This window comes from Brassica napus, chromosome C2 (genome assembly GCF_020379485.1).
Source record: "Brassica napus cultivar Da-Ae chromosome C2, Da-Ae, whole genome shotgun sequence".
Lineage (NCBI taxonomy): Eukaryota > Viridiplantae > Streptophyta > Magnoliopsida > Brassicales > Brassicaceae > Brassica > Brassica napus.
This window is the reverse complement of record NC_063445.1, coordinates 45980417-46229470: the sequence shown is the minus strand read 5'-3', so window position 1 is coordinate 46229470 and position 249054 is coordinate 45980417. Positions and strand designations below refer to the sequence as shown.

At 37.0% G+C, this 249054-nt stretch overlaps 28 protein-coding genes, 1 non-coding gene and 3 pseudogenes across 60 annotated transcripts; 16 read left to right on the top strand and 16 right to left on the bottom strand.

Moving 5' to 3' along the window:
• Positions 1-9303: 9303 nt before the first annotated feature.
• On the top strand, positions 9304-14555 carry LOC125582445 (chalcone synthase-like). The gene is made up of 3 exons (XM_048749156.1): positions 9304-9493; positions 9576-9765; positions 14459-14555. Exons 1-3 carry the CDS (start codon positions 9304-9306, stop codon positions 14553-14555), a joined length of 477 nt encoding a protein of 158 aa, XP_048605113.1.
• A 1431-nt stretch (positions 14556-15986) lies between these two features.
• Positions 15987-66843, bottom strand: LOC125582444 (annotated as a pseudogene).
• LOC125582774 lies at positions 51205-51311 on the bottom strand. Its single transcript, XR_007320227.1, has one exon. It is a non-coding gene; the product is annotated as a small nucleolar RNA R71 (small nucleolar RNA).
• A 21329-nt stretch (positions 66844-88172) lies between the features above and the next one.
• Positions 88173-90524, bottom strand: LOC106419637 (U-box domain-containing protein 35-like). 2 transcript variants are annotated; one of them, XM_048748266.1, is made up of 4 exons: positions 89381-90524; positions 89178-89296; positions 88993-89108; positions 88173-88910 (listed from the first exon to the last, which is right to left on the bottom strand). In XM_048748266.1, the coding sequence occupies exons 1-4, from the start codon at positions 89637-89639 to the stop codon at positions 88646-88648; spliced, it is 759 nt and encodes a 252-aa protein (XP_048604223.1). In that variant the 5' UTR covers positions 89640-90524; the 3' UTR covers positions 88173-88645. The 2 variants fall into 2 exon arrangements, with proteins under 2 accessions (XP_048604223.1, XP_048604222.1); XM_048748265.1 differs by having other exon boundaries at positions 89178-90524.
• A 176-nt stretch (positions 90525-90700) lies between these two features.
• Positions 90701-93266, top strand: LOC106419510 (SEC14 cytosolic factor). Its single transcript, XM_013860313.3, has 11 exons — positions 90701-91052; positions 91134-91162; positions 91428-91511; positions 91600-91653; positions 91725-91802; positions 91898-91951; positions 92042-92101; positions 92178-92273; positions 92358-92459; positions 92537-92617; positions 92701-93266. The coding sequence occupies exons 1-11, from the start codon at positions 90998-91000 to the stop codon at positions 92998-93000; spliced, it is 993 nt and encodes a 330-aa protein (XP_013715767.1). The 5' UTR covers positions 90701-90997; the 3' UTR covers positions 93001-93266.
• A 2757-nt stretch (positions 93267-96023) lies between these two features.
• Positions 96024-97844, bottom strand: LOC106419661 (protein C2-DOMAIN ABA-RELATED 11-like). 2 transcript variants are annotated; one of them, XM_048748267.1, is made up of 4 exons: positions 97582-97844; positions 96852-96969; positions 96608-96703; positions 96024-96538 (listed from the first exon to the last, which is right to left on the bottom strand). In XM_048748267.1, the coding sequence occupies exons 2-4, from the start codon at positions 96960-96962 to the stop codon at positions 96239-96241; spliced, it is 507 nt and encodes a 168-aa protein (XP_048604224.1). In that variant the 5' UTR covers positions 96963-96969; positions 97582-97844; the 3' UTR covers positions 96024-96238. The 2 variants fall into 2 exon arrangements, with proteins under 2 accessions (XP_048604224.1, XP_048604225.1); XM_048748268.1 differs by lacking the exon at positions 97582-97844 and adding an exon at positions 97311-97481.
• Positions 97845-98268: 424 nt separating this feature from the next.
• Positions 98269-107529, bottom strand: LOC106401193 (sister chromatid cohesion protein PDS5 homolog A). 2 transcript variants are annotated; one of them, XM_048748264.1, is made up of 33 exons: positions 107241-107529; positions 106399-106602; positions 106130-106311; positions 105887-106013; positions 105570-105788; positions 105197-105413; positions 104978-105123; positions 104738-104883; positions 104514-104663; positions 104347-104407; positions 104058-104249; positions 103792-103974; positions 103558-103712; positions 103325-103451; positions 103092-103241; positions 102925-102984; positions 102674-102810; positions 102470-102587; positions 102237-102371; positions 101954-102150; positions 101719-101872; positions 101418-101564; positions 101177-101263; positions 100549-101094; positions 100368-100457; positions 100194-100273; positions 99959-100010; positions 99792-99875; positions 99652-99689; positions 99489-99554; positions 99235-99365; positions 98721-99049; positions 98269-98643 (listed from the first exon to the last, which is right to left on the bottom strand). In XM_048748264.1, the coding sequence occupies exons 1-33, from the start codon at positions 107331-107333 to the stop codon at positions 98593-98595; spliced, it is 4854 nt and encodes a 1617-aa protein (XP_048604221.1). In that variant the 5' UTR covers positions 107334-107529; the 3' UTR covers positions 98269-98592. The 2 variants fall into 2 exon arrangements, with proteins under 2 accessions (XP_048604221.1, XP_013697125.2); XM_013841671.3 differs by having other exon boundaries at positions 104359-104407; positions 107241-107528.
• A 7748-nt stretch (positions 107530-115277) lies between these two features.
• LOC106419738 lies at positions 115278-116198 on the bottom strand (annotated as a pseudogene).
• A 230-nt stretch (positions 116199-116428) lies between these two features.
• Positions 116429-118574, bottom strand: LOC106419736 (trihelix transcription factor GTL1-like). Its single transcript, XM_013860558.3, has 2 exons — positions 118017-118574; positions 116429-117312 (listed from the first exon to the last, which is right to left on the bottom strand). Exons 1-2 carry the CDS (start codon positions 118448-118450, stop codon positions 116571-116573), a joined length of 1176 nt encoding a protein of 391 aa, XP_013716012.2. The 5' UTR covers positions 118451-118574; the 3' UTR covers positions 116429-116570.
• Positions 118575-119140: 566 nt separating this feature from the next.
• LOC106419737 (nudix hydrolase 2) lies at positions 119141-121043 on the top strand. Its single transcript, XM_013860559.3, is given in 9 exon segments — positions 119141-119203; positions 119205-119486; positions 119663-119728; positions 119823-119960; positions 120049-120126; positions 120199-120249; positions 120334-120368; positions 120445-120553; positions 120651-121043. Coding segments are annotated over 9 exon segments (987 nt in total). The 5' UTR covers positions 119141-119155; the 3' UTR covers positions 120831-121043.
• On the bottom strand, positions 120946-121914 carry LOC106419739 (nuclear transcription factor Y subunit B-2-like). Its single transcript, XM_013860563.3, has one exon. The coding sequence runs from the start codon at positions 121721-121723 to the stop codon at positions 121166-121168; it is 558 nt and encodes a 185-aa protein (XP_013716017.2). The 5' UTR covers positions 121724-121914; the 3' UTR covers positions 120946-121165.
• Positions 121915-124075: 2161 nt separating this feature from the next.
• On the bottom strand, positions 124076-125103 carry LOC106419562 (acyl carrier protein 3, mitochondrial-like). The gene is made up of 3 exons (XM_013860379.3): positions 124968-125103; positions 124534-124735; positions 124076-124445 (listed from the first exon to the last, which is right to left on the bottom strand). Exons 2-3 carry the CDS (start codon positions 124720-124722, stop codon positions 124257-124259), a joined length of 378 nt encoding a protein of 125 aa, XP_013715833.1. The 5' UTR covers positions 124723-124735; positions 124968-125103; the 3' UTR covers positions 124076-124256.
• Positions 125104-138914: 13811 nt separating this feature from the next.
• On the top strand, positions 138915-141572 carry LOC125581962. 14 transcript variants are annotated; one of them, XR_007319775.1, is made up of 12 exons: positions 138915-139167; positions 139250-139354; positions 139463-139534; positions 139629-139736; positions 139847-139937; positions 140062-140186; positions 140267-140348; positions 140438-140543; positions 140640-140724; positions 140892-141006; positions 141086-141123; positions 141241-141572. XR_007319775.1 is itself a non-coding variant. In XM_048748261.1 (11 exons), the coding sequence occupies exons 2-10, from the start codon at positions 139297-139299 to the stop codon at positions 140965-140967; spliced, it is 876 nt and encodes a 291-aa protein (XP_048604218.1). In that variant the 5' UTR covers positions 138915-139167; positions 139250-139296; the 3' UTR covers positions 140968-141006; positions 141086-141572. The 14 variants fall into 14 exon arrangements, 2 of the variants coding, with proteins under 2 accessions (XP_048604218.1, XP_048604219.1); XR_007319769.1 differs by having other exon boundaries at positions 140640-140797; XR_007319770.1 differs by having other exon boundaries at positions 140640-140797; positions 141198-141572.
• A 3064-nt stretch (positions 141573-144636) lies between these two features.
• LOC106419742 (heterogeneous nuclear ribonucleoprotein 1) lies at positions 144637-147001 on the top strand. 2 transcript variants are annotated; one of them, XM_013860569.3, is made up of 5 exons: positions 144637-144879; positions 144996-145087; positions 145170-145392; positions 145583-146621; positions 146725-147001. In XM_013860569.3, the coding sequence occupies exons 3-5, from the start codon at positions 145171-145173 to the stop codon at positions 146736-146738; spliced, it is 1275 nt and encodes a 424-aa protein (XP_013716023.2). In that variant the 5' UTR covers positions 144637-144879; positions 144996-145087; position 145170; the 3' UTR covers positions 146739-147001. The 2 variants fall into 2 exon arrangements, with proteins under 2 accessions (XP_013716023.2, XP_013716022.2); XM_013860568.3 differs by having other exon boundaries at positions 144646-145087.
• Positions 147002-147105: 104 nt separating this feature from the next.
• Positions 147106-147974, top strand: LOC106419743 (annotated as a pseudogene).
• Positions 147975-148624: 650 nt separating this feature from the next.
• Positions 148625-150387, top strand: LOC106419745 (NADH dehydrogenase [ubiquinone] 1 beta subcomplex subunit 8, mitochondrial). Its single transcript, XM_048748263.1, has 4 exons — positions 148625-148950; positions 149026-149112; positions 149198-149293; positions 150121-150387. Exons 1-4 carry the CDS (start codon positions 148813-148815, stop codon positions 150175-150177), a joined length of 378 nt encoding a protein of 125 aa, XP_048604220.1. The 5' UTR covers positions 148625-148812; the 3' UTR covers positions 150178-150387.
• A 2225-nt stretch (positions 150388-152612) lies between these two features.
• Positions 152613-156617, top strand: LOC106419542 (tonoplast dicarboxylate transporter). Of its 2 annotated transcripts, XR_007319768.1 has the most exons (4): positions 152613-153101; positions 154804-155935; positions 156028-156177; positions 156417-156617. XR_007319768.1 is itself a non-coding variant. In XM_013860348.3 (3 exons), exons 1-3 carry the CDS (start codon positions 152655-152657, stop codon positions 156054-156056), a joined length of 1608 nt encoding a protein of 535 aa, XP_013715802.1. In that variant the 5' UTR covers positions 152613-152654; the 3' UTR covers positions 156057-156617. The 2 variants fall into 2 exon arrangements, 1 of the variants encoding a protein (XP_013715802.1); XM_013860348.3 differs by having other exon boundaries at positions 156028-156617.
• A 2334-nt stretch (positions 156618-158951) lies between these two features.
• On the top strand, positions 158952-164543 carry LOC106419673 (cysteine proteinase inhibitor 5-like). Its single transcript, XM_048748260.1, has 2 exons — positions 158952-159290; positions 159487-164543. The coding sequence occupies exons 1-2, from the start codon at positions 158952-158954 to the stop codon at positions 159628-159630; spliced, it is 483 nt and encodes a 160-aa protein (XP_048604217.1). The 3' UTR covers positions 159631-164543.
• On the top strand, positions 163442-164350 carry LOC106419680 (glutathione S-transferase T3-like). Its single transcript, XM_022701753.2, has one exon. It carries the CDS (start codon positions 163442-163444, stop codon positions 164348-164350), a length of 909 nt encoding a protein of 302 aa, XP_022557474.2.
• A 3858-nt stretch (positions 164544-168401) lies between the features above and the next one.
• Positions 168402-170983, top strand: LOC106423378 (putative MO25-like protein At5g47540). Its single transcript, XM_013864153.3, has 11 exons — positions 168402-168874; positions 168972-169133; positions 169267-169385; positions 169500-169574; positions 169687-169780; positions 169869-169928; positions 170046-170114; positions 170206-170304; positions 170408-170452; positions 170562-170664; positions 170758-170983. Exons 1-11 carry the CDS (start codon positions 168746-168748, stop codon positions 170832-170834), a joined length of 1032 nt encoding a protein of 343 aa, XP_013719607.1. The 5' UTR covers positions 168402-168745; the 3' UTR covers positions 170835-170983.
• A 185-nt stretch (positions 170984-171168) lies between these two features.
• Positions 171169-172859, bottom strand: LOC106419776 (cytochrome b561 and DOMON domain-containing protein At5g47530). Its single transcript, XM_013860605.3, has 3 exons — positions 172170-172859; positions 171680-171934; positions 171169-171603 (listed from the first exon to the last, which is right to left on the bottom strand). The coding sequence occupies exons 1-3, from the start codon at positions 172794-172796 to the stop codon at positions 171301-171303; spliced, it is 1185 nt and encodes a 394-aa protein (XP_013716059.2). The 5' UTR covers positions 172797-172859; the 3' UTR covers positions 171169-171300.
• Positions 172860-177005: 4146 nt separating this feature from the next.
• On the top strand, positions 177006-179229 carry LOC106419782 (ras-related protein RABA5a). Its single transcript, XM_013860611.3, has 5 exons — positions 177006-177183; positions 177848-177931; positions 177996-178078; positions 178190-178597; positions 178681-179229. Exons 4-5 carry the CDS (start codon positions 178258-178260, stop codon positions 179004-179006), a joined length of 666 nt encoding a protein of 221 aa, XP_013716065.1. The 5' UTR covers positions 177006-177183; positions 177848-177931; positions 177996-178078; positions 178190-178257; the 3' UTR covers positions 179007-179229.
• Positions 179230-190898: 11669 nt separating this feature from the next.
• On the top strand, positions 190899-192832 carry LOC106419631 (probable pectinesterase 68). The gene is made up of 5 exons (XM_048748259.1): positions 190899-191340; positions 191471-191660; positions 191774-191980; positions 192195-192433; positions 192512-192832. The coding sequence occupies exons 1-5, from the start codon at positions 191045-191047 to the stop codon at positions 192666-192668; spliced, it is 1089 nt and encodes a 362-aa protein (XP_048604216.1). The 5' UTR covers positions 190899-191044; the 3' UTR covers positions 192669-192832.
• Positions 192833-193998: 1166 nt separating this feature from the next.
• LOC106419701 (WAT1-related protein At5g47470) lies at positions 193999-195591 on the bottom strand. The gene is given in 8 exon segments (XM_022700508.2): positions 193999-194174; positions 194258-194409; positions 194484-194648; positions 194712-194934; positions 195012-195128; positions 195225-195290; positions 195378-195540; positions 195543-195591. Coding segments are annotated over 8 exon segments (1062 nt in total). The 3' UTR covers positions 193999-194047.
• An 86-nt stretch (positions 195592-195677) lies between these two features.
• Positions 195678-197899, top strand: LOC106419555 (putative pentatricopeptide repeat-containing protein At5g47460). The gene has a single exon (XM_013860364.3). It carries the CDS (start codon positions 195942-195944, stop codon positions 197691-197693), a length of 1752 nt encoding a protein of 583 aa, XP_013715818.1. The 5' UTR covers positions 195678-195941; the 3' UTR covers positions 197694-197899.
• BNAC02G46860D (protein NONRESPONDING TO OXYLIPINS 2, mitochondrial) lies at positions 197789-199383 on the bottom strand. Of its 11 annotated transcripts, none has more exons than XR_002657530.2 (5): positions 199133-199383; positions 198868-199043; positions 198447-198494; positions 198177-198235; positions 197789-197960 (listed from the first exon to the last, which is right to left on the bottom strand). XR_002657530.2 is itself a non-coding variant. In XM_013860369.3 (4 exons), the coding sequence occupies exons 1-3, from the start codon at positions 199306-199308 to the stop codon at positions 198487-198489; spliced, it is 303 nt and encodes a 100-aa protein (XP_013715823.1). In that variant the 5' UTR covers positions 199309-199383; the 3' UTR covers positions 197789-197960; positions 198447-198486. The 11 variants fall into 11 exon arrangements, 4 of the variants coding, with proteins under 4 accessions (XP_013715823.1, XP_013715822.1, XP_013715820.1 ...); XR_001283848.3 differs by having other exon boundaries at positions 198177-198220; XR_002657532.2 differs by having other exon boundaries at positions 198925-199043.
• Positions 199384-202729: 3346 nt separating this feature from the next.
• Positions 202730-204394, top strand: LOC106419695 (aquaporin TIP2-3). The gene is made up of 2 exons (XM_013860505.3): positions 202730-203245; positions 203818-204394. The coding sequence occupies exons 1-2, from the start codon at positions 202781-202783 to the stop codon at positions 204190-204192; spliced, it is 840 nt and encodes a 279-aa protein (XP_013715959.2). The 5' UTR covers positions 202730-202780; the 3' UTR covers positions 204193-204394.
• Positions 204395-222453: 18059 nt separating this feature from the next.
• On the top strand, positions 222454-224770 carry LOC106416484 (probable amidase At4g34880). Its single transcript, XM_013857378.3, has 5 exons — positions 222454-223087; positions 223344-223558; positions 223651-223854; positions 223939-224116; positions 224203-224770. The coding sequence occupies exons 1-5, from the start codon at positions 222473-222475 to the stop codon at positions 224557-224559; spliced, it is 1569 nt and encodes a 522-aa protein (XP_013712832.1). The 5' UTR covers positions 222454-222472; the 3' UTR covers positions 224560-224770.
• Positions 224721-227268, bottom strand: LOC106416485. 2 transcript variants are annotated; one of them, XM_013857379.3, is made up of 10 exons: positions 226630-227268; positions 226379-226438; positions 226263-226302; positions 226030-226202; positions 225899-225937; positions 225709-225798; positions 225506-225566; positions 225291-225403; positions 225073-225164; positions 224721-224982 (listed from the first exon to the last, which is right to left on the bottom strand). In XM_013857379.3, the coding sequence occupies exons 1-10, from the start codon at positions 226675-226677 to the stop codon at positions 224865-224867; spliced, it is 834 nt and encodes a 277-aa protein (XP_013712833.1). In that variant the 5' UTR covers positions 226678-227268; the 3' UTR covers positions 224721-224864. The 2 variants fall into 2 exon arrangements, with proteins under 2 accessions (XP_013712833.1, XP_048604212.1); XM_048748255.1 differs by having other exon boundaries at positions 225291-225416; positions 225507-225566.
• Positions 227269-227491: 223 nt separating this feature from the next.
• Positions 227492-229250, bottom strand: LOC106416402 (transcription factor KUA1-like). The gene is made up of 3 exons (XM_048748254.1): positions 228714-229250; positions 228426-228634; positions 227492-228225 (listed from the first exon to the last, which is right to left on the bottom strand). The coding sequence occupies exons 1-3, from the start codon at positions 228985-228987 to the stop codon at positions 227653-227655; spliced, it is 1056 nt and encodes a 351-aa protein (XP_048604211.1). The 5' UTR covers positions 228988-229250; the 3' UTR covers positions 227492-227652.
• A 149-nt stretch (positions 229251-229399) lies between these two features.
• On the bottom strand, positions 229400-230769 carry LOC111212384. 3 transcript variants are annotated; one of them, XM_048748258.1, is made up of 3 exons: positions 230171-230769; positions 229832-229876; positions 229400-229751 (listed from the first exon to the last, which is right to left on the bottom strand). In XM_048748258.1, exons 1-3 carry the CDS (start codon positions 230532-230534, stop codon positions 229690-229692), a joined length of 471 nt encoding a protein of 156 aa, XP_048604215.1. In that variant the 5' UTR covers positions 230535-230769; the 3' UTR covers positions 229400-229689. The 3 variants fall into 3 exon arrangements, with proteins under 3 accessions (XP_048604215.1, XP_048604213.1, XP_048604214.1); XM_048748256.1 differs by having other exon boundaries at positions 229832-230769; XM_048748257.1 differs by having other exon boundaries at positions 229400-229876.
• Positions 230770-246129: 15360 nt separating this feature from the next.
• Positions 246130-247705, bottom strand: LOC125581961. Its single transcript, XM_048748253.1, has 2 exons — positions 246811-247705; positions 246130-246743 (listed from the first exon to the last, which is right to left on the bottom strand). The coding sequence occupies exons 1-2, from the start codon at positions 247303-247305 to the stop codon at positions 246219-246221; spliced, it is 1020 nt and encodes a 339-aa protein (XP_048604210.1). The 5' UTR covers positions 247306-247705; the 3' UTR covers positions 246130-246218.
• Between the last annotated feature and the right edge of the window lie 1349 nt (positions 247706-249054).

Below are 249054 nucleotides of genomic sequence, written 5' to 3'. Positions count from 1 at the left end.
CTGAGGAACAGATCATGGCTATTGGAGCAGTGATAGCAGTTTGTGAGACTGGAAGGAAGCTTGAAGAAGTCAAGGCAACAGAAGAGAAAGAACCTTGGTATGCTGATTTGGTGAATTACCTAGCCACAGAAAAAGAGCCTTTGAATCTTGTGGGTTATGCCAAGAAGAAGTTCTACAAGGATGTGAAGAGATACTACTGGGATGAGCCCTACCTCTACATTCTCTGCAAAGATCAACTTTATAGGAGAGTAGTTGCTAATGAGGAGATTGATGGGATCCTTACACAGTGTCATGGATCATCTTATGGAGGCCACTTTGCCACCTTCAAGACCGTTGCTAAGGTGTTACAAGCTGGATTCTGGTGGCCACACATGTTCAAGGACACACAAGACTTTGTTGAAAGGTGTGATTCATGCCAAAGGAGGGGAAACATCACCAAGAGGAATGAGATGCCTCAGAATCTAATCCTTGAAGTTGAAGTGTTTGATGTGTGGGGTATTGACTTCATGGGGTCATTTCCATCATCACATGGCAACAAGTACATCCTGGTAGCTGTTGATTATGTCTCAAAATGGGTGGAAGCTATTGCAAGTCCCACCAATGATGCAAGAGTGGTAATCAAGATGTTCAAGAGCACCATCTTTTCAAGGTTCGGAGTTCCAAGAGTTGTAATCAGTGATGGAGGGTCTCATTTCATCAACAAATTGCTTGAGGGACTTCTCAGGAAGAACAGTGTTAAGCACAAGGTTGCAACTCCTTACCATCCTCAAACAACCGGTCAAGTTGAAATTTCTAACAGAGAGATCAAGTCTATTCTGGTGAAGATTGTGGGGATTACAAGGAAGGATTGGTCAGTTAAGCTTGATGATGCACTTTGGGCTTACAGGACAGCTTACAAGACACCTCTGGGGACCACACCTTTCAACCTATTGTATGGGAAAGCTTGCCATCTACCAGTGGAGCTTGAGTACAAGGCGCTTTGGGCAGTAAAGTTGCTGAACTTTGACATCAAGAGTGCCAAGGAGAAAAAGCTATTTCAGCTACATGAGCTTGATGAGATAAGAATGGATGCCTTCGAAAACTCAAGAATCTACAAGGAGAAGACTAAATATTTCCATGACAAGAATATCCTAAAGAGAGAGTTTAAAGAAGGAGATCAAGTTCTTCTCCACAACTCAAGACTGAAGTTGTTTCCAGGAAAGCTTAAGTCAAGGTGGTCGAGCGCTTTCAAGGTCAAAGTGGTTAAGCCATATGGAGCAATAGTTTTGTGGAGTACAGATGGAAGAGACTTCACTGTCAATGGGCAAAGGGTTAAGCTCTACATGGCTGATGCACCTGAGGAAGATGGAGTTTCAACTCCACTGTCTGATCCTACCCCAGCCTAGTCCAAAAGGAAGCAAAATCAAGCTAGAGACTTAAAACAAGCTCACTTGGGAGGAAGTCCCATGCGTATCCTTTTACATATTGCATTGCTCTTCATATTTCATAAAAAAAAAAAGGGGGGAAAGTGTTGAAGTATTGTTCAGGTGGTTCATCGATCCAGTCAAGGCAAGGACTCGAGCGTGGGAGTGAGGTTCCGCAGCGACGCCACGAGGTCACTCCAGCTGGGAGCGACGTGATAAGAGCGACTCAGTTAAGTCGCTCGCACATTCGGTGTCCGGAGCTCGAGAGTCGCTCTGGGAGCGACGTCCCGCAGCGACCACGTGAGGTTGCTCGCGTTTCTGTCGCTGGGAGCGACTCGGCTAAGTCGCTTGCGTTTTATGTCTCCGAGGCTCCAGAATCGCCCTCGGAACGACGTCCCGCAGCGACCACGTCAGGTCGCTCGCGTTTATGTCGCGGGGAGCGACGTGATCAGAGCGACTCGGCTAAGTCGCTCGCGTTTTATGTCTCCGAGGCTCCAGAATCGCCCTCGGAGCGACCTCACGTGGAGCGACGTCCCGCAGCGACCACGTGAGGTCGCTCGCGTTTTCTGTCGCTGGGAGCGACGTGACACAGCGACCACGTGAGGTCGCTCGCGTTTACTGCGACACAGAGCGACCCATAAGAGCGACCACTCCAGGTCGCTCCCGAGCTGGTCCAGGTAAGTCCCTTTTCGATTTTGTCCGGTTTAATTCGAGTTAACCAGCCCTAAACCTAACCGGACGACCCTAGAACTACCCATACCCACGACCTTCATCTCTTTCACTCTCCTTTCCTCTCACAAACACGCATACTCTCTCAAACAAACCCACACCAAAAATCTCCTAACTTTCTCAATTCTCACCCAAATCTCCTAGTTCTTGTTTCTAAATCTAAGCTTTCGCCCCAACAGTCTATTCCTCACCACCCATTCCCCATTTCCTTCCATCCAAAGCAAGGTATTGTGTTTTTAAATTCAAATTCGTAGGTCCATGAACCCTAGAATTTGAAAATCGAAATTTGGTCATTTTCTTGCTTGATTGTGGTGAAATAGACTAGGGAAAGCTTATATATCAAGTTGGGTTGTTGAATTGAAGGTGGAACTGAGCTTAATTTGAACTTTGGCAAAATTAGGGTTCATGGATTTGGGGCTTTTCGAAATTGATCATATTTGAGTGTGTTAGTTAGTGAGTTAGTATGTTAAGGTGTTGAAAAGTTTGATTGAGAACCCTCTCATTCTAGAATAACTTTGATTATTGAATTTTACTTGTCTTGTAATTTTCACATGATGAAAAGATTGAGAATTGTGGTTTTGCAAAGTCAATCGACTTATCCCTTTCCAAGTTTTATATTTCTCAGGTACAATGGTTAAGAAAACAAAGGGAAAGTTGGATGCTGAGAGGCAGGAACCTGAAAGTCAAGAGTCTTCGTTGAGAGGAAAGGCTTTAGCCTCGGAACGAGCTGGTTCTGGGACACAAAAGACTTCTCGACAGAAAACCGTGGCTGCAAAGAAGGCAAAGGAGCAAGAGAAAAGGGCAGGGAAGAGTATAGCAGTTGCCACAGATGAAGAGAGTGGCGATGAAAGTGCAGATGAGCAGGCTCTTACAAAGAGGGCCAAGATGTCCAAAGGGAAAGAGGTTGCTGAGGATAGAGACAGGGCGAAAACTCCATCTGAGGAAGAGCTGTATCACCATTTGTTGAATGGGGTAACTTGGACTCCGACCAGATTCGCTGACCTTGATTTGCTGAAAGAGGTGGGTCTCTATTCTGATATTGAGGCAATGCTGGGGCACCTGAAGATGCCCAAACTCCTCACCATGGCCTACCCCACCTACCGGGATGTCTCCTGTCAGTTCTTGTCTTCCCTTGAGGTCACTTACCATGACGATCCGCACGTGAGGCAGGGATGGGGCAAAATAAAGTTCAGGGTCAATGGGAGAGAGTACAACATGAATTTCAAAGACATTGGGAGAGTCATGGGTTTCCAAGACTTGGCAGAGTACTCCCTTCCCAAGTGTGAAAACCTCCCCGCTCAACTTTGGAAGCTAATCACTGGAAACAAACACTCTACCGGGGCTGACAAGAACTCACATATACGGCACCCGTCTGTACGCTACCTCCATAGGATGCTCGTCCATGCATTCTACCCACAGAAGCAAGCTGGTAGTGTCACCGAGGAAGACATGCGCCTGCTCTGCCCGGCTATCCGCCCCTATGCCCCACCTGGAACGTTGCCCCTTCCAAGCAACGACATCTATGCTTCCTTCGGGATGGTCAGTTTCTTCGTGAATCGTCTCGAGCACTACAGAGACTGGGCATGGTACACAACTGATTCGCAACCAAAGGTCGGGATAGGCGGGATGATCACGCCACTGCTCCAATTTCTGAATGTTCCTTTGGGAAAGGACGCAGCAGGGCCTAAGTTCATCGATGGCACTTACTTGAGGATTGCCACCTATTTCAGTGGGATGTATGGGAAGGACTACGTCTACCACTACTACTTGCAGGGCGTCGAAGTGGCTCTTCCAAACCAGAGGCTGACGAGCTTAGAGAGACCTGGAGCTATCAGCTTCAACTTATCCCAAGAAGACTTTCTTGGAGAACACGGGTCTCTCGGTCCCATTGCTGCACCAAGGAAATATAGTGTTCCGACGAGACACGACTTCACAGAACCTCCTAGGGAAGAATCTGTACCCATCTATGGACCTCCACGCTACTACTTCAAGCCGCATGATGGAGTCCTTCCCCCTGGTGCGCTTCGTGATGCTCATGACAAAATTAGCCGACTTCAGCGATGGAACAAGGCACAAGACAGAACGATCGAAAAGCTGAAGGACAAGTGCAAGGCGTTGAGCAAGACGGTGAAGAAGCAAGCAAAGACTTCAGCCAAGTTCATGAAGAAAGTGGCCGTTGTCTTGACCAGAGGAGGAATAGCTGGATGTAGCTCAGCGGATTTTGCCTTCGCGAACACATCAGTCCCCCAGCCCCCACCTCACCCCACTGATCTTGGTTTCCCACTCACTGATAGACAGCTCCAGCGACAACGGAGGAACCCACCCACTCAGCCTTCCGCCTCTGGAAACAAGTCTCCATCCCTAGCCTCTTCAGAAAGTGAAGCTGAGATTGAAGAAGTTCAGAGCCAACAATGATATGGAGACTACAGCTCAGGACATGGAGGTTACTACGCCACGTTTCCACCGGACGAAGATGATGCTGGGGCATCTGCCCCCACTTACTATCCTTGAAGGTATTTCTCTACTTTCCCCTATATATACCATTTCGTTTTTGCATAGTTTTCTCTTTTTGGGTATCTCCCTCTCCTTGACAACACAGAGACTGTGTCATTTAAGTTTGGGGGAGGTACCAAGTATTTGATCATGTTTGCTTTGATGTTGTTTCATTGAGTCATGCATTGCATATCTATTTGCATATAAAAAAAAATCATTTAGTTTGCATCATTTGCATTTCTAGGAGAGTCTAGAACATATAGGTTGCATTCACTTGCATTGGGAGCAATGATTTTAAATGCTTTGTAAAGAACACTACTTTGCACCTGGGTAGCTTATGCACCTCTCAAAAGGACTTGTATGCTTCGAGCCTTGAAAACTCTTCCTGAAACTTGTTGATTGCTGAAACTCAGTCTTTAAAGCCAACTATAACCTTATTTGAACTGAACGAACTTAATGCATCTTGCTCATGGTCCCTTGTGTACTGAATCATGAATATACACACTTGAGTTGTCACATCCTTTATGCCAATCTTTTTTGACAACCTCTAGTGGCAGACCTCTCCCCAAAATCCATTCCTCTGTTTAAGCCTTCATTGATTGATGAGTGAGGCTTTTTTCGGAAAGTCTTACATGCACATAATGTTGAGAGTATCGGGAACGACAATGCTTGATCTTCATTCTTGCTAGATTAGACACATTATTGTCTAGCCATAGGATGGGGGTGAGTGTTGTGAAGTTCGATTTGGGAGTATGAGAAAGTTGAAGGAAAAGAGTGAACTCTTGTGTTTAATTCACTAGTCTTTATGGGATAAGTAGAGAAACTTCTAGCTCGATTTGTGAAAAGTCTTGGCCCCCAAACAAAAACAAAAATTAAAAAAAAAATAGAAAAAAAAGAAAGAAGAAAAGAATAAAAAAAAAAGAAAAAGAAAGAAAAGGGGGCTAGCAAAGTTGTTTAGAGCTAAGATTTGTTTAGAAGTTAAGAAAATCCTTTATAGATTTCAAAGAAAAAGAGTTTTATGTGCAAAGTGTTCTTGGGGTCTTTTGGTGAGAGATGGGAGTTGAGTTCGACATTATGAAGTGATTGTGTAACTTGTATATTTGGGAAAAGGGTAGAACAACGGAGATTGAACATTGTATGCATGAGTTGGTCCCTTTCTTAGATATATTATGTGCAATGTCAAGGCTACTCGTTTCGAGAATAAACCACTTTAAAAGATCAAGGATTTCGAACCTCTTGATCCACTTGAATAAAAGCCTTCCCTTACTCAACCAAATGATTTGGACCAATTGACCATTTGCAAGAATTAACTTGATGTTTTATGCTTAATGAATGTGAGAGTTGGTTGATTTGAATGTGTGGATGCTTGATGATGAGTATAAGGGCAAAAAGAGTTGAGATAGGCCTAGAGAAGCTAGAGTGTAATAAGAGAGTGTGCTCATGTTAGATTAGATGTTGAATCGAGTGCTAGTTGTGTTTCTTTTGGCTTTGAGCTCCCACCTTCAAACCTCTCTCCCTATGAGTTCTAGAAAGTTCACTTGTGGACAAGTAAAAGAACAAGTTTGGGGGAGTTGATATCTTGCATATTTTCATTGTCTTATCCATTCACCCATGTGCATTTTGATCATATAGACTAGGATTTAGCCATGTTTAGGTTGCATTTTGCATACATGAGTCCTTATCAGGTATTGGAGTACCACATGGAGTTCTTGGAGACATTTGGGTGCATTTGGAGCTCAAAAGAGGTGAAAAAGGTGATCATTGTACGAGCAGTGCATGGGAGCGACCTCACCGGAGCGACACCGTGAAGTCGCTGTGACACCCTTTCAGAGCGACTTGACCGGAGCGACGCAGCGAGGTCGCTCGCGTCTCCATCACCCTGAGCGACTTGACCGGAGCGACGAAACGAGGTCGCTCGCGTCTCCATCACTCGGAGCGATGTGACCGGAGCGACATAGCGAGGTCGCTCGTGAAGAACGACCCAGAGAGACGTCTCGCAGCGACCCCTCCAGGTCACTCCTGAAGCCTGGAGCGACCTCTCGGAGCGACTACTGGAGGTCGCTGCGCGACGTCTGATTACTCGAATTCATTTCTACTCAAGGGCCTTTTGGTCATTTTATTATGCACGTTTTTACTTCTGAAAACCTATGTTTTAAGTACTCTTGGCAGCCAGCAGACATATTATCTTTGTTCTAAGAAAAAACCTTTGGAAAGTTCATCTCTTGAATCATCTTTGTTCATCTAGTTATTGCAATTCTGTGTTTCCAATTCGTTGTTGTATCCCTCTGTATGATTAATCTGAAATCCAAAATAGGTTTGAGAGGAATCATGAAGAGTAGTGAGTAATCACCATTTGAATTCATGGGTTAGGAAGATTAAGGGTGATTAGGTTAGAGATAGTATGTTTTAGAGTAGATCATTCCAAAACCTTTCTAGTAGAGTAATCATAATGCATCTTCTGAGTTAGCTTCTCAAAAGTTGATTTTAGGCATTTCCCACCCAAAAGGTGTTCGATGAAATGCCTGAAACAACTCTTCTAAGCTTTTAGCATATTTTGCCAAAGACATTTGTTGTTAGAAATGCTAAGATAGCCTTAGACCTGTTAGTAATGATTGCTTCCATATTATTCAACCGAAGACATTTGTTGTTTGAAATGTGTAGGTAAATGAACATTCATCTAGACATAGAGTTTGTTTAGATTCGTGTCTAAGCTTAAGGTAGATAATTTGATTGCTCGTTTGCCATCCTTAGTTCGAAACTTGATCACTCAAGGTCTAATTCCTATGCCCATGAGTTCTCATTTCCTTAGTTAAGAAAGTCAACTCAATTACCGTTTTTATTATTCTGAAACTGCATTAGTAATAATCATTAGTTTAGAAAACCTTTAAAATCATCGGTTGCACTTAGATTAAGTAAGTGCTTGCATTCTCAGTGCTTGAAATCCCTTAGAATTGGTTCGACAATCATTTATACTACAACATTTGTCCTAGGAGCCTTGAAAACTCCAAATATCAACTTCGCTCAACGTTATCAAACAATTCAAAGATGATATGTCAAGAAGATTTGTGATGTCAGACCTCGGGAAGCTTACATACTATCTTGGTATAGAAGTAACGCAAAGAGCTGATGACATTCAAATCAAGCAAGGAGGATACGCACAAGGTATACTTGTCAAGACGAAGATGAAGTCATGTAACTATACTCATGTTCCGATGCACATGAGTGTGAAAATATCAAAGGCAGAGGAGGAGCCTGAGATTGATGCAACATCGTATTGAAGCACCATACGATGCTTAAGGTATCTTCTTCATAAACGACCGGACTTGGCATTTTCGGTTGGTGTATTAAGCAGATATATGCAGAGTCCAAGAGAGAGTCATGGATAAGCAGTGAAGCATCTATACTCACGTTCCGATGCAACATCGTATCAAAGAAATGCGATGCACCTATTAACGGTCTACGCAAGTTCATCGGAGTTCACAAGATCAACATACCTAAGATTCAAGTTGGAATTAAGGGGGAGAATGTTGGATAATTCCAATTAACTTGAAGAGCAAGTTAACTCATTAAAGTGAAGTTTGATGGGTTAAGGAAAAAGAAAAACATATCGAGCTTAGGAATGTTTCCATATTATTATTAGGAAAATATGTAGCTTCACCCCTAGGAAAAGTTGTAGCTTCGTCCTATATAAAGAGTTCTCATGGAGAGATGTTCAATCAAGAGAAACACATTGAGAGATTTAGTTTTGAGAGAGTTTTTAAATCTAATAAGAAGAGAAGTTCTTATAATCTTTATAATCTTTGTGTTTGTGCAACTTTAATATTATTTTAATAATATGATTTAAAAATAATTATTATATAAATAAAATAATTATTTTTAATATAATTAATATTATTCACGGATTTGGCGGGTTACCGCGGATTTTGACCTGACAAGTGCGAGTTTTAGATTTTTGTTTGTAAACTATACGGATGGGATTTTTGGATAAAAAATGATTTGTTACCCCACAAGGGGAGGCGGAGAGGGCCAGGGTGGATAACTTATTAACTTGTCCAAAGTGTAAGTTTAGTTAGAAATTGACTTGTGCGTCCGCACATGTATTTGTTTTACGATAAGTATACAAAATTTTCAAAATATAAAAATTTAATAGTTATAATTTCACTACTTTATTTTATTGTTTAGACTATATATTGCGCTACTATATCGTGTTATATATATAAATATATAAATATATATATATATATAAATATATATATATATATATATATATATTAATGTTTCTTTCACTATCGACCAAATTGTAGTGGAATGATTTATCTTAATAATTTTATTTTCTTTTTCTTTAACTATTATATATTTAGAAACTATAAAATGAAACCATTGGTTCGACAACAGAACTATCTAAAATTCATATAACCTGAAACCAAACAAATAATAATAATTTTTTAGTTATCACCGGAAAAACCAAAAACATCGACAATTTCAACCAAACAAACCAAAATGAATATGGATTTAGAATTATAACTATATTTTAAGAGATTAAAAACAAAATAAAAAACAACCTAAAATTGAACATATATCCAAATTAAACAGATTTAATGTATTTTTATTAAAAAAGTAACAAAACTAATAATCACATTCCGCGCTTGCGTGAGTTATTACTTAGTTATTTATTACTATGGTGATGGGTGCCTTGTCGTTGGATGAGATCAGAAAGGTACGAAGAGCTGATGGACCAACAAGCATCTCGGCCATAGGCAGTGCCAACCCTCCCAACCAAGTGATCCAAGCAGAGTATCCAGACTACTACTTCCGCATCACCAACAGTGAACACATGAACGACCTCAAGGAGAAGTTCAAGTGCGTGTGTACGTCTTCATTTTCATTTTTGGCACACATATATAGTATTCATTCACATGTACACATGAACTTTATCTATTACTCTAACAGGCGACAAATCAATGATAAAGAAACGTTACATGCACTTGACTGAAGAGTTTCTCAAGGACAACCCCAACATATTCACCTTCATGGCTCCTTCCTTGGACGTTAGGCAGGACATCTTGGTGACCGAGGTCCGTAAGCTAGGTAAAGAGGCTGCAGTTAAGGCTATCGAGGAGTGGGGTCAGCCCAAGTCCAAGCACTGATCTAGTCTTTGTTGAAGTTAATCTTGAAGATAACTTGGTTCACAAGTTAAACTAAACTTATTCGAAATAGGAAAATTATCTTATCTAAGAGTTATATAGATAAGTTAAGTTTGATAGAAGAAGGAATATCATATCTCTATATAAGAAGATGCAAACTTGTTGCATAACTTGTGAGATTAGAGATTGAGTTTGTGAGAGCTTAAGTTTTGAGTTATTTTCTTAAGCTCATAAGAAAGAGTTTTCTTATATACTTCGATCTTTATATCTTGTGATTGAAACAATAATTGGTATCAGAGCAAAACTAAGAAGAACATACGACAACCATGGGTGATCTCTCGACTATCGTTAACAAACCAATAGAAGGATCATCATCATCCTCGATAAAGTGCCCTATGCTAACTACTACAAACTACACAGTATGGGCAATCAGGATGAAGATACTTCTTAAGGTTCACAAAGTTTGAGAGTTCATTGAGAATGAATCAGCCGAAGGAGATAAGAATGATATGGTGATCGCTCTTCTCTTCCAATCCATTCCCGAAGCTCTTAATTTACAAGTTGGAGAACTTGACACTGAAAAGAAAGTGTGGGACGCCATCAAAGCTCGCCATCTAGGAGCAGACAGGGTCCGAGAAGCGAGATTACAAATGTTAAACGCTGAATTCGATCGTTTGAAGATGAAAGACAACGATACTATCGGTGACTTCGTCAGCAAGTTATCCGAAATTTCCTCAAGATCATCTGCCCTAGGAGAAGCCAATGAAGAAACCAAACTCGTGAAGAATTTTCCCAAGAGTTTGCCCCGAAAGAAATACATCCACATGGTAGCTTCTCTAGAACAAGTGCTTGACCTAAAAGTGACAAGCTTCAAAGACATTATCGGTCGTCTACAAGCCTATGAAGAGAGAATTCATGATGATGAAGAAGAAGGTCAGAGTGATCAAACCAGACTAATGTACGCTAATTCGGAAACACCAAACACTTAATCCTATGGAGATTATAGAGGCAGAGGTCGAGGAGGACGCTTCTATGGTCGAGGTCGAGGTCGCGGAAGATCTTACAGAGATATAGACTACTCAAAGATTCTGTGTTTTAGGTGTGATAAACTCGGTCAATTTGCCTCCAGCTGTCCCGACAGATTGTTAAAACTCCAGGAGGCATATGAAACGGAGAGTGAGACGAAGAATGATGATACTCAAGAAGCTGACAAGTTGTTAATGCACAAAGTAGTGTACCTTAACGAACAGAATGTGAAACCAAAGGAGCTTGAATCCAATGCCGACAACAAAAGAGTATGGTACCTAGACAACGGTGCAAGCAATCACATGACGGGTATGCGAGACTACTTCAAAACAATTGATGAGAGTGTTACAGGCAAGGTTTGGTTCAGCGATGACTCAAGAATCAATATTAAACGCAAAGCATCTATTTTATTTGTGAGTCAAACTGGAGAACATAAACTACTCGCTGATGTCTACTTCATACCGGATCTCAAAAGCAATATCATCAGTCTTGGACAGGCCACAGAAGCGGAATGTGAAGTAAGGATGAAAGAAGAACATTTTACACTCCATGATAAAGAAGGAAAGCTTATTGTCAAGGCTAGAAGATCACAGAATCGACTATACAAAGTCCTTATGGACAGTGTTCATACCGAGTGCTTTCAACTGGCTGTTCAAAGTGATTACAGTAGATGGCACACACGGTTAGGACATATTGGAGCAAACATAATGAAGTCAATGATGAAGAATCAATTGGCTATAGGTATACCAAACATGAGCATCGAGAATGAAGCGTGTACAACATGCTTACTTGGAAAACAAACAAGGCGTTCGTTCCCAAGTGAAACCTCGTACCGAGCTACCCAAAAACTCGAGCTCGTTCATGGGGACTTATGTGGACCCGTTACACCACCTACAGCCGGGAAAAATAGATACATATTTATGCTCATTGATGATTACAGTCGATATATGTGGTTGATATTGCTGGAGGATAAGAGCCAAGCATACAAGAAGTTTAAAAGTTTTAAGACAATGGTGGAAGCTGAGACAGGGGAATCAATCAAAACACTTCGAACCGACAAAGGAGGAGAGTTTACATCAAATGAATTCAAGGCATTCTGCGAGGAAACATGAGTTAACCGACATCTTACCGCACCCTACTCTCCACAGCAGAACGGAGTGGTTGAACCTCGAAACCGAACGTTGCTAGAGATGACTAGAAGCATCATGAAGCACATGAATGTACCAAATTATCTATGGGGAGAAGGAGTTTGACATTCTACATACCTTATAAATCGAGTAGCAACAAGGACTTTGGTGTCACAAACTCCATATGAGGTTCTTAAGGGTAAGAGGCCAAGCATCGATCATCTCCACGTGTTTGGTTGCTTAGGATACGCAAAGACAGATAGCCCACACCTGAGAAAGCTGGATGATCAGACGAGAACCCTCGTGAACTTAGGCACAGAACCAGGATCGAAGGCATACAGGTTATTTGATCCTGTAACTCAAAAGATAGTGGTAAGTAGAGATGTCGTTTTTTATGAGAACAAAGGATGGAAGTGGAACACTACAACAAACGAGATCGGTGAGGAATCGGGTATGTTCAAGTTATCTTTGGGTTTGTACGGAAATAATGGCTTATGAGAAGAAGAAGAAGAAGCAATGGAACAAGAACAGAACAACGATGGTAATATGGAAGACGAAGACATCGAAGAAGAGGAAGAAAGTCCATCGGAGACTGAAACACAGCAAGTACAAGATCTGCTTAGAAGATCAACAAGGATAAGCAAGAAACCAGGCTACGTGGATGACTATGTATACCTAGCTGATGTAGGAGGAGAGAGCTTACTACTTCTCATTAACGATGAGCCTTGGGATTTCAGTGAAGCCATTGGAGAATAAGTATGAAAGATGCATGTAAGGAGGAAATCACATCAATAGTAAAGAGTAATACTTGGGAACTGCTCGATCTTCCTCTCGGAGCAAAACCTATTGGACTTAAGTGGGTCTTTAAGATCAAACGGAATTCATATGAAAGTATAAGCAAGCACAAATCAAGACTAGTGGCTAAAGGATATATTCAGAGACATGGAATTGATTATGAAGAGGTATTTGCCCCTGTTGCACGCATAGAAGCCGTACGGTTCATTATTGGTCTAGCTACTTCTAACGGTTGGGAAGTTCATCACCTAGATGTTAAAACCGCATTCTTACATGGTGATCTCAAAGAGGTCGTGTATGTCTCTCAACCAGAAGGCTTTGTGATAGAAGGAAGTGAAAGCAAGGTTTATAAGCTTAATAAAGCTTTATACGGCTTAAAACAAGCTCCTAGAGCTTGGAATGAGAAACTAAACAAAGTGCTTGGTGAGCTTGATTTCGTTAAGTGCAGCAAGGAGCCTTCTCTGTATCGAAAAATAAAGAACCATGGCCTACTACTTGTGGCAGTATACGTAGATGATCTCCTCATTACAGGTTCGAAGATAGAGATGATCAACGAGTTCAAGGCAGGGATGTCAAGAAAATTCGATATGAGTGATCTCGGCCTTCTAACATACTATCTTGGTATCGAGGTGTTTCAATTTGATGGAGGAATCATGCTGAAGCAAGAAGGTTATGCAAGGAAAATCCTAGAAGAAACAAAGATGGCCGATTGCAATGCAGTTCAAAGCCCTATGGATGCAGGTTTGAAGTTGTCAAAAGCTCAAGAAGAAAGAAACCTAGATAAAAAAGAGTATAGAAGAATAATTGGCTGTCTACGTTACCTTCTTCACACCCGACCAGACATGTCTTACTCAATTGGTGTGTTGAGTAGGTACATGCATGAACCGAAATAGCGTCATCTAGCTGCGCTAAAGCAAGTACTCCGGTACTTGAAAGGAACATTCAGCTATGGTCTTACATTCATGAAGACAAGACATTACGAGTTAGTAGGGTATTTTGACAGCTCACATAACGTGGACATTGATGATGGGAGAAGTACAACTGGTCATCTCTTCTACTTAAACGAATGCTTGATCACATGGTGCTCAACCAAACAAGAGACTGTAGCTCTATCTTCCTGTGAAGCCGAGTTCATGGCAGCCACTGAAGCAGCAAAACAAGGCATACGGTTGCAAGAGCTTCTTGCAGAGATACTCGAGAAAGCAAGTGAAAAGGTGACAATAAGATTGGATAACAAGTCAGCAATGGCTCTCACAAAGAACCCCGTGTTTCATGGTCGAAGCAAACATATTCACAAGCGTTATCATTTTATTCGAGAGTGTGTAGACAATGGCCAAGTAGAGGTGGAGCACATCGTAGGTAGCCTGCAGAAAGCTGACATTTTGACAAAAGCTTTGGGAAGAATCAAATTCAAAGAGATGAGGGAGCTTATTGGAATTCAAGATTTGAAGAATATGGAGTTCAAGATTAAGGGGGAGAATGTTGAAGTTAATCTTGAAGATAACTTGGTTCACAAGTTAAACTAAACTTATTCGAAATAGGAAAATTATCTTATCTAAGAGTTATATAGATAAGTTAAGTTTGATAGAAAAAGGAATATCATATCTCTATATAAGAAGATGCAAACTTGTTGCATAACTTGTGAGATTAGAGATTGAGTTTGTGAGAGCTTAATTTTTGAGTTATTTTCTTAAGCTAATAAGAAAGAGTTTTCTTATATACTTCGATCTTTATATCTTGTGATTGAAACAATAGTCTTCTGCATCACCTCTGGTGTTGACATGCCTGATGATGACTACCAGCTAATCGGGGAAAAAAAATGCAATTTCGGGTTTTGACTGGAAAACCGTTTATCAAGTTTTTAGCGGGAAAATACATTTTTGGGTTTCGACAAGAAAACACATTTTTCGGGTTTTGGCGGAAAAAAAAACATTTCCATTTTTCGGCGGGAAAACACGTTTCCGGGTTTTGGTTGGAAAATTGTTTTATGGTCTTTGGCGGGAAAACACGTTTTTGGGGTTTGGCAAAAAATGTGTTTTCCAGGTTTCGGTGGAAAAACACCTTTGTTGGGTTTCGGCCGGAAAGCGTATTTTTGGCGGGAAAACACCGAGTTTTGGCAGAAAACACATTTTCCTGGGTTTTGGAGGGAAAACGCGTTTACCGGGTTTTTACGAGAAAGCATGTTTTCCTGGTTTCGATGAGAAAACGCATTTTCCGGGTTTTGGCATCTAGATGCTGCATCCAAATGCTGTTGCAATAGTTTTTAAACGAACAACATCTAGATGCTGCATCCAAATGCTGATGCAATAGTTTTTAAACGAACAACATCTAGCATCCAAATGCAGCGTCTAGATATAGAAACGAACATGGCTTAACTGTCATAAATGAATCGAGAAGAAAAGTAAATTAAAGGAGTCAAATAATGAGAGATTAATGTTTTGACCAAATCTACAAAGATTTTTAAAAGGAACAGATCGAAAGAGGAAGGAGGTGTTTGTGGTTACAGTGATCTGTGGGAGAGAAACACCACAAAAATTCAAGTGTAAAAAAATGTAAGAATCTGTGTCTGACCACTAAATGTCTGGCAAAAACTGGCTGAAACAGTCTCTAAAATTAGAAAAAACTTGATCAGAAGCAGTAGAACCATTCTAGGGCAAGCCATGGATAAGTGTTTTATTTTTACTTTTCTTGGCGACGATGGAGTGAATAATTGTACACATGAACTTTTTAGCAAATACTTTACACAAACTACTACTTTCTTAAAATGGAGAGTTTGACTTCAAAACATATTCAGATTCTTCAGGGGCATTATTTGCTAGTTTTTCTGTATTTGTGAGAATACTGTCATTTTATGAAATGGGATCAAAATTTTATCTTAGCTGGAGACCTTAAGTAAAGATTACTAGCATGAGAAACTATCTTCACATAACTCATCATTGGGCCTCCATAACATTTCTAGCATGAGAGAAGGTCAATTTCTTAAACTGTGTGTCACCTCCATTGATGGACCATGTATGCTATTAGAATAGATCAAATATTACAGTTCAAGATTTGCTGTTCCCATAAGTACAAAGAAGTTTTGAAGGTTCAACTAGAGATTAGCAGAATGAAAACAGATTATGTGAGCTTGTTTGTAATATTTGTTTGAGCTTTGACCTGTGTCAACAATGGCAGGGACATTAATTAAACTTATCCATTGCCATATTACTATTAATCCTCTTCTTATTTTAATTTTTCAGATACCTTATTGAAATCTTAAACGAAGAATGACATACTAATTAAATGTTGTTATTCATAGTTTTACTGTCGGATACTGCAGTTTAAGTTCGTTACAAGCACTTCCCGTGTAATGCTTTTGCCACTGCCTTTGATGCCGCATAAGAAGGAGGCGGCTGCTTGCTTCTTACTTCAGGCAGTGGCGATTCCATGACATCTGACTTAACTAGTAATGGATATGGAGCTTGAGCTGGTGAAAGAAGCATTGGATTTGCGAAAGGTAAGAGCTCACCGGTTCTAAACAGACCCATCTCTCTGTAGCATTAGTTCTCTGCAATCAAATATGATTGCAGATTGTCTCAAAAAAAACTTTAAAGAAGCAAGAATGAGAAGAGGAGAGACTCTTTGTTTTACTTTTGTATCTTGCAGTGGTCGCTGGGAAGTCAGTGATGATACCATCAATCTTAGCCCTCTGGACAAGGAAGTCTATCTCAACCGTTGAATCCGAGAAAAGATCAAGCGGTTGAGTTACAAATTCGTTGCTAAATGTCTCTACGAACACACGAACCCCACTTGCTTTCAGTCTTGGAACTACATCCGTCTTCTTAAGCCTGACAAGCCCTCCTCCATTGTAGGGTAAAACCGAGTTCATACTGATGATAATAGTGCCTGTGAAACTCATGATGTCTCTGATTGCAGAATCTGTGACATTATGGATGTCTTCATCCACTCTATACACCAGTTGGCCAGGTAACATTATCATCTTGTCGTTAAACGCGATTAAGACAGACTTATCAATAGACTGGAGAAGATTGCTATTGATGAAGTTGTTAGACATCTCCAATGTATTCCCCTATTTTTACCTCTAAAATAGAGCATCTCTAAAATAGAGCATCTCTAATGTATTTTTCTATTTTTGCCTCTATAAAGGAATATTCTCAAAAGATTCTATTTTAGTTTTACAAAAGATATATTTTGTTTATAAAAGTTGATAACTAACCCTATTTTTTTTTAACTTTTAAAATATTTTCATAAACTTATGAATTTTTTTAAACTAAAGTTTTGTTAAAAGACTATTGTGTAAATAAAAAATGTTATTATACTCCTACAAAAGTTGTATTTCTTTATAAATATAATTATTTTGGTTACAATTATAAAAATTTGAAAGTTAAAGGACTATTTTGAAAATAAAAAAGTATGACTCTATAATAGATGAATGCTATTTTTTCCTCTATTTTAGAGGTGGAAATAGAGATGAGATGATTACCTCTATTATAGCATATAGATGTGAAAATAGCTAGGGGTTAGAGATGCTCTTAGGCCTTCTTGAGTAGCTTGGCTCTGCGTTTTATTTAGCACAGCATCTACCACATTGATTCTTGATGTTCAGCTAAATACACTCCATTCTAAGAAAACATAAAATTGTATTTCAAGAAAAGATTCATGTGATGTTCAGCTAAAATGTCAGCCTAATCGACTAATCGGACTAGACTAAATGATTTTTCAGAACGATATTGTTAGAAAATCGGTCTAGGCATCCGCTTAATCAATAATCCAATATAAAACGCCTAAGAGAAGCTCTAAAGATTTCTTGAACATTGGTTCTATATATAGTTAGTGTGAACATTGGATGTTACACTCTTAGTTTCAATGTATCTGATAATCTATATTAATAGAATAGACTATTTGACGCTCTATACAATGTACACCTCATCAAAAAATATTTTTTCCAGAAGATACCACATGACATTATTATTAAAAAATAAAAATAATTAATAATTAAATATAAAATATAATAAAAAATAAATAATAAGTAAATATACAATAAAAATAATAATAATAATAAGTAAATATAAAATTAAGAAATGAAAAACTAATTGTAAGTAAATAATAAGTATATATAAAATTAAAATAAGTAAATATAAAGTTATATATAAGTAAACAATAACTATATAAATATATATATTAAAGTATAAGAAAATAAGTCTAAGTAACTATATTAAATATATATAATAATATATATATATATATATATAACAATAATAATAATAACCATAGTAAATAAGTCTAAGTAACTATTTCAGTCTAAGTAACTAAACCAGTTTATACAAAAGTTAGAACGACATTAACCAATAATCAATTAAACTGAACCAAGTTAATCGAGTTTAACCAAAATACCCAATTTTAACCAGATTATCATTATAATTTTTTAACTAGGTGATAACCCGCGCAAGGCGCGAGATGAGATTATTAATTTCGTTATTTATAAGATAAGAAGACATTTGGGCTGTCTAATGTGGACATCGGTTTGGTTACAGGGTGGAATTTTTATAAGTTTAATGTGGATATCGATTTGGTTCTTAAAATATAAGAAGTGTTATAACTAAAAAGCTCGATTTTCTTAAGATGCATAATTATAAAACTTATAATAAATAGTTCTTTAGCAAAATTCTGAACGGCAAAACGAATTGTTTTAGGTAAAATGAAAATAGGGTATTAAGCAAACGAAAAAATCTTCAAGCTTGATCAACTCTCCAAGTCTGAATTCACTATGCTGTGATAGGAATCACGTGACAGCATACAAACAAAAAAATATAGAAATTAGCGTAAATTCTAATTGGTTTTGAGCTATAACCAAAAAATACATATGCAACTATTAACCTACTATACTTAATTAGAGACTTGACCGTTAGATATCTCACCGGTCGAGTCATTCCTCATTTTTGTGCCTGTTATTAAAAAAGATACAAAGATAGGCTTTTATCATAACTCATCAGAACTCAGTGAATTAAAAAAATAACAAAGACTCCCATGGTAATACCTGGTATATTAACCATTGATGGACTTAGAGCAGCTCCAGGTAAAGCTTCATTTGATTCTAAAAAATTAGGAGATCCAACAAAATACTACGCTGTGATCCCATTGACTGAAGCAGCTTTATGGACGATGTTGGGCTTTGTTCACAACTTCCTGGCTGGCTTGATTTCCTTTTCTCGCGCAAAATGCAACTTCTTTGTGTAGATTAGTTAGGTCACCAAAAACATTAGTGTTGGACATCAGTGGTTGAGGGTGATTAATCAACTGCACCGGTACGTTTGATTTCCCTTGCCCCGTGATTGAACTTCCAAATTAAACATAAACAGATATTCAACTAAAGTTAGGTAATAGCTATATCTAATAAAAAAATTAATTTGAAATTTGTGAGTTTTGTAGACTTCATATGTCTCTTGGACAATAATCTTAACTGACCTGGGTTAAAACTGATATCCACTTGCAGGGAGTCACCTAAAAGGTTCTTCTCATTGTCTACCAAGTACAAAAGCATCGAATGAATATATTAATGAAGTCACACTTTAACATGATATAGAGTAAAAGGCGTACTGTCTCATGCATATACCCTTTTTTAAACGTTTCGGTGAACGACTATCTTCTACGTTTTCCTTTCCAGCCTTATGTTTCTTTCGATTCATGACAGAGTTTTCCTGGTTGAAATATCAAAAAATACACGAAAGGGATGATATTGATGCACGTATTCTTGTGTTCGATTCTGTTACCATAGTGGGCACATTTAACATTCTAAAACTCAAAAATTATTTCCAATCTAGTGTTGTTTATAAATGTATAGTCTTAATTACATTAAATATTTGTATTGTTTAATGTTAGAAGACAATTCCTTGTAATACAAGTTACGAAGCGAACTGATTGTGCTTAGGTAGGAAATAGACCTGGAAGTTGTGATGAACTACCAAATCCTTCTAATACAATTAAGTAATGAAACTCTCTGGTCGTAAACTTAATTAACGGATGTGGTTTTACAAAAAAAACACATAATTAGAAAGAGACTTTATATTAATAAATCAAGCACGACGTAGGGTAGGTTCACAAATTCTGAAATAAAAACATTAAAGCCAAAAAACAAAAACCCTAATCTTCCACGTAGACTTGAACGGTTTCAAATCCGACACAGCATTTATCGCATCCATTATAGAAGAATGAGTGAAGAATGTTTAGGTTTTGCTTTTAGGTTATGAGTAAGAAAGATGGGTTATGCTATGTGTCTTATATAGGTCTAAATCACCTAATGCAACTAACAGGATACGCGAAAAAAAAGAATTAAATTTCAAATGTTTAGGTTTTGCTTTTAGGTTATGAGTAAGAAAGATGGGTTATGCTATGTGTCTTATATAGGTCTAAATAACCTAATGCAATACGCGAAAAAAAAAGAATTAAATTTCAAATATTTTTGCCTTGCTCCACAATACGATGTGTATTGCCATAAACCATAGTATTGAAAATATATGCAAATCCCCTATCATTAATCAACATTGCCAATCACTCAAGATTTTAAAATCGTTTTCAAAAGAAAACCCCCAGCGTTTATTTCTGTGTTATAAAATTAACCGATATTGAATCTATATATTATTAAAAGAGAAGTACCCATTTGAAAATGTTCTTACTTCATTAATTAAACTCCCTTTTGCTTTTACTTGTCTTTTTCAGTTGCATTTATGAAATATCCTAAAACGAATAAAACTGCATATTTATTACTTGTCTTTTCAGTTACATTAATGAAATATGCTTAAATGAATTTAAACTTCCTATTTTATTGTTTGTCTTTATCAGTTACCATAAAAAAAAACCTTAAATAAATTTGGACATAATGTCATTTAATCAACCAAAAAAACTCATGAGTTATCCTGACGTGCATAATTTTAATAATGGAGATTTTTAAAAACGTGCATCATTAAAATATTACCTAAAACATGCATCACTAATATATAACATGCATCAATAAAACTAGAATTTGACTTACACAATTGTACGGATATTATTTTCAGTTGATTAAATTTAAAAATAATTATTTATTCAAAAAATATTTAAGAATGACTATGTTTTTAAAAATTATATGGTATTATTTGCTCATAACTCATTTGTCATTTGATAAATTGTTAGAAAGAAAATTTTAGCATAATATAACTCAGTTGTCATTTGCTAAATTTATGGTTTTTATTTCTATTTTTTATTATTTAATTATAATATTTTCATTTTATATTTGAAAGATAAATGAATTTTCTTTCAAACAATATTTTTGTAAATGTATTTTTTAAAAAATAATCAATTAAAATTGTTATTATCATTGAATATCATTATTTTTGACATAATTTGAGTTTTCGTTTACATCAAAACTTATCATATTTTAGGATAATTTTAATTTAAAATGTAATTTTCATATTTTTCAAACAAATTCTAAAAATATTTTCTAAATATTTTGTTATAATTTTTAAAAAAATATTGAATTGCATTTCAAATAAAAAGGTAAAGATATTAAAAGTATTCTAATTAAAATATGTAAAATTTAATATAGTTTTAAGGAAATGGTCAAAATAAAAAAAATTACACATAAAATAATCATGATTTTTGTTAACTGAGCGGATCATTATTTATATGATATCGCACACGAAAGAAAAATTTCTGTTTTTAAATTTATCTAATTAGCTCTATACTCATTTTTTATATATGATATCACACATTCGTAAAAAAAATAGATAGTTTAAGATGCAAATAAAAATATTTACTTAATGAATATAATATGAACGAATATTACAAATATATCATTTAATAAAATAAATAATTAAAAACTGAAAATTCATATCCGCGCTGGCGCGCGGATCGGGGTCTAGTTTGGTTTAAAAGTGTTAACGATAATAATAGGGGATTTCGGTTAATCTTCCACGTCGGAACATTGTTTGAAAGAAACTAAAATTGTGACCTGTCATAAACTTGATATCTTACATGATACAATCATGCACGTACGATAATAAGTTGTAGTATCATCGAAGCAAAAAATTATAACCAATATTTTTCTAAGTTATCGAGGATGCATTAATATCTCGAGCGTAAGAATGGATCATCTCTCACGGGTTATTAGCTCTCACAATCATTCTTACAAGGATGTCTGCACCAACACAACTAACCATGCAGAGGTTATAGGGTTCAGTATGATCCTAATGAGTGCACCTATGAGACGCTTCTAGATTTGTTCTGGCCTAGGCATGATCCCACCACCTTGAATCGTCAGGTACCAAACTTTTTCTTGTTTTTTTGTTACAATTCTGAATGTTTTGGCTTGTAATGTATAATGCAACTTTGTGTTCTTGTCTTAGGGAAAACTTGTGGGAGCTCAATACGGGTCAGGTATATATATACTTCTACACACCAGAGCAAGAGAAGCTAGCACGTGAATCTCTAGATACTCAGCAGAAGAAACTGGAGAAGAAGATTGTGACTGAGATATTACCGGCCAAGAAATTCTATAAATCTGTGGAATACCATCAGCATTGCCTCTCCAAAGGTGGAAAGAGTGGCCATGCAAAGTCCCCTGCAAAGAGCTGCAAAGACCCTATCAGCTGCTTTGGCTGAGGAAAAGCCTTAGTTCCTCTTCCCCCAAAACAGAGGATTCTCAGAGAATATGTATCTGTTTGAATGTGTGTGTGTGTGTTGATTTGTAAGTCTCAGTTAGTAATAAAGATGCATGTGTGGGATCATCTCAACTGTGTAACTTGTCTTAGTTTCTCAACTTTGAACTGATGTGTGTTTTAATAATTAGTAAGTACCATCATTAGAACCTAAACCTTTTATTTTCTTATGTTTGTGTGTTACGATTCTCTAATTTATTTTGAACGGATGCATGGCCTCGAAACCTTGAAGCTGTGCATAGGACACAACCATTCATTGGCTGGCCTCTGTTCTATCAGCTGCATGTAACGATTTTTGAGATAAGGGTTGGAAGAAGAAAAAGCTGCAAAAGGATTGAAGAACACGTGATATTCTCACAGTACTGTAATTGTAACGTACATAAAATTGAAGTTCAAACTCTCTGCTAGAATGATGCCACAGCCTGCTGTTGCCACTATCATCTCTTATAAGAATAAGAGAAGTCATACAGTTATTTTATAGTTATTGTTATGTTTTTATTGACTTCTCTAAATTTTCACATCTCTTATGAGAGGATCACGTAAGCCCGTCTCGTGTTTCTCATAACTTGTAAGAAAAAAGGAAACAAAATTTTGAGAAGCTATATTAAATCGGCACGTCAGCGTAAGTTTTTTAAAATTAATGTGAGAGCACATGGCGAAGGTAGTGTGAATGTATTAAAGCCAATGCTTCTGTTTTAAGACTTTTTCTTGGGTTCACTCCATAGGGTGAACCTTTAGGTTCACCAACCAATAGAAAGTTGTCATTTTAGATCTAGTATCTTTTAATTAAGGAAACAAAATAACTTACCAAATTATATTATGTTTTTAAAATAAAAAATAAAAAATTAAATAAAGAGAAATAACAATAGTTCTAAAAAAAGATTATTTAAAAAAAATATTTATTTTTAAGATTTAGAGTTTATCGTTTAAGATTTATAATTTAGAATTTATCCAAATGTTTAGTGTTTTCCAAGAGTTTAGGGTTTACCTAAGGGTTTAGGGTTTACCCAAGAGTTTAGGGTTTACCCAAGGGTTTAAGGTTTTCCCAAGGGTTTAGGGTTTAGAATTAGAGTTTAGGGTTTAGTGTTTTGTTGACAACATGTTTAGTGTTTTTCCAAGGGTTTAGGGGTTTACCCAAAGATTTAGGGTTTACCCAAGGATTTAGGGTTTAGGATTAGAGTTTAGGGTTTAGTATTAGAGTTTAGTGTTTTGTTGACAACATTTTTTTTTTTGAATTCGTTTTTTATATATTATTTTTATTTATTTTTAAATTTTATTTTGAAAAAATAATATAATTTGACAAGTTATTTGGTTTCCTTAATTAAAAGATACTAGATTTAAAATGAAAATTTTCTATTGGTTGGTGAACCTAAAGTAGGGGTGTCAATTCGGGCTGGCCCGGCCCGGTCCTGCCCAAACCCGCTAAGCCCGTAAATATTTGAGCCCGGCCCGGCCCGGCCCGAAAATAATTTGGGCCTAGAATTCAAAGCCCGGCCCGGCCCTTATAGGGCTACAGGGCTTTTCGGGCTTTTCGGGCTTTTGTGGGCTTTTCGAAAAATAATTTGTCATTGTCACTTCCATCGTTTTAATACATGTGAATTTTCATTAAAAAAAGAGTTTCATTTTTAAAAAATAAAAAAAGTATAAAGTGAGTTTAAAATTTTCTTGTCTATCACAATTTTTTTATTTTTTCGTATGTTTTAAAAACATTTTATACACAAACCAAATTTAATAAGATTTAAATAATCAAATATCAATTAAAACAAAAAATATAAGAGAACAAAATTTATGATAAACATGGTCAAACGTTTTATACTTTATATTTTGAAAATAAAAACATGTTGTACATGAAAGAAGAATATACTTTTGTAAAATTTAAAATGTAACACTTGTAATGATGAAACAATAAAGTGCATTAAAAACTTTTATATTTGCTTTATTAGAGTTTAGATAAAAATATTAAAATAATATATCAATACTAATAATAGTTTCGATTACAAGAAAGAAGGATAATATTTACGCTAAAATATAAATTTCGGGTTTTCGGACCGGCCCTAGCCCAAACGGACTTAAGCCCAAAATACCCAAAGCCCAAATGGGCTTAGCCCGAAAGGCCCAATTTTTTTTGGGCTTATAAAGCTAAGCCCAAGCCCGGTAATTTTTAGGGCTGGGCGGGCTCGGGCTACGGGCTTCGGCCCTAATTGACATGTCTAACCTAAAGGTTCACCCTAGGGGGTGAACCCAAGAATAACTCCTCTTTTAATATATAAGGGGTTTAAAAAACAAACAAAATTCTGTATTGAAAATTGAAAACTAAAATTAACCGATATGGAGTTATAACATAGGATATCTTTTCTACTTACTGATGGCTCGATATGGAGTCACGGGGAAGTCTGATAAGAAACCATCAACAGAGAAGTTCCCATTGTCGATGAAAGATAAGTACTCTATAGAGATAATGATATAAATTATATTGATAATGATAGAGTATATGTTGTAGTTATCTAAATACGTAGTCCTTGTATATATACTTGCATACTATCATCAATACACACACGGTTTATACGTTATTTCATGGTATCAGAGCAGAAGTTTCTTTGACCTTTTTTTTTCTTTTTTCTCGATCTTCTTGATCTAACTGTCCCTACTTTCGTTTACAAATCCTTGTTCACTATCGAACATGGCTACTTCTCCTACTAATTCCTCTACTACTAGTTCTACAACGGAGACCTTCTCGGATCCGTCTTTTATTCTACATCCTTCGGACAATCCTGGTGCACTTATTACCCCGGTGGTTCTTCGAGGAGATAACTACTCTGAATGGGCCACAGAAATTTGGAACTCTCTGCAAGCGAAGCAGAAAATAGGGTTTATTGACGGCACTATACAGAAACCGTCTTCAAATCCACATCTCGCTAGGTGGGCTTCCATCAACTCCATGATCGTTGGATGGATTCGTACCTCCATTGATCCTCAGGTCCGTTCAACTGTTTCTCATGTTTCGGATCCGATCAAGCTTTGGGAATCTCTGAAGCATCGTTTCTCCGTCAAGAACAGTGTTCGAAAACATCTTCTAGAACGTTCCATCAATACACACACACGGTTTATACGTTATTTCATACTCATCAATTGGATCATAGCTGTAGTTATAAGCCAATACAAAATCGTTCGCAAACTCCGAGGCAAATATTTGTAAATCTTGTTTATGAGCATCTGTGACAAGGGACGTGTGAGGTTTCAGGTAAAGATCTGAACCTACGGGCCATATGTAATATTTTGGAACCAGGATTCCAGATGAAAACGTTTTTATATAGCTCAGGTTCTTGGCAAGAGAGCCGTAAGTTTGGTTGGTGGGATGGCTCTATCTGTCTTGATTCAGAAACCTAAAGATGAGCTTTGTCACATCCTTTTCATGCTTTTCAGGTAACTGATCTCTGGAGAAGATATGAAGCTAACTTTCACGTGTCTTGATAAAGCGACAACAAAGTTTCTCATAAGTTATGTTTCTCGTAGAAAGCACTGTCCTATAAGTGTTGGAATTCAACAAGAAGAAGAAGAAGATCAGTTGTGTCTTGAGGAAAAGAAAAGAGTATATAACATTATACATGAATCCTTAACCAGAGGCCTGGAGCTCCTAGTTCTGCTACATTTTTAACAGTCAAATATCTGGTAGGTATGATCGAAAACTTCTGATCTTGTGTTTACATTATGGACCACTGTTTAAAGGAGAAACTAGAGTTAGTGTGTGTGTACAAGGTTGAACATTTCAATCTTAAAAAACTTCACTGGGGAAAGAAGAGGGTTCAAATGAAACAAGGTAGTAGTACACTCACAGTTCACGTCAGAGAGGTCTTTCCATGTGAAATCAACAGAGAACCATTCTTTCTTATTTGGCTAAACGCCCGTGACATCGGACCCATTGTCAAGATTCAGATCAAGGAAGCAGATTCCGACACCATCCTTTGCTAGTTGAAGATCACACCAGAGAGCTACATTTAGTGAAATTGTCACACTTACCAACTCATATGCTTTATTACTGGAATCTTGAAACACACCAGAGAACCCACCTCTAGCAATCACAACCGGAGGTTTCCCTGTCAAAACGAAAACACATAAAGAAAGTGTAAGAACATCATGACAAATCATGTTTAGAAAAATGAAAGAAATTCTTTGTCTCTAACCACTCAGTGTCTGCCAAGAACTTTCTGAAACAGTGTGTAAAATGAAGAACTGGATCAGAATAATATATAATAAGATTTTTAATAAAATTTGTTTTTGTTAATATCTTAGTATATATATTTTTAATTATGAGATAGATTAATACATGTCACAATCTTAAATATTTAATTGCTATATGTCGTAATCATGTTAATTAACAAATTCGTTTTGTTTAATATCTTAGTATATATATTTTTAATTATGAGATAAATTAACACATGTCAAAATCTTAAATATATAATTGATATGTGTCACGATCATGTTAATTAGCAACTTTGAAGATCTAAACTTTATATAATAAGATGATAGTTACCTAGATTTTAGGAAACATATTATTTTCTTTCTAACAAAAAAGGATATTTAAAAAAAATAATGATTGTAATTTAAATTTATTGACAAAATATATGTTACCATACTAAAGATGATCCGTACATATCTGCAGTGTTACTAAAAACATATTATTCTAATGCAAATCTTCTTATTTTGGCAACATACCATTCAACATTAACATTTATTTTAATATTATTTTGACTTGGTGGTCAAAATTTTCACAGAATTTGTATAAATACACCCATCACATCTAACAAAAAAACCACAAACCAAAAATCATACTACATAAAATCAATTAAATATGAGTAATTCAGCTTTCATAGTCTTAATCGTTTTAATGACCATTGTTTCTCCAATTTTTCATGCTTAAATTGTGGGTAGTATCGATTGTGGAGTGGCGAAAATCATAGTGAAACCTTGTTTACGAGGGAAAGCCAGAGATATGCCAACTTTTGACTGTTGTGCTAAATTAGTTAGTGTAGACCGCCAAGCAACAGGGGTTGTGCAGAAACAAGATCTCTGCCGGTGTTACCAAAGTGCTATCGAGTTTTATCCATATGACAAACTTATATACGTCCCTGGACTCTGTCATGTTTCTCTAACTGTTCCTATTTCATTAAGTGTAGATTGTAGAAGGTATATATAATTTCCAACTATATTTCATAGTCATGTTATTTATTCATTTTTTTTTATTTTACATAATTTATACTTTTAACTTTTCTATTTTTTTTTTCAAAATTCAATGAAAAAGAAGAAGATGTACGGGAAAGAATATAATAGATATGACAATCAATATACTCCAGTATTTTTTTTCAAAGTAATTAAATAATATTATGAATTTTATCAATCATTCATGATCATATAATCAATACTATTAAATTAGGAACATGACCTATTGATATATGTTTAGTCCAATTAATTATTTTCAACAATCTATACTTAAAAAAATACTAACTGCATCTAATTATATATTGTGGATGTAACCACCAATTGTAGATGTAACCACCACTTGAGCATAATAATCTGGATCCACTTTTTCTTTCTACTTCTGAATATCTTATTTAATCAAACAAAAACTGAAATTAAATAAAGATGAGAAAAGTGCATGATTGCATCAAAATCGTTAGTTAATTATTACTTCAATCAACATATTTTAAAATTGCATCTAAATTCCCTAGAAGATATAACATTTAAATATATAAGTAACCAACTTCTATTTGGTACCTAATTATATGGCCAATATCAAATTTAAATTCTGAATATATTTTTAATGTGTATCTGATATTATTATGGAAGTATTATTTATTTTAATATATTCTACGGATTTTAGTTTAACGGGTTTTAAATAGGTTATTTGATTAAAAAAATTTATTCAATGTGATTTTACTTAAAGTTAGTGAAGATCATGTTAGCCCATTTACATATATATAACAGAATATATTAAAATTATTTTTTTCAAACATTTTTCAAATTATTTTTTTCAAACATTTTTCAAAAAAATTGTTTGGTTTTCGATGCGGGTTAAATTTGATATTAGTTTCGGATATAACACTTTAAGAACCGTTCGAGTATAGATGCTAGATCTAATAGAGTAATCAACTTTGGTTTTCGGGTTGATTCCGAGTTGGGTTTTTCTGGGTACGAATATTCTTGGCTAATTATGTTAGGTAACTATTACAAAAATATAATATGTTACAAACTTTAGGAATAAAGTTTAAAAATAATTTCTGAAATGCATATGACATAAGTCAAAAGTTATACAATTTGACATATTTAATATAGTTACCAAAAATATATTAAATTAAATAAATATTAAACACAAATATGATTACAAAAAATAACATAAATATAAAAATTAAATTTCTCAAAAAGATAAAATAAAAAATATACCCGCCCTTTAAAAAAGCGGGTCAAAATCTAGTTACTATTAAAACTGAAAAGTCTTTTTTGAGGTCACCTTGTAGTTTTAGTTTAGAGTATTTACAATCTCGTGCCATTGAAATATTTTAAAACTATAATTTTAATTAAATGCTTTAATCTTTAAAAGGATTCGCTGATTTTTTTTCGGAACTCGCTTATTTTATTTAAGTGCAGTTATTATCCATCTAATTGTTCTGTAGATGCCATTTATTTATTTTAAACACGTGCTTTTAATTAACAAAATATTTCACGCCACCTTTTATTCCAACTTATAATATATTGCTTCATTCCTTTTTCCTTTTAACATAATTATTTACGACTTTTTAAGTTATAGAATTAAAATTAATGCAATTCTTAAGTTTTCAAATTCACATGCTATTATAACAGCATAAAGCTTAATATGATGTACATGCTGCACCATTCAAAACTATGAAATTCTAACATATATGAACAGAATCATAGTTATATATTTGGAAGCTTCACCTGTATGTATAGTATGAATAGATCATTTTCTTGATCTTTCTGCTACAGATCCACTAACAAAACATAACTTTCTTATATATACAGGCATTCCCACCTAGAACTGGAAGCTTTATCTTAGATAATGGAGTGCATGTTCCAAGTATCGACATGTCAATCTTTTTGAACCGACTGCAAAGACTTAATTTCGATGATCAAAGACCCTGGAGCATGGCCGGATTTTTCTACTGATGGAGGAGTTTATGAAGTTGAAAATCAGATTTACTGAATTTTCCCTTGTTTTTATACCTCGTTCAAAAAATGTATCGTTTGTTTCATTAGTTAAGATAGCGAGATCCTTCCATATAGAATTGTATTACATTGGTTGTTATGTTTCGGTTTGGTTTCCTTGACCACCTCAATCTTGATTAATAGAACATCCGTTTGAAGAAAAAAAAACAAGTTTGTTTCTAAAATAATCAGAATATAATGTCTTCCAAGCAAAAGATATCGTACCTTGATCAGTTTATGCCATGGAAAACAACATGGTTGATCCAAGTCGAAGTGATAACACCTGGAAACCATCCAATACCGGTTTTGGTGAGACTTTGAAAATCATATTTGCAGACATAAAAGGTACTTATAATTCATCATCTAAATAGAGTTATGTTTTGTTAGTGGATCTGTAGCAGAAAGATCAAGAAACTTCAATATTTTCCTTAAATAATGATCATTAAACGTGAACATGGTTCTGCGTATATCTTTTTTTTTTGTAGAATCGTATAATTTATATATGTTAGTTATGGTTAATTAATTATCAAAAAATGTTGCAGCGGTTCAAAATTCAAGCTACATGTAAGAACTACTTGATGACTTTGGGGGATGAATGCCGTGTTGGTGAATGGAAGACCGTAGAGAATTTTTCTCTGACTCCAGCTAGATGCCATTTCCGACCAATACAACAAGATTACAAGATGTCTTTTGTAACGGTCCGATCCCCCGGCGTCTGATCGGGGTTATCGAAAGGGCGTTATGAACACGTGTCTACTCATTTAGACAACCCTACGTGTCCCGTTACTGGTCCCAGGAGTCGACGGACGCATAACCTTCTTTGAAATACCGTCACACCCACATCCATATACTTCTACTTACAGTCTTGCACACAGGGAAAAAGAAAAGGAGGGATGAGCAACAAGTTACTCAGTGAAGTGACTCTAGACCAGCCTGCCCGCAAGACAGTCTATACTACTCTATGCGGGAACTAGGACTGACTAGCCACTACAATCAGTTAATGCAACTAAATATTTCATATCATCATAATTTCCAAGCATTCACAATTCTTGACGTTTCTAACAACCTAGCGATCAACCAATACAATGACCTCACTCATTGCCACACACATCAGACCATAGACTTAACCGACTCGACATACAAGACTGACTCCATCTTATGACACCTTTAACACCCAAATACCCGAGACCATGAACTAATGACACCTACAATGCACGTTTTTATATCCCGCCTCTCGCGGCTGGCTAGTCTTCTCGTTCTCCGTGGGTAGCTCTCGCTAGACCACTACCCCATATTCCTGTGGGTTCCCACAGCTCCTATGGGTGCCTAGCGTAGAACTACTACCCCACGTACGCCCTCTATACTCTATATGATCACCCAATCCCATACTTATCCTTAACGTCATTCACTTATCCATTCACATCACGTCTCATTCTCATTCACTTTCTCATTCCTTTACACTTAAACTCGTACTCATACTCGTTCACTAGACGCCACCCGTTATCGGTGTCACACACAATACACATCGCACTCAAGTTCTACTTACGATAACATTAACAATCAATACTCACCTATCATCTTAGCATTCGCTTCTTTCTAGCATCCTAGCTTTAATCACAAACAACACATGGACTACACATCCAATCATACAAGCATCACCCATCAACCAATCAACATCACAACAACATAAATCAGTTCATTAAGTCCCGTTAACAGTGTGAGGGTCCTTGTGCATCATGATCCACTCATCTATTATCCTAGCTTTAATCACAAACAACATATGGGACTACACATCCAATCATACAAGCATCACCCATCAACCAATCAACATCACAACAACATAAATCAGTTCATTAAGTCCCGTTAACAGTGTGAGGGTCCTTATGCATCATGATCCACTCATCTATTATCCTGATCAGTAAACATGTTCTATCAACCTAGCTCTCAAACATGGACTACTCAATCCTAACTCCAACATAAAGGAGTATACAGAATCATGAGAGAAAGTTGGGTTCAAGACACTCCACCTTAGCCTAGATCTGGATCTGAATCTCGAAACAAGAACAAGGGAGATGAGATCTGAACAGATCTGGAACAAGGAAACAAGAGAGAGACGAGATCTGGCCACCACCACAACACCACACAGCCACCACCATCACTACACTCGGACGACCACCCCACCACCGCTTGGATGACCACCACCACCACCGGCGGCTCAACTTGCTCTCGGGGTGACTCGCGGCGAGGAGAGAGGGAGAGATCCAACGGAGAGAGAAAGGAGAGAGAGAGGCGTGAGAGAAAAAGAGAGAAAATGAAAAAATAAGCTTGACGGCTAGGGTTTCCTAATCTCTGTAAATCTCTGCAGAGTTTCGCTCAAGTTTCAGAATGAGACAAAAGAAGGGGCTGCAACCCTTTATATATGAAAAGGTGAAGGGAATCCTAGGTTTTTGTCAAATGGGCCGTAGAGAAACCCATTCTTTTACATCTTTCATCAACCAGACGGTCATTAAGCCATATGAATATCAGAACGATGATGTCTTTTCATTAGGTAAGTTCGATTCTGTTATGGGTGGAAGATTGGATAATGATTTATTGATTGGTAATTTCAGCGATTTATGAATGTTTAGAGAGGTTGTAGCGTGTTAGTTTTCATCTTCCATTAATCTTTATTATTGTGTTTTGTAGACATTCTTGTACAAGCCATCGATGTCTCTGAGGTTCAAACTCTCCAATGTAGTGGAAAGGAGATAAAAGATTGAATTCACACTAAGAGACATCGAGTAATTATCTATATTTTTGACGTTGATGTTTCATAGCGTTTTGTGTTTGGCTTGATATTTTACATGTTTCAAATAATAGACAACAGAAAGCGATAAAGAGATTCCTCAATATAAAATATTTATAGCAATGCATATATACTAATATCTTATATGGTTTCCCCATATTAAGATTGTGGAATAATAATAAACTAGATTTTGACCCGCGCTTTCAAAGCGCGGGTTTGTTTTTGTTTTTTTTTTCAATTGACAAATATTTAGTAAATGTCACATTTTCATATATTTGTGTTTTATTTTATAAAAGACTTAAAAATTTTATCTTTATTTATCGTATTTCATTTTAAATGACTATTTATGTTAAAAAAATTAAACTTTATTTTTTTAATGAATTAAGTTGGTATAACTCTGATAAATTAATTTTATTATGGGGTTAATATTTTAATTAAAAATTATATACTTTTAATAAAGATTTATACTTTTCAATAAAAAAATTCAATTATTTTTATGAATGCTTAAATTATATTAAGAAAAGAAAAAAATAATAATTAAGAATAGTTGAAAAAAAATTATTTGAACTTGGACTCAATGGTCCAAAGGAAAAAAAAAGGTGAGAATTGAATCTTATTTTTTAATAGGCCCAAATGGCCCAAGAGAGATTTGATTTGGGTTGGATCCAAAAATAATGACCCAATATAGATTTGTTATTAATATTACTTAATTGCCCTTAATGAAACATGCAATGTTAGTGAAGGAAACATGCCCCTAAGGTAATTATGACAATAGGATCCTGCTTTAATAGTATAGATCTATACTATAAAATTTATAATCATCATTTCATAAAAAGACAAAAAACCCAAAAGGAAGAGTAATAAGTATCATCGATTAGATATACACACACAGAGTTTGGTGTCATCAGAAACCAGAAGGTTTTGGACGAAGACTAGACTGTCCGAGCGGAGAAGTCTCCATGGGACATTGACGTCCATGTTTCTTCGATTTGCTGCCATCTCTGGAGAGCTTGAGTAAACTCATGTTGTTCACATCGATCCCAAAACTCTCTTCTTCTTCTTTTTTTTTTTTTGAAAAAAAGGCTCTCTCTTCTTCTTCTTGGCACGACGGTTTCCACTTCTCTACGAGGGGACCTAGCACGTTAACCGCGTGGCCCATGTCCGGTCTTTGTTGAGGCTCACGTGATGTGCAGTGTCCTGCTAGCTCAGCAACCCTGTGAATGCTCTCCAATGTTTCCTCGTCTAGCTCTACGGTCTTGTCGATCGCCTTTGGGATGTTTTCTTTATTGATTAGGATTCTTCTAAACCATGCGGCTAGGTTCTCGCCTGGTGGTAATGAATCATGTACTGCTTTTCTTCCTGTTATCATTTCCATAAGAACCACTCCGAATGCATAAACATCCACTTTCGTCGTTACTCTTCCAGTAGCTGCAACCATATTATAACACACATATCTCAGATAACGCATAGTTAATATAGCAAACTAGGCACATTGTGAAACTAACATGATTTAGACTAAGGTAGAATCAACTTACCTAAGTATTCAGGAGCAAGATAACCAAATGTTCCAGCAATTTTCGTCTCAACAGAGTATTTCCCAGCTGGTGCTTTCTTAACCAAACCGAAATCCTCAACCTTTGCCCTCATGTCATCACCAAGAAGGATGTTAGAGGGCTTTAAATCTCTGTGGATGAAGCTCTGCTGAGCCAAGCAATGGAGGTATTCAAAACCTCGTGCCACATCTAGAGCTATACTGACTCTTTGTTTCCATGTCAGAGGAGGGTAACTGGTGTTGGGATAAACTTGAAAGAAGCTTGAGAGAGAAGCAATCCTGATCCTAAAGAGATAATGATGAAATGAAGAGATAATGATGAGTTTAAGATATATTCTATGAGAATAATTATAGGATTAGGATTGTAAACATCTATATATAAAGATGTCGAGAGAAAGATGAGATTTGAGAGAGAGATTTGTGATTGTGAGAAGCTTAAGTTTTTGAGCTAGTTTTCTTAAGCGATAAAGTGAGAGTTCTTGTGATTTCATTCTTAAAGCTTTGTGGCAATATTTGGTATGCGATGGGAGATCTCGTGGTCGCGAAGCCGAAAGAAGGAGGATCATCCTCGATTAAGTCTCCTGTTCTTACGACAACCAACTACACAGTGTGGGCCATGAGAATGAAACTTCTACTTAAGGTACATAAAGTTTGGGAGGTTATCGAGACCGAAGTAGCAGACGATGAGAAGAGTAATATGGCTATGGCCCTTATATTTCAATCTATACCTGAGGCGCTGATATTACAAGTTGGGGAGTTGTCAACTGCCAAGAAGGTGTGGGACGCAATTCGGATTAGGCATGTGGGAGCTGAACGAGTTAAGGAAGCGCATCTACAAACCTTAATGGCAGACTTCGATCGTTTGAAGATGAAGGATACTGAGACGATCGATGAGTTTGTTGGGAAGCCATCCAAGATATCATCAAAGTCATTGGCACTAGGAGAGGAAATTGATGAAGCGAAACTTGTCAAGAAGTTTCTCAAGTGCCTACCTCGCAAGAAGTATATACACATTGTGACTTCCCTAGAACAAGTTCTGGACCTCAAAACCACAAGCTTTGAGGACATCATAGGACGTCTAAAAGCTTACGAGGAATGTGTGCATGAAGAAGAAGAAGAGAATCAAGAGGATCAAAGTAAACTAATGTACGCGAACTCAGAAGGACAGCAACAGACACGCGACTTCAACAACAATTATAGAGGCAGAGGACGTGGAGGACGTTTCTATAACAGAGGACGAGGTCATGGTCGATTCAATGGACAAAGAGACGCATCAAGGCTCACATGTTTTCGTTGTGACAAAACAGGACATGTTGTATACGATTGTCCAGACCGCTTACTTAAGCTGCAAGAGACGGTACAAGAAACTGATAATGCTTCAACTCAGGAGGCAGATGAATTGATGATACACGAGATAGTGTACTTAAATGAAGAGAAGATTGTTCCTAGTAACTACGAAGCAAGGGAAGGTGACGATGATATTTGGTACCTCGACAATGGGGCGAGCAACCATATGAGTGGAGATCGAAGATACTTCTCTACTATTGATGATTCTGTTGCTGGGAAAGTCAGATTCGGTGATGATTCGAGAATTTACATCAAAGGGAAATGATCAATAGAGTTTGTAGACAGAAACGGTGATCCTAGAAAGTTGAGTGACGTTTACTTCATTCCTGATCTTAAAAGCAACATAATCAGCCTTGGACAAGCAACTGAAGCTGGATGTGATGTAAGGATGAAAGGTGAGAAGCTCATAATGCATGATAAAGACGGAAAGCTAATTGCCAAGGCAGTAAGATCGAAAAACAGACTTTATAAAGTCCGTATGAGAATCAAAGAAGGCGTGTCACTTCTGTCCACAACAACGACCGAGTCTACTAAGTGGCATGCTAGGTTGGGTCATGTGAACCTGGAAACAATGAAAGCAATGATTCAACGTGACCTGGTCATAGGGATGCCAAAGATTGAAGTTGAGAAGAAGGTGTGTGGCTCATGTCTACTGGGGAAGCAAGCTCGTCACGTGTTTCCTAAGGCTACTGCATACAGAGCTACTCAGAGACTGGAATTAATTCACGGTGACTTATGTGGTCCGATCAATCTGGGTACAAGTACAGGAAACCGATATGTGTTTGTACTTATAGACGACTATTCGAGATACATGTGGATGTTGCTGTTAAAAGAAAAAGGAGATGTGTTTACTAAGTTCAAGCACTTCAAAAGTGTAGTGGAGCAGGAGACAGAGGAGCATATTCAAACGTTCAGGACAGACCGGGGAGGTGAATTCGTTTCAAACGAGTTCAATACGTTCTGTAATGAGTCAGGAATTAAGCGTCATCTCACTGCTCCGTATACTCCTCAGCAAAACGTAGTGGTGGAGAACGTAATCGCACACTGATGGAGATGGCCAGAAGTATTCTAAAGCACATATCTGTTCCAAACTACCTGTGGGGAGAAGCGATCAGACACTGCACCTATCTACTCAACAGGATAGCTACAAGGACACTTAATGACCGGACACCATATGAACTCTATCGAGGGAGGAAGCCTAATATCAGCCACCTCAGAGTCTTTGGTTGTATTGGGTACGCAAAGGTCGACTCAAAACATCTTAAGAAGCTGGATGATAGGTCGCGCATGTTGGTCCACCTTGGCACAGAACCATGATCTAAAGCATATCGCTTACTTGATCCTGGAACTAAGAAGATAGTGGTGAGCCGTGATGTGGTTTTTGATGAAACAAAGGGATGGAATTGGAGACTTGATGAAGCAGAGAAAAACAGAGTTGGAGAGTTTGAGATCACAGTTGGAGCTTTTGGTAATCATGGGATTCGTGAGGCTGAGCAAAGAATCAAAGAGGGAGATAACATCAACACTGCTACTGATAGTGAAACTGTTGTGATAGATGAGCAAGAAGCTGAGAGTGAGGATGATGAAACAGAGGGTCAAGAAGAGCAGATGCAACTAAGAAGATCACAACGACAAACATCAAAACCATGATACCTTGATGATTACGTTTTATTCGCAGAAGAAGCAGGAGAACTATTGTTGATGAGCGTAAACAATGAGCCATACAACTTTGAAGAAGCAAAAGGAAGCAAAGAATGGATACGAGCATGTGAAGATGAGATAAGGTCTATCACCAAACTCGAGTGTTGGACCCTTGTTGATCTTCCACAAGGTGTGAAACCCATAGGGCTGAAGTGAGTTTTCAAACTGAAAAGGAACTCCGATGGAAGCATCAATAAGTACAAGGCTCGTCTCGTCACCAAGGGTTACGTTCAACAATATGGGGTTGATTACGATGAGTTCTTCGCTCCGGTTGCGAGAATAGAGACAATACACTTGCTGATCAGTCTTGCTGCTTCACATGGTTGGGAAATACATCATCTGGATGTTAAAACTGCATTTTTACATGGTGACTTGAAGGAGATCGTGTATGTTACACAACCTGAGGGCTTTGAGATAGAAGGATGTGAAGGCAAAGTATACAAATTGAACAAGGCACTGTATGGTTTAAAACAGGCACCGAGAGCGTGGAATGATAAGCTGAACAAGATATTGCTTGAGTTGAAGTTCATACGATGCTTGAAGGAACCTTCTGTCTATCACAAAACGGTGAAATGAGATCTTCTTGTCGTTGCGGTATACGTAGATGATTTGTTTGTTACAGGGACAAACATGGGAGCTATTATTGACTTCAAGAAGGAGATGGCAAACATGTTTGAGATGAGTGATTTGGGAAAACTGTCTTATTACTTGGGAATTGAAGTGTGTCAACATGACAAGGGGATAACATTAAGTCAAAACCGATACGCTTTAAAGATCCTAGAAGAAACTGGTATGAAAGACAGTAATCCGGTGCAGATTCTAGTGATCGAAGCAACAAGTTACAGAAAGACAGTCGGATGTTTCCGATACTTGCTTCACACGAGACCTGATTTGGCATATTGCGTTGGTGTTTTAAGCAGGTACATACAAAATCCTAAAGAGTCTCATGGAGTGGCGTTGAAGCAGTGTCTCAGATACTTGCGTGGAAGTATGTCCTACGGCTTGACGTTCGAACGTTCGGTCTCTCACGCAAGCAAACTCATAGGCTATAGCGACAATAGCTACAACGTGGACACTGACGACGGTAGGAGTACGACATGGCACATCTTCTATCTCAGGCAGAGACCCATCACTTGGTGTTCTCAGAAACAAGAGACAATGGCTTTTTCTTCGTGCGAAGCTGAGTTCATGGCAGGCACTGAAGCAGCGAGACAGGCGATTTGGCTTCAGGACTTGCTGGCAGAGATCATGGGCGTTGCAGGTGAAAGAGTGGTGATACGCATTGATAACCAATCAGCCATAGCACTCACAAGAAACCCGGTGTTTCATGGTCGAAGCAAGCATATACAAACACGATAACATTTCATCAGAGAGTGTGTTGAGAAATGTTTGATCGAGGTTGAGCATGTTCCTAGCAGTGAGTAAAAGGCGGACATCCTGACAAAGGCTCTTGCAAGGATCAAATACAAAGAGATGAGGGAACTCATTGGAGTTCATGAAGTGAAGAAAGAAGCTTTCAAGTTTAGAGGGAAGACTGTTGTGATAAACTTGAAAGAAGCTTGAGAGAGAAGCAATCCTGATCCTAAAGAGATAATGATGAAGTGAAGAGATAATGATGAGTTTAAGATATATTCACTTATGAGAATAAATTATAGGATTAGGATTGTAAACATCTATATATAAAGATGTCGAGAGAAAGATGAGATTTGAGAAAGAGATTTGTGATTGTGAGAAGCTTAAGTTTTTGAGCTAGTTTTCTTAATCAATAAAGTGAGAGTTTTTGTGATTTCATTCTTAAAGCTTTGTGACAATAACTGGATCCTTCATACTTAAGCAAATGCTGTCCAAGATTTCCCTGGGGCATGTATTCATAGACAAGCAATCTCTCGTTCCAGTTCACACAGTAACCCAAGAGAGAGAGACAACATGCTTGTGTCTCACTTTAGTGAGCACAGCTATCTCGGCTTGAAACTCGTTTGTTCCTTGTTTATTCATTGCCGAACACTATCCTCTTCATCGCAACCTTGGTGCCATCGAGTAACTCTCCAAAATAAATAGTACCAAAACCGCCTCTTCCCAAGATGTTAGCTTCGCTGAAGTTATTAGTAACTTGACGAAGAACCTCCATTGCAATGGTAACACTTCCACCTTCAAGAAGCAAAAGTTCGCTAGTATTTTCACCACTGTTCAAGGAATTGAAGTTATTAGCTCCATGTCCATTCCCATTACCATTAGAAGCAGCATCACTAACCAAAACCTTCCATGGATTCTCAGGATCCGTCGTCCTTCTGAACATCCCATACTTCTTCTTCATGATGAAAACCACAAATCCTAAAATGGCGATGAAGAAAAGAACTGCAACCATCACAGCAATACCAATGATCACAGGAGCCTTACTACCACCCTTCCCCGGACTAGAAGAATCTCCAGCATTAGTGTTAGAAAATGAAGATCTGAGTTAAGAACAAGAGAGAGAAATGAGAGAAAAGAGTAAAGAAGGAGAAACTTATTTCCTTAGATCTGAAAAGTGTCATTACAATAGGCTATAAAGAGGAAGAATCAGAATAGAACGTTCTTACTATAGAAACCAAACACCCTTGGCTTACTAGAAAAGTTAGAATAAAATATCTATTTATTTTTACTGTAGCTCCGCGGGTACTGTTCATTCTGGCAATTCTTGCTTGATTCCCTTTGGCAAGCCTTGCTAGCTTCTTCTTTTTATTTTTTCATATCAATACCCCCCCTCAAGCTTTACCATAAGGTATGGTTAAGCTTGGAACCCATGAATACATCCCTCATTAAAACCTTTTGTGTGAAAAACCCAATGGGACAAAAAACACACAAAAGAAAAAGAGTAGATGCTTCATGGCTTAAGAGGATCATGATCTAGCAAGGTCTAGGAGTCCCAATTTTGGATGAATGAACTCACAGACCTTAGTACTTGCTCCTTTGGTGAAGATATCTGCCAGCTGGTCTTCACTTCTAGTGTAGCAAGGTAAAATAATCTTCTGCTCCACAGCTTGTCTCACCTTGTGACAATCCACTTCAATATGCTTTGTCCTTTCATGAAACACTGAGTTTGAAGCAATATGAATGGCCGCCTGGTTATCACAATGCATGGTAATTGGTGTTGATGTCTCTATGCTCAAGTCTCTTAGCAAGTTTCTGATCCAAATGAGCTTACTAGCACTTGAACATGATACCACATTTTGCTTCTTGCTTTTCCATGTAACTAGATTCCCTCCAATGAAAGCGCAATAGCCTGTAGTAGACCTCCTATCCACTCTATCACCAGCCCAATCTGCATCACAGTATCCCACAATCTCAGTGCTCTTGTTGCAACCCATCCAAACACCTTGACCCGGAGCCTCCCTTAGGTATCTCATGATCCTTTCCACCATATTCCAATGATGAACCTTAGGTGCTTGCATATGTTGGCTGACTTGGTTCACAGCAAAATAGATGTCTGGTCTTGTAATGGTGAGATAGATCAGCTTCCCAACCATCCTCCTATAGAGCTTGAAGTCTCCAAATGGTTTGTCTTCAAACTCCCCCTCACACAAGACTTTGTAACCTTCTTCAACTGGTGTTTTAGCTACTCTTGCTCTAAGCTTTCCTGCCTCATTTAAAAGATCAAATGTGTACATTATTTGAGATAAGAAAAGCCCCTCTTTAGAGCGGCATATTTCTATCTCTAAAAAGTACTTTAGCTCACCTAAATCTTTAATATCAAAGGTAGATTTAAGAAAAGCTTTAGTAGAGATGATACCTTCCTTGTCACTTCCTGTGATGATAATATCATCCACATAGATCAGTATCACCACAATTCCTTGCTTGCTTGTGAGAGTGAAGAGAGTATGATCAGCTTCTGATTTTACAAACCCTCTTCCATGTACTCAGTTTGTGATACCACGCTCTTTGTGACTGTTTTAATCCATAGATTGCTTTCTTCAACTTTAGGACATTCCCTGGCTTGACCATATCTTCCATACCCGGAGGTGGTTTCATGTAAACCTCATCTTCTAGCTCTCCTTGAAGAAAAACATTCTTGACATCCATCTGCCATAAATCCCATTCGAGATTCACTGACAAGGAAAGTAGAATCCTTATGGTGTGGAGTTTAGCTACTGGTGCAAAGGTATCCAGATAGTCTTCTCCATATACTTGAGTGTATCCTCTTGCAACCAGTCTTGTCTTCTTCCTTTCTGGTTTTCCATTGGCAAGATATTTAATGGTGAAGAGCAGGCGGCTTGTAACAGCTTTCTTTCTTTTGGGAAGCTCAGTTTCATACCAAGTATCATTTTTGATCATGACAACAACTTCATCTCCAAATGACTCTCTCCACTCTTCATGCTCCATTGCTTCATAAGTCTTTGGAACAGACTCTTGATCCAGATTGCTGATGAAGACTACATGCTCTTGAGGATGACTCGCACAAGAACAGGTTGCTTGGACCGGGTGAGCCACTATATTGTTGTTGAAGTACACTCTGGTGTCGACCCACTTGGATGGTTTCTTCACTCTTGTACTCCTTCTCAATGGTTGAGTCTGTTGCCCTTGCCCTTCTAACACTACCTCTTCCTGTCCTTGAACTTCATTGTTGGGGTCAAAATCGGTTACGACTGAATCAATGTCTGAAAGTCCGTAAAAATCGGCATGAACGTTTTTACGAAAAATAAATCTTAGAAAAAGATTTATTTTTACGAAGAATCTTGCGGAGAAAACACACTTACGAAAAATCGGAGAAAGACGCGAACAAGGTTTCCGCATAGCAACCAGCGCAAAAGCTGGTCGCTACGTAGTGACCGAGCTCTCACCGAAGCTCGGTCGCTACGTAGCGACCGAGCACGTACACGGCTTGGTTGCTACGTAGCGACCGAGCTCTCCCCTAAGCTCGGTCGCTACGTAGCAACCGAGCACGTATACGGCTCGGTCGCTACGGAGCGAACGAGCTCTCACCAAAGCCCCGAAGCTCGGTCGCTATGTAGCGACCGAGCACGTACATGGCTCGGTCGCTACATAGCGTGGCTCGGTCGCTACGTAGCGACCGAGCTCTCCCAGAAGCTCGGTCGCTACGTAGTGACCGAGCTCTACTCGGTCGCTACGTAGCGACCAAGCTCTCACCAAAGCTCGGTCGCTACGTAGCGACCGAGCTCTCACCGAAGCTCGGTCGCTACGTAGCGACCGAGCACGTACACGGCTCGGTCGCTACGTAGCGACCGAGCACGCACACGACTCGGTCGCTACGTAGCGACCATGCTTTCTTAAAAATCGATACGACACGAATCCATGCTTTCTCGTCTACTCTTTAATGCTATCTCCCGAAGACCGTAGCCAACCCATTTCATATTTCTCGTCATTTGAAGTCATCAATCGAACTTTACGATAAAAACCTCGGAAAGTTCGTTTTTATCGAAAGAAGCCGTAATAAACGTTTCAAATCAAACAACGGCCCAAAGAGACCTAAGACATGACTCGAAACCCACTTACGATTTCTTAACCAAAAGCCCATAAACCGTAGGACGGTTTATGGTTGGTTCGCAAGGAAAGATAAATGCCAAGTTTCTGCGGATAAATATGAAGTATTCAAAGATAATTAGAAAGGTCGGGAAAAACGGAATATCTTCATTTTTAAGTTATGACGGCTTAAGGGCAGAAGAGGAAAAAGCGTAAACTGACCTAAGAGCGAGTATATAAGGAGTCCTAGGCGAGAGGCACGGGGGGGGGGGGGGGGGGGGGGGGACTTTCTCAGAGCAAACTTAGCACTTAGGGCAATTAGGCAACTTTCTGTTTTTGTTATTCGAGCTGCGACTCAATTAGGTTTAGCTGTCTTAGGGTTGTTAGAACTAGGAATCTCGCCTACAGCTTTCGAGCCCAGGCTTATACCTTGTTGTAAACGCTCATACAAAAATTCGGAATAAGACTTCTCTTTGCTCTATTTTTACGATTTCATATAATTTATCGTTGTTATCTCGTGTTCTAATTGCTTAACGTGTGGTATTAGTAGATATCCGGGACCTCTGGGAAACTAGGGTTCTCCTACTTTCCTAATTTAAACATAAATCGACAGTGCGAATTTTGGTTCCCACAGTTTGGCGCTAGAGAGAGGGGAGGTACGGATTACTCTAACTCATAGCCGCAAAACGCTAGATCAAAACAATGTTTGGAAATACGAAAGAGAAAATTGCAGTTCGCAACAACGCTGGTAAGAAAACTCCAGCCGCCACAGCGACTATGGCCAACGCCTATGCAAATGCCACAGTTCTTGAGAAAATCGAAAACCTTGCTGCGACTTTTCGCCACAGGAAATGCAATGAAACGAGCTCGCGATTTCTCCTTTTAAACATAAAGGGAAACGATAAATCTTATCAAACCCCGTAAGTTTGGCTCATTACCAAGCAAAAGAAATCTCAATGCGTAAGGGTTTTACCAAAACACATTTTCAAAAAACATTTCGGAAGGGTAAAACTTGTTCTCCCAAAAACCGCCGAAAACCCCTAGGTTAATCGCGGAAAAAGGAAGCGCAACAAATCGATTACACAGCTCGGTCGCTACGTAATGACCAAGCAAGCACACGGCTCGTTTGCTACGTAGCGACCAAGCTCAAGCCAAGCTCGGTCGCTACGTAGCGACCGAGCACGCACACAGCTCGGTCGCGACATAGCGACCGAGTTCCAGCCAAGCTCGGTCGCTACGTAGCGACAGAGCACGCACACAGTTCCGTCGCTACGTAGTGACCGAGCACGCACACAGCTCGGTCGTTACGTAGCGACCGAGCACACATAGCGACCGAGCACGCACACGGCTCGGTCGCTACGTAGCGACCGAGCTCAAGCCAACTCTCCACTCGCTATGTAGCGACCTGTCAGGCCTAAAAAGGGTCCTCCTTTGCGTTCTCTTTTTAATCCTCATCGTAACGCTTTTCGTTTCGTCTCAATCGGAGTTTCCGTTGAGATTTTACGACGAAAACAAGTAGGACTCTTCTTGGCTTACTTCTACTCGCTACATAGCGACCTGTCATACCTCCAGCTCGCTAAATAGCGACCTGTCAGGCCTAAAAAATCTCCTCCTTTGTGTTCTCTTTTGAATCCCGATCGAAACGCTTTTCGTTTCGTCTCAATCGGAGTTTCCGTTGAGATTTTACGACGAAAACAAGTAAGACTCGTCTAAACTCCTTCGCTTGCTCCTACTCGCCCTTACCTCCATCTTTGTGTTCTCCTTCAAATCTCGATCGAAACGTCTCTTGTTTTGTCTCGATTGGAGTTACCATTGAAACTTTACGATTAAAAAAAAAAACGCAAAGACTAGTTTTCTCGTGTGGATTCAGATTAATCGTATAATACGGCAACAGTTAACTTAACACCTTAGCCGCCTCAACTATACGATTACGTTGAACCTTTTTATTGACTTCGTATCAGTCAAGTTCGTATGATAAATGTCAAGTTTCAAAAGATAAACACCAATATCGAAAAAGGTGAACATACACAAGAAGAGGAAGGGAAAATGAGCAAGCAAAACTGAGAAGAGACAAAACTGCATCTTCGAGAGAACTAAGGTATTTGCGACTTGAAATTTTTGAAATCAGACTTGGATTTTTCGTAGGAAATTACTAAGAAATAAAAACGCCTTTGAGACTGCCATAAAACTTTAGGGAACGTAAAACCTAGGTGGATAGTCTAGCGAACTAAGTCTTAGGTGATTTTTCATGTCTCGATATATTGTCCCATAACTGTTCGTCCAGATCTTGCAAACCGATCTAAACTCTCCGAAAATCGAGAAACGATCGCCACGCATATCAAGCTCGCTTCCTAAGGAGAGAAAAAACTAGAGACAGGAACGTCGTCTTAAAACCGATTCGTTTCTGGCAATTCTCTCGGAACCGACATATTCCAAGTCTTCAACCTGGAAACAACCAAATCACATTCCAAACGTCGTCATCAAACCAACTCGGACTGTCGATCATTCTATTCCTCGAGAAAAAAAGGACGGAGTAGGTGCGTATACTATACTCGTATACTCCCATACTTCAAAAACATATTCAAACAATGCGAGGTCTCGTCAAGATCAAGAAAACGCTTTCGACAAAGCAAACTCTCGTAGAAATATGCGGAAAAATATTCATACAATGCGATGTCTCGTCAAGATCATCCTAAAAGCAAACGAAAATCTGAGATTCGTCTAAACGCTAGGAACTGATCCAAACCATGTTGGAAAAATTCTCAAAGACTATACAACATCTATCATCGCAATCATTCGTTTAGAAAACCTCTGCCAAACTTCAAAATGAAAGTCAATGAGTTTCGTATAAGAATCATTATACGAGAAATCTTCAGGCATCAAAGCATCACTCTCATTTTCCGTTGAACCAACCGACTCACGGAGAAACATCAAAAACATTTGCGACAAAGCAAAATCAAGAACAAAAGTCACAGAAAATACGACAAAGAGAACACGTCCTCCCCGCTCGTCGACTAAGTCTATCGCTGTTTAACTGATTCGTTCAAGAAACCTGCAAAAACGTTTCGCGACTATATCTCGGTGAAATAACCTTTGGTAAAACTCCATGAGTGACTCAGAGAAACTTTCACCCAAGAATAAAAACAAAAGCGAAAACGTTTCTCAAAAATCTGCGGAAACATCGTTATTTTGACATCTCCATATGTCGCGTCAATTTAATGAATTCGTAAAAACTGGTCGCCCGTTACTTATACGCAAAAAAATCCTTCGTATAATCAGATCATGTCATACGAAGTAACTTTCGAAAGTAAACGTTACAGGTTTTACGAAAAAGTACTTTCCTTATAGCAAAAAACCAGACTGTATGATCCGGCATTGGACGGCTAAAATAAACTTTACTTCCTCGCACCACGATCTGAAAGGTCTCATTCTTTAGCCCCGCGACTCACTGGCATCCGCTCTCATTCCGCTTGGTCATGTCCGAGCAGGAAATCACACCGCAACTGACTCCGCACGGGCTCTGTATCGAGCTTCTTAGGCTTTATCTCCCTCGGAAAACAAAGGAAACAACTTCCATACAAATAAAGGAAACATTATACGAAAATTCATCGTATAAATTAACCCTAAAGTGGAAAAACGTTTTCTACCACCATGGGCTTACTCGGCTTATCAATCTCGATAAACGCCATTCGTCACTCGCCCAATTACACCTTTCCTTCGAAGCCGAACTAGGTTACAGCATCCCCTTTAAGGACGATTCTAACCGACTTGACCTTATTGACAGCACGAAAGTGTCACGGTCTAATCCTTTGGCAATAATGTCCTTGGCTATAAAGCTAGGCACAACCTTCATGCAAAGCCAAAACAATTGAGCAACCACCGCTCCAATAACTTGACGGCTAAACGGTAATCCGGAATTTGTCTTGAAACACCAAGTAACGATTACACAAACAATTATCGTACCACCCAAAAACGGGAATCATTCGGTAAATTCGTCATAACAAAACTCACACCTAACAACGAAACAGTTAACAGAAAGGTTCCACTTGTCAAAAATCGACCAAGTTCCATATACTACGATTCACTTTAAGCCCGCTGTGTTTTACTCGTAAAATACGGCATGTAAGGAAAACTCGTAACAAAGCTCCTATAGCTATACGAAACATTCTCAAATAGACATGAGAGAAATCTCGGAAGGCCAACACCACACAAAGCACGGTATAGGAGGATGCCTCTTTCCGGGGACAAATTTACGCGACCCCTTGGTCCTAACTCCTCGATCGCAAATCAAATACAATCAGGAACAATAATTCTGGCTGCGAACATCCGTAGTCAAACCAGAATGTTTCCCAAACGCAGGGCTAAGACTAATCCCTTGCAACATCGCGAAACATCTTCAAGCCCGCAAACATTTCAAGCACGAAACGCGGCATACGAAAAAATAACAAATCTCCAGCATCGCGAGACGTCGCAGACGCCTGAAGATTCGTTCTTCGACAAAATTTCGCAGACGCCTGAAGATTCGTTCTTCGACAAAATTTCCTTCCTCGATAAAAACACTTTCTTGGAAGACCAGACAGTCATACGCACTAACATCTTCTCAAAACATATCCTTCGCGAAGACTCGAAATGGTAATTTTAACCATTAAGTTTGTTGCTGATCACAACAAACTCTTAACGTCCTAAACAGACTTAGCCATCTCGTAGAGATGATTCTCATACATCCGACACAAGGATAATAGCGCTATAAAAGAAACCCAAAAGTTTTGGTCAGCACTTCTAGGAGGCTTAAAAATTGTCCTTGGAGAGATGCTCGGTTCCAACCATACAAGTCGTATAAGCTGAGAACCTATCGCGGACTTTAAATCGGTATGGAATCAGGATGAAACTGAAATGGGATACGTAAGTCAAATTAGTCATCGCACCCTCTAAAACCAGGAGTAAACCTAGGTCTTGCCCTAAACCCAGCGCACTGGTCTCTAACATCTCTAGGCAAAGTATCAAAACTCTTGATACGAGATCCCAAAATTTGTCTCTTTGCCAATATTCGAGCGTCGTCAGAAATCCCGCAAGTTTACACACTGCGGAAAACTCTCGAAACAGATCACGGATATAGCAGTGCACACATAGTTAGATTACGAGATGACAACTCGTAGTCTTCCTTCTACACCCATATAAAATGCCATCGGCATCAACATGCCTAATAACCTCTACATAAAAACCAGACCGTAAAGGTCTCGCTGGAAAACTAGTCATACGAACCTTAACTCCAAGACGAACTACGAAAGGCTTGATCCCTTCAACAAGGGTACGTAGGCAGCCGTCATAAGGCGCAGCCCCAATCTTATCGCGTTCTACTTTTAGAAGAGCGAGAAGACCACTTACCACGGACCTTTTCGACAATTAATTCCGCCTAACTCACTTAACTTGCCAAGCCACTCGCTAAAACCTCATGCTAGAAGCTGATGGTTCTAACGAGCTGGGGGGCTAACTATTGGGGTCAAAATCGGTCACGACGGAATCAATATCTGAAAGTCCGTAAAAATCGGCATGAACGTTTTTGCAAAAAATAAATCTTAGAAACAGATTTATATTTACGAAGAATCTTGCGGAGAAAACACATTCACGAAAAATCGGAGAAAGACGCGAACAAGGTTGCCGCGTAGCAACCAGCGCAAAAGTTGGTCGCTATGTAGCGACCGAGCTCTCACCAAAGCTCGGTCGCTACGTATACGGCTCGGTCGCCACGGAGCGACCTAGCTCTCACCAAAGCTCGGTCGCTACGTAGCGACCGAGCACGTACACAGCTCGGTCACTACGTAGCGACCAAGCTCTCACCGAAGCTCGGTCGCTACGTAGCGACCGAGCTCTCCCCGAAGCTTGGTCGCTACGTAGCGACCGAGCTCTCACCAAAGCTCGGTCGCTAAGTAGCGACACGAATCCATGGATTCTCGTCTACTCTTTAATGCTATCTCCCGAAGACCGTAGCCAACCCATTTCATGTTTCTCGTCATTTGAAGTCATCAATCGAACTTTACGATAAAAACCGCGGAAAGTTCGTTTTTATCGAAAGAAGCCGTAATAAATGTTTCGAGTCAAACAACGGTCCAAAGAGACCTAAGACGTGACTCGAAACCCACTTACGATTTCTTAACCAAAAGCCCATAAACCGTAGGTCGGTTTATGCTTGGTTCGCAAGGAAAGATAAATGTAAGGTCGGGAAAAATGGAATATCTCCATTTTTAAGTTATGACGGCTTCAGGGCAGAAGAGGAAAAAGCGTAAAACGACCTAGGAGCGAGTATATAAGGAGTCCTAGGCGAGAGGCACGGGGGGGGGGGGACTTTCTCAGAGCAAACTTAGCACTTAGGACAATTAGGAAACTTTCCGTTTTTGTTATTCGAGCTGCGACTCAATTAGGTTTAGCCGTCTTAGGGTTGTTAGAACTAGGAATCTCGCCGACAGCTCACGAGCCAAGGCTTATACCTTATTGTAAACGCTCATACGCAAATTTGGAATAAGACTTCTCTTTGCTCTCTTTTTACGATTTCATATAATTTATCGTTGTTATCTCGTGTTCTGATTGCTTAGCGTGTGGTATTAGCAGATATCCGGGACCTCTGGGAAACTAGGGTTCTCCTACTTTCCTAATTTAAACATAAATCGACAGTGCGAATTTCGGTTCCCACATTCATTAACCTGATCTTCAATAGACTGATAACCTCCAGTTCCATCTTGATCATGTGTGCTTGTTGAATCATCTATTTCTTGCGGCTGTGATTCAGATTCATTGCCCCCCTCAGGTTGATATATGGTGTTTTATACATCTTGTATATATGCTTTTTAATTGGTTTTCAAGTCTTTATCGAGTCTTTCTAGTCCTTTTGGAGTCATTACAGGTCTGGAGTTGCATTGGATGGGAGATGGACCAGCTGGAACAAAAGAGGCAGAAAACAATGCAATTTGGTGGTTTTCACGCAGAACAGTCAGATAGCGGAGCAACCCGAGTGACTGTTCCGAGTGAGTGTTCCAGCGGCAGATATTTTTAAGGAAACTACAATCATTACGGGATTTGCCCTAATTATCCATATTTTCTCTCCCAGCCGCCTGTGGCTTTGATATATCTTATTTTATGTTTCTCTTTATCATTCTATGCTAGTTTACAGAGAGGAACCAGACCCGAAAACTCCATTGTTGGATTTGCTTATTGTAAAGGGAGAAGGATCTCTACACTCTTGAAAAGAATCCTGAACCCTATCTCTTTTATTTTATTGATTCAGCATGTTTTCTTCATCTGTTATCTCTGTGTTCTCTGTAGCTATGGCTGAGTAGTCAGCTTGCTTAGTCTAGGGTGTTAGGGGGTTAGATCCGTGAGCTTGACATAAATAAGTTATAAATCGATTGTCTTCATTCACTGTTGTTCTTAAGGCTTGCATCAAGTTAACCACTTAGTGCCTGATTCTAGGTTTAATCTATTCATCAAAAGTGTTATAGGTTGCTAGACATAACTTGAATGAGCATTGCATCCCTAACCAGCGAAAGTAGATGTTAGGGTGTTTTGTGAACATATCGGACTTGACCTCTATTGCTTGCTGTCGCATCTTGATCCAAACGAGAGTTTAGGTATCAAGATCGATCAGCATAGGGAGCAGTACCACGACAGTGGACTGTTCTACTTGAGTGATCTGAGTTCTAGACTTGCTCTTAATTAAACTTGAAAAATTGTTTGGCTCACACTTGCTTAACACCCGATCAAACCACCCTAGGCTAGCATTTTAGTTATCTGAATACTTTAATTAATCTTGTTACTTGTTTCTCACGAAACCCTCAAATCTTTAAACCCCCATATTGTTTTAGCTTGATATTGATCCCATAAAGATAAAGTGTAATAGTTGGTCTCTGTGGATTCGATCCTAAAGTGCTACATCGACATACCATTCAATTGTGGTAGTATGCACATTAGGTTAATTGGTGTGCGTATACACGTAATATCAATTTGGCGCCGTTGCCGGGGACCAACTTTTTATCTTTATTTTTCGGTTATTTATTTAGTCTAAGACCTCTAACTTGCTCTATCCTTTTTGTTGCAGCTAATTTTTCAGGTGCATTACCGGTAGACATACTCAGAGAAACGCACAAGGAGAGTTAGTTACATTTACCAACCAGTAGCTAGCAAGGTTAGAAAGAACAAATCGTCAACAGCCAAAGCAAACCGACACCACTATGGGTGATCACGCCAATCAGGATGATCTCACTGCGGCTATGGCACTCATGCAGCAGCAGATGCAACAAATGCAGCAGACCATCCAAGCTCAGCAGGATGCTGCTGAACAGGCTGCTCTCGCGCGGCAGGAACAACAAGCGTAGACTGTTCCAATCGGGCAGAGAAACATTCCTTGCAACATCCCTACTACGCGCTCTGCCATTGTTCCTCCACTCTGCACCAGGCAGGACTTCGAGATCAAGCCTGCTTTGATCGGTCTAGTACAGAGAAAAGTGTTCTCTGGTCTCTCTACAGAAATTCCAATGGAGCATATTGAGAGCTTCGAAAAAGTCTGCAGTTTCACTCACGTGAATGGTGTTCCACCAGACTACATCACGTGCATGTTATTCCCATTCTCTCTTGATGGAAAAGCTGCACGGTGGTTGAACTCTCTCCCTACCGGCTCTCTCACTTCATGGGAACAGGTCCAATCAGCGTTCCTCAGCCATTTCTACTCTAAGGCGAGAACAGCTGGATTGAGGAACAAGATCACCTCCTTCAGACAGCTCACTGATGAGCCTTTCTGCGACACATGGGAGCACTTCAATGACTATCGCAGAGAATGTCCTCACCATGGATTTGATGATGATTACCTCCTGGACATTTTCTATGATGGAGTGGACTGGAAATACCAAGGTGCTCTAAACTCTGCGAGCAATGGAGACTTCATGACTCAAACCACTTATGGAGCGTTTAAGCTGATTGAGAACATGGCTGCTAGCTCAGCTAATAAGAAAGAGGAGAGTGATTGCTCCAAGAAAGGGAACAGTTCTGACACCCAGAAAATAGATGAGATGACTGCCAAGGTTGATCAGCTACTGAAAAACAACCAAGGGCACGTCTTCAACATGGAGCAAGCTATGGCCGGGCATATTCAGAACCAGAACAAGCGACAACCGCAGAGCAATCAGCAAGCTGTTCCAGCTAACGGGAACAATCAACCAGATGAGCTGTAGGGTCTGGGTATGATGATGCAACAAATGTTGCAGGGTCAGCAGGTTCAGGCCAAGGCGTTGAATCAGGTAACCACGGAAATAGACACCAAGATGGGCAACATGTTCACTGAGCTGAATAACAAGTATGACAATCTTGCGATCCATATAAGAAAGATCGATGTTCAGCTTGCTCAAACAGTTGAGAGTGTCAAGAGGCAACAAGAGAAACTCCCTGAAAGAACTGATAAAAATCCTAGGACTGAGCACTGTAATGCAATAGAGCAGAAGAGAGAGCAGAGCAGTCTGCTAGCTCTGGAGTGACAACTCCTAGCGAACCTGCTGAGACTCCACCATCTCGAGTCTATGTTCCCAAGGTTCCCTATCCAATTCCACCTAGACATCTGATGGATCCCATTAGTGAAGAGCAGCTGATAGGTTTTAACAAGATGGTGAGAAGGCTTCCTAAAGAACTTGCATTTGAAGATGCTCTGCAGATTCGTCCATTGCTCAAGTTTTTTAGAAACTGTAGAGAGACTCAAGAGGAGATCAAGGTCCTCTATGCCAGAGCTCTGTCTACACCAGCACTGAAGGTATTGCCTAAGGTTGATGATCCTGGAAAGTTTGTTTTCCCATGTTCCATCGCAGGAACAACCTTCAAGGATGCTCTTTGTGACTCTGGTTCTTGTGTGAATCTCGTCTCAAAGGCTATTGTAGACGATTTGGGTATTGCTGATGTTGAGCGCTCTCAGCTGACTCTGACCTTTGCAAACTCTTCTAGAGCAGTCCCATATGGAACCATCCGCAGCCTTCATGTTCAAGTAGGGGAATGCATTGTTCCTGCTGAGTTTCAAGTTGTTAAGATGAACAAGGATCATGAGATGCCTTTGATATTTGGAAGGACATTCATGGCTACTATTGGAGCAACCATCGATATGCCCAACAAGAGAGTCTGCTTCTCCAACATCAACAAGAAAGTTTTCTACAAGGCTGTACCCACCAGATCTTCCTCATCACACGCCTCTCGCATCTCAGTGTTTGATGTAGAAAAGCTGAAGGTTGTTCCAGAGAAGGAGCATGGTGATAAGGGTGAGAGCAGGCTGTTATCTGATGAAGATCCTAACACTGATCCTACTAAATTCAGAGAGAATTCAAGGGTGAAACAGAAAGTTTAGAAGAAAAGGGTCAAGGGTGATATGCCCAACAAGAGAGTCTGCTTCTCCAACATCAACAAGAAAGTTTTCTACAAGGCTGTACCCACCAGATCTTCCTCATCACACGCCTCTCGCATCTCAGTGTTTGATGTAGAAAAGCTGAAGGTTGTTCCAGAGAAGGAGCATGGTGATAAGGGTGAGAGCAGGCTGTTATCTGATGAAGATCCTAACACTGATCCTACTAAATTCAGAGAGAATTCAAGGGTGAAACAGAAAGTTCAGAAGAAAAGGGTCAAGGGTGATCCTATGATGACTTTGATACCTCGCTTGTGTGATGAGAAATCCATTGAGTATGAGGTAAAGTGCAAGGGTACCTTTAAACCTTTCTCTAAAGTCAGAGTAATGCTCACACATGAGCTGAAAGAGAAAGGAGAAGCTGCTGTGAAAGGGTTGCTGAGCAGAGTTTTGAAGTTGAACATGTCTGATTGTGGAGCTTGTTTTGGAACAAGTCCTCCTGCTCAACCCGACTGATCCCAGTCACCAAGTCAAGCTAGAGACTTAAACCAAGCGCTTGGTGGGAGGCAACCCACTGGTACGTGTAAATATAACTTGGTTTTGTTTTTGTTTACTTATTTTCGTTTTAGTTTATTGAGTCTCAGGTCAAAAAGCAAAAAAAAATCCGAGATACTTCAAAAATTCTGGGTTGCAGAAACGGAACAACCTACCCCCTGAAAAGAGCGGTTGTTCCAGGCGATCATCTGACGATAGAACACCCAGAATTTTCATGGAGCGCCTGCTCCACTCAGGTAAGTATCTCAACCCAAAAAAAAAAAAAATTATTCTTGTTTTCTCCTTCTCTCTGATTTATTTTCACACCAGAGACGTTGTGAATTAAGTCTGGGGGAGGGTTTTCGTTGTTTACTAACTCGTTTCTTTCTTTTGTTTTTCTTTTGGGTCAATTTGAATCAGTTTTTATTGAGTCAGTCAAAACTTTGTGGGAATTAGGACCTTATTCTGTGTTGATCACTGACCACCTTGTGCTTTAGTTATCTTATTCAGTGACCTTAGCAGTGGCGAAAGACACACATGTGGACCTGGAACACCCTGACATATCTCACTTGATTCTCCAGAAGTTCTCAGCCGATCAGGTTACACTGGGTAGACTTAACTCCACCTTACTTGAACCTAATCTTAACTGAAATTCTTCTTGTTATGGGCATTAGATCAGGGAAACGAGAACACACTCAGGACTTCTTATCCTTTTTATCCATCTTGCTGATCCTGAGTGGCTAGCTCATCTTTAGCTAGTTCCCACCCTGCACCTTAGCCTTTATTCCACCTTCATGCATTTGTTTTTCAGTGTCATATGTGCAGATATGTGCAAAAAGGTCGGAGAGGAAAGGATCAACGCAGCCTCCTACTCGTTACTGCTCCAGAAATTATGGCAGAAAGGAGAACAAGCAGATTAAGGGAGCAACCGCTCCATAACCAATGAACTGCGCAAGAGTAGGGGTGGAGAACCAGGATGGTTGCAAAATCAGAACCACCAGTGGCACTCAGAACCATCATGTATGACCTCCTTCATTGGCGTTGTTTGAGGTCATACATGATGGTTCTGAGTGCCACTGGTGGTTCTGATTTCGCAACCATCCTGGTTCTCCACACCTACTCTTGCGCAGTTCATTGGTTATGAAGCGGTTGCTCCCTTAATCTGCTTGTTCTCCTTTCTGCCATAATTTCTGGAGCAGTAACGAGTAGGAGGCTGCGTTGATCCTTTCCTCTCCGACCTTTTTGCACATATCTGCAAATATGACACTGAAAAACAAATGCATGAAGGTGGAATAAAGGCTAAGGTGCAGGGTATGAACTAGCTAAAGATGAGCTAGCCACTCAGGATCAGCAAGATGGATAAAAAGGATAAGAAGTCCTGAGTGTGTTCTCGTTTCCCTGATCTAATGCCCATAACAAGAAGAATTTCAGTTAAGATTAGGTTCAAGTAAGGTGGAGTTAAGTCTACCCAGTGTAACCTGATCGGCTGAGAACTTCTGGAGAATCAAGTGAGATATGTCAGGGTGTTCCAGGTCCACATGTGTGTCTTTCGCCACTGCTAAGGTCACTGAATAAGATAACTAAAGCACAAGATGGTCAGTGATCAACACAGAATAAGGTCCTAATTCCCACAAAGTTATGACTGACTCAATAAAAACTGATTCAAATTGACCCAAAAGAAAAACAAAAGAAAGAAACGAGTTAGTAAACAACGAAAACCCTCCCCCAGACTTACTTCACAAAGCTTTTTTTTTTTTTTTACTCGAGTAGAGGCTGTGGACATCAATGGATCTATCCTCTCTTGTCATTTTGTGTGATATCCTGCATCCTCTTCAATGAAATGGTAGCCCCTAAACACTTTTAACTCTACCATTAAATAGCCTGTTCCACACCTAGACCGTCTACCCTGAATTATGCCTGTGATGAGAAGCTCACGCTACTCTTAAATGAATGTAGGGAGTTTTGTCTCGATAGTGTTGCTTTTTCAGGTTTGAGATGAAGAGTATGGAGCCAATTTTTGAACAGCAGTCAGTGGGATTCCGGTAAGGGTGTGTTGTCCTAGTTTTACTGCTTGTATGGTTCAGAGATTCGTGGTTAAAGTATGGTTGCTAAGAATAGGAGAGTTCCCACACTTTCAAACCTTTCTCCCTGTTCTTGATACTTGACATTGTTTGAGGACAAACAAGGATCTAAGTCTGGGGGAATTGATATATGGTGTTTTATACATCTTGTATATATGCTTTTAAATTGGTTTTCAAGTCTTTATCGAGTATTTCTAGTCCTTTTGGAGTCATTACAGGTCTGGAGTTACATTGGATGGGAGATGGACCAGCTGGAACAAAAGAGGCAGAAAACAATGCAATTTGGTGGTTTTCACGCAGAACAGTCAGAAAGCGGAGCAACCCGAGTAACTGTTCCGAGTGAGTGTTCCAGCGGCAGATATTTTTAAGGAAACTACAATCATTACGGGATTTGCCCTAATTATCTCTATTTTCTCTCCCAGCCGCCTGTGGCTTTGATATATCATATTTTCTTTTTCTCTTTATCATTCTACGCTAGTTTACAGAGAGGAACCAGACCCGAAAACTCCATTGTTGGATTTGCTTATTGTAAAGGGAGAAGGATCTCTACACTCTTGAGAAGAATCATGAACCCTATCTCTTTTATTTTATTGATTCAGCATGTTTTCTTCATCTGTTATCTCTGTGTTCTCTGTAGCTATGGCTGAGTAGTCAGCTTGCTTAGTCTAGGGTGTTATGGTGTTAGATCCGTGAGCTTGACATAAATAAGTTATAAATCGATTATCTTCATTCACTGTTGTTCTTAAGGCTTGCATCAAGTTAACCACTTAGTGCCTGATTCTAGGTTTAATCTATTCAGCAAAAGTGTTATAGGTTGCTAGACATAACTTGAATGAGCATTGCATCCCTAACCAGCGAAAGTAGATGTTAGGGTGTTTTGTGAACATATCGGACTTGACCTCTATTGCTTGATGTCGCATCTTGATCCAAACGAGAGTTTAGGTATCAAGATCGATCAGCATAGGGAGCAGTACCACGACAGTGGACTGTTCTACTTGAGTGATCCGAGTTCTAGACTTGCTCTTAATTAAACTTGAATAATTGTTTGGCTCACAGTTGCTTAACACCCGATTAAACCACCCTAGGCTAGCATTTTAGTTATCTGAATACTTTAATTAATCTTGTTACTTGTTTCTCACGAAACCCTCAAATCTTTAAACTCCCATATTGTTTTAGCTTGATATTGATCCCATAAAGATAAAGTGTAATAGTTGATCTCTGTGGATTCGATCCTAAAGTGCTACATCGACATACCATTCGATTGTGGTAGTGTGCACATTAGGTTAATTGGTGTGCGTATACACGTAATATCACAGGTTCAAGATGGACAGTTTCAACGACTGGTGTTGCTTCTTCATTGTTTTCAGCAGATGGTGGTGAAGGTGAAGTCCTTGGCATCTCACTGCTCGGAGGCTGACTGATGCCAAGACTCTGCAGAATAATTCTCAAGTTGTTTGCCCTATCTGAAGGTCCTTGTGAGAGGTCTTGAAGGCTTTTCCAACTCTTCTCCTCATAATACCCCTTAGATTCCACAAACTTAACATCCTTTGAGACTATAACTCTTCTTGAATCAGGAATGTAGCACTTATAACCTTTCTGTGTGTGGGAGTATCCAATAAACATGCCCTTGACACTCTTGGCTTCTAGCTTGTTCCTCATTTCTCCTGGTGTCAATACATAACAAACACACCCAAACACACGCAATTGATCAATTGGAGGTTTTATTTTGTTTAATACCTGAAAGGGAGAGACATCTTGGAGAATTTTGGTAGGGATTATGCTGATACCACAGCATCTCCCCAAAAACTCTTAGGGACATTGGTGTGGAACATCATGCTCCTTGCAACCTCCATAAGATGGCGATTCTTCCTCTCAGCAACTCCATTTTGTTGAAGTGTGTATGGGCAGCTTGTTTGATGGATTATCCCATGTTTTGCTAAGTGATGTTTGAAGGCATTGCTTGTATATTCCCTTCCATTATCAGACCTGGAAATTTTGATCTTGGAATTGAAAATGGTTAGATATATAGTTTTGGAAGTTAATAAAAGCTTCTAAAACTCTATCTTTGGTTTGAATCAGTGTGAGCCAAGTATATTTTGATTTTTCATCTATGAAAGTAACAAAATACTTATGATTCTCCCTAGACACGCAAGGAGCAGTCCAAACATCAGAGTGCACAAGATCAAAACAATTCTCATAAATAGTCATTGATTTAGGAAAAACAGATTTCTGATGTTTACCAAGTATACAAGCCTCACAACTTTCATTATCACTAGCTAAAACAGAAGCAAAATTAAAAGCACAAGATAAATCTGAAACTTTGGTGTATTCAAGCAAATATAGCTCTCCCTTGTTCACACCTTTTCCCAGCATCTTACTGGTCTTAATATCCTGAAAGCAAACATCATTAGGACTGAAAATAACATTGCAATTTAGATCATTAGTTTCTCTCTTAACAGATAATAAGTTGGAAGTGAAGGCAGGCATGTAAAGAGCTTGAGATTCCTTATTAAACAGTTTCAGATTTCCTATTCCTTCTATGGGTATTCTATCACCATTTGCAATTTCTACACTGCCTAGAGTTGGTTTTACATCACTAATCAGTCTAGCATCTCTAATCATATGATGAGAAGCTCCTGAATCAATGATCAAAGGTCTAGCAGTGTGAGATTGTGAATAGAATTTAGAGTATTAATACTAGTGTTACCAGAGTTTGCATTGAGAGCCTTTATAAGGGCCTCAAGCTCTCAATGTCTGACTTGCGGATGAATGCATCATCAAGAGATGGTTGGGACATAGCGTGAGAGGTGGAACCACCAGTGTAGTCATGAGCTCTTGCTTCATCTGCTTTGGCCTGGTTGTACTTGATGGATGAAACTGGCCTGAGGTGAGGCTAGAGGATCCAGCAGTTGGTTTTGGAGTGTCCCAGCTTCTTGCAATACTCACACGTCACATGTTTGTCTCCTCCTCCCCTTGGTTTGAAATGAGCTTTGTTAGTTGCTGCACTTTCCACCTTCTCAGCCTTGTTTGCCATAGACAACTCTCCTTTTCCACCAAAGAGACCATCTGAGCCTAGCTCCTTCTGAAGTTGAGCACACACATCATCATAGCTTGGAAGCTCCTTAGCTCTCAATATGTGTTTAAGTACATCATTGAAGCTTGGGTTGAGTGTGAGAAGCAATCCAAAGACCTTGTCTTGTTCACGCCTCTCTTCTAGAGTACTAGGATCAGTGGTGCTTGGCCTCAATATCTCAAGTTCAGACCACAGCTGGCTGTACTTCCCAAGGTGTTTGGTGAAGTCCATCTCTTCTTGCTGCAAGTTGTTGATTGCTCTCTTAACTTCAAAGATTCTGGTGAGATTTGAACTGTTGCCATACAACTTGTGTAAGGTATCCCATAGCTTCTTTGCAGTCTCACAGTGTGAGTAAGACTCCATGATAGTAGTATCAAGTGAGCCTTGCAAGCTAGACAGCACCATGAGATCCTCCTGACCCCATTTGCCTTCATCTACCACTACAATCTCCTTGTCATCTTCTCCTTGGGTGGTTTGTCTTGGTGCCTCACTGGTGGTGATGTGCTCCCATAGACCTCTTCCCCCAAGAGCTGTCCTGGCCAATCTCGACCAGGTAATGTAGTTAGGACCTTTTAGGGTGACTGGAATCATTACTGGCTTGTGCTGCTCCATCTTCTCTTAAGAACACAGATTTATTAACCACTATATAAACGAAATCTGAAGAGAAAATTGAGAAAGTAAACCGGTGAATCAATAGAGAAAGAGCATCAGAGTAAGATTGCGGAAAATAAATATGTACTCAAGAGCATAAAGACTCTGATACCATGTTAGAAAATGAAGATCTGAGTTAAGAACAAGAGAGAGAGATGAGAGAAAAGAGTAAAGAAGGACAAACTTATTTCCTTAGATCTGAAAAGTGTCATTACAATAGGTTATAAAGAGGAAGAATCAGAATAGAACATTCTTACTCTAGAAACCAAACACCCTTGGCTTACTAGAAAAGTTAGGATAAAATATCTATTTATTTTTAATATAGCACAGCGGGTACTGTTCATTCTGGCAAGCATTGCTTGATTCCCTTTAGCAAACCCTACTAGCTTCTTCTTTTTATTTCTTCATGTCAATAATTAGTTCCCAGCAAAACGTTACCCGGATAATGAGTAAACTTAACCGGAGAGGGAAACTTTGGTGATTCGCCAGTAAGATTGTTGTTTGCAACATCAATCAGCCGAAGAGTAGTCATAGACGTCAACACATTCAGTATAACCCGGGTTAAGTTGTTGTCGTTAAAGTAGAGATTCCAGAGAAACTTGAGATTGGCAATCGCCGGAGATATGAACCCTTGAAAAAGAAGTAGGTCCATATTATAATATTTGTATTTTATAATATGGATCTTATATTTGTCATAACTAATTTGAATTCATAAAACTTTTATAAATAACTACCACATATATAAACATATTACAACAATATTAATTAATAAAATTCTAGGTGGTTGCCCGCGAATTCGAGGAGATAAATATTGAAAGAAGATATATAATATGTATATAATGTCATAAATTTTGAATAATAATTAAAAACATTGAAAATATAATTTTTAACTTAAATTATTTTGAAAATCAATTGTAAAGTTACTATAAATTTGATGTAAAAATAACTGATGAATATTTAGTAATAACAAATATTTGTGAAATTATATATGTAATTATCACATTAACTTCTCAAACATATATTATGCATCTTCTTTGGTCTCTTCTCATTTTTCTCGTTATCATTTCGTTCTTTTTATTAATTTTTTGCTAATGTTTTCCTAATTTTTTACATATTTTTGCAAAATATTATTTCTCTCTCTCTAAATAGTAATATAAAACATACAATCAACAAACAAAAAATCCATCTTAGAATTATTTTCAATCATAACATTACCTTATTCACTATATTATTTGACTTAAATGCAAAAAAAAATTTAATCAAAGTTCTCACATGATCCGTTAAATATAATCTTTCCAATCTTAAAAGTTTAATTATTTATAAAGCATATATGGACATTATAAGAGATTAGTACTATTATAGATACGACTATATTTCTATATGAATATAAAATCATTATATCGATTTCTATAAATTGTTTTATATTCATTATTTTATGTAGTATATAAATATAAAAATAATTGATCAAACATTATTACACTTTCTATATTTTTGAAAATTAGCTACCATTAATTATTATTTGTAATATCATTTAGGTTATTTGGCAAGTGATAGTAATTAGTTTTAGACTTGTCTTTTATTTTAGATATAATTAAAATAATAAAAATTTAAAAAAATTTATGTTCATTATATTATGTAATTTATAAATATAAAAAATAATTAGTCAAGCGTTAATATTTTTTATATAATTTCAACAATTAGTTACCATATATCAGTATTTGTAATATAACTTAGATTTTTGGCAAGTGATATTAATTAGATCTAGATTTTTAATTTTAAATCTAAAATAAAATAAATAAAATTAAAAATTATCGACCAAGCAAATTATAAAAATAATTCTTAAGACTTCACAAATGATCGACATGTAAGCAAAATTCACTTAAGTGACTTCTATTTTAATATATAGGAGAATTTTTATTTTTTATAAATATTTTATCACTACAAGAAAATATGCATTTTCCGACTGCATTTTGCGACTAAAACTGTAGTCGCAAAAACTCACGACTAATTTCCGACTCTTATGCGACTGAATAGCGACGACGAAATATTAGTCGTACATCAGTCGGAAAATAGGGACGGAGTTGTTAAGTCGCATAATAGTCGCTAGTTTCCGACTACTTAGCGACTGATTTATGACCAGAGACTCGGTCACAAAATAGTCGCTAAGTTTACGACTGATCTACGACTATAATGTGGTCGGGGAATAATAGTCGTTGATCAGTCGTAAACTTAGCGACTATTTTTCGACCGAGTCTCTGGTCATAAATCAGTCGCTAAGTAGTCGGAAAAAACCGGTACAACACGTGGTAAACATTTTTTCGGCAGTGTACCTAATTTTTATCTGCAGTCGGAATTTAGTCGCTAATTAGTCAGAATGTTTTCTATATATAGTCTGTAACCGTTTTCTTCTCTTCACTCGTACAAAGCACGAAAAAAAAGTAGCAAAAAAAAAACGAAAGTTAAAAAAAAAATAACGTTATAAGTTGTCTTATAATGTCTGGAAATTATAATTATTCAAATTTTCGAGAGTGGATGTACAAGAAGATCGATGAGGAGACAGGAAAACTTTCGGAAGAGTTCATAGCGGGGGTGGAACAATTTATGACATTCGCAAACAGTCAGTCTCTAACACAAAGTAATGGCGGTAAGTTTGTCTGCCCGTGTACTGTTTGTCAGAATGATAAATTTCTCGCGGGAACAAAAATTTGGAGACATATATATAATAGAGGATTTATGCCAGACTATTAAGTTTGGTATAAACATGGAGAAGAAATTGATATTGCATTAGGAACGAGTTATGTTGACCCGACACATTTAAGTGGTAGTGATCAAGAAGTTAGTAATGAGGATAATTATGTAGATATGGTGAATGATGCATTTCGTGATAATGTGAGTTTTGATAACTATCAACAAGAAGATAGTTATCAGAATGTAGTAGACCTGCAACGAAACCATTCGAAGAAGTTCTACGATTTGTTAGAAGGAGCACAAAATCCTTTGTATGATGGTTGTCGTGAAGGGCACTCACAGTTATCCTTAGCTGCTCGGGAGAGAAGTCGCAAAATCGTCGCCAAATGTTACGACTGAATCAAGACTGTTTTATGACTATATACTGTACTCGTAAAACAGTCGTACATCAGTCGCTAATTTCCGACTGATTTGCGACCGTTTGTTTTTTGCGACGTGTTGGTTTCCGACCTCATGTTCAGTTGCAAATCAGTCGTAAAGTGTGATTTTGCGACTAATTTGCTACCAATTGTGTAGTCGGAACATACATGTTTTCTTGTAGTGTATAAACTCATATAATAATTTAAAATTAAGATAAAATAATATTGTAAGCCATGATAGATAATTTTATAAATGATTTTCTTATATAAATGACTTATAAAACATATATGGACATTATAGGACATTAATAATTATTATAATTCTTTATATATGAACATAATGTCTATAAGAATATGAAATCATTATATCGATTTCTAGAAATTGTGTTCGACTAATTCTACTATGTAGTATATAAATATAAAAAGAACTAATCAAATATTATTACATTTCAGTTTTTTTCATGTGGGTCCCATAGCACAAGAAACATTTTTTTCTTCGTGCTCTAGTGCATTTAGTATGTTTTGGAATTCGAAAATAGTAATTTTTTTCTCTTGTTTCTTTGACAACTCATAACTTTGTTTAATTTTTGTATTAGAGTAATTAAAATTTAGAAAACAGCCAAACTTTTTTTTGTAGACAGATAGAATGATTAGAAAGATAATATAATATCCAAAAATCGATTTTTAATTGCTTTAAATATAATATTATATTAAAAAATTAGTTATAGATAAATTATATAATGCATTTATAATACAGAAATTCTCTAAAATAGTCATTTTTAAGTTTTGTCACAAAAATAGTTCTAAAGAAAAATGACCAAAATAAATTTTATTAAAAGGTAAAAATATATAAATATTTATACCCTAGAGTTAACTATTTTAGAGTTAGGGTTTAAAGGTAAAGAGTGTAGTTTTGAAGATATAATTTCAAATTAAAAACAAAAAAAAACAAATATTAAAATTTTCAAAATAAAAATGGGTTATTTTAATCATTTTTCTTTTTGAAAACTATTTTGCGATAAAAAAAACTTTAAAAAAAAAACTATTTGAGAGAATTTCTCTACATAATATTATGCCCCTAATTAAAAAAATTATAAATCTGCCGCTGGGTATAAATCGACGACTGAGTATACTCAGCATCTCAAGATAAGAAACAGTGCAATTGACATGATACATTTTATCTTATCTGAGATTTTCAAGCTTGACAGGATCTAACTCTTATTCAAAGATTTTATTTGTATTCATCAAATCTGGTGCTTTCTTGGTTGATACAACTAAACCTAAAAATTTTGAACCTAACTTAAATCTATAAAGTTTCATCTAAAATGACTAAAAAGTGATGAAAACAAGTGAAAAATTTGGAAAAAGGTGGAGGCCGCCATCTTTTAATCGCAGGCAAATTACAGTGAAGGGGATAATGACGAGATTACAAGTTTACCCCTCATTAAAAAGAAACAGAAAAATAAACCACAATAGCATTATTGCAATTGAACTCGGTTTTATTGAACTGAAAAGAAACAACTAATCATCTGAGCTGATTAGTTTTAATGTTCATCTTTAAACAATTGTGTATTTACCAATATACAAACACGTACAGGCTGAAAACCTAGACCCGAGTAATCCCTGATTTTCAATTAACTCGCTGCCTATGCCGACCGACTGAATCACACATAATAAAAAAAATTCTCTTACACACCCAATTAAATTATTTGAAAATCATGTTTTCTAGTCACTAAAATTTTAATTAGGCATGGACAATCATTTTCCGAATACAATTCAAATCGGTTTCTTTCGAGTTTGAGTCCTTTGGATCCTAAACATTTGAATCCAACTACATATTTAAATTTTTTTGGCTCTGGTTCAGATCAATTATTTTTGGGTCCATGTCAATTTGGATCTATAATTAAAATATCTATAATTTTCAGGTATGTAATGGATTTGAATCGGTTCGAGTATTAGAAACTCAAAAAGACATTAAATATCCAAATATTATCCAAATATTATCCAAATCTAGCCAAATTCCTCATATGTGTAGACACTTTTTTTATAAAGCAGTGTACATGTGGATATTTTTTTTTTTTATATGAAATTTCAAATTTATTGATAGTGGTAAAAGAATAGGCATTTTACATGTGTGAAGAAAAAAGAAGCTATACTACTGTAAGAGCTAAAGCAGGATTAAAAGACTTATTGCCTATGCTATTTGTATAAAGACGTCCAAATACTCATGTCGTTACTTCGAACCATCGCCTCATGAGTCCCTCCAGTTTACTTCCATACCGATATCCCAATGATGAGATTCTGTTTCTCAAGGTTTTATCAATCTGATGAGCAAGCTGCTCCATCAGTATCCAAGCTCTCCCATGTCTCCTTGCATTTCTTTCTCGCCATATATGATAGACTGTCATCTGAAATGCCATTCTCTCCAATACTTTATCCAGTCTAGAAACCCGACCACTATGCATCCTGTCAAGCGTGTCCTGCCAGTCCGGGGTAATGCGAGAACCCAACAATCTTCCAGTTACACGAACCCAAACCATATAGCTATAGAGACAAGCAAAAAATAGATGATCTCTAGTTTCATTCTTCTCCCACAAAGCAAACAATCTTTCTGCATTCCCCACATCCTCATATGTTCTCCAGTTGACAAACGATTTTTGATCGCGAGCCAAGTGATGAAAGAATACCTTGGGACAGCCTACGAAAACCATACCACATTGCTCCAAGCTACCTTTTCACGTCTGTCTCTGATCTTCTCCCAAGTCCTGCTGGCCGAGAAACAGCTCTGGTAGTCATCTTGCGCATGTTTCCATAAAACAATATCTGGCCCAGATTCATTCACAGGTACAGGTTGTCTCAATATTCCAAGATAATGCGTGCCCTGCACTCCGGTAATATCAATAAGCTTCCATACCTTCATCCAGTTGTCAGTCCAGAAGTATGTCGATTCACCATTTCGAACTTCATGGCGCATGAACTGATAAGCAACACCACGGAGCCTCAGCAATTTTCTCCAAATCCAGGACCCCCGAGAATTCTCCCTCACGTCCCAAAAGGAACTATGTGCCAAAAGATATTCCTGAATCCATGATTTCCAGAGAGAGTGACCTGTAAAAAGTCGCCATATAAGGCTTAAGGCAAACACCCGAGTAGTATCTCTAAGCCTTCTCAGTCCCAAGCCACCTTCATCCTTAGGACAACAAAAATCAGCCCATGCAACTTTTGCGCTGTGGGTTTGAGTGACCGTTCCGGACTAGAGAAAAGCACTACAGAGACCCTCGATCGTATCTAAGCAGCCTATAGGAAGAATGAATGCAGAGCTCCAAAAATTCACGATACTGTAAATAACAGTTTTAATTAACTGCAGCCTACCTGCATACGAGACACTCCTATTAGCCCAAGAAAGCAACCGTGTCCTTACTTTGTCAATCAGAGGTTCATAATCTTGTTTTGTTAGAGCCTTTGTTGTTAATGGAAGTCCTAGATAACGAATTGGTAAAGTACCAACTCCTATCCCTTTCTCAGCCGCTGCATTCACAATTTCACTCCCACAACCACCTGAGATGAATATCGATGACTTGGTAGCATTGATGTGAAGGCCATAGTACCGAGCAAATCGACTCAACACTTCCAATATCCCCCGTCAAAACGAAAACACATAAATACAGTGTAAGAACATCATGACAAATCATGTTAAGAAAAATGAAAGAAACTCTTTGTCTCTAACCACTCAGTGTCTGCCAAGAACTTTCTGAAACAGTGTGTAAAATGAAGAATTGGATCAGAATCAGGAAAAACATTCTAGGGAACACCATGTTCATCAATATTTTCTCAGTGTTTTGGTGTTTAATTTCTGCTGAAGATGGGAGTGAACTTAAGTGTGGCTAAGAGATGGTTAGCCATAATCTTTCTTTTGGGTCAAAGTTTAGCAATAATTTACACACTCACTACTTCCTTCGAATAGTAACTTTAGCTAGAAAAGGTAATCAGATTCATCAGTAGCATTAACTTCACTTTGTTTCTAAATTTGTGAAAATTATGTCGCTTTTTGTGGTAGGTAAATTGAGCCAAAGAACTTACCTAACGAGTGACTAACTTGTCAATCTGCAGGTTAAAGAATCTTACAGCATGGAAATCCAATCTGTCTCATTGAACATGATAAAACCATAATGTGCCATAAGGCCTTGATCATTTCTCTATAGAATCTTGAACTTTTCTAAGGTTATATTCATAGAAATAGGTTCCGATTTTTTTTTTTAAATTCAAGTTCTTGATAAATGTTTATGGTCTTTAAAATTTCAGATTTGGTCTTGCACATCATCTAATTTTTGTACTCATAATGTTAGGTGTTGGTTGTATGGTTGTTGTGATGTGTGGTTCAACTGAAAGAGAACTAATAGTAGTCGGGAAACCATATAATTCCGTGAAGGACTTCTAGCTACAAAAGCATGCAAACATGAAAGCCAACCATGTCTTATTTCATTAGCGTGAAGTAAGTATTGCATGGTGTGTGTCTGTGTGATAAAGAAGTGTCACTACAAGAAAACAGCGGCATACTGAGGAAAAAAATCGTCGATATGTCGTCGGAATAAGGCTATTCCGACGACATACCGACGAAAAAAGTACTCGAAAATAACTCCTCGGAAATCCTTCGGAAATTTCCGACGGAATTCCGAGGAACTGAATTTCTGAGGAAACTCCGAGGACCACTAGATCGTCGGAAAGTTCCTCGGAATATACCGAGGGAGGACTTCCTCGGTATATTCCGAGGAAATTTACGATGGTCCAATCCTCGAAAGTTCCGACAAAATCTTCCTCGGAATTTGCATCGGGAAATTCCGAGGAACGTGGCCCTCGGATTTTTTTTTTTAAAATTCCGACGACTTATTCCGAGGAAAAGGTCGTCGGAAATTTCCGAGGGTGCTTTTCCTCGGAATTTCGAAAAAATTAATTTTTTAAAAAAAATTATTATTTTTTTAAATTAAAATTTGTGAAATTTAAATTTGAAAATATAAAATTAAAATTAAAACTGAAAACATATTAGATAATTCAAAGTTCTACAAATAAAAATAAAACATTCCAAATTTTTGGTAAAAAAAAAAAAACTACGGATCTTGAATGTTCGGGAACACCTCGTTCGGGTACATCCTCTTCATCATCTCCATCATCTGCTCGTTCAGCCTCTTCTGTGTCTCATAGCCCGCCTGTTGAGCTGCCATCTGGGTCTCCAACGCAGATATCCGATCATCCTTGTCCTTCAGCTGAGCCGTAAGAACTTCTGGATCAACATATGGCGGTGGTGAAGAAGAAGGAGCAGCCGATCGGGAGCGACGACCCAAACCGACCAAATGTCCCTTCTTCTTAGGAACCGACTGAAATATAAATAGCCAAATTTAAATAATATAAATTGATGATAAAATAAAAATCAAGAAATAAATAAATTGAACTTTAAAAAAAAAGAACTTACCGATTCAACGATTTTGTTGATTCGAAACCGGGACAAGTTGGTCGAAGCCGTCGAAGCGTCATCCTCGGTTTGAAGCTGAGACACTTCGTCTACCACCTGAGTTTGGACCAGGTCGACCACGTCCCTCACAAGACCGTCATCAATATCGCCGGTCTTCTTGTTGGTATACGCCCTCATCATTAGGGCGAGATCATCAACCGGCTCGCCATCATTTTCTTCCGCCTTGAAAAAAACATAAATTAAAGAAACATTAGAAATTAGAAGAAATGCACAATAAATTAAAATTCTGAAACTCAAATAATTGAAGAAAAAGCGGTTGAACTTACCATGCGATCTCCCAGAGTGGCAATAGATTGAACACCTAAGTTATGCTTGTAGATGCCCTTCCCTTTACGGTCGCTCCTGCGGTTGGTGGAGTTGGTGGAAGAAGTTTCTTTCGTCTCTTCCTTATTCCAATGCGCACACAACTCCTTCCAGACCGTGTCGTTCATCGACTTTGGGACCTTTTAATAAAAAAAAAATAGTTTAATAAATTAAAAAATAGTTTAATAAATTAAAAAAATGTTTAATAAATTAAATCGAACCTTATTGTTTTTCCACTTCTTCTTCCACTCGTGGATCTGCTACCCATAGTTGTCCATAACATTATGGACGAAGTGGTGATAGATAAAGAGCGTCTCATCGGAATTCCAGTTGAACTCTTGCTGGAAAAAAAAACACAATTAGTAGAAAATTTATATTAAAGATTAAAAATATAAGTAAAAAATTAGAATACTTACCGCAAACTGACGAAACCACAGATGCTGCTTGTCGGTAGGGAAGTGAGTGAAAGTCGGATGTCCCCTGTCGAGGGCCGAGTACATCATACGGTTGATCCATGCGCTGATCCCGTTCCCGGATCGGTTGAACCTAATAAAAAGAACAAACGGTTAATAATGAATCCAAATTTAAAGAAAAATAAATATGTTTAATTACCATGTTTGACCCCGTCTATGTGGATACGGAGTGAGATAGGGAAGATGGTCACGACCGGGCTGTTGAACCAACTCCGCAACACTCATCACTCCCGGAGGACCCGGAGGAGCAGGAGCGGATGCAGCAGCGGGAGCGAGAGGAGCAGGAGCGGGTGCAGCAGAGGGAGATGTATGGTAGGAGCTGTGCGGCGAAGGGGAATCCTGAAAATGGATGGAATCCCGAGACTGGCTCCCCGTACCACCACGACCACGACACTGTCGAGGCCGGGTCTGATCATCATGAAACATGTAAATTAAAAAAATATATATTTAATAAATATAGAAATATATAAATTAATATTTTTTAAAAAAAATCCCAAATAATAGTTTTTAATCACAAAAAAAGATTTATAGATATTAAAAATGTTTAATAAATATATAAAAATAGTTCTAATAAACAAAAAATAGTTTTGATAAATAAAAAATAGTTTAATAATTACAAAAAATAGTTTTAATAACATTAAAAATGTTTAATAAACATAGAAATTTATATAATATATATATATATATATGTATTGTTTTTTTAAAAAAAATCCCAAATAATAGTTTTTAATCACAATAAAAGTTTTATAGATATTAAAAATGTTTAATAAATATATAAAAATAGTTCTAATAAACAAAAATAGTTTTAATATATAAAAAAATAGTTTAATAATTACAAAAAATAGTTTTAATAATATATATATATATATATATATATATATATATATATATATATATATTTAAATCCAAAATAATAGTTTTTAATCACAAAAAAGTTTTGTAGATATTAAAAATGTTTTGTAAAATCCAAAAAATCGAATTTATATACAAAAAACATTTTGTAAAATCCCAAAAATCGAATTTATATACAAAAATCGATTTTATATACAAAAATCGATTTTATAAATACAAAAAAAAATAAAAAAATTATAAAAAAATTCAAAATCAATTAAACAAAACAAATTATTCAACCAAATCACAATTCTAAACCTATTATACAACCAAATCACAATCCTAGCCAATCACCCTAACAAAAATCTATCAAAACTACACAAAAACCTAACAAATAGAACCTAAGAGAGTGGGATAGGGTCCATACATGATTTGTGTAAGAGAAGGGGGAGATCGCCGGAGATATCGTCGGATTTCAGTGGGAAATCGCCGGAGGAGTCGCGTAGAGGAAGAAGAGAGAAATGGGGAAGAAGAAGCGGCTCGACCGTGTCGTTCATCGACTTTGGGACCTTTTAATAAAAAAAAAAAGAAAATAGTTTAATAAATTAAAAAATTGTTTAATAATTTAAATCGAACCTTGTTGATTTCCCACTTCTTCTTCCACTCGTGGATCTGCTTCCCATAGTTGTCCATAACTTTATGGACGAAGTGGTGATAGATAAAGAGCGTCTCATCGGAATTCCAGTTGAACTCTTGCTGAAAAAAAAACACAATTAGTAGAAATTTATATTAAAGATTAAAAATATAAGTAAAAAATTAGAATACTTACTGCAAACAGACGAAACCACAGATGCTGCTTGTCGGTAGGGAAGTGAGTGAAAGTCGGATGTCCCCTGTCGAGGGCCGAGTACATCATACGGTTGATCCATGCGCTGATCCCGTTCCCGGATCGGTTGAACCTAATAAAAAGAACAAACGGTTAATAATGAATCCAAATTTAAAGAAAAAAAAATATGTTTAATTACCATGTTTGACCCCGTCCATGTGGATACGGAGTGAGATAGGGAAGATGGTCACGACCGGGCTTTTGAACCAACTCCGCAACACTCATCACTCCCGGAGGACCCGGAGGAGCAGGAGCGGATGCAGCAGCGGGAGCGAGAGGAGTAGGAGCGGGTGCAGCAGAGGGAGATGTATGGTAGGAGCTGTGGGGCGAAGGGGAATCCTGAAAATGGCTGGAATCCCGAAACTGGCTCCCCGTACCACCACGACCACGACGCTGTCGGGGCCGGGTCTGATCATCATGAGACCTATAAATTAAAAAAAATATATTTAATAAATATAGAAATATATAAATTAATTTCTTTTAAAAAAAAATCCCAAATAATAGTTTTTAATCACAAAAAAAGATTTATAGATATTAAAAATGTTTAATAAATATATAAAAATAGTTCTAATAAACAAAAAATAGTTTTAATAAATAAAAAATAGTTTAATAATTACAAAAAAATAGTTTTAATAATATTAAAAATGATTACTAAATATAGAAATTTATATAATATATATATATATATTTTTTTAAAAAATCCCAAATAATAGTTTTTAATCACAAAAAAAGTTTTATAGATATTAAAAATGTTTAATAAATATATAAAAATAGTTCTAATAAACAAAAAATAGTTTTAATAAATAAAAAATAGTTTAATAATTACAAAAAATAGTTTTAATAATATATATATATATTTTTTAAATCCCAAATAATAATTTTTAATCACAAAAAAGTTTTATAGATATTAAAAATGTTTTGTAAAATCCAAAAAATCGAATTTATATAGAAGAAACATTTTGTAAAATCCTAAAAAATCGAATTTATATACAAAAATCGTTTTGTAAAATACAAAAATCGATTTTATATACAAAAATCGATTTTATAAATACAAAAAAAAAAAAAAAATTATAAAAAAATTCTAAATCAATTCAACAAAACAAATTATTCAACCAAATCACAATTCTAAACCTATTATACAACCAAATCACAATCCTATCCAATCAACCTAACAAAAATCTATCAAAACTACACAAAAACCTAACAAATAGAACCTAAGAGAGTGGGATAGGGTCCTTACATGATTTGTGCAAGAGAAGGGGGAGATCGCCGGAGATATCGTCGGATTTCAGTGGAAAATCGCCGGAGGAGTCGCGCAGAGGAAGAAGAGAGAAATGGGGAAGAAGAAGCGGCTCGTGGTTATGAAACCTAGGGTCCGACGGATACTATCCGTCAGAATTCCGTCGGAATTCTAATTTCAATTTTCGCGAAATATTTGCCCGGTTAAATTAAAATATTCCGAGGAAATTCCGACGGATAGTAAAATATCCGTCGGAATTCCATCGGAATATTCCGAGGAAATACCGAGGAACTAGTGTTTGGGGTTTCAAAACATCAATTTTTTTTGCCGTATTTCATTTCTTATACAATTGTAATGCATACCATTGAGGATTCTTTGTATAGATGAGCATAAACCATGAAATAACAAATTTCAAAACGAATTGAAAGTATTCTCTTTACCGTTCATTAAAGTGTATAAGTGTTTCTCTTATGTTGTGGGGATTTCATTCATACAATCGGAAAAGTGTTTATTATAGGGTAAGAAACAAATTTTTGACTACATAATAAGTCTAAGACACTTAATAAGGGTTATATAAGTGTTATTCAAACCGAAAAACGTTGTTTTCGATTTAAAAACCTTGTTTCCTCGGAAAAGCCTCGGAATATTCCGAGGAAATTCTGAGGAAAAACAAATTCCTTGGTATTTCTTTTAAAAAAAAAAAAATCAATGGTAGTCTGTTTCCGAGTCCTCATCACCAGATGAATCTGAATCTGGATCTTGGTGAAACTCTCCAATCACTGGTTCATCCTCTACGTGAACGACGGCTTCCTCTCCGAAGTCGGTTAAATCGACTACAAGACCAACTCCAGCTAAATCTTCTGCTGCACTTAAGTTGCCGGATGTGCTTGGTTGTAGTGGGTTTTCCAGCTCAGAACTTCCCTGAACTCGGCCTCTCGGGTTGAGTCTTGTAACAGTAACCCATGGATCATCTCTGTTCCTTACCCAGGGGTACTTGATATAACAAACCTGTAACATTTAGAAAATTATTAGTAAAATTATAAATTAATACACATGATGATGAATCATTCTGAATAATTAACATTTAATTACATGATCGGCCTGAGAAGCAAGAATGAAAGGATCATAATATTGCAGCTTTCGCCTCGAATTTACTGATGTAACACCAAATGCATCTGTTCTCACACCTCGATCTGGAGTGTTGTCGTGTCAATCACAATAGAAAACAATACAGCGCAATCCAACCATGCCCAAATACTTGATTTCCAAAATCTCATGTATGTGTCCGTAGTATACATCATCTCCTGATGCAGAACAAACGCCAGCATCATAAGTCGTACTCGAACGTCTCCTCTTCTGAGTTGTGAATGCATATCCTCGAGTACAAAATCTCGGATATGACTTCACAACAAAGTTTGGTCCAACGACCATCTCATGTATCCAATCGTCAGATGTTTCACCTCCAGAAGTATGTCGATTCACCATTTCGAACTTCATGGCGCATGAACTGATAAGCAACACCACGGAGCCTCAGCAATTTTCTCCAAATCCAGGACCCCCGAGAATTCTCCCTCACGTCCCAAAAGGAACTATGTGCCAAAAGATATTCCTGAATCCATGATTTCCAGAGAGAGTGACCTGTAAAAAGTCGCCATATAAGGCTTAAGGCAAACACCCGAGTAGTATCTCTAAGCCTTCTCAGTCCCAAGCCACCTTCATCCTTAGGACAACAAAAATCAGCCCATGCAACTTTTGCGCTGTGGGTTTGAGTGACCGTTCCGGACTAGAGAAAAGCACTACAGAGACCCTCGATCGTATCTAAGCAGCCTATAGGAAGAATGAATGCAGAGCTCCAAAAATTCACGATACTGTAAATAACAGTTTTAATTAACTGCAGCCTACCTGCATACGAGACACTCCTATTAGCCCAAGAAAGCAACCGTGTCCTTACTTTGTCAATCAGAGGTTCATAATCTTGTTTTGTTAGAGCCTTTGTTGTTAATGGAAGTCCTAGATAACGAATTGGTAAAGTACCAACTCCTATCCCTTTCTCAGCCGCTGCATTCACAATTTCACTCCCACAACCACCTGAGATGAATATCGATGACTTGGTAGCATTGATGTGAAGGCCATAGTACCGAGCAAATCGACTCAACACTTCCAATATCCCCCGTCAAAACGAAAACACATAAATACAGTGTAAGAACATCATGACAAATCATGTTAAGAAAAATGAAAGAAACTCTTTGTCTCTAACCACTCAGTGTCTGCCAAGAACTTTCTGAAACAGTGTGTAAAATGAAGAATTGGATCAGAATCAGGAAAAACATTCTAGGGAACACCATGTTCATCAATATTTTCTCAGTGTTTTGGTGTTTAATTTCTGCTGAAGATGGGAGTGAACTTAAGTGTGGCTAAGAGATGGTTAGCCATAATCTTTCTTTTGGGTCAAAGTTTAGCAATAATTTACACACTCACTACTTCCTTCGAATAGTAACTTTAGCTAGAAAAGGTAATCAGATTCATCAGTAGCATTAACTTCACTTTGTTTCTAAATTTGTGAAAATTATGTCGCTTTTTGTGGTAGGTAAATTGAGCCAAAGAACTTACCTAACGAGTGACTAACTTGTCAATCTGCAGGTTAAAGAATCTTACAGCATGGAAATCCAATCTGTCTCATTGAACATGATAAAACCATAATGTGCCATAAGGCCTTGATCATTTCTCTATAGAATCTTGAACTTTTCTAAGGTTATATTCATAGAAATAGGTTCCGATTTTTTTTTTTAAATTCAAGTTCTTGATAAATGTTTATGGTCTTTAAAATTTCAGATTTGGTCTTGCACATCATCTAATTTTTGTACTCATAATGTTAGGTGTTGGTTGTATGGTTGTTGTGATGTGTGGTTCAACTGAAAGAGAACTAATAGTAGTCGGGAAACCATATAATTCCGTGAAGGACTTCTAGCTACAAAAGCATGCAAACATGAAAGCCAACCATGTCTTATTTCATTAGCGTGAAGTAAGTATTGCATGGTGTGTGTCTGTGTGATAAAGAAGTGTCACTACAAGAAAACAGCGGCATACTGAGGAAAAAAATCGTCGATATGTCGTCGGAATAAGGCTATTCCGACGACATACCGACGAAAAAAGTACTCGGAAATAACTCCTCGGAAATCCTTCGGAAATTTCCGACGGAATTCCGAGGAACTGAATTTCTGAGGAAACTCCGAGGACCACTAGATCGTCGGAAAGTTCCTCGGAATATACCGAGGGAGGACTTCCTCGGTATATTCCGAGGAAATTTACGATGGTCCAATCCTCGAAAGTTCCGACAAAATCTTCCTCGGAATTTGCATCGGGAAATTCCGAGGAACGTGGCCCTCGGATTTTTTTTTTAAAATTCCGACGACTTATTCCGAGGAAAAGGTCGTCGGAAATTTCCGAGGGTGCTTTTCCTCGGAATTTCGAAAAAATTAATTTTTTAAAAAAAATTATTATTTTTTTAAATTAAAATTTGTGAAATTTAAATTTGAAAATATAAAATTAAAATTAAAACTGAAAACATATTAGATAATTCAAAGTTCTACAAATAAAAATAAAACATTCCAAATTTTTGGTAAAAAAAAAAAAAACTACGGATCTTGAATGTTCGGGAACACCTCGTTCGGGTACATCCTCTTCATCATCTCCATCATCTGCTCGTTCAGCCTCTTCTGTGTCTCATAGCCCGCCTGTTGAGCTGCCATCTGGGTCTCCAACGCAGATATCCGATCATCCTTGTCCTTCAGCTGAGCCGTAAGAACTTCTGGATCAACATATGGCGGTGGTGAAGAAGAAGGAGCAGCCGATCGGGAGCGACGACCCAAACCGACCAAATGTCCCTTCTTCTTAGGAACCGACTGAAATATAAATAGCCAAATTTAAATAATATAAATTGATGATAAAATAAAAATCAAGAAATAAATAAATTGAACTTTAAAAAAAAAGAACTTACCGATTCAACGATTTTGTTGATTCGAAACCGGGACAAGTTGGTCGAAGCCGTCGAAGCGTCATCCTCGGTTTGAAGCTGAGACACTTCGTCTACCACCTGAGTTTGGACCAGGTCGACCACGTCCCTCACAAGACCGTCATCAATATCGCCGGTCTTCTTGTTGGTATACGCCCTCATCATTAGGGCGAGATCATCAACCGGCTCGCCATCATTTTCTTCCGCCTTGAAAAAAACATAAATTAAAGAAACATTAGAAATTAGAAGAAATGCACAATAAATTAAAATTCTGAAACTCAAATAATTGAAGAAAAAGCGGTTGAACTTACCATGCGATCTCCCAGAGTGGCAATAGATTGAACACCTAAGTTATGCTTGTAGATGCCCTTCCCTTTACGGTCGCTCCTGCGGTTGGTGGAGTTGGTGGAAGAAGTTTCTTTCGTCTCTTCCTTATTCCAATGCGCACACAACTCCTTCCAGACCGTGTCGTTCATCGACTTTGGGACCTTTTAATAAAAAAAAAATAGTTTAATAAATTAAAAAATAGTTTAATAAATTAAAAAAAAATGTTTAATAAGTTAAATCGAACCTTATTGTTTTTCCACTTCTTCTTCCACTCGTGGATCTGCTACCCATAGTTGTCCATAACATTATGGACGAAGTGGTGATAGATAAAGAGCGTCTCATCGGAATTCCAGTTGAACTCTTGCTGGAAAAAAATACACAATTAGTAGAAAATTTATATTAAAGATTAAAAATATAAGTAAAAAATTAGAATACTTACCGCAAACTGACGAAACCACAGATGCTGCTTGTCGGTAGGGAAGTGAGTGAAAGTCGGATGTCCCCTGTCGAGGGCCGAGTACATCATACGGTTGATCCATGCGCTGATCCCGTTCCCGGATCGGTTGAACCTAATAAAAAGAACAAACGGTTAATAATGAATCCAAATTTAAAGAAAAATAAATATGTTTAATTACCATGTTTGACCCCGTCTATGTGGATACGGAGTGAGATAGGGAAGATGGTCACGACCGGGCTGTTGAACCAACTCCGCAACACTCATCACTCCCGGAGGACCCGGAGGAGCAGGAGCGGATGCAGCAGCGGGAGCAAGAGGAGCAGGAGCGGGTGCAGCAGAGGGAGATGTATGGTAGGAGCTGTGCGGCGAAGGGGAATCCTGAAAATGGATGGAATCCCGAGACTGGCTCCCCGTACCACCACGACCACGACACTGTCGAGGCCGGGTCTGATCATCATGAAACATGTAAATTAAAAAAATATATATTTAATAAATATAGAAATATATAAATTAATATTTTTTAAAAAAAAATCCCAAATAATAGTTTTTAATCACAAAAAAAGATTTATAGATATTAAAAATGTTTAATAAATATATAAAAATAGTTCTAATAAACAAAAAATAGTTTTGATAAATAAAAAATAGTTTAATAATTACAAAAAATAGTTTTAATAACATTAAAAATGTTTAATAAACATAGAAATTTATGTAATATATATATATATATGTATTGTTTTTAAAAAAAAAAATCCCAAATAATAGTTTTTAATCACAATAAAAGTTTTATAGATATTAAAAATGTTTAATAAATATATAAAAATAGTTCTAATAAACAAAAATAGTTTTAATATATAAAAAATAGTTTAATAATTACAAAAAATAGTTTTAATAATATATATATATATATATATATATATATATATATTTAAATCCAAAATAATAGTTTTTAATCACAAAAAAGTTTTGTAGATATTAAAAATGTTTTGTAAAATCCAAAAAATCGAATTTATATACAAAAAACATTTTGTAAAATCCCAAAAATCGAATTTATATACAAAAATCGATTTTATATACAAAAATCGATTTTATAAATACAAAAAAAAATAAAAAAATTATAAAAAAATTCAAAATCAATTAAACAAAACAAATTATTCAACCAAATCACAATTCTAAACCTATTATACAACCAAATCACAATCCTAGCCAATCACCCTAACAAAAATCTATCAAAACTACACAAAAACCTAACAAATAGAACCTAAGAGAGTGGGATAGGGTCCATACATGATTTGTGTAAGAGAAGGGGGAGATCGCCGGAGATATCGTCGGATTTCAGTGGGAAATCGCCGGAGGAGTCGCGTAGAGGAAGAAGAGAGAAATGGGGAAGAAGAAGCGGCTCGACCGTGTCGTTCATCGACTTTGGGACCTTTTAATAAAAAAAAAAAGAAAATAGTTTAATAAATTAAAAAATTGTTTTATAATTTAAATCGAACCTTGTTGATTTCCCACTTCTTCTTCCACTCGTGGATCTGCTTCCCATAGTTGTCCATAACTTTATGGACGAAGTGGTGATAGATAAAGAGCGTCTCATCGGAATTCCAGTTGAACTCTTGCTGAAAAAAAAACACAATTAGTAGAAATTTATATTAAAGATTAAAAATATAAGTAAAAAATTAGAATACTTACCGCAAACAGACGAAACCACAGATGCTGCTTGTCGGTAGGGAAGTGAGTGAAAGTCGGATGTCCCCTGTCGAGGGCCGAGTACATCATACGGTTGATCCATGCGCTGATCCCGTTCCCGGATCGGTTGAACCTAATAAAAAGAACAAACGGTTAATAATGAATCCAAATTTAAAGAAAAAAAAATATGTTTAATTACCATGTTTGACCCCGTCCATGTGGATACGGAGTGAGATAGGGAAGATGGTCACGACCGGGCTTTTGAACCAACTCCGCAACACTCATCACTCCCGGAGGACCCGGAGGAGCAGGAGCGGATGCAGCAGCGGGAGCGAGAGGAGTAGGAGCGGGTGCAGCAGAGGGAGATGTATGGTAGGAGCTGTGGGGCGAAGGGGAATCCTGAAAATGGCTGGAATCCCGAAACTGGCTCCCCGTACCACCACGACCACGACGCTGTCGGGGCCGGGTCTGATCATCATGAGACCTGTAAATTAAAAAAAAATATATTTAATAAATATAGAAATATATAAATTAATTTCTTTTAAAAAAAAATCCCAAATAATAGTTTTTAATCACAAAAAAAGATTTATAGATATTAAAAATGTTTAATAAATATATAAAAATAGTTCTAATAAACAAAAAATAGTTTTAATAAATAAAAAATAGTTTAATAATTACAAAAAAATAGTTTTAATAATATTAAAAATGATTACTAAATATAGAAATTTATATAATATATATATATATATTTTTTTTTTTAAAAAAATCCCAAATAATAGTTTTTAATCACAAAAAAAGTTTTATAGATATTAAAAATGTTTAATAAATATATAAAAATAGTTCTAATAAACAAAAAATAGTTTTAATAAATAAAAAATAGTTTAATAATTACAAAAAATAGTTTTAATAATATATATATATTTTTTAAATCCCAAATAATAATTTTTAATCACAAAAAAGTTTTATAGATATTAAAAATGTTTTGTAAAATCCAAAAAATCGAATTTATATAGAAGAAACATTTTGTAAAATCCTAAAAAATCGAATTTATATACAAAAATCGTTTTGTAAAATACAAAAATCGATTTTATATACAAAAATCGATTTTATAAATACAAAAAAAAATAAAAAAATTATAAAAAAATTCTAAATCAATTCAACAAAACAAATTATTCAACCAAATCACAATTCTAAACCTATTATACAACCAAATCACAATCCTATCCAATCAACCTAACAAAAATCTATCAAAACTACACAAAAACCTAACAAATAGAACCTAAGAGAGTGGGATAGGGTCCTTACATGATTTGTGCAAGAGAAGGGGGAGATCGCCGGAGATATCGTCGGATTTCAGTGGAAAATCGCCGGAGGAGTCGCGCAGAGGAAGAAGAGAGAAATGGGGAAGAAGAAGCGGCTCGTGGTTATGAAACCTAGGGTCCGACGGATACTATCCGTCAGAATTCCGTCGGAATTCTAATTTCAATTTTCGCGAAATATTTGCCCGGTTAAATTAAAATATTCCGAGGAAATTCCGACGGATAGTAAAATATCCGTCGGAATTCCATCGGAATATTCCGAGGAAATACCGAGGAACTAGTGTTTGGGGTTTCAAAACATCAATTTTTTTGCCGTATTTCATTTCTTATACAATTGTAATGCATACCATTGAGGATTCTTTGTATAGATGAGCATAAACCATGAAATAACAAATTTCAAAACGAATTGAAAGTATTCTCTTTACCGTTCATTAAAGTGTATAAGTGTTTCTCTTATGTTGTGGGGATTTCATTCATACAATCGGAAAAGTGTTTATTATAGGGTAAGAAACAAATTTTTGACTACATAATAAGTCTAAGACACTTAATAAGGGTTATATAAGTGTTATTCAAACCGAAAAACGTTGTTTTCGATTTAAAAACCTTGTTTCCTCGGAAAAGCCTCGGAATATTCCGAGGAAATTCTGAGGAAAAACAAATTCCTTGGTATTTCTTTTAAAAAAAAAAAAATCAATGGTAGTCTGTTTCCGAGTCCTCATCACCAGATGAATCTGAATCTGGATCTTGGTGAAACTCTCCAATCACTGGTTCATCCTCTACGTGAACGACGGCTTCCTCTCCGAAGTCGGTTAAATCGACTACAAGACCAACTCCAGCTAAATCTTCTGCTGCACTTAAGTTGCCGGATGTGCTTGGTTGTAGTGGGTTTTCCAGCTCAGAACTTCCCTGAACTCGGCCTCTCGGGTTGAGTCTTGTAACAGTAACCCATGGATCATCTCTGTTCCTTACCCGGGGGTACTTGATATAACAAACCTGTAACATTTAGAAAATTATTAGTAAAATTATAAATTAATACACATGATGATGAATCATTCTGAATAATTAACATTTAATTACATGATCGGCCTGAGAAGCAAGAATGAAAGGATCATAATATTGCAGCTTTCGCCTCGAATTTACTGATGTAACACCAAATGCATCTGTTCTCACACCTCGATCTGGAGTGTTGTCGTGTCAATCACAATAGAAAACAATACAGCGCAATCCAACCATGCCCAAATACTTGATTTCCAAAATCTCATGTATGTGTCCGTAGTATACATCATCTCCTGATGCAGAACAAACGCCAGCATCATAAGTCGTACTCGAACGTCTCCTCTTCTGAGTTGTGAATGCATATCCTCGAGTACAAAATCTCGGATATGACTTCACAACAAAGTTTGGTCCAACGACCATCTCATGTATCCAATCGTCAGATGTTTCACCTCTGTCCAAACCAGCAGACACCTATTAATAGCACATATATATATATATATATATATATATATATATATTATATCAATAAATGTGAATTAGTATAAATATGTGATAAAATATATTTTAATTTGTTTAAAGCACTCACATAAGTAAACATCCATCTAGTAAATTCTCTCTGCTTCATTTTTTCTAGTTCGTCCTCTGTGGCGTATCTATAATCGAACCGCTTTTCCACCATGAAAATCCTGTATATGATGACAATAATGTAATTAATTAAGATTTAAATTTCAACTTGTTAAAATAAAAATTTGTAAGCTAATTTATTTACCTCTCATATTGAAGAACGTCTTCGCAGTTGGTGAGCAAATATGTTTGCAAATGACTGCGGTCCTGCTCAGTAAGTCGACGGTCCTTTGGTTTTCCGCTAAGTCGTCCAACGTCTGTGAAAATGTCTGGAACCGTAACATGATATGTTGCCCATTCGCATCTATCATCATGCCGAGCAGGTCTTATGATTTTGGTCTGAACTTCTGTTGGAAAGTAGTACTCGGCAAAGTTTGAAGTTTCTTGATTGATCATCTGTGCGACTATAGAACCTTCCACACTACTTAAATTTTTCACCATCTTCTTCAAATGGAACATATACCGCTCATACAGATACATCCATCTATACTGCACAGGACCACCAAGTTCCAATTCTCTTGCCAGGTGAATAACAAGATGCTCCATAACAACAAAAAATGAGGGAGGAAATATCTTCTCAAGGTTGCACTGAATCACGGCTATGTTAGTCACTGATCTCGTGCATAAATCGCGGATGAAACCACTTATCCCTGCAATTGCTTCATGAACATTTCATGGTAATAGTTCCTTGAAGGCGAACGGAGGGAGGCGCTGCATCATTACATGGCAATCGTGGCTTTTCAAGCCAGTAAACTTTCCTTCCTTTCTGTCGATACAGTTACGCAAATTTGATGCGTAACCGTCTGGAAATTCCACATCGTTTGAAATCCAATTAAAGAACGCATCTTTTCCCTCTGCATCAAGTCAGTATATGGGAAAAGGAGCCCTACCATTCTCATCAACATGAAGTTCTGAACGAGCACATATATCGACTAAATCCAGTCTTGACTTCAAATTATCCTTTGTTTTACCTTGAACATTAAGGATCGTGTTCATGAGATTGTCAAAAAAGTTCTTCTCAATATGCATGACATCTAAATTATGCCTTAGCAGATGATCCTCCCAGTATGGCAGATCCCAGAAAATACATTTTTTGTGCCAGTTATGTAGTTCTCCAACAGCATCTACCGGAAAACGCTCATGTCCACCGACGTCTGGCGTCCTTTCTGCACCAAAATCTCTTAGTTTTATCTTCAAATCTTTCCCACAAATTTCCGGAGGTGGACTGTCAAACACCCTCTTGTTCTTCGTAAACAAATTCCTACTCCTACGATATGGATGATCAGGTGGTAGGAATCTCCTGTGACAGTCAAACCAACACGTTTTCCTTCCGTGTTTTAGTTGGAAAGCATCAGTGTTATCTTGACAATATGGACATGATAGTCTTCCATGCGTTGTCCATCCAGACAACATACCATATGCTGGAAAATCATTTATTGTCCACATTAGTACTGCCCGCATTTGAAAGTTTTCTTTACACGAAACATCGTATGTTTCAGCACCTTGAGCCCATAGTTGTTGTAACTCATATATTAGTGGCTGAAGAAACACATCAAGTGATCTCTTAGGATGCTCTGGTCCGGGAACGAGAATCGAGAGAAACAAAAACTCTCATCGCAAGCACAAGTTTGGGGGTAGGTTGTATGGTGTAAGAATGACGGGCCATAGAGAATACTGTCTTCCACTCTTGCCAAACGGACTGAAACCATCAGTACATAATCCAAGGTAGACATTTCTTCTCTCATACGCAAAGTCAGGATACTTTGATTGGAAATGCTTCCACGCTTTTGCATCTGAAGGATGTCTGATCTCACCATCTGTTGAGTGCTCCGTATGCCATCTCATTGGTTGCACTGTGCGTTCAGACAGATACAACCTCTACAACCTTTCCATCAAAGGCAAATACCACATCATTTTATATGGCACTGGAACTCTTCCACTCGTATCTTTATAACGAGGCTTTCCACAAAATTTGCATGTAATCCACTGTTCATCCGCCCTCCAATAAATCATGCAGTTGTCGCTGCATACATCTATTACCTGACACGATAAACCAAGACCAGCTACGAGTTTCTGAACCTCGTAGTATGAACCAGGAGCTACATTATCCTCGGGTAGAATACCTTTTACAAAATCAGCAATCGCATCCACACAGTCTTCAGCCAAATTATAATCTGTTTTAATGCCCATCAATCTTGTAGCAGATGATAAAGCTGAATGACCATCTCTGCAACCTTCGTATAATGGTTGATTTCCAGCATCCAACATATCATAAAATCTCCTAGTTTGTGCATTGGGTAAATCTTCCCCTCTAAAATGATCATTTACCATCTGCTCAGTACCTACACCATAATCTACATCCGTTCTAATTGGTTCTTCTAATCTAACCGCTGGCTGAGGTTCGCTAGTACTACCATGTTCATAATCAGTTTCCCCATGATGATACCAAATTTTGTAACTTCGTGTAAACCCACTCAAATATAGATGAGTCCAAACATCCCACTCTTTAATAACCTTTCTATTTTTACAATTAGAGCAAGGACATCTTAACATACATGTTTTTGCTTCCGGTTGTCGGTGAACTAACCCCATGAATTCGGTTATACCTCGTTGGTATTCTTCCGTAAGCAATCTCGTGTTCGGATCCAAATGAGGTCGATCGATCCAAGAACGAAAATAATTTGAAGAAGACATGTTTTTTATGAATCAAATTTGTGTGTAAAGAGAGTAAGAGGGAGGATGAAGATATGGAGTGAATGAAGAGGAAGAGGGGTGCTTGTATTTATAGTTGAAATCCTGCCGATAGACCGAGGAAATTCCAACGGAATTCCGACGGAAACGGCTAGTTCGTCGGAATTTCCTCGGAATTTTTAAAATCCCCCAACGGCTCTCTAACGGCTATAATATATCCTCGGAATTCATCGGTTTTTTCCGAGGAATACGTTTTTCCTCGGTATTCCATAAGAATATTCCGACGGATTTGTATTTCCTCGAAATTCCGTCGGTATATTCCGAGGAAATTCCGAGGAAACACAAAATTCTTCGGGATATTCCGAAGATTTCATTTTCCATCGGAATGTCCGTCAGAATACCGCTGTTTTCTTGTAGTGTGTCCTTTAATTTCTTGTGTTGCAGATTGAAACAGAAACACCAGTGCATGGTTGGTTATAGGTAAGCTAGATATGGATATCTTGTACTTGGCCAAAATGTTGGCTGCAAAACACTCCTGGTCGATTACTACTGACTGGAATATTCTTATTTTTTAGTTAGCCAAAACAAGCCAATGACTATATGTGGACAATGTTTTAGTGAACTCATTGGCTTGTGTGATGCCTATTGATAAAAGAAACTAATTTTTTTAAAAGATGGTCATTATCGAGGAACACAAATCTCTTGAGTTTTGAGAGATTTAAAAATGGTTCCAATCCAAACTGCATGTGATGCGATTGTCATCGAATATTCCGCTAACTGCAAAAAGTTTAAAACTAATGATAATGAACTGGGTTCATCCTCATGTTTCTGTCTGTTTCTGTGTCTGTAACTAAAAGTACAATATAGCTAGAAGAAACAATTGTAATATCATCACAAGGTATGAAATTTCTCATGTAACCAACCAAATAAAGTTTCAAAGGGAATGGGAACATAATGAGGGAAGTGAGTACAAATCCTTATTTGCTTTTGGCATGCCTTGTTCCTCCTTCTTTTTTTCTTCTTCTCAAAAGTCATTAACGCTTACAAGACCTACTAATTTTCCCTCAAATTGAAAAATAAGGTTACCTCTAATTGTCTACAAAAACATAAGGGATCAATCATCATCTATCTATATTATTAAAACTGAAGTACAAATTAGGTTTGTCTGGAAACATAGATGACAATATTAAATGAGAATTGTTTGGAAACTTGGATAGCAGTATATGTATTTTTTTTTATTTACACATTTAGTCATTGCATTTATAATAAATTAGGTACTTCTTTTTGTATTTCTTTCTATTTACAGATTCTACCACTACATTTAAAATCAATCTATATTATTAAAACTGAAGTACAAATTAGGTTTGTTTGGAAACATGAATTCCAGTTTAAAAGGAGGTTTGTTTGGAAACATGGATAAAAATACTAAATGAGAATTGTTTGGAAACTTGGATAACGGTATATGTATTTTCTTTTATTTACACATTTAGTCATTGCATTTATAATAAATTAGGTATTTCTTTTTGTACTTCTTTTTATTTACAGATTCTACCACTACATTTAAAATCAATTTAAATTAATTAATTACAATTCCAAAACTTATCTAAACAAATCAATATTCATATATTGATCATTATTAATATTGTACAAATATTACTAAATAAAAAAAATTATGTTTCATTTAATTTAGCCAAACACATTAAAATAATTTTTTTATTTGTTTACGGAATCAGTTAGGCATAGACATTCAGGTACCCATTTAAGTACGGGTTGTTTCTTTCAGGTATAGATTTTTTGGGTTTTGAAATTTCTTTTTAGGTACTTCCTTTTTGTATTTATTTTTATTTGCAGATTCTACCACGGTATTTAAAATCAATTTAAATTAATTAATTACAATTCCAAAACTTATCTAAACAAATCGATATTCATATATTGATCATTATTAATATTGTAAAAATATTACTAAATAAAAAAATTTTCTATTTCACTTAATTTAGCCAAACAAATAAATAAATAAATATATATATATATATATATATATATATATATATATATATTTTTATTTGTTTATGGAATCTGTTAGGCATAGACATTCGGGTACCCATTTAGGTACGGATCGTTTTTTCGGGTATAGATTTTTTAGGTTTTGAAATTAGGCCACGTTTGGATATAAATTTATGTGTGAGTTTCAAGTTGGATCTTTCGGGTCTGTATGAATTTGGTTCTGATGTACATAAAACTAAAAATATTCAAATAACGAATGTATTTGAAAATTATTTGGATATTTGAACCAAAAATAATCATATTATCCGGTTCGATCCGGATCTTTTGAATACAATTAGTTATATTGAGACATATCTAAAATATATAGCACTAATCATAAAATCAAATATCAATGTATAAATACTTAAAAACTAATACCTGCGCGCCCAGTTATAATTATAAACAAATTTGAAGTTCTTAAGAAGTAAAACATTTATTATCATTCAACTTTCTTTTTCTTTATTTCTTGCGGCATTAACTTCCTCCCGTCTCCATTTTCTGGTCTCACACTCGTTTTTTACTTCCTTTTTGTATACTATACGGATATTGAAAATTGATGCAACTAGAGCCCCTCATTTAATTTCATAAAAAAAGACAAAATATAAAAGAAGCCAAATGTATTATAGCTTTTATTAGCAAGTTGTTGAATACGAGTTTGGTAGATCGAATGATAATGAAATGAACTCGGTTTTGTGGATCTTACAAAGATGTTTTATTCACAATATGAGATAAACGAACGAGATTACAAAGAGATTAAGTAAAGAAGGAAAAGGTCGGAGCTTTGTTGAAAGACTCTGATGAAAACACTAAGCAGGGCGATCGGTCGTAAACCCTAGATCTTGCCGTCAGTGTCTTAGTGTTTGTTTGCGGATCCCTTTCTCTTTCTCTTATGTCCTCCTTTTATAGCCTCGGTCCGTCTTTCTTTCGTTTGCCCTAAAGCTAGTTCGCCCTAGAAGCCTGGCCCAATTTCATGTTGAAATGGGCTTTTGAGCCGAACGAAAGTTCGTCGAGCCGAAGTCGACCCAGTCAGTCGATCAGTCGCGAGACCAAGCTGATCGATCGGTCATTTAGCCGATCAATCCGTTAGCCGAGCTGGTCTTGTCTGGGTTCATGTTGTTAATTTAAGCTGATCGAATGTGTCTCCAAGCCGATCGACCATCAGTTGCGCTGGCCGCTCAACTTGGTTGCTGATGCTAATGGGCCCAATCCTGTTGTTCGATGGGCCTTGCGGGGAATGCTAAATTCCACTCCAACAGTAAGGCCCCCCCACAGTCCACTTGCGATGGATCATGGTTCATCGTAATGGGATAGCAAGAATTGGTTCTGAGAATGACGGGTTCGGTCCTGCTCCGACCAATCGCCCGATGTGTCTTCATACGTCTCTTGGAGCGCGATGGATCAATACGCTATGAAGTTTGGAAGGGCATTGTCCGGTGCACAGTTGCTTATCAGAAGGATGTCCTGGCTCCGTTTATGCGATAGATCGATCGGTCAATACGCCTAGATTCTTAAATCTCGATCGATCGATGCTGGGTGTTTGTATGGGTGTTCCATGCTCGATGGCTAACGTCCACAAAAATATTTTCAACAAAGTCATTGTTGTCGATCGAGTGCTTTTCGCTGGTCGATCGATCGACTGACCGCCGTACTGTTTTCATGTCTCTTGCAATTCCCTGTGAATATTCGACCATCGATCGGTCGATACTTATCGAATGCTCCGTGCTCGATTCACAGCGTAGGAGCCTGTCAATCGATCGGTCTGATCTAGACGTGGGAATTTGTAGTAACAGCTTGAGCGGCGCAGAGAACGAGGCGATCGATGGAGTTACTGGCGGAGGTGTAAAAGCTTAGGGTTTCTGAATCTTGTTGTGCGGTCGATCGCTCAGACGTCATTGTTCTACGATCGCCTTTCGTCCGTTCGATCGGTCGGGTTACGCATTGTCCGATCGATCGGCCATTGCAAAGGCGCACGTAAATAGCCTTTATCGATCGTTTGGTCGCGGTGCAGATGCGTTCGAGACTCCATATTTTGACTGGTCATCCTTTGGGGACGAAGCTTTGGCAGCGCTCCTACTCTTATGTTAGGGCCGATAAAACTTCTTTCGAGGATCTGCCAGATGAAAGCTTACGTGTTCTATGGAACTCTGATGTTGGTAGTTGGCTAAAGTCGAATCGATCGATGTCTCAATTCTGATTTTAAATTGGTTTCTTTTCTTTTTGGCTTTGAAGTTCCTCATCCGAATATTATCGGTCCTCTGGATACCTTTTGGAAAGATCTCCCGAAGGTTGTAGTACTTAGTCAACAGACGTGGGGAAGCTTCGACTGTTAGAGGATCAGTCGCCAGCAGAAACGCATCGCGAAAGGTACTTTATCGCCGCTTTGTTCAATCGATTGACAGCCATCATTTTCCTCTCACGTTGGCTACTCTTTCTTTTGTTCTAGTTGATTGGGCGCAAGACGTCCCGTGTGTGACAACGACCGGGAAAAGGATAAAACTTCCAGTCATGGGGAACATTCCAAAAGTATATCCGAGTTATAACGAGATTTTGCGTGCCCAACTTGGAGGCGAGAGCTTCAGTTCCATGTCTGCGTTCGAGGGAGAGGACGCCGAACCTGCCGAGGAAGTGGCGGTTGACGGGGAAGACATTGAGGTTACGGATCCGCTGGTTGAAAAGACAGACGTTCCTACGGCCGATGCCTCGACGGAAGGGTTGACTGAATCAGCTCCCGCCGTCAGTCCGTCGAAGAAGAAGAAGAAAAAGAATTACTCTCTCTTCATGATCAAGTGTTATTTTTCTCTTCATAGATTGCTATGAAATTGCATGTTTGTTTTCTTTATGCATAAGCTGCTTTAGTTAACTCAATTAGTATTTATCAGAGTTAATTTGTGTTCCTTCTATTCAACCAAACTCAAACCATAACAAATATATAATCTTCGGTTGTCTCTCATTCCATTAACTGTTAGTTTTGGGCTTACTGAAAAAGCAAATGCAAGCAAAAGGGTCATTGGATTGATCCTTCTTCAGCCGCTGCTGTTTTGGAGACTTGGAGGGAGTTCTCTCCTGCACTTTTGGGGACTTGGAGGGGACTCTCTCCATCACTGTCTCCTCCATCTTTATCTCTTTTCCTTGGCATATCACCTTAACCTCGCACAGTTCTGCTGCAGTGCTCCTCATTATCTGTTCAGGAACACTGTTTCCTCTTGTCGAATTTGCTTTCCTACAATAAACAGACAGAGAGGACTGTCCTGTCATCTGACAACTAAAAGAATAGGGGCTAATGATCTTGTATATATAGATACCTTGCATTAGGCTTGTCGATCCCAAGAACAAGCTTTTTAATGTGAAGAATAGTGATGAGGTCTTGTAAAGCCTTTGCCACCGAGTCACTCTCCACCAGTATTGTCTCCACCTTCACCTGTATTTTGCACTACTTCACTATCTTGATACACTCTTAATCAAATACCAAGAGAGAAAGAGATGGGACCTTAGAAGCAGAGCAGGCATGAATGAACTTGTTCAACAGAGTTCTTCTCTTCTCTCTTTCCTGAGACATAAAGGTTTCAAGTTGTTCTTGACTCGCTTGCTCCCTCGTCAGCCTCCCCACTACACAAAGATCATACATACATACACTTGAGTTCAAACACACAGTTGGTTTCATCACAAGATAAGAGGAGAACATATACAGACAAGGATAAGGGATGGAGCGAGTCTCAGGAAAGACATGGATGAGGTAAAGAAGAGTAGAAGTAGAAGTGATGAGATTGTCAAGAGCCCAACGCAATGCCTCCATGCTAGAGTCTCCTTTACCAACTCCAACATAAACGTTGTCCTCTCCGTTCATGGACACTGTTCCACTGTTGCTCCCTTCAAACTGAATCTCTCTCACCGTCTCCAGCCCTCCTCTCCTTCCATCTTCTTCTCCCTCCTCTTCTATCTCATTGTTCATCTTCTTCTTCTCGTTGACTTTTTACCTCTTGGTTGCTTCAAACCTTCTGACTTTCCTTTAAATTTATATGCAATCTTACATGTGTTTTGTGGAATGTACCACTTGATTATTTTTTTGCCGTGTGAGTTTTGTGGAAACCTGAAGTTTTCAAGACATTGTACTTTTTACATAGCATGACAAGTTCCATATTACAAGTTTTATCAACACGTATGTGTTTGGAAACTATTTCTTTAACTAAATTTGCATCATCCAAGCTTAGAAAAATAGTTTATCTTGGTCAAGAATTTGAAATTGTGTATGGGTCAACGTACTTTGTTCATTGTTTATTAGCAACTTATACACGAATATCCGAATCCAAAGGAAGAATCTTTGTATATAATAATCCAAAGTCAAAACACATAACTTTCTTAGCAGTTACAAACAAGAAAGATGCAAACCTTATACATTAACAGCAGCTATTGAAGTTTGATGCTTTCTCTCTAGGAATCATTCCCATGTTTTATGTTAGGCTTGAAAGTTCAGCCCTTGAAGATCATTTTGACCCAAAGATTGTTAAGTTTCGAACAATGTTTGACCAGTTTTGTACTTGTTTTTTATAGCCTAGGCCCAAACATAAATCTGGAGAGAAGTGACCCACCACCTATGTGTTTCTCTCAGCCCATGATTCATAACTCGCAGTCACATTCAGTGTCTAACTAACACTTTATGGATGAAGAAAGCAATGCAAAGTTAGAGCCGAAGGCCAAAGTTAGTTGTGTCTTTATTCTTGGCTTTTGGTTAGCAAATCACAAGAAATATCTTTTTTTTTGTGTGAGATAGGCATTGTTTTGCCATACAAGGAAACTGACCCTTGATTAACATATAAACTAAAGCAACCCCATTCATGCTATCTCCACCCCCCTAAACTTTCTTTTTGATAGTATAAAGTATTAACAAATGAAAAAAGTAACTAAAACGTTTATAAAGAAGACAACTTTAAATATAGTTGACTCAGAAAAAGGAGATAACTTTGAATACACCATTTCTTTATCTCCCATCTTTTTGATCTTTGCTTTTACCAATAAAAGACAAGGCTCACCAAATCCGCTACGAGTTCATAATAATACAACTCTGATAATCTAAAAAAAGACAAAGTCTTTATCAAAGTAGTTCTGCTCTTTAAGTTAAGAGGAGTTTAATACACTCGTTGTGTTTTAAAAGGTGTATATTTATGTTGGGAGTTGTCTGTCTCGCCTACCACCTCTTTGACCTTTAATGATGGACTCCTCATGAGTTTGGTGCAAAGTGACCAAAAGGAAGACAAAAAAAGAGCCGATCTTGGAAACTCTGTCTGGTTGCAGTGGAAGTGAGCAAAAACAATGGGGGTCGTCTCAGAAGAAGCCATTGATGAATTCCTTGAGCTCATAGATCAAGGTCTTACCTTCTCCCTCTTTTACCTCTTTCCCTTTCTGCTCTTATTAGTAATTTACTAAATTGGGTAATAATTTGTACCAGTTGAGGAGCCATTGAAGAAAACATTTGAGGTATGTTCTGTTTTTGTCTCTGTCCTTGAAAATGGGTCAACCCCTATTCAACAGATTCCAAAGATTAGATCCGCATTTGCATCATTTATACTGGCACATTGGATCTGTGTTTGGTTTTTCTGTAATAGTGGTTGAAGTTGATCCCTTAAGATTTTTTTCTAGGCGTGAGATTGAGCTAGAGTTGTTGCATTCATGCTCCGGTTCTTATTCTTGTTGTTTCTGAAACTGAAGTCAAGTAAAAAGAAACTTATTTGTGAATCTGCAGAGTGTCCATCAGGGATACCGGAGGGAGCATTTGAGTCGCTTTCTGAAGGCACGAGATTGGAACGTAAGCAAAGCTCATACAATGGTATGTTTTATATCTCCCAAACACTTCATTATCTGGTTTCTTTGAGTGTGTGTCTTGGTTTCAGCGTTTTTGTGTAATTCATTTTCAGCTGGTTGAATGTTTACGTTGGAGGGTTAATAATGAAATTGACAGTATACTATCTGTGAGTCATTCATCTCCTTATCCTTGCTTTGTGTTGTGTGGCATTAGATCATGTTTTTTTGGCTTCCGCAGAAACCCATTGTGCCTAGTGAGTTGTATAGGGGCGTACGGGACTCTCAGCTCATAGGAATGTCAGGTTACACGAGAGAGGTACCCCCCACCCATTGGATTCCTCATTGCCTTCTTTCTGAGCAAAACAAATCTCTTCTTAACTCTTACTTGATGTTGTTACCTTAATTGTTTAGGGCTTGCCTGTCTTTGCTATTGGTGTTGGCCTCAGCACATTCGACAAAGCTTCTGTAAGATGTGCTTCATTGTTTTGTCCTAGTTTTCGCAAGATCAAGTGACAAACCAAAATAATGAATGTGCTTCTCTTTTTCCACATACAGGTTCACTACTATGTCCAATCCCACATCCAAATCAATGAATACAGAGACCGTGTATTACTGGTAAGTACATAGTAATTGGCTAAACTTTTCTTTTAACGGTTTTTTTCTTGCTGTAATGTGTAAAACTCTGTTACAGCCTTCTATGTCTAAGAAGAACGGGCGGCCAATCACCACCTGCGTCAAGGTTCTAGACATGACAGGGTTAAAACTTTCAGCGTTGAGCCAAATTAAGGTATGAATAATGATACCACCAAGTTATATAATAAGTTCTTGAATTCATCTTCACACCTTTCTTTGTGTTAACATTTTGATGCAGTTAGTGACTATCATATCAACCATAGATGATCTGAACTATCCAGAGAAGACAAACACGTACTATGTTGTGAACGCTCCATATATATTTTCCGCCTGTTGGAAGGTAAGCCTTTTTGTTTGTAACTCAGGGTGTTAGCTACTTAGCTTGTGAATGTGTGTCTTTTATTTTCAAACAAACAGGTTGTAAAACCTCTTTTACAAGAGAGGACGAGGAAGAAGGTTCATGTGTTATCTGGTTGCGGAAGGGATGAATTATTGAAGGTATGTATATATGTGCATATGCTTCCTTATGGTCTTGGTGTGAAATGCAAAGTTTTCTAAATATTTTTGTTGCTTCTTTATAGATTATGGACATCACATCCCTCCCACATTTCTGTAGAAGAGGAAGCTCTGGGTCGTCTCACCACACTGAGGGCGTAGACTGTTTTTCTTTTGATCATCCCTTCCATCAACAGCTGTACAACTATGTGAAGCACCATTATGAGACCCAGGGACACGCAGAACCTGCAAAGCAAGGATCATTCCACGTTGGGTTTCCTGAGCCTGAAGCTGAGATAGCCAAAACCATTGAATCGGAACTGCACAAGTTTGAGAACTGCAATGGTCTATGCCAGCCTGCTTATGACAGAAAAGGATGTCCATGAAACACTGTAGGATGATGCCTCTGAGGGAACTCCTTTCAGTGCTAGCAGATCAGATGAGTGAGCTATGTCAAATCTCCCTAGCCATGCAGCTCTAAAGTGAAGAAAATAAAATAAATGTTCTCATGGCTTCATGTATAGTGTTATTTGAGCCTTTGGATAGACATTTGTACCAAATTTATTTTGTGTTTTTGTAAAATGTAAAACAGAGGCCGAAGAAATCCACTTCTCAAACTCCCTAAGCAATCTGAGTGAGTGCTAGTCTATGATATCACTCTTTCATAGAGTTGTGGGTAAAGGTAAAACATCACTGGCTTCAACAAGATACAATAGAGTATATCAATATTAATTTGATTTCTAACCCACTTTAATTGCATCTCTCTCAAATTCAAAGTTAAGCAGTCTCATGAGACGGAATATTAACCGTATAGTCACGCTTTGCGTTCTGTAACAACATCTATTGGCTTCAGAGTGCTGAATACCCTATTGTCTTCTCCGACCTTGCAACACGTCAACAAGTTGAAGAGTATGTATTGGGAAACTTTAATTGACATGTCATCTCTTGCTTGTTCTAGATGCTACGCTTACCAGAGTTAAAGAAGAAGCTTACATGAACTCAAGAACAAGTGCTGATGCTCCTCCTCCTCGGTTGCATACTGATGCCACTCCATACTTTCCCTTCTTTGCTCTCAACACCTGAATCACAAGGATTCAACCACATTTTTTTCATCGGGGATTCAGTTCAGTTAAACAACATTGTTGCCAGCTCTTAGTATAAGTGCAAGAAGCAACACAGTATAGTACGGAAGCAGATAATCAAGAGACAATGGATATTCAGCAAACACTTTTTGCTATATTAGAAATCACTATAAACAATTTACAAGAATTGCTTAATCAGTTTCACACGACTTGTTAACACACTAACAATTGCTACTGAAAGATTTCTAAGCTACCTAGCTTCTGTCTCTTTGTCACCTGCTACGTCAGCCTCTGACTCAGAACGACACCAAGAACTCCTCCAAGGGATTTTCACCCTTCCTATAATAATCAGCTTCGAGAGTCTTGTTGATTCCTCATCGACACCTTGCTATTTTATTATTTTATAGTGATCTCATACGTTCCCAAAACCCTTGTCAAAGGAACTATGGATATGGACAACTTCCATATTAATAAGTATAACTTTCTTTTAAGAATTATACTTATTCCATTTCTCTAAGGCATAAACTTGATCCTCAAGTTTATTCACTTGTCTTATCTCCACGGTATAAACTTTCTCCTCAACTTTAACCTACTCCAGCTCAGCATTTTGCATCCACGTGGTCCCTACCACTCCGCATGCTTACTGGACACTGTCTGATACCACCTGCGTCAGCGACTTTGTCAAGGCATAAACCACATGCTTATCATTCTTCATCTCAGCATCTTGCATCCACATGGTAACCCACCACTCTGCATGCCTTATGTAGTAACGACTAATGCATCCATCATCAATGACTTCATCGCCAACTTCGTCAACTATTGACATCTACGAGCTCTTGCTTGCATCTTCAATCTCCCTCTTTTAGCTTTGTGTGCCGATCAAGCACAACTTCCTCCTAGTTCAACAACCACGTTTCCTCAACTGGAAACTTCCACACTAAATATGTTTTTTTTCCCACGAGATGTGCACCATCTAGATCTTCATAGTAGATATGCTTTTCTCCCCACGAGATATGCACCAACTACATCAGGACGTCTATCACACCATGCTTTCCCCCCCCCCTATGAGATATGCACTCTTTGGACCAGAACGTCACATCTTCTCCCCCTGCTTGATAGCATACTAAGCTAAAACACAGATGCTTAGATATAAAGACTTCCACCACACACCCGTCTGCTTATTCTTGCGTAATCATAATATAGCCCCTACCGCAACGGAATACATTACAGTACTGCATCATGATATGACACACCCGTCGATATACACCTCGACCAACTTCTCTTGAGGACTTGGCTCAACCGATGTGTCATCATCTCGACCAACATATCCTTCGAGCCCCTCCTCACTAAGTGCACGCCGCACTCATCGCTATAGGCTTTGATTGATTCCCGCATCACTCTCCAAACGATCACTTTTGAAAGATTGTGTACTTTGCCACTCATACCTTTTCAGTTCTATTTAAACAATCTTGGGTAGAATTTTAGACGCAAAAAATCAAATGTTGGGTGTATGACACATGACGTGATCAAGGAGTTATCCAGATGGCTCATCCGGATGGAGAAACGGACAAAACTCTCATCTCCATCCAGATGGCTCATCCGGATGGAGAAACGAACAGGCCCATACTCTCCATTTCCACCAGCCACAACAACGTCATTCAAACCGAGCTGGATGCTTTGAGCCGCAAGCATTACAGCTGAAGTAAAAGCAGTAATGTGTGTACAGCTAAGGTTTCAGTGATCCATCAAGAGTAGAAGAAGGGTTGTTAATGAAAGGTAACCTTTCATTCCTGAAGCATAGACTTTGTTGACAGTGGTGCAGACAACTGAATAGGGAATCCCAGCTCCAAGTGCAGCCTGTCTTGCTGGTGCTTGCCCAAGATTGGCGGTTAAGACATTTCCAAAGAAGACCTCTTCCACAACAGCCGGATCAATGTTTGCTCTTCTAAGTGCAGCTATACGGTGGAGTGTGCACCAGTAAGATGATGCAAATTTGCCTGAATCAAGAGAGAAAAAGAGTACAACTATACTACCTTCATATAAAGATCACAGCTTTGGGTTCTGTGCAGAGGTGTAAAACTCATCAACCTATCCGTTTGGTGGCAGATAAGGACGATCAGGCTTTTGTTTCGATGATTACGAGGAAACGTGTAAGAGAATAGTTCATAGTTGACAAAACAAAAGAGAGATAAAAGAACAAGTGTTACACGTCGGATCAATGTCAGTTTGCGTGATTGATTTTGTCCCTTTCTTTGGAAGATTTTGTTAAGGAAAGAAGAAACGTGAGAATAGGCTATTGATGTTAGTTTTTTTTCCTGTAGTTACCATTCAGACAATGAAGTTGTCTAATGTATTCATAGATTGGTAAACACGGTTACAAGATTTATTAGCTGGTGAGTGAGTTACCACAAGGCGCAAAGGTCAAAGCTTTAAAGTCTTAAAAGCTGTTTCACAAAAGACCATACATGTTGCAATTTAACTAATACAAAGGGATTGCCTGCTACAAACTAAAATACCACAACACATCTGGATTCATTAATCCCTAATGATCCTTTGTTCCACGAGGAGGATCAATCAGCTTGATCTTCAACTCAATCTCACCCGATTCAACAGCGCACAGCTTCAGCCACACGCTCTGCACCACCTCTCCGTCTATGCAACTGATTGTGCTCTCACGAGATAAGCAGTTGTCTGAATCCGGTAACACTTTCCTAAGAGTTGTCTCGCCAGAGGAGACGTGCACTATATGCCTTAGTCTGGCTACTGAGATGAGTGGTTGAAGGCTGAAAGTGGCATGACCCATCTTGTCATCTGCCTTGAACCTATCTTTGTCAAACACTTCCTGAAAACCACATCAACATCAACATCATCATCATCATGATGGTCACAAAAGGAAAATAATGAAGCATACCAATGAGAGAACTGCTGCAGGATCTTTGAGTGTAAAGCTCAGTTCCTCATCCCACACAGGGTTCAAGCAATTGTTGATCACTTTGGTCTTGGCTGACTGTTTTTTTTCAAGACAGTAAAACAACATCACATCAGCTAATGGCAGCATCATAAAGTAAAACAACACTTCTGAAAAACAAACTGTAGTTGTAACCACTAAGGACAGTGAGCATTGAATATGGTTATAATCACATCACTAAACTTACCTCATTTCCCAACTTGACTATCACGTAAGGATCACTTGACTTGAAGTCTCGGATCGCCAGTTTCTTTCCTCTAATAACAGTCACCTGGAGCTGTCCTAGTGGCTCGACCATCTCAGACCTTACAAACACAAGCTACCAGCATTAGAAGAACTAAGCATTTTCACACACTCGTGACAAAACAGAGAGATAAAGAAATTGTCTTTATTAGACAATCAATTGAATATGACAACCAGAATCACGAGTAATCCGAAATAAACTCCCAAGGAAACATTAAAAACATCACTCCGTTGGTTCAGCTTCTTGATACACAAAAACAAACTCTAGGAAAGATATAGAAAGATTCACACTTGGACTTGGTCCATAAACAACACTAGTGGATTTCAAGCAACCAAGAGAGATCAAATGCCGCTAATCTACAGGTATATCTATCTAGTGAGTATGCAAGAGGAAGATAGATACCTAGATCGCAACCAGAACTTGATCAAGAAACACAGAGGATTAACAAAGGCTCAAACTTTGTAAACAGAGAAACTCGAGTCTACCAAACCAAAAGAAAGTAAAAGAAAGTGGAACCATAAAGAATGAGTGAAGCAGCGAAGAATGGTACTAACTGAAAAGGAAGTTTCACTGAGAAAGTTGCAAACTTACTGTATATAAGAAACGGTAAAGGACAAAAAGACACACAGCTTTTTAACAGCCAGGAAACACAAGATTACGAGAACAAACTTACCAGTTTGGAAAGAAAAGATACAAAAGGAGGGTTCCTTGCTCTTCTTGAGATTGACGCAGCTTCTCTAGTTTGCTTCGTTAGATATGGAGCTGAGAGTAGGGAGGATGATGCAAATTACAGTAACATTTGTTTTTATTTATTAAATGAAAAGAGACGCTGTGTCATAAAGACAAGTTCGATGGTCTCGAGTCTCAAAGTTGCTAAAGAATGTTTGACCAAAAAGCGTGAGCATAAAGTTTTGATTTTTGGAGAACGTAGCTAGTTCAATTAATTACTGCAGAGATTTGGTGAACCTAATTATCATATAAATTAATTACAACCGTAAGTTCTTTTTGTGTTCAACGTTCAAGGTATGGGTAAAAGTAAAACCATTTTTTATTTATAAAATTGCTCATCTGCTTGAACCAGGAATGGTCTCTGACACGCTTTGACTCAGTCTAATCTGTAAAGCTCCAACACACAGTGAGGGCCCAGGGGTATCACCATAACTTTCTTTTTCATTGTTAAGTGCAAAAGAAGCTCCTCCTTTCTATTGTGTCCGTTCTTTACATTATGTAAAACTGTTACTTGTCTAATACTCACATGTTGAAAAAGAAAACGAAACCTGAAACGATAAATCAGAGTAGACATAAAGATGATCTAGGACCAACAATAGTGGAGAGGTAGAAGAAGAAAGTGGCCAAGTAGTTGAGTTCAAAAGGGAGAGCACTTTGGGGTTTAGGAATGTAATAAGGGAGTGGTCAAGTATTACAGAAAAACATGAAACAACCCTACAAATAAACACACATATAGATACTACAATACATGAGCACATAAAGGTGTCTAAGAGGAGCTGGATTTTTGCCTATTATTCATTCATTCCATCATGGTGGTTAGAAAGAACAAGTATGTATCACTAACCCTACAAATCTCACATATACACCACATCAATGCAGTAACCACCAATCCTTGGGGACAAACACCGCAAATTCTATTCCCTGTATTTCTTCTACATAATGGCATAGGACACACCTATGCTGCTTTCTTGGAGCTTGACTTAACCACTTTGCTTCTCCACGCTCCCTGCACATGCATTAAGAACACTATGTTATATGGGGAAAGGTAGGCTACCTGTTAGTTTTAAGAGAAAGGTAGGTTACAAGAGTTTCATTGTCAGAAGCGTCAGCATCCCCGGCATCATCTTCAGCTTCAGCTTCAGCTTCTGTCTCCATATCACTCTTTTCTTGTTTCTTCTCAGAATCTGAGTTGTCAACATCAGTTTCTTTCCCCTCAGGGTTTCCACTCGACTCTGCTTTTGCCTCCTTTAAATCAACTTTCTCCTCATCATCATCCTCGCCTTCTTTCGACAACTTTCCTTCGGACTCTGATTTCTCTTCGCCAGCCTCCTTACCATATTCCTGATCCTCTGTCATCAGCTCTGTGGTTGATTCCATCTTCTTTTCATTTGTTTCTTCAGCAGCTTCACCGACTGAATTATTCCAATAAACAATGAAAATCAGAAACAAACAAAAAATTGCTTGTGCAATAAGATCATCTAACACTGTTTCCGTATGTATACGTGCATGAAAGGGCATAAGTTAAAGGATTTAGAAACTGTGGGGAACAAACAAAATTGGACATAACATTGGAAGAAGTAAGTCAAATGGAACTTACCTGGAATGGCAATGGATCGGTTTTTCTTGGTTCTGCTCTCTAGCTTCTCATGTTCTAAAGAGGGACTTCCTGGTGTTCCTTCCGGGTGCTTATGCCTTATGTATTTCTTTGGGGTTCTTTTCCCTTTTGGCCTACACAGTCAGGAAAAAAGAAACAAAAGGATTAACACAAACACAAAGACAAACGCAAAAGTATAACCAAACAGCTGAAGAATGAGATCGCATCTAGACTTATAATGACAACATTTCACTTACGTGGTAGGAATAGGGTCTTCATCCCTTCGCAAGGCATCTGAATTCTTATGCTTACTTCCAGAAGATCTAAAAGAAACAAACAAAAAAACAAGATTGCTGAACAAAACGAGATTGAATGGACTACAAGAAGATACATCATCCTAAAATGAAGAGTATGTCTTACCCTTTCTTATTAGAACTTCGCTTTGATGTCTTGGTCTTCTGCAGAATGTAGAAACAGTGTAAGGATATTAATTAAGTAGACGAGCAGAAGTAGTGAAGATGGATTGACAACAGAGCCCAAAAAGCAGGAAATGTTAGAACCTTTGTGGGCTTTCCCGAGTCTACAAGCTCCCATCGTTCTTTATCGAGGCGAAGGACTTCGACATCTCCATCCTCATAGAGTATCTGATATCACAAGATAAAGTACAAATTTGGATGGACCAACTAACGCAAGAAAAAAGACAAGAATCAGATTGCTGAAAGCTTACCACATGTTTCTGTTTCGTCGAATCATAAGATTTTACCGTGCCTTCATAAAACCTATTGATTTCACAAGATGCAACTTCTGGTGAGATAAACTCAGAGAATAATATCACATTTTGATGGAAATAAATGATTGCATCAGATGGGTTCATAGTAAGAAAATATGACTCCAAAGGGAATACTATAATGATATCACTTTTACAAATTCAGTCCAAGGAAACGTAGTAGAAAAATGCTTACCGCTTATCCATAGGCCACCAAACATCTATTTTGCAACCGATTAGCTCATCAGTGACCATTTTCTTTTCTGCTGTGGAGCACTGCACAAGAAATCAGGTAAGGCTATAAATAATTTAAAACATTATTTAGAAAAGTGACACTGTTAAACATCAATGGAAGGTAAAGATCCGCCACCTTAGCCAGTCCTGTGACGCCTTTTCTTTTCCGGTTCTGCATTGATCCAGAGGAAGACTTCAATCTATCACCACTTTCTGCTGACCTACTCTGCTTCCGTTTAAAAGAAAAAATAGCATATTAATTAACTGGACTAGAAGTACAATGAAATGAGCGGTTTGATCCTGTAGATGAGTTTTACCCTATCACTGCAGTTGCCATCTTCACTATGATTTTCTGAGAAGATTTTCTTTTTCGTTCGGGAAGACCTGCTTCCTAATCTCTTTTCCCGGTTTGAATTTTCATCGTTCGAGTCCATATCTCTCTCTTCATGCAACTCTTTTATAGAGCCACTATTTGAGAACTTGAAAGGACTATGGCCAGAAGAAGATCTCCGGCGTTTAGGGACTGAAACTACTGATGTTCCATCCCCAGCACTCCTTTTGGTAGCCTTCTGATCCGTTTCACCTGTGTTTGATCTCTTGCCAGGGGAATGTGTGTGTCCATTACTGGACTCAAATGTATCCACCGTGCGCAAGTGGTCCAGATTTATCTCCCTCACCATTTTCAAAACGTCGACATCAGTTTTACCGCTCTCATCTTCAGCTGAAACAGATTTGTTCTTTTCCCCCTCTCTACTCTTGGTTCTCTGAGCTCTCAATCGCTCTACTATTTTACCCAGAGGAATGTCATTGTCATCACTTTCGTCATCATTCATACCCTCGTGCTCTGAAGCTTGGGGTATCACCTGAAAGAAGGAAATATATATTTTTTTTAAATACAGAAATCACTGAATATTGCAACTCAGGTTTTAAGGTTGGATAATATACAGATGAATCAGCATGACTCTCCAACTTGAGAGAACTAAAGTGTGCCAAGACAGTTTCATCAGCTAGCCACAATTTCTCTTCACCAACCTGTTGAAACAAAATGTTATGGGTTAGCAAACGCAAACCAGGACAAAAATATGAGGTTAACAAGAGTAAATACAAAAGCAAAGACGCTATACAGCTCAGATTGCCAAGCTCGTCATTCAAATATCCAGAAACATGAACAAGTTTGGCTTCTTACCCCAGAGTTGTCACCTTCAGTTTTTTCAGAAGGTTTGTAAAGTGTTGGAGGCAGCGATACAGGCGTGAATTCCCCTTTTAGATCAGTCTCTTTCTGAGTTAACTGATTCATTACTGACAGCCCGAGCTCACAGATCGCATGTGAGTTCTGTAAATATAAAATTATGAGACTGTCAGCTCCAATGGCACCATGACAGGGCCAAGTAAAATGGTTACACATATCCACATGCTTACAATGATTATAAAATATAGTCATGACATAGCTGTTTAACAGAACAAGCTCAAGGAAACCTTTTACAAACCTTTGACTTTGTTGCATCAGTGACATCTTCCGACTGTTTTATACTATTGAAGATAGATATAATGGTGGGAACGCACTCCTGTTCTTTGTCAGTATCTTCAGCCTTCCCGTCTTCCTCTTTATGCAGTAACAGAGAAATGATCAAGTATAATTGGCTGAAATAAGCGATTGGAAATAGTAAGTATAAATATTACAGTAAAGAAACAGAAAAGTAGTAGGTAAAACCGAAAAATTACCGATATATCATTTCATATTCCTTCACATCTTTGCATTTTTCGACGTCAGGACAAGAATGATGCGCAAGTGCGTGAACCAAGTAAGGTAGGATACTATGAGGGTAGGGAGAAACCGAATTTGCATCAGTCTGAGCAGAGACTTTCCGCCCTTTTGTTTGGTAAGAATGTTGAATGACATCAGCCAGGTTCTGTTTCTCCTGTAATGCCAATCCCGACGAATAGTTTAGCTAGATAACATTGTCAGAAAGATCGTATATGTTTTAAGTAAAGGGAGATGACATACCTCCTCTGACACCAGTACACTTGATCCAGTGATGTCGAATAAGAATGAACAGGCATACTTTGTCTCCAACACTCGATCCTTTATATACTGGTGAACTTTCCCAAGGAATATTTTCTTAGCCATAGGAAATGATATCTACAGGAGAGGGTTAGCAGAAATGTTAAAACAGAACCAAGATCAAAAGTAGGCTAGGCTGGAAGGTGCGAATGGAAGACCAAAATGAAGGAAGGTACCTCAGGGGTTTTTAGAGTTAAATGGAAGATATCAATCGATATCTTATCGTCCCAGTGTCTAGAAAGGCGGAGGACTGCCTTTGCAGCAGCTAGTTTCATATGGGCTTTGTCAACAACGCTGTGGAGAGGTTGAGCATGAGTGCCTTCAGTTTTTAAAGAGAAAAAAAGAACATCTTAGAATGTTTGGCATTGATGTTTACCAACCTTGAGTCTATCTCTTCAGATATTTCCCCAAAGGAAAGAATGTTTTTCAGTAATATAAGAAGGTCATCAACACCCGTGCGAAGATGAGCATCCTTGAGCGGCAAGTAGCTCTTAACCAATGTCTTGATTCCATATATCTATATTACAAAATAAGAAAAAGAGAATTTTGAAATTAATTGGACAATAGAGTAATTACTTTATCAACTAATGTGCGGCAAAGAACTATTTTAAACTAATATTAATATACCAACCTTCAGTTGACAAATTTCACTTTTGACATCCCAGGATAACTTCTCGTCATCTACTGCTTCCTGCAAAGGGGTTTAAGTTTCTTCCAATAAAAAATGAAAGGAAAACTGCGAAACAAATCAACGACAGAGTGACCTTTTGCAGAAAACAAAACATAAGTAATACATACACTTTCGGTTTTGAGGATTTTGCTTCTAATAAACTCAACGATTTCAGTTTCTCTAGTCTCAAAGACTGGCATCGCAATCTGCGCTATGCATCCAAGGCTTTGTAGAACAGCTGGCTGATACCTCTTGTCGTCCAGCATGTCCACGAGTCCCTACAAGTAAAGTATCATGTCAGAATTTTCACATGCTAATTAATTATATCAACAATATCTTAGTATCAATGAAGAACTGCCACCTTGTACAAAACAGATAGCGCCTTCAAGCCATCATCCTTTGTTATTGATGCTAGTGCTTGCACAGCATACTTAGCCTGCTTACGGTTACCTTCTACACAGATTCTCTCCAGCAACAGGTCCACAGAACTTTAAATGGAAACATTATAAATCAGAAAAAGTAGGAAACTAACAAATGACGTGAACTCATGTTTGGTAATGTTTACATATATATCCAAGGAGATGAGTCTTTCACCTCGATAACACAATGAGATTCTCCCGAATAGTACCACCTGCCTTCGCCAGAATTTTAAGAGTACCTTCCTTTATCATTTCATCGTCATCTTTAAGGAAACCTATCAGTTCTTCTTCAGCCCCGTCAAACAGTGATGGACAGTAACTTGCGAGAAGCTACAAAATCAATGCACAAGCATCAATGTGGTTAGTTTTGTAAAGCTAGAGGATTAAACGATGTCAGGTAAGTGATTACCCCTAAGAAGTCCATGCAGGATTGAATGCCCAAATTATCTTTAGAAGCCTTTCTAGCAGAGACTTCTGACAGCATCTCTTTCACATATTCCTTACTGAATAGGAGATAAGAACACTTTATGGAGAGACTGCCGAGAAATTCATAGAGACTATGCTTTTCAGAAAGTATTTTAAGCATATCATCCTGCACACAAATTAAAACAGCAAACTATATAAGGTCATGGAAAGTAAACCTTAATGTAAGTACAAGCTTCTCGTCATTCTCACCCGAATCTTTGACGCTTGTACTATGCTAGCGTTGGGATCGAGTAGATTATTCAAGATCTTCCAGATATTAGCATCTTTCAGTTGGTCAAGAACCAAAAAGTTCTGCTCAGCCTTTGGGGGATCAGAAAATGCACGTGACATGACTCTGAATCCAAATTGGATCTTTTTCTGCATCTCCGGAGCATCAGCACTCTGCGTTCAGACAGAACATAAGGTTACAGCTGGTGAATATTAAAAGAAACAAAAAAATCCAACCGGAAATCAAGGAAAAAAAAAACTCTTTAATCACATTTAAGCAAACCTGTTGCAGCTGCTTGAATGCCAAGTATTTTTGCATTTCTTGTTGTATCCTAAAGATCAAGAAGAAAATTTTACAAGGTCAAATTCCAATACCAAAAAATATATTTTAAAGATCATGCAATAGTATTAAGTGCCAAGTAAAATCAACAAATCCACCTTTGCCTCTGCTCCAGTATTTTCTCAAAAGCTTTTGTCTCCACGTTGTCAAATCCGGAAAATATGTCTATCCAGTGCTTAACTTTATCTCTAACAGAGAAATCACTTGGAAACAATGAACTGCAGAGAGTATATTCAATTGTATCTGATCTGCAACACAATGAACATATTAAATGCCGAAGGTAATGCTCATAACATATTTAGATATCTGAAAAATGTCATACCTGAAATCTTTGTCATAAAGACATCTTAAAATTTTTCCAGGAATCCAATCAAAGTCGCCAGTGCCTACCTTCCCTTCAGCACACCGTAAGCAATATACCCGGTATAGTTCAGTCAACCTTTCCATTGTGTATGTCTTTACCAGTATCTGATTTAGAAACAAAAAGAAATGTAAGTTCCAATGTCTTTAATTATTAGCATGTAACTATCTGAGACATCAAGACAGGATACATAAAACATACAGCTTTGTCTCGGAGCCTTTCAGCAACCAACTTTATAGTGTCAATTGGAATCGACGTCAGTGCACTCGCAGCCACATCACAAATAACAGCAACGACTTGTTTGCGGATATTCTCATCATAATCCAAGAGCCGGTCACTAAGAGCAGCTACAAGAGGATTAACACACTAAGATTAGTGAGCTCTAATTTAAAACTAAGGGCGCGATAAGGAAAGACTTACATATAATTTGGGAAGCCTCGGCTCTCGAAGGATCTGAGAGCAAACACTTCTTAATATGGTCAAGGATGAGCATTCTAACTTCAACTACTCTATCAGTCAGCCTTTTCAAAAACTCCACAAAAACTGAACTGAACTCTTCGGAGATGGCACGTCCAGGCAAGGAAAACAACTCTCCGACCAATCCGACAACTTTCAAACGAGTTTCCAATTCATCAGCCTGTACATATTAATAGTACGCATTATGGAGTTGAAACAACCAAAGGATAAAGGTGACTATTCAAACAAAATACAAAATTACTGATGCATGGTTCAAGAGTCATGGTGGTGTTTGACAACCATAATAGAGGCAGAAGACCAAAACAACAACACATACCAAAAGCTCTCCAGTGAGATAGGGTGCAACTCCGGATAGGCACTGAGGAGCACAGCGGTACAAATCATAGATAACCTCATGGCAGTCAATTTGACTGGTGGAAAACCGGCTATCTCCAGACAATGAAGAGATAAGGAATTGTTTTATGTCAGATTCAACTTTTGGCGCACACTGCTCTATGACTTTCATAGCAAGTCTTCTCGCCGCGTCACTAACGTCCTGCCATCATAAATCCAGAAAATGAGCGGTCTGCTATTACATAAAGCAACAAAACATTAATTAGAATAATATCAGCCAGCGAAGTCAGAAATGCTCACACTTCTATTTCTGCCCAATCTAGAGAGTAGAATTAGTAACAGCTGCTCCTGCACATCTTCACTCTCTTCTAACAGAACAATCATTATATTTTGCATTGATGAGACAACAACCTCCGGATGGTCATCTCTGCATATACAGAAATAAAACAATCTGTCAATACAAGGAACCAGAGGATAAACACAAAACTCATTTATAACTCGTATTTGAGATAGAATTAAGGCTAGGTTGAAAGTGAAACCCACCTAGCAACATCAAGAAATGTAGTAAAGACTTCTTTCACCAGCTCATCGCACTCCAGATCCAACATCACTATACATGACCTGTATTTTGCAACCGTTTCGAGAATAACAACCCTCCTTCCAAATGATGGTCCACCGACATCATCCAACCCAGAGAAGGAACTCACAATCAGTTGAAATATATCCTGAAACAAGATTTAGAAACGAAAGAAAAATCAGCAGTGGATATGTATGTAATCACGGTTCCAGAGGAAATTCAGGACAACACCGACCCTCATAGTGTCATCATGGTAAGGCGCTTCAGGTGCTGTGATACGAGTTATCTCAGAAAAACAACTCGCAACTAGAAGCTTCACATCCTTGTCTTGATGCTTGAGAATTTCAGGTTTAATAATTGCGTCAAGAAAAGGCTGGATGGACTGCAGCACTGACGCTGGTGGAGACTGCTCCAACTCAGAAAGACAAACAGCAGCTTCCTGCATGTAGCAACACAACAAGTTAACGAGGCTGGGGTTAGCACAGATCATTACCATTTAGTAATGGCATCAGACAAGAAAATAGAATTACTTGACAAGGAGACAAGTATCTCACAAAAGTAACCCAACCAATCAAATCCAAAATTCCACGGAGTGATTGAGATATAAACATCTTAATCAAATAGAAGGCATAACATACTGAAAACTAGGGCAACTCTTGCTTCTATCGAATATCAACTGAAGACAGACAGTGCAATTCAATTCCGACAGAGACACAACTCAAAGACAACCAGGCATTGAAAATTAACAGTCCAATCCTAGGAACTTGACATTCTAACAATTGCAAACCTAGTTAGCAAAAGGCCGTACAATTCATATGCACCTTCCAATTAAAATGGAGCAAGACCCCAGTTTTGATGTGTGACCTAATTTTACAAAATCAATTTATATCAAGGGGCTGGTCAGCTAGCCCTAACTCTATTAGCAAACATTACCCAGAAAGCTGAAACTTTTCTCTATCGACCAGATTTGTAGAAATTTAAAGCTGAAAACTCCCTCCAAACGAAAAAAATCCAAACTTGGTAGAAACGAAGTCACCAGAGGCTAAATTTCTGAAGAATTAGAGAGGAAAAATTCACCTTGAAGAGTTTGAGCAATGAATCTTTGGAGGAAGGAAGTGGGTCAAGCTTGGATCCGAACTCCTTCAACTGCTCCTCTGGCTTCAGAGCCATCACGAGTGGAACCAAGAACTCTTAACCGGGGGGATGTGGTCTTCTCTTAGAGCCAGAGCACCCCGTGGAGAATAACGAAAAAGGGGTTTCTTTATTTGTGTTGTTGTGTTCAGAGACAGTCACTCTTTCGAACACATCCCCGATCTGAGCGGTCTCTCCAAACAACAGGCCGATTTGCTGACTTACGGGTTTGTGTCCCTCATCTCTTCCTTGTTTTTATTTATTATGCCCTCCACTTTCTCTTCTTTTTACTCTTTGCCCCATCCAAAGCCTTTCATTATTGGATCCAAAAAGGCCCAATAATAAGGCCTTTCAAACCGACGACGTCGTTTTGCGTGGTTTTGTGACCTTGTACTTTCTTAAGCAAGATCATATTGTGAGATTAGATTCTCACTGTGGACCAAGTTGTGGAAATAATAGTCAAGTCTCTGGAGACGACCGGCACTGGAAAACATCGTTATTTACTGTGATTCCTTAGAGGAAATGAACTGGAGTTGATCTTGTAGACTGGTCAAAAACGGAAGCTCTTTCTGAAGAGTATCAGGAGGAAGAAGGTGATGCAGACGAAACTGAGAGACACACGTGAAAAAAAAATATGAATGAGAAAGAGAAAGAGAACTCCTGGTTCTCCCCCGACCGCCCCGCCGCCTTGATTCCGCCTCCGACCACCGCTGGTAGTCTTCCGTCTCCCCTTCCTGACCCGCTCGATCCTACTCCCATACCCCCCACTGAACATTTCCCTACCCTGCAGTCAACTATTGTTTCCCCTCCACTGACAAATAAGTAAATTTCTCGAGCCTTCGAAACTGCTTCTACAGTTTTGGTTGAAGCAAGCTCTGAAACTACTTGTGCCTCCCTTATGGCTCAAGATCCTCCACCCACTACAGATTGCCCTCTTATGGTGAACTCTGATTTACTTCCTACTACCAATGTGAATGACCCATTCAAGGGTTTCACTCTTCATATTCCCAAAAAATTCAATTCCCTTTCCTCCTTCCACTGCAGCCTCCAAAAACCTCCTCAATAAACCCTCTCCCCAAAAATCGAAAACCCCCAACAACAAACGCATCCCACTGCCTCTGCTCCCCAATCGATCTACAACTCAGACCAAAGCCCCTCCCAACCAAACTCCTACCCATAATAATCGCCAACCCCCTTAATCCTATGCGCAAAAAGCTAAGGCGATAGCAAACAAAACATTGCAAAGACTTGCGCCACTGACCTACTCAGAAACTGGTATTCCACAAGTAACAATTCCTGATGAAGTGTTTCAAAGAGGAGCTGAGCTCCATAAAGACTTCATCCAAGGATTCTTCTTCGCCAAAATGCCATCCTACCAAGCGCTCCAGAGCGTTCTCAATTTCATGTGGGGAAAAGGAACAAAGCTCGATATCAGAACAAACCCAAAAACTCACTACTTTCTGGTGAGAATCCCAAATGATTACATTAGAGCAAAGGTACTAGAGAAAAATATATGGTACGTTGGTACTGCTATGTTCCAAGTGTCCAACTGGAACACTAGCATCGCAGAATCAGCTCCGCTATCTAACCCCACATCGATTCCTCTATGGGCTCCCACCCGACTTGCGCAGTCTTGAGAGGCTTAGCTTCAATGCAGGCGTGATAGGGGAGCCAAAGGAAACTGATGAGTTTACAAAGAATCTCACGGATTTGGATCTGGCGCATGTAAAAATAGAAGCAGACCTCTTTAAGCCGCTCCCTGCCCTTATTGAGCTAAAAAGATCCAATGGAGAAATCATTCCGGTTGAAGTATCATACCCCTGGATCTCCCCTTCCTACTCTCACTGCAGGGCGCTGGGACACATCATGAAAGATTGCCTTCAAGCAAACCCAATCTGGGTGGAGAAACAGACAATCCCGAGCAAAAATGCCTTATGAGGAGGGTTCCGGACCCATGGAAGAGGCATCTCCCTCCACAGAAAATACCGTGGCTGTTGTCACCCCCTCCGAGCCTACTGAAGAGCCAACCCCTTCAGATTTCGAAGCTACTACCAGTATTGAAACTTCCCCAGTTGCTGACACTACAGTTGCCATAGATACTACGCTTGAAACAATTGCAGAAGCTACCATTCCTACCTTGTAGGCTGCCCTTGAAGATCAACAGACTTTTGAAAATTATCTTCGTGAAATTCTATTTCCTGACCACTCCATCATACCATAATCTACCACTAACTCAGATAATCAAACCTCGTTCACTGCAACCTCCACCCTTGTCTTTTCCTCGAAATCTGACCACGACTCTTCCCCATTCCTCCCTATCAGCCAATCCAAAAGACCCCCACCCATTAAACACAAATCGTCCCTCAAAAGACCTCCAAGTAACTCTCCCCCCTTCCATTATCCTTTTTAACCTATTTTCCCTGCTTGATACAACCCTAAATAAAGCCACAAAATACACCGAATCCTCTGACCCTTTCAACCACTCAAAATTCTTCTTCTCAGCCTTTTCGCCATCTCCTCCCAAGATCCCAGTATCTCTTCCCCCCCCCCCAGTTACACTTACTGCTGACGAGCCTCTTATTCCTCTTGAGGAGGCCTCTCTGCAGTCTCTATGAGTGCAAAAACATTTTTTGGAACATTTGTGGCCTAAATGACCCGGACAAACATCTACCTGTAAATAAATGGTTAGAACAACATCAAGTATTTTTTGGAGCTTTTTTGGAAACTCATATCAAGGAAATGCAACTGAACCATGTGATGACACAAGTATGCAAGGACTGGAGTTATACCTCAGATCATGCCTAAAACCCAGACGTCCGCATAGTGATCATCTGAAAAGCGCCAGCAAATGTAACTGTTCTTCACCAGTCTCGGCAATCACTAACATTCGAGATCAACATTGATGGTGCTTATAGATTCACCTACACCGCGATCTATGCTGCGAACTTGGATGCTGACAGAGCTGATCTTTGGGTTGATTTACTAAATGTCCAGCAACTCCAACAACTTGACACTGCCCCCTTGGGTTGTTGGAGGAGATTTCAACCAAATTCACCATCACTCTGAGCACTCAAGTCCCCTGGTGAACCACATCAACCTACCTATGACAGACTTCCGCAACACCCTCATCCAGCTGGGTCTCTTTGACCTTCGCTACACTGGTGCTTCACATGGAGCAATAAATGCCCAACCAACCCAATAACCAAAAAACTAGACCGTCTTCTTGTCAACCACCCATGGATAGCCACCTACCCCCATAGCCAAGCTAGCTTTCTCGCCCCCGAAATCTCTGACCACTGCTCAAACGTCCTTGACTTAGCTGTTGACCTCCCCCTAGCTGGAACCAAACCCTACAAATTCTATAACTATCTTACTAAGCACCCGGACTTCTGCCGGTTAGTAGGAACGGGTTGGAATCAATGCGGCGGGGCTGGAGTGGATCTATCTCATCTCTCCTGGAAACTGAAACAAATCAAAAGATTGTTAAAAAAATTAAATAGAGATAATTTTTCAAACATCCAAGAGAGAGTGAGAGAAACTAACAGCTTGCTTCAAATTGTGCAGGTTAGAGAACTTACCGATCCATCAACTGATAATTTTCAAGAGGAGCAAACGCTGACAGCAAAACTAAACTTTCTCCGCTCCATCGAAGAGAGTTACTTCAGACAACGATCGCGCATTAACTGGCTGAACGTAGGAGATAACAATACAACATTCTTCCACAGACTGACCCAAGTGAGGAATTTTTTCAACTCAATTCGTTCATTATGTCTAGCTAACGGAGATCAGATATCATACCCGATGGCAATGGGGCAAATCGCCATCTCTCACTTTCAAAACATCCTCGCTCCTCAACCACCAACCACCACATCATCCTCTGTCTACTGGTATCAAAGTCTCTCGGACTACAGATGCCCTTCTTAGCACTATGGACAGAAGATAATGCTACCATCGGAGGAAATCATCAGGAAAACTTTGTTCAAGCTTAATTCAAACAAATCGCCAGGTCCTGATGGCATAACGTCAGGGTTCTTCAATGAAGCTTGGACGGTTGTGGGAGTTGATGTACTTACTGGGATCAAGTCATTCTTTGCCTCAGGACTCCTGCCTCTAGCCACCAACTCAACGATCCTTTCACTTGTATCCAAACACTCTGGAGCTTCAGCAATTAGTGACTACCGCCCAATCTCCTTCTGTAACACTCTCTACAAGCTTATCTCAAAGATTCTAGTTCACAGGCTAAAGCCTCTGCTGCCAGACTGATCTTACCGAATCAAACAGCCTTTGTTCAGGGCCGGCTACTGGTGGAAAACACGATGCTTGCCTCAAAGATAGTCCATGGGTACCACAGGGATAAGGGACCAAGCAGAATCACCTTGAAAGTAGACATCGCAAAAGCATTTGACACCATGAACTGGAACTTCATCTCCAACTGTCTTCACGATATGTGCCTTCCACCGCAGTTCATCCAATGGGTACATTCATGCATCACCACGCCGAGCTTCATGATTGGATTCAACGGGGCGGTTCAGGGCTACTTCAGAAGTAACAGAGGTCTGCGCCAAGGCTACCCCCTCTATCCTTACCTCTTCGTCTTTGCGATGAACTGTCTATCTCTTCTCCTAGACAAGGCTGCAGAGGAAGGGAAATTTGATTATAACCATGCGTGTAAGGAAACAAAGCTCACTCATCTTTGCTTTGCGGATGACTTACTCATATTCTATGATGGCTCCTTAAGATTGGTAAAGAATGTCCTTGAGGTCCTTGAGAACTTCAAAGAGCTATTAGGACTCTCGGTGAGTATCTCCAAAACTTGCTTCTTCGCATGTGTAGTCCAACAGCCTGAGGTTGAGCAAATACTAGCGCAATGCGGTCTAACTCAGGGAACACTCCCAATCCGATACCTAGGAGTGCCTCTGTGTACAAAGAAGCTGACTAACTGCGAGCCCCTGATACAATAAGTGAAAGGCAAGATCAATAGCTGGACTGCAAAAAAGCTCTCATTTGCGGGAAGACTAGTGCTAATCAACACAGTCATAGCTGGCATTTCAAATTTATGGTGCGCAACCTTTACTATCCCTAAAAAGTGTATAAAAATTATCCATTCTTTATTTGGTGCCTATCTATGGAAAGGAACAGTAGAAGGAAATCATTCGGCGAAAGTTTCATGGGAGGTTGTTACCTTAGCCAAAAGCGAAGGTGGACTGGGAATTAGGAACTTGGTGTATTGGAATAGAGCTTGCTCTATTAAACTGTTGTGGTTACTCTTCTTCAAGTCAGGCTCCATTTGGGTTGCGTGGTTCATAAAGAACATCCTCTCTGGTCGGGTGAGCAATCTATGGACCATCAAGGAGAAACAAACTCATTCATCAGCAACTAAGAAGATCTTGCGAGTAAGGGATTACGCTTATCGATGGATCAAAATCTTACCGGGCAATGGAAGAGACACAAGATTCTGGTCTGACAATTGGAGCCCTTTTGGCAACCTGAGGCTATTCCTTGGCCTCCCGGTCTCCTCCAACATTGGGATCCAGCACTCAGCAACACTGCATGATGTCTACAGAAATGATCGCTGGCGCCTACCTCAACCTCGATCTGAAAGTCAACTATCTCTCCATGTCTATCTCTCCACAGTCACTTTAACTGAAGAAAGTGATGTCTACGAGTGGTCTCCGCAAGGATCGCCTCTGACTTCCTACTCCACGGGAATGGTTTATGATCTAATTAAGACCCACCAGCCTCAGGTACCTTGGTCTGCTGTCGTTTGGTATCCTCGAGGTATCCCACGCCATAACTTCCTCACGTGGTTCACTGTCCTCAATAGATGCCCAACAAAAGATCGAATGGTAGGATGGGGAATCCAAATTGACACGACCTGCATACTTTTCAATGCGCCGATGGAAACAAGGGACCACTTATACTATGAGTACCCCTACTCTTGGAGCCTGTGGACAGATCTATCTTCAAAGGCGCATTGGACACCATCTCGGATCTGGTCGACAGAATTAGGGTGCATGCAAGCAATCTCCTCTGCAAAACACGAAAGGTTACTAGTTCTCCTGGCGTGGCAAGCTTCAATCTACCTTCTATGGACTGAAAGAAACAATAGGATCCATCGACGGCACTATCGATCAGTCTCTTCCTTGGCAAACCAAGCAGATCATCTCATTAGGAACAAAATCTCAGGCATCAGGGAGACAAACCCCTCCCTCTCTTCAAAGATGCTTCAGCGATGATTTAGTAACTGAAGGCGTCGAGTCTCTCCCCGTGCCTCTTCATACTCCGTCTCACGAGTTCAATGTGTTTCCATTTTGGGGATAGCCCAACTCTTAATTTTTTCAAGGCTTGATGTAATGGGTAAAGCCCAAATATTGCATTTTGACCATTTAAGTTATATAGTAAAGCCTTTTTTCAAAAAAAAAGAAAAAAAAAAAACATGGTCTTTTTTTTTTTTGTCACAGAAATTTTCATTAAAATAGAAAGAGGAGAAGAAGCCTAAAACGGTGGCTTAACCCCAAAGAGTTCAGTACAAAGAAGAAAAGGCTGTAAAGCCTGCTTAGCTAAATTGTAGACAAACAAGTTTTCCGATCTAAAGAAGCGAGAAAACACGATTATTGCAAAACCAGAGGAGATCGAGCGGATGTCTGAGACGATTCCGATGATTTCTTTGGACTGGATGTTGCCGGAGATTGCTCTGATGAGCGTTGAATTGTCGGAGAAGACCTTGAGTGATGAAAACTCAAAAGACTTCGCCATGCAGAGTGCAGGGCACTCTGAACCACCAAAAAAGCTTCCCAACGAGACTATGTGAATCTCAAATGAGTTGGAAAGCAAGAAAGACCTGAGATGCCTAAATTTGGAAATAAAGATCCAGCATAACCTTTGGGTACCAAGATGCTTTGCAACGACCTGTATGTGCTCGAAGGAAGTTGAAAAGAAAGCGATGGTTGAATTCAGGAAGAGACTTCGGGATCCAATATTACCGTATTGAAACCTTAGAAGTTTGACGGAAATCACCCAAGACTGCTCTTCATAAGATTCTGTCAGGCTTGACATGAACGTACAGACCCCGTAAAATGTTTTGAACGGAGGTTTAGATAGTTTGAACAAACAGCAAACTGAGACTTTGTGACCAAAGGAGGTGACAGCGGAGGTGAAGGAGGCTGTGTCGGAACAGCTTGGACACACTGCGGAGATGGACAAGGCTGAGGCGTAGCAGAACGTATTCTCAGCGTAGATGAGATGATCTGAGGCTGCGTGGAGTGGTGTAGGCGCTTCATAGATGCAGAACCGAACAGATCTGGCGAGCCAAAGCTCGGCTGAGTAGATCTGGTGGTTTCGGTTGTACAGAGAAGAGCGGCGCCGAGTAGCAGAGTAAGGTGGACGACGGCGGCGAGGGAAGAAGGAGACACGACGGAGGAGAGGACCATCTGGAGAACGAGGAGGAGGGGACCGTCTGGGGGATCCGGTGGTTCTGGAGGGATGACGGGCCAAAGAGCTTTAAGCGGAGCGTACATACAAGTCGACGGCGGTGGATCTGGAGGGGGCCGGAGACACGCCGGAGTAGTCGCCATCATGACAGGTCTTTGGGAAGAACGGAGAGAATGAAAAATCATGGCGGTCAGGAGTGGGACGAGGCGGAGGGGGAGCACCGGAGGCAGAGGCTCATGTTGAATGCTTCGTAAGTCGTGCCTGAGAGCGTTAACTATGGCTTAAAGGATATCTACTTAAATTAAAAAAAAAAAAAAAAAAAAAAAAAAAAAAAAACATGGTCTAGTGTTGAGAAAAAAGGTATGCGTTGAAGTTCCTGTGGGAAGTGGTAGCTAGATGATATGCAAATGAGATATGTTGCTATTTCCGTTGAACACTAGTTTATGGAGCTGACTGAGAATATGAAATTGGAATATTATATGTTGAGTGAAGACGCACTGCATATACTAACTACATGTATCAGTTCCAATACTGAAGATCACACGCATGCTGTTTGGAAACCTAATGCTTTATTGACACAGTTTATCACAAGAAATATCAAATGAAAACATTCAAGGAGAAGATACTCAGAGACAAAGCATCATTGTTTTTGCGCCTACTAACAGTTATGACTCTCCATCTGTCAGCTGTCAACGTTATTAGCCATTGTTCTCAGTACTTATGTTGCTGAGTCGGATATACTTCAACACTGGCCCCACTTGATGAACCACCCATTTTAGAATTAGGTTCATTAGCACTGAAAACAAACCCGTTCTGATGATGATAATGGTATGGCGCCATGTGAATTCCTGCCACAGCTCCATACTCGGCCATGGTACCATTAGGCCTCTTCACCACCAAGCCGTTGGTCATACTAACGGATCCAGCACCGTAGCTAACCCCTCTGTCACCCTCCAACTCTCTGTAGCGGTGGAGGTACAATGTAATCATCAAAACCGATCTTGCTCATTGCCCACAACACATCCTCCGCAGTGTACGGTCTTGCGCTGCTCCCGCTGGCAACGCTCATTGGCCTCCCTTGTTACGAAGCTGATGTACTAAGAGACACACTCTTGGATCGTCTCCTTGGAGTCGTCTGAGGACTGAGATCTTGGCGTGAACGGGTAAGATACTCCGCATGATCCTTATCACGTTGGCGATAGGCATGAACCTGTCTTGCTCTCTCACCGTGCACTCCTCTTCGCCACCATTAGCGGTTTTGTTAGGCTTGTTGAATACTGATAGCTGCATGCTGCCCGCTGCCATCAAAAACTTGGCTGGTAAACCCAAAAACAAACAAGAAGTTTACAAAACATGACGATGCAAAAAGAAGCAGAGAACAACATCAGAGAATGTTCTGGCACTACCTGGTTCAGAAGGATTGGTGTTGTTGAGGGAGAACTTGCCGTAGCCATGGAAGCCTCCACGTTCCATATCCTTCTTCAAAGTCACGAGTTTAGGTTTGTGGATGTATAAAAAGATGTAAATGCTTGAAATTTAGATGCATTTGAAGAAAACGAGAGAGACAAAAGAGTAATTGGAATAATACTAAAACTTGGCCAAGTGTTGGCATTTGTAATTACCCCACAGCCTCCACAACGTGTTCAGCCACAGTCGATGTAACCGAGGATTCTTTCTCGTCTCCCATAGCCGTTACAAAATCCTAATCACCAACGTTTTTGTCTTTATTTCGAACCTTCTAAACTCAACACCTTACAAAACACAAAGTCGTAGAAAGAACTACACCAAAATTTTAAAAGCAATCATCTACAAGCTTCCGTGACAAAAAAAACTAATCTTAAACCCTCACTGTTCCTTCTCTCCGGAGTGTTCTGCAGTCACTGAGTTGGTCTTGTAAAAGCTCTCTAGTAACTCAAAGTAAGAGCGAGTCTTGGTGTGCTCAGGCTGTTTCTTGCTACTTTCCATCACCCTCTTGTAGTACTTGTTCATGTTCTCCCACTTCTCCTTGCACTTCTTAGCAGATCGTTCGTACCCTCTTCCCTTCATTCTTGCTGATATCTCATCCCATATCGCTCCCTTGTGAACCACTCCTGTCTTCTCTTCCACTTCGCTTCTGCTAGCTATCAACGCCCGCACTTCCTCCTGCGGCCACCTTCTTCCACCTGGAAACACAAACTTTACGTCTCCTTGTGTCTGATCCCATTCACATTGTCTGGGAATAGTCTGGAGTGGTTGAGCGTGAACAAAAGCATTAGGGATCTTGATCTCTTCACCAATTACACTTTTGATGAAAGAGATGAGAGTTGAGCTGCGTGACATCTCTTCCCTCCGCGCCTCTTCGTTCTGTTTCATCCTCTCCATTTCCTGTTGCCTCCAAGCTTCCTCGCTTCTTACTCTCTCCCACTCCATCTTCTCCATCACGTTGATCAGTTGGTTATGCAACTTCTCTTGCCGCATCATCATTTTCCCCACCAGCTTCTCCATAAAATGCTCCAGCTTTTCCCTACTTTGCCGCTTTCTTTTACCCGTGACGGCCTTGCCAACGCCCTGGGAAGAGTCTCCCTCGCTGTCACTATCAAAAGATGGACTGCAAAACCAAGAACATGTTAATCAACTGTCAGTACTATAGACCAACACAACTTCAATATCTAGACCAGATAAAACCCCTTCCAAGTTCAGCATCTAACAAATATTTGCAGCACATTTGAACATACAGTCCCCAAAATTCAAAAACTTAAGACTCACTGCTTACAGGTATACACAACACTCAAAAGTCAAAAACAAATAACATCACCGTAAAAGGTTGAAATGACAATCTGTTAGCTTATCTGCGAAAGTTGAATGCTTTTGCCTCAAATGTTCAACCAATCTAAACTCAAAATGATAAGGCAAGCCTAAGTGAATGGACCAACATCAAGAGAGATACTGCACATTTGAACATAATGACCAGATAAAACCTCTTCCAAGCTCAGAATCTAACAAATCTTTGCTGCACATTTGAACACTGTCCTCAAAATCCAATAACTGCTTAGAGGTATAAACAACACTCAAACCAAATAAAACCATCACTGTAAAAGGTTGTAATGACAGCCACATCAATCTGTTAGCTTATCTGCCAAAGTTTAACGCTTTTACCTCAAATAATAAACCAATCTATAAGTAAATAGAGCAACATAGAATTAAAGTGTCTAATTCTACCAAATAAACGTGAAAAGTAATTACTTTTTCACAGTAACAGATCCAAAAACTGAAGTGTGACCAAACGAACATGCACAAAAAGTTCTTTATCACCTCAGAGACACACCATCACAAGATGTGCGATGTATGGAGACTGGACCTTGAACCTCCGTTTCAAACCCTAAACCCTTCCCAACCCCACGCGTCGACTGACCACTTTCCTCCACGTCAGCAATCTTCGACCCCAAAGGAGCATCGAAGCAGCCGTCTTCAAGAAACCCCATCTCCGGAAGCCTGTCTAGACTCCCAGCGAGAATATCAAGCGGATGCCGATCCTCCAGCGAAGCCTTATTAACAACACACCTGATGGGTTTCAGTTTCTGCGGAGGCGGCGCCAAGTCCGCGAGCGTAGCCAAAGCGTCGTCGTTTTCTTGACTTCTCAGCGAACGTCCGCCGTACATCCAGTCTGAACCACCGAAGGGGTCAACATCCTCGGCAAAGTCGTCATCGGCGAGTCGTTTCCGACAGTTGCCGGCGAGAAGCTCCATGAGCAAACGTAAAAATGATAAACGGGCGGCGGCAGATACGGCCCAGGTAAAAGCCAGGCTCGTTCAAAAGGGTAAAAACAAAAAACAAAACAAAAAACAAAACTTTGGTGCGACTCTGTGACTGTGTAATTGACATTTATACCCTCAAAGGAGCAAGGTAACCACCGTTTTATCCCTACTTCAGTCGTTTTCCGTACCCGGACCCGGCCCCAGACGAATATATGAGTTTCGTGTAAAAGCGAAATACTCTGGGGTCTGTGGCTCAGCCTAGCCTAGCCATACCGACACTATTTTCTACGGTTTTAAATCATATCACGTCACATACACTTTGCGTGAACATCAAAGAGACGTTAGATTATATATCATATACTAAAAGATTGAGAAGATTATTGTGTCATTGTTCCGAGGAGAAACTCGTGTGTACAATCTTTTGACATTTATCTTAATCTTTTTGATGTTGGCAGATAGTATAAAAATATACTCGAGGCAGAACGTTCGTTCCTTTTGATTGGTTTCAGACGTTGGGGAAAAGAGGAGAACGTGCATTAGTGCCAATCAGGTTGGCAATCCTATTGATCCATTTTAGCAGATTAGTTTCGATCTTTCTGTAACATTGTTAATAATATTATTGTGATTGAGAGAATTGAGAAAATAAAAAGGCAATTCCTTCTGAGTTTAAAGTTGCGTTCGGTTGAGTAGCGAACTATGAGTTGCCGTTTGGCGAAAAGCTATGGCTTTATCAGATTGTTGATGAATCCGCCGGCTCGCTAATGGGCGTCTGCGTTTTCCCCATTTCCCGGCTGATGGGTTCTCTGCTTTTCGCAGTTGCTCCACGGCGACGAGGAACATATCCATGTCCGCTTCTTCTTCCTCCTGCACGAACCCGACGGCCGGCGAGGAGGCAAAGGGCGGCGTTACAGTGCTTCCGGTGGTTGAAGACAAATACGGCGGCGTGATGACGGAGATTAGTCATCCCATGGATCCTTCTGCCTTCTCTGCACTTATCCAGTCATCTCTCTCTTCCTGGACTCTCCAGGTGCTCTCTCTCTCTTCTTTCTTCTCCTCTGTCCCTCCTGTTAGATTGATCTAATAGATAGGATAGGATGATCATGAGAAAGTGTATTCCCTTTTCCGTAAAGAGAGTGGAGAAAGTGAATAACTGAAGTGATGTGTATGATAGCTTCAAACGTTTTTTTTTTTTTGTATACGCAGGGAAAGAAGGGAGTGTGGATCAAATTGCCTAGACAGCTTATCGATCTTGCCGAAGCTGCTGTTAAGGTGTTGTTTACCTGATGCTTACTACACTGCAATCAGATTTCTGTAAACCGCTTTTATAGGTTATAACAAAAACTGCTTGTGTTTTTGTGAGTAGGAGGGATTCTGGTTTCATCACGCGGAGAAAGACTACTTGATGCTTGTGTATTGGATTCCCATAGAAGGCGATACAATTCCTTCCAATGCCTCTCACCGTGTTGGCATTGGTGCCTTTGTCATTAACCACAATAAAGAGGTGTGGTGACATGAGATTCTTCTGTTTGTCTATTAGGAACAGTTTCAAGACTGATTCACATCTCTGTTTTTGTGTTTGAATCCAAAAGGTGCTGGTGGTTCAAGAGAAGACAGGAAGATTTCAAGGCCAAGGTATCTGGAAGTTCCCCACCGGAGTAGTCAATGAGGTTCTGCTTCTTATCAAATCCCATTACATGTTTGGGTTCCAAATCTCTGATGTGTTTTTGTGGTTGACTCAGGGTGAATACATCCATGATGGCTCGGTCGGAGAGGTGAAAGAAGAGACAGGAGTAAGCCTTTCTTCTTGCATCACCTTTACATGTTACATCAGACTGAAAGCTAATCCCATTCTTCTCTGGATCATATGTTTTTAGGTGGATACAGAATTTGTCCAAGTATTGGCTTTCAGGTTCCTACTCCTACCAAATCATCTGCTGCTTATGTTGCAACATAACTGACTCTTGTCTTGTTTTAAATCCTGGCAGACAGACCCACAAAGCTTTCTTTGGAAAGTCAGATTTGTTCTTCGTGTGCATGTTAAAGCCCCTTTCTTTGGAGATCAATGCACAGGAGACAGAGATAGAGGCAGCTCAGGTATCGTTTTCACCCCTTTCAATCACCCCCCAATCTCTACCACCAAAACACTCACAAACCTCGTCTCTTTTATAAAAACAAAAAAAAAATGCTCTAGTGGATGCCATGGGATGAATACACAAAGCAACCATTCGTACAGAATCATGAGCTACTAAGATATATGACAGCCATCTGCTCTGCTAAAGCCAACGGAGACTACGAAGGCTTCACTCCTCTCCGTGTCTCTGCACCTGATCAACAAGGCAACTTGTACTTCAACACCCGCGACCTCCGTTAACCTTCTTTCTGACAACGAGCAAAGCAAGTCTCTACAGTTTTCATCAAAGCTGGTTCCTTTGTAAGCATATTGATACTTGAATCTTCTCAACTCTCTCACCCAAAATACCAAACCATCCCAAATGAGACTATTTTCATTCAAATCCAATAGTTTAAATACAAGACTAAACGGAGCAGATCCGTTAGCTAATCAATAATCATATTGTTTCAAATACACACTTGCTCTCTCTTTACATAGCCTCAAAGTTTAGTTTTACATAACCAAGATGATACTTAAATAGTTTTACATGTTTATAAATGTATCTATATACAGAGCTCCTCTTTCACCAATCTCTTTTAAGTTCTAGTCCTGCCGGAGCCAGCTCCTCGTCCACCGTCACCCCCACCACCGCCTGTGGAACCATACATATGGTTCTGTTGGTGAAGAAACTGATGATGCTGGTGATACTGCATCCCACCACCGTAGAATCCACCGCCATCGCCCACACCTGCATCTCTCTGATGCTCTCCACCTTCACCACCTGTCTGTGGCCTCCCCACTCCAGCCCTCTCCCCTTCGATCTCCCTAAACCTCTGCAAGTAAACCTTCAGCGGCTCAACGTAATCCTCGAACCCTAGAGTGGTCATAGCCCAGAGCAAATCGTCGCCGTTGATCGTCTTCCTCTTCTCCTTCTGGCACTTATCCGACGCCTCTCCCGTGACGAAGCTTATAAACTCAGAGACGCACTCCTGCATCGTCTCTTTAGCATCTTTGGATATCTTGGCGTTCGCTGGCAAGACCTTCTTCATGATCCTGCTCACGTTAGCGATCGGTAGGAACCTGTCTTGCTCTCTGGGAGACAACGGAGACTGTCCGTTTTGCCCTCCACCGGAGTCCTTGTCGGAATCCCCCATTTATGAAAACTACTACGAAATTATAGAAAAAAATAAACAGAAACTTCACTCTTTTTCAAATCATCATGGCTTCACCATTGATGATGGTTGACTGAAGCGAGAAAATTAGAGTTTTTGGAAAGCGAATTCAAAGTGTCGGCTGAGATTGTATGACTCGCCGGCGATTTTATAAAGCGACGATGCACGACTTCTGTTCGCTTGACACGTGTGTTTTACATTAATGGTCCATTCACTGATAAGGTTCTGACAACTGGGTACGTGCTCAACCGTCAGATTTTAATGAGGATTAACAGCCCTTTAAGGCTATGCCACGTGTGTGGGCCGTTAGTGGACCCAGCCCACCTTTTGTCTGTTAATTTTAAGACGCACGCGCTGAAGGGGAGAGTGGTTGACACAGAGAACGGGATGAGCCGGAGCGTGAAGGAGACGGAGCGGAAGAGGAAGGCGTTGGAGATAGAGGGTAACTGCCACTCAACGACCTATCGGTCAATTTTACCTTTCTTGTTTTAATGTGTAAATTTTTTTTAATGAAATGGGATTGGATGTGGTTGTTGTGGAGTTCATTGCCATCAAGCTGGATCGACCAATCAGATCAGACAGCTGTTGAGGAAAGGATCCAGTTTCCCACATTCGACGGTCTCGATCTTTTCCGGTGGACCCGACCACAGTTTGCTTTTCTAAGCGCGTGATTAATTAACTATAATGACATACTTAGTGATAGAGTTACAGAACCGAACCGACACGTCTCAAACCAAACCAAGTTTCCAAACCGAAATACACTACGTAATTGATTACGTAGAATCTTAATTGTTTCTTTTCTGCATTTTGTTTTAGTTGATAATAAGGAGGAGAGAATAGGTCTTCCTTGTATATAGGAAACCCATCTCCTCCACTTTCCCTTAATTCCCATGTTGAAAGGAGTTTACGACTCCGCTTTGTTTCTGTATCTTCTCTATTTAAATGAATGAAAAAGCCAATCTTAATTGCCCAAAGTAAAGTTTTATTGTTCTTAGTTTGTTCTAAAGCTTTGAAGAAGTTCATAGCTATCACTTTAGTTAGTCTCCTAATGACATAAATAACTAATGGTTGCCTACCTGAAACCTAATTGTCCAAGTTGCCATATATAGATCTGTTAGTAACTAAAACTTTTCTGGCCCATACTCTTTTTCCTCTTTGGTAAAATTTTGATAAATTGTTGTTTCGTCAACTACACCTTTTAACTTAGGGTATTGCATAAGCAGCTTGCGTGTTCGGATAGTTCGGGGTCGTGTAGTTCAAAATTTGGGTAGGTCGGTTCGACAAAAAAATCTCGCCGAATTGAACTGAAAGTTCGGTTTTAATTTCTTTACTAAAACTAACCCAAGTTTTTGATTTGATTATATTTCATTTAAAAATTCGATTAGAATCGTGTAATTTTGGTTAGTTAGCTTTTACCAAAAAAAATCGGTTAGTTCGACAGAAAATTTTGGTTAATTCGGTTCAAAATTAGGTTAACAAAAAAAAAATCTTTTTTCTCTTGAAAAACCAAACTAACCGATTACAAAACCGAACCGAAAACCAAAATTTTGTTTTAAACCTGTCAAATCCAACCGAACTAATCAAACTAACCAAATTTCAATTCAGTTCGGTTTAAAATCTCAGTCCTAGTATTGCTAGTGCTGACTCCGTTAACATGGCGAGGACCAAACCCACAAAAGTGAAATCTCTAGACTCGGGTGTTAAAAAACTGAAATGTGGGTGTGACTCGAGAGAGTACAGTTGCCTACGGTGAATAAAAACTATCATCTGTGACACTTCACGTGCTCGCCTTAACTTTTTAGTTATTCCAGGTATTTTCTCTACCTATTCACTCGTCCCTTTGCTTTTTGTCTTCCATATGAATACTAACATTATCCTCACAGGTGCTACTGTTGTCATCAAGTTTCACACTGGATACAAAAGTAGATCCAAATGGCTCAAAACTGTTACTCATGATTTAGGTGAGTTTGAATCCATCTTCCTTCCCAGATCCACGCAGTTTCCAGACTTGGAAAAGACATTTGACGTCAAGCTAGTACATGTGCCTGACCTCTACAGATGCTATCACAATTAGACCAATATAGGCAAACGTATCAAACTTGTTTCCTCTACCAACGGCTTCCTCTACACATCAGGGAAGATCAGGTGACAGGGTCACAGTTCAAGAACATAGCAAGCAGCGTGGTGTCAACATTTCAACCAAAAAAAATTTAAACAGAAATAGTAAATTTCTTGAAAAAAACTTTTGTTTTTTCATGGTCGTCGTTTGGGTGTTCAGACACAGAACCAAGCAAGACTCTCCACATTGTGTCTCACTCTCACGTTCTCACTATGTAAAAAATAATGATGTTTGCATCATATTATAGGTAAAGTTCTCATGTTTTTGGTACAACAGTAGTGTGATCACACTTGAATACTTCATATGAAATGTAACAGCAGTGACACAAATGAAAATGGCTGAGAGAAGCATGTCTCTAGACTTTGACTAACAGAACAATGAAGACAAGAAATAAAGTCAGGACTCTGGCGCCTTGGATTGAGTTTCAGAGACAATGAAGCTTGCAATATCAGCACAACAAGTAAGCTTATCAGCTTTTTCATCAGGGATCTCAACGGAGAACTCTTCTTCAATAGCCATCACTATCTCCACCCTATCTAAACTGTCCAGCGACAAATCTTTCTTAAAGTCAGCCGTTTCAGTAACCTGTAATCAAACAGTGTTACAACAACTTTTGTCACTAAAAAGTAAAAACACTGTATGCAAACAAGAAGAAACAGAAGCAGTGTTGTACCTTAGAGGCACTGGTCGTGTCGTACTTCTTAACCAGTTCAATAACCTTACTCAAAACCTGATCTTGGCCTCCTCCTGATGTGAAATTCATTTTACTAATTAAAACATTCTCCTTCTCGAGAAGCAAAACCGATCTGACCGGCACTCTGAGTCTCAAATGCTGGAGGATTGAGCTCCTAATGCAATGCATCTTCCGAGTAGAACTGAAGCAAACCCACCAAAAAAAAATCAAGCCAAGTGGAAGAATTTTCCAGTAAAGTTTCAACCTTTACACATAGTTAAAAGGAACAATTGATGTAGAGGGAAACAAAATCATGTTTCTACAAATTGGACCAAAGAAGATACGAAATTCGACATTTCAAAATGGAAGGCATAGATTGATGCACAGATAACGAATACTCAAGCAATAGCTTTGATTTAACAAAGAAACTGTACCTGAGAGGCTGCGACACTGCGAATGAGAGTTTCTTTCTATTTTCTAGGTCGTATTCCTTCCTTTGGAGCGGAAGATAGGAGAGAGGGAGGGAGAGTCTCTATCTTCGCCCCACTTGTAAATATATATGGGCTGAAAAGGTTTTATATGTTGGCCCAATAAGCCTTTTGGAAAGGCTTTTCATTTTTATGAATGTGGGGCCACTATAGTGTTCATCCTTCCCTCACTTCTAAAAACGGACATGCGGTGGTTTTCTTACAAAATAAAATTTCCCGATTTAGTAAGACTGCTTAATCTTACAATGTAGGGTATTAACAGGGCCTGTCCTTGGCTAAAGCGGGCAAAGTTCTCGAGGCGCCAAAATTATGTTATATATTTTAAGGGTAGTAATTTTGTTACAAATGACAGTGGTGTACTGATTGTTGCTATTTGTGTTACAGAGGTGGTGGCTTCAATTCTTTTTTTTTGTCATCTGTAGATTATATTAAACACAAAAACATCATTTCTTACATACCAGAGCCGGCAAGGAATACATTTCTTCCAGAGCCATAAGCCGGCGAGGTAACATGTACCACCCGGAGCCAAAAGATTGATACAATACAAACCCATAAAAAACTAACAAAGACACGAAGAAAAAAGATGTCGAGAGGCAGTAGAGTAAAACAGAACTTCAGTAGAGGAGAGCTCCACCTTGCGCTCAAAGACGAGCTTACCGAAATAGAACTCATCAACAATTAACACAAAATTAGCGGAGCAGCGAGATAGACTAGACGCACACGAACATCACCAAACATATAAACTGAATCGAGAGAGGTTAGAATCCTTAACCGTCGCTGTAAACACCCTTCAATCCCAACTAAGTCTCTCCATTGGACCTTGAGTGTGCTCTTCCCGCGCCTCATACGCACCATCACCCCACAGCAAAGCCTATAAAGGTTTCCCGGAAACGTCTTATTCACACAGCCGGTAACTGGATAATAACCACTCCAAATCCATGACAATCACGAACAATACGGCGACAATCGACCCACAATGAAGCAATCGCTCCGATAAACATCTATCTCCTTCCAAGCCAAACACGCACCTCCTCTGAGAACCAGAAGATGTTTCTACCTCCACCGAAGACTAGAGCCACCACTGGTCAATCCACATCCCAAACCCCATAAGAACTAACAAAGCAAAACCTTAACCGAAGAACCGCAAACAAGAGATTCTTCAAGCAATCAGAAATTGTATCTCTTCACCAGTGTCGGACCCACACCACCATCCTAAAACCACTGCAAAGACCACTACAAAGCCCAGGCCTTATGAATCTCCAACCCGAATCAAGCAAAAAGGATCTGAACCACGAACCAGCAGAGACCTCCGCTGTCACCAACCACACGGGCTGCAACCACCTACCACCGTAAGGATCCGCACAAGACCCCGACAAAGCAAGAGGTGTCCGAGTCGTTCCCTTCTACTTTACCCCGAGCCGCAGTTAAGACGGATTAAACACCAGATCTACAAAATACTAAGCAAACGAAACTTACCGGACCGACGGTGGCGCTAACAAAGCCACCACGCGCCGGCCGGCGGAGATCACCTGTCGTCTTCTTCAATCAGCCGCGGTCCAGCTTTTCTCTGCACCCTGTCCGGTCTGTATGTTAACATCTATCAAATGGACATTTGATGTTTAATTTCTGGTACATTCGAGTGGCTGCACTTATAATTTTATAATTTTATGTTTGAGTTTTACTCTTTCTTAAATCTCAATTATTTAAACACAACATATTAATAAGGATAACGATGCAGCCACTTTCTGTGCATAATCCGAGATACACATTCCGGATATTGCTAGCGAAATCTGGATGTACTTTGGACACCATGGAAGAGAGGCTGAGGGCACGACGTTGAGGTTTCCCATCGGACTTGAGATACTACAGAAGAGAAGAAATTTGTAGAAGAAAGGAGATGGTAGTGGACCAATTACTAGTCATAAGTACATTAACCATAGGCTAGAAATGTAGGGATTCATGAAAAGAAAGAGACCACCATATCTCCATGTAGGGGATATGTCATTAGTTACAGGTAGACACGTAACGATGCGGTGGCTGCACTTCCTCTAGGACCTGACTCTCTCGATATCCTTACCACTAAGTCATGTACACCTGTTTAAACCATTTCTGTCTTTTCTCAGTAAAATGTTTGATACCAGTGTTTTAAAAATCGATTTAGGCATCCGACTAGTCAGAAAATTGAATTCAAAAATATGAAAATACTGTTTTAATGCATAGTTGTATCATTCACTAACATATTATGAAGCTCAAAGAAGTTTAAAACTTTTTTTGTCCCTGGATCTGGATGATAGTACAATGGTCGATGAGCCTGAAACCAACAGATATTTCATCGCTACGTTGGTGAACATGGCTCTTACCAAGCATAACGAAGAAAGAGTGCAGCCATTTATATGTTGTGTTTAAATAATTGAGATTAAAACTCAAACATAAAATGTGGTGGCTGCACTTCCTCTGGTTCTTGAAAGATGGCTCAATATGTGGTGGCTTCAATTCTTTACTCTTATAATTTTATAGGCTATATATTTTATTAATGGATCTAAAATTTTTGGGCTTCAGGCGCCACAAAGTGCTGGACCGGGCCTGAGTATTAATAGAGCAAATAATTAAGAAGAACAAAGCTTTTATATAAGAGACAAGATTTGGAATAATATAATATTAAAAAAATTACTAAATTTTTTGTATTTAATTTTTAAATAGTCCTATTTTATTTAAATTAAAAATAATATTAATGGTATGTAATTAAATTTAAAACATATATAAAAAAAATTGGTGTAAATGCTCCATATTGTTTCTAGGGTTTAAAGCAAATTAAAAAACAACACAATTCACAATAGTTAATGTTACACTGAGGAATTAAAATATAAATTGAGCATAGAATGTGATTTTCTAAATATTCTCACATGTTTTACTTTAAATTTTTTATCTTCGTTCTTTGTGTTTGTTTTCACAATTCGTATCCACAAAGTTGATTAAATAGAAATAAATCAAAATTAAAATATTAAGTTAAGTAAAATAGAAAAATATATAATATGTAGTATATTTACCTTTATGTGTTTATGAATCTTTGAGACTGCAAATTTTCAAAGATTAAAAATCTGATTCTTTAATTTTTATTTGAAATAAATAGTTTTCACCAACACTTGAATGCAAACATTTGACAATATTTTTCAATTCTTTCAAAGTGACATTATAGCTACTTATATATTGTCTATGCATATAAACACATAAACATAATGGTGACATAAGCATAATGGTGACATAAGCTCATTCACAACGGCATCATAATTTTATGGCAGTTATAACATCATCATTAGATATATCAAATTAATAGTACAGAAGTTTAGAGCCGTGTGAAGAAAAAAAAAATTTATAATACTTTTCTTGTATATGCTATTATGTATGGTGAAAAATAAAAGAGAATTTAATCCTATATACAAATATTATTATTGTGATCTTTTAAACATCAAAATTTATTATTAAACATAAAATTTTGTTATTTATAAGAAATAATTGAAAAACTTGTTTTACAAATCAAATTTATTTACGATTTGAAAACGAATTCTAACAAATACTCTTGAAATTAAAATTTTATTTTGTTTAGGATATTATGAAAAGAAAGACTCCTATCAAATAATTTCATCAAAAAAAACTTTTAGAATTATATTTTATTCAAAAGTTTAGAAAATCAAAAATACTATCAATAACAATTTCCAGTTATAATTATATAATTTTTAAAATATTTTTTTTTATAATTCATTATTTTACTATTTCTAATATTGTGTTATTCATCAAATTCTTATAAAGGTAAAAATATTATCAAACAATTCATTTCAAAATTCTATTTTTATGATTTAAAAAAGTATTATCAAACAATTTATTTTAGATAGTTATTATATATTTATAAACAATTAACACATGTCAATATCTTAATTTTTTTATTGTCATGTGTCGCGATAATGTTAATTAATTAGAAACATTAAAATAACTATTATAAACTAATTTTATAATAATCTTTTGTTTAGGTTTTACAAAATTACTATCAAATAATTATTTTTAGTCACAATTAATAAGTTTTCCACATTACTATTTTTTACAATTCGTTTTTTCATTACTTTTCATATAAATGTTTTTCTCAAATTTGGTTTAAAAAAAAAGGAAAATCACTTTCAATAATTTTCAACCTTTCTTTTGTTTAGTAACTGTTTAAAAAAAAAACAAAATTACTATATTATATTTTATTTTAAATAATAATTATACGTGTACATATATATATTTAACTATATTTCATTTAGGATTTTAGAAAAGGAAAATTACTATCAAGTACTTTATGTTAGGTATCTATAAAGAAAATTTGGAATAATTACTATAAAATAATGTTTTACAATAATATTTGGTTTATGATTTATGAAAAGGAAAATTACTATCAAATAATTATTTTCGGTTATATTTAGATATTTTACAGTTACTATTTTTACAACTTATTGATGCCACCATTTTAATATAATGTTTTCATGAAGTTCTTTTTAAAAGGGAAAATTGCTTTCAAATAAACTTTCCAATTTTCTTTTAATTAGGATTTATAAAAAAGGAAAATTACTATTAAATACTTTATGTTAGATAAATATAATTATATATTTTCAATTTTATTTTGTTTAGGATTAAAAAAACTATTATCAAATATTTGATTTACAAAAAGTTAACATTTTTAACACTTGTCACAATCTTAAATTTTAGTCGCCATGTGTTACGATCATGTTAATCAGCAACTTTGAAGAACCAAACTTTATAAATAGTTCTATTTTATTTAAATTAAAAATAATATTAATGGTATGTAATTAAACTTAAAACATATATAAAAAAATTGGTGTAAATCCTCCGTATTGTTTCTAGGGTTTAAAACAAATTAAAAGCAACACAATTCACAATAGTTAATGTTACACTACGGAATTAAAATATAAATTGAGCATAAGAATGTGATTTTCTAATTTTTTTTTTACAACAAACATTTACAGACTCTGTAAACTAGATCTGTAACTCTCCATCCATATGAATGACGAAAGACGGTTGTTTCCTAGCACTGCGTGCTAAGCTATCCGCCTCTAAATTCTCCGTCCGAGGTACATGAACGATTTCTGAGTTGAGAAAGCTTCTTTTCAAAAGCTTGATGTCTTCCAGGTAACTATCAAATGCTGGCCATTCTTCTGGTTCCAAAACCATATTTACCAATTGAGAACAATCCGTTGCAAACGTGACCTGAAACTGTCTTAAATTTTTCATGCATTTCATTGCCCATAGCGCTTCCACCTCCGAATGGAGATGTGAAAGACTTGTCCTCACATTCCTTGCTCCTAACAATCCATCAAAACCCAGTAAAGTGTTGTACCAGCCTTGTCTGGAAAATATGTCCTTATCTTTCAAGGAACCATCAGTGAAACACCATCTTCCTGGAATTGCTGGTATGGACCTGTCATGTACTTGATGTACCATTCTCTGACTATTTATTACATGTGCCTCAGCCCAAAGTGTTGATTCCGCTATTTTCAACGTTTCTCTTGGATCTATATCCATATTGCTAAACACTTTGTTGTTTTCTAAATATTCTCACATGTTTTACTTTAAATTTATTATCTTCGTTCTTTGTGTTTGTTTTTACAATTCTTATCCACAAAGTTGATTAAATAGAAATAAATCAAAATTAAAATATTAAGTTTACTAAAATAGAAAAATATATACTATGTAGTATAATTACCTTTATGTGTTTATGAATCTTTGAGACTGCAAAGTTTCAAAGATTAAAAATCTGATTCTTTAATTTTTATTTGAAATAAATAATTTTCACCAACACTAATGCACACATTTGAAAATATTTTTTAATTCTTTCAAAGTGACATTATAGCTACTTATATATTGTATATGCATATAAACACATAAACATAATGGTGACATAAGCTCATTCACAACGACATCATAATTTTATGACAGTTATAACATCATCCTAAGATATAGCAAATTAATAGTAAAGAAATTAAAAGTTGTGTGAAGAAAAAAACTTTTATAATACTTTCCTTGTATATGCTATTATGTATGGTGAAAAATAAAAGAGAATTTAATCTTATATACAAATATTATTATTGTGATCTTTTAAACATCAAAATTTAAATTTATTATTAAACATAAAATTTTGTTATTTATAAGAAATATTTGAAAAATTGTTTTACAAATCAAATTTATTTTAACACGGCGATGCTTGGAAACCAAATGTGGAGGCTGATCGAAAAGCCAAAAACCTTCAACACAGTTACCCGGATCTGACAGTGGATTCTCTCATCAACTCGAAATCCGAAACTTGGAACCTTCAGGCAATTAGGGCTTTAGTGAATCCTCATGATGTAAAAATCATTGAAAGTATCCCATTAAGTAAACATCAAATGGAAGATAGGAATGGAATGCATTTCACTAACAATGTGAAATATTCTGTTAAATTAGGGAATCAAGTAGAACGGATAAATCCTGTTAAGGAAAAACCACCAGAATTTATTGGGCCCACAGTGGATTTACTTAAAGCTTTATGTTGGGAAGTGTGGTATCCGCCGAAGATTAAGCATTTTTTATGGCAACTCCTTTCAGGTTGTATAGAGGTAATGAAAAACCTCAGAGCGAGAGGAATACAAGGGAAGATATGTTGTGCTTGATGTGGAAACCCGGAGGAATCAATAAACTATCGACGGAATAACGTTATTCCGACGACATACCGACGAAACAAGTCCTCGGAAATAATTCCTCAGAATTTCTTCTTTCCCCGGAAATCCCTCGGAATTTTCCGACGGAATTCTGAGGAAACAAATTTCCGAGGAAATTCCGAGGATCACTAGTTTGTCGGAAATCTCCTCGGAATATACCGAGGGAGAACTTCTTCGGGATATTTCCTCGGAAGTTCATCGATCGATGCGTTTTTGGACATATATCCATCGATCGATCCATTTATAAAATAATGTTCGGAATATACCGAGGGACATCTTCCTCGGAATATTCCGAGGAACATGTCCCTCAGTATATTCCGAGGAACATGTCCCTCGGTATATTCCGAGGAAATGTGTCCCTCGGTATATTCCGAGGAAATGTGTCCCTCGGTATATTCCGAGGAAGATGTCCCTCGGTATATTCCGAACGTTTTTTTATAAACAGATCGATGGATGGATATATGTCCAAAAATGCATCGATCAATCGAGTAAAAAATATAATTAATTTCCTCGGAATGTAAAAAATATTAATTTTTTTAAAAAAATAAATTTTTTGAAATTTAAATTCGAAAATATAAAATTAAAATTAAAATTGAAATCATATTAATTAATATTCAAAGTTTCACAAATAAAAATAAAACATTCAGAGTTTTTGGAAAAAAAAAACTACGGGTCTGGCACGTCTGGGAACACCTCGTTCGGGTACATCCTCTGCATCATCTCCATCATTTGCTGGTTCCCGGATCGGTTGAACCTAATAAAAAGAACAAACGGTTAATAATGAATTCAAATTTAAAGAAAAAAAATGTTTAATTACCATGTTTGACCCCGTCCATGTGGATACGGAGTGAGACACGGAAGATGGTCACGACCGGGCTGTTGAACCAACTCCGCAACACTCATCACTCCCGGAGGACCCGGAGGAGCAGGAACGGATGCAGCAGCGGGAGCGAGAGGAGCAGGAGCGGGTGCAGCAGAGGGAGATGTATGGTTGGAGCTGTGGGGCGAAGGAGAATCTTGAAAATAGCTTGAATCCCGAGACTGGATCCCCGTACCACCACGACTACAACGCTGTCGAGACAGGGTCTGATCATCATGAGACCTGTAAATTAAAAAAATATATTTAATAAATACAGAAATATATAAATTAATTTTTTTTAAAAAAAAACCCAAATAATTTAATCACAAAAAAAGATTTATAGATATTAAAAATATTTAATAAATATATAAAAATAGTTCTAACAAACAAAAATAGTTTTAATAAATAAAAAATAGTTTAATAATTACAAAAATAGTTTTTAATATATATATATATATATATATATATAAATTTTAAAAATCCCAAATAATAGTTTTTTAATCACAAAAAAAGTTTTATAGATATTAAAAAATGTTTTGTAAAATCCAAAAAATCAAATTTATATACAAAAAAGATTTTGTAAAATCCAAAAAATCGAATTTATAGAGAAAAATCGTTTTGTAAAATACAAAAATCGATTTTATATAGAAAAATCGAATTTATATACAAAAATCGATTTTATAAATACAAAAAAAAATAAAAAAATTATAAAAAATTCTAATCAATTCAACAAAACAAATTATTCAACCAAATCACAATTCTAAACCTATTATACAACCAAATCACAATCCTAACCAATCACCCTAACAAAAATCTATAAAAACTACACAAAAACCTAACAAATAGAACCTAAGAGAGTGGGATAGGGTTCTTACATGATTTGTGTAAGAGAAGGGGGAGTTCGCCGAAGATATCATCGGATTTCAGGGGGAAATCACCGGAGAGAAGAGAGGAGTCGCGCAGAGGAAGAAGAAAGAAATGGGGAAGAAGAAGGGGCTCGTGGTTATAAAACCTAGGGTCCGACGGACATTATCCGTCGGAATTCCGTCGGAATTCTAATTTCCATTTTCGCGAAATATTTGCCCGGTAAAATGAAAATATTCCGAGGACATTCCGACGGATAGTAAAATATCCGTCGGAATTTCCTCGGAATATTCCGAGGAAATACCGAGAAACAAGTGTTTGGGGTTTCAAAACATCAATTTTTTTGCCATATTTCATTTCTTATACAATTGTAATGCATACCATTGAGGATTCTTTGTATAGATGAGCATAAACCATGAGATAACAAATTTCAAAATTAATTGAAAGTATTCCTTTTACCGTTCATTAAAAGGTATAAATGTTTCTCTTATGTTGTGGGATTTCGTTAATACAATCGGAAAAGTGTTAATTATACGGTAAGGAACAAATTTTTGACTTCATAATGAACGTAAGACACTTAATAAGGGTTATATAGGTGTTATTCAAACCGCAAAACGTTGTTTTCGGTTTAAAAACCCTATTTCCTCGGAATTTCCTCAGATTATTCCGAGGGAATTCCGAGGAAACCCTTTTCTTCCTCGAAATTCCGAGGAAATTCCGAGGAAACCCTTTTCTTCCTCGGAATTCCGAGGAAATTCCGAGGAACTAGTGTTTGGGGTTTCAATACGCCAATTTTTTTTTCTAAACGGATCGATCGATGTATATATATCCAAAAACGCATCAATCGATCACTAAGATGGACCAAAGCGTAACAATGTGATCGATCGATTAGATTATCCCATCGATCGATCGAGAATCTCAAGCATTCCCCGGAATGTCCTCGAAAAATCTCGTACGTTTTTTTATAAACAATTCGATCGATGTATATATATCCAAAAACGCATCGATCGATCACTAAGATGGACCAAAGCGTAACAATGTGGTCGATCGATTAGATTATCCCATCGATCGATCGAGAATCTCACGCGTTCCTCGGAATGTCCTCGGAAAATCTCGTACGTTTTTTATAAACGGATCGATCGATGTATATATATCCAAAAGCGCATCGATCGATCACTAAGATAGACCAAATCGTAACAATGTGATCGATCGATTAGATTATCCCATCGATCGATCGAGAATCTCAAGCGTTCCTCGGAATGTCCTCGGAAAATCTCGTACGTATTTGTACAAAAACGCATCGATCGATGCATGTGCGGGAAACAAAATTATAAGGCAAAACCCGAACCTTTTGGATCAAAACCTCAGAACTCTCATCCCCTCTGATTTCCCCTATAATTCGACCCCCCCCCCCTTTTTCTCTCTCTATAATCATCCGATTTGAACAATATGGACATGATAGCCTTCCATGCGTTGTCCATCCAGACAACATACCATATGCTGGAAAATCACTTATTGTCCACATTAGTACTGCCCGCATTTGAAAGTTTTCTTTACACGAAACATCGTATGTTTCAGCACCTTGAGCACGTAGTTGTTGCAACTCATATATTAGTGGCTGAAGAAACACACCAAGTGATCTCTTAGGATGCTCTGGTCCGGGAACGAGAATCGAGAGAAACAAAAACTCTCGTCGCAAGCACAAGTTTGGGGGTAGGTTGTATGGTGTAAGAATGACGGGCCATAGAGAATATTGTCTTCCACTCTTGCCAAACGGACTGAAACCATCAGTACATAATCCAAGATAGACATTTCTTCTCTCATACGCAAAGTCGGGATACTTTGATTGGAAATGCTTCCACGCTTTTGCATCTGAAGGATGTCTGATCTCACCATCTGTTGAGTGCTCTGCATGCCATCTCATTGGTTGCGCTGTGCGTTCAGACAGATACAACCTCTGCAACCTTTCCGTCAAAGGTAAATACCACATCCTTTTATATGGCACTGGAACTCTTCCACTCGTATCTTTATAACGAGGCTTTCCACAAAATTTGCATGTAACACGCTGTTCATCCGCCCTCCAATAAATCATGCAGTTGTCGCTGCAAACATCTATTACCTAATACGATAAACCAAGACCAGCTACGAGTTTCTGAACCTCGTAGTATGAACCAGGAGCTACATTATCCTCGGGTAGAATACCTTTTACAAAATCAGCAATCGCATCCACACAGTCTTCAGCCAAATTATAATCTGTTTTAATGCCCATCAATCTTGTAGCAGATGATAAAGCTGAATGACCATCTCTGCAACCTCCGTACAATGGTTGCTTTCCAGCATCCAACATATCATAAAATCTCCTAGCTTGTGCATTGGGTAAATCTTCCCCTCTAAAATGATCATTTACCATCTGCTCAGTACCTACACCATAATCTACATCCGTTCTAATTTGTAACTTCGTGTAAACCCACTCAAATATAGATGAGTCCAAACATCCCACTCTTTAATAACCTTTCTATTTTTACAATTAGAGCAAGTACATCTTAACATACCTGTTTTTGCTTCCGGTTGTCGGTGAACTAACCCCATGAATTCAGTTATACCTTGTTGATATTCTTCCGTAAGCAATCTCATGTTCGGATCCAAATGAGGTCGATCGATCCAAGAACGAAAATAATTTGAAGAAGACATATTTTTTATGAATCAAATTCGTGTGTAAATAGAGTAAGAGGGAGGATGAAGATATGGAGTGAATGAAGAGGAAGAGGAGTGCTTGTATTTATAGTTTAAATCCTGCCGACAGACCGAGGAAATTCCGACGCCAACGGCTAGTTCGTCGGAATTTCCTCGGAATTTTGTAAAATCCCCCAACGGCTCTCCAACGGCTATAATATTTCCTCGGAATTCATCATTTTTTCCTAGGAACACATATTTCCTCAGAATTTCCTCGGAATATTCCGACGGATTGATATTTCCTCGGAATTCCGTCGGTATATTCCGAGGAAATTCTGAGGAAACCAAATTTTGTGTTTCCTCGGAAATTCCTCGGGATATTCCGAGGATTTCATTTTCCGTCGGAATGTCCGTCAGAATATCGCTGTTTTCTTGTAGTGTATGTGTTTTTTGAATGTCCTCCAGCACGTCAAATGTGGGCATTTTCTAAAATACCATCGAATCCCAACTTTTTTCCTACAAGGTCTTTTTTTGGTAATATGGATCATCTTTTTTGGAGAGTTAATCTAAAGATAGATGACCATCAATTTTCTTGGATATTATGGTATATATGGAAATGTCGAAATAATAAAGTATTTAGTAATCTGGATACTGGCCCAAGGGAAACACTTAAATTAGCATAATTGGAATCAACACTTTGGGCTGAGGCACATATACTCACTGATCAAAAGAAGGAACTTCAGGTGCAGACCAGAATCACATTAGTAACGTCAGGACGTTGGTGCTTAATAGATGGATCATGAGAAGATAAGGAACTATTTTCAGGACAAGGCTGATATAGTACCTTACCGGGTTTTGGTGGTTTATTAGGGGCAAAGAATGTAAGGGCATGTCTTTCACCTCTTCATTCGGAGGTGGAGGCTTTGATTTGGGTAATGGAATGTATGAAGAATTTAAGACAGTTTCAGGTTACGTTTGTCACGGATTGTTCTCAATTGGTAAAGATGATTTCGGAACCAGAAGAATGACCAGCATTTGAAAGTTATCTAAAAGATATCAAGTTTTTACAAGGAAGCTTCCTCAACTCAGACGTCGTTCATGTACCTCGAACGGAGAACCAACGGGCGGATAACTTAGCACACAGTGGTAGGAAACAACCGTCTTTCGTTGCTTACATGGATGCGGAGTTACCATTTTGGTTTACAGAGTCAATATGAGTCTGTGAATGTCTTGATGTCAAAAAAAAAAAACAAATCAAATTTATTTACTATTTGAAAAACAAATTCTATCAAATACTCTTGAAAATTAAAATTAAAAGAAAAAAAAGACTCCTATCAAATAATTTCATCAAAAAAAAAATTTAGAATTATATTTTATCCAAAGTTTAGAAAAGGAAAAATACTATCAATAACAATTTCCAATTATAATTATATAATTTTTAAAACAACTTTTTTATAATTTATTATTTTACTATTTCTAATATTGTGTTCTTCATCAAATTCTTATAAAATAACAATTTACAATTATAATTATATAATTTTTGAAATAATATTTTTTATAATTTATTATTTTACTATTTCTAATATTGTGTTCTTCATCAAATTCTTGTAAAGGTAAAAATATTATCAAATCACTCATTTTAAAATTCTTTTTTTATGATTTAAAAAAAGTATTACCAAACAATTTATTTTAGATAATTATTATATATTTATAAACAATTAACACATGTTAATATCTTTTTTTTTTATTGTCATGTGTCGCGATAATGTTAATTAGAAACTTGAAAATAATTATTATAAACTAATTTTTATAATAATCTTCTGTTTAGGTTTTATAAAATTACTATCAAATCATTATTTTTAGTCACAATTAATAAGTTTTCCACATTAATTTTTTACAATTCGTTTTTTCTTTAGTTGTAATATAAAAAAATTTCTCAATTTTTTTTTAAAAGGAAAATCACTTTCAATAATTTTCAACCTTTCTTTTGTTTAGTAACTGTTTTAAAAAACAAAATTACTATCATATATTTTATTTTAAATATTAATTATATATATATATTTCATTTAGGATTTTAGAAAAGGAAAATTACTATCAAGTACTTTATGCTAGGTATAAAGAAAATTCGGAATAATTACTATAAAATAATGTTTTACAGTTATATTTGGTTTATGTTTTATGAAAAGGAAAATTACTATCAAATCATTATTTTCGGTTACATTTAGATATTTTACAGTTACTATGCTTACAATTTATTTATGCCACCATCTTAATATAATGTTTTCATAAAGTTTTTTTTTAAATGGGAAAATTACTTTCAAATAAACTTTCCAATTTTCTTTTTATTAGGATTATAAAAAAAAGGAAAATTACTATTAACTACTTTATTTTAGATAAATATAATTATATATTTTCAATTCTATTTTGTTTAAAGTTTTAAAAAACTATTATCAAATATCTTATTTACAAAAATTTAATATTTTTAACACATGTCACAATTTTAAATTTTAGTCGTCATGTGTTACGATCATGTTAATCAACAACTTTGAAAAACCATGCTATAGTTGGTAAATCTATCTATTTTCTATATATCTATCTAATTATATAAAATAGGCTTTGTTTCACTGCCAGATGGTACACGTAGACGTCCACCTAGATAATTCAATCGATCTCAGCACACCACGTGTCCCTTCTGCTTAAACACATCGTTTCATTTAAAACATTAGTTTATAGGCTTTCTTATTTCTCTGTCCGTTGGGCTTTACGCTTGCAACCCTTACACTGGGCCGATATGACGCGGCTTGCTCTAACCCTAAAATGGCGATCGTCGAATATGCACATCTCTCCCTTCTTCTGTGCCGGCGACGAGTGACGATTGATCTGCTTAACCATGTATGAAACTGGCAGAGTTATAGTTCGTCTTAATTTCTCTTCATTCAATAGCCCATTCCGCAATCTTGAATGAGGCGTTCTTCACTCTGAGACGGTGTCAGATCCGTATAAATATGTGAGTGCTTCTCCTATCGAACTCATCATCTATTTCTAACTCTGTCGACTTACTGAAATTGTGTTGTTATGGCTAATTCAAGAATTTTCTTCTCCGACTTGAAGACCGGTGGTTGCTCATCCGTCGTCGATGCTAGACTGCTACGTTTCTGGGAGGCGAGAAATGTCAAGCGTGGTGGTGAGATCATGTGGGTCGATTGTTCTGTTATTATAATTTTTTTTAAAGATCTGTGTTAGATCATTCTGGTGGTTTCTCATTGTTTATCGATTCTGAGAAATATCTAATCTGTTTTCAGTCAACTATGATGCAAGCCACCATCAATGCTCATCGGCTTTCAAAATTCTGGGAGAGGCTTGGCGTCAGATAAGTATATTCCCTCTCCAGTTTTGACGTGGCCCGATGTGCTCAGAACTTCAGGCTTACCGACTCACCTCTGTTGATTCGGTTCAATGATAATTCAGAATTTGATGAGATAACCAAACCGATCTCACCGTTGTCTAAAGAAGGCTTCCGGTTCCGTAACCAAGCCGAGCTGGTTGGATTAGCTAACACTAACACACAGCTTCCAGGTATGGACATTATTTATGTATACACAGACGGTCTTATTATGGGCTTTGGGTTTTATAGTTTGTAGCGATTTATTCATGCAACATACTGATATTGCTCTCCATTTCCGTAGACATTGTAGGTGAGATAACTGTTGTTAAGAGTATAGTGAGTGAACTTCCAGAGGATAAGAATTGTGTCATGGCAACTATCAAGATGGAAAAGTAACTATTTTTATTTATTTATTTATTTCTTTTTTTGTGTTTTTCTTTTTTTTAATTTTTACCATGCTAGATTTTGAGTGTTGATCTGTGATTAAAACTGTTTTTTTGTTCTATAAACTTGCAGTGATGTGTCTGTTACTCTGAGTTTGTTTGATTCTCAGGTTGTTGCGTTGCACAAAAACCTTGAAGACATGCATGTTGATCCAAAGGTGATTGTTGCCACAAACATAAACCCAAAGATGGTCGGAGGTATTATCTTGATCTATCCCGTATGATGTTATCTGGTACTATGGAGATCACATTATGAAGCTATTTACTTTAATGTGCAGGCCGTTTGTTCCTCAACGCAACGTCTGAGACGCATATATATTTTGATAGGGAAACAAGTGCAGGGGAAACTTGCTTCTACAAGTAAGCTTAACCGTAATTGATTGTGTACGCGTACGTTGACGAAATTATGATGATGGCCATCTTAAATTATCGTACAAGTTGGTGGCTAGGGACACTGGCCTACTATCTGTTGCACCACTACTAAGGGCATATGCAGAGGTTGAGAATGTGACAATGGCTGAGCTCAAATTTTTTATCATCATGGCTTCGTCACAAGTAACTTGCTGAACAAACAACCTTATATAACTTTACTTCAGAATAATAGACTTCATTTTGGTGTAACTGCATGTGGTGTTGTTGTATATAATGTAGGAAATTGACTTTTTATGCCCTGGGCGAGTCTCACGCGTTGACACTTACAAGGGATGGTGTTATGTTGCATGCTCTAAGTACAGTAGTAAGTTGCATCGTTCCGCCTCTGCATTCGAATGTGTGTCGTGCAGTAATTCTCATGCTGTCGGAGCGTTGCGGTATATAGTAGCTTAGCATATGATGATAGTTATACCCGTTTGTGTATATGTCCCTCACATTAATTGTGTTTAAGATTTTGTTGCTTATCTCCAGCTATCGTGTTGAGTTAGTTGTGGCTGATGATACTGGTGAAGGGACGTTCGTTTGTTTCGATGGTGTGATGGCGTAGCTGCACAATCTCAGGGCAAGTGAGACCGTTCAGATGTTGGTAAGATATGTGTTTGAGACATTATGTTGTTATCACATGACGTTTACTGACTCGCCTGTTGTTTTTCTGTCCGACCAAGTCTGAAGAAGGAGTGCAGTCCCCGACCTTGGCGATAATGTAAGTAAAATGTGTATTGTACCGTCTCACAATTAGCATGTCCATGTATGTTTAACTTATAGGAATGTATCTGGGGTGATGACGATGATGATGACGACACGCCTGATGGCAATCCAGATCGTGGAAATCTTGCATCCATGGCAGTTATGGGGGATCGAAGAGTGCTGGAAAGAAGCCGGCTGTGAATGCGCATAAGATGGCTGACACGTCTTCTAATGTGGTCAAGAAGGCGCGTGTTGGTTGAGTTAAAGTATCAATGATACTGCTAATCTATGTTTTGGTCATTTACTTTTTATTTCACCTTTGTGGATGTTCTGAGTTGGTTTCAGACATCGTTGTTAGTTTGAAGTATTTTGATGTTAACAATTTTCGTATTATGCGTTTTTGTCCGTCAGTCCATTTTCGTACTTAAAAAGATTTTTATTATATGATTTCGTGATTTCTGTCTAGGTTCATCCGTATAGTTTAAACATGCTGAGAAGAACACTTTTTTATACAAGTTAGTGTTACACATGTTTCAACGATCTATTCTAATTAGTTGTCATCAAATAACTACCTATCATTTAACATTTTGAAGCAGTAGTTTATTTGTTTATAAGGACCCGTTGTGTATATTTGACTTATATATATAAATAAGCAGTTACAATGAATATAAAATGGACCACACAAGTTATTATGTAATTTATTACAGTACAAAAGGATGAAATCCCAGCAAGAACTGATGTAACGCCATCCCAAGAGAAAAAAAACAAATTAATTATCAAAATAGCATAGTTTATTTAGACTTAACAAGGAAAAAAAACAAGTACACAAATTAACTACTATTCATATTTTTAACTAATAAAAATTAAAATAATTATTTACTCAAACTATTTTAATTATTATCAAATACGTATCCCGCCCGCAGGGGGGACCGATCCTAGTATATATATATAAAGTATTGTTTGCTCTCTTCTGGTGAAGACACATCAGCGTCATGTCATTATGTCGAGTGCTCCCAGCGTAACACCTGTCCAATTTACAAAAACACATTGGGCTTATGTTTCAATGTGGAGACCAGTTTAGTCCCATAAATTAGGGTTCATCTACGTCATAGATCTCTGACGTTCTCCAGCAACAATAGAGTTTTGGGATGTCAATTTAGACGAATAGTCATGTAGAATCGTTCGTGACTTCCATGGCCTAGTTTCGTCTACAATTCTAAAAATCCCAACTGGTACGATGGTTTGATTTATCACTTTAGACATACGACTTAACTCCATAGACCAACGTCAAGCACTAAACACACGACTTAACTCCTTAGATCAACATCAAGCATGACAAGCGTAAAGGCTGGCCTCCTCATCTTCCCTCGCTGTTAGCTATACAAGGTGTTGCTGTTAAGTACTTAACCATGAAATAATCTATGAAACTTAACTTGACATTTTTGTCTGTCTCCGAGATCTTTTTTGCTGCTGTTGTAGCAAATGAAATTTCTTTGATTCTAATATGGTACTTGTATGAAAATGAGTTTCATATTGTTGCTCTGATGAAATGCTTCATGAACTAATGGTTTTGAGCTACTTTTTAATTATTTTTAGGTGCCCGAAGTTATTATGGAGCATGGATTCAGGTACAACATCTTGAACATCAGAACATGCCTTTATTTTTTTGCTTTTAAGTTTGTCGTTTAATGGAAATATATTTTGTGAGATGTGACCAAGTAGTGTGTATATTCTTCACCAAAGTTGATTATTTTGTTTGTCCCTACTGCATCATGGAGATGAAAGAGTTCAATAATCAAAAGCATCACATGCTTAGTAGATGCACTCTCTTGAAAGTATTGTATTAAGTTTAGTGATTGTACTTATAACTATATAAATCCTTTAACCATAGCTTAATCATCTAATAAGTCTCTCAATGTATATTTCTGTTTAGCTCAAGAGTGACATCGATAGGAGGAAAACATCTGCCCAAAGTTCATGAAGCATTTGCCCAATCCTCCAAATTTGGGATGGACTGAAGGCTTCTTCTCTTTGTGCAATCGTATCTCACAGAAGCCATGTCTCAATTAGATAGCCTTCACCTGAAGCGACCGCTATGACATTTTTTTTTAAAAAAAAACATCGACAATCATATGTTTTGAATCTTTGATATTTTGGTTGTTTTTTTTACTGTTTGTTGAGTTTCACTTTATATTTCTTTTCTTAATTTTTTTTTCCCAACTGATAGTAAGAATACACCAAATTTTCATTACAATTTAAGATATTTGTTATCTTAATCATTCACTTATCCGACCGCCTATAGGGCGGTTTTACCCTAGTCGGCTATAAAAACATCCAAGTATTATGGTTAGCGGAGGATAATTAATATAATGTGTCACACTCGTAGATTAAACATTCGATGTCCCTTCTTTAGTGAAATCAATAGACTAATGAATAAATGGTAGGTAATACGAATTATTAAACTCTGGATTAAATGTTGGGCGGGCGAATAAATTAATTGGTGATATAGACCAATGTGTTGTAAATACGAACATTTTGTTTTTTATAGTATATGATGATCTATATATAGATGATGCATGCAGACTTGTATTGTTGTCAACGGTGGATAATTGATCTGTAAAAATTATATTACCACCAAAGAAACAAAACACAGAGATTTATGTAAGTAACTTTCTAAAAGAGAGCAAAGAATAACCAAATTAAAAATCAAATAGTGATTAAGTTTGATGGAATAAAGATGAATGGGTATAAAGTATGGGAATGAAAGTTGGTAATAATTTGGATGCACAAGGAATGCCTTCTGTCCTTGAAACATCTTCCACTGAATTATTTTAATAATCATTCAATTCAATTATAAATTTATTTGAAAAGCAGAGATATATATGGACAATAAAATTCGTGGGATGTCAATCTTTATCGTCATCAACCATTCAATCCCCCATGTTCCTGCCCACTTTGATTCCCCATTTTTTATTTTTTTATAAAATTTCCAGTCTTCTTCAATTTATAGTAAGCTCAATCAAATATTCGCAATGAGAAATAACTATTGTCTATAAAATTACATGTTAAATATTTTCATAGTTAGCTGCTTAAGAAACCATTGGATGAAAAATATGTTTGGTACGTAATGATGCTGATGTGTTATCGACTAATGTGAAAATAAAAACAAAACAAAACTGATATTTCAAAATAAATGGAAACAAATTCAGAAAGAAAAAAAAGATTTGGGATGATCAGCATAAATCCGTAATTAACTCTATAACGATCTTAATTAATTATATCTTTCAAGTCGTCCCATGTCTTATTCATGTTAGATATTGAAAATAAAAATTCATCTAAATACTAAAATGGCCAAGATTTTTAAACAAATGGGCAAAAGTGTGTACTACAAAGTACAAACCAACAAACAGTCGGTTATAAATTATTAATTTCTGTTAAACTATTATTACAGAAGGAGAAACGAAAAGACGAAAATGCCATCGTCTCTAAGCCAAACATTCCATATAAAACCAAAACGTAAGAAAGAGCTTTCTCTTCCCAAATTTTGCTGTTTCTTCTCTTCTTCTACAAACTCCATCCTCCATTTTCTTTTTGGCCATTTCCAAAATAAAAACAGTAAAATCCATTTTTATTATTGGACGAAAATCAAAAAAAGAAAAGAGAGAGAGGAGAAAAGAGGGCCTCACGCCCTCTTATTAAAAGCTTCATCCTCTCCAATCTCTTAGATTTCAATCTCCCCTTCTCTTCCTCTTCTCCCTTTTCTTAAACTTCGGTGACTTATCAGATTCTTTATCTCTCTCTTTCTTCTGTTATGGGTTTTTAATCTCTTCTTCAAAGCTTACACCTTTATTGATCGACCCATGTGTGTGTGTGTTTGTTTGTTTGCAGGAATCCAGGATCGTGGGTCGATCGGTTCTCAGAATCCGATCAAGACCCAGTAGTTCGTTTTCATCGACACATCCTTCACTGTTTTCCAAAAGGTATGTTTGTTCGATTTTGAATCTCTTCATAAGCATTTTTAGTTAGATCAAGATGTTATATGTATACTCTCCTTTGTTTCAGAATGGAGATGGAATCATGTAAGCTGTTCATCGGTGGGATCTCTTGGGAGACCACTGAAGATCGTCTTCGCGAGTATTTTCAGAGTTTCGGTGAGGTTTTGGAGGCCGTCATCATGAAGGATCGAGCCACTGGTCGTGCTCGTGGCTTTGGTTTCCTTGTCTTCTCTGACCCCATTGTTGCTGAGAGAGTCGTGTTTCTCAGACACGTGATTGATGGTAAACTTGTAAGTGTTTCCATCAAACCCCTTTTGTAAACCAATACTACATTGCTTGAGTATCAATCTTTTATTAGAAGGTTGCTGCTCCGCGAAGCAAAGCTATTCTGCATGAGGATTTATATTTACTAAGCAAGGATCAATCAGCGAGTGTGAGTTTTATAGTAGTAAAGATTTCTATTTTTCTCCATGATCACAGGTTGAGGCGAAGAAGGCAGTTCCAAGAGATGATCACGTAGTATTGAACAAAAGTTACAACACTAGTCTCCAGGGGTCACCTGGCCCAGCAAACAGCAAGAAGATCTTTGTTGGAGGTTTGGCTTCATCGGTGACAGAAGCTGAGTTCAAAAAGTATTTTGCTCAGTTTGGGGTGATCACTGACGTTGTGGTGATGTATGACCACAGAACCCAGCGACCGAGAGGCTTCGGGTTCATCTCTTTTGAGTCAGAGGACGCTGTAGACAAAGTTCTGCAGAGGACATTCCACGAACTCAATGGAAAGATGGTTGAGGTCAAACTGGCTGTTCCTAAGGAAATGGCTCTGAACCCTATCCGGAACCAAATGAATGTAAATAGCTTTGGCAGTAGTAGAATCAGTGCATTGCTGATGAACGAGTACACCCAAGGGTTCAGCCCGAGTCCAATCTCCGGTTATGGAGTCAAACCTGAAGTTAGGTACAGTCCAGGATTAGGTAATAGGGGTGGTGGATTCTCACCGTTTGGACATGGATACGGAATTGAGCTGAACTTTGAGCCAGATCAGAGTCAGAACTTTGGGTCTGGTTCCAGTGCAGGCTTTGGGCGGCCCCTTAGCCCAGGATATGCTCCGAGTCTTGGCAGGTACGGTAGCCAGATTGAGTCAGGAGGAGCTGGGAACGGTCCTGTGCTAAATGCAGCAACAAAGAACCATTTATGGGGTAATGGTGGTGGGCTAGGTTACATGTCAAACTCACCAATATCTAGAAGCAGCTTCAATGGAATGTCTTCACTAGGCAGCATCGGAGACAACTCGAGACGTAATAGCTACCGCAGTGAGGGAGGAGGAGGCTTAGGATTAGAAGCAATGAGAGGGGGTCATGTTGGTGGTTACAGCAGCGGCTCAAGCAGCTTGGAGACAGACTCTTTGTACAGTGACTCGGCGTGGCTTTCGCTGCCTGCAAAGGCGGAGGAAAGAATGGGAGCGTTTGACTTCATGTCCAGAGGACCAGCTGGCTACATCAACAGGCAACCAAACGGAGGTATGAATAATAAATGGCTTTTCTCATCTGAGTCTGAGAGCTTGAACGTTTGTGCTCTTGAGAAAATCTGATGAATCATTTGAAATTGATGTTATTGTTGCAGGAATTGCAGCTTAGAGAAGTGAGAAACTCATTCCATGGAGATCAGATGATGTTTTGACTGTTTGCAGAAGAGAGATTTTTAGAAGATGAAAAAAAAAAGTAATTGTTCAAAAAAAAGTTTATTTACTTTCTTACTATTTTGATTGTTGTTATAGTTTTTATTTTTCACCCTTTTTCTAATTTGGGGTTTTGTTTCTTTTATCTTGAAGTAAGAAAAATGTAAAATGAGTTATATAATGAGACAAAGAAACAATGAAGTTGTGTATTATGTTTTCGTCTTTCTCTGTCCTTTTCAAAATATAGATATTGATTGACTTACTCAAACGTGAATAAATACACGACCAATGTATTGCCTAGAATGTAGGCAATCGCAGTGTGAAGGCGACATGTGGCAACCATGTGGTTGATGATAAGCCAAGAGGACAAAAGATCAATCCCACAATAATATCCATTTATGTGAAGTGGACCAAAAGAGAGAGAAGCGAGTGTTAACAGTCCTAATCCCTCAACTCCTCTGAGAGCTTCAAGACTTCACTGGAACAGCCACCATTGTCCCCACACTTGTCTATAAGGTTATCTAAACCCACGAGACTCTCTCTCAAAGCAATTAAGATGCGTTTGCTAGTCGCAGAAGTAGCTGCAGCTTCACCATTGTCCTCTGCCTCTTCAGAATGTAACTCCAATAGTTGCAGATGGAAGCCTTACTCCAACTCTACTGACTTCCAAGCAAACGCATCCGTCCTCCTCATACTTATCTTCTCTGCTCTCATATGTGCTCTCTCTCTATGCGCTGCGATCCGTTGCTTTCTCCGGCCAACAACTCCCGAGTCTGACGACAACGACCACAAGTCTGATCTTGAAGCTGATAGTTCATTCACCATACCAACTCCTACGCTTGTCTACTCCTCAGACCTCGAGCTTGCAGGAGCTGAAGCAGAGTGTGCTATCTGCTTGTCGGAGTTCGAACAAGGTGAGAGTATCCAAGTGCTGGAGAAATGTCATCATGGGTTCCATGTCAAGTGCATCCACAAGTGGCTATCTTCCCGCTCCTCCTGTCCTACCTGCCGGACTTCTATCTTCTTACAAAGCACCTTAGACTCTACACCATCAACGGAAGCTCCTTCAACAAACTAGATCAGTGCTTAGATTTCCTCACTTTATCTCCCACTTTCTCATCTTTCTTGTTACCAAATCTTAGAGTTATATCATGTTTTGCTTATAGTTTATATCAGGTTTTGCTTGAGATTACTACCCTGATGATGTTCTGCATTAAGTAAAACTATAAAAATCAGACAAATAACTACAACGTGTATGAATCAAATTATAATTAAGCTCTAAACAAATGCAAAATAACAGCTCCATAAAAAAAATAACAGCTCTGTTAAAGAAAACACAAGGACTGAAGGGGTCGCTAGTTAGTGGTTACTTAACAATCCACATCTAAAAGACCAAAACAGCAAAAACATTGTCGTTTAGCTTTTGAGGATGAATCAGAAAATACCAAACTCCGCCTTGTAAGAACAAAAAGATTTTAGAGTATAAAATTGGCAAACTCATTTACTGATTTTACCATAGATGACAGCGAAGGTCAGCGGCTAACCAAGAAAGCAACGTTCATGTAAAATTATATTATTGCGGAAACAACTCATGTGGTAAGAAAAAAAAAACTAATCTTGGGTAAAAGTGTGTGATTGCCTCCATTTGCTTATAATATTATGGTAAGAGACCATACTTTATTGTTCCGAAGAAGATTCTGCATGAAATCAAAGAAAGACAAATAAACATATAGTTTGCTTATAAAGAAAGATCCAGAGACCTAAGAAAGCATTGTCCCGACTTCGAACAATCAATAATAATCAAATAAATTGAGTAAGTAGAAGCATCCCATAAGACTTCATCAGAGGCAGAGCTATCACTTTTAGGGTTGTTATATTTGACTTTGAATTTAAAAGATTATACTTACACCAAAACCTCTGGCTGAGCTGAAGGGTTAGCCTCAACGACGTCGTTTGGTGATTTTGATCAGTACGAACTAGATTGATATTGGATCTCCTGCGAGAGAAGAAGAGAAACCTGAAACAAAGCGAAAATGGCAGGAAGATTGAGCGGTGTGGCCTCACGAATCATGGGTGGAAACGGCGTCGTTGCTCGATCCGCCGCCTCTTCCCTCCGCCAACGCGCTGGCATGGGTCTCCCCGTCGGCAAACACATCGTCCCCGATAAGCCGGTCAGTCAAATCTCTCTTAGATTCTTCGAAAATTCGTTTCGGTTTTTGAAACTCTTTCCCTTGATTGCGTCTCAGCTTTCGGTTAACGACGAGCTGATGTGGGACAACGGGACTGCGTTTCCAGAGCCTTGCATAGATCGGATTGCTGATACCGTCGGGAAGGTTGGTTTAGGGTTTTTTTCCAAAATGTTTTTCCGGATTGAAATCAATTGTTTTTAGTGATTAATTATTGGATATGGATGAACAGTATGAAGCATTGGGATGGTTGTGTGGCGGTCTAAGCTTCTTTGCGGCTCTTGGTATGCTCGCTGTTTTGAACGATAAAGCTTCAAAAGTTCCATTTGTAAGTGAAAAGCTTTCAACTTTCTATGTAATTTATGCTTTCATTGTGGTGTCTTGAGTGTTATTCTATCTGGTGTGTGGATTTGAGTAAAAAACACGCTGCAAATAGTCATTATTTTGCTAATAAAATGTTACCCTTTACTACTCTGAATTCGATTCATCAAACAACATTGCCTTCTTGGCTGTGTGTAATATGAAATATTTACTTGGAATAGGCTTGTTCACGAAAGACTATTCAGCTAACAAAATGGGTCTTTTCTTCAGCTGCTGAATGCTGAGATATTCAGCTTTTGCATTTTGCTTGTTTATGTATATAGACAAATCAGTTCTTGTTGTTTGCTATTGCTTCTGGCCAAAGTATTGGAAGAGATGGATCTTTTAGCCATGTTGATTTCATCATCCTTTCTTTATTGACTGATTATGTACAGTATTTTTAGGATTACTTGAAACTTGAAAGAAACACACAATTGTTCTTGGGAACTCTTGTACATGCTTAAGCTCATACGCGGGTCAAATTAAATAGAAGCCTCTAGTTAGAGTATTAGCAGTTATAATCAATGGTTCAGTTCTCTTAGTGGCAATTCGCCGACGATCATAAAAGTTGTATCAAAGGCTATACCATGATGAATTTTGTTTTGAAAGATTTTGAGTTATAGAAGCTGAACAGCACTCTAGGACTAGGGATAAGAAGTATCTCTCTGTATTCTTTTGTCTAGGCATGAGATGAACTACTACTGTTGATCTCTGACATGTCATGTATTTTTTTTATATCATTATGATGCTTGTATTTCCATTTAATGATCATCTTTTACTGTGTTGTCGCTGCAGACACCACGAGTGTATCCCTATGATAACCTGAGAGTGGAGCTTGGAGGAGAGCCGTAGAAGAGACCTATCAAGTGATCTACTCAATCAAAACTAAGCAGTGTTTTCTTCACTGCTTTGTTCTTCAAAAATGTTTTAATTTCCTCCCCAGAACGTGAAGACAAACGAATAAAAGAGACTTGCGTTTTCCATTTATATGTGCTGTCTCTGTTATTAACAGTGACCATTTGGGTGATTCATGAGAGAAATAAGACATCTGTTTTCAATAAATCTAACTCTGTTCGGTTGTGTCTACACAAGTGAACACAAAGCAGTAGCGACGTGTGTCATACTAAGCTTTAGCCTCGTGTGACTCCAAACAATGGCCAAAGAAAAAAAAGAAATAAGACAGAAATAGAAAGTTAATAGAAAGTTACTGAATGTGGCATTTGTGAGTGGGGAGCATTGAAAGGGACTGGAACTAGTACGTCACCGTTTTGTATTTTCGAAAGATATCGAAAAAATTGGTGTTAAATCATTACGTATTCGGTATTTCTTTCTTCCTTTTGGTATGATTTCATGTCTTATACGCATTACGTTCGTTTATTTGGGCCTCTGTATTCGTTTCCTCTGATCATTTATCTATCAAAACGCATCACGACAAATCGGTAAGGAAAGACAATTTGTATTGCGCCTATATAATCAAACAAATAACTTACGGGTAAAACTTCATTTCGTGAATGAATGGTGTGACAGCCTTTATACGTCGGAAAGAGACTTCAAACATTTATAATAGTATAATTTGAATCGTTTTTAGTGTGGGATAATGATTTGGATTTGGCTTGAACAAATACAAGTCTAGTTATAACAACTAACAAGACGGGTTACGTTTGGAGACCACATATATTCTACATCTCAGCTGATTAAACCTAGTTTGAAGATGATCATTCATATATATTTGACTGTTAAGAGGTGGAATCAAAGACAGCTTACATGAGTCATGAGATATGATCTCTTTCGACCCTTCAAATATTCCATTTGAGTATTAATTGTTTCATCGTTAAATCATTAATCTGATCTGCCTACGTGTTATCTTGTTTCTTGCCCTTCTTCTCCATGATTGTTTGGACCTCGACAAAACTAAATCATTATTATTCGTACGACACACCCCTCTCTCACTGTCAAAGCCGGTCTACACCGGATGAAACATTCGTTTTTACCTTCAAATTTTTTATAACTAATATATATATATATATATATATATAAAGTTTGGTGGTCCCTAAATTATTATTTTTTTAAAAATATTAAGATATGTATATTAAAATATTTATTACCCACAAAAGTACTCATCATGATATACACATATATGCAATCAGGAATAATTCTTAAGGCTTCCTTTTTGTTGGACTAATGGATATGGCAAAACCCATCACATGCATGTATGTGCTTTGAGTTTAGACCGACTGCATATATATCTCTTAGACAGATTTAAAAGACAGAAAAGATGGATTACCCTTCAAATAAATGTCGATTCTAACTATTAATACTCATCCATATTTCTGTTAGATATATTTTGTATTTTTATAATAATTAATTATACATGGAGACAAGGGACAAGAAAGAGGAAGGTTTGAACCAGGGAAGTTGGGCTCTGGAGGAGTACCAAAGGCTGCACTTCTTAACGTGTCATACTCTACCTCGACTCTAGCCAACTGTTTGGCTCTTCCTTTCTTTCTCCTTGTTCCTTTGTAAACATTTTCATAACGTTTTACCAAACAAAAAAAACATTTACATCTTCGTCGAAACAAAAAAAATCATTTTATAACCTCTTCAAAAAAATAAAAACATTATTTGATTCACATCTATTATTATCATTATTAAAATGACTGCCTGATTGAGGATATTTTTAATGATAAACGAGACTATGAATGTTAAATGAAGAAGCTACAACAAAGTTTATCCATGACTCTTTGAATTAATTATTTATTAATAGTTTTCCTATAGCAGTATATGTTCATGATTAAATAGCAATAAATTGTCATGCTTACTTGTTATCTTAATCTCTAATGTTCTTTTTTGGGTCATCAGATTCCAGATTTTACAAGCCATCACAGTTGGCCACTTGTAAATTCGTTTGTCCCCATCATTTATGGGCCCATGATAAGTACATCGAAATAATTATAAAAACTAACTTCCTTAGATAACTTGAAAAGACATCAATCATATTCACATTGAAAATAAAATAAATAACCTTTCTTTATATTTACCCATTATCTTTTTTTTTTTTTGAAACTCAATATTTACCCATTATCTAATAACGCGATTTTGTCTTCCAAGAAAAACATTTTTTTTCCAGGTACAAAATTTTACATGAAAAAACAAACAAACCGAACACCATGCTATATGACCACACAAATTAATTCTATAATATAAATTTACATTCGCTTTTTGCCGAACACATTATAATAATTAAATAAATTGATTTATAAAAGGGCTATTTCCCTTCTTACATTTCTTACATTTCTCTATTTCCTTCCTCTAAAACCGGAGTTAACACAATGAACGGTGATCATGTCTCCGTCGCAGACTCCGACAATATGAAATCTCCGCTCTTACCGGTCGTCCACAATGACGAACCATTAGAGAGAAACACGGTGGGGCAACATCTCCAGACAATATTCACGCCGAATAATTGTTACATCGCTCTTGGTCCTCTTCTTTGCGCCGTCGTGTGTCTATGCGCACGGCTCGGCGGAGATGATACGACCAGGGCGAGGAACATGCTCGGCGTTCTTGTATGGATATTCGAGTGGTGGTTGACGGAGGCCGTTCCGATGCCTATCACCTCCATGTCGCCGCTTTTCCTATTCCCTCTCTTCGGAATCACGGCGGCGGATGACGTGGCAAGTTCTTACATGGATGACGTCATCGCCCTTGTCCTGGGCAGCTTTATCCTCGCTCTCGCCGTCGAACACTACAATATCCATCGTCGTCTCGCCCTTAACGTGAGTCGTTTTATCTCTTTGTTTTCTTTGTCTTTTTCTCATATTTTCATAGAATCTTTTTGTCCTTTTTAGATTTTGTAAGCATTAGAAAAATATGTACTCATGTAGTTGCTAGGGACTCTTATCCTAGGAAATATTTAAGTAAGCAGATGATTTTGCGTGGGTCCACAGATGAGTTGATTACAACTTTTGATCATTGATTCATTATGTGAAGAGCTTTCAGCTAAATACAAACTTATTAAATTATAACTTTAAAATAACATTAAATCGGCAGTGGTCTATGTATATATAAGGAAGAGAGATACATATAAGTAGGCCTGGGACTTCTATCCATGTGTTCAAAAAAAAAAAGGACTTCTATCCGAGATTCGGGTTCAATCCGAGATTCGATCTGGATCCGATCCGAAAATCCGGATATCCGGAGGGGCCGAATCCGAATCCGAATAGTAAAATGTTGGATCCGTCAAAGCCGGATAAGGATCCGGATATCTTGATTTTTTAGTCCGGATATCTGGATCTGCAAGTTTTATTAATAACTATTTCAAAAATAGTAATATATATATATATAAACTAACTTTATTTAATATATTTTTATTTTTATAATAGTATATGTAAATTTTGTAATATTAAACATAGAAATAATTAAAAACATTATATATTTTTTATTTTTAAATTATTTTTAATATTTTATATATATTAATATTATTATTTTATTTATTTTAAGGATCCAAATCCGGATCCGGATATCCGCTGGATATTACAATTTTTAGAAGGATATCCGACATCCGATATCCGAGAACACCGAATTCAGATAAGGATAGTAAAATTATGGATCCGCTGGATAAAGATCTGGATCCGGATACCTTAAAATTGCCCGGATACCCGATCAGTCCCATGCCTACATATAAGTGTAGATGAATGCAACAAATATTATATATAACTTTTGTTCTGCAAAGTAAAAGTCTGATATATTAACTGAACATATAAAAATTAAAGCTTAAAATATGCAATCATCTATTTAATATATACTCCCATCTATTTCATAATATAAATAGTTTTAGCTAAAATCATAAAGATTAAGAAAATTACTATTTTAAAAGAAATATCACTAAATATATAGATGATATATTGACCAATCATAAATAAATGTATATAAATTGTTTGGTTACACTTCACCAAATAAATAAATAACATTACATAAAAACGTGAAACAATTTATATTTTAAAACAGAAAATAACTCTAAAATTATTTATATGATGAAACAGAGAGAGTATATGTCATATCCGTGTTTTTATAATGTTTATAACCTTTAATGGCTAGTGTAGTTAGGGTGGAGTTTTTAACGGAATATAAGAACCCGTCTCTTAACTTTTAACTAAAAAAACTAATAACCGGTTCTTAAATAAGCGTTTTAAGAGCTGGTTCTTAACTTTTTAAGTTAAAAGTTAAGAGACATGTTCTTATATTCCGCTAAGAACCCCCAATAATCATGTTTTTATAACCTTAAAATGGCATAGGCCAATCCACATATCACAATGTTGACTAACTCAGGCATATGAGATGATTAGGTTACAACCTACAATTATATATGATCATCAACAGTGATATTATGATAGTAGATCCTATTTAATTAAGTGGAGGTTAAATAAATAATCAAGGCACCACATATGAATAATGATAATATTATTCTTATCCATGAAGATAACTATGGTGTTCTGCGTGGAGCCTCTAAATGCGCCACTGCTTCTTCTTGGCATCTGCGCAACGACGGCGTTCGTGAGTATGTGGATGCACAACGTGGCGGCTACCGTCATGATGATGCCAGTTGCTACAGGAATACTTCAAAGACTGCCCTCTTCATCGGAAATGGTGCATCCGGCGGTGGGGAAGTTTTGCAAGGCAGTGGTGCTTGGTGTGATATACTCGGCTACAATTGGTGGAATGAGCACACTGACAGGAACAGGTGTGAATCTGATACTTGTCGGAATGTGGAAAAGCTATTTCCCTGAGGGTAATCCGATCAGTTTCAGCCAATGGTTCTTCTTCGGTTTCCCATTAGCTTTGTGCATATTCTTGGTGCTTTGGGGTATTCTATGTGTGTTGTATTGTCCTAAAGGATCAGGGAAAGCTCTCTCTCCTTATCTTCATAAATCCCATCTTCGTAGAGAGCTTGAGATGTTAGGACCAATGAGTTTCGCTGAAAAGATGGTTCTGTCTGTGTTTGGTGGGTTGGTTTTGTTGTGGATGACAAGAAATATAACACAAGATATCCCCGGCTGGGGTAGCATCTTCCACGGCCGGGCTGGGGATGGAACGGTGAGTGTGATGATGGCTACATTGCTGTTTATTATCCCAAACAAAATTAAAAAGGGAGAGAAGCTAATGGATTGGAATAAATGCAAGAAACTTCCGTGGAACATAGTGTTATTACTAGGAGCTGGGTTCGCTATAGCTGATGGAGTACGCTCCAGTGGCTTAGCTGAAGTCTTATCCAAAGGTCTCGTGTTTCTTGAAACTGCTCCTTATTGGGCCATTGCTCCAACCGTTTGCCTCATCGCTGCTACCATCACTGAGTTCACCTCAAACAACGCAACCACTACATTGTTGGTTCCTTTACTCATCGAGATTGCAAAGACAATGCGTGTCCATCCTCTGCTTCTGATGGTCCCTGGTGCCATAGGAGCTCAGTTTGCTTTCTTGCTACCCACGGGAACGCCCTCTAACGTCGTAGGGTTCACGACAGGGCATATTGAGATCAAAGACATGATTAAGACAGGCTTGCCTCTAAAGATCGCAGGAACCGCCTTTCTCTCTGTCTTGATGCCAACTCTTGGTATACTTAATTTTTACGATCATATATATATATCGTCACCGTCTTTATAATATAGTTTGAAAATAGTTCCTTATCCATATATTGCTTGGCAGGGGCTTACGTTTTTGGAACAAAAGGATGAGTTTAGTTCGATGGGCTGAAGTACAAGACCACAGACACTATTGATTCATTGTGCTATACATTCTTACAAGGGGGCATCATGTTTTAAGATATGTCAGTCACACCGGGGAAATTTAAATGTGGTACGTCAATAAACCGGCCCATTTTTGTAACCTGCTAGATTATAGTTTCCGGTACGATTGCTTTCTTCTGTGTTTACAACGTACCGGTAAGTTTGGTTCTTTTCTTTCTTTCTTGTGTATATTATATATTGAGAACAATTATTTAAATATAACTGCGTATTGCAAAAAAACTCGTAACAGTCGTGTCAATTTATTCATGGTCCTATACTCGTTAATGATTCTACTACATAACTGTCCAGCATGGCTTCGTCTGTTTTCGTGTTTCTTCAAACACAAGAAAGGAGAAAAGAAACGCTCATGCCTTGTTTACATCAACAATTTTATGTCCTGCTAGCTGGTATTACTTTTGTCTTTTACTCATTTATGTTCTTTATTTGTCCTTTGCTATATAGTTGTGTAATAAACTATTAATTAATATGATTATCATTATATTATATGTTTTTGGGTATTTACCATTGTTGGTACTTGGTAGTAGTTGGGCATTGCAAAAGAACATAAAATATAATTGTAAGGGTGGTACTTCTTACTCCGTAACCTTCGTTTGTCTATTTTAGGATGTATTCCACAAAGGGACATGTAAGTATAAAGTATGATATGTGTTATCTAATGTCAAAAAATTCATTAGCTTTCGGAAACCCTCATATGATGTAAAATTAATTTAAAAATATCTTCACTGTTTTTTCCAACATTTTTATCTTTTAGTCATAAAAACACTTCTGTTTCATAGATTGAGTAATTTATCGATGAATGGTCAAACCATCACTCGAGATGGCACGCCATTGTGATTTATGATTGAAGAGATTGATATATAAATGTGTGGTTACAAAACAAAAAGGTTGAACAATAAATTTAAAACTTAAAATTTTTTTAGAATATAACACTTAATTTGAGCATGAGTCTGCGTCACGTCAAGTGGCAAGCCTCTGGTGTTATGAGTCTGCTTAATTTAACACTTAATTTGGATATGAGTCGGCTTCACGTCTAAGTGGCAAGCTTTTACTATCCCTTATATTTTTAGCATCTTAATAAATGCATTTTCACTGTAGACACGTGGTAGTCTCACGATGATCTAATAATAAGTATGTTAACGCGTTTACACTATATTCATAAATGTGTTCACATTATGTATTTTGCATTTTTTAATATAAAACTCACATACATGGTTCCAACAAAATTTTAGATTTTCGGTTCGAATAAAAATAGATAATAAATCAAAAGCCAAACTATATATATTATTTTTATTGTTTACGGATAAAGTTGAACAAAATATTCATAAATTTTGATTTGATTCGTTATCCGTTTTAATTTAACCAAAAAATCTGGATATCCGTAACTTTACGAAACAAATCAAATACTAAAATACAATATATAAAAAAGAAGTAAATCACAAATACCAATATTTTTAGGAACATATATCTAATTCGATCTGTTATATGCATATATATACATATATGTAAAGAATTATATATATACGTTATATATATTATACTTTATATCAGTTTTACAATATTTTTATGAAATTAAACTTATTATATTAGGTACTAGAATTTAAAAAGTTAAATAATGTTTTATTTTTGTAATAAAATGTTATTATTAAAATTTTCAATTATTTTTAAAATTTTATTTTATTTACGGATCAAATCATGATATTATTTAAAATTCTAAAACATTTCGGATATCCGAGTCACCGAATATCTAGGTGGCTAAAGATCGAATCGACACGAATGCTTCCAAATACCCAGATATTCGATCTGTGTCCACCCCTATTTACGGATACAATTTTATTTTTTTTATATGAAAAAATTACTAACGTCAAGGCCTTTTTTATTTTAAATTAATTTTAATTTTATCTTTCATGTATTATTTTTAACAAAAATGTCATTTAATATTAATTAACAATATCTTTATATATTTGTCAACTATTTTTATATACTTTTTACGTATACATACATGTACATCTTGATGTGAGCACCTTGTAACTAAATATTCACCACAACTGAAGTATCTAATTTTTTTGAAAGTTGAAATATTTTTTCTTAATGCTTCTTTCACTACCGATCAAATTGTAGTGAAATGATTTGTCTTAATAATTTTCTTTTCTTTTTCTTAAATTATTATCTGTTTAGAAACTATAATATGAAACTATTGGTTCAACATGACGATTATCTTAAATTCATAAGATGAAAATAAACAAATAATATTAATTTTTGATTTTTACCAGAAAAAACCAAAAAATCAAACATTTTAACCGAATAAACTAAAATGAATATTAATTTCAACATGCACTCCAACACGCCATTCGTCTTGGCTTCACACAAATCTGGCTTAGATCAGACTCTCTTATGCTCATCAGAGCCATCACTTCGATCAACAAACCGAAGATCATCCATGGAGTTCTCTCGGATATCGGAGTTTTATCACTTTCTTTTGCTTTCTGTTTCTTCTCCTTTATTCCTAGGGAGCTTAATGGATCTGCGGATCATTTAGCAAAAAATTCGCTTTGTAATCGGGCTTTCGTTTGGGCCTAGACTTCTGTTTGTTTTATTTGAATGAAAGATGGTTGATCAAAAAAAATATTAATTTAAAATAATAGTTATATTTTAGAAGATTAGAAGCCAAAAAAATACTTAAAACAAAACCAATATCCAGATTAAACAAACTTAATGTCTTTTTATTAAAAATAACGAAACTAATAATCACATTCCGCGTAAGTAGCAGACTATCACCTAGTAAATAAAATATAGTAAATAAAATAACCCTAAAACCCTCTTGCCATGACAAATTCGAGCAAAAAAAGAAACACGGCAAAAATGAATAATAAAGCATTTTTCTTTCTTCTCTTCTCCCTCGTCGTCCTCCCTCTTTGCTCGTTTACGGTGGTGCGTGTTGGGGGCTGGAGTCCCATCAGCGATGCTAAGGACCCTCATGTCGTAGAGATCGGCGTATTCGCCGTCTCCGAGTACGATAAACAGAGCAAGTCAGGACTCAAGTTCGTGACAGTTGTTAGCGGCGAGTCTCAGGTAGCCGCAGGTACTAATTACCGGCTTATTGTGACGGTGGATGGCAGCATAGGAGTTGCTGGCGCTGGTGTGAGCAAGAAGTACGAGGCGATTGTATGGGAGAAACCGTGGCTGAAATCGATGAATCTCATTTTCAAAAAAAAAAAAAAAAAAAAATCTATGAATCTCATTTCTTTCAAGCCCACCGTATAATGACATTTTTCTCTGAGTTTTCCATATGTAACAGATCTCATAAAACAGCAAAAAAAAGAAAGGAATTATTGTCAGTTTATGTAATTTGGTTTTCAAGTTTCATGTTGTTACGGTTAAGAAAGAGTGTGGTGCAGATTGCAGACGAAGATATGATAGTATATTGACACATCCGCTAAATATGCCGGCTAATCTGCTATATAGATTATGGGGTCACGAGACTGTTGAGAGATGGTATCACTAAATTGAATTATTGGATATCATTTTTATAAAAAAAAATAGAAGGTGACACAAGCGAACATGTGAGGGGAAGTGTTGAAGGCGTAAAGCGAACATGTCATTTGTCTTTTGGTCCACTTTGTAGGTCAATTAATGTGAGCAGTATTTTTTTTCTTGCTAAGATAATGTGACCAGTATTTAAATTAATCAACTACCAGCTTGTCCAAAAAAAAAAATCACGATATCAAATATTTAACTATTGAGAGTTGATTATATATATTTTCTCTCATAACTCCATATGTTAAATTATATTTGATTGCTATAACAAATATCACGAGAAACTTGCACCCAAAAAAAAAATCACGAGAAACTGTTAGAATATATATGTTATAAATTACATGAAAAAAATAAGATTTCACATGGTTGTTTATACTAAAGGGATGACGTATTATAAATCGGCATGGTTGTTTATACTACAAGAGATGAAATATAAGCTAAAGAATACAAATTGATTTCTAAGCATGTTAAAAAAATCTAGGTCAGTTTTGAAGGTCAAACAAGTCGTTGGATCCTCGATCATCTTCAGTATATCAGCACAATTCGTCTTAAATCTTATTGAATACATCATTCTTTCGCTCAGGCTGCTCACGGCCAACATAAGTTCTTCCAGTTCTGTGTGAAGTGTCGATAGATTCGGTTGCATCCTCGGGTCTTTGGCATGTGAAATCCATGTTACTGTTTATAAACCATCCCAATCTATTAACTAGTCCATGATTAATCTTAAAAGCATCGACGTAAAAATACGGACAGAATAGGTCACACGGGATATTCTCATGTCGCTGTGATGGGGTGGGGTCGCTACCTCTTCTTCACAATTTTTATTGGTTTGCCTTCTTCCAACTACCTACTCTATGGGCACAAGTTGGAGAGTGCCCATTGGTGATATCTTTTTGTTTTTTTTTTTTGTCAATGGTGATATCTTTTTGTTATTGAAAAGTTTTCATATATACCAAAATGATTTATGCTTGTTCCATTGGTACCCATTATAATTTATATAAAAAACTAAAATTCATGTTTTGTCGTGGTAAAATAGAATTCTTTTTTTTTTCGTTTATGCAGTAACGTACATTAAAAGATAGTTTATTTATTTGCTGACTAAATTGTCATTTAATCAAATCAAGATTACAAAGTCGTAAACAAAACCAAAAAAAGAAAGAAAATTGGGTGCATTCTTTGCATACATTTTTAAAATTTCAAATCGCATACCTCATGCTCATTGATTCTAATGCTGGTTTTGTGAAGGCAGTTTGATACTAACTAGTCTATATCAATGAATTTGATGATAACATAGCTTTTCCATTGATCTTGATTTGATCCGAACACCGCTTATGTGAAAATGATTCTTCCTTATGAAATTGTATTATTCTCTCCAAAAACACATTGTGGGTTCTTCTAAATATTCCAATAAACAAATTGCAGTCTTCTTCTACCAATCTTGTAAAACTCAATCGATGATGATCACTCTGGAACAATGGCTTTTTAGAAGTCATTGTCGTTCGAGCAGAACAATGTAACAATGACAAAAACCCAGTGATGCCTTTTTGTGTAAATGATCTGGTCTCCTTAGTGTAAAAGGCCAAAATGTTTCTCCTAAGAAGTGGAAAGAATTATACAAATACTCCATCTTTCCAAAAGGCGCTGAAATTTCTTCTTCCTAATATAATGGTTAATAATATTAAAAAAAAATTGTGATAAAAAATCCAGATGATATTTCCGTACGATAGATAGGAGAACAAACACCGGTTTGAAACATGAATTCAACATAATAACAAAAATTGTCTGTTTGCAAAAAAAAATAACAAAAATTGTCGGACATACCACTCTATTAAAAGATACATAGTTATATCGAAGATATATAATGAATAAGAAGAAACAAAATCGTAATATATCACCTATAGATGAAACACCATCAATGACATGACAATTGTTATTGCCTTGATTCTGAATTGCAGTCATTGAAACTTATTAAACAGGATCCATGTGTGTTTTTATATAAACCACCACCATCACAATGAAGATATACATAAATCAGAGTCGAAACCCAAATGGAACCAACAAATTCTTCGGCAAACTAAACAGTGAAGTTATTTTAACTCGAATACTTAGTCACATCAAAATAGAGAAGAATCGTCGCAAACACTTCAGGAATTTAAATGTGTATGAAGTGTATTTGAAAAAGTTGTAGTCAAAGTGAAAATAGAAAGAGTACGACCGACACTGGAGTTGACGCTGTCAGGAAAAAAAAATACATAGGAGAAGTTGAAACCAATCGCTTGAAGAATTTCTTGCATAGAAGAGTCCCGAAGCAAACCCATGTGTATTTTCTTTCCTAAACAGAGGAGACCTAGGAGCACCAGTAGACCCTGACAGGGTTCTTCCCGTTAGAATTCTTAATATATATATTATATATATATATATGTATTATGTATATATTATATATGTGTAAATAATTGTGGGATCCACAATTATTGTGGAACCCTATAAATAAAAGTTTTTAAGGATTATTAAAACTTTTTTTTAAGAACCCTTAGACCATGATTAACGGTGAATCTTAAGGGGGTTCTTAGTGCAAATTTGTAATTAAAGAAAAAGAAAAAAAAGAATTAATCTTAGAATCGAGTCTTAATTAAGAAGGAGAAAAGCCGAGTCTTGGAGACACGTATTAGAAGAGGAAAGCGTTGGGTGTTTCTCGCGAAGGATGAATTCGACGATTCATCTCTCAATCTCTTCCTCGGTTGTTCCGTCGACGATTCATCACCAAACCTCGGCTGATCTCCTCCGCGATTCAGCACTCCGCATCTGTCTCTCCTCCTCGCCGTCTCTACACGCCGCCTCTCTCTCTCCTCGATGAACCAACATTCTGCCTCTCTCTTTCCATGATCCATCACCGCCTCTTTCTCTCTCCTCCTCGCCATATCTACACTCCACCTCTCTCTCTCTCCTCGACGATCCAACACTCCGCCTCTCTCTCTCTCCACGATCCAAACTCCACCTCTCTGTCTCGGTGGTTCTCTCGGTGGCTCTCCTCGAGGGGGAATAACGGAGACCTCTATCTCGGTGGCTCTTTACCATCTGTCTCTCTCTCTCGGCGGCTCTGATCGAGGAAGAGTCACTCCGCCTCAAAAGCTAAGTATTTTTTTTAATCCTTCAATTCCTGCATGCGTTAGATTGATTGAGTTGTTACATGTTGTGTTCTGTTGATTTGTGTCTCAAATAAGTGATCAATTCTTTTTGTCGGGGTCGAAAGTTTTGGTCTTTTTTGATATGTTTGTAGCGTTGGTTTATGTTTATTGATTTTGTCCGGTGATTAATCGATTGATTCTTTTTTATATGTTTCTGTGTTTTGTGTTAAGATGAATGGTCTCAAGCGAGTGGATCAACAGACAAGAGCAAGGTTCTTCAAGCTAGATGACTACAATTCGCAATATAGGTACCACTTCTCTCTTTGATTTTGATTCTGGTCTGAAACGGGTGTGAGCGTTGCTTGTGTTAGATAAGACTGAGAGAGTTAATAAATGGATGTGAGTGTTAGGTAGAAATGGATGTTAGATAACAGTTGTGTTTGGTAATAAATATGGTTATAGCAATTGATGTTAACTGTGATTAATGTTGTGTTAGATATATGTCTACTCTGTTTGGTTGGGTGTGTTCAATGCTATGATCAATTGTGTTGATTCTTCTTTTCTTTATCTCTTCTTTAAAGCCGGCCTCTTCTTCTCTCCTTTCTACGAAACACATTACTCTTATCTATCTATCTTCTTAATCCATGTTCCTATATGGATTCTCATCCATACAGCAAAAGCGCAAACTTTGTTGAACTGTTAAACAGTCAACAAGAAAATGTGTTTGCTTTTTCACAAGATAGTGTTGACCTTTCTGCATCACAACTCCCCGGGTTTTGCTTTAAAGCGACTGAAGCTTCAAACTTAGTTCAAGAGACGGCTGCTCAGCGTAAAGAAAGGAGGAAGTGGACGCCGGTTGATGATGTTGTGTTGATAAGCGCATGGTTAAACACAAGCAAGGACCCTGTCATAGGGAATGAGCAAAGGTGTGGTACCTTCTGGAAAAGGATTGCAACCTACTTTGCTGCAAGTCCTAAGGTTGCTGGCACTGAACAAGGAGAGTGGAGCCACTGTAAGCAACGCCGGCAGAAGATAAACTACCTTGTCAACAAGTTCTGTGGGGCGTTTGAGGCTGCAAGCAGAGAGAAGAGTTTCAGTCAGAATGAGAATGATGTCCTAAAATTAGCTCACGAGATCTTCTACAACAACCACAAGAAAAAAATCAACTTGGAACATGCTTGGATAGAGCTATACAATGATCAGAAGTGGTGTGAGCTTTCATCTTCTAAAACTCAAGGAAGCGCTAAGAGGAGGAAGTGTGATGACGGTGCCCAATCATCAAGCTCTCACATGAATGAAACCACCACTGCTGAAGATGATCAAGAAAGAAATCGACCACCGGGTGTTAAAGCAGCGAAGGGCCACGATAAGAAGAAGATGGCAGAGAGGAAGGCATTGTCTGAGTTTCAGGATATGTGGAGCATAAAAAAGGAGGATATGGCTATGAAAGAAAGACTGTCCAAGATGAAGCCGCTGGACAGTTTACTTGCAAAACAGGTTCCACTAGCTGAGTATGAAGAGGCTCTGAAGAAGAAGCTCATAAATGAGTTGTTGCTTAATTAGTTTAAGCTCTGGAGAAGAAGAATCTCTGAGTTGTTATTTAATTAGCTAAATCTCTGATTTGTTGTCTAAGTTGTTGTTTCTGTTGTAGTAGAATTAGTTAAAGCTTTGACGTGTTGTCTAAGTTTAAGTTTATGATGTTGTTAAGGTTGTTATCTACTATGTTTCTTGTTCTCAACAAGTCTGTGTTCCTTTTTTTGTTCATTGTTCTAGTTTGGACCTATTATTTCATGTTCTCATGTTCTTCTCGTGATTTTCAGGTCAAGAAGAGTGATGTTACGCTCACTGTCTCAGCCTCAGGACCGCACTGTCTCACTGTCTTCTAACTTTTGATGTCACGGACAAGCTTGTCTTGTAGTGTCATGCTGAGTTGTGGCGTCTTGTAGTGTCACGAACAAGCTAAGAGTGTATGGCGTGTTGTGGCGTCTTGTATGTTGTATGTAGTGTCACAGACAAGCTAAGAGTGATGTCTTCTAGTGTCAAAACTTGGATCTTTTTGTATGTAGTGTCACAGACTCTTGTTCAAAGTCTGTTATAAATATTGTCATTGTTCTATATAAAGATTGTATCTCCTTCTGAAATTCTATCAAACTATCTCCTTCTCATTATCAAACGATTACCATCTCGTTTTCAAAGTCTTTTATCACATCTACTTCTAAAATTCTATCAAACTATCACAATCTCATTATCAAACTATCACCATTCCTTCTCAATTCTATTATTATCACCATCTCATTACCACACAATTTCCATCTCGTTCTCAAACATCTCATCATCACCATCTTATTATCACCATCTCATTATCACAATTTCCATCTCGTTCTCAAACTATCACAATCTCATTATCAATCTTTTCTTTTCTCATTCTCTCATAAACAAGTCTCATCTCATGGCATCGTCTTCTCAAAACACAGTTGACGAATCACTTGATGAAACTTTTGATCAAGCTTTCGAAAATTTTTCCATTCATTATGGTGATCAAGAAGAACAAATGAGAAAAAGGAACAAACGAGTTCATATCGAAAGAAATCGTGAAGAAGGCGATCTCCGTTTATGGAATGATTATTTCAGTGAAACTCCAACATATCCTGATAATCTATTCCGACGACGATTTAGAATGAACAAGCCATTGTTCATGCATATTGTTGATAGACTCTCCAATGAATTTGAATTCTTTCGACAGAAGAAAGATGCTATCGGAAGGCTTAGTCTCTCTCCACTTCAGAAGTGTACAGCACCCATTCATGTCTTGGCATATGGTTCTGCGGTTGATGCTGTTGACGAATACCTCCGACTCGGTTCAACTACAACTCGGTCATGTGTGGAACATTTTGTCGAAGGAATAATATATTTATTCGGTGATGAGTACCTAAGAAGACCAACCCTGGCTGATCTTCAACGTCTACTTGATATTGGTGAGCATCGGGGATTTTCCGGGATGATAGGAAGCATCGATTGTATGCATTGGAAGTGGAAGAATTGTCCCACCGCTTGGAAATGTCAATATTCACATGGTTCGGGAAAACCCACAATCATAGAGGCGGTTGCTTCGTATGATCTATGGATATGACATGCGTTTTTTGGACCTCCAGGTACCTTAAATGATATCAATGTCCTTGATCGCTCACCTGTTCTTGATGACATAATAAAAGGTTAAGCTCCGCAAGTCACCTTCTCTGTCAATTGAAGAGAATATTATTTGGCTTACTATCTCGCCGATGGTATTTATCCGAAATGGTCAACTTTTATCCAATCTATTCCAATACCACAAAGTCCGAAAGCGGTTTTATTTGCTCAACATCAAGAAGCTACCCGAAAAGATGTCGAGCGTGCTTTTGGAGTCTTGCAAGCTCGCTTTGCCATTGTTAAAAAATCCGCTCCATAATATGATAGTAGAAGACGAACGGGATGGATACACTCAATTTGATGTTTCAGAATTCCAACCAGGAGAAGACACCGAAAGTTCACATGTGGATATCACGTATTCTACAGATATTCCTAGAAATATCACCAATATGATGGGTATTCGAACTAGAATTCGTGATAGACAAATGCATTAACAACTGAAAGATGATTTGGTTGAACATATATGGCGTAAATTTGGAGGTGATGTAGACAACTACTGAGCTCAGACTTTATTTTCAAATTATTCGGTTTTATTGTACTAATCTTTGTTTTTATGTTTTTTTTTTAAATCTATGTTTTAAATGTAATCTTTTAATATGTTTTATTTAATAAATAAATTTTATCTTTAAAAAAAATATTAATTTTTTTTTTAAAAAAAATCCTTAATTAAGAAACTCCCATTGGACCAATCAAAATAAGAATTTCTTAACAAAGGTTCTTAAACTATATTTATTACTAAAAAAGTCATTAAAAAACCTTTTAAGGGTTTTATAACATGCACTTATCTACGAGGTTCCACAAAAATTATAGACCGCACAATTAATTATACATTTATAATATATACATACATATATATATATATATAACATATATATTAAGAACCCCAATGAGAATAACTCCCATTGGAAGTATTCTTAGTGGTGAGTTCTCTTAGAGTCTCTCACCGTTACCAATGAAGAAAATAATTGAAAAGAAAGAGAGAGATGGTTGAGAATACCTTCGCGAAGAAACTTTTTTATAAATTGGAGAACCAATTCTACATGCGGCAGTTATTTAGTGTGCTAATATTTATGAAAGCTAAAAGAAAAAAAAAACAACTTTGTTTTGTCTTTTGTGAGAAATATAATGAGTTTCTGCTGCTAATTTTGCTCTTAATCTTATATTTACAAAATAGATAATTTATATTTTGGTATGAAAATGTATTTAGGAAAAAATATAGAAGAGAGTCGATCCGGTAACCCATATTTGAACTTCTTAGAACAATTAATTTATCTCAATTTATTCATTTGTGTAAACCCGTTTTTTTTAGTTTTCGTACTTATTTTTTTATTTAAGTTTTTCTTTCGTAAAGAATTATGTATTTGTAAATCTTCTGGATATTTTATTATTTCGATTTTATAGGTTATTGTAAAATTAACGATTTAAATGATAAAACGATTAAAAAAATTGTTAGAGCATTAGTTATAAATTATTTGATTTGTACTAAAAATTATTAATATATATATATTTAAAGACACTTAAAAAATTATGTGAATAATGACTATGAGGTGACTTTTAAAATACATATTTCTCAAATGACTTCCATTTTCTTTTTAATTTCTTTTTTTCGTTTTTCTCATTTTAAAATATTATATTTTTTACTGATCAGAAAAATCTGTTTTTTTTTTGTCGACAAAAAATCTGTTAAAAATTACTATAATACGAAAGTGTATGATTTGACTAGAAAATCACAATCAATATGGAAGGAAGGAAATCGAAGAGAAAATAGATTCCGTTCCGTAATTTTTTTTTTTCTTTTGTTGTGATATTGAAAATTTTCATTCTACAACTATTAGGCTATTGAAAAATTATCAATTTTAATTTTAATAAAAATTTAGATGATAAAACAACTAAGAGAATCATTAAAAATCATGTACGTTATGTAAAAAAATATATTAATAATAAGTTTTAAACATAATTGAACTATTATGTGAATAATGCATAGGAGATGAGTTTTTCAAATAAATATTTCTCAAAAATATCTATAGTTCTAATCTTGCATATGGTCAATGTAATAGGACAAAACATAGTGATGTTTGTGATGCAACAAAAGTTTAATGCTCACAAGAAAATTAGTAGAGTTGATTCTATTGATAAAGAAAAAACTTTGGAAGAAATTTCATCTTTTACAATTTACTTCTCTTGATATATTGGTACTTTTAGTCATTTTCATTGTATTATTTGTTGTTTTTATTTTCATATGTATTGTATATGTATTTGTATCATCTTTTAACAATCTAATTAATATTGAAAAGAATATTTTTAATTATTTGTATTTATGTTACTGATAAAATTTCATTAAAATTACTAAAATACAAAAGTGACATGATTTGACCAGAAAATCACAGTCAATAAGGAAGGAAGGAAACAGAGAAAAAATAGATGTCTTTCTCTTTACAGCACATAGCTAAAAATGGATACACATCTCAAGTGAGAGAAAGAGAAAGAACCAGACAGGAGAGGAGATATAGGAACCAGACAGACAGACAGACCAGTCAAATCAACATAAAAAAAAAAGCTAATCTTTTTTTTTTTTTACTTTTGACCAAATCTAAAAAAGGGGGAGAGAAGGGGAGAGAGGTAAAGATAGGGCCGTGCTTGTCAAAGGGAGGTGCTGCACGCGGAGCCTCCACACCGGCGAGGAGGCTCTCGTTGCAGCGCCATAGCGGAAGCCTAACCTCTTCAGGTCTCGCCAGAGAACCGTCGGATCAATCCGATAACGGCGGTGGGAAGATGAAGGGTCTATTCAAGTCCAAGCCTCGCACTCCTGCTGACATCGTCCGACAGACCCGTGATCTCCTTCTCTACGCTGATCGATCCAAGTCTTTGCCTGACCTTCGTGAATCCAAACGCGAAGAAAAGGTCGCTCCTTTATTACAATCACAATGTCGGTTTGCTCTCTCTCTCTCTCTCTATGGATTTGTTTGTTGAATGTTGTTTGTTGCCTTCTTGTTTGTAGATGGCGGAGCTAAGCAGGAACATCCGTGATATGAAGTCTATTCTCTATGGAAACAGCGAGGCCGAGCCTGTGGCTGAAGCTTGTGCTCAATTGACTCAAGAGTTCTTTAGAGAGGACACTCTACGTCTCTTGATCACTTGTCTCCCTAAGCTCAACTTGGAGGTAAGAATTAGAAAGACATCATTTTGAGATCTAGATTCAGAAAATTCTTGTGTTTGTTAGATTGAGATATATCAATCATTATTCTATGATCTAATTGCGAAAAATCTTGTCTTTTTTTCTTTCTTTGTATTAGACCAGGAAAGATGCAACACAGCTTGTTGCAAATCTACAGAGGCAACAAGTCAATTCAAGGTTGATTGCTTCTGATTATCTTGAAGCCAACCTTGACCTCATGGATGTTTTGATGGAAGGGTGAGTTTGTTAATTTTGCTTGTGGTGGAATCATATTATCCAAGTTGGTAGTTTCCGAATTAAGAGATTTCTTATTTTTATACCATTTATAGAGCTATCCATGTTTTGTGTCAGTTTTGAGAATACAGACTTGGCTTTGCATTATGGTGCTATGTTTAGAGAGTGCATCCGCCATCAGATTGTTGCCAGGTGAGTTAGATCATTTCATACTTCTTCAGTTTACTACCTGTGAAAGTGATCCATCTGTTCAAAGATATTCGATGAACAATGGGTTTGATCCACATAATTTACATGGATTCAGATATGTTTTGGAGTCGGAGCATGTGAAGAAGTTCTTCGATTACATACAGCTTCCTAATTTCGACATTGCTGCAGATGCTGCTGCAACTTTTAAGGTTCTTACAAGTTGAATCTTTTCCTGCTGGCACCTATTAAATGTCAAACATGCAGTCATTAACACAACCTTTTAATTTATTTTCATAGGAACTACTAACAAGACATAAGTCTACTGTTGCTGAGTTTCTCACCAAGAATGAAGATTGGGTAAGTTTTTCTTAATATCCTTCTGATTTGTTTGCAAAGTAAAAAACATTATATGATTCATGCACTGAAACGTCTGCATTAGACAGAGTATAATTCTCAAACTTTTGCGTTTTGAAGTTTTTCACAGACTACAACTCAAAGCTTCTTGAATCAAGTAACTATATAACCAGACGGCAAGCTATTAAGGTAGTGTAAATTATTAGAGTCTACAAACAATGAAACAATGTTAGTGTGGGTGATTAATCTGATGTACTGTTTTTGTGTAAACGTTAAACAGTTGCTGGGTGATATATTACTGGATCGATCAAACTCAGCTGTGATGACAAGATATGTGAGCTCAAGAGATAACTTAAGGATTCTCATGAATCTTCTGAGGGTATGACGCTTTGTTAATTTATTTGAATACCCTCCTCAAATCTGTTGTTCTTGATATGATGATAGTTTGGGAGATAAACTTAATCCCTTTGTTGAATTTACAGGAGTCAAGCAAGAGCATCCAGATAGAAGCGTTTCATGTTTTCAAGGTATTATTAATTCTTGTATCTTAAAGTAGTGGAAATTAATGATGATGATGATTGTCCTGTTTGTCCAATGTGATTGTACTGAGATTATCATATCATCACTGTTGTGCAGCTGTTTGCAGCGAACCAAAACAAGCCTGCAGATATAATCAACATTCTGGTGGCAAACAAAAGCAAGCTTTTAAGATTGTTGGCTGATTTGAAACCAGACAAAGGTACGAACGAGGCTCTTCTTTAACTACATCACGCTTTGCATATGATCCTTTCTCCTCTTTTATTAATGCGTTGTTTGGTCCATTTTTTGGCAGAGGACGAGAGGTTCGAAGCAGATAAGAGTCAGGTCTTGAGAGAAATTGCAGCCCTTGAGCCGCGAGATCTTGCTTGAACCAACAGATATGCTCCTTCTTTCCCTTTTTGAAACATCAAAGTTGGTTGTTGTTTTCTTTATTAGGTAAAACATCTCTTTCATTTCTCTTACATACTCAGAGACAAGATATTCATTTGATTGTTGATGAGAAAATGGGTTTAGTTAAACGCGTTTAATTTCTACACATAAACCTCGTATAAGTTCACATGTACACATCGTGAAGGTGTAAGAGAGCAGCAAGAAGCAATGCTTCATGAGCCGTTCAACCTCGTATAAGTTTACATGTACACATTGTGAAGGTGTAAGAGAGCAGCAAGAGGCAATGCTTCAAGAGCTGTTCAACTTCAACAACTATTAAACACCAAATATATTAATTCAATCTAGAATACATATAGAAATCCCAAAAGCAAACCAAAACTAACCAACTCAAAGCTGATAAATAACCAGAAAAATTCACTCTGTACTCTATACACCAACGACTTCTCTAAGCATACTGAGACCGACCACCGTTTCCAAGCTGAGACGTCTTGGAAGATTCCTCTGCCTTCCCTCTTTTTATGACTACATACCAAGTAAACCCTTCGAGCACGGCCGCGACTAAGCCTAGGGTTACTATTATAGCTGTGTACGCGTTTCTCCACTGCTTCTCAGGGTTCAAGATGTCTAACCCTTTGAAAATGTTCACCACTGCGAGGACGATCACGGTATAGCCGACAGTGTGGTGGTAGATGTTCCAGTAGAGTCTGTACTTGTGCTCTGGTTTGGGTCTTAAAAACATAGCAAACACCTAACGTGTACCACAAGCAACTGAGTTAATGCAACGTTATGATGATAGTTTATAAACAGTTTTAATCAAAACCTACCTGTACTGTTGCAAGGCAGAAGAGAGCGATCCCGATGGCACGGTGAGTGCTGAACTGAATCCCTTCTGACTCGCTGCCAAGTTTGATACCTGTACCCCAACCGGCAACACCAATGATATAAGCAGAAGCTTGGCAGGTAACATGAAGATAGAACCAAGCAGGGCCTGCTGATTTTGAGACTCTCAAGTATCTAGCAATGATTGCTCCTATTGGCATCATTATTCCCCAGCTCACTGCGTTCAGTATCCCATGTATCTGCAATCATTATCAGAAACTAAACTCAGTTGTTTCAAACAGGAAGGAACATGGCAGGTTCTAAGATTCATGGGGCTTAAAACAATTACTATATATATTTAATTATTTAACGGTCAAATGATAAATACATATTAAACATTAATATTTTGAGACCATAAGAGAATGTTTCATCTCGCTATATTCAGAACCGGTTCTGGGCGTCTGGCAAGAAAAGAAACTGAAATGATGAACTCACGTTGCGTTTTTTAAGCTTGGAATCTCCTGCTCCTCCTCCTGAGGTGGAAGCAGATGTACCGGAGATGAGATTCAAAGTGGAAACAGAACGGATATTACTGCCGGAAGTTGGATGAGGCAGTAGACTGTTCCCAGAAAGAGAGCCATCTTGCCACACAGTATTAATGTTTCCACCGTTTGTAAGTGGAAGACTCAGAGTTGCGAAGACAATCATCTCGTTGTTTTGGTAAGTGGCTGATAGCTCTGAGACGTTGAAGCTCAGTTCACCTTCTTGGAGACTCGTCTGGTAACTGCTGATGGGTGAAGTGTAAGCCCTAACCGTGCCGTCTGATATCGGATAAGCTACAATGGCTTGAGCTCCAACCATGCCGGTGGACGTGGGGTTCACGGCCCATGCAACCCATTTCCCGGGGGAGAGATTGTTGTGGCGGTAAGCGACTTGGAGATTGCCAGAAGAAGAATCATAAGTGTAGTGGAGGAAGGAATCAAGAACAGGGAGGTCGTTACAAGACTCAAAGAGACTGTTGCTGGAGAACTGGTAGTTGGAACATGTTTGAGCCAAGGAGGATTCTGTGATGATGAAGATGAAAACAGAGAGACAGAGGAGCAGAGTTGAAGATTTGGCCATGGATACTAGGAAAGAAAAGAATGAGATGAGTATGAGTTAAGGGGAAGAGAGAAGAAGGAGATTAAGTAAGAAAAGAAAATGGGACAAGTAGGGTTAGGTTTGTTAGTTAATCTGTCTAATAAAGAATCTTTACTTCTCTTTCATCACACATTCACACCTTGACATGTTTCTTTCCTTACTTTAATAGTTGAGCATCTATGTTTTATTTTCTTGTTCATCTATCAATTGCGAGTTTGACCCATAGTTAACCTACATATTATAGAAACATTGTAAATGAAGTTATTCATTTCCAGGTTGACGTGTATTGTTTGCCTTCCTAGCTTCAAGTCTTTAACCCTCTTAAGTAAAGACCAAGAAATATGGTATAATGTGGAAAAAATGACAGTATAAATCAAGTAAATAAATGTTTGGTGGTGGAAAAAATGAATGGGTCCTCTTCACGTAAAAACAAAAGGTTCCGCTTGCTTCACCAACTTTGTTACGAATTCATTTCTCGTGTTTTCCCCTTTGTTCTCCACAATTCCTTTGATCGGTATGCATTTTAACATTTCTTTATTTAGTTAGGTATAAGCAGATACCTTCTGTTTTTAACAATTTAATAATCATAAATCTACTTATATAAACCTTATAAATTCAGAGACCGAAACTAATATTTATGTTCCAACCGTTGATATATGATAAATTATGAACACACAAAAATATGAAGGTTCGTGTATAGATTAATATAGGGTTTGTGGCGCAATAAAGATCAAAACATATCCAACTAGTAAAGTTGTGGATGTGCCCTAATTTAATTTAAGCATATGTTTTATTGTTGTAATTTAATTCAAACATCCACCAATCTTCTTTATGAGTTCTGACTGGGCTAGCTAAAAACCGAGTTTGTGAGAGATCCAATGAAAGTGGTTTGGTTGGGTTAGCTGGTTAGGGTTTAGGTTTTATATTTGTGTCGCGACCAAAATCTCAACTGCTAATCACGTGCATGTGGAGTCGTTGGTTGTATTTGTAATCAAACAATATATAATGCCTTTCCCGGCCAATGCTCCAATGACTACCAGTCACATGTCTCCATTAAGTTTGTGGGTGTTGTTACGCTCAAGTTGAGCTAAAGACTCTTATAAAGGCTTAGGTGACATTAGGCCGGCGATTCCGAACCGAACCGACATTTTGACATTTTGGTTATTGTTCGGTTACGGGGAGGAAACGGTTCCGCAAAGATTTATATATAGCTCGGTTATTCTATCGGTTCGGTTCGGTTAAGAGTAACCAATCGGAAACCCGAGAATCATTAAACCTAGGTATAATTAAATACTTCTCTTAAGCTTAATGGTCGGCTAACCTTTTACTAAGCAGATCGAAAACATAATCCTCTCTATCTAATCTTTAAACTCAAATCCATTTCTCTCAAACCGATCGATTAAAAAGGTTAGTTCTTCTTCAATCTTCATCTTCTTTCTGTTTATGATTTGGGTTGGGATTAGGGTTTGTATTTCGATTTTGGGAATTAGTGTTTTTCACTTAAGATATTTTCGATTTCACTTTCTCTCTATCTATTACCACGGATTGTCTGTTGATTTTGTAGATTAGGTTTCTGTTTCAGATCAATTTTGAAACATTTAGCATTTAGGGGTTAAAGTCAAAACCGATATGAGTTTTATGATTAGTGTTGAATAATTGTTTGATTTAAGTGTCTCACCGTGTCAGAAGCTCTACAAACTAGATTTTTTTTTTCGTCATGTACATGTCTGTCGATTTGGTAGAACATGGTTTCAGTTTTAGATCAATTTTGTATCTCATTGTCTTAATTTTGTTTCCTTGATGTAGATGTCTGGTTGTGAAGATAACATTGATGATGATCAACCTAGAGAAGGACATGAATCTCAAGCTGGTGGAAAGAAAAGGCCGGCTTCAGAGAGATCAAGTACCGAACTGCCTCCACCTACAAAGAAGAAACAAGTTCACAGAGCAGAAGTGTGGCAGCACTTTATTCAGAGGGAAGATGACCCGAGCATAGCTAACTGTCGATATTGTGGTCAAGATATAGGCTGCGACTCTAAGAAGAGTGGAACAAGTGCCATTAAAAATCACATATATCGCTGTAAGTTGCATGAACTCTTTAAGTCTAGTGGGGGTCAGACAATCCTAGGTGGTGATAGTAGTGGTGTAGTGACTGCAGTGAAGTATGATGCTACCCTGTTTAGGAGATCTGTCAATGAGATGATTGTGTTGAATGAGTTACCGTTTGCTTTTGTGGAATCTGAAGGGTTTAGGCGTTTCTGTAAGAACGTGTTGCCTATGTACACGGTTCATTGTAGGAAAACAGCAACAGAGGACATTTTTGGGATGTTCTTGAAAGAGAAAGAAGCGTTGAAACACTTGTTCAGTTCAGAGCAGAAGAGGGTCTCTCTAACCACAGATATATGGGTTGCTCCTACAACCTCTTGCAGCTACATGGTTGTGACAGCTCACTGGATTGATAGAAACTGGAGTATGCAGAAGAGGATTATTAGCTTTAAACCAGTGACAGACCATAAAGAACGAAACGATAGCTGAACATCTGAGTCACTGTCTTGAGGATTGGGGAATCAAGAAGGTGTTCTCAGTGACAGTAGACAACGCCAAGGGGAATGATAAGGCAATACGACTGTTTACAGAAGCATTTAAGCAAGTAGGACCAGATGCTTTAGTTAGGAATGGGGTGTTGATGCATATGCGCTGTTGTGCCCACATATTAAACTTGATAGTGAGTTTGCACACAGCAATGGATTCGAAATAATATACATGCCGAGAAGCTTGCAAGTTTGGTTTAGATGTTTGAAGAATTGAATTTTCATGAGTCTTTAGGTAAATCTTTCACTTTTTCTGTTAATATTTATGATGTATTTTGTGCTAATTGTATTTGTCATTGTGTAGAAACTCTGGAACTACCAAGACAAGCTGAGAATTAGAGGTAATGTCATATTCTTTAGTGTTTTGTCTCTTTATTTACTTTGTAGTTTGTAGTTTGTATCTTCTGAAGTCTGAACTGATTTGTTCCTTAATAAATTGCAGGTAAGGAGTGTGAGAGTGAGCGTGGTGATGGCCTGTCCTTTTTTGGCTCTTGTTCTCTGTTTTTGGACTTAAGCTTCCCTGTTTCCCTTTCTCTATTTTTGGTAAAATCACTACTTGAATCTATAACTCTTTGCCTTTTTGAAAGTGTGTTTCGTGCAAAGAGAGTTAGATTCAATAGGTTTTAATCTTTTATGAACTATTGTAGATGTTTGGGAAATGGATGTATTTGGTTTGAAGTTTTAACAATGGAATTTTTTGTGTGTTTGATTAATTTTCCGAAATTTTAACAGATTAACCGATTAACCGAATTGAACCGACGAACCAAAATTACCGAGTAACAGATTTTTTTAAAAATAACCGTAAACCGAAATTAACTGAAATTAACTGAAATTAACCGATTTTCATTCACTTTTATAAATATAATCGGTTAATTTCGAAAATTTCATGATTCCGAAAAAAACCGATTTCCGAACTGAACCGATACATTTTTTGGTTATCAACCGAATTACTTTCCGGAAAAACGGTTAACCGAAAACCGAAAAATCGGTTCGGTTCGGTTTCGGAAAACCGAAATCGCAGGCCTAGCTGACATGGTATGGGTTGTCCAAAAATAATCCCAAAAGGGACTCCAATTAAGTGCAGTCTTTATAGAGCTACATACCATACCACTATAAAATTTAAAATAACAAGTGATTACGAATGAAATTAAAATACCATCAAACGAATAACACATAAAATACAAAATAAAAATATTCATGGGAAGATTAAGCATTTGAAAAATGGTAAAAAATCAATTTCTACGAAACAAATAACCCCTACTTATATGTAAAACCAGAACCGAATTTGGGTATATTTATGAAATATTGACATTGACCTCCAGAATTTATGAATTTTTTTTACATATTATAAAATTATCTTTTTACGGAAATGTTTATTGCTCCAAACTCTCATATCTAGTCCTGTGTAAAACTATCTAAAGACTTTATTCAAAAAAAAAAAAAAAAAAAGTAAAACTATCTAAAGATGGTGGTAATTGCTAAATTTTAAACGACGGTAAGAAAGACACGTAGGGCATATGTAAAATGGGCTCATCAAAGGCCCAAATAGTAATTTCTTCTGAGCCCATTTATTTTTGTTACCGAAATAGAAACTTTCAGTGTCCGGTCTCTGACTGCCTTATTGCAACAAGTCTTGTTTGATTTCATAGGAGAAGCGTTGAATCCCTGCGTTTTCTTCCCCGGATCGACTCCACTCTGGGGATCTCACTTCGTTTCTCCTCTCTGGATCCCATCTCTTTATCCACCCAATTTCTTAAACCGTAGTTGTTTCCACAAAGGTATTTTTGTCTTCTTCCTCAATTTCAGAAAGAGGAGAAACCCCCCACTTGTGATTATCTCTGCATATGTTGTTCTTTTGTTCCATTACGTTCTGAATTTGCGACGATCAGCGTCTTCTCTCTTGTGCGTGTGTATGTTGGTCTTACATTTTGACGGGAATGTCTTGTGATTCTCTCCTGTAACTTTGGAATTCTATTAAATGCTCTGTTTGTCTGAAAAGAAACCCTCAAAAAGTCTCTCTTGACATTGGTTCTTACTTGGGTTTAGTGTCGATTTTTGTGTATAATTGTCTTTGTTACTTACATAATATCTTTCCAAAATAATGTGGCCTACCTTCACTTTGTCATTCCGTATCTGAAGATTCGTTACCTGCAACAATCATTCACTAGTTCATTCTTTAAGTGTGAACCTTAGGACAAGACTGCTTTGATTTCCATCAGTGTGTTGACTGCACTTTGTGTGATCCACTGATGAGTAGCGTTGGCTGCTTAGGGCCCGCCCTTGTCTCTTCTTTTTGATAGAGAGAATATTTTATCTGGCTTTCTTATTGGAGGCTTTTTCATGCTTGGTGAATAGTTACTATCCACCGACTTTTAACTTATAGATATATATATTCTCAGGGTGATCTCGCTACTAAAGTTTGCTTTGCTTGTTGTTTTATAGGCGTACACACGCTACTTATCTTGTATAGTAATTTCTACTGTAGGAGGTTGTAATAAAGGGTCAGATCCATCTTTCTCAGATGAGGTAACTGCTTCCTGCTTTACTTTTTGACTGAAACTTTATGTACTAAATCATTTGCTTGTGATAGGTTTTCTTAGGCGGTGGAAGAGCTTAAATTTAGTCAACTTTGCAGCTCCACAGAACCTTCTAGGAAGCTACCTCACTAGACAGGTGCTTTTAAAAATATTCTATTGCATCTGCTACTGTTAACTCTTAGATCTCAAATCTTTTCCTGTTTCTGAAGTTTCCTTCTGCCAACTCTACTTATTCTTGACTTTGTAGACGGGCTAAAAGCCAGTGGTAAAGATATGCTTCTGTAAAAGGGAGGTATTGTAGCAATCAACGAGGAGATGGCTTTCTATTCTGAGGACAACAAGAGTGAAGACTACCTCTTTAAGATTGTTCTAATAGGTGATTCTGCAGTCGGGAAATCAAACTTGCTCGCAAGATTTGCTAGGGATGAGTTCTATCCCAACTCAAAGTCGACCATTGGAGTGGAGTTTCAGACGCAGAAGATTGTTATCAACGGAAAGGAGATCAAAGCTCAGATATGGGACACGGCAGGTCAAGAACGTTTCAGAGCAGTCACTTCTGCGTATTACAGAGGTGCAGTTGGAGCTCTTCTTGTTTACGACATCAGCAGAGTGCAGACTTTTCAAAGCATTGGTAGATGGCTCAACGAGCTCCACAGTAAGAAACATCACATTCACACACACAAGAAAACTCCATTTTCTTTATTATCTTTTACTAAATGATGAGAACTGTTGTTGCAGCGCACTCTGATATGAACGTTGTGACGATCCTGGTGGGGAACAAGTCGGATCTGAAGGACATAAGAGAAGTGCCAACATCAGAAGGGAAGGCGTTGGCGGAAGCGCAGGGACTCTTCTTTATGGAGACGTCAGCTCTGGACTCATCAAACGTGGCGGCTGCGTTTGAGACTGTTGTGAAGGAGATATACAACATACTGAGCAGGAAAGTGATGACCTCACAGGAGCTGAACAAGCAAGATCCTGCCTCGCTTAGCAATGGCAAGAAAGTTGTGATTCCATCAGAGGGGGAGTCCAAGACAGGTGGAGGTGGGTGTTGTTCTAGGTGATGATAGGAACTGATATTGTAGAAAGCTTAAAAAAGGAAGATTAATTTTCTCATCTGTTTGATTGTGTTTCTTTGTCCATGGTAACTGCCATGAATGTTGAAAATTTGAGCTGTGTCTTGTGGTGTGGAAGTGTTTGTGTAGCAAGAAATCTGTAAATTTTCCACTTCAGAAGCTTTATGTAAACTCACACTCCTATCTATAAAGTCTTTCCACTTTCTTGTTGTTTAACTTGTGTAATGATAATATGATGAACTGATGATGATGATGATGATGGTTGTTAGTCTTCTGTTATTGTGACACTCATAACATAACAAGGATTGAAACTTTACTATATAAAAATCTTCTTTTATATACTAAATGAATTTAAAAATAGTAAGATGCATGAGTATTGTTATTCTTCCAATGAAGCATTTGTCATAGGGAAGAGGATCAAATCCAGCTGTAGACTTAGATTCATAAAAAAAATTCAATGTGAGAGAGATGAAGTTGCGGTTGCAGAGGTCACACGTGCAGTTGCATGTGAGACAGATTGGCTCCACACATGATTTGCATTTATCATCGTAGTACGGATTGTCTTGCGCTCTAAACCGTTTAGCATTTGGCTATAGGTTGTATCGGTTTGATTCGGTTTAGTGGTCTCAACGATCTCCGCATGTGAGGCCTGAATATAGATAGAGATACTATTTAAACCTTAAGCATATACAAGTGAAACTGTAGCTGAAGCGCAAAAGCTGTGAGGCCATTAGCTTTCACAGTTCTCTCCTGTTACCCTTCTTGTTTCACGGAGTGACACCTCCAACATTTTCAACTTTCTGCAGAAACCAACCACACTAATCGGGAAAAAGATTCTAAGGTTAATGAAACCCCAAATAAAAATCTCCTGGAATGATTTATAACTGTAAGTAGCAAATTTACGAAACTTTGTCCATATAGTATGTCCCTCAGAACCAGCATCCCATTGTGCAAGTCTCCAGTAGATATCTAAACTAGTCCCTTTTGAGTGGAAATTAACTGTGTTAACTTGATGAAAATTCAATGGTACTGGCATAAACATCAATGTTTGGATCATTCCAGGGTCCATCACTGAAAAGCCACCCTTCACTATCGGAACAGATGCAATTTCCTCCAAGAAATGTTGGTAAGTTGCTGTTTTGTGAAATCAAACACAAACAATGCTGAGACTCCAAAGCTAAAACCTCATATCAGAAAAATATCATTTCACAGGTTTTAGCATTGAAACAAATCAAAAAGTTGGCTAGACCTTGGATCTATTGCTTCAAGTAGCTCTCCAAGGTAGTTAGGTCCTGGAACCTGGAACATACATAACTTATCTATGGTACCATCACCATTGTGTCTAAACCAAGAGAAAAAAAAAGAAAAAAAATAGAAGGCATCAAGTGGCATATCGTTACCTGACTAATGTTCGAGCATCAAGAAGAGGCGATGCAAATTCTATAGCCCAAACCCAAAATCAGGGTCACAAGCATTGTTCATGAAGCTGCTAATGAAATCTGAAAATCCATACCTACCCCAGGGTAATAGTTGGTGTCTATCTTCTATGATCTTGATGATTTTGAGAAGTTTTACATTCCCTTTCCAAGAGCAACAAATCAGCCACAAACACTATAACATTTCATTAGCAAGAAAGGCCGAAAATATGCAAACATTATTAATTAATTAACCCGTTTTGATTGCTCCTGTAAGACCATATTTATGTGCTAAATTCTGCTCCAACAAGACCATCCCTATTCTATCCGTGTATATTGGCCTACTTTGTATCAAATATTGAAAATCCCGAAGATGTTCGGTATTACCCATGAGAAGTGTATTATTTATCTTTGTGCTTTGCGGGTTATTGAACAAGGACAGTGGCGGAGGTAGAGGGGGAAGAGGGCAGCTGCCCCATATGAATTATTGAAATCAAATTTATTTTCACTGATTTTTTGAAACTTTTATGATTAAGTGTTAAAATCCCTTATATTGTCTCTTATGATTTTAAGTTCAAATTTTATATTAATGAGCTAGTGAACCTTGTGTTATTCGTCAAAATAATCAAATTGCGTCGAGTTTTCAGCACCATCAGAGATGTGTATATGAGTATATCTTTGACACTCACCTCTGTTTCTTGCATCTATAACCACGATCACTGGCTGTGTTTTGAGAGTTCAAAGTTTCTGAAAAAAATATGACTTAATCAAATATATAGCTGCGGTGAAGTACAGATGAAGGAAAGAAAAGTGCTGAGAACCGAATGCTTAATTAATTTCTTTCCAGAAGAAAAGAGAAACAGAAACAAAAGCTATACTGAGTAATTGGTTGGTTTCTCTTGCCGCGGGAAAAGTTTGGCCTTTTGGCTGTTTCCCGTTTCTCTCGTGTCGTTACATGGGAAAGTCGTTTAGTTTGTTTTTGTTAGACATTGGGCCTACTATAAACAGTAAAAAGAAGAAGAAGATGGGCCTACTTTCATTTTCATTTTTAATAAAAATATTATTTAAACAATAATTTCCTCATGGTGAGCATTTGTGAACTACAAAGTATATATGGCAAAGTAAACAAACAGTCAAGAAATTGAATTATTAGATTTTTTTTTTTTTTGATAATCCAGGGGTTCCCCGCTTGGCGGGTCATTCTCTTGGACCCGGTCAAGCAGCGGTCCACTTCACCCGGGAGGGCTTTACCTGGGCTGGATCGAACCCAGTACCGCTTTAATGTCCAGAAGAGGCAGGGTAGTTTCCGCATGGGGAGGGAATCGAACCCGGATGGTGGTTGCCACCACAGGTCCGTCCTGCCACTTGGACTACCTCGTCCGGACAAGAATTATTAGATTTATGATATTATCTTTATAAAGACAAATAATTTCCTACAACATAGACAGAAGGTGAGAATAAGCTTGGGTCCCATTAAGCCACCATGAAAGATTCCAAAACAAATATCCTTTCAAAGTTTGCGGCAGCTCATCAAATTTTAAGAAAAAAAAAAAAAAAGGAAAACTGTTTTTTAGAGCAAAAAAATAGTAACTATGTCCTTTTAGACTAATCTATATTTTGTGTCATATTTTTCTATAATACCCTTTAATATTTATGAAAATAATTTTAATAAATAGTTTTACAAACAAAAAAAATTTGGAAAAATAGTAACATTTGTTAAAATCCCTATATGAACTTAATGATATATTTTCCAGTTATAAAAAAGTTAAAATTATAAATTTCAGATTATGTTCTAAAAAAAGTAGAAATGACATTCTACGAAGTAGAAAACGAAATATACTTTTTTCATTGAATCTACAATGTTTAGAATACGTGATCTACGTAAATAGGAGTATTCTACAAATATGTAGAATACACATTCCGCGCTTAACCTACCATTCTAAAATTCTTAGAAATCGAAATCTACACATTAATCTAATTCTAAAACATGTAGAAACCGACTTCTACAGATTTACTATAAATCTAAAACATGTAGAAATCAAATTCTAAACATTACTATAATTCTAAAAAACTGTAGAAACTGATTTCTACATATTAGTTGTATTCTACGGATAAGAAATCAGTTCCTAAAAATATGGAAACAAAATATTTGAGAATATTCACTTTTATATTTTTTAAAAAAATCGATTTTTTAAAAAAAAAACGAAAAAGGAACAAAAAAGCGACAAAAAACCCTTGACAACTTTCTTCGCCGTCTTCTATATTCCATTGATTGTTCGCAAAATTTTCACAAAATTTTCACATTATTTCTACCATGATTCATGTCTATGCTTCATGTGGTGTTTGGGAATTGGTTGTATCTTCAGGTTGGAGTTTTAATGTTGATAAAAAGAAAGGGGGAAGGTTACTTGCTTTGGAATTGAAGTCTTCTCTGGAAGAGTTACAGAAAAACGTTATAGAGGATTTTGGTTTTGAAGAAACAGATGCTGATTTGGAGTTGAGTTACCTTCCTAGAAACTCAAGGCAAGTTCAAAATTTTCTAGGGTTTTGTAAGAAGCATCAGTCAACTCAATTGTGTGTCAGCTATAAAGCAAAGCAAGGAAATCCAAATAAGATCGACATTGATCTTAATAAGATGCCAACTGATGCAAGTACTAGTGAAGAGAACGAGCGAAATCCTTGTGACATTGGGACCGCTTCAAATATTGTTAAGGGGGCTAAGCATAACGAGAAGAGGAAAGGGAAGATGAAGCAAAGTGAAGTTGATGGAGATGATTATGATGCTGACAAGCATAACGAGAAGAAGAAAGGAAAGATGAAGTAAGACGAGGTTGAAGGAGATGATTATGATGCTGACAAGATCAATTCTGAAAAAGAAAACAGAGAAAAATTGGCAAAGAGTCAGGTGGTGGAATTGGTTAAGACGGGAGATCTTTTCCTCAACAAAACAGTTTTGAACTTGGGTGAGAATTTGATTTTGTCTCCCTTTATTTGTGAATGGGAAATTATGGGTTTCATCCCAGAGAAATCGAGTTTAAAGAGTTGAAATCATGCTTGGTCGGTTCAAATCAAGTGGGAATCAATCTGGATATAGTCATACAAAACCAAAAAAATCGATTTGGGATTCTTTCCTCGGCACGGGATCGATCGATCTATTCTTACAGATCGGTCGATCTATTCTTACAGATCGGTCGATCTGTGTAAATCGACCTTCGCTGATCGAGTGAAATGGACCAGGTCGATCAATATATATTTCGCGTCTTTTTTTGTTCTGAAAAATGATCGGGATCGATCGATCCACTATAACTTGTAAAGTGGGATCGATCGATCCCCCTTGTCGAACTCAATATATATCTTTTTAAAAAATTACAATTTTAAGGGCATTACTGCCATTTTGGAAAAAATTAGTCTAATAGGACATAAAGTAGTATAAAGTAGTCTAAAGGGACATAGTTACCATTTTTTTTTTGCTCTAAAAAAAGAGATTTCCCAAAAAAAAAGAGTTTGCGGCAGCTTCACAAGATGTAGAGCTATGGGTAAACTGTAGAGCAGATATCCAACTTTAAAAAGGAAAATCCGTAATTCATGTTGTTTGTTTGGAGTATTACTTTTTTTGAATTTGATGAACGTTTAGACTAATTAGATGTACAATGTATGGTTTTTAATATCAGGTAGCTACCAATATAATAACTTTGTTATGAACCGTTTAAGTGAATGCCATAACCAAAGGCGGTTTAGAATTTTTCTTTTTTCATGGTTTTCCTTTTCTTTGTATGATTAGGATTTCCTTTTTCCTTATTGGTTTAGGATTTGTAATCTTTCCATTTATCTATGATGGTCTATACCTCTTGTAATTCCCTATATATAAAGGACACATTATGTTATGAATAAGAACAACTAATTCCCTCTTTCTCTCTTTATTTACAACATGTTATCAGCACGAAACTCTAATCATCCGAGCAAAAACCTTAGCCGTGTAAACAAACAGATTTTATAAGAAACCCTAATCAAGTCATCTCGTACACCATCTCTGTCTCGTACACCATCTCTGTTTTACGAGACCATCTCAGATTCTATATCAAGATAAGTTCTATTTTCTATTTACTTAAGTCTATTAGTTTATACTATTTATTATGGTGCTCGTAAGTTGTATAATGAATCTAAAAGGATATATCATATTTATGGTGTCATGTTTTACATGTCTAATTATTCATCGTAATTTTGCTACTACGTCTAGTTTTATTTGTTTCACATCGTTCATGGCATGCTCGACTAATCTCCAAAAGTAACATGCAGTCCTGCTTAGAGATTATTGACTTGGTTAAAATCTCTCATCACTTTTGCCGACCGTGGTCTCTGATGTGGCCTCCGTTTTCAGTTTTGAAACTCTCCAACGTAATCTCCATTCCAATCGAGATAAGTAATTATTATGTGGTATTGGTATGAATGTGTAATTAATATTATAATATTTTATATATATGTATATTGCTAAATATAGAAAGTTCAATCGTTTGAACGTACCTTATACATATATATATATATATATAATGTACTAACAATTGTGTTATGCCCTATGGTCATAAGCAAAATTTCAAATGAATTAAAATTAACAGATGAGACATATTGAAGATAATACTTGAGGAATGCGAACAATATCTCATCTCCCATATTCGCTGCAGTTCTCCAAGATAAGTGTTTTGTTTTTATGCTTTATAAACAAGGTTAACTAAAACTTGATTAGATAAAATAATTTGTATGAAAGGTGGTACAAGTGATATGAAATTTAATCACTAAATTGATTGATTGGTTAAACCTTGTTAAATAGCATGAAAGTAATAATCTAGTCCATAGAGTATTATCTATTTTTTTGGTATAATAAGATACTTGTGATTATACATATTTTTATATAAATTGAGATAATTTATTATTATTACTATTATATATGTGAGAGTTTTAAGTTTAAGACTTGACCTTAAGAGAATCATAAGTTTTGGAAAACAAATCCAAAGAGGTATAATCACCTGAATGTGATAACTTAAAGCTTATTATGTATTTTGCATCTAAAGATTACAACACCTTGACTCTGTAAATATAATTCAACTACTTTGGATGTTCAGTTCAAAGTAAATTTTTTTGGAAAATATTTAATGATGCAAAGATGAGAATACATATTTAAACAAGTAATGTTGTCCAACAGACAAAAGAGATTAAAAAAGTTTATACTTGTATCTTGTCTCCTTGAGACTCAGAAAAACAATGAGATATTAATGTAAGGTCAAGATCCAAAGAGTTTATTTTTAAAACTCATACTCTCACTTGAAGTTGAGAAAATAAAGATGGTAATAAAAAGAAATGATATGATTTAACCATCTAAAGATGAAAGAAAATTATTGTGAGTACAATGTCTTGTAGTAGCAAGATTAATTGGAAGCTCTAGAAGAGCAGATACATGTATGCCTATGGGAACGAAACTTATACTTTCCCAAGTCTCAAAGATCAAAAGGATCTAAGATATAACACATGACCTTAAGTTGGGTATGTTGTTGATTTTCAGTTGAGATTCTATTCGAGATTGACAAAAATGTAGTGTTATCATCTCGTGAGGGAGAATTAGAGAATCTCACATCCCTAGTAAGTGGAACATCCAGAAGTATGTTCATACTGAAAATAGACTTGAGGACTCATTTATAAAATAAAACCAAGGGATTTTACATCTAACAATGTTGAGACAATAAGTAAAGGGAAATGTTGAATACTTTCAATCACAAGTATTACCCAAGGCACTATTGTATTGTACTACACAATGATTAGAAAATGGAGATAAATGTAATAGTAAACCAGAAGTTTACTGAACGTGTAATGTTTGGCAAGCCGGTTATGCCATCCCAGTTTATTAATAATACGAAAGATAATCATATAGACATTCATTGAAGAACCAGAAGATTCTTACGAATGATCTTCTATATGCTGCTTGCTTATAAGGCAATATAAGAATACGGTTTTCACCAATCAAAAGATTTGGAGTCTATTTATACAAGGAGATGTTGTGGGCTTGATCACCCACTGGTGGACTGATCATCCACTGGTGGACTGATCATCCACCATATGTTTATAATTAATGCATCGACAAGAAGGTCGCATGTATCCTTGTCATAGATCCGTAGCCTAATGTTTGCAAGACTAATTGGTAATACTGGTGAATTCACAAGCCTTTGATGATTAGTTTATACATGTGAGGATACATGATAGAACATATTGTATCTAATGTTTATACGTAAGATGCAGCAGCATTGATTTGCATAATGCCAAAGAGTAATTAAGAACTTTCCCCATCAAATTGGTTTTGGGTCAGAAACCAAAGATCCTCATCTAGAAAATTTGGATAAGTTGTAGTTGCTCCACCACATCAATAAAAGATGGGACCTCAAAGGAGGTTATGAATATGTTGGATATAATCTCCACTGATGATAAAATCTAGAAGATTTTACAAGATTTATTTAAAGACTCAAAGTTAGTCTATCCAACATTAGGGGAAGAAAATAATCAGCTGGAGAATTAACGTGTTGAAATGAATTATCATTGATCCTCGGACTAAAGAGCGCGAATAGAAGTCCAAAATGAATGTATAGAGATAATTCTATTACAAAGATTAAAATATGAGTTGCCAGACTCGTTAACTGACCCTAAGAAAGTGATTAAGTCATAAGTACCGGCTGTAAATGCTCTAGTTAATATAGATGTCCCAGAAGGACAATTTCAAACTGCTAATGAGTCTAAAGATCACCTGAAGCGTGATAGACCTATCGGTTCCAAATATAATAATCCTCGAAAAAGGAGCATGAATGAGAATGACAGAATCGAGGAATGAAATATTAAGAATCTCAAGAAGAGATATAAAACATGACATGAAAGAAATTCAGGTACCTGAGAATAAAGAAATCTCAAATAAATATGTCATGTCTTGAACAATATGGAACCAATATCAAATCGACGTCGTTAAATATTTATGCATGCAATGTAGCAGTTGATGAGAATGAGGATCATAAACCATCTATTGAAAAGTGTACACAATATGATAAATGACCGAAAATGAAAAGAATTAATAGATGCAGATCTCTTAGAAAGAGAGAGTATTTGGACAAGTAGTTCATACACTTGAAGGTGTAAAACCAGTGATATATAAATGGATCTTATGTGAAAGAATCAATGAAATGATGAAAAAAAAACTGTGAGGTGCAAAAGAGTAGTTGCACAAAATTTCTCACAAATACCTGAAATTGTTATAAGAAACACATCATCATGTGGTGGAAGCATTAACTTTCAAGTTTCTATAGTCTGGCAAGAATTGAAAGCCACTGGAAAATGACAATGATGTCAATGATTCAAAATAATATAAATTGCAAGAAGCAGTAAACTCCTAAGAATTTTGATTGCTAAAAGCAGTAAATACTAGTTCTCGAGAACATTACCGCGAGAGTATTTTAAGTATATAAAGGAAATAATTCTTACTCATGAAGTACTATGAAATTGGAAAATTTACAGATCTCTTTCATGATTGAAAGATGTGATTTTGTATGATAAGATGAATGGTCATACTATTTAATTTTATAAAAAGAGGGGGAATAACTCGTATGTACAATATACATGTTTAGAAGATTGTCTATAAAAAGGAAATTTGGACATGGATTCCAAATAGACCAATATATGATATTGTGTGAAAGTAATGTTATGGGCAAGAGTCCAATGGTCTAAGAGATTATCTCACAATCAAACAAGTTTATTCTCTGAGAATATGCTTATAGCAATTCCTAAAAGGATTATATATATGATGAGAATACATCTCCCTAAGATGATGCTTCCAGGGGGAGAAATATGATGATGTTTCGTAGTTGTACTCTTTTTCCTTATCATGGTTTTTGTCTCATTGGGTTTTCCATGTTAAGGTTTTAACAAGGCAACAAAGAACACTTAATGATAGATACCTAAAGAGGAACGTTATCACTTAAGTGATAAAGATATCAATCTTCTAATGTATTTTTGAGACTGAGAAGAGAATGATCAAAGATCAGTCATACTTTAAAAGGAATCAAGGTATGAACACATTCCATTCGCGGGACAGAAACGAAGGTAAAATGTTTGCGAATCAAAAAAGACCTTCTAGATGGAATTAAAATATGGACTTAGCGTCCAGAGAAAGATCTTTGAGTCTACATTCATCTCCAATTTGAATCAAGTCATTCCAGATGATATAACTTGAGATATGACTGTTTTTGTGAGACATGTACAAGCTGTCTCAGAATACCCAATTTCGACCGATATCCCAAATATTGCTAGATATTCCCATCTTCCAAGATCTAGACGTGTGCCTGAAGTTATACATGGATGTTAGCTTCGATTTCCAAGTGTTTCGAAGTCATTTGGTCCTGCGGTCATCAAGATATTCAAGTTTCAGTGATGAGTGTCAAATCTGCCGGTGAGGTCCAAGTGCTAGAAGTTCGTTCAAGTGACAATTCAGCTGACCTATTCACTAAGTCACTTCCGACCTCTACATTCAAGAAGCTTACGCATCAGATTGGGATGCGTCGACTGAAAGACCTTCAGTGAGGTACAAATCAGAGGGAGTAATACGTGTTGTACTCTTTTTTCTTAACTATGGTTTTATCCCTTTGGGTTTTACTGGTAAGGTTTTAATGAGGCAACATCCAAAGCGTATTACGAGCTCTTAATGGTTATAACATTCAAGGGGGAGTGTTATGAACCGTTTAAGTGAATGTCATAACCAAAGGCGGTTTAGAATTTTTCTTTTCTCATGGTTTTCCTTTTCTTTGTATGATTAGGATTTCATTTTCCTTATTGGTTTAGGATTTGTAATCTTTCCATTTATCTATGACGGTCTTTACCTCTTGTAATTTCCTATATATAAAGGGCACATTATGTTATGAATAACAATAACTAATTCCATTTTTCTCTTTTTATTTACAACGAACTTTTTGTATATTCATTTTTAACTACTTATTATTGAATAATTTATACAGTTTCGAAAGTTTTATAATTACTACATTTAAACATGTATAATGAAAATTGATTTGGATAGGCCCCACTTATGTATATATAACATAGTAAAACATATATTCACATCTTCAGAGTTTAATCTTCCGGTCCTGAAATGATAGGTGATATAACTGAAACATATACCATTCAATCTAACATTATTTGTTCCGAATGCCGTTTAAACATCATTTGGTTGTTTCGTAAAGCTTATGGTTATCCAAAAATAAGTTTTATCTAAAATTACAATTAACCATGAACCGAATCAGGAATCAAAGAGACTAAGATGTTGATTAGCTGTACATGCAGATGCTTTGGACAACTAAAATTTAATTTATAATCATACTTAGAGCATCAGTACTGGTAGTTCTTATCCAAAACTCTCAATAATATTATTCTATTTGTATAATAACTATTTTGTTTATTTTTGTTTTTATGAACCAATCAAAATTAAATAATGAGAAGAGAAATGTTCTTAAAACATGAAAACATGTTCTCAAATGAGAGCATGTTCTAAACTTTTTATTTCCTCTTTCTTACTTTATTTTTTTCTATTAGTATTTTCTTTGAGAGTTTTGGGAGAGAGCTTCCCATTGCTAATGCTCTTATAATCTCTAAAAAATCTACAGCAAGAAATATCACTAAATATAAAATGCAGATGTAGAGAGTTTTATATTCTCAGCAAAAAAATCTTTTCAAATTTACAGCAAAATGATCTACCCCAAAAAAAAAAACACTATAGTTTTAATTCTACAACAAAATAGCTACAGTTCATACATTCCCTAATCTATACATGCATGGTCCCAATATCGGATATTACAAAGAAGGTTTGGAACAGTCCCCAACGTTCAGAAAATTTATAGGAGTGATAGGTTGTAGACTTGTAGTCGATTGATGATGGATGAGTAGTACTTTTCAAAAGGGATGTGGGACCAAAATGGCTTCACGTGACTCTTATAAGCAGCAGTGTATCCGCACTGTCATAAATTCACGTATGAGCGAGAGAGAGAGTGGGTTCCTCATGTTACATTGTGGCTAGCTAAGTAAGCCTGCTCCAAACAATATTATCTTGATTATGGGCATTCAAACATAATTACTATATATAGCAGCCACAGACTATGAAATAAACAATTAATTACTGTTAATATTACAAATCATGGGCTCCTGTTATCATATTACAATACACATAGATATACCATTGGTCGAATCTAAAATGAGACACACCCTAAATTCAAAACCTCAAATATTTAGCCAAACACTTGATTCCAAATACAAAAAAGCGAGTTAACACGAAAATATAGGCAGACTACTTTTAAAATAAAATAAAATAAGGACTCAATTTCTTGATTTAAACAGTAAAAGCTAACACATGTGAAAGACACAAAAAAAACTTAACTCTCGTGTTCTTTGCCAATGGTGGCTTCACTCCACCACATAGATATGACCGTTGAGACTCAAAAACATATAAGGACCACTTTATAATTAGTACATGTATAAAGCCCATAGATCGTCCTTATCGCAATTTGCTTAGTCCGACCATTTTCGTTCTCACCACACTCTAATATGGCGCCGCAACTCAGATCTCTTACTTGTTCCCTTAGTTATCTCCTTTCAGTTTCTCTTTTATTCTTTATATTCCACTGCTTATGCTTTCGTTTTTCATTTGTTGCAGCTTGTTCAAACTCCACCGAAGAACAACACCATCGCCACCGGAAATGGGTGGGTCCCTCAGGTCACAAAGTCATCACCGTCTCTCTTAACGGACACGCTCAGTTTCGCTCCGTACAAGGTGCTGTGGACTCCATACCAAAGAACAATAACATGAGTATTGTTATCAAGATTGCTCCCGGATATTACCGGTATTTTAATCCCTCTTTTTCAGCTAATTCTTGATTAATTTGTTGCTTTTCTGTTTTGCTTCATGCACACATGCAAACTAGCTATAAGGGTTGAAATTTAATTAACTTTTCCCTATGTACATTTTTACAGAGAGAAAGTGGTGGTTCCAGCTACAAAACCGTACATAACGTTTAAAGGAGCGGGTCGAGACGTGACGGTTATAGAGTGGCACGATCGTGCCTCCGACCGTGGTCCTGACGGTCAACAATTACGTACCTATCAAACTGCTTCCGTCACAGTCTACGCTAATCATTTCTCCGCTAGAAACATTAGCTTCACGGTACTACTTCTAATGCAAAAACATACAACTTTGAAGATATGAGTCGCAGTACTTTTCCCTTGTTAAAAAATGTATCTTTAATTTTTCCTTCATTGTTTTCAAATAATGTGAAGAATACTGCGCCGGCGCCAATGCCGGGAATGCAAGGGTGGCAGGCGGTGGCCTTTAGGATCTCTGGCGACAAAGCTTACTTTTCCGGCTGCGGATTCTACGGTGCTCAAGACACTTTATGCGACGATGCTGGACGTCATTACTTCAAGGAGTGTTACATTGAAGGCTCTATCGACTTTATTTTCGGTAACGGCCGCTCCATGTATAAAGTAAGCACACAAAAACTGAATATATTTGTCATGGCTTGCATTAATAAATTATTAGAAATAAAATGGTAATTCTTAATTTATTCTAAACTCACGACATAAATTTATAGTTTCTATTATAAATTTTTTACTACAAATTACATAATTATTATATAGCAACTCAACTTTCAACTTTAAACTTAATATTACATGTAACCATGTGTTACTGTTGGTGTAGGATTGTGAGTTGCATTCGATAGCCTCGAGGTTCGGGTCGATAGCGGCGCACGGTAGGACATGCCCGGAGGAGAAAACGGGTTTCACGTTCGTTGGTTGTCGGGTTACGGGGACGGGTCCTTTATACGTGGGCCGCGCCATGGGCCAATATTCACGGATCGTTTATGCGTACACCTACTTCGACGCTCTTGTTGCTCATGGTGGCTGGGACGATTGGGATCATAAATCCAATAAAAGCAAGTACGTAATATTTGATTACTTACATGTAAATAAAAATTAAACGTGATTTTGAGTTAATCCAGAAATCTCGAAAATCAGGACGGCGTTTTTCGGAGTGTACAATTGCTATGGGCCAGGAGCAGCAGCGACGACAGGAGTATCATGGGCCAGAGCTTTGGACTATGAGTCCGCTCATCCTTTTATAGCAAAGAGCTTTGTCAATGGGAGACATTGGATCGCTCCTCGAGATGCTTAAGCCAACTTCGGATGTTTGTCACTACACTACCCGTTTTCCTTCTCCTTAGCTTAGTTACATTCTTTTATTAATTTCATTATTGTCATTTATTTGTAATACATGTCCGAGATTCTTGTCAAAATGTGTGAACTTATTATATTTATAAAGAAAACATGTGGCTGATATATTAGAATAAAATGTTGGAGTACAATCAAATTGGAAACGAAGAATAAAAGAGAAAGTAGTGTAGCAAAGACATAATGCTTCATCTATGTAGACAAACAATCTAAAAAGGACAGAGTAACAAACAATGGTGAGAGAATGTATTAACAGTCTGATTCAAGTAGTGCAACATAACGTTTTGCAACTCCTCTCTTCACATACAAAAAAAACTAAAATAATGAATATAAAATACATGGAAAATTAGTCAGATTTGACCTTGTTATATATCTACCAACTTTCCTTTTCATAACGTTTTTATCAATTGAACCCCTCCCCACTCCCTCAAAACGCAACAAAGAAAAGAGAAAAGAATTCAATTTTTTTTTTTTTTTTTGTATTTTCGTCCTCTGATGAAACAATTAGAGCATGATTAATCCGAGTTCTTAATTTGGGGTTCTTAACTCATGATTTGACACTTTTTTTTTTTTACATTTTTTCGACTAAAAACCGGCTCTTAGACCATGATTAACCCTAGTCTCTTAACCGGAGTTCTTAACTTCGGCTAAGAGACGGTTTTTATCTTTTCTTAGATTTTAACTAAGAAAAGCTAAGAACCGCCTCTTAAATAAGAGATATAAGAGCCGTCTCTTAGCTGAAAAGTGTAAAAAAAAAAGAATATCAAATCATGAGTTAAAAACTCTGACTTATTTAAGAGACGGTTCTTAGCTTTTCTTAACATTTTTCTTTGTTAAGAACCGGTTCTTAAATTACGCTAAGAACTCCACTCCTAAGAACTTTCGTTAATCATGGTCAAAAAAACAGTTCAAAGCTAAGAACCCACCCTAAGAACTCAGATTAATCATGGTCTTTGGTCTTCTTTGCATTATCTCGTGTTCCACAACTGGTGATATGTGTAACTAAAACTCTAATTATATCTTAGATTTGGTTTATTCAAAATAATATTTATGATATTTTGTGGACTCTTGTGGTATGACTTATGAAATAATACGTAACACAATATTAAAACACAAACTTGTAATTGTTATTCGATAATGATTTGTGACTTCATCCATCATCTTCTGTTAATGCCCTGCGAAACCAAATATAAAACGGGAAAATATATACTCCTATGTTCAGCGTAAAATGTTGACTAGAAATATATACAATATCTGATCTTTTGTATAAAAACTGAAATGATAGGGGGAAAATGTAAATAATAATGAAAAGGTGATCAAGATTCAAGACAATAGAGGCTTCTTAGGGTCATACTCACTCTCAAAACTATCAATCTGTGAGAATCCTTCTTTGCCTTTAGCCCACAACACAAGGTACAGTCCTATAAACATCAACGCCATCCCTCCCACACTGCATTCTCTTGTGTTAATATTTAATGAAATCAAATAAAAACATGAATTATTATATACACTAAGAGGTTGTATCAAAGCTACCTTCCAATTCTAACGGGTTCTCCTAACGTAACAACGGATAAGCCAACCGAAATAACGGTAGCGATAGGACTAAACATTGATACCATAACCGGTCCACGCTTCTTCATCGCCCAACCATTGAAACTAACACATGCTCCACTCACCATCCCTCCCTGCCATTTGAAGAAAACTTTATATTATACAAACCAATCAACTACTCAAATAAAAAGATGTATTTTGAACTTACCAGAAGAGAAAAACCAACGAGGTTACTGATGCTAATTAATGATCTTGTAACTACTTTAGTGTTCGGGTTTTGTAATAACTGTAACATTGTTGTTATCACCACTCCTATCAATGACGTTATTGCACTTAACGATATTGGTGCTGGAAACTCTGCCAATGTCGATGCCTGCAAATAACTGAACTATTAGAAACTAAACCAAACCGGTTATGACGAACCGGTTTACTTTACCTGAAGAACAACGTTGGAGGATAAGATAAAGACAGCTCCGAGAAGGTACATGCATCCCACGACTCTATCACGATCAAACACGAATATTGAAGCATTATCTTTTTCATCTTGTATGATCGAAGCGCTGTGCATTAAGCTCATTGTTAAAGCACCGAATACGCACAATAACGTCCCTAAGATCTTCAGTTTGCTGTACACACATTTCATATCCATCTTCTCTAACCTATCAGAAAAAAGGTACAGAACAGAGAATCTCAGAACTTCGTTGACCGTGTTGAAAATGTGGTTTAGAGATTTCACCTAACCATCCAAGCGATGAAAAATATGAGACCAGGAGCGAGATTAGGCATCGCTGTGGCCATTGCTGGTGATGTCAACCTGATTCCTTCCAGAAACAGAGTCTGGAACAGAGTAACCCTGTTTATTTTAATTGCAGAGAAAATATGTTATATATAAATTTCAACAAAGTTTTCTAATTGTTAACAAAAAATAGGCATGGAGGATGATAATTACCCTGCAAAGGAGATCAGAACTAGTTTACCAATCAGCCTCGGGCTGAGCTCATCTGGCCATTGCTTCCTTTAGAACAAGAAGACAAAAACATTTACTATCTGAAATGAAAACAGAGATTGTGTTTTTGGGCATGTCAAGAAGTTAACAGGAGACCTTTCGAAGAGAATGGCAAAAGGGGAGAGGATTAGGAAAGTGGCAAAGGTAGAGAAGATGACAATGGTCAAAGGACCGAGACTGAGTGACATCAAATAACTCATGAGCAAAGAGTTGCCTGCGTATACAAATTGTACCATTACTAATCCTCCTATAATCACCACTTCTTCATCTCAGAAATCGATTGATAAAGTTTGACGGAAAAAAACTGCATCACAAGAAATCCATTATATGCACAATGTGTTCAGATTATATTGCAATAGATAGTTAAAGAACAAACTAATTAGACACTCTCATTCACCTTCATTTTCAGAAAATATCTCTGAAATCAACATTTTCTTCCTATCTTTCTCTCTCTCTCTCATTATATTCCTCAAGACATTGCTTCTGTAAGAAAGCAGACCCTCCATTGTTATTCCATCTATATTTGCTACTCTCCAATTAACTTTTATGTCTATTTTTAGCCGCTTTTTATCACAACCTTCAATCTTCCCTGTAAGATTTGGAGTTTGATTATTATATATGATAAAACGTGGGTCCATGTGTTTAAAAGGGTGAAATCAAATGCTTAGATTTGTGTCGCATAAAGTTACATCTCGTGTGTACTCCACAACCACAAGGAGCCATGTTGGTTCCACTGCTTCTTCATGGACCACCGTCGTCTCTGCTCTGGCTCGCTCTGGTGTTATCGACGCGTTACACGCAGCTGTCGAGTTGCTCAACGACGGCGACAAGCCGGATGATACTTCTTCTGTGATGGTACACTTGCTCCGCGTCTCCGGAAACCATGGCTACGTTTCTTTGTGCCGGCAGCTTCATGGGTACGTCGTAAAACATGGGTACGTCTCAGAAACGCGTCTTTCCAACTCCCTGATGAGATTTTACAAGACGAGTGACTCGCTGGAAGATGCTCACAGACTGTTCGATGAAATGCCTGACCCAGATGTCATCTCTTGGAACTCGTTGGTTTCTGGTTACGTTCAATCCGGAAGGTTGCAGGAAGGACTCTGTTTGTTTCTCGACCTTGAGAGATCTAATGTTTTCCCTAACGAGTTCTCTTTTACAGCCGCTTTAGCTGCTTGTGCTCGGCTGAAAATCTCGTGGCTTGGAGCCTGTATCCACTCGAAGATTGTGAAACTCGGCATGGAGAAAGGCAATGTTGTGGTGGGTAATTGTCTTATCGACATGTATGGGAAATGTGGTTCCATGGATGATGCAGTTTTAGTGTTTCGACACATGGAAGAAAAAGACACTGTTTCTTGGAATGCTATCGTTGCTTCCTGCTCAAGGAATCGTAAGCTCGAGCTGGGACTTTGGTTTTTCCATCAGATGCCAAATCCAGACACTGTCACATACAACGAGCTGATAGACGCTTTTGTCAAGTCAGAAGATTTCAACAGTGCTTTTCAGATTCTGTCGTGTATGCCAAACCCTAACTCATCTTCATGGAACACAATATTGACAGGGTATGTCAACAGTGAGCAATCAAGAGAAGCTACTCTGTTTTTCACCAAAATGCACTCGTATGGAGTTAGACTCGACGAGTACAGCTTGTCAATAGTTCTGGCCGCCATTGCTGCTCTCGTTGTGGTTCCATGGGGAAGAGTCATTCATTCTTGTGGTCTCAAGCTTGGCCTAGACTCTCGAGTTGTTGTCGCGAGTGCTCTGATAGATATGTATTCAAAATGCGGAATGTTGAAGCAGGCTGAGCTGATGTTTTGGACGATGCCTAGAAAGAATCTGATCGCTTGGAATGCTATGATCTATGGTTACGCTCGTAACGGCGATTCAACCGAGGCGATCAAGCTCTTCAGCCAACTGAAACAAGAAAGATTCTTGAAACCTGATGGAATCACATTCTTGAATCTCTTAGCTGTGTGTTCTCATTGTGAAGTTCCAATGGAGCTCACCCTTGGTTATTTTGAGATGATGGTTAACGAGTATGGGATCAAGCCACGTGTAGAGCATTGTTGTTCTCTTATCAGAGCTATGGCGCGGAGAGGAGATATTTGGCAGGCGAAGAAGGTGATTCAAGAATTCGGTTTCGGGTTTGATGGTGTAGCTTGGAGGGCGTTGCTTGGTGCTTGTAGTGCTGGAAAGGATCTGAAAGCGGCTAAAGCCGTAGCCGGTAAGATTGTTGTGTTAGGGGAAGTTGATGAAGATGAGTACGTATATATAGTGATGTCGAATCTCTATGCTTACCATGAGATATGGAGAGAGGTTAGTCAAATTAGGAAGATTATGAGAGAGAAAGGGGTGGAGAAAGAAGTTGGCTCTAGCTGGATTCAAGAGCAAAATGTCGCAATACAACTCTAGTAATTTTTGAGTTTTGAGCTTTTGGTTACGTAAACACAATGTCAAACTAGTTATGGAATTAAACATGGCTAGAAACTGAGAGAGGAGTCGTGTAATGAGGAGGAATAGTATTACATATTTTTATTCATGAATTTAGAAACAAGAGTTTAGACAAAAAAAAAATTAAACTTATTGTCTCTAACTTTAAGAGAAGAAGCTTGCCTCCCGATAGTAATGTAATGCTCTTCATGAATGTATCAAGTCACCTTGGGACTGAAAGACCCATCTCTACACAAGTAAAACAGAAAGAGAAATAACGATTAAGACAGAAACAGAAAACTTGGTCTTTTTTATAACGAAGAGAAAGGCAGACCCTTTCCACTTAACGATTCTATGGTAAGTCTTTACAACGTGAATCAGATAAAACAGAACAGTAGCCAAGCAATCTCATCTAAAACAGCTTCCTAAATGTAATTATCACCAAGCATTGACGACAAGACCCACCTTTAAAAACAAGTGCAAATAGTCTCACGTGCCATCGATTCCATCTGGGACAAAGAGAACTTATACAAATTACTACAATAGTGTTGCCACTCTTATACACACACATCGTGAATTAATTTTCCTAGAATTGCATTCATATACAGAGAAAAGCAAGAAACACAATGCCAATCTGACATGTTTAAAAAGTTACCCTCTTCAAAGGTTTTGTATTCCTAAAACTTGTCTTCTAACATTTTATCTGGATTACTAGAACTAAGAAAAGGTTCGTACTTGATAAAGATGCAAGGATCCCACATGGTAACGGTGAAAATTATGTGCCTGCATGAATTAAGTACTCATAATTAGACAGACACAATGACACTGAAGCTCATAACTAGTTGTTAAGAGTCAGTCAATCTTCCTACTTGTGAAGAGTCAACACTAGGTATTGCAACACTTCAACAAAACCAATCAAAAAGTTCATTTATAAGTATGATCCTTCCCTTACATCAAATCTAATGTTGTCACATGTAAAGATCTTAGAAAGCCATGATCCGTTTCCAAGTCTAACTAACAAAATGGAGTGGTAATGCAAAAGCGCTGTATAGCTAACTAATCAAACCACATAAGCAAATAATTCTACACAGAGAATTGCAAACTATAAAGGACACAAAGAAAGAAGGATCAAATGTAGATAAGGGAAGCAACTCACAAGCAAAATAAGCAGGAAAAGAGTATCAAAGGTCGGGAGAGGTGCAGCAGAGAGTACCCTGAGAGAGAGCTCGGCTGTTTCTTGAAGTTACGCTAAGGCACGACGTCAGCCGAGCCGCCGCCACCGTGCTGTGAAGCGGCAAAAGCGACTGAGCACAACCAAGCTCAGATGGACACCTAACACAATTTCATCAAAAAACGAAATGGAAGCAGATTCATGGAATTTGTAACGGAGCGTGTCTAATTGATTTTGATTATGAGCAGACCTGGAGAAGGAGAATCGGGGAGAAGCGGCGGGTTTAGACGGGATTCGAAACCCGGCGGACGAAGCACTCGGCGAAGATCCGGTGCCGATTGGAGATTTGTGGAGCGAAGATCTGATGGCGGATCTGAGAGAGGAGACGGAGGATCTGTTCATGAATCTGTTGCAAGCAGAAGCCATATTGTAAATGATAGAGAAAGAAAGCCGGGAAAGTGAGATTCGATCGTCTTCTTCTTCTTATAGAGAGATTTACAGGGTTTAGGGTTTGAGAATTTATTAACATAAATGGGCTTTAACCCCAAGCCCATTTACTTAAAGGGGAAATGTCTATTTCGACCTATACAATTTTCTACAGAGTTTCGTACGATAATTACTAAAGTATTTTTTTAAATCTAACTTATATTTAAAAATAAATTTTATTAAATATTATAGATTTTACTATTTTTTTACTAATATTTAATATAGATTTGATATATATTGAATCAATTTGTATAAAACTAATAAAAATGATATAAAATTGTATAATTATCAAAATTTAGCCTAAACAATATTTATAAAATTCGTAGATATATAAAGAACTAATGATCTTACGATTAGATATTTAAATTTTTAAAAAATTGTAGAAATTTTTGAAAACTTTAGCAATACAAATTGTATAATTATATAAAAATAATAATATTTTGAAATTTGAAATGTTATATATAAATATATTTCTTTTATAGATGATGTATGAGATATTATCATATTTAAAAAAAGTTTACCAAAAATAAATATCAATATTGAATGTAATATATGAATTATTACTATATTCTAATAAGTTTGCCAAAAATATAAATCAACATCAAATGAAATTATCTATGTCATATTTTTCTGGAAGTCATGTCATCAATTTCAGTAGTCATATCATATTTGTTTTGTTAAATAGATTGTAGAGAGGACATGTGGCAAAATCACTTCGCAGATATAGTACAGGGGATTACGATCCGAACTCGATTATAATTCAGAAAACTACACAAATTTTCTAGAAAACGCCTAAATCTACTTAGCCGTAATTAAAAAAATATATTAGTAACTGAGATTCGGCTGGCTAAACATGACATGACACTATTAACCAATTTAGTGTTGAACTATGACTGAGTGGAAGTCGTATTTAGCACGGATCACTCGTTCGGTTTAATAGAAATTGTTAGATTTGAAATATGTATTTTTCCTCGCCCGAAGATAATGAAGTTTTGGCTAATGTTATCCATCCAATAATTTTTTTTCACAGAATGCGACTCCCTTTGTTTGAAATTATATAATATTTTGATTGAATGCATAAAAATAAAAAAATATTCTCCTTCTTTTCTGAATAAGTGTCACTTTGACATTTTTCACAAAGATTAAGAAAGTGACGGAAATATATGTAAGTTGTTTTTAGAAAAGTATTTATGTAAGTGACGGAATTACACCTCTCTAACGAATAGTATTTGAGAGAAATAAAATTATTTATAAAATCAATGCAGTTATCAATTAATTTTTAGCTAAAACTAAGTATAATTTGCATTCGAATTGTAAAATGACACTTTTTGTGTAACAAAAAAAAATGTTAGAATGACACTTATTATGAAACAGAGGGAGTATATACTTTCCTAAATTATCATTAAGAATATGAACTAAAACTAATTCAACCAATCATTAAAACAAATTATAAATATCAATTTTTAGCTAAAAGTAAGTATAATTTACATTCGAATCGTAAAATGACACTTTTTGTGTAACAAAAAAAATGTTAGAATGACATTTATTATGAAACAGAGAGAGTATGTATTTTCCTAAAATATCATTAAGAATATGAACTAAAACTAATTCAACCAATCATTAAAAAAAATTATAAATATCACTGATCAGATAGTTTTTAATAAAACTAAAATTACTATAAAATATCAAAACATCATGCATTTATGAAACATTAAAAACTCTTAGCAACATCATATGTTGTGGAACTGATTAATCACCTTTCAAAATTCAACTTCATCTAATTATTGAATATTCAAGTTAAATAAACTATAAACACAAAGAAAGATAATCTCGCCATCATCGTGGAGGACCTTTTTTACAATTCAGTATATATTTTTATTGAGGCTAACAAAATTTACCTTCATGGTCTAATCATGTAAAGTTATATGCATGCATTATTCTGTCAAATGTTAGTTTTGTGAGTACAATATAATAAAGTCATAATCACTTGTTAAAACTCAAATTTCGGTTTTATATTTATAATACAAACTGACCAGTTCCAATAAACACAACAAAGGTATTGGTTAATTGACTTATAAATTATAGTCCCTATACATTAGCATCTTCCAACTTATCTAATCCAATATAAAATTTTAAAAAACAAATAGCAAATAGAATAAGACCATGATTATCAATCCCCTATATATTATTTGTGAAACATTAACTTCTTTTTGTAGCCACATGTCATCAATAGGATGATTCTTATAATTATTAGAGAAATAGGTTGATCCATCTAATTATATAATAAGTTTTTTATTAAACTAACCATAAATTCATTATTAATGTCATTTATTATTTTCTTAAATAAAGATTACGGAATTTCCTAATGTGGGTAAAGTATATATGACAATTAATGATTTTAAATAATAAAGATCTGATAAAAAAATGTATCTTCTATCAAATTTGTTTAATTTAAAACTATTAAAATATTTTTTTTTTAAAAACACAATAACCATATTATAAAAATTTAGATTTTTCTGTATATTTTATATTTTGAATTTTAAAAAATGACTATAAATTACTAAAACTGTTGAAAGTCTCACATTCAAATTTTGCGATCCATGGTTTAAAATTTTTGTTATGACAAAATATAAATGATTACAAAATCATATAAGTAAAGTCTAATTTAATTAATCATTAAGATTTAAAATATATATATGTATATATATCATTCTAAATTAAACTATACACCATATTGAATAAATAAATATTTTAGTTTCAAAATTTACTTTGAATAATTTTTTTTGATAAAAGGTTTGAACTAACATTGATAAATTTTTTTAAATTATCAATTACTAAAATTATAAATCCCACAATGAAAATTTTGTTATCAGTAATTTAAAGTTTTTGCTATTAAAAATACACTTGATAAAAAAAACATATGAGTAGAAAACATCATTTAAAAAAAATAAAAAATAGACATTAATATTAAAAATATACTATGTATGTTAATATCATTAAATTTAATAACATTTCCTATCAATATTTTTTAAAAAAATGTTTGGATTAATAAAATTGATTTATACGTTCGCACCAATTTAATTATATATGTAATAGTTACTGACTTTTAATTATTCAATATATATTTATTATTTCAAAATATATAAGAACATATAATACGTAAAATAATTTATATATATAATGTTTATCCCACGCAAGGCGCAGATCTTAATCTAGTTTATCATTATTGGTGTGACACAACATTTATTTATAAGCAGAATATCAAAATGTCAGAAGAAGATTCTTATCCTAACACTTTATTAAATACCACCATAGTTGTCACTAATTAATCAAGTTTAACATTTGCTGCTACCTTCAATTAATCAAATAAGAGGCGGTTTGGACGGCATGCAATAATGCTCAGCCACGTAATATGGGACCCATAGTCACTTGCTCTTCCCTATACCGAAGGACCAGAAAAAAAAGAGCTAAATTAACCAAAGTCTCGAGTAAAAAAAGCATGGTGAAGATCGAAGTTGGAAGTGTGGGTGACTCGTTCAGTGTTGCATCTCTAAAGGCTTACTTGTCTGAGTTTATCGCAACTCTTATCTTTGTATTCGCTGGCGTAGGCTCAGCTATTGCCTTTGGCAAACTGACTTCCGATGCCGCCTTGGACCCAGCTGGTCTTGTGGCTATTGCGGTGGCTCACGCGTTTGCCTTATTTGTTGGTGTTTCCATTGCGGCTAACATCTCTGGTGGCCACCTTAACCCTGCCGTGACTCTCGGTCTTGCCGTTGGCGGAAACATAACACTGATCACGGGTTTCTTATACTGGATCGCTCAGTGTCTTGGCTCCATCGTTGCTTGCCTTCTCCTTGTCTATGTTACCAACGGCGAGGTACGTTACGTACTACCAGCGTAGAACTGGTTAATTTTGTTTCCCGGTTCGCTTCGGTTTTGATCAATTTTTAGGTTACTACTTGCTAGGACGTTTTTGAGACAGAAGTCACAGAACATATTTCGTTGTCGGTTTGGTTAGAAATCTCTGGTCTAGTTTAATTAGGTACAATAAAGGATTTATTGTTTGTTTTTGGTTTCCTTCGGTTTGAATAGTAAAATCATGTTTTCTGGTCAGATTTTTTCATGCAGAAAAAGGACAAATTTTTATTTAGTATAAAAAATAAATAACTAATTAATTTCGCAGCTGATTTGTATAGTTCAAAGCGTGACTATCAAATTATTTAGCTAGGCTCATACGAAGTTTGTTAGCTCAGTAAGAAAAACACGATACCAAACAAGTTGAAACTAATTCGTTATGTAATATATTGGTTAACTTTGGTTTGTTAAGCTATAGACTATAGTCATTACTGATAACTCGTGCGTAGAGTATTTATTTCTTATGAAAATATTATTACATTGGTAGCTGGTTTACAAATGTCAATGAGTTTTTGTTTTCGCGGTTTGCTACAGAGCGTACCAACCCACGGAGTCGGAGCCGGTTTGGGAGCACTCGAAGGTATCGTGATGGAGATCGTTGTGACATTTGCTTTGGTCTATACCGTTTACGCCACCGCTGCTGATCCAAAAAAGGGATCGCTCGGAACCATTGCTCCGATCGCTATTGGTTTCATCGTTGGTGCCAATATCCTCGCTGCTGGTCCATTCAGCGGTGGCTCAATGAACCCAGCAAGGTCGTTCGGACCATCTGTTGTCAGTGGAGACTTGTCACAAATCTGGATCTATTGGGTGGGTCCACTCGTTGGTGGTGGACTTGCTGGACTAATCTACGGTGATGTGTTCATTGGTTCTTACCAAGAGGTTGAAACCTGTGAGATCCGAGTTTGATTAACCGGATTTGTGATTTCTTGATGTTTGCTTTGATTTTGTGTTTGCTGTGTATGCTTGATGTCCATGCCTGCGTCTCTACAAGATTGCATGTAGAGAAAAAAGTTATCTTAAAAAAAGAAGAAGTTATCTTGTTAATAATAAGAAATATGTATATTTTCCACTTTATATGGCAAAACTGAATCAGCTAAATAATTCATCATCACTAATCTTGGAAGAAACATGAACATACCATTCATCATCCTTAATTATATACAATTGACTATTGTACTGTTGTTTTGTAGAGCCATGCAATGGACTATTGATTCTTTTTCTTACGTATAGTATATAGTTAGTACATTCATGTTCCTTGTGTTTTTTTTAAAAAACATTCATGTTCCTAAAAAGGTTAAAATAACATCTCAGAATTTTGCTTAAGAATTAAAAGCTAAAGACATGATTAAAACCTTTTGATTCGTATAATTAAGACACATCTGAACATCTCTTGGTTGATTTCAAAACAAATGTGTATATGGGGGATTGAGTAAATTGAAAAAAAAAACAAAAAATAAATAAATTGGCAATCATGTAAGTATAATAAATATAAACAAAAATTGTAAGTTGAATTGCCTGTTAAACAAGTGAGAGTTCAAAAAGGTGGAGAATAGGAATAAATTTAAAGAAATAAAAAATAGAGCAAACATAGAAAAACGACATCATTTATAATATCAAAAGCTGTTTTGAGAGGCTTCTCTTCCCGCTTACTTTCAGATTCTCGGGAGCTTAATCTGCTAGGAAACAAGGCTCTCTACTGGGACAACGATGATTGTAAGAAATCACTTTGTTCGATCAATTCTTAGTCTCCCTCTCTCTCTCTCTCATTAACTATGTACTTTGTTTTGTTAGAGAAGAAGAAAATAAAAGTTTAATCAACCATTTATAGAGAAAATTTAGGTCGCGAACTCAGGGGTTTGATTGATTTTGAATCGTATGCAATATTAATCTAGTTTCATAATCAAGAAGATCGAGATTGTTTCAAGTTTTGGGGGAAATCTAGTTTCCTAATCGGAATATGGAGCAGGGAGTTTTGCATGAAAGTTTCTAATATGGAAGATTGATAGTTCATTACAATGCGAGATTCTAGGTTTTCAGTTTTGCTTGAGATCTAGTTCCCTATAACTGATTACAGTAAAGAGAAAACCTGAGGTTCTCCGTTTCGATTTTTGCTTGAAATCCTAAACTGGAAGATCAACTATTCATTACAGTGGAGACAGAGAATAAGTTTGTTTTTCCTGGAAAATCTAGTTTCTTAGTCTGGAAGATCGATAATCCATTACAATGAGACTTTTTTTTTGCCTAAAGATGTTTGTGGAGGATGAGTGTTGAAAAAAACATCCACTTTGGTATTAACACAACCAGTCTCTTCTTCATGTACATAGACCATTTTCAATGGGTTCCACTTGTCTAAGAAATCATAAGTGTTCTTAATAAATTTCACATGATGAAAAAATTTACTCCTAGAGACACTTTATCAGTTTCCGATTACACTTGGAGACACATTGGACTTGTCACACACATTTCATGTGTCTAAAGACATTAACACCCTTTAACTAAACCAAACTTCACTTCTCATTCCTCTTCTCTCGTAACTCTTTATCAAACCTCACAAATTCATCTTTTTTTCCTAACTCAATTATACTTTCTCAAATATTTAAACCCAAATACTGAGAGTTTCAAAAAAAATCAAGAGAGGATCGATGGGTGTGATGATGAGACCAGAGGTTGTAATGAAATCAATCTTGGATGAGCTCATGAATCGCTGTGGATGAGCTCCGGATTCATCGTGAGCGAGCTCGGGATCCGCCGTGGGTGAGCTTGGAATTCAGCGACCGTTTCACCGCGCCAATTTCTATTCGTAGAAAAACTCCAGATTTGCTAATCGTCTCACACGATGTTTGCTTTGATCATGTGTTGTAGTAGAATCAATCGTTTCGGTTTCGATTCAAAAAGTCAGATTTAGAACTCAGGTACCAAATTCATTTCCGTCTTCATCATGAGTAACATCTAAAGATTTAAAATTTTGGTTTGGTGTGAGTCAGAAGAAGACTCTCCTCATGGCTTCATCGAATTGGAGCGACGAGAAGTCTATGTACTTTAACGGTAAAGTTTGAAAATTTCTGCATCTAACAATTTCATTTTGTTGGTTGGCTCTTGTGGGTCTCAAGATTTTAGTTTAAATTGTGCATAGGAGATTTCTGGCAAAGAATAATTATGCAAAACAGAGTCCTTTGTATTGTTCTTTGTGTTGTCCTTTGTGTATGATAGTAGTGCTCATCCAGTCAACCTGCAGGACAATCCCTATGTAATAAATTAGAGAGATAACAGTTATGTAGTTCCTATGTGGACACTAGTTTCGTTTCTATATCCACAAACCTGAATTACCAGAATTCATCCACAAAAACATGTTCACAAATAGTCATAGTTGCATAACTATAACTATATGAACTTGTCCACAAGAACGCATCCACAACAAATTTGTTTATGAGAACATATTCACGTGACTCTTGTCCACTAAAATATATCCACCAGAATAGTATTCATAATGTTAATATATGTATCAAACTAAAAAATTAAGTATTAAAAATATATACATATGGATATCAAAATAAAAAGAAAAAAAATACTTTATTTTTAGGTATATATACTTTATGAAAATATAAAATAATGATGAACAAAAGGTGATGGGGTATGAAAAAAATAGTTTTAGTTAAAAGTTAATAAATTTGTTGTTATTAGAAAATGAAAAGAATGAACATTCGATGGGGAGACTACACAAAGAAACTTTAGTTATAAATAAACCAGTACACAAACCTCATACGAAAATAAATTATGCATTTAATGCAAATTCTAACAAACTCTTCTAACTAAATTACTTTTACCGTTGCTTTACTAAAATAAGAAAAGGGCATTTTCGTCTCTAACATATCGACCCGTACAAGAAAGTGTCCTAAATGCATAATGTGTCTTTAATTGTAAAGAGAAGACACAATGTGTCCTTTTTGGTAACGCTACACATTATCCCCATATCACTACAAGAAAACAGCAAGGATACTGAGGGAAAAAATCGTCGGAATTTCGTCGGAATAACGTTATTCCGACGACATACCGACGAAACAAGTCCTCGGAAATAATTCCTGAGAATTTCTTCTTTCTTCGGAAATCCCTCGGAATTTTCCGACGGAATTCCGAGGAAACAAATTTCCAAAGAAATTCTGAGGATCACTAGTTTGTCAGGAAATCTCCTCGGAATATACCGAGGGAGAACTTCGTCGGGATATTTCCTCGGAAGCTCATCGATCGACGCGTTTTAGGACATATATCCATCGATCGATCGGAATATACCGAGGGAAATCTTCCTCGGAATATTCAGAGGAACATGTCCCTCGGTATATACCGAGGAACATGTCCCTCGGTATATTCCGAGGAACCGGTCCCTCGGTATATTCCGAGGAAAGGTGTCCCTCGGTATATTCCGAGGAAGATGTCCCTAGGTATATTCCGAACTTTTTTTTATAAACAGATCGGTCGATGGATTTATGTCCAAAAACGCATCGATCGATCGAGTAAAAAATATAATTAATTTCCTCGGAATGTAAAAAATATTAATTTTTTTAAAAAAATAAAATTTTTGAAATTTAAATTCGAAAATATAAAATTAAAATTAAAATTGAAATCATATTAATTAATATTCAAAATTTCACAAATAAAAATAGAACATTACGAGTTTTTGGAAAAAAAAACTACGGGTCTGGCACGTCCGGGAACACCTCGTTCGGGTACATCCCCTGCATCATCTCCATCATTTGCTGGTTCAGCCTCCTCTGTGCCTCATAGCCCGCCTTTTGAGCCGCCATCTGGGTCTCCAACAAAGATATACGATCATCCTTGTCCTTCAACTGAGCCGTAAGTACTTCTGGATCAACAAAGGGCGGTGGTGCAGAAGAAGGAGGAACCGACCGGGTGCGACGACCCAAACCGACCAAACGTCCCTTCTTCTTTGGAACCGACTGAATAGAAAATAGCCAAATTTACAAATTTAAACCAAGAAATAAATGATTTGAACTTTAAAAAAAAAGAACTGACGGATTCAACGATTTCGTTGATTCGAAACCGGGACAAGTTGGTCGAAGCCGTCGAAGCGTCATCCTCGGTTTGAAGCTGAGACACTTCGTCTACCACCTGAGTTTGGACCAGGTCGACCACGTCCCTCACAAGACCGTCATCAATCTGGCCGGTCTTCTTGTTGGTATACGCCCTCCTCATTAGGGCGAGATCATCAACCGGCTCGCCATCATTTTCTTCCGCCTTGAAAAAAAACATAAATTAAAAAAATTAGAAATTAGAAGAAATGCACAATAAATTAAAATTCTGAAACTCAAATAATTGAAGAAAAAGCGGTTGAACTTACCATGCGATCTCCCAGAGTGGCAATAGATTGAGCACCCAAGTTATGCTTGTAGATGCCCTTCCCTTTACGGTCGCTCCTGCGGTTGGTGGAGTTGGTGGAAGAAGTTTCTTTCGTCTCTTCCTTATCCCAATGCGCACACAACTCCTTCCAGACCGTGTCGTTCATCGACTTTGGGACCTTTTAATAAAAAAAAAAGAAAATAGTTTAATAAATTAAAAAATAGTTTAATAAATTAAAAAAATGTTTAATAAATTAAATCGAACCTTATTGATTTCCCACTTCTTCTTCCACTCGTGGATCTGCTTCCCATAGTTGTCCATAACTTTATGGACGAAGTGGTGATAGATAAAGAGCGTCTCATCGGAATTCCAGTTGAACTCTTGCTGAAAAAAAAACACAATTAGTAGAAAATTTATATTAAAGATTAAAAATATAAGTAAAAAATTAGAATACTTACCGCAAAGTGACGAAACCACAGAACCTGCTTGTCGGTAGGGAAGTGAGTGAAAGTCGGATGTCCCCTGTCGAGGGCCGAGTACATCATACGGTTGATCCATGCGCTGATCCCGTTCCCAGATCGGTTGAACCTAATAAAAAGAACAAACGGTTAATAATGAATCCAAATTTAAAGAAAAAAAAATGTTTAATTACCATGTTTGACCCCGTCCAAGTGGATACGGAGTGAGATACGAAAGATGGTCACGACCGGGCCGTTGAACCAACTCCGCAACACTCATCACTCCCGGAGGACCCGGAGGAGCAGGAGCCGATGCAGCAGCGGGAGCGAGAGGAGCAGGAGCGGGTGCAGCAGAGGGAGATGTATGGTTGGAGCTGTGGGGCGAAGGGGAATCCTGAAAATGGCTGGAATCCCGAGACTGGCTCCCCGTACCACCACGACCACGACGCTGTCGAGGCCGGGTCTAATCATCATGAGACCTGTAAATTAAAAAAATATATTTAATAAATACAGAAATATATAAATTAATTTTTTTTTTAAATCCCAAATTATTTAATCACAAAAAAAGATTTATAGATATTAAAAATATTTAATAAATATATAAAAATAGTTCTAATAAACAAAAAATAGTTTTAATAAATAAAAAATAGTTTAATAATTACAAAAAATAGTTTTAATAATATATATATATATATATATATATATATTAAAAATATTTTTAAATCCCAAATAATAGTTTTTAATCACAAAAAAGTTTTATAGATATTAAAAATGTTTTGTAAAGTCCAAAAAATCGAATTTATATACAAAAAAGATTTTGTAAAATCCAAAAAATCGAATTTATATAGAAAAATCGTTTTGTAAAATACAAAAATCGATTTTATATACAAAAATCGATTTTATAAATACAAAAAAAAAAATTCTAAAAAAATTCAACAAAACAAATTATTCAACCAAATCACAATTCTAAACCTATTATACAACCAAATCACAATCTTAACCAATCACCCTAACAAAAATCTATCAAAACTACACAAAAACCTAACAAATAGAACCTAAGAGAGTGGGATAGGGTCCTTACATGATTTGTGTAAGAGAAGGGGGAGATCGCCGGAGATATCGTCGGATTTCAGGGGGAAATCGCCGGAGAGAAGAGAGGAGTCGCGCAGAGGAAGAAGAGAGAAATAGGGAAGAAGAAGGGGCTCGTGGTTATAAAACCTAGGGTCCGACGGACATTATCCGTCGGAATTCTAATTTCAATTTTCGCGAAATATTTGCCCGGTAAAATGAAAATATTCCGAAGAAATTCCGACGGATAGTAAAATATCCGTCCGAATTTCCTCGGAATATTCCGAGGAAATACCGAGGAACTAGTGTTTGGGGTTTCAAAACATCAATTTTTTTTGCCGTATTTCATTTCTTATACAATTGTAATGCATACCATTGAGGATTCTTTGTATAGATGAGCATAAACCATGAAATAACAAATTTCAAAACTAATTGAAAGTATTCCCTTTACCGTTCATTAAAAGGTATAAGTGTTTCTCTTATGTTGTGGGATTTCGTTCATACAATCGGAAAAGTGTTAATTATACGGTAAGGAACAAATTTTTGACTTCATAATGAACGTAAGACACTTAATAAGGGTTATATAGGTGTTATTCAAACCGCAAAATGTTGTTTTCGGTTTAAAAACCCTATGTCCTCGGAATTTCCTCGGATTATTCCGAGGGAATTCCGAGGAAACCCTCTTCTTCCTCGGAATTCCGTCGGAATATTCCGAGGAAATTCCGAGGAACTAGTGTTTGGGGTTTCAATACGTCAATTTTTTTTTATAAACGGATCGATCGATGTATATATATCCAAAAACGCATCGGTCGATCACTAAGATGGACCAAAGCGTAACAATGTGATCGATCGATTAGATTATCCCATCGATCGATCGAGAATCTCAAGCGTTCCTCGGAATGTCCTCGAAAAATCTCGTACGTTTTTTAATAAACGGATCGATCGATGTATATATATCCAAAAACGCATCGATCGATCACTAAGATGGACCAAAGCGTAACAATGTGATCGATCGATTTGACTATCCCATCGATCGATCGAGAATCTCAAACTTTCCTCGGAATGTCCTCGGAAAATCTCGTACGTTTTTTTATAAACGGATCGATCGATGTATATATATCCAAAAACGCATTGATAGATCATTAAGATGGACCAAAGCGTAACAATGTGATCGATCGATTTGACTATCCCATCGATCGATCGAGAATCTCAAACGTTCCTCGGAATGTCCTCGAAAAATCGTGTAAGTTTCTTTTAAACGCATCGATCGATCCGTGTTTGTACAAAAACGCATTGATCGATGCGTGTGCGGGAAACAGAATTCTAAGGCAAAACCCGAACTTTTTGGATCGAAACCTCAGAACTCTTATCCCCTCCGATTTCCCTATAATTCGACCCCCCCCTTTTCTCTCTCTATAATCATCCGATTTGAACAATTTTGGGCTCTATTCCCCTTGATTTTTCGAGCTCTACCTGATTCCTACACTCTTTTTCACCCTAAGACAGGTATACTCCGCGAATCTCCACATTCTGAAATCGTGTTCTTGAGCAATTTTTTGGGTTTTGTGAATTTCTTATTTCCGTGTTGATTCCTTGATCAAATATGCATGAAACAGATGTTTAAACATGGAATAGAACACAATTGTCTGTGATCAACGAGTTTGGAACAGGATTTGAGATGATTTAGGGATTGAGAATTTTTTTCAATTTGGTTTTTTTTATCACAACTCGATTTCGCCTTTCATTTTCATGTTGATTTGAGTTCTTAATTGATTATAACCATGTTGAGACCAATGATTCTATTTTGTAGAGAATGAAGCGCATGAAAACATCAGCAAAGAAGAACACACAAGAAGAGGGTTCGTCTCAGCGAGAGAAGCAAAGGCCAAAGAAGTGAGATAAGTCTGATACCACCCACTACAACAACATGGAGAAGGTAGCCATTTCGGCTACACAACTAGCATGTCATGAGACGATGACAATATTGGGAATCAAATCAGACATTGAAGGGCTGTTCCAGAACATGGGTCTAGGCCAACTATGCAACCTCAACGAACCCACTTATCCGGAGTTGGTACGCCAGTTCATAGCATTCGCATACGTCAGCCATCCCGATGATAGCCATCAGGAAGGTTTTCTGGCATTCGTAGTGCAGAAAGTATACTTTGAGGTGTCTTTCACAGACCTCTGCGGACTATTTGGATTGAGTGCAGGGGAGAGGACATCTGGTCTTTATTGGACTTCAGAGCTGTTGAACTTCTGGGAAACGATTGGCACAGGGGTTTATAGATCTTCTCAGGCAAATGAGTCACTTATCCGGAGCCCTGTACTGAGATATGCCACACGCCTCATTGGCTCATTGCTATACGGGACAACCACAACCGCATCAGTCACGCAATGGGAGTTGTGCCTCCTGTACCAAGGTGTGAGGCATTTGCTACTGGCATTTGGAAACTCTACATTCCCACCTGCTACTGCCTTCAACATGGGAGCGGTGCTGGCCGCAAACTTAGCAGGATACAAGGGGAAAGTAACCAAATCCAAGAGCCGTGCATGTGAATTTGGTGCAGTGATTACTCGGATCCTTACACATGTGGGTGTAGACTGCGAGAACCATCAGGTAGCACTGGACAGATCGAACAACATTGCTTGGAACTACCTGGATGTCATTTCTCTAGTAAGTAAGGAGTTCATAGCTGGTCCCCACTCGAGGATCGATCGGGATGGTCCTTACGTCTACGTATTCCAGGACCGAGCGAAGAAAACACTCTACTGCCACCTGCCTCAGATCGGCCTGACTGCTCTACTTTCAGAGGCTGCAGTTGAGTTCCTACCCCCTGCTACCGCACTAGTAGACAAGCCATCCTTCTTCACGCCAAAATATCAGACCAAAGGCAAGGCCATGGTTGATGAAGAAGGAGAAGATGAGGCTGCACAAGCCATTCCAAATGATTCACAACCCCATCAGCTACTCCCATCAGACTCCAGCCAGTACAAGCTGCAAGAGCTTCCACCGAACGCCACTTCGCGCCAGCAACAACATTTGAGAGATCAGAGCATAAAGACAAACAACGACATGCTACACAAGATCTGGGCTGCCATTTCACGTATCAGGCCGTGTCATTGCCAAAAGGATGATGTAGTTCATCGGGACAACTCTCCATCCAGCTCTGGTTCGGGTTCGAGTGGTACGCACAGGGTAAGAAAGAGGTCCAAGAGACCCAAAGATGCAGGAACATCTGGAGCAGGAGACGAGGAGTAGGAGCTATCACCGGCCAGTATTGCCATTTGATTTCCGACCGCGCTATTTTATTTTCATTTCTATTCTAACGTTTTATGGTCATATTTTCTGTTAATTTTGAACTTAGTTTTTTTTTATTTTTTTTCTTAATTATGAGTTCGTATTTCTTTTACATGGTTTCTTCGTTTTATTTGGTTGTGTTTTGAGTATTTTTTAATTCGTATTCAGCTTTGCCTTGCTAGATAAACCAAATAACTAATATCCGAGGAAAGATGTTATATCAAGTGTTCCTCAGAATTTCCTCGGTATTTCTTAAAAAAAAAAAAAAATCAATGGTAGTCTGTTTCCGAGTCATCATCACCAGATGAATCTGAATCTGGATCTTGGTGAAACTCTCCAATCACTGGTTCATCCTCTACGTGAACGACGGCTTCCTCTCCGAAGTCGGTTAAATTGACTACAAGGCCAACTCCAGCTAAATCTTCTGCTGCACTTAAGTTGCCGGATGTGCTTGGTTGTAGTGGGTCTTCCAGCTTAGAACTTCCCTGAACTCGGCCTCTCGGGTTGAGTCTTGTAACAGTAACCCATGGATCATCTCTGTTCCTTACCCGGGGGTACTTGATATAACAAACCTGTAACATTTAGAAAAATTATAAATTAATACACATGATGATGAATCATTCTGAATAATTAACATTTAATTACCTGAACGGCCTGAGAAGCAAGAATGAAAGGATCATAATATTGCAGCTTTCGCCTCGAATTTACTGATGTAACACCAAATGCATCTGTTCTCACACCTCGATCTGGAGTGTTGTCGTGCCAATCACAATAGAAAACAGTACAGCGCAATCCAACCATGCCCAAATACTTGATTTCCAAAATCTCATGTATGTGTCCGTAGTATACATCATCTCCTGATGCAGAACAAACGCCAGCATCATAAGTCGTACTCGAACGTCTCCTCTTCTGAGTTGTGAATGCATATCCTCGAGTACAAAATCTTGGATATGACTTCACAACAAAGTTTGGTCCAACGACCATCTCACATATCCAATCGTCAAATGTTTCACCTCTGGCCAAACCAGCAGACACCTATTAATAGCACATATATATATGTTATATCAATAAATGTGAATTAGTATAAATATGTGATAAAATTTATTTTAATTTGTTTAAAGCACTCACATAAGTAAACATCCATCCAGTAAATTCTCTCTGCTTCATTTCTTCTAGTTCGTCCTCTGTGGCGTATCTATACTCGAACCGCTTTTCTGCCATGAAAATCCTGTATATGATGACAATAATGTAATTAATTAAGATTTAAATTTCAACTCGTTAAAATAAAAATTTGTAAGCTCATTTATTTACCTCTCATATTGAAGAACGTCTTCGCAGTTGGTGAGCAAATATGTTTGCAAATGAATGCGCTCCTGCTCAGTAAGTCGACGGTCCTTTGGTTCTCCGCTAAGTCGTCCAACGTCTGTGAAAATGTCTGGAACCGTAACATGATATGTTGCCCGTTCGCCTCTATCATCATGCCGAGCAGGTCTTCTGTTTTTGGTCTGAACTTCTGTTGGAAAGTAGTACTCAGCAAAGTTTGAAGTTTCTTCATTGATCATCTGTGCGACTATAGAACCTTCCACCCTACTTAAATTTTTCACCATCTTCTTCAAATGGAACATATACCGCTCATACAGATACATCCATCTATACTGCACAGGACCACCAAGTTCCAATTCTCTTGCCAGGTGAATAACAAGATGCTCCATAACATCAAAAAATGAGGGAGGAAATATCTTCTCAAGGTTGCACTGAATCACGACTATGTTAGTTTTCAAATTTTCAATACCTTCAAGAGTCACTGATCTCGTGCATAAATCGCGGAAGAAACCACTTATCCCTGCAATTGCTTCATGAACATTTCGTGCTAATAGTTCCTTGAAGGCGAACGGAAGGAGGCGCTGCATCATTACATGGCAATCGTGGCTTTTCAAGCCAGTAAACTTTCCTTCCTTTCTGTCGATACAGTTACGCAAATTTGATGCGTAACCGTCTGGAAATTCCACATCGTTTGAAATCCAATCAAAGAACGCATCTTTTCCCTCTGCATCAAGTCGGTATATGGGAAAAGGAGCCCTACCATTCTCATCAACATGAAGTTCTGAACAAGCACATATATCGACTAAATCCAGTCTTGACTTCAAATTATCCTTTGTTTTACCTTGAACATTAAGGATCGTGTTCATGAGATTGTCAAAAAAGTTCTTCTCAATATGCATGACATCTAAATTATGCCTTAGCAGATGATCCTCCCAGTATGGCAGATCCCAGAAAATACTTTTTTTGTGCCAGTTATGTAGTTCTCCAACATCATCTACCGGAAAACGCTCATGTCCACCGACGTCTGGCGTCCTTTCTGCACCAAAATCTCTTAGTTGTATCTTCAAATCTTTCCCACAAATTTCCGGAGGTGGACTATCAAACACCCTCTTGTTCTTCGTAAACAAATTCCTACTCCTACGATATGGATGATCAGGTGGTAGGAATCTCCTGTGACAGTCAAACCAACACGTTTTCCTTCCGTGTTTTAGTTGGAAAGCATCAGTGTTATCTTGACAATATGGACATGATAGCCTCCCATGCGTTGTCCATCCAGACAACATACCATATGCTGGAAAATCACTTATTGTCCACATTAGTACTGCCTGCATTTGAAAGTTTTCTTTACACGAAACATCGTATGTTTCAGCACCTTGAGCCCATAGTTGTTGCAACTCATATATTAGTGGCTGAAGAAACACATCAAGTGATCTCTTAGGATGCTCTGGTCTGGGAACGAGAATCGAGAGAAACAAAAACTCTCGTCGCAAGCACAAGTTTGGGGGTAGGTTGTATGGTGTAAGAATGACGGGCCATAGAGAATACTGTCTTCCACTCTTGCAAAACGGACTGAAACCATCAGTACATAATCCAAGGTAGACATTTCTTCTCTCATACGCAAAGTCGGGATACTTTGATTGGAAATGCTTCCATGGTTTTGCATCTGAAGGATGTCTGATCTCACCATCTGTTGCCGCATGTCATCTCATTGGTTGCGCTGTGCGTTCAGACAGATACAACCTCTGCAACCTTTCCGTCAAAGGTAATTACCACATCCTTTTATATGGCACTGGAACTCTTCCACTCGTATCTTTATAACGAGGCTTTCCGCAAAATTTGCATGTAACCCGCTGTTCATCCGCCCTCCAATAAATCATGCAGTTGTCACTGCATACATCTATTACCTGATACGATAAACCAAGACCAGCTACGAGTTTCTGAACCTCGTAGTATGAACCAAGAGCTACATTATCCTCAGGTAGAATACCTTTTACAAAATCAGCAATCGCATCCATTTTCCGAGGAAATTCCTCGGTATATTCCCAAGATTTCATTTTCCGTCGGAATGTCCGTCAGAATACCGCTGTTTTCTTGTAGTGTATACTTCTAACTAGAAGGTTAATAAGTATTAATACCAAACAAATTTTGTGTCATTCCTTTCTTTGATTGAATCCACACTACCCACGACACAACTTTAATCACCCAAACATAGTGTAGATATGATTGAATTAGCAACCCTTTTTTGGAGAAACTTAAGGGTAATATTTATGGTTTCCCCTTTGATGTTTGTTTGCGAAGAATTTAAATTGAACATAATAGTTTATAAACTACTATTTGTATAAGAAACTAAAAGGAATGTAAACTAAAGAAATAATAAAATCCACGCCAATAGCTTAAATGAGATATTTTGAATGAGTTTCTCATGTGTATAGATAAACATTTCTTATTTATATCTTGGTTGCGATACTCTTCTTCAGTCTTTCCAATAAGGTTGGATCTTTGAGCCGCTTAAAACCGGTTGGACAATCTCTTTTGTTGTATGTTTAGGCTCTATTCTACAAACTGTTAGAAATGCTAGCGTTGAGCATCAATAATTGTTCCTCTCTATAGAATATAATTTCTTTCAGCATCAATTATTGTTCTTCACTTTTGTCTTTTGCTGAAGAACACTTAGTATGATTAGGAGAAGACTTAGATAACCTTAGTATTCTGCCTTTTTGCACAGGAGGCAGAAGATCTGCTTGAGTTTTTTTTAATCTTATGTGATGTGGCCGAAACTTCTAGCAAGACGAGATGCTGAGATCAAGGCTTGCACCAAGAAGACGAGGGATAGCTATGTGAATATGGCTTCAAGGCTGTGATGGCAAGTATCCTGGAGAGAGAAGCTTTTGAATGAAAGTTTTTTTTTCCATTTGGCACAATAGTAGTAGTTGCAATTAACATTTGTGCATGTGAAAAAAATGATTCTACGATAAACCTTTTTGTGAGTTTGTAACCAGTACTTCAGACATGATGTTGCCCCCTTGAAAGCTCGGTTACCACGTCACAAAACTATACCCCTCTGCACTCATTGTGGTCAGCTTGGTCATGTTACATATAAGTGTTATCGTCTTCATGGTCATGCAAGCCTTTATCTCAACTAGCTCTGATTTAGTCATAAAAATATTAAAAATATCCCTGCGAATTCTCATTATTTATTAAATATATATTTACACATTAATATATATATATATATATATATATATATATTATCAGTGAAATCAAATAAAATATAAACATCGAAATACTTATAATATTCTATAATCATTAAAATGGATATTTGCAATGGTTTTAATATGATAACAGTCTTAATATTTTATTTATAAAATGCCATTAAAATTATGTCTATAAATCAATTATTTATCAAATATAAGAAAAATTGTACAAACATATTTAAGCTTCAACATATAAATCGAAAACCAACTAAATTGAAACGGGATCTAGAAAACGAAACCAAAATAGAATCAATGTTCACAAATATATGAAAGGTTCCTATATCTCTAGAATAGAAAAACCGAAACAAAAATCAAAACCAAACAAGAACTAATGGGCACCGGAACCACGTGTTAGTGGTCCAGTGGTTAAACTCAACCAGGGAAGTCATGGGTTCGAGTGCCGCTGGGAAGTGATTATCTTGAGGGACCTTCGGGTCCAATACGAAGAAGCCTGCTAACGTGTGACCACTGGTGATATTTACATGGGGTGATCACCAGCCCTCCTGGATGCCTCGGCGGGCTCCCCGGCTAAGCTCCAGTGGACGCTCATTGGCGCTTGTCGGATCCTCTCGAGGCTCCGGATACCAGAATCATAAAAAAAAAGAATATAAAAAATACAGTTTATAGAGAAATTTATCTTCAAAATGATTAAATATTCTAAAACTATTACTTATAAACCGAACTATCCAAAAAACTGGACTACCCTATTACTTTGTATCCGAAGTATTTAAATTTATTTGAATTTCCTGATAAAACTGAATTTCCTGATAAAACTGAATCATCCGAATATTTTTGTCTGAAATATTTAAATTTATCTAAAAATCTAAAGAGCGATACTGAACAGAAAAATAAATCCACAACGGAACCAGAACTGTAAACCCAAAAAAATTGGATCCTAACAAAAAATGGGTTACTAATTTGTGTCTTGATTAGTATGACCCAAGAACCATGGCTTGTTTGAACTGCATTTCTAGTTTTTTCTTACATCGAACATCTATTCTATTATTCAACTTAAGGTGGTCTGGATAACCAGATCGTAATAGAACAACCAATGTAACAAAGCTCCCTATGAAATGATTTTGGCAGACTTAGCTAAAGAATCAGAACTGCATTTGTAGTTAATGCCCAAAATCAAAAGACTAAATATGTTTAATGTGAATCAAAACTCATTTGGAGAAATATGGACATTTTAGGTAAAATTAAGTTTTTTTATTAAAAGAAAAAATACAGAAATGATCATGTTTTAATAGTATAGGTGCGCTCTCAACATTATCTTTATCCAAAGAAATTTACAGTTGGATCATGTTTATTCCAAATGTTTTGCATGAACAAAGTAGATATTTTTGTTTGGACAACTAAAACAAAGTAGAGATAGAATAACTGCTTAAAAACTATTTTTTTATAATAAATAAATAAACATCCGGAAAAATAATCTATACTATTATTTGAGAACTGAATTTGCTTGTGCGTCATATTTTCCATGATTTTAGGTATTTGACTTATTAAATAATTAAAGCAAATATTATATTAATAATATTAGATTGTATTTTATATTACCTAATTGCTTATATAGATATATTGTTGTTATCTGGAATTTTTTTTATTATAAAACATTAAGATATAAAAAAATATAATTAAATATGAATTAATCAAAAATATTTGTATAAAATATTTTCAAAAATATTTGTAATATATAAGTGCTTTTAAAAGTTAATCACAATAATAAACATGATTTTAGATATTTGACTTATTATATAATTAAAACAAATTTTATATTAATAATATTAGATTATATTTTTATATTACCAAATTGATTATAAATTAATATGATATATTATCAATATAAAAAAAATATTATTTTTATATTACCAAATTGATTATAAACTAATATGATAAATTATCAAAATAAAAAAATAAGATGATTCTTATATATATATATATATATATATATTTGTTGCTATCTTGAAAATAATATTTTCTATTATAAAAGAGTAAGACATAAAACAATCTCTATAATATTATTTGAGAAGTCAGTTTCCTATGTGTCGTTCTCGCGTTAACTCTCTTAATGATTGATTACACTAATACCGTTAATGAATTAAGAATATAACATTTTAAATACTATTAAATACTATGATCTGTACTCGTCTAGATGTTGCATATGTTTTGAGCATGACGAGTCGATACCAATGTGATCCATGTGAAAGTCACTGGACAATAGTCAAGAATATCCTCAAGTATTTGAGAAATACTAAAGATAAATTCTTGGTCTATGGAGAAATTGATGAGCTTGTTGTAAGTGGTTACACAAATGCTAATTTTCAGACTGAGAAAGATGATTTTTCGATCACAAGTTGGTTAAATCGTCGTAATAGATAATGGTGGGTTGGAAGAGTTCCAAACAAAGCACTATAGCATAGTTTCAATGGATGCGAATGTTGTTGATTCATTGACCAAGCCTCTTCCATGGCCTAAGTATGAGACTCATACTGCAGCCATGGGTATTAAGTATATTAAGATGTGATCTTGATTTTAGTGGGATACTTTATGTTTATGATATGATGTTCATATTAACATACATTGGTTATGTTTTCAAATTAATGAAATTGTTTCAGATTTATTTGATTATTGGATGATTAAATAAATGTCCCAAAATAATTTATAACATTCTTATAGGTCATCAAGTACGTGACTTGATCATGACACCCTATAAGTGAAAGATGCTATAAATTACTGAGGTCCCTAGTCAAGGTTTTTAACGTGGGACATTAATAACCATGAATGACTAGTATGTGAGGTGATTGATGACTAAGTTTCATGGAGTCATTCAATATGTGGTATTGAAGTCAATCACATGGATATGTGTTAGAGAACACATGATCGGACTGATCCGCTATGAGAACTCGACAAGATTGTTATATGAGTGTCATAAGAGTTTCTCATTACGACTATTGAGTATAGTCCTTAGACCCGAGTCATCATGATTCATCACTTGTGGATTAGTTCACTTTGACCTTGTCAAACATCAGCCGTAACTGGTGATTATAAAGGCATTGATTAGGTGATCTAAGAAGTTTGTAAAGAACAGTGATGAAACAAGATGGGATTTGTCCCTCCCATATAACGGGAGATAAATATATTTGGGCCCATCGAAGATTTGATACTGAGAAATGCATGGACGTGCTCAAACGAGGTGAATGTCAGTCGTTTGTTTTTATCAGTATAAATCAAAGTTCGATAAACATGATCTAGCTAAATAAGGATGACACTAGTTCTTGCCTTATGCTGAGATCGAGATATAGAGACAAAAGGATTATGAGAATAGATGATTCTATTACAAGTGGGAGATTGTTGGGAATGTCCTAAAATCATTTGTACTTACTCTTGTGAAAGTCGTAACATCGAAGTTCGATAATCGTATAAAATTAGGTGGTTATAATGTCTTGATAGAAACCGCTTATAATTTATGGATTAAGAATTCATTACTAATTTTATATGATCCTACAGGGTCACACACCTAAACAAACTAGATCAAAAACAATCAGGGTTATACGATATTTGTTATATGTATTTGTTATATGAAATATATCAAATTCCATATATATGCAATATCAAGGAATAATATTATTTATACTAAGTGTTATATATGATATAACACACGTACACTAATTAAGTGGAAGAATAATTGTTGTTTCTTCTGATATGAGCTTAGCCCATTGAACACTAGGTTACGTGCATCATTAGGTATAAATAATGATTATGGTGAAACCAATTGGTTACGACGAACCCTAAATACAAAGTGACTCAAAAGGTTTACGTCACTTGCGAGATTTGAATTCTGCGGCACTAGCATCCCGTTTCGATCTAGTTTGTGTGCGTGTGGATACCGGTAGAGACACGACATTTGGAGTGCTAAAGAACTCTCGATTTGATATATTCATCTTTCCGCTGCGAATAACCAGGTATATTCAGAACCATAAGATCTAGATTCATTTAAGTATTTGCATGAGATCTAGGCAAACTAAATTCATAGGTTGATTTATAAATCGTTATAAACCGGTATGAATTCCAACAATTACAACAGGGAAAATGTGAAAGAAGCCATCAAAATCTAACTGAGTTCGCTAGACTAATCACTTACATCTAAATTCCCTGATGGGAATAACAGCTCACCATAGCTATAGTTTTTTCTAAAAAAAGAAAAAAAAAAGTACGAAGGTATGAGTTCTATGCAATATTATCAAACTTGAACAACTAATTTAGTTCCAGACGGGAGAATCACTTAATGATTATTATCTCTTTAAAGTTTTACTTTACCAAAAGACATTCATTTAAACTAATTGATTTTCGTCTTCTGTTTCACGTGTTCTGTCTTCGAAAAAGAAAAAGAAAAGAAAAAAAGGTTTATTTATTTGTGACACTAATCAAACATGGATCTGTCAGAAAGAGACCATTGGCGACTAGCGTTGACCCTTTATCTCTCTCTCTCTCTCTCTTTAGCCATGGTTGCTCTGCGTTTCATCTTGTCATCATCTTTTCTTCTTCTTCATCTTCTTATCACTCAAGCTCAGCCCCACTCTCTCAATAAGCCCACCTCAACATTCTCGATTCAAGAAGCCACTGTTGATGACATCAGAGTTGCTTTCAAGGAGAAGAGACTGACATCAAAACAGCTCGTTGAGTACTATCTCAAAGCAATCTCCAAACTCAACCCCACGCTCCACGCCGTCATCGAGACGAACCCAGATGCGTTAGTCGATGCAGAGATGGCAGACAAAGAACGCCAGCTCAAAGGCGTCACTAAGCTTCCCATGTTGCACGGTATTCCGGTTCTGCTCAAGGACAACATATCCACGAAAGACAAGCTTAACACAACGGCTGGTTCCTTTGCTTTGCTTGGTTCTGTCGTCCCTCGAGACGCGGGTGTTGTCAAGAGACTCCGAAGATCTGGTGCTGTTATCTTGGGCAAAGCCAGTTTAAGCGAATGGGCTAACTTCCGATCTTCCATCCCAAATGGTTGGAGCGCACGTGGCCTCCAAGGAAAGGTCAGCTTCTTCTTTCCATCACACTCATTGCTCTATAGAGGTAGGATCTGAGATTTCGGGAATTTGAAACATTTTTTAAGAAATCTAATAAAAATATATATATTTTTTCAAAATTTGGAGGCTTATTATATCTATGTAAAAAACCTTCAAAAATTTTGGCTGGCCAAAACTAATGTTTCACTTGTATGTACTCAGATCCGGCCATGTTAAATTGTTGACGACAAAAATTAATTCAGCAAATCTTGAAATGTTGCAGAATCCATATGTTTTATCAGCAGATCCATTGGGGTCAAGTAGTGGATCAGCTATTTCTGTAGCAGCCAATCTTGTGGCCGTATCACTAGGGACTGAAACTGATGGTTCCATTCTTGCTCCATCCAGTCAAAACTCGGTGGTCGGGATTAAACCAAGTGTCGGGCTCACAAGCAGAGCCGGGGTGGTCCCTATCTCCTTGAGACAGGATAGTGTTGGGTGAGTGAGACTAAGAGCACCCACCCCCTTTCTTTTTGATTTTCTACCATTTTTTTGCAAGTTTCTATATTTTTGTCTTTTTGCAATTTTAGGCCAATATGCAGGAGAGTTTCAGATTCTGTTCATGTCCTTGATGCTATTGTGGGTTATGATCCATTGGACGAGGCCACGAGGACCGCTTCTAAGTACATACCCAAAGGCGGTTACAAGCAGTTTTTGAGAGCTAATGGCCTCAAGGGTAAGAGATTAGGCGTTGTGTTTGGTTCTCTTCTTGATCATGACATCAAAACACTAAGGTAACATTCGTTATAAGTTTTGAATTTATTTTATCATATTAAACCAACCGAGAACTCATATAGCTCTGTTGTTCTTGGACGTAGACAAGAAGGAGCCATCGTCATTGAAAATTTAACGATACCATACTCAGATAGCGGTGAAATGACAGCACTTTTGGCTGAGTTCAAAATCTCTCTTAACGCATATCTTAAAGCGCTTGTGAAATCGCCAGTCCGATCCTTAGCAGACGTTATTGCCTTCAACAAAAAATTTGCTAAAAAGGTACCATAAGCGTTAAGACTGAATTCACCAATTTTTTTGGTGTCTCAACGGAATGTAAGTCAATAGTTTTACCCCAAAAATGACAGGAAAAGGTGAAAGAATGGGGACAAGAGGTCTTCCTTGAAGCAGAAGCAACCAATGGAATGGGTGATAAAGAAAAAGAAGCGTTGCGTACAATGGAAGAATTTTCGAGGAACGGAATAGAAAAGCTAATGAAAGAGAACAAGTTAGATGCGATAGTGACATATGGTTACATGTTGAGCTCTGTCCTCGCCGTTGGAGGGTATCCAGGAATCACTGTCCCTGCAGGATATGATAGTGAAGGAGTTCCGTTTGGGATTAGCTTTGGAGGATTGAGATTCTCAGAGCCAAAGCTCATTGAGATTGCTTATGGCTTCGAACAAGCAACTCTCATTAGGAAACCACCCAAATTCAAAGCTTGAGGCACCTGCGAAGTTGATACTTGGAGAAAAATATCTTCTTGTGTACAATTATTCGGGGACTCTAGGTTGTTTTGCTTGTTTTAATCTCGGTGTATTTTGTGGTCCGTTGTTTAGGACATTTGTTTCCTTCGTTTGGGCTTAGTTTTTCAGGGAGATACATATCTTTGCAATATGAATCATATATATCATTCTATCCAAAAGTTCAAAACCATAGCTAAGTAGAGACAATTACATGTTAGTTTGTTGCTTGGTCGGAGAAAGGCACAACTCTCTCTCTCTCCTTCCCGTCTCTCCTCTTTCTGCTTTCAAACTTCTTCGGTTAAGAGTAGCGAAGATAGAATCACAACGTATGCAAGGAACGCAAATAATGCTATCTGTATCATCAATCTTGGATTTTCTCTCATGTTTGGTGACGTCACCGACCTGTCACAGAACCGATTACACATTATATATAACTTTACTCTCACACAACCACCAATAAGGAGATTTGGGATTTGTTGGTTTATTTTTTACCTTGCAATACGCTGAGAGAGCCGATGAAACGGTAAACTTTGGATGAAGACGATGCCAGGCCCCGTTAGTGTCGCCATTACTACGTTATCACCCTTTGGAATGGTACAGAGAAAGTCAGATATATGAGGGAAGGAACAAAACAAAAAAAACCTGAATCTTCTTCTCTTCTTTTAAACAAAGTTTCGTATGTAAGGGAGAGTGTAATGTAAATGTAATACCCCGAATACTGCTCGTCTGAGAGGAGTGTTGTATTTGATTTGGACATCGACTGAAGGAGTGAGAGCAGCGATGCAAGACACGTCAATGGTGAGAACTTCTCCTACCTCCAGAACTTTTTGTACAACGAACATGTTTGGGATATAGCAATGTCAGTTTTTAATGGGGGATGAGGCGACAACTACGAACAAGCATTGTGGTTGAGATAAAACCTCACCTGAGCCACCTGCGAGGATAAAAGCAAGACCCTGTCCAGATAGGCGTTGTCTCAGAAATACCTACAACAACAATCTTAATGTGAGTGAAATACATACAAGGATTTGTAGGGTTGGTAAGAATACTAGTGCAAGTCTTTCTGAAAAGGAAATCCGTAAAGACACATATATCTATTAAATGTCAGTGCAATGTTTTGTTTCTTACCTCAGCACCAGCAGCAACGATGTTTCTTGCCCTCGGGTCAAAAGAGTTGACAACCTTCACATCACTGACGGAACAAAGGAATGCATCTGGCTACAACAACAAAGAAAGACAAGGTTCTTATGCAAAACCTTGATCTAAATGTGGAAGAAGCTGAGAGTAAAGCGTCTACATTTAGGAACAGAGGCTCTACCTGGCATAAGATCTCACCTCCAAACATAGCTAAATCGATCTACATATTAACAAAATAAACAAAGATCATAAAAAAAATTTAGATCAGGCGGTACATTTAAAGGTGATAAGGAAGAGTACTAGTCCACTAACCGGTAGAATCCTAGCGAAATAATGTGCAGCAACACCCACAAATCCATCGTTTGGGGCAGTATTCCGAAGAACAACGCTGGTTACACTCTTACCGAAAATCCACTGTAAGCCTCCAACTTGTTGTTTATATGTATTCTCCATCTCAACAGACCCAGACATGTAACACATGGAACCTACTGCACCGTATCAAATTAGTAACAACAATGAATCGATTAAAACCGGTCTTTCAGTACCTGGCTTAGCAATGACTCTCTCCTCTGACTTTAACATTATCTGCCAACAATTAATTGCTAGAAGAGTTAAAAGGAGGATATATGACATCTCAAAATGAAAAGAAGAATTTGTTTACCTGAACAACTTGAGCTTCACCACCCAAAATCTGGAAAGGTGTGACTGTATCTTGTTGACTCTGCATTACAGACGTAACATTGTTATCAAATGACATAATCACATGAATACTAACTGGCCGGGTCATGCGTTCACACCTAAACTAAATTGAAGGAAGCGACAACAAATTAACATGAAATTCATACTTACAATGAAGCTCAAATGTTATTATCAGATCAACAAATAGATTACAAATGTCTCTTGGAAAGTAACCTGGTAGACATATGGCTGGAATGGAGTTGAGAAGAACGGTGCAGGCATCGTGTTGTGAAGCAAAACCTCTGACGAGGTTTAACGATTCTTGAGAGCACCCCCACACGATTGGATCGTAGACGAACTAGAAATTCGAAAATTCACAGAGTACGGCGAATCAGCTGACGGAATGAAAATAAATGGATCTTACTGGCGGACGACACATGACGCGGCAAAGTTTCATTGGTTGTGACAAGCAAAGCCACATCTCCCCTCATCACTAGGGTCCATTAAGCATCCTAGTGAGTGACAATCCTTTTGAGAGTGCAACAAACACGGAATAGAGAAACAAAAGCACTGTAAACTTTTTGGACCCTATGACCAGGCTATGACCCGAAGGTTACACGCTCATCGAGTCAGATAGAGTCATTGATTAGCAGTTTAGGCATCCATGCAACCTCGTCTTATGACACGGGACGGGTCATCCAGTCTCCTTTGTGCTTCACACTGCTTGCGAATTGGTTCCTACTTCCTAGCACCGCGTAGCTTGAAGAGCTCATTACGTTTTCTATGGGGCTGATCCAGCTCTAGTGAAAAAGCAATTGGTTCAGTGTCATGGGCCGCCAAAGAAGTTTGACACAATGCTCTAGGACTTTGTAAAAATGAAGATTGTTCTGATAATTTTACTCAGTCTAATGTTGTATCACCAATGATGGTTTCCGGTTTAATCCATTTCCAATCCGGTTAGTTTGATCAGAGGATAAACAACAATCCTTTTTATTTTATTCAAACTAACCAATTCTATTTTCAGCTCCTAGCAACAATACTAGTAAACAAAAAAACGAGAATTAAGTTTTAACCCATCCTAAAGGCAAACTAAAAGCATACAAATGCATAGATAAATTTAAGAAAAATAATAATTTGTTTTTTTTCCTCCTTTTCACTTATTTTTCTTTCTTTTTTTCACGCTAGCTGAACAAAAAGACCCTACTCAGTTAAACAAGACAGAGATTATCTGCATGCAACAGTCACTTTTGCGAATCCTTAGACCGCATGTACCACGTTGGTGATGTCTGAACAATCAGAACTAGGATTCGGCTGAAACGCCGACTGTCTCGTACCTAGCTTCAGTGAAAGAGACTGATCCGATTCTCCATTCTTCTTCTTGGACTCTCCAAGGCTAAGCTTAGACATACCAAGAAGCTCGTCGACATTGATCGGAGCTTTAGAGTGCACCGCAGTTGGTCTAAGAATCTCATGAGTCTCCTCTTTCTTGGTTGGTTCAGGAACATAACCAGCGGGCCATATTGGGTATGGAAACGGGTAATACGGTGAGAAGTAGGCTGGATATAGTATCGGGAATGATTGTAGTTGCGGTTGTGTGGTTTCTTCTAGTATGGACGTAGAAGAAGAAGCAGCAGCAGCGATGGAGCTTGGTTCACCGGTGGTAGAGTTTGTTGAGTCCATAGATTCACATTCATCGATCTCCAAGATTGATGGTGCTTGACGGGAGCTAAAAGCAAGTGTCTGATGAACAGAATCAGAACTTTGCATCAACGTTTCCACGGGAGTGTTCTCTGCTTCCGGTTCTTGCTGATCCATCGGTACATCTTCTCCCTGCAAGGATAGATTGCAGCATAAGGAGACAAAGAAGAACAAAAAGGATAGCATTTCAAGATCAAGTTCCCGTGAGAATCCAATAGAAGGCAACCCAAGCAACATACGACTTATTTAATCAAATAAACCATAGCTTATGAACCATTTTGATTCAGTATCTCTAACCTAAACCATATCGGCGTAACGAAAGAAGGACTAACCTCATCAGGAATCATATCAAAGAGACTAGAACGTCTTTTGCGACGAGACACATTAGACTGTCTAATGAAATACTTCTGAGCATGGCTAGCAACTTGTGTTGGTGTCCTCGTATTCACATAGTTTCTTGAAATGCCACGCCAATCACCTTTACCAAGCTTCTGTAAACCTAACAAGAACATCCTGTGTTCTTCCTCTGTCCATGGAGTTCCTACAAACACACAAAACCTCAAAAAAAAAAAAAAAACGAATTGGATCAACGGGGTAAATTGAATCAGATAGATGGATACCTTTCTTTCTCTCGCGGCTAGAGGAAGAAGAGCCAGCAACGAAATCCTCAGAAGCGTAACCATCACCACCAGCGACATGGTCAGGGACATCACCAGGAGAACCCGACCCATGCCCGCCCGATCCGGAGCCCGTGTAGTGGCTAAGATTCCCCATACTAGCACTTTTCCGGATCGAACCTTCGGTGAGTCTAACGCCAAATAGCTTCACCCCGCGATTGGGACATGTCCGAGAGTTGTGGCCGTTGTGGTTGCAGTGAGAACATCGACGAGTCATGGCCCCAACCCAACTCGATTTTCAATCGGATCTGATCAGAGTTGAAACGTTTTCGTCGACGCGGATCGGATCTTAGCTGATCGGAGAAGCACAGAATCTAATGGAGAGAGAAGGAGCGAAGACAATAATAATATCGGCTCATCTGGTCGGATTTATTACAAGACTTCGATTTATCCGACCGTACCGTACATACTGTAAGATATTTTTCCTTATTTTCTTTTATGTTGTTATGTTTATTTTATATAATCGAAAAAATGTTTGGTGTATCAAGGGTGGATTTTTTCCCCTTCTTTTTGTTTTATATGTTTCCACATTGAATTAAGGTCAATGCAATGTTGTCCACTTTAGTAGATTTATTTCTGGGAAAACATATAAATTACTTGGACTAATTAGTCCAATTTAGCTATTACTATCAAATGGAAATGTCATTTTTTTAAAAAAAAAATTGTAAGGATACAGGCTGTATACAAATTTGAAGAGTTTATTTTAATATGTAAAAACAGCTAACCTTTTTTTTTTTGTCAAGGGTTTCTTTCATTCATAACTCAAAAGAGAGTAAAAGTGAAACATAGTCTGAAAAACACATACATAGCAAAAGCAACAGCCAGAGAAGGCAAGGGAGTGGCAAGGTTTGTGATGTCAAGAAGACAACCTGCGATCCCATTCAAACCCATCCCTGAATGCAAGGCAGAGAAGAAGACATTAGAGTCTGAAAATACTTGAAGCTTTGAGAGTCCAGCACACGATCCTGCAAGAAGAGCTTCCTGCAGCGCCAAGGTTTCGACAGAAAAGGTTGAAACCACATATAGAATAGAGCATTGAGAGCCATGGGCTACGTACATACCATGGATATACCATCCAAAACCTCCATTTCTAAAAGCATCAATCTCTGCAACCATAGAAACAAGAGCCGACAAGACAAAGGTCCTAATACGAACCTCATACTGAGGTACTAAAAGGAGATAAAACAGAGTAACATCCTCATACTGAGGTAAAGTCAGATCCTCATACTGAGGTAAAGGCAGAGAGCTTGTAACATCCTTAACCAGAGGTAAGAGAATATTCAAAGAGAGGGCAACATCCTCATTCAGAGGTAAATGATTCATCTTGACACAACTAATACCTAAAACAAGGTAATACTCATCCATGTAGGGCTTGTTGCAAGAAGAAACAGAGAAGATACCTTCTGAACAAAGAGAGGTTTCTACAAAGAGAAACCATGGCTCGATCTGGAAAGTGGGACTGGACTGAAATCTACACATAGTAGAAACTCGCACTCCAAATGATACGAAAACAGATCTGGTTAAACCCTTGGTCATTGCAAAGAAACTTAAAGGAGTAACTGCAACCACAGGAACCAGAGAACTGACGGAAGGTTCGAGGATGTGTAGAGGAGCGAGGAGGTGAATGAGGGCGGCTGTAGAGTCTGGAGGTTCCGGAGAGATGATAAGAGAGCAAGCTTCAAGCGGAGGGGGCTTACACGGTAACGGCGGCGGATCTGGAGGAGGCCTGATATATGATGGGGGAGCAGTCACCATCAAGACCATGGAGAGAGAGCAGAGCTGCTTCAGAGGAAGGAGGAAGGCACGGCGGAGCTATGACAGAAGAGATCCATCTGAGCAGCGCACCATGGGAAGCGGGCCTGAGAGGGTTTCCTCTTACGTTTCTGTATCCTCCAGAGTGAATTTTGTAAAAACAGCTAACCTATCTTTTCTTTTAATATCATATTGGATCTTCATCTGAGTTTTACAAGTGCGATATATTTTATGATAAAAAAATATTTTGTTAATTTATAAGCATTTATGTATTAAAAATATTCTTTTTCATTTAAATTAGTGTTTTTAAATTCGATCCGGATCCGCGTTCAAACCGGTTAATTCGGTGATCCAATAATTCGATTTAGGTTTTAAAATGTATCTATATTTAAAACCTCTAAAAAATACTAAAAACAAGAGTCTATTGAACCAGGTACAAGTCAAGGTACACATAAATCTAAATATTATGTTACATAATGGCTATTGGCTATGATTGAATTATTATGTTACTTAAATAAATAAATGTTATAACCATTATTTATGAAATATAAATAAAATAATTCATTAATTTAATTGATTTGTTACTGATTGATTTTTTTGAGAAAAATAGTTAATTTATCTAAATAATTTAAAACAAAATTGTTAAAATTATTAAAAAATAAAATCTAATATTTTATATTTTCGGACACAAGATTAATTATAGTGTTGTTTGGAAACATAGATAATTATAGTGTTGTTTGGAAACATAGATAATTAAGGTAGGTTTAACTATAAAATAAAAATGCATATTTAATTTAAATTTTACAAAAGAAAGATTATGTTCAAAGGTAGGATTATGTTTTAATAAGATAAGTGATATTATATCAAGTTTCAAATTAATACCAAAACAACTCTGAAAAATGTAATGTGTGATTTTATATATAAATATGTACAACTATTAATAAGAAGCTGGTTTCTAAGTTTTTTTTTGTTTTACTATGGGTGTTCAATTCGAGTTTTAGTAGTTTCGGTTATGCTTTTTCAATTTTTTTAATATTTCAGTTTATAAAAAATAATTATCATATTAAAACCATATATTTTGGTTTGGCAGTTTATACATATATATATATATAGATTTAGTTTTGGGTTTTTCAATTTTATATAAACATATCATATCTATATTTATATTAACAATTACCGAATTGTAGTTTATATGATTAGAAACCGGATTTACTAAATAGTTAATGTATCTTAAGTAAACTAGCTTTTAAATGTATTTTCTATTTTATTTAATTACTAAGAAAAACTAATTAGTAAAAAAATATTAATCAATTATGATAGCTTTCATAAAATGAAAAAAATTAGAAATATCATAATATTATTAAAATAAATAAAAATAATCACAAATATATGTCAACAATTTTTTATATTTTTTTAATTTGATAAAAACGAAAGAAAATGAACACAGATTTTAGCTTAAAACAAGATAACAAATTATTCAAATCAGTAATTTAAATATCAAGATTATATTAATAAAATAAATTATGTATATATGATCCGTTGTGTTAAATAACTTACATATATTATACCATAATATTTTAATTAGACGGTTTATTCGGTTTGATCAATTTATAAACCGGACGATATACAAATACTGTAAATATTTTAAAATAACATTTATTCAGTATATTTAATATATTAAATTTAACTTAATTTTTGGATTTTTGTTCAGTTTTAAATGGTTCAGTTTTAAATGATTCAGTTTTACAAGGTTGAGTATTCCTAGCTTCTAAGCTAGATAAATACAAACCACTCGTATGATTTTTCTAATCACACTAGGATTACAATGTATATTCATAAAAAACCTACAAGATTTCATCAAAAGAATACAATTGGTCAACTTTGTCCACAAGATCATTTACCCAGTCAATATGTTAAAATATGTAATAGCCCTTCACGGTTTCCTTGTTCCATGTATATATAATATAACCTTGACTAGATTTATGAAGTTACATACAAAATAAATAAATATAGCGTCTGTTTAATTGGATGCCATATAAACCAAACAAATGCTAACAATCATTATTTTTTTGATAATCATGGTGGTGATCCCAAATAATTTATAGACCTAGTTACTAATTACAAAAGATCCGCAAAATCTATGTTTTTTTACCATTTACAATGATTCTGATGGTCAAAGAAAATTTAATTCAAGATCGTTTTCGCAGATGTGAGCCCTTTTGCCACAGACCAAAACTACTTGGTTAAATGCTAACAATCCTGCATAAGAAAACTAGATCTTGGTGGTAACAATACATTTAACAATGCAACTAAAAAATAAAATAATATTAAAAACCCAAACTAGACCTATAAGTAAAATATGTTATCTTTAGAAAAGATCATGATTGCGATTTCATTTTCCCCTCATTTTATGAAGATATTACAAATGTCTCACATGACCATTTTTATACTATTAGTATTTAGGCACTACTAACCTTTTTGGCAACTAGGCCCCACTAAACAATTTATATCCGTGGACCGTAGTTATGCAACTGCAACCCTTCTCATATATATGGGTTTAATATGTAAGAAAATAATGATCAAAGCATTATAAAATATTGTGGTAAAAAATCATTATAAAAATATTTAAACTAAACAAGCCACTTTAAAAAACACCATTTTTAGTCTACAAAAAAAAAATCTAAATACAGAAATTTTGTTTATGACAAAGAAAGGACGAACGACGAACGACGAACGACGAACGACGAACGAGGATTATCACAAAAATCAGTGGATGTAGTTAATCATTTAGATTAGTAGGTCCCATGTCCCAAATGCCACATGGACACAAGGAGAACGGCTATCCAGAGTAAAATATTCATTTTTGTGTTGGTCACTGGCCAGATCATATAACTTATGCTTCAACAAATTTCTCAGCCGTCACATAACATCTGTGGCATATTCTGTTGCACCTTCGCATATTTGGCCCTCTCTCAATCTTGTTGTTTGTTGTCGCTAATCACTGTCTGTAAAACGTTGCTCAAGAGTCTAAGACATCACTTAATTATATAATTCTATCAAGAAAAATTAACTAGCTAGTTTTTATCCACTATGTAGTTTGTATATGAACATGATTTACATTATAATATACAATGCTATGGATCCAGCTCATGCTTTATTTGAAATCTAAGAAAGTTTCATTGAAACCCAAAAACTTCGATCTTATGCCATCAGCATTAGTAGTATTTGAAAGTGTTCTCATGGATTAAAAAAATCAAAATAAATGAAAAATTAAGAAAAAGTCAGAGAAAAAAAATATGTGTTCTTTTTTTTTTGATTAACACACAGTTTCCCAGACTAATCTGTATCGCTGCGGCCCGAATGTTAAATCCGCAGTGGCCGGAAATCGAATCCAGGTGGCGGTGCTCACAGCTGTGAGTCCTTTACCACCAGAGCTAGACGCCCCGGTTAAAACTGTTGTGGGTAAACTTTTTATAGTGACTGACCCCACCCCGAAGGGTCCCGCATCCAGGAAAACCCCGTAGGATTTTTTTGGAGAGGTTTCAGTACCACCCCGCCGACAGAGAGTCGAACCTGCGACCTCTGGCAGTCATGTGTGAGAATCCCTTCAGTACTGCCGCTAGGCCACGTGAGATATCTCAAAAAAATATGTGTTCTTATTTGAGAATTTGAGTAAAATTTTATTTTCCACATGTCACTTGTTTTTTTTTTTTTTATTGAAATGTTATTTGCGAGTATTAATTAGTGTTTTATTAATTCTAGTGTCCTTAGAGCAACATCACCTAGGGGTGGGCGTTCGGATATCCGTTCGGGTTCGGATCTGATATTTTGGATTTTTGGGTATTTTGGTATAGAGGTATAAAACCCGTTCGGGTATTTCTGTACTTCGGGTCGGGTTCGGGTATTTTTAGTTCGAATTCGGTTATTTTGGATCGGGATCGGATATTTAGATTTTGAAAAAAAAAATTTAAATTTTCATTTCTCAAATTTCTTGTATTTAAAAATATAACCTTCACTTAACTAATTTTTTATTTTTAATAAATTGAATGGTCAATAGATTTGGACGTAACATTTTGAAACTAAAAAGACATTAATTTTGTTATTGTTTTTAAATTTTGGATGTAACTTTTTGTTAATTCTTGAAATAAAAAGTTTGACATACATTTTAAGTGAGTAGCGAATCATTTTCTCCGTAATTCTATGTATATCATATGAACTTAAAGTATGTGTAGTATCAATATAAATATTTTATATAAAATGAGAGATGTAAACTAGAAATATATGGTTAATTATACATATGTTCGGTTATCTTCGGATATCCATTCGGGTTTGGATATTACCCGTTCGGGTTCGGATATCCAATCTCTTCTAATTTAATATCCGTTCGGATATTTTGCTACTTCGGTTCGGATTTTGGTTAGAGTTTTTCGGATCGGGTTCGGATGCGGCTTCGGATCTCGGGCAAAGTGCCCACCACTAACATCACCGGTAGTTTTTGTAAAATAGAAGTTCTTAAGTGCAAAATATTAATATTTTAATTAAATAGTTAATTTTTAATATAAATCAAATAACTAAATTATTGGATGAGGACAAGTGGCACGTGATGTATTTAGTGATGACATATGAATAGAAAAGTCCCGACAGTTTCTTGCAGACGAACTAGTTCTCTCTCTTCTAATTTTTTTTATTTTATTTTTTTACTGCTAGATATCCATTAATATATTATCATTGGACATGTTCTTATGTCTTGTTAAATCTCAAAACCCAAATGATATACATATATAAATTTATGAAGTATGTAGCTATGAATTAGCACTATTTGTGTTTAGTGGGAAAGTCAAATTCAAAAGTATATATTCCCTCTTTTCACAAATAGTTTCGCTTGATTTTTTTTTTCATACATTGTTTTAGAAAAGATCTTGAGAATCTATTTTATCTTCTATTCACACACACTAAAAATCTTCTAATTAGTAAACTAAAACAATAAGGTTAAATTAGATTTTTGTTTAAAATTCTTCATCAAAGATAAAAACGACATTCTTTATATAAAAAAATTAATAACATTATTTCGTTGCTGAAATAGTATACTGTAACGTTAAATATGAATATTAATTAATGGATTTTTCAAAATTAGAGAAAACAAGACATTTCTATTGGAAATTAAATTTTCAGCTTATTTTACTAGTATCACTAACTATTGTAAGTACTCTCCTTTATATTTTGGCAGAATCTCAACAGTATTTTCACCAGAGGTTAGTGAGTAGTAAAGTTAAAATGTGTAGATCTTAGAGTCAAAGACACCTTGGCGTCATTCCTTTTATGTGCCACAGAATCTTAGCTCGCATGAGAAATTCCTCAAGGCTCTTGGTCTTTTCAAGTTGCCTACAAAGAGAATTTAGTGGATAAAGCAGCAAGGCTGAAAAGTAGGATTAACCATGACATGAAAACTATTCTCTTTGAGAGAGGAGAGTGAAACATTTTTTTTAGCCCCATCCATATTGATTTAGTCTAATCAACTATCATGAATCCAGTCCAATATAAGGCTAATCTTTCTAGCTGGTCCTCATTTCGGCCTCTTAGTGGATAAAGAAGCAAGGCTCACAACTAGGATTGACCATGACGTGAGAACTATTCTCATGAGGGAGAAGATGAGTGTGAACTCTGAAACTAGAATCGGAAACATTCTGAGAATCGAAGTTGGTGACCAGTTCAATTACAAGTCTGAGCTTAGTTTGATTGGTCTTCATTTTAGACTCATGAGCGGGATTGACAATAAAGAAAAAAAGAAGCTAAACACGGGCTTGGAAGGAACTGAATACATTGACATATTCAAGTATGATGGATTAATAAACTCCCGTAAAGGACAAGAAGCTCATGATCAGAACCTTGTCAATTGAAATTTAGGTTTTGTCAACAACAAGAACTACAAGTCTGAATGTTTAGTTAATTTCATGAATTTTCATTGGTTTTTTTTATCTATAAACACTTTTAGGCTCTTTAAATAATAGTAATCTATGTAAGGCATTTTAGTGTTTATGAACCTTTTGTTAATAAAGATAATGATTAAGTGTATGATCAAGTAATTATTATTATGAGATTAAATAACCTTTTCAATGACTTGTTCTTTTTTTTCTTTGGCCAATTTTGCAGCTAGACTAGATAATCGCCAAAATTAAGAAAAAAAAAAATCATTTGTTTCTCCATAATTTTTGTCCACTTTCTTGATTAGGTTTTGAAACAATGACAGAGGGTCAATTTCAAAGTTGGGGACAAGTTTGACTACCAGACCGAGCTGACTTTGGTTGGAATTCACTTCGGAATGATGAGTGGTATCAACTACAAAGAAACTCGTCCCGGATTGTTTTTGGCTACAAGCATAGTAGCTTCAGAAGGAAGTGAATACAACAACATTTTCAAGTCTGGTCAGCTGATTTACTCTGGGGTAGGAAATGATCAGAATTTGGTAAGAGGAAATATAGCTTTGGTGGATAGTATGAAATGAAAATATCTAGTAATAGTCATATGTGGGATCATTATTGGTCAATATCTAGAAAGAGAGATGAGATATGAAACGTGTCCATGAATATTATGTATCGTAAATGTCATGTGTATGTGACCTAGGGTTTTGAGTCCAAATTAAAAGAATCATATATATAGAAATTTATTTTATTTATTCTTTTATCCAAATTAGAAATATAAAGAATGTATAATAGTAATCTATGTAAGGCATTTAAGTATTTATGAATTTTTTGTTAATAATGATATTGATTAAGTGTATGATAAGTAGTAAATGTTTTTATGAGAAATAAATAACATTTTGAATGACGAGGAAGATAATCTAGTTTGTTGTTGTGTATTTTTAGTACATTTGATTTCTCTTGATTGCCTCTACAACGTTGCGTCTAATGTTATTATTTTATTTTCATTAAGCATTCATCATTATGGTTACTAATTATATGAATTGTTTGTGTATAATCTAAAGATATAAAAGTGTGAATTTGTTATGAACTATTATATAAATTTATAAGGGTCAGTTTCTCTTGATAATGTTTTCAATTCCAGTTCATTAAAAAGATTTGAGTCATGGATCAACAAAAATTTAACCAGGTGTAACCATATTCAATTAGCTTAATCTAACTAAATATTGACATGTTTTTATTCACGTTTCTAAACAATTAAACATGACTGAGTTTAGTTATTAAAGTTTTCAATATATATAAATACAATTTCAATGCAAACTAAATGGAAAGTGAACACAAAAATCAGTGTGTTGACTTATGAGTCAAAGATTTATGGTTGTAAGTTACAATTTTTTTTTTCCTTTTTTATCATCAATTTATACAGACTCTGTAAAGACTGCAAACCAAAAATGGATTCTGTAAATTACAAAATTCAGAAAAAATAATCATTATAAAAATCATAACAGTTTTTCAGTCGTAGCTTCCTTTTAGAAATCCTATTAGATTGGTTTAAATAAAGACTATAAATAGTTGATAAAATTGACTTTTGGCAGTGAGTTACAAACAACTTCTGTTTTATTTGGTTCATTATTTTGATGGTTTCTGGTTTTTTTTGTGTGGTTGGATATGGGTTTTCAGTTTAAGTTGTTGGGTTTTAAAATCTATCCAATCGGGATATATATTTAGTTTGCGATTAAACATGGTTTCACCATCGGTCCGGTTTGGGTTAAAAACACTGGTTTATAATAAAATTGATTATTTGCTATCAGAAATATGAGCTACTTGACAAAAAAAAAACATGGGCTAGTTGACAAAAGAAATAATGGAAAATGGGCTAGTCCAACAATTAAGATATTTTCTGAAAAACCTATTAACATGGTTTCACCACCGGTCCGGTTTGGGTTCAAAAACATTGGTGTATAATAAAATTGATTATATGCTATTATATGGCTAGTCCAACAATTAAGATATTTTATGAAAAATCTATTAATTGATTTCAGTTACAAGAAGGCATGATTCTGACTTATATGCTCTTTATTGAACAACAGCTGTAGAGAGTTCCTATAAACCAATCGAAGAAATGCATAGTTAGCATTTTGGATTAAGAAGTACATCCTCTCCTTATGCATGTAAGAACATATCAATTTGATACAAGATACAGAATCCTGTTTCACAAGGTATTCTACGTTGACCTCAGTGGATGAAAATTGATTCATAATTGAGCAAAGACTAATGAGTTTCATTTGCGTATAAAATTAGTGGACGACAGATCATAAATGCAAAAACCATGAGTACTCTATTTTCTTCCAGACTCCACCAAGTGGACGTGTAAGTGAAGCATTATTCCTTATCCTTCTGAAAATGAAATCAAATTCTCATACTTTACATTAACTCATACATTGCAGTGGCTTGAGACCATTAATATCTCCACCGTCTCGAGGAAAAAGCCAACTGAAGATAAAGCAAGCTTAAAGTTCAGGCTTGACGAACCATAGCCACTTCGCTGTTTTCTCAGATCCAACGTGGCAACTTAGTTTGACTCATTACTACTGATTTTATTCACATATATTCCAAAGCTATTGTCATTTTCACTCAATACTCTTGGTTTGTTTGTGCTAATTGGTCCCATGAGCGCGCCGTGTACTTAAAAGGTCCCTAGCAATGAAAAAAAGCAGTATGATAGTATTGGGTAGAGATTGGATAATCATAGCACATGAAATCCTGTAAAATCAAAGCCAACGAAGCTTACGTGGGCCAGGGATTATCCAACCGTAACCCTAAACATATCAATACTATTATTTGAGAATTAAATTTGCTTACTTGACATGTTATCAATAATTTTAGTCATAGTAATATTAGTTTTAATAAATAATTTTAATTAGACTTACTAAAGTTTTTAGTAATATCTTTAATGAATAATTATATAATTCATTATTTAAATTATTACAAATTAATCTTATAAAAATTATCTAAAAGAAATTAATAAATGGAAAAATGTTTGAAAAAAAATATTCCTTGTATTTTTTTTATGTACATCTTTCTTTCTTATTCGTTAATTTTTATAATTAGTATTATATAACATATAATAATGAGATTTATAATGTTATACTAAAATATTAAAATAATTTTATAAAAATAGCAAAATTAATAAATACTTTTTTGTAAATGTAATATGTCATGGCATATTTTTTTTTATAAATTGTTAAATTCATTTTAGAATTATAATATTAAAATTAGTTATTTAAGCAATAACAATAAATTTGATTTATATTAGTTTGTTAAAGCTATTTTTTTTGTCATGGTATTTTTCTTTTTATTCTTATTATTCAATTGCAAGAATAACATTTATTTGTTATTTAAATTATAAATTAATATCTATTTGTTTTTATTTTTCTAAATATTTTTATTGGGAATGTAATTATCTTTTTAACTATTTTTAAAATATCTGCCTCCAGAGGAGAATATTTTCAAAATATTAATTTTTTATATACAGCAAGTACCTTATAATACAAATTAAATATTAATTCTATTTATTTTTATTTTTTTCAAGAATTTCAGAGAAGTATAACTTTGTTTAAATTAAAATTTCAGAGAAGTCGGATAACCAGACTGAGATAAACGATATAACAAAATAACATGTTAAGGAAATTGACGATCTGTAAAGCTAATACAAGAACGATAAGAAATCGTATTCGCAAATAAACATGGAGTCGAGATATAATCTCTTTCCTTAACTCTAAATATTCGCTCCGTTAGTGAGACGGTACTGTACGAATATAGAGTCCCAGGATACAACTATGGCAAACGATCACGCTTCACTCGTGAATCGCCCCATCGAACTATAAATCTACGAAACACTCTCGAACTATAGACTTACGCTACGAGATTTTTGCTGTTGGTTTTTGATACGGAAAAAGTTAACAAATGAAGAAGGAGGAGAGTCGATATTTAAAGAGATGGACGAGAGCCACTTCCCGCAACAGTTGCTGCACGTGTGCGGAGATCTCGCGGAGATCACATGAAGTTAAGTTTCGAAAACTTATTCCCCAAGACTCTCTTATCTCGTTTAAAATTCGAGAGGATAAAATGCAGGACATTTTTATTTTCTAAACAAACTACTTGTCGTTTTAAATAAAAATGCATGTCATTTTTTCTCGAATTAAATAGCAAAACGTTGAGCTTAACTTGGTCCAAAATGAATATTTTTATCAGGCCGGAGGCCCTCCACCAAGACCAAGACCAAACCGGCCGTACAACGGCGCCGGCGCGCGCGTGGAGAGCTCTCTCTACCTCTGAGCCGTTTAACACATGGTATGTGTGAGTGCATATATATACTGCTCGCCTCTTCTCTTCCTCCCCGACGTGGGACTTTGTTAGTTTCATTTAACCACACATAAGTGGGCTCTTAGGCACACAAGCCCAATCATTTGTTATTCACATATTTTAATTAAACACAATTGGTTTAAATGGTCCAACAATAACACAGTGCTTGAACTACCATCATACAATGGTTTGATGGGGCAGCATTGGAAGACGAAGATGTCCACAACACGAGCTCGGGCCAGTTGGTGAATTGGTGAAGTCTGGGACCGTGTCTCTGAATCTACGGCGGGATTCAGACCAAAGGACCTCAGCATACGGACAAGAGAGCATTAGATGGTCCCTAGTTTTCGGCTGTGGAGAACAGATACAACACGATGATTGAATTTGCATACCTCAAGCCGTAAGGCGAGAACGGGTTGGGAGCCTATTCAGATTTGTGACCCACATTTGGAAAGCATGCTTGGGCGTTGCTCCACTGAACCAAATGTGGTTTGCAAACTCTTGGGGTGGAGCACGCGGGCGTATCACTTCCCATGTTTTGGCAGATGAGAAAGTATGATTAAGCTCTCCGTTCAAACCGTAACATAATTTAAAAAGGTGATGAATTTTATTCTCAAATCTCAATTATCAATGACGTCCACCATGCACAGAATAAAGATTATATTAAGTGAATTGTTAGACCATGAATTCAAGGGGGAAAGGAAAAAATATGAAAAATTGTTTTAAGATGATGTTTTCTATTCGCTAGCTATAAATCTTTTTACCTGCTAACTTTCGGCAGAAAATAAAAATTAGTTTTGCTATTCATGTTTTAGCTTAGGTTGATGTTTTTGGTATTGGACATTTGAATCCTATTTGGTACGCGTCGATGATATTGTTTTTTGGAACTATGATAGGAAATAAAACAAACATCCTAGAGTTGAAGTTTATAAATGAACAGATGTTTGAACGTTGACTGTGATTTTTGCTAAGAATGAACTTGCGGGTGAATGTGATACCCACGTTTGCTTCGTTGCAATGGTTCGCATAGGAATGTGTTCGCCGCATCAGTTCCACATGTAATGCAGCAAAAAAATACACACCAACCAACTTGCTCCTCTCTTTCCATTTCCTTACAATTTTGAAGCTTAGACCATTTCCACAAAGACACCTAATTTGGTATAATGTAAATAGTATTATATCAAATTTAGTATTTATAAAATATATATTTTATTATGTTTCATTTAATAATATAATTCAATTGTTATCAAATTTGTAATTAAACATAAGTATATTGTATTATTGTATTTTAAATTTATTTTCACATAATTTAAAAATTAATATTTTTTTTTATTTTCAAAATAAATTATTAAATGACTATTATCATTTATCACTTACGAATAATAAAAATAAATAATAATCTAAATGTGATAAAATAATTATTTATCAATTACAAATAATAAAATATAAAAAATTGAAATTGAAAGCATCAAATAATATAGAATACTCCCTCAGTTTCATAAAGAATGTCACTTTGATATTTTTCACACAGATTAAAAAAGTAGTTAAAATGCATTTAAGTGCTTATTAATTGCACATATTTAACCAATAGTATTTAAGATAAATGCAATTATTTATAAAACCAATGCATTTGTAATTAATATTAAACTGAAAGTTGTATTGAAATTCTTAAATGACACTCTTTTTGTAACAAAAAAAGTAAAGTGACACTCTTTTAGAAACAGAGAGAGTATTGCTTTTGGTGTAAAGTTTGGTGTCATTGTTGGAGATGACAAAATTATTTTGACACCAATACACCAAATTTGGTATAATTTCCACACTGTTGTAATTAGAGAGTTTAGAGACTGAATATTTCTCTGTTATTAATGATCAAGGGGGTTCCTTTATATAAGGATTACAAGATAAAGATAAAATGAAAGTGTACATATCCTTATCCAAGAGGAAATAGGAAAACTACTAAAACATAGGAAAAAGAAACTATCTATATCCTAAGTCGGCTAAGGCTTTGGCCGACTCTCTCTCCTCTTTGCCGCCGCGGTTGGGCTTGATGTGGCCGACTGGCTTTCTCCTATTGTCTTGGTTAATGGCAATCCACTCCATGATTTATAACACTCCCCCTTGGATGCCATAACCATACAAGATTTGTAGTACGCTTCATGTTGCCTCATTGAAACCTTATCAGGAAAACCCAGTGGGACAAAACCATGATGAAGGAAAAAGAGTACAACACGCACTACTCCCCCTGATGTGAACCTCAGTGTAGGTTCTACATTCTACGCATCTTGGTGCGTGATATTTCCTGTATGTATAGGATGGGAGTAATCGGCCAGTATCATTACTGAACCGTAATTAGACCACTTCGACTTCTTAGGTCGTTTCTCATGTCCTTTGACATCGAGTGTCCCGGTAAAGCATGTGTACTAAACAATGTGAACCATATTGTTCTTGGTGATCACTATTGGGTCTTTGCAAATCGTGTTTGCATGTGTCCATAGTCTAGACGTGATCGTCTACTGCCAAACTCTTTACTTCGGCAATTTATGGTTACCATTCGAACATGTTTCAATCTGGCCGATCCATGTTCAGATCATAGACCTTGTCTATATATGTCCATTACTTGTCTCATGAGTGTTCAAGATCGATGATCATTGCTGTGAGTTTTATAATCTCTCATTATGGCTCTGTGGCCAAACACTCTCATGTATCTCACATGTGGACATCGATATTTCTTGCTTTAGGCAGTACCATATCTATCTCGGACATTGTAGTCTTTTATCCATCTCTTGATGGTGTCTCATGACCTCTGTTGTTGTGGATTATATCACATACTGAAATATATATTATTAGGTCATAGATCTCGGCTCTCAAAGCTTATGGACTACAATACATTTGTATCCGGTTGATCTTTTGTCTCTAGTAGCCCGTGATCAAGAAGAAGGGCCAGACACCTTTTAGTCTTAAAAGCTGGACGCGTCTAGTAGAAGCGCCAGACGCCCTTAGACGGACAGAGTCGGACATCTTTAGTTTGAAGGGCCGGGGCCGGACGCTTTTGGTCGGACACCCACATAGATTTATTCTATGCCTACTAACCTCTTTTAGGTTTAGTATAATCACAAGGAATTTCAAATATATGGACTGTATTGGATTGTCTTTTATACAACTCCAAGATCAATGATCATGCGTGATCAATTTCTTTTACATACTATATGCAGCTGCTTTATGTTTCAGTCCATGAATCAGCTTAGGAATGAAGCTGTTCTTTCATCTTATCCAGTGATCCATATGCTGCTTACTACATCATTGTATCTAATTTCTTTCTTATGACCAGACCATTGTCAATTTCGAAAATCTGTAGCAGGAACCACCACATAGGAGTTTATCTCCTTATAATCTGTTCCTTTGATCTATGTGAGTACCTTGTGTAACAAGCTATAATCTAATGCTGTTAAGTAGGAAGGCATGAACACTCTTAGACCTCGTGATCATGTGCCTTCTCTCACGGTTTCTTTATCTCACAAGATCCATCTATTTCGCTGGTTTATCAGATGGTGTTTCTGTATATGTATATGGCCAATACGCCCATCTCTCTTTTAGATACTTTGAACCTCCACGTTTTATCTTTTCTAATCTCTATGATCTTTTATGATTGTATGAGTACTCTTTCGTGGGTTCATGATCCTCGTTCATCTCTTTATGTTCAAGTGCTATAACTTTATGTATCTTTATACAAATGTGTGTGTGTGTCGACACTTTCATGTGGTTCCATTATGTTCCAGACATGATCTGATCACTTTGAGATTTCATTATCTAGGACCTTTGTTACCTAGTAGCTTGGCGTCCCAAGCCACATGGTTTGGTACCTTAGATGTGTAGCTGCGCAGCCTTTTCTCAATGTCTGGTATGGTTTCTCTTATAATCTCGGATCTGTATTCTATGCACCATTCTTTTCTATCCGAGGTTCCTTTATCTTATGGAACACTTGGTCTTTCTTGTATAGACTCTATAGCAACTTGATTATGTCTCTTCTAGGACATTCATTTGGTGCTAAGCTGGTTAGTCATTTCTCGGGTCAGTGTTTGGCATTTCGATTAGCTTCTCAATTAGCTAGCTTTATATAATCTTTCTTTGGATGTCTTAAATTATAATCTCTAGTCCGAGGATCTTTTCCAAGACAAGATGGTTTAAACCATTCGTACTTTTAACATTCTTTATCCAGCTTATAATCTTTCTCCTTTAATATTTGGATTCATTTGTTTCAAGCAATCCGTACCTGGCCACTATTTGATCACCCATGTTTTGGCTCTCGGTCCTTTTGATTTCGTGGAGAAATTCCTATTCTTATATATTCCCAATCCTCTTCTGAGGTTCCATCTTTAGACGGCACATATATGTATGTGGTGGTTTATTCAAAATCTCTTAAGATGGTGTATGTCTGGTTTTATGACCCGTATATAATCTGAGATGGGAATATCTATGCTCACTTATATGGCCTGATGCATATTATCATTCAATACATGTAAATTCATAATGTCCCCAAGCTTATAGAATTTAGAATCTTAGTCTTATAGATAATGGCTTACATGACCGAACCTTTTATAGGTAATGGCCTATTTGGCCGGTTATGTCCCTTGCGGCCGACCTGTTCATAACATGGTCTCTTTGGCCTAGTAATGGCCTTATGGTTTGGCCGTTTTTAAAACATGGCCTCTACGGCCGAGGAATGACCTTTTATGGCCGAGCCATTTATAACATGGTCTTTAGACCATAGTGGTACACGAATTTGTTGTATTGATCATGGGTTTATCCTCTCTCCCCCTCATGACCATACTATAAGATCGTGGTGCTTGGGACAATTAAGCCTAATGAGTTTCCCTTTGTGTACATGTTTCACAACGTGAGATCTTTTACGGGATAACTCTGTGCCTTTCCAATCTTTGCATCAAGTTTAGAATTTAGGATGGCTAATCATATCATGCCATATAGTGTAAAATTTCGTGGTGTTATCTCAATATGGTTACCACATCTCCTGCCTCTTTATCATACTGATCTGTAGCATAGTTTTGATCAGTAGAGATCATAGGTATAGTCTCGACCACTTTCTTTCAAGGTCTTAGGCGTTTATTTTTCTTTCTTTGAATCCGAAGGAACTTGTTTCCTTCCGTTTGCCCATTGTTTCTATTTAGAAACCATATTATCATAACTCAATGGGTCACATTTTATTGGGTGTGTATAATGCCTTTAGCCATAGTTTCTTTACTAGTCTTACTATACTTCTTTCACGATTTCTTACTTGGGTATTATGCCCTTTAGGCAACTCTTTAAAATCATTTATCAATTCTTATTATATATATATATATAAAATCGTGAAACATCAAAGCAAATCATAAAGCAATAAAACAAGTCGTATCGAAATTTAGTCCTTGAGACAATCAGAAGTCTCAAAGTCCATCTGGTCATCTTTAGCAATGTCGGAATCATTATCGGCCTCATATCCGGAATCGTGAACCATGTGAGCCTCCAGGTTCTTGTTCTTTAGACTTTCTTGGTAGAGCTCACATAAGTGCTTAGGGGTTCTACAGTTCTTGGCCCAATGGTTTCCCATTCCACATCTGTGACAAACGGATTTGGTCGAGTAAGACGGTTTGGATATGCCGTCTCGACCACGACCATAACTACCTCGGCCACAACCATAATTGGAACCACGACCACAGTTATTGTGGTTTCCTTTCCGGCCGGTCGAGTAGTTGTCTCGGCTGTTCGAGTAATTGTCACTGCCACGCCCCTTGTAACCGCCACGGCCATTGCCATGTGATTTCTTATTGTTTTGGACGTAATTGCACTTGTTGGGTTCTTTCTTTTCAGCCTCATTAGCTTCCGGTAATGGTGATGTTCCAACAGGTCTAGCTTCACTGTTCTTCATCAGGAGCTCATTGTTTGCCTCGCCACGAGATCAGATCAGTATATGTGGCGAAGCCTTTCATTCTGTACTGCTGTTGCAGTATCACATTCGATGAATGAAATGTAGAGTAAGTCTTCTCAAGTAACTCTTCTTCGGTTACTACTTCACCACAAAGTCTCAGCATCGAGACCGTCTTAAATAAGACTGAATTATACTCATCCACCGACTTATAATCCAAGAATCTAAGATTCTTCCAGTCGTTTCTAGCCTTTGGAAGTAACACCGTTTTATGGTGATCATATCTATGCTGTAAAGCATCCCAAAATTCTAGTGGATTTTCCATCGTGATGTACTGATCTTTTAGACCTTCAATGAGGTGATGGCGTATAATACTTATAGCCATGTACCGATTCTTATCAGTCTCATTGTTGCCCTTGATGATAGTATCACCAAGTCCCTTTGACCTTAGACTGATCTTTGTATCTAGCGCCCACTGCAAGTAGTTATCTCCGGAGAGATTAAGGGCTGCATAGTCTCTGTTTGAGATTTTCGACATCTGAATCACATCATCATTCAAAATTAAGTTTAATAATGTGATCATGTGGCCACAAGATAATCAACAAGCTCGGCCACAAACATGTCTTACGCATTTATGAAAATCAAGCAATCTAATCGACCATGGTGCGAAACAATTATCAAGCCACACGGCCATATAGTTCTACTGATGCAAAAGGTTTCAAGATTTTATAAACTATATGCTGGTCGATCCTTTTTAAACAGTATGAATGCAATCCATATTCAGATTCATATGTATGCAAATAACTTTAATCAATTCTAGGGTTTCGATTTAAACATAAGTAGGATTTGATTTTAAGATTGAGGTTTCAAGGACTTTAAGTTTTAAACTCTAGATCAGATTATATCAATCAATCTAACAATCCTAAACCTCTGATTTTATCAAAACAATCAATCAAACAAGAACAAATAAAATCGATTTCAAGCTTATAGGTTTAGGGTTTTCGATTCCAAAATTAGGGTTTTAGGGGATTTCGAAAACTTTGATCTTTGATCAAGGGGATTTGATTTGAGATTCAAAAACCTTTAAGGTTCTGATTTTAATTGATCAATGGATCAATCTCTTTTTTAGGTTTAGATCGAACTTATAGAGCTTCGATTTACTCATAGGAGATTGATCTATTTAACCTATGGCTTTTAGTTTTAGAGATTATCTTTTAGGGTTTCAATCTTTACAAAAAAACCAGGTTCGATTCATGTTCTCAGAATTAGGATTCCCTTTGTTTTGCAGATTGTAGAAACTGGACCTCCAAGATGAACGGATGAACCTCGGACGCGAGCTGTCTACTTTCTATCGGGACTCGAGTCGAGACGGACACTTGCAGTCGGGGTCGCGAGATGAGGCTGAGACGAACGCGTGCAGTCGGGGTTGCGAGATGAGGCTATCGCGAGCTTGTTTCTTCTCGCGGATGGTTGCATCTGGTCGGGGATTTGGTCTGAACTGGACGCAAGCTGAGCTGAGGCTGAGGACGTTGATCACGGACAGGGAACGTCTGAAGCTGAGCTTGATCGGAGTTTGCAAGCCGGAACGCAAGCAAGAACAATTTAGGGTTCTTCGGGATTAGGGTTCCAAAAGATCAAGATGGCACCGCGTATTGTTTCTGCGAGTGTGGGCGCGTCTGAGATCGGATCGACAAACGGTTTGCGCTGATGGATTCTTCTCGTCAAGAGCTTCAAGATGATATGTGGCTCTTCGTCTGGTTTCTCAGGGTTGGAGAGATCGATCGATTTTAAGTTGCGCCAGTTTTAGGGTTTATGTGTAACGGATTTTAGGTTAGGTTTTGTCTCAGGGTTTTTGGAGTCTATCGTGCTGATAACGTGTTGAAATTAGAGAGTTTAGAGACTGAATATTTCTCTGTTATTAATGATCAAGGGGGTTCCTTTATATAAGGATTACAAGATAAAGATAAAAGGAAAGTGTACATATCCTTATCCAAGAGGAAATAGGAAAACTACTAAAACATAGGAAAAAGAAACTATCTATATCCTAAGTCGGCTAAGGCTTTGGCCGACTCTCTCTCCTCCTTGCGGCCGCGGTTGGATTATATATTCACCAGTTCGGTCTAAAAAGCATCTAATTCTAGAACTTCAAAACAAATTACTTATTTTATTAACCTACGCTTTTGAGGTTTAGTTACTTAAGAGTATACCGATAAAAAAATATATAATACTTTACCATTCTATTATATGTATTATGTAAAATATTGTATACACTAAAAATTGTTGGATTTATTAAATGACAAACCATAAAACTTATATAAATAGTTAATATCTC

Bases quoted from the DNA above. Each gene is read 5' to 3' on its own strand.
- LOC106419739 (XM_013860563.3), bottom strand. From the start codon at position 121,723: ATGGGGGATTCCGACAAGGACTCCGGTGGAGGGCAAAACGGACAGTCT.
- LOC106419742 (XM_013860569.3), top strand. From the start codon at position 145,171: ATGGAGATGGAATCATGTAAGCTGTTCATCGGTGGGATCTCTTGGGAG. The intron at 145,393-145,582 runs GTAAGTGTTTCC...CCATGATCACAG, and splicing joins ACGTGATTGATGGTAAACTT to GTTGAGGCGAAGAAGGCAGT.
- LOC106419673 (XM_048748260.1), top strand. From the start codon at position 158,952: ATGACAAATTCGAGCAAAAAAAGAAACACGGCAAAAATGAATAATAAA. The intron at 159,291-159,486 runs GTATGGGAGAAA...TTGGTTTTCAAG, and splicing joins GCAAGAAGTACGAGGCGATT to TTTCATGTTGTTACGGTTAA.
- LOC125582445 (XM_048749156.1), top strand. From the start codon at position 9,304: ATGGTGATGGGTGCCTTGTCGTTGGATGAGATCAGAAAGGTACGAAGA. The intron at 9,494-9,575 runs GTACGTCTTCAT...TTACTCTAACAG, and splicing joins GGAGAAGTTCAAGTGCGTGT to GCGACAAATCAATGATAAAG. The intron at 9,766-14,458 runs GCACTGATCTAG...TTTATATCTTGT, and splicing joins TGGGGTCAGCCCAAGTCCAA to GATTGAAACAATAGTCTTCT.
- LOC106419736 (XM_013860558.3), bottom strand. From the start codon at position 118,450: ATGGAGCTTCTCGCCGGCAACTGTCGGAAACGACTCGCCGATGACGAC. The intron at 117,313-118,016 runs GTGATAAAGAAC...TTGGTTTTGCAG, and splicing joins TGTGATGGTGTGTCTCTGAG to TCCATCTTTTGATAGTGACA.
- LOC106401193 (XM_048748264.1), bottom strand. From the start codon at position 107,333: ATGGCTCTGAAGCCAGAGGAGCAGTTGAAGGAGTTCGGATCCAAGCTT. The intron at 105,414-105,569 runs GTATGTGTTGTT...TAATATGTACAG, and splicing joins ATCTCACTGGAGAGCTTTTG to GCTGATGAATTGGAAACTCG. The intron at 103,975-104,057 runs GTGAGAATGACG...ATTTGTGTGCAG, and splicing joins TACAAGCGTCAAAGATTCGG to GATGATATGCTTAAAATACT.
- LOC106423378 (XM_013864153.3), top strand. From the start codon at position 168,746: ATGAAGGGTCTATTCAAGTCCAAGCCTCGCACTCCTGCTGACATCGTC. The intron at 168,875-168,971 runs GTCGCTCCTTTA...TCTTGTTTGTAG, and splicing joins AATCCAAACGCGAAGAAAAG to ATGGCGGAGCTAAGCAGGAA. The intron at 170,665-170,757 runs GTACGAACGAGG...ATTTTTTGGCAG, and splicing joins TGATTTGAAACCAGACAAAG to AGGACGAGAGGTTCGAAGCA.
- LOC106416402 (XM_048748254.1), bottom strand. From the start codon at position 228,987: ATGACTCGTCGATGTTCTCACTGCAACCACAACGGCCACAACTCTCGG. The intron at 228,635-228,713 runs GTATCCATCTAT...GTGTGTTTGTAG, and splicing joins TAGCCGCGAGAGAAAGAAAG to GAACTCCATGGACAGAGGAA. The intron at 228,226-228,425 runs GTTAGTCCTTCT...CTATCCTTGCAG, and splicing joins TTGATATGATTCCTGATGAG to GGAGAAGATGTACCGATGGA.
- BNAC02G46860D (XM_013860366.3), bottom strand. From the start codon at position 199,308: ATGGCTTCTGCTTGCAACAGATTCATGAACAGATCCTCCGTCTCCTCT. The intron at 199,044-199,132 runs GTCTGCTCATAA...AAATTGTGTTAG, and splicing joins CCCCGATTCTCCTTCTCCAG to GTGTCCATCTGAGCTTGGTT.
- LOC106419745 (XM_048748263.1), top strand. From the start codon at position 148,813: ATGGCAGGAAGATTGAGCGGTGTGGCCTCACGAATCATGGGTGGAAAC. The intron at 148,951-149,025 runs GTCAGTCAAATC...ATTGCGTCTCAG, and splicing joins ACATCGTCCCCGATAAGCCG to CTTTCGGTTAACGACGAGCT. The intron at 149,294-150,120 runs GTAAGTGAAAAG...TTGTCGCTGCAG, and splicing joins AAGCTTCAAAAGTTCCATTT to ACACCACGAGTGTATCCCTA.
- LOC125581961 (XM_048748253.1), bottom strand. From the start codon at position 247,305: ATGATCACATTATTAAACTTAATTTTGAATGATGATGTGATTCAGATG. The intron at 246,744-246,810 runs GTGATACTGCAA...TCTCGTGGCGAG, and splicing joins CTACATTTCATTCATCGAAT to GCAAACAATGAGCTCCTGAT.
- LOC106419695 (XM_013860505.3), top strand. From the start codon at position 202,781: ATGGGACCCATAGTCACTTGCTCTTCCCTATACCGAAGGACCAGAAAA. The intron at 203,246-203,817 runs GTACGTTACGTA...GGTTTGCTACAG, and splicing joins TCTATGTTACCAACGGCGAG to AGCGTACCAACCCACGGAGT.
- LOC106419555 (XM_013860364.3), top strand. From the start codon at position 195,942: ATGCTTAGATTTGTGTCGCATAAAGTTACATCTCGTGTGTACTCCACA.
- LOC106419562 (XM_013860379.3), bottom strand. From the start codon at position 124,722: ATGCATTGCATTAGGAGCTCAATCCTCCAGCATTTGAGACTCAGAGTG. The intron at 124,446-124,533 runs GTACAACACTGC...GTTTGATTACAG, and splicing joins ACACGACCAGTGCCTCTAAG to GTTACTGAAACGGCTGACTT.
- LOC106419542 (XM_013860348.3), top strand. From the start codon at position 152,655: ATGAACGGTGATCATGTCTCCGTCGCAGACTCCGACAATATGAAATCT. The intron at 153,102-154,803 runs GTGAGTCGTTTT...TTATCCATGAAG, and splicing joins ATCGTCGTCTCGCCCTTAAC to ATAACTATGGTGTTCTGCGT. The intron at 155,936-156,027 runs GTATACTTAATT...ATTGCTTGGCAG, and splicing joins TGTCTTGATGCCAACTCTTG to GGGCTTACGTTTTTGGAACA.
- LOC106419631 (XM_048748259.1), top strand. From the start codon at position 191,045: ATGGCGCCGCAACTCAGATCTCTTACTTGTTCCCTTAGTTATCTCCTT. The intron at 191,341-191,470 runs GTATTTTAATCC...ACATTTTTACAG, and splicing joins ATTGCTCCCGGATATTACCG to AGAGAAAGTGGTGGTTCCAG. The intron at 192,434-192,511 runs GTACGTAATATT...CTCGAAAATCAG, and splicing joins CATAAATCCAATAAAAGCAA to GACGGCGTTTTTCGGAGTGT.
- LOC125581962 (XM_048748261.1), top strand. From the start codon at position 139,297: ATGCTAGACTGCTACGTTTCTGGGAGGCGAGAAATGTCAAGCGTGGTG. The intron at 139,737-139,846 runs GTATGGACATTA...CCATTTCCGTAG, and splicing joins CACTAACACACAGCTTCCAG to ACATTGTAGGTGAGATAACT. The intron at 139,938-140,061 runs GTAACTATTTTT...ATAAACTTGCAG, and splicing joins GCAACTATCAAGATGGAAAA to TGATGTGTCTGTTACTCTGA.
- LOC106419776 (XM_013860605.3), bottom strand. From the start codon at position 172,796: ATGGCCAAATCTTCAACTCTGCTCCTCTGTCTCTCTGTTTTCATCTTC. The intron at 171,935-172,169 runs GTGAGTTCATCA...TAATGATTGCAG, and splicing joins CCAAGCTTAAAAAACGCAAC to ATACATGGGATACTGAACGC. The intron at 171,604-171,679 runs GTAGGTTTTGAT...GGTACACGTTAG, and splicing joins TCTGCCTTGCAACAGTACAG to GTGTTTGCTATGTTTTTAAG.
- LOC106419637 (XM_048748265.1), bottom strand. From the start codon at position 89,639: ATGAACAATGAGATAGAAGAGGAGGGAGAAGAAGATGGAAGGAGAGGA. The intron at 89,109-89,177 runs GTCCCATCTCTT...TGCAAAATACAG, and splicing joins ATGCCTGCTCTGCTTCTAAG to GTGAAGGTGGAGACAATACT. The intron at 88,911-88,992 runs GTATCTATATAT...TGTTTATTGTAG, and splicing joins ATCGACAAGCCTAATGCAAG to GAAAGCAAATTCGACAAGAG.
- LOC106419680 (XM_022701753.2), top strand. From the start codon at position 163,442: ATGGATTCTCATCCATACAGCAAAAGCGCAAACTTTGTTGAACTGTTA.
- LOC106419510 (XM_013860313.3), top strand. From the start codon at position 90,998: ATGGGGGTCGTCTCAGAAGAAGCCATTGATGAATTCCTTGAGCTCATA. The intron at 91,654-91,724 runs GTGAGTCATTCA...TGGCTTCCGCAG, and splicing joins AAATTGACAGTATACTATCT to AAACCCATTGTGCCTAGTGA. The intron at 91,952-92,041 runs GTAAGATGTGCT...TTCCACATACAG, and splicing joins GCACATTCGACAAAGCTTCT to GTTCACTACTATGTCCAATC.
- LOC106416485 (XM_048748255.1), bottom strand. From the start codon at position 226,677: ATGCCTGCACCGTTCTTCTCAACTCCATTCCAGCCATATGTCTACCAG. The intron at 226,303-226,378 runs GTAAACAAATTC...AATTGTTGGCAG, and splicing joins GTGAAGCTCAAGTTGTTCAG to ATAATGTTAAAGTCAGAGGA. The intron at 225,938-226,029 runs GTTAGTGGACTA...GTTAATATGTAG, and splicing joins ATTTCGCTAGGATTCTACCG to ATCGATTTAGCTATGTTTGG.
- LOC111212384 (XM_048748256.1), bottom strand. From the start codon at position 230,534: ATGGTCTTGATGGTGACTGCTCCCCCATCATATATCAGGCCTCCTCCA. The intron at 229,752-229,831 runs GTATGTACGTAG...TTGGCGCTGCAG, and splicing joins TTTTGGATGGTATATCCATG to GAAGCTCTTCTTGCAGGATC.
- LOC106419782 (XM_013860611.3), top strand. From the start codon at position 178,258: ATGGCTTTCTATTCTGAGGACAACAAGAGTGAAGACTACCTCTTTAAG. The intron at 178,598-178,680 runs GTAAGAAACATC...CTGTTGTTGCAG, and splicing joins ATGGCTCAACGAGCTCCACA to CGCACTCTGATATGAACGTT.
- LOC106416484 (XM_013857378.3), top strand. From the start codon at position 222,473: ATGGATCTGTCAGAAAGAGACCATTGGCGACTAGCGTTGACCCTTTAT. The intron at 223,559-223,650 runs GTGAGTGAGACT...TTGCAATTTTAG, and splicing joins TTGAGACAGGATAGTGTTGG to GCCAATATGCAGGAGAGTTT. The intron at 224,117-224,202 runs GTACCATAAGCG...CAAAAATGACAG, and splicing joins ACAAAAAATTTGCTAAAAAG to GAAAAGGTGAAAGAATGGGG.
- LOC106419661 (XM_048748267.1), bottom strand. From the start codon at position 96,962: ATGGTCGAGCCACTAGGACAGCTCCAGGTGACTGTTATTAGAGGAAAG. The intron at 96,704-96,851 runs GTAAGTTTAGTG...GAAAAAAAACAG, and splicing joins TAGTCAAGTTGGGAAATGAG to TCAGCCAAGACCAAAGTGAT. The intron at 96,539-96,607 runs GTATGCTTCATT...TGTGGTTTTCAG, and splicing joins CTGCAGCAGTTCTCTCATTG to GAAGTGTTTGACAAAGATAG.